The sequence below is a fragment of the Cricetulus griseus genome, chromosome 3, assembly GCF_003668045.3.
Source record: "Cricetulus griseus strain 17A/GY chromosome 3, alternate assembly CriGri-PICRH-1.0, whole genome shotgun sequence".
NCBI lineage: Eukaryota > Metazoa > Chordata > Mammalia > Rodentia > Cricetidae > Cricetulus > Cricetulus griseus.
This window is the reverse complement of record NC_048596.1, coordinates 132,361,961-132,650,318: the sequence shown is the minus strand read 5'-3', so window position 1 is coordinate 132,650,318 and position 288,358 is coordinate 132,361,961. Positions and strand designations below refer to the sequence as shown.

The 288,358-nt window shown below is 45.0% G+C and overlaps 3 protein-coding genes and 1 pseudogene across 4 annotated transcripts; 1 reads left to right on the top strand and 3 right to left on the bottom strand.

Annotated features, from left to right (window-relative positions):
* Positions 1 to 26,700: 26,700 nt before the first annotated feature.
* LOC100764667 lies at positions 26,701 to 28,815 on the bottom strand (annotated as a pseudogene).
* A 51,441-nt stretch (positions 28,816 to 80,256) lies between these two features.
* Positions 80,257 to 144,985, top strand: Apba2 (amyloid beta precursor protein binding family A member 2). 2 transcript variants are annotated; one of them, XM_035441385.1, is made up of 12 exons: positions 80,257 to 81,210; positions 101,501 to 101,581; positions 102,546 to 102,582; positions 124,351 to 124,496; positions 125,445 to 125,480; positions 128,230 to 128,316; positions 131,191 to 131,376; positions 134,858 to 135,037; positions 136,040 to 136,252; positions 137,341 to 137,460; positions 141,744 to 141,884; positions 144,283 to 144,985. In XM_035441385.1, the coding sequence occupies exons 1-12, from the start codon at positions 80,257 to 80,259 to the stop codon at positions 144,352 to 144,354; spliced, it is 2,253 nt and encodes a 750-aa protein (XP_035297276.1). In that variant the 3' UTR covers positions 144,355 to 144,985. The 2 variants fall into 2 exon arrangements, with proteins under 2 accessions (XP_035297276.1, XP_035297277.1); XM_035441386.1 differs by lacking the exon at positions 125,445 to 125,480 and having other exon boundaries at positions 144,283 to 144,354.
* A 2,229-nt stretch (positions 144,986 to 147,214) lies between these two features.
* Fam189a1 (family with sequence similarity 189 member A1) lies at positions 147,215 to 253,179 on the bottom strand. Its single transcript, XM_027408083.2, has 9 exons — positions 253,124 to 253,179; positions 252,004 to 252,178; positions 216,690 to 216,824; positions 176,002 to 176,109; positions 166,762 to 166,922; positions 165,872 to 166,007; positions 159,476 to 159,551; positions 153,334 to 153,561; positions 147,215 to 150,532 (listed from the first exon to the last, which is right to left on the bottom strand). The coding sequence occupies exons 1-9, from the start codon at positions 253,177 to 253,179 to the stop codon at positions 150,216 to 150,218; spliced, it is 1,392 nt and encodes a 463-aa protein (XP_027263884.2). The 3' UTR covers positions 147,215 to 150,215.
* Positions 253,180 to 264,242: 11,063 nt separating this feature from the next.
* On the bottom strand, positions 264,243 to 266,067 carry LOC100764696 (non-structural maintenance of chromosomes element 3 homolog). The gene has a single exon (XM_027408084.2). The coding sequence runs from the start codon at positions 265,959 to 265,961 to the stop codon at positions 265,125 to 265,127; it is 837 nt and encodes a 278-aa protein (XP_027263885.1). The 5' UTR covers positions 265,962 to 266,067; the 3' UTR covers positions 264,243 to 265,124.
* Between the last annotated feature and the right edge of the window lie 22,291 nt (positions 266,068 to 288,358).

The window sequence follows — 288,358 nt, the reverse complement described above, 5'->3', positions numbered from 1 at the left end:
TGTCCTTGCTGGTTAATGTGTGATAATTACTGAAAACATTTTGTTCTACAGAAGACAGAGGTGACAGATAACTGTGTGTGCCACATAACAGGGGACAGGACAAGATGGTGGAGATAGTTTTTGCAAAAGTTCTGCTATGTATTTATTTTAAAGACCAAAACAACAGAGAGAGATAAATGTGGGAATATATATATATATATATATATATATATATATATATATATATAACATATTTTATGACAAATGGAAATAAAAATGACAAGTGAAGTAGGAAGGAAAATAGAATTGTCTTACTAAGTTCTCTGAAGGTAGGATGGCTTCAATAGCTGACAAATCCAGGAGGAGACCTTAGTGGTGAAAATAGGAAATGGAAACAAAACCACACACCCTCTGAAATATTCACAGAACTGAACGATGCAATGAAGGTGTAGGGAGAAGGGTAGGGAGGGCAGAGAGTAAGGTGAGCAAAGTACAATAAGGTGCATGAAAACATTAAGATGAAACGCAGTATGTGTACACTAGCAGGGAATTAATAAAACAGCAAAAATAGCTATTAAAGGAATATATACATATAAACATGCTCGTGCCCACATGCTCTCTCTCTCTCTCTCTCTCTCTCTCTCTCTCTCTCTCTCTCCTCACACACACACACACACACCACTGTGACATATATTGTAGAAACAGCACAAATAAAGATTGTGGAGACAGCAAGCATGAAGATCCTGAACTGGAATTCCAGTATATAAAGGCCAGGTATAGCTGACTGTGCCTATAACCCTAGCACTGGAGTGTGTGCACATAGGAGGATCCTTGGAGCTCTCTCCAGGTTTAGGTCTCAAAAAATAGGATGTGGAGTGATAGAAGAAGACATCTGATATTGCTGATGTTGACATCTGGTGTCCTTTAGTGTACACATGCATGTCCCATGTGATGGTTTGAGTAAGACTGGCTCCCATTGACTCGTATACATGGATGCTTGGTTTCTAGTAGTTGGAACTGTTTAGAAAGGATTAGGAAGTATGGCCTTGTTGGAGGGGGTGTGCCACTGGGGGTGGGACTTTGAGGTTTCAAAATTTCCATGCCATGTTCAGTCTCTTTCTCTTGCCTCTTACTTGTGGATAAGATGTAAGGTCTCAGCTACTGCTCTGGTGCCAGCCTGCCTGCCTGTTGTCACACTTCCCACCATGATGGTCATGGACTCACCTTTTTGAAACTGTAAGCAAGCCCCAATTAAATGCTTTTTTTAATAAGTTGCTGTGGTCATGGTGTCTCTTCACAGCAGTCAAAAAATAACTAAGCTACACTTATCACACACACACACACACACACACACACACACACACACACACACACACGAGAAATAACACAATAAACAGAGATGAAACCAAACCAAGCCATCACATCAATAAATTTAAGACAGTCTCATGTAGCCTAGGCTAGCTAAAGCCTAGGATGGACTTGAATTCCTGATCCACCACTACAGTGCTGGATTACAGTCCTATGTGCCATTCTGCCTGGTTTATGCAATACTGGGGATTGAACCTGGGGTCTTGTGTGTACAAGGCCAGCACACTACTAAACAAGTTACATTGATGGCCTGGAATCAATAAATCTAAGTGAATCTAACTCATTGACGACAAGCAGAGACTTAAGTTTTTCATCCAGTTCATCAACCCTCCACTGTATAAAGGAACCCTATATAAATGGGAGTGATGTAGAAAGGCAAAGAATGACAACAGGGCCTACAATAGTGAAACCCAGGGCAGACCCAAGCCAGAGGTGCTCCATTAACTAGCAGACACTGGTGACAGTTTGCAGACAAGATGTGGTAACTGTGATTGAGTGTGCTATGCGTCACATGGACAGCACCTCCACAGGCAAGAGAGGGAGGCACAAGCATGTGCTAATTCCAGGATAATGTGACAGCCACTCTGAGACATGTAACGGGACAAAGAAATTTGTCTCAAGCATACCAGACTTTGTACCATGTTAATGGAGAATACAACCATGTTTCAAAGTTGCATGAGACATTCATGAAGTTTGACATATATTAGATTACAAAGGAAACCTCAATAAGGTCCTTATCATGGAAATGATATAGACAATATTCTCCAGTCACAATGCAATAAAAGGAAAAATTAATCATTTGGTTAAAAAAGCAAACATGGCCTACAGTGTGGAAAAATACAAGATTAAATTCTCCTCAGTATGTTCCTGGGTGAAAAAAATATACAACCAATTTCCATAATTTCCAGAATATGATGATAATGAAGATGTATCAATCTATGAAGACCTGAATAAAGTTGTAGTTATGATCACAATAATAATGTTAACAAATGGATGCATTAAACATCCAATTCACAATGTTGGAGAAAAGCAGCAGAGTCAACTGAAGCTGAAATATGGGAAAGGGTGGGAAGTAATGGAAGAGAGAAGAAGAAAATGGAATCGGGAAAGACAAAGTACTGATTATCATCCATTGGAGATGGAGGGAACAGCCCTCTGTTTGACATTGCGGGGGGATAAGAATGCAAACATACAAATGAGTAACCATTAATGCAGAAAGCACATTCACAAAGCCATTGGAAGTGACTTAGTGCTGTGCATGGGAGCAAATGTGAGGGGACTCGGAGAGAACAGACACTCGTGCTAGGAAAACACAATTGATCTAGACTGACCTGAGGAGACACAGTTTAAATCCATCTTCATGTGGAAAACAAAACAAAAAAATAAATAAAACACAAGTCTCTAAACTTACTTTCTTTTAAACAAGGGAATTTTATTCTATCTTCATAGCCCAGATAATGTCATTGCTACTTAGAACATTTCAGAGCATAGAAAAATAGAAAAGCTTCAACATTATGCACTGTAAGAAAGCTCCATCCTGGACCATGTGAAATCCCCACATAGACAACAGAGAGACTGTTCTATAAGTGAACCTGGAGAAAGATATTTAATCAATGTCTTTCATCTTACACCAGAATATGTTTCAGTGGCCCAGGCACGTGGTCACCACAAGAACCAGAAGAAAGCTCGGGGAAACCTTGCACTTCTATGTCAGGCAGAATCGTGATCCAAAATCCAAAAGCAAGGCAAGAAGAGGTGGATCCATGCAGCTGCTTTAGGAGAAATGGAGAACAAATGTGTTAAGCAGAAGGAAAACCCAGCTGATAAGACCACAGAAAATATTTGCTAGTTACATCCAAAGTCAGAGAATATGGACGAGTCAAGTAAAGAGCACAGCTAGTAAATCCGGGGTGAGGTGGGGCAAAAACCCAAAAGAAAACCAACAAGAGATCCCAGCAGGTAATGTACAGAGAAATAAACGCAATTGAGTTTTTGAGTCTAAGAAAATTTATCCCATCTCTCACAGAAGAGAAATGTGCATTAAAACACAGGTACCATTTTACTGACCAGATTGGCACAACTTCAGCTTTGACGGTGCCCCTCTTGCTGAGCCTGTGGCGAGCTGTTCAGCTACCCCACTGTCCCTGACAATGGGCAACAAGGGGCCCAGACTCTACCTCTGTCCTGACCCCTTTCTGAAAAAGTAGGGAAACAGCACACCAGATCTATGCATGTCTGTGACGCCCAAGGTCTTACTTTAATGGATCTTCTTTTATGTGCTTCATTAAGGTAGTAAATACTTTCCTATAAAGTTCTTGCATGCTTATATCAGAATAGTGCCTAGGTATCTATCTATTCTTTGCTCCTAAACAAGTGACATCTGGAAGTGACCTTTTCTGATTGTTGTTGAGCTTGGGTCTTCATCTTCTGTTCTGCAGTCTTACCAAGTAGCATGTCTCCTGCAGGCAGTGACAGCTGGATATGTCCACCCACAGCAGCCCTTGTCCTTTAATGACCTCTCCTTCCTTCTCTCTTTTGTTAGGGATGATGGGACAGACAACAACACAGTAATCCTGGGCTTGTGTAGTCCCCTGGAAGGGTTAAGCATGGTGTGTGACAAGGCTGTAGATCCTCACTCTTCCAAGGAAATCTCCTTCTGGGGCTGCAAGGAGGGCTCCATTGGTAAAGAGCTTGCCCTGTAAGCATGAGGACGGTAAAGATGCTGAATGAGGCAACACATGTGTGTGCTCCTAGCACTGGGGAGTGGGCAGAGGACCACCTCTGAGGCTCGCTGGCCAGCTGCTGTAGCCCAATTAGTGAGCACCAGCATGATGACGGACTTGTCTCAAAGAAGGATCGGCTCCTTCGTGAGGTGTTATCCTTAGGCCAGCACACACACACACACACACACACACACACACACACACACACACACACACACACCTCCCCACCTCCCAACAGACAAGCTCACACACTCAGAAGTTGCTGTTGTTTTAAGCAAGTCTTTGTCTGACTCTGTCCCATTCCTGTGATAAAATAACTGAGACAAAAAAAAAAAAGGGAAGAAATGTTTATTTGTGCTCACAGTCCCACAAAGGTCAGTCCAAGTTTGACTGCATCCACTGCTTTGGACTCGGGCAATGCCCAGATAAGGTAGGGAGTAGATGGTGGCCCAAAGCTAACTAACTCATGGTGGTGAGGAAGCAAAGGGAGAGGAAGCAAAGGCACACCCCCAGTCCCACTTTCTAGTACCCCATCCCTCTAGCTGCGAACTCATGATGGATTAAGCATGACTGGAATTTGTTTCTTCCCAACCAATCTCCTCTCAGCAGTGCCACTGGCTGGACACCATTCCTCCAACACATGACTTTTTATATGCAAATCACAACACGGTCCTAATTTGTGAGGGTTTTCTCTTCTCCCTTTAATTATGAATGCATCATATGTTTCAATTTTATGAAATGGTTTCTGCATCAGTTGAGTTCATCATTTCCCCTGACAAATTATTTGGTGGCATTAATAGCTTTTCTAATGTTCATGCGCTAAACCGTATCCATTGTGATGTGTTTTCTATGAGATATGGGGCTCATGTGCTTTTCCGCTTTAGGCTTTGGGTGCCTGTGTTAATACGCGAGTGTAGCCTGGATTCTCTCATCATCCCCTTTGGCACATATGAGGCCCATCATATTCTGTTCCTCACCTTCTTCTCCTCTGGGAAGCCATTAGTATGTGACTGAGAGGACTTGTTCCTTGATGGCTATATTGAGACTCCCTGGTAGGCCAGATACAGTGTCATGAGCAACTCCCAGCCACTCAAGAGGCTGGCACAAGAGTGTCCCTTGAGCCCAGGAGTTCAAGGCCAGCTCCTGCTGCATTGGAAGTGGGTACATTTTACTGATCAAAAGTCTGTTCAGAATGGGGTAATGAGTTTCATCCAACTGGTCATTTGTCTCCAATGTCCGAATCACAGTGGAATGAGGCACAGTCTCCAGTGTGTGTCTACTACAGTCCCATGAATGCCCAGAATATAACCTTCCCACAGTCTCCAGTGTGTGTCTACTACAGCCTCATGAATACCCAGAATACAACCTTCCCACAGTCTCCAGTGTGTCTACTACAGCCTCATGAATACCCAGAATAAACCTTCCCACAGTCTCCAGTGTGTCTACTACAGCCTCATGCATGCCCAGAATACAACCTTCCCACAGTCTCCAGTGTGTCTACTACAGCCTCATGCATGCCCAGAATACAACCTTCCCACAGTCTCCAGTGTGTCTACTACAGCCTCATGCATGCCCAGAATACAACCTTCCCACAGTCTCCAGTGTGTCTACTACAGCCTCATGCATGCCCAGAATACAACCTTCCCACAGTCTCCAGTGTGTCTACTACAGCCTCATGCATGCCCAGCATACAACCTTCCCACAGTCTCCAGTGTGTGTCTACTACAGCCTCATGAATGCCCAGAATATAACCTTTCACTTTTCCTAGCTTAGAAACACTGAACAGTGCACATAGCGAGGACCCCACCTACAGACTGTCAAAGAGTTGGTGATGGGCAGTTGGACTCACTCACCTCCCCATCTCCTGCCTAGAGGCAGTGAGACTAGCTGGGCCTATGGGTTCAGGTGGTCCTGGGTCAAATCCCAGCTCTGTCACATTAGGGGCTAAATGTGTGACTCTGAGGATGAGAACTAAGATATTATCTAAAGACAACACTCAAGGGGAAAAAAGTGACCTATCTCCCTGGGGTATGGCGATGGCTTATGGCTTACTCAAAGAGTGGTTGAGTGTCAGAGCAGGTGGGTTAACCTCCATCTATTCCTCTATTCCAGGTTAACCTCTGCCTCTATTCCCAGCTTCTATCTCGTTCAAGGGTGATGCCACTGTCACTTGTCAAAGGATGGCTTTGATGTCCACCTCCCCACCACTAGTTCATTTGTTCATATCATACAGCTGCTTGCTTTAGCTGTGTGGCAGCATGGGAGATTTAAGCAGTGCCCATTAGTTCACTGAAGTAGAATGCTGCCTGGGCCATCTTTGCTTAGGTGGCTGAGTATCTGTAATGCGGACTTTCTCTGCTTCAAGTGTTCTGGAGGTAGAGAAGGGGGTGTTGACTTGAGCTGTGAGCATGAAGGCTATAGGTAGCTGGGCTGCTGCTGGCTGCCCTCAGGAGGGTAGTGGCACACTGCTTTTTATGAAAAGGCAGAAGGAAGAACAAACAGTTCCCTGGGGTCCAGCTGTCAGGCCTGTAGCTTGTTTGGAGGGCACCCAAGGGAGCCATGAAGGAGGTTCATTTCCCCATCTTCCTTACAAAAGCTATTGATAGCTTGTGAGCTGAGGCAGACCCAACTGTGAGGATGCTTGTCTGTGCACTGGTGCAGGGTGCATGTCCTTCCATGGTGGGTCAGGGCTGGATCCTGCAGAATGGAACAGTCATGCCACGCTCCCCCAGGGCTGCAGGTGGATGGGCACTAGCTTCAGTTTGCACAGCATGCAGCACAGCAGACAAGTGAAGGAACTTTCCTAGCACTAGGAATTGGGCTGTATTTTTCCAAACCCATTAAGGATCTTGAGCAGCCAGAGTTGCTTAATGGTCCTGAAAGCATTTGATTAGTCCAACGGCCTCTGTACAGCTGGTCCAGGGACATTGGAGATTTTAAACTCTTTCGGGTCTGAGGCCCTGGGCTCTCTGCGGTGTCAGCATAGCCCATGTCTCACTGTCACTACCACCTGCCATCTTACAAGGGTACATAGGGCTAGCTAGGCTCTGGGAAGCACTTTCCAGGATACACTTTGGCCAGCCCTTCTATCCTTCCCTGCCACCCTACCCAGGACCCCCTGCAGGCTGGGCCTCTGGTACCCTTCCTGCTGCCTAAACCCCTTAGTTCTCCATACCTTTGCTCTAGAGTGATGCCATGGCCCTAGCTGCCCTGCCTCCTAGGTCTCCTCTGGCTATTCCTCTGTGTCCCTACTCTTCTTCATTGTCATTGATGGCTCTCCAGGGCTCTTGTCACATTGTCATTTAGTCTCCTTTGGGACACTGTGTATTCAGAGGTCAGAGGTATGGTCCTTTCATTGTCATTTGATTTGTCCATCAAAGACACTCACTGCCCACCTCAGTCAGGGACTGGTGGCCTCTCTCAGGTTTACAGCACTCCAGCCAGTTTCAAGATAGGGTGGATTCTCTAGGTGTGATGTGTCAGGGAACTAGGGGCCCCTTTTTGGGTAAGACCCAGCTTTTATTTAAAACCCTTCTTGTCTCTATCAGCCTGTTGCAGTATCTGGAGTAGTTTTCCATACTTGGCAGGAGTCTCATGTAACTCCCCTGTCCCTCTAGAGTCCCTCTCTGAATGCACCAGTGGCCACCCATCTTGTTGTTAGCAGATGGTTGTGGGGCACCTGTGGCCCATGGCAGGGAGACTGAGTGAGGAGATCTGTCTGGAGCCTTCTGACATTGTCAGTTTGACCTGGCCTGTGACTGTAAGGAACTTATGGGCTTCTAGGACCTCAGGTGCATGGGCCCTAAGTGGGCTGGGCAGAGGAGGTCAGAGATGAGGTTTTTTTTTATTATCATTTTTTCAGTCTTTGCATCATCATCTATTGAATGGGGCTAGGGTGAGGGTTCAAGCCCACACAGGCAGAGCCAGCTGATCAGAAGAACAATGTTTATTTGTGCTGCTGATTAAAAGAAAATTTATTTCTGAAGGCTGCTTTAAGATTTCCCACAAGCACAAGATGCTGAGTAAGGGTCAAGCTGTCTTTTAGAGATGGGAACCACTCCATGTAGACAAAAAAGTGCTTAGTAGATTTATGGTTGACCATTAGGCTCAGGCAGTATGAGAGCTCCAACTGAGTTTAATTTCTGATTCAATTCCAGTGTAAGACTGGAAAAGTGGACCCGCCATCAAGGTAATAAAGAGTTTTGTGTTTGTTTTAAACTGCATGGCCCAATATATTGATATGAGTGTGGGGACTTCATGGACTCTAACTCATCTTGCACTCCTGTGTTTTGGATGACCAGGTCATGCTGTGTCTCTGAGATGGCCCTCATCCATAATAAAACCATATCTCACAGTGACAAGGATCTTTTCTTCTCATGCAGTTGAGAAATCTAGTTGTTTCAGGCAAGTTTGATCTGTGGCTTGACCTTATGATCATGGTCCTGTTTCTCTGTGCTCTCTCTTCTACTGTGTTAACCTCATCCTAGAGTTGGTTCATATATCCCCCTATGTTCTGGTTCATATGTTCTCATTGTCTATATTTCTATTTTTGCAATGGAAGAAATATCTAAAGTCCTCAAAGTAGTCATGTCTTATTAAAACTTAATCATTGGACAAAGAATTGATGAAGACAGACACAAACCAACCAAAACGATTATCATGATGGGGAAAAACTAAGATAGAGGTATTGGAGACCATGACAAACTCAGAGATACCTGCTGATGTACTGAGAGCATACATTCCTCCTAAGCTTACAGGAGCCTGGTGTGGCTGTCCACAAAACTCGTGTCAGCCCTCTCTAGAAGGCAAATTGAGATTTGATAATGGGTCACACTTGGCAATGGCTCTAGGTTGTTGTTATCTCTTTGTAACAATAAAAAATGTAACACAAGACTCCATTCATACAGGTGGAATCTGTGTGTTGGCTTCTTCTCTGTGGTAGGGTTTTCTGGAAGAGCAGAACCAATAGAATGAGCATATATTTAAAGAGGATTTATTAGAGTGGTTTATACAATATGGCTGGGTAGTTCACCAATTGCTGTTTCCCTCTGAGACTGAGAACCCAGTAGCTGTTCATTCCTTGAAGCTAAATATGTCAGCATTCCTAGTCTGGGGCTGATAACCTGGAGGATTCCAGGAGAGCTGTTTTTCTTCAGCCCACATTAGAAGCAGTTGAGTAATTGGTTTTAGTGGTGATATGGATACACCACCTGAGTCCTGCCTAACATGAAGTCTGAAATTTGTGGCCATGCATAGCAGTTTCTGTGTCTTTAGTTCCTTTAATGCATTGTTTTCTAGAGTCTCAGCATTCTGAAAAAAAAATTCACCCAAACTCAGAAGTTAGTTTTTCCCTCCTTGATTCTGAAGGTACAGGATGTGAGAAAGGTCATCACTGTGTTACTCTCTGGGTGGGCTACCTGGCCTGTGATGATTAATCTTGATTGTCAACTCGATTGCATTGAGAAGTACCTGGATATTAGTCTCACACACCCCTGGGTATGTCTGTGAGGGTGTTCCTAGACAAACGCAATAATGGGGACGGTATTCCATTGAATCATGGCACTGGGATGAGGGAGGACCACAGTGGAGAGGAGACATTACAGCACAGGTATCCTCACTTCCGCCATGAGGTGACAGCCTCCTCCCTCACCTGTGTCTGCAGCCTTGCTATGCAGCTTGGGCTCAAGTCCAAAGTTACAGAGCCAGGCAGCCACTGACTCCCTTCCGTTGTTCATATAGGATTTTTGGTCAGCAATCTGGGAGTAACTAACACATCAATTCTGCTAGCAGCTGAGCTCCTTCAGCCTGTGTGTGAAAGACAAGTTCCAGGGCTCTGGGACAGATCACTGAGAGGCCCACAGCTGGGGAGTGTGTGGGTCTAGAGCACACTCGGGACAGGGGTGGGGGCAGGAGTCAATTCACAGGACCTACCGATCCAAAGCACTGAGGCCATCTTGTGGTCCCCACTCCTGGGCCAGATTTTGTCTTTTGGATTATCCATGCTAGAAACCCTGGGGCCACCTCAGGAACATGGTCTTCTCTGCTGGCTTCCTCTTTAAATGTATAGTAGACAGTGCTCAGATCCTCCCACTTGGTGTGAGGCATGGACAGCTGTTGTCTTTGGCAGTTGTGGGTGCAAAGGTGCAAGGTGGTAGGCTATGACTTTAGTACCCAGTCATGGTGCTTGATACTACAGATGCTGGGGATAGGGTGACTTGATGGGGCACATAGTGGGGATGGTGACAAGCATCATGGCAGGGGTATCTTTAGGTTATATGACTCTGATGTCCTTAGAGCAAGATATGTGTTTTCCATGGACTTCATTTGAGCCGCACAAAAAGCCTGTGGCACAGGTTCCTAGGAACCCCTACCCCACTTAATGGTTAAGACTGTTCCTGACCAGGATCCCTGCTATAATTTCCATGTGGAATGACTCCAAAAAAAGCATCAAAAGCTTGGTCCCCAGGCTGTGAAACTACTGGGAGGAGGTGGAACCTTCTGGAAGCAGGGAGGAAGTTAGGTTGGTGGCATATACCTTTGCTTTCTTCCCCCTTGAGTCTCATGGCTCCCTGTGTGGTACCCTTTCGGCATAACTGCTGCTCCACAGTCCAGATGCAATGGAAGTCCTCAAGCATCTGAAACTGAGGCAAGGCAAACTTTCATCCATGATGTGTCACAGTGATGCATGCTAACTGCAACAGTCACGGAGCTCCCAGTCTCCTACTGGAACCAACCTCAGGCTCCCAGGTGGCCTCTGGGAGTTGAGTTCTCTCAAGGCACATTATTGTTCCAAAAGCCAGAGAGGCACTGGGGGAGCTCTGGGGTCCCATTTCCAATGAAGATCTGAGCTCAAGAGTGGCCATAGCGTGGTAGCAGAGGTAGGTAACCCTGCCTCCAGCTGTCTGTGGGAGAAACAGATCTGCTTGGGATATAGGACAGCTTGACTTGGGTCCCAAACACTATAGAGTAAGGTCATCTGTCATCCCAGCCCTTTAAGATCTAGAAGATCTGAGTCTGGGGTGGCAGTGACTGGGAGGCTTGAGGCAGTAGGCACTTCAGGAGAGAGGAGGCAAAAGGAGGGACTGGGCTGGTCACAGCCTAGTGAAGCTCTGTGCCCCTGAGGTGCTTGCATAAGTGCATGCACTGAGGGTGGGCACGCTTTTCTTCGTGTTTGCATTTCTCACTTCTCCTCTCTTGGTCCAGCTGGAGGGTGATGAGTGATGAGAAACAGAAAACACAGTGTCATTTCCCAACTGGTCAAGGTCAAAGGAGAACAGGAAAAAACTGTATCGAACTCTGTCCCTTCAGCCTGAGTGTTCTGCCAAAAGGGACGCAAGCTTGGAATTTATTTAGTGTGTTGTTAGGTGGTAGTAAAGAAAGGTAGCCGTTTAATCAAGGTCAATTTTGGATGGCATACTGGATGATGAACTCTGTGTGTGTGTGTGTGTGTGTGTGTGTGTGTGTGTGTGTGTGACACATGTGCACACCACAGCACATATCCAAAGGCCAGAAGACAACTTTGAGGAGTTAGTTTTCTCCTAAAAGTGTGGGTCCCAGGAATTGAACTCACATTGTAGAGCTTGACAGGGGGTAACTTTACCTGATGAGCCTTCTTGCCAGCCCAAGATTCTGACTTGTGTTGTCAGTAAAGATCTGTAATGAAGCAGTATCTTGAGTAGCTTATGGTAGGATATTGGAATGGGCCTAGATGGCTGGGTCAGCAGGAAGCATCATGCTCTGTATTCCTGGTCTCATTATTCACACTGTCACACTTGCTTTCTTCTCTGTACTAGGAAGACAATATTGTGTCCAGACACCTAGGGGAAAGGAACGGAGCCCACTTTTGAAGGGTTTATCAAAAAATATGTAAAGCACCAGAGAAACCAGAGGGGGGCCCTCTCTCTGTTCCCATATTCCTGTCTCCTGCAGATTGGTCGACTGCTTTCATTTGCTGCTTTTTTTGTGACACACCGTGTTTGTAAATATGCCTTTACAGGCTGTCTGCAAGCACTTTGTAAATGATACCAGGTCACAGCATTTGTTTTTTAATCTGTCATTGCCTTCTTTGCTTAACCTTTTGCTGGGGAGCTTCCCCCACAGGAGTCATAGCTGGAGCTTGCTGTGCCAGTGTTGCCTTGTGCTGCTTGTCGGCTCCTGTTGATGGATGTTCAGCTGCTTTCCAGTTTCTGGCTGTTACAAACAAGGCTGTCATGGATATTTATGTGTGTATCTTTGTGAACGTGAGCCAGATTGGTGAGGCGTGTTTTAACAAGGAGTTGCTGTGGGATTGAGGATATGAATCTTAAATTTTACTAGAAGTAGCCAAATTGCTTTCCAGAGTGGGTGGATATAAAAGGAATATTGCCACCAGTGTGCGTGAGTCTCCTCTCTGCCCTTTCCTTGACAACACTCAGCATTTCAGATGTTTTTAGTATTTGTTAGTCTGAATGTATTTTCTACCCATGGTGGTTTGAATGAGAATGGCCTCCATAGGATTATATATTTGAATGCATGGTCCTCAGTTACTGGACCCATTTAGGAAGGATTAGGAGGTGTGGCCTTGTTGGAGAAGATGTGTCAGTAGGGGTGGGCTATGAGGTTTCAAAAGCCCACATGAAGACTACCCTCACATACACTTTGCCTCCTGCCGTGGCTCAAGAAGTAAGCTCTCACCTACTGCTCCAGCACCATGGCTGCCTGCCTACTGCCATGCTCCCTGCCATGATGGTCAAGGACTCACCCTCTGATACTGTAAGCCCAAATAAACTGTTTCTTCTATGAATTGCCTTGGATGTGGTGTCTACACAGCAATAGAAAAGTAACCAAGATAACCGCATGAGACCTTGATTTCTATTCTCTGCCTGCCACTGAGATGGCACCTTTCATATGTTTATGTTTCTGTATTTATAATTAATTGTAACTACTTTCTCTTTGTAGATGACTGGGCCTACTCTTTGCCCCATTTCATCTTTTCTTGTGGTCGGTCTGATCCATTGTTTGAGTTATCTATTGCAGCTGTATTTTCCCTTTATTCCTCTCAATGTGGCACAGGGCTAAGAGTGCAGACTTCAGGGCCACACTGCCAGGATTAAATCCTAGGTTTGGCATTTCCTCTGTGGTCTTGAATAAGCTAATTAATCTGCTAGTCTGTGAGTGGGCTGGGAAGGGTAAGAGGTTTGTGTCTATGTATAAGCATTTTTGTCCTTTTGCTGCTGCTATACAGAATACCACAGGTTGGATTTCCATGGCTTTCAGTTCTGCGGTTTGGGAAAGATGATATGAAGGTACTCACATCTAATTAGACTTGTATCACCCATGGCAGAAGTCAAAATGGAAAGGCAGAGAAGGAGACGGACAGGCAGGAGAAAGAGAAGAGGGCTAAGCTCATCGTCCATCAGAAACCCACTCCTGTGGCATGTAAACTACCTCATTGATATCTGCATCAATTTAGGCCTCCTAACCTAAATACCTTTGAAAAGTCCTGCAGCTCAACACTTGCCTTTGGGTTAGATCTCCAATGGGTAAACTGTGGGGAACATAGTGGAATCATAGCAGATGGTGGTGCACTTCATCTGGCCGTACCCTACTAAGGTCACATGGGAGCCTGTCCACAGGCATCGCCACCCTGTCCCCATCCCAAGTGAGTTCTGTCCCTCCATTGATGGACCAGAAGGCACTGCTGTACTTGGCCCTCAGCCTTCTTCCCAGCCCTCCCTTCAGTCCCCAAGCTGCCTGAATAAAAAAAACCGAAATCCCAGCCTCCCTCCAGGGGATGCCTGGGAATTGGAAGGCATCAGGCTCCTCACAGCAAAAATAGAAGCTTCATTTGCTTTGGAGAAAATGACAGTGAGAAGGGCAGCCAGCAGAGGTGGCTGGGGAGGCTGGGGAGCCCTCCCTGGTCCTGGGCACCTTGAGGTTGGATGCAGCTGAGCTGATCTGCCAGCAAGCTGTCCTTTCCCTTTCATCCTGGCCTCCCACTGGCATCACTGCTGGTCTGTGACATCCACAGTCTTGGCATCCAAGGTCCAGTTTTTAATCCCTCAGTATTGTACTGTCCTCTTGCGATACTCCAGAAAACAGGATGAGTTTAATGTGGAGAATCATTGGAAAAATATGTCAGAGATTATGGAATAGTCAGCCCTGCCAAGAAGGGTAAGGGAACTGTGCTTTGTCCCCGTGATGGCATGGGCAGCACATGGACAGACTTACTGAAGACCGTACAGCCCAGATAGGTGATCACTAGTTCCAGTAGACCTGTTAAGTCATAGCTGGGATTTGCAGTCGTGTCTTGCTCAGGTCATGTTCTGAGACATGCTGTCATTGTACTGATGCTATCTACCCTGAGGTACTATGACATCATTGGACATATGCTCTCTGGCCACTGTCATTTATGTCCCATACTACATCACATGGACTCTGTGATGCCATTTGGTGTATAATCTCTGTCTGTTGTCATTAATGTGGTGCCACACTGACCAGATGTCATTATACACTGTGTGACTGTATTTGAGAATGTCTTGGAATATTCTCTAGCAGAAGCAAACACTGGGCAAGCCATAGAGTAAGGTCCTGAGTTCCGCCTGTTGGCGCATTTCTGAGCCTAGAAGGCTGGTGGTTTGAGGACACATTTCTGAGTATCAAACTGATTGAAACAGTCCACAGCTCTACCCTCAACTCTTCCTGCAGGTTGGCTGCCAGGGATTCCTCTAGAGCCAGCAGTCACCCTTGAAAGAACTAGTGTGAACCAGTGAAGACCTCTCCCACCCAGACTATGCTCTTAGATCTAGAGCAGGATATGAGCAGCTGGTAGCTCAATGTCACCTGTTGACATGGCCCATCCACCTCCAGACTGAATGATATTCTTCCAAGTCTGGGGCTTTGTAGCCATTTTCACGATGACAGTTTGCACATTATTTTTAAGTCTTTCCAATAGCAACAGTCGGAAGCACCTGCTATAACAAGCAGTTGTTTTTTGAAACTTTGTGATTATCAAAGACTCAAGTTAAATCCAGCTTGTTCCCAAAACATTTGCACAAATAAGAGTCTTGAGATTTGAGCTTTTTATTCTGAAGATGCAGCTTGCACGGGAGGAAAATAACACACTCTCGTCTTTATAAATAGAGTTATTAGCATTGAAGAATTTACTTGGCAGCCAGCTTAGGGATGTGGCTATTCAGAATTTGAACATCTTACTTATTAACAGTACCTGGTCTTCCTCTGGTAATGTATCTCCTTCCCACTGGATCTGAGGACCTGGGACCCTCTCTGAGCTTAGCTTCTGTTTGCTCACAGAAACACTGCTATGATCAGCTCTTGGAGTTGTGCCTCTGAGCCTCTCTCTTTCTTTGCCTGGATGATACTTGCTCTGTCCACCTGAGCCCAGTCTTTGTGTATCACATCAGCAACAGGTCCACACCCTTAGTCCTACAACACGTGCCCATGGTCTGGGGAACACCGCTTTTCCCCTCCTGAGAAGGTCCATCCTGAGTGGTGTGCGGGTCCAGCCCCATCTATGAGGATATGAGCCATCTTGTTGCATTCTTCTCAGGGCAGCTTGGATGGGGTCTTGAGTACCAGGTCCTAGAAAGACTGTTCTGTAGCCTGTCTAGAGCCTGCTTCTCTCAGTGAGGCATCCCCAGGGTAAGCAAGTTACCCAACCAACAGTCCTGTGAGTATCAGGGTATGGGTGTGGGGGTGCAGGAGGAAGCCTCCATCTTTGATGCTTCTGGACCTAGACCATTTCTTATGCCAAGGACTCTTTGAGTCATCCCAGGGCCTCTACAGTGTGTGGCTAGGGTCCTGTTCCCAGATGTCTGCATAGTTTTTGTCCCTCTTCACATTGTATTCATTCTCCATCCCAAGCACAGAGTTCCAGACATCTCTGATCTGTGTGCCTGGCACCTAGCCCCTTACACTGTGGAGTTTTCTTGTTAGCACAAGGAAGTTAATACATAGCTCTGTGGTCAGCAGGATGTTAGAGGCAGCCCAAGCAGTCCTCTGCCTCTCTAATGGTGACTCCAGTGTTCCTGGGTAGGATCAGAGGACTCAGATCTACCCAGTGAGTTAGATGTGTTCACATCTCCATCTTCCTGTTTCCTTAATCCTTCTAGGTCGTGGACTTTATGAAGCTGTAAAGCTTCGCCTTGAATTTCAAGGATGCTTCTAATGCGAATGTGCCACTCCTGTGCATGGATGGATGGTTCAGTGAGCTGCCCCTCCAGGAGTGGGGTGGGGTTCTGTGTGTGTGTGTGTGTGTGTGTGTGTGTGTGTGTGTGTGTGTGTGTACACGATCTGGCACCTCCCAAAAGCCTTCAAAGGTAATCAGCAAATTCTGAATCTTCCCCTCTGCAAAAGTTTTGCTTCTGGAATGCCTGGAAACACAGCATTTCAAAGGCTGTGTTGACCACAGACTAATGTATTCCCAGAAACTTGCATGTTGAAAAACACAGGACTAGTGGTGGCTGTTGAAGTAGCGTCCTGTGAGAAAGTCAATGAGTCCTTGAAACTGATGCCAGAAATCACAAAAGTTATTTCCTGTAAGAAAACAGGCCTGGGGGTGGCATGTGGCATCAGGCAGCAGAAAGGTGTTCATTGGATATGTACTGTATGTCTAATTACTGCCATAGACAGGACAATATCCCAGAGTGCCATTGCTTCTATGGTGGTTCCTAAGGCAGGGTGCTCTGGGAGACCATGTATCCTGGAGGATCCTATTGCAGGCACGGGGAAGGAGGGATCCTTTGGCTTGAATTTGCATGTCTTTCTGGGGAAGCCAAACTGCAAGGTCAACCATCTCCCACCTCCATCCAAAACCAAAATCTAGGAGTGGGTAGATCTCCTGGAGTGCAAAGTGTCTTGGTCCTGTGGGGCAATCCGCAGATTTAATTCCCAGCCTGGAGGTTGCAGAAGACTAGAGCATTATTCTGAAGATGGCTGTGTGATAGAAGGGTGAGCAGCAGGCACTGTGTGATCACAAATGGCTAAGGAGGCCTACCATGCTGGACTCCTTCGGAGGGGGAGGAAAATGTGTTTGGGAATGGTCGGAACGGCTGGACACACCAGAGGTGAAGAGAAGCCCGGGTAACTGTAGCAGGCACACTGCTTTCTTGTGTCCTTTGAAGTCGCTGGCCAGAGCTGGAATTTCCTGGTGACCCAGTTAACTAGAGGGATAGCTACTGACCCTTCTGGCCTTAAGGGCCTTCCTCTGGTCTCATGAAGGTCCTGGAGAGGGCAGGCGAAACTGGTGGTGGTGCTGGGTATAAGTGGTAGGTGACCTTGCATTTGAGTTAAAAGGCTGCTGGGAAATCGGAGGAGATAAACATGAAAAGAATGCAAATGAATTGCATCAGAGTGGACAGGAGCCTTGACTCCACATCCACCAGGGACGGCTGCATGGAGCCTATAAATAGACGCTTAAAGCCCGGTTCTAAATTGAGTTCAGATGTGGGCCTGCTTTCTCGCACGGAAAAGTATTTGCGTAAGGTATAACACACACCACTGTTTCCAAGCTGGAGGATTTTGTGCTTTCTTGGGGACTCTATGTGGAGCAGATGGGGGATGTGCTGCTTCCAGATGAATGAGACTCTGTCCTTGTCCTGGACCTCACAGGAGAGGGAGCGCTGGAGAGAGGCTCTCTAGGGAAGGAGGCAGCAGCACTTCTCCCAGGGCAGGGGAGTGAGTCCCTGGACAGGTTCTGGGCTTCTCCCAGGTGCCTCTGCTCAGGGGCAGGAGACACTAGATCCAGTACACACAGTGAACTGGAATGATGCCAGGTGGCCCAGAGTGGAAGGTGAGCCACATGCTTATAGGAAGGAGTGAAGCCTGTATGGTGGGCCGAGTGTAGCTTCCTACATGTGTGAGGGTGTCAGGTCCCCTAGAACCAGAGTTACAGACAGTTGTGAGCCTCCATGGGGGTACTGGGAATTGAACCTAGGTTCTTTGGAAGAGGTATCAGTGCTCTTAACCACTGAGCCATCTCTCCAGCCTGGAGTCTAAATTTCCTAGTCAGACTTCCCAGAGAAGATGGAGGCGCTCTCTCTCTTTCTCTCTCTCTGTCTCGTCTGTCTCTGTCACTCAATTACCATTTTCTATTACGCTAATCGATGGGTACTTTGGGGGAAAAGAAGCTTTATTTTGGCTCTTGGTCCTGGAAGAACAGAGTCTAGAGCAGCATATTGGCATGGCCATCCTTCTGTCAGCAGCCCCACGTGTGCATGTGTAACCTCAAGTGATGAGCAAGAGAGCAAGGGTTCTTGTGTTTTCAGATTTTTCTACCTCCTCTGATAAGCTTGCCAGGGTGAGTTGTGGGTGCTCAAGATGGCGGGTCCTATCCTGATGATCATTCCACCCCCCAAACACCATGGTCAGAATGAATTTCCATCTCTAACTATCTCACAGCAGAGACCAGACTCCAAAACTAGTCTTGCAAAGGACAAGCCATATACATACCTCAGCACTGGTTGACTAGTTTGGAACCACAGAGCTACCTCCTAACCAAGTGATGAGCAAGGGCACCATTTCCTGGCATGCAAGCGAAGTGTTTTACCTAGGGAACTGTAGCATGTGTTCTTTGCACTAGCTCCATAATCAGTTGATTTTGAGGTGCACGGTGGTAAGCCTGTGCTGTGTAACAGGGACTCTGTGATGGAGTGTGGCTCCAGGGTTATTCTGGGGATCTGTTTGGTTTCACCTTCCCAAGTGCCTTTCAAGCAGCTTTTCTTTTTTCTTTCACCTTGTTTTCCTAATGTGTTTATTAATATGTATATATTCTATTCTCTCTCTGTCTTGCTACATCCCCATTGGTGTGTGTGTGTGTGTGTGTGTGTGTGTGTGTGTGTGTGTGTGTGTGTGTGTGTGTATCTGTGTGTGTGTAGGCCACAGGGGAGCCTTGACTGTTCCAGAGGTAACATCCACCATGCTTTTTGAGATAGGGTCTCTCATTGGCCTGGAGCTGACCATTGAATTCCAGGGATCTGCTTAGCTCCACCCCCCAGTGCTCAGATTACAAGCACAAACCACAGTTGTTTATTTTATTTTATTTTATTTTATTTTGATGTGGGCTCTGGGGATGGGACTTGGATCCTCATGCTTGTGCTGTTGTTAAGCACTTTGCCAAGTGATTGACCTCTGCAGGCTCGATGGTCGTCGTCTCCACATTAATGCCTATTCTATGCAGACTTTGTTGATGCCCACATAGGAAGGGTGCAGTCCATACTTACTGCGCTTTGGGAAGTGAGTATGTGGTTGAAATGCCTCATCTGTGGTGCTCACTTGGGTGTGATAAGGAGGCCTCTTCAGAGAGCCAGAATCTGTAAGGTATTCAAACACTGCATATGCACCAGATCTTTGGGAAGGACCTGCAGCCGTGTAAATACCAGGCCCCTGCCACCCTGGGGAGGGCACAGAAGTTAAGGGTCTGCAGATCCCTTAAGTGTCTTCTAGAGGATTCTAGTCATTTCTCTCTGGTCATAAGGCATTTGCACGGGCCTTGTTGGGGCAGATGAAATTCTCCAAACCTGGGAGGACCTGCTCCGAAGAATGTCTGTTGAGAGAACTGAGAGTCACCATCTGGACCTGTTGGAAATGTGATAATGCAAATCCAGATCAGGCCTTGGTCACAGAGTAGAAGCCATCGTCTCCTTGGGCCAGGAACAAGACCCATTTCTTTCTTCCTGGTGAATGAAGCCACCCCTGTGACTTCAGGCCCCACAGCAGGTGAAGGTACATTGCCCACACAGTGAAGGTATCTATGAACCTCTGCCCAGGGCTTTCTGCCTTGGAAGGCCTCAGGAGGTGGCTTTCTGAAAGGGAGCAGAGGAGCTGAGCAAGATGGCTCAGTGAGTAACCTGTAAACATGGGTTTGGACCCTTGGGCACCCATGTCAATATCTGGGTGCAACAGCCTCAGCTTTGGAATGGCAGAGATGGGACGAAATCTGAGGTCACTGGTTAGTTAGTCTAGCCAGTTAGTGAGCTCAGGGTTCAGAGAGACTGTCTTAAAAAATAAGGAGAGGAGTGACTGAGGAAGATGATAGGTGTTGGCCTTTGACCTTCACATACATGCACAATGCTCCCCCCACCATACCACACACACACACATACACACACATACACACATATGCATGCACACAGGCACACATGCAGGAGCACACACATGGCTACACACATGCATGGGTGCACACACACACACACATACACACACACACACACACACACACACACACACACACACACACACACACACACCACGTATACACAAAATGAAAAGAAACAAGAAGTCCTCTATCATTTCGTCTTGCTTTAGCTGTAGCATATGGAAAAGGGGATTAGATATGGTTGTGAGGGCAGATAAACCCTTCTTTCTTTCCTTCTCCAACCCAAGGTCTGGTCTTGAATCCCTCAAGTTCGTTGGCTTTCTTCCTCAGTTTTCATTTGTATAGGAGTCTCTGTTTAAGGGAGAAGGAGGGCCCGGTCCTCTTTGGGTTACCTAATCATGGCCAGGAGGGAGGGCTGAGACCCTTGACAGAGAAAGTGAGCGGCATCCTTTCTCTTCCTGTAATAACTTCAAACCTTGCCTGGACCCCGGCCTTCTCCAAAACTGTCATAGAACAAGGGTTCTACAACCATTGGGGTCAAGCTTTGTTGTGAGAAAGTGAATATTCATGAGGTTTTTGAAGAGCTTCATTAATATGCAGGTAGTCTCTCCTTCTAGAATGGTACATAAGCCATCATTATTTGCCCAACACATTTTTCTTAAAGCAATAATTATGCAATGAAATGGCTAAAGAAACATTTTAATTATTTGTAGGGTACTTTCTATTACCCCGTTCGTTCACTTTTGCAGGTGATTCAAAACCTCTCATCTAAATTTGTGTGCATGGAAGAGCCCTATATAAGCATCACTGCATTTCTGGAATGAAGTCATTTTTTTTTTCTGTTCCTTCTGCTTTATTCCAGGAAGACTGGATCACCAGGCGAGTTTTCAGGACATTATCAAGGCACTCGTTTTTGGTAAGCAATCAGGGGAGGTCTTGCATGGAGCCCAGTGGTCTTGCATGGAGTAAAAGTGGTCTTGCTTGGAATTACTTCTGGCTTCTGTCATGTGGAAACTGGGATTGCCTCAGCAGAAGGATATTGCACCATGGCAGATGGAAAAGTGCTGTGTTCATCTCCAGGAAAATTCATGGGTACAGTTCAGTGCTCCTAAGCACATATCTTTGAAGCTGGTGTTTGATTTGACTGCCATGATGTAGACAGACCCTGAGCTCACCACTTGTCATTTACTTTGCCTGGAACTGGTCCTGTCTACCACCCCATGACAATAGCAGTATGCACAAACCCTTTTGTCCTTTCTCTCTGAGACCGGTATTCCTCTGAACTCTTATCCTCCCAGGGAGTCCCATGTACTAAAGATTGAGATTAGCAGCAGACCTGTCAGTATCCAACACAGACAATTGCTATAGGTTCAGTGTCCTCAGTCTGAAAATTAGATGTCCCAAATGTTGAATCAAGTTATCTTTTCAAACAAGAATGTGCAAAGTTCCAGGGTCAATCTCTATAGCATTGCAAACAAACAGTAAAAACAAAACTCCCAAACAAAACAGCAATAACATGCAAAGCAAAAAGTCTATGGAACATTCCCATGTCTAAACACTCTGAAATCATAAGCACTTCTAGTCCTGAGAATTTTGCATAAGGGTTACTCAACCTGTAGTCTGCTTTGAGAAGTCAGCCATTGTGAAATTCCAGGAAGTCAAGCACAAGACATCTAATTTAGATCAGAAGAAGGCCTCTTCTGCAAGGTGGTTCTAGGTTGCCATCTGCTCACCCTGTGGGACCTGCAGGACTGCAAAGGGGAAGGTGGAAGGATGAATTCTGGATTGCAAGGCAACTGGCTTATCTTCCTGCGCCAGAGCTGCACCAGCGGGCCTGATTGTGGGGAACCGGATGAATGGGTTGAGGTGTGTTTGGATAGGAGGGAACAAAGATGAAAGTTGTTAAGGTCAGGAAGCTGAGCAATACATGGTCTCTGTGTCCTAACCCAGAGCCTTCAGAGCCTCTGCTTAGCTCCATGGCTTCCGCTGGATTCATGAGAGGGAACAAGGATAGAGTAAAGGTGCAATGTCGTTCATAGGGAGGTGATGGCTTGTGGTGTTTAGGAAAGGGAAACTTTGGTTGTCCTCCATGGGGAAGCTGTATAGCAGTTCTTAAAACGAAGGGAAGACTAACCAGGCCAACAGTGGGATTCTGGAAGTCAAGGCTATTCTTAGAAGCACGATTTTGGCTTGTTCTGGGTAGCAGAAGTCCATGGGTCATAAATAGTGTTTTGTTGTTGTTGTTGTTTGTTTGTTTGTAAAGTGAGGTGACTGTCTATTCACTTTCAGCATCTTCCTTGTGTTTGAGGGACTACTCGTATGGCTGGTGGTATACACAGGCAGGAATTCCTATGCAGCACTTTGGATGTGTTTTTGTCACAAAATGTCATGGATAGATTGTGTGGTGACTTTTGGCTGTGGCATATTCATAAACAGTTTGGAGTTGTAGAGCAGTCAGAGTTTTTCTAGGGGACAAGGCAGAACTTCAGTGTTTCTGTGTGGCTTCTAAAGGGTGTTGGCTGAGTGTTTCTGAACTTGTTCTCTGTCATCTATTTTTTGCATACAGTGTGAATTTACCCCTTGCTCTCCATGGATTTTTCACATCTCATTTGATCTTGTGCTAAGAGTCATGCACACATTTCACTTTTAACATCAAGAGATGCATCAGCCTTCTCAGCTCTGAAAACATTAGAGCATTTAGGGTCCAGGTTCTGTAAAGGGGCATGGTTTTGTTTGTAACTTGTAGAGGGGACAGCTTGTGAAGGGGGACCTTAATAATAAGGATGGAACCTCATGAATTATAGTGAAATTCTAATGCTGTGGAGCCTGGGTCATGCAACCAGTACATCCCTCCCACCCTCCAGGAATTTTCCACTGTGAAATTGGTGCCTTAAAGTCTTCCAGAATGAAGTCCAGTCAGCAGGAGCTGTGGTATGGTTCACTTTATACCTCTAAAACACAAGGTCTTCTTTTTTCTTCCAGGCTTACAAAAAAGCCTGGTGGGATTTTATGTGTCCTGAAATACCGACAGACGAGCTATACCAGTTGCGATAGCCAAGGCCCCTCCCAAGCACTTCTACTATCAGCAGTACGATAACCCATCATTTAAGTGAATGTGCTCATCATCCTTCCCTCCAGTGTCCCTGAAGAAAAGCATATTCCTCCTTAGAAAGAAAAGTGGTGATGAAATGGATATTTTTAAATGTCAATTATGCCAGAATGAATGTCTGCTTGGGAGAGCCGCAAAGAGAAGCAGAGGCCTGGCTTTATATCTTTTTCCGCTGCAAATGGAGCCATTTTATAATCTCAGAATACTAATGCCCATGATGTGCCTGGTGTCTTGTAGTAGAATAACTTTATAAATGTGCTCCCATGTTCAGTAAAAGTTTGAGGTCCTCTTCTGTTTTTTCCTTGAATAATCAATTTGTAATCCTCATTATTTTGTGAATGTATATTTGGCCTGTACTTATAGAATGCATATAGAGTAAGATCAGTGGTTATCCTGCGGGAACAGTGAGAAGTGAGTGAACTGTATTTAAATCATGGAGGGCTCGGAGCATATGGGATGAGGTGTTGCAATCATGAAGATGGATGGCTGGTACAACCACAGCTGCTCCTACCCCAGCACAGATATTTGTCAATGCTGTGTGAAACCCTGCCAACAATGTTTGGGGGAAAAAACAACCAAAAAACCAAGCAAACAAAATCCAAACACAGAGTCAGGACACCACGAGAAGATGGCATTAGGCGGGGGCTGTGCATTTCTGATGGGATACTGCCACGATTGAGATGGTGGTATTTGTATGGAGAGAGACAGAGGCACAGGAGATACACAAAGTGACTCTATGGTAAGAAGTCATATGTGTTGGAACCTGGGACAGTGTAGAGCTTTGTTATGATCCCAGTAGAAATGGTTTCACCAGGTATTTTTCCTGTTGTTATGGTAATATACCCATCTTAGCTACTTTTCTATCACTATGATAAAACACCAGGAACAAGGCAACTTGTAAAAGAGAGCTTAAATTTAATTTGGATTACAGTTTCAGAGGGTTAGAGTGACGGTGGAGAAGGAACAACCGAAAGCTCACCTCTTGATCACAGGCACGAGGCAGAGAGAGGTAACTAGGAATGATGCGGGCTTTTGAAACTTCAAGACCCACTCCCAGTGACACACCTCCTCCAACAAAGTCACACTTCCTAATCTTTCCCAAACAGTTCTACCAAATATGGATCCAGTATTCGAACATAAGAATGTATTCGGGCCATTCTCATCCAGTCCACCACAATACCTAAGATAAAAGCAACTTAAAGGAGGAAGAGTTCATCTAAGTTCAGGGTTTCAGAGGAAAGGTTTCTGTACATCGTGGTAGGTGATGTGGGGTGATGGGGAATGTTCTTCTGTATATATGTTTCTCCTATTGGTTGATGAATAAAACACTGATTGGCCAATAGCCAGGCAGGGAAGATGGGTGGGGCTACCAGACCAGGAGAAGGCTGGGGAAAGGAAGGAGGAAAGAGAGAGAGGGAAGCCATGAGAGATGCCATGTAGAGACCAGGAAGATGGGATACACCAGGCATTATCTGGTAATATAAGGCCATGTAAAAAATACATAGATCAATAGTTATGGGTTAATAATTAAGTAAGATGCTCTAGCCCTAGCCATTGGCCAACATTTTATAAATTAATATAAATCTTTGTGTCTTTATTTGGGGTTAATTGGTGATGGGACCAGGTAGGACAAGAACCTCTACCTACAGTGGGGTAGGGTATGGCAGATATGGGGAAGCATGGGAAGGCATGCAAGTTCAATTCAGAGAAAGTACCAGAAGCATTAGTTTAGCCTTCAGAGGTCTGTCCTTAGTGGCATACTTGTCTTCCAACTAGACCCCAAACTCCTAAAGTGTCTACCACTTTCCAAAACAGTGACTAGCTACAGGCCAAGCATTCAATACATGAACTAGTGTGAGATGTTTCATATTTAACATGCAGGACAACTGATTGGTTATGCAGCAAATGATAAGGTGAGATTGCACCTTATAGCTTACATAAGTGAATGTCTATGGAGTGAAGAGTAAATGGTTAAAGCACGTGGAAGACATTCTCTCTCTCTCTCTCTCTGTCTCTCTCTCTCTCTCTCAAAATAATAATTAATTACACTTAAATACGCATTTTAAAGAGAGCCAAGAAAAAAAGATAACAGAGTTGAAAAATGGGCAAATAGCACAAAAAATCCTAAACAGCTTATACAGTAATGAACACTTCCTGTCTTCAATTGGGGAGTTGCCAAGTTAGATAATGAGATAACATTTCACATCCGTATTTTGGCAGATTAGGCTGAACCAAGGATGTGATGAGCAAGGGGGGTTTTCATGCCTTACTTATTGAGAGCAGATTGCTTAAAAGCCTCTTCAGAGAGCAAGCACACAGTTTACAAACAGAACAAAATGTGGAACCCTGGGAGCCAACCGTTCAGCTCTTAGGTGTCTATGTTTTTTGTTGGCTGTGAATTAGTCAGTTTTCCAGGAAACCAGAAGTCATGGGATCAATCTCAGGGTCTGTCAATACACTAATCTATCATTATTTGTGTGTCTTATTTATGATCGGAGGGTTTATTGCATTACAGTTATTGGCTCATATGTAGCAAGGTCCTGTGATCTGCCTTCACAAACTGGAGAGCCAGCAGAGCCCATTGGCACACACTCCCAAGAGCTAGCCACTGAATGCAGCTTCCTGCCCAGGCCAACAGCCTCATAGCCAGAGGACAGAAGACAGGACACATATATTCTGGCTCAAGAAATCAGACAGAGAACACATTCTCCAACCTGAATTGTTGGAGGTCCCCAACCCTGGCAGGACCATCTGCTTTACCCAGCCCACCAGTTCAAATGCACATACACATCTTCCAGAAATACCCTAAGAGAGGTAGCCGGGATGTGCCAAGGTTAGCCAGTTATGGCCCAGTCAGTCTGACACAAAGAAATAACCATAGGTCCCAATGAACTTTTTTTTTTTTTTACAATAAATTAAAACAAAATAGAAGATACCAGGGCCCACCCTACATGGGAGAGAATGTCTTTATTAGTGTTATGGGTCTAATGGTTTAGGAGGTAGAGAAAAAGTGAGTAACAATGGTTAAGCCTGAATGGTGTGTGTTCATGGGTCTCTGACTCATTGTTCTCTACTTTGTTCCATCTATCTCAAAGCGCTGAGGGAAGAAGGTGTTGGGCTAGGGCTGGGGAGATAGCTCAGTTACTAGAATGCTTGTCGTGCAAACAGGAGGGCAGGAATTTGACTGCCAGGACTCCCACACAAAAAGTTGAGTTTGGTGGCACATTTATTTATTTATTTATTTATTTATTTATTTATTTTTACAATAAGAAAAGAAATTCATTGTTTATTAATGTGTCTGTAAAACTTAAAATGGTTCTTTGTCAAAAGACACGCCACCAAAAGGGGAGGAGCCCAGTCCATCCTCTGCTCAGTCATCTGCCCACAGCCATCCAAAACACTGTGGAGGCAGGGAAGGGAGGAGGCTGCTAATCAGAGTCTGGGAGCACAGTGATCTCTTCGGGATCACACTGCGTGGCCACACTCATCTTACAACTACAAGGCCAGGGAGACTGAGGCTGGGGGCTTGGGGACATCAGAGATGGAGAAGGGCTGCAGAGGGAGCTGGTCACCAGGCCATGGCTGGGAGAGTCCACCCTTGTGGAGGAATCGGCCACGGAGGAGATCCAGTAGGCGGGGTCCACACGTTCTTCCCGTTTCCCTGCCGAGCCTTTTGCCTCTCTACATAGCTGTTTTCTAATGGTCCAGAACCCAGCGGCTTCTTTTCCTGGCTTCTTTTCCTTCCGAGGTCTCTTGCACAGGGGACTGGAATCTTGCCAAGTGTGAGAAGAGACACGCCCATTGAAGGACATAGAGGTGACCACATCTTCCAAGACAGTGGGGAGGGAATCTTCTGTTTCCTAGAAGAGGAAATGTCCCTCTCCTCAGGGCATCGGGTGGTATCCTCGTGCAAGGCTTCAATCTCTAGCTGAAAACTCTGGGACAGAGGACTCCCTTCTTCCAGGAATGGCTCTTGGGGCTGTTCCCGGCTGCTCTCAGCATCTATGCTGTAAGGGTCTGGAGAAGCTCCTGGAGACGCTGCTGTCTCTGACAGTCCTTTGTTTTGCTGCTCCCCTTGTGAGTTCCCTCTAGTGGGGCCCTTATCTCCTTCATTGTCTCCCCCTCCCTCCTCATCTTCTTCTCCATCATCCCCCTCATTTCCTGCAACCGTTCTAGATCTTCATCTTCATCTTCAGTGGCCTCCTCCTCATCATCATCATCACCATCAATTTCCTCATCATCCTTATCGTCATCAGTTTCAGCCCTGGAGGTAGTAGGGCACTCCTGGGATGCCAGTCCACTAACCCTCACCAGAATCCAAGGAGACTTTAGGGGAGCCCAAAGAATGGGAAGCCCTGCCTAGGAGCCTCAATCATCTCTTCTGCCTCTGCCCTCCTCACTCTTGTCTTGCATCATTGCATATTTGGAGATGACCTCATCCAGCCCAGGCTCATGGGCAAGCTCCGGTTTTCCCGACAGCGACGAGCCAACGTGAGATCTGAGAGGGCAGGGTCAAAGCCTGGCTTATAGTCATCTGTGAAGTGGCAGCCAAAGTTGTAGATGAGGTCAAGGAGGCGGTGGTGGCGGCGATGCCCACATCCTGAGCCATGAGTTGGAGCTGCTGTCGGGGAAGGCCGAGATTGTGCCGGGTGGTGGCCCTCTCCACAGCACTCAGCACGTCTCCATAGTCAGGAAAGGCATCAGGCCCTGGCTTGTTGATGAGCCTCTCAATGCACCTGTTGACCTCTGGGTAGCGCGTGACACGGTAGAGGATTCGCTGCTCTATGACCCGGCCAGTCAGTGAAGAGCAGTCCTTCAACTCACACAGCTGCCCAAAGAGGCAGATCAGTTTCCACTTCAGACGGGCCTCCTGCAGATATGTGGAGTCGGGGTCGTCCAGCTCTGACAGATCCAACTCCTCCTGCAGCCGCAGTGTCTCCCTCTGCTACATACAGCGCCAGCAGTTGCTCCAAGCGCTGGATCTGCCTCCGCGAACCACACGTCCTTGAGGCCTCCGAGGCAGTGTTCTCAGCATTTGTAAGGTCAGAGGAGGACTCTGTGGGAGGGTTACCACCAGAGGGCTCACTGGGCGTGGAGGGTGCAGGAGCCAAGTTCTGCTTCTTCTTACTTGAATGGGCTTTAAGAACAGTGCAGAGCTCATTAATGTACACATACAGCTTAGCTGGCCGGTTCCGAGCCCGAGACAGAACCCGGGGCATGATGTTGCAAAACTCTGCAGAGGCCAGAAACAGAGACTGGGTACGCTGCTGCTGTTTGTGGAGGAATGGAACCACCTCAGGGTGGTCCGATGTCTGCACCTTACACAGTTCGAGGAACTCTTCAAACAGCCTCTCGTTCTCCAACTTGTAGCACTTCCTGCCACCTGAGTTATGGCTTCCTCCATTCCTGTGGGACTCAGAGGGACCAGAGGCTTCTGGCTCTAGTGAGACAGGATTGGAGGGGAGCTGTGAGGGCCCCATTTGAGCAGCTGCTTCATCTTCATCTTCATCATCCAGCACAATGATGCTGTCAGCGGCGACCATGGGGGATCACATCCCCCTCTGAAACGGTCTCTCGAGGCCGCCCTCACCGCGAATCAAAGAACCTCGCATGGTTCCCTCGCCTTCCTTTCCCCACAACCCCCACTGCAGGCCCCCAGGTGTGGTGGAGCTTCCGCCCACCACACCTGGGGGGCGGCCATGTTGCTGTACGGAACGCGGTCCGGCCCCCAGGAACCCAGCACATGTTTTTAATGAATGGCAGCACTGGGGAAGTGGAGACAGGTGGATCCCTGGGGTTTCCAGCTAGCGGGGTGAGAGCTAGCCGGTGAGAAACTTTGTATCAAATAACAAGATAGGGGCTGGCAAAATGGCTCAAGTCTTGCTCCTATGCCAGATGACTCGAGTTCAATCCTGGGACCTACATCTCAGGAGAAAAGCAAACCCCTTAAGTTGTCGTCTGACCTCAACACTCTCACTGTGGCACTTGTGTGTTTATCCACACATACAAATAAACATAAATACATGTACTAGAGAATTTAAAAATAAACATGGTAAGAGATGCAGGCAGATGGTACCTAAGGAATGATACCCCATGTTGATTGACTATGTGCTCCTGTACCTGCCCACACATAAACACATACATGAGACTGTGTGTGCATGTGTGTGGCCCCTGACGACACATACAAAATAGAGGCTTGATGATGCCCACATGTGGCACCCCTCCCCACTCTGTACTGTGTGTCTCTTTTTGTCACCTTGCTTGCATTTGCTAGTGGGCCCACTAACAGGCTGAATTCCTGGCCTCACCTTTTCTCAGATGGTTCTGCAATTGTCTCTTCCTTGCAGTGTTGGGATGTCTCATGAGCCGGGCCGTGCTAGCTGACCTGGCCCTGTGTTTTCAGTGGCTGCATTTCGGGCGGTTTTGGGTCATGCCAAGCCTATGCATCTCTCTGGCACTTCTGAACATCTTCCTGAACAATTCTTTTGGGTGTTGGCTGAAAGTCTGACCCCACAGCCTTACTTGCTGTTGTTCTATTCCTGATCTCTGATATTGGTGTGGACTCCCATGACCACTGATCCACATCCATAGCCCAGTGCTTCATGGGTAATGGATGCCTTGGGAATATAGGCTCATTAATTCTAGTTTCTCAGATGTCCAGAAATGCATTTTCCTACTCTACTAGATGGGAAGCCAGGAGTTGTGGGTCAGGTCGGGTGTGCAGCTGATGGGGGCTCTCTGATACTGAGTGTCCTCTGGAGGAGACCTGAAGGAGACACCTGATTATTTGTTCTCAGATTCAGAATGTGTTTTCAAATATTTGGAAACTTCTACCCTGACAGCATACTATTTTCTTAAGTTTCATTAAGAGAGAAAAAAAATCACCAACACCCCCCTTGAAAAGATGAAAAATGTGTTAAAATAACACAGGGAACTACAACTAGGTTGAGCCCAACATAATTAGTGTGATTAAATTGAAGGAAGTTGGCCTTTTCTGTATGTAAGTTTTTATTAATGATATTCAGATCAGGTTAATTATGTCCAATTCTAATTAATGACAGCAGTATGCACTCAGGCTTTCCCAAACTGTATTCTCTGGAGTCCCATTCGATGGTCCTGAATATAGTCCACATGTCCCCAGCTGGACAGTCCCCAAGAGCCCTGTTAAATAAAGGCTTTGGGAAGTTCTGTAGGGAAGAAACCCATTTAATTTGATCAAACTTACCTCTCCAAGCTTGTTCCCAGTTACCTATGGAATTGTTAAACTATACCACACCTTTGCTAGGACCAGTAGATAATGAGCAGTAGGCACCCATGTGAAGACACTCATCATTTGTGGGTGAGAGTGCCAGCAGTTGAGTTTTGGAATGAGCTGGCATCATAGTGGGCAGGCAGGATTCTTGGTCTGCCAGTCAAGGCTCAGCCACAGGTGCCACTGGTATGGATTTGAAGAGATTGGGAGGAAGCGGCTTCTGTGGTGGTGCAGTCTGTGTAGGCAGACCCGAAATCCATAGGGAAGGCTGCGAGGAAGGGTGGCAGGAGCTTCATGCATGGGCAAAGCTGCAGTCCACAGGCAGACTGTCCTTCCAACAGGATGCCTCTCCTCTGTGTTGTGGTGGTTCCATGAGCTGGGAGTGGTGCTACTCAGGAGGGATTAGGAGGTGTGGCCTTGAAGTAGGTGTGGCCTTTTGGAGGAATTATGTCACTGGGAGTGGGCTTTGAAGTTTCAAAAGCCCAAGGCAGGCCCCGGAGCTCTCTTCCTGCTGTCTGAGGGTCCTGATGTAGAACACTCTCAGCTCCTTCGCCAGCACCAGGCCTTCCTGTATGCTGCCAGGCTTCCTACCATGCTGATAGTGGACTAACCCTCTGAAATTGTAAGCAAGCCTCCAATTAAATGCTTTCTCTTATAACAGTTGCCTTGGTCATGGTGTCTCTTCACAGCAATAGAACAGTAACTAAGAAAGTAGTTGGTACAAGGAAGCAGGGTATTGCTATGACTAGCCTAGTGAGGCTGCTTGTTGGTAGAATGTGGATTTTGGGGCTTTGGATTAGGCAAGCAGTTGAGCACTTTAAGTGGAGCTTTACGGGCCACACTAATAGGAGCATGGAAGACAGCAGTGCTGAGAGCAATGTAGATTGTGATGCCCTGAAGAGGTCTCAGAGGAGAACAGTATTAGTAAATGGCCTAGAGACCCTTCTTGTGATATTTTGGCAAAGGATGTGGATGCTTTTTGCCCTGTCCTAAAAATCTCCCTGAAGCTAAATTGAAGAGGTTTTTTTTTTTTTGTTTGTTTGTTTGTTTGTTTTTTATTAATGGCTTTGATAGAGATTTCAAGACAGTCTAGTTAGTATTGACTATGTGCGATTGTCTTAGGGTTTCTATTGCTGCAACTAAACACGATGACCAAAGAGCAAGCTGGGGAGGAAAGGGTTTATTTGGCTTACACTTCACCATTGCTGTATTTCACTGAAGGAAGTCAGCACAGGAACTCAAACAGGGCATGATCCTGGAGGCAGGAGCTGATGCAGAGACATAGCGGGTGCTGCTTCCTGGCTTGCTTTCTATGGCTTGCTCAGCCCACCTTCTTATAGAACCCAGGCCAACAGCCCAGGAATGGCACCACCCACCATGGCCTGGGCCCTCCCCCACTAATCATTAAATATGAAAATGCCTTATACCTGGATCTCATCTAGACAGTTCCTCGGCTGAGGCTCCTTCCTCTGATGACTCTAGCTTGTGTCACGATGACACACAAAACTAGCCAGTACGGATATGGTTAGGTAGATCTATAATGAAAAGGAACAAGCTAAGCAAGGAAAAATACAAAAAATACAGTTTGAGGAGAAAAGGAGCACCAGGAAGTGCCAAGGAGTGTATGGTGTTCAAGGAGATAAAAAAGTTTAAAGAAAAGCTTAAGGCTAAGTGGAATAAAGGGAATGGTGACCTCAGGTAAAGACTCCACCAGGCTAAGCTGCCAACTTCTGAAAAGGAACTAAAGAAAATCTTCAGCAGTGAAGAAAACCACCACACTGCGTTATGTCCAACTTTAAACGTCTCATAGTCTTTAACAATCCCAACGCCATTCAAAAGCTAGAGTCTCTTTTGAGATTGCCCTAGTTTTGTTTCTGTAGCTGTGATAAAACACAGACAGAAAGTAACTCAGTGAGGAAAGTGTTCATTTCATCATATACTTTATAGCTCCATTATTAAGGGAATCTAAGGCAGAAACTCAAGGCAGGGCCTTGAAGCAGAAATCATGGAAGAAAACTGACTGCTTACTGGCTTGCTCCTAGGCATACATTCAGCTACCTTTCTTATATAGCCTGGGCCCACTTGTCCAGAGATGGTACTGCCCACATTGGATTGGACCTTCCTATATCAGTGAGTAATCAAGAAAATCCCCCACAGACATGCCCACAGATAACTCTGATGGAGGCAGTTCTTCAGTTGAGGTTCTCTTTTTCCCAGGTTTGTCAAAGTGACAACAAAGAATACCCTTGGTGTTGGACTTTCTTTTGGTACCACCAGCTCACAGATAACAACATGGAGACTTCTTATTAATTATGAAAGCTTGGCCTTAAGTTTAAGCATGTCCCCAACTAGCTCTTATAACTTAAATAAAGGTGCTTTTATTAATCTATGTTTTGCCACATGGCTTGGTTGCCTCTCCTCTGTACTGCATGCCTGACTTACTGCCTGTGTCGTTGGCATCCCAGCATGCACCTAGATTCCTCTTCCTCTCTCTCCATGGAAATCCTGCCTATCCTCTCCTGCCTTGCTATTGTACATTTTAGCTCTTTATTAAAGCAATCAGGAGGGGCCTTGACAAAGATCCATCTTCACAGTGTAGGAAAGAATTATCCCAGAACATACCCTTCACAGAGACTAAAGAAAATCTCTTTGCTCTGAGCCCCTTATTAAAAAGGAGAACAAAAAACAAGTTACATACTTTGAATTCATAATAGCATAAAGATTATCACTCAATAGAGGAATGAGAGCATAGCAAAGAAAACTCAGTCCATAGCAAGACCAAGACCTACCAGAGCAAACATAAAATCCTACAGCTTCAGATCCAGCATCTGGGGATTGGAAAGGACTCATCTGGGCTCCAACTGCATGAGGATACCTTCCTCTAGCCCTACTGTCTACAGTATAAGAAACCTCTCTCAGGACAGATTCACTATATGCTTGAAAGTTTCCTCTGAGGGCATCTATAGTCCTGGCATCTTCAACCTCTTGGAATCTCCACTGCAATTTGGGTATCCCCTTCCCAACTTCATGCAGTGGTCTCGGGACCTTCGTGCAGAGACCCTGACACTGCTGCATATTGCCTGGGTTCAGTGGCTTTCTGGAAAATTTGGCACAAGCCTCCATTTCTCTCTGGAGTCTCTCATGCCTTTAAATCCAGTACTACATAAACAACTGTGCCCAACCCCATGGACCACAGTTGCAGTAGCCTGTGTGTTTCTTTGAGGCTGACCCTGGGGGATACATTTGCCTACATGCTTGCATTTGAACAGGGAACTCTTATAGTGGTGGTCTTAGTTTAGACTTTTTTAAATTAGTTTTCATTTCACCAGTAGGACCCTTTAATGGGTGAAGTCTTGCCCTTAGGATACCTTTCCTTATGTCCCAGTGCACAGCATGAGATGCATATATTTTAATGATGTTAATTGATACCAGTTAATGCTGCTTACAGCCTGCCTCAACTGGAACCGTAAATTTTCCTTTGCAAAGTGTACACTTATATCTCCATTCCACTTGCTCTTCTTTATTGTAAACCCAGATAAATTCAACACGCAGCAACCATGCCAGAGGCTAAATGCAATTCTGTTTTAAACATTTCCCAACCAAACAAAGTAGTCTATTACTTTTTAATTTCGTCCCAAGGTCTCAGGACAGTGGCAGGATGAATTGAGATTCTTTTCCAGAGTATAGTATGAGTGACCTCTATTCCCCACTCCTGATAAAGTCCTCATTGCCCTACCAGGCCTTCTGGGCTAGACCTCTACTGTCTACATGCCTCTTGGCATTCTTGTCTTTGCACTCCCATTGGAATGACTCCATTTACAGTACCCTGGAGATTTTCTAGTCTCAAGTTTCAAGCTCATCCACATTCCTCCCACAAACCAGCTCTAAAGGCCTAAGAACTGCACAGTCAGGTTTACCATAGCAACTGTGCCACTCTTCCTACCAATTTTCTGTATTCATTACCTTTTTCATTGTTTTGGCAAAAGTAACTTGAGAAAGGAAACAAGGGTTTGTCTTGACTTTGAGTTTGAGGGCACAGCCTCTGTGGTAGGGAGAGCATGGTGGCAGGTGGCTCTGCAGTAACAGGAATGTGCATCTGGGCCCCCTCACATGTTGGCACATTAGGAAGCAGAGAGAGGACAGTCTATAACATTTCCCATCCAAGTACTAACCAGGCCTGACCCTGCTTAGCTTCTGAGATCAGATGAGATCAGGCACATTCAGGGTGGTATGGTGTAGACAGGCTATAATATCAATGACTACCCCAGTGTCCTACTTGCTGCAGTGAGATTCCCGTTCCTAAATGGTTCCATAGCTTTTCAGACATGCCACCAGCTAGGGACCAAGTTTTTCAACACTTGAGTCTATTGGGGAACATTCCCGTTCAAACCACAATAGCTGCCACACACAAAGGTTCCTAGAATCCTACAACCATGTGCTACTTTTGCTAATTTTTGAATTTTAAAATAATGGTATACTATTTTGGGACAACTTCTTTCACACCATGTTGTGCTTATGTGTCATCCACTAGTATTGTCACTGTTATTTACTGATGACTGCTGTTCTAAGTTTACATGGTGTAGATACACAAGAGTTTGTTTTCATTGATGGACACAGGACCTTTTCCATTTGTGGATATTATGTCTCGTAGTAATGTCCTTATGTGTTGAGTGCACGTGCTTGCATTTCTAGGGAGTATCTCTCTAGGGATCCACTGGAAAGGCTGTGGGATCTGGATATATTTGTGCTTTGGTGAACAGGGCTAATCCATTTTCTGAAGCAATTGTTCCAAATTCCACTTCAGCTAAGTGTTAAGAGTTGAGTTTGCTTCACATCTTGCTACTAATTGCTGTTGCCAGTTTTAATTTTATATCTGGCAGATGTGTAGTGAGATCCTGTAGCTTAAATTTGCATTTCTCAGAATACTAATGGGGTTAAATGGCCTTTTAGAATTTTCTTTATTGTTTTTTGGAAATTGTACTTGAAGTTGCTGTGCAGGGACCTTACTCCTTTTAGTGCTGGCTTTTCTCTTTTAGCATTTGGTTGGAGTTCATATATCCAACATGTTTAGCCTATGTTACACACACACACACACATACACACACACACACACACACACACACACACACACACACACATACACACACACATTGTTGGAGACTTTTTTTTTTACATACTTTCTGTCTTGATTTCAATGGTGGTTTTTGATGAAGACAAAGCCAAGTTATCAGCCTTATAATTTAAGTCAGTGTGGTAAATGTCTTGTTCAGGACATGTATACACACTCTGAAAGCTTCAAAGTACTCCACAGTTAACTTTTAAAGTTAACTAACTAATTGTAGCATGCTTTCTTGGAATGCTAGCCCCCATACCATAGCACAGAGACTTATTATTAATTATAAATGCTTGGCCTTAGCTTAGGCTTATTTCTAGCTAGATTTTTAAAGTTAAATCTATTTGCTTCTCTGAGCCTCATTTACCTCATCTACTGCTGGCTGCTGCTCCCTGTCATCTTTCTTTCTTTCTTTCTTTCTTTCTTTCTTTCTTTCTTTCTTTCTTTCTTTCTTTCTTTCTTTTTTTCTTCCCTTCTCTTTTCTCTCTGCCCACCAGCCCTGCCTACCCCTCCTCTGCCTAGCTATTTACCATTAAGCTTTTTATTATACCAGTCAGGTGCTTTAGGCGGGCACAGCAACACATTTTTACATAGTTAAACAAATATTCTACAACATAAACAAATGCAACACATCTTTACATAGTTAAACAGATATTCTATTCCACAACAACTAATTAATGTGTGGGTGTTTTTTCTGCATGTATATCGATATGGAGGACAGAATAGAGTGCAGACCCCTGGGACTGCAATTACAGTGGGTTGTGAACCACCATGTGGGTACTGGGAATTAAACCCAGATCCTAACCACTGAGTTATCTCTTCAGCCCCTGTAGTTAATTTTTTGAAGCTTTGCTGTTTTAGCTTTCACTTTGAGTTGCTTGTCTGAATGTCTGAATTGATGCTAAGCAAATGAAGGAGTAGATGCCAAGATTTGCTTTCTTTTTCATGGGTGTCTGGTGGATCCAGCATTATCAACTAATCACTTTGTGGCTCTCTACAGAGGGTCTGATTCCATTTCTGATGTCTGAGGTCTGGCAGTTTTCAGAATTCATTCTCACTTCTCTTTCTGCCACACAGCTAACCATCCTAAGAAGGGCCAGATACTATCATTCTTGGTCCCAACCATTACTTCAATCCATGTAAGCCCCGTTACTGCACATATCTCCACCAAGACCTAGTTCCCTAGCCATCAAGGCCCCTCCCACTTTCTCTGATGCTGATGCAGTGTGTGACCAGCCTTCATGGCTGCCTTGTTCTCCTTTTGGTCCTGTGTGTTTTCACTGGTCTCACATCTGAACTACTTTTTGGTGGGAGGCTGATGCCACCTACCTTAACTGGATTTCAACACTGTGCTGTCACATTTTCACAAATGAAATCACTGTGAGCATTCAGCTCCACTGGCCTATTTGTCAGTATATAAACACTGCAGCATCGTAATTAGCTCACTTTTACAAAACACACTTGCTGCCATGTTTAGTCCTCCAGTGTGTTTCTTAAGACTGTCTTACTGTGCTTATCTTTGCATTTCTGCATAAAGTTAGGTTCAGCATTTCCACATAAAGTTAGGTCCATTCTCTCAATTTCCACATAAATACTTGTTCCTAAATGTGAACCCAGAATGTGTTTTTATGACATCCTTTGAGGTACAGATTCATCTGGAAGAAGTTGGCAAGAATAAAGGGAAGTCTTCCAATCTATGAATTTTTAATCTCCCTTCATTGTGGTCTACATTATTTTTTTTCTGGTAATTTGTGTATAGAACACCTTTTTTGAGTTTTGATATTATTGTTGCAAATGTATTTAAAATTGTTACAACAGGTTTCATAACTATCCATAAATGTTTCTCATACATTTCTTTTATATACATAAACCTTTCTAAACTTGGCTAGTAACTCTGGCAGCTATTTGTAGGTTATTTTAGATTTTTATACCTGTGAAGCCATATTGTCCATGTCCAATAAGAATCCCCCACTTTGGCACTTACTGAAAATCATTTTGGTGATTTCTGCCTTAGGAGAAATTCTTCTGTCATTCCCTTTCAAAAGTTGTGATTATGTTTCCTATTGTCTTTTAAATATTTTGAAATACTCTATACGATTCAGAATATTACCTTCTGTTTCTAGTTTTAGTTTGCTACAGGTTTTTATCAAGAGGGAGTGTGAAGTTTTCTGAAATACTCTCTTTGTGTCTGATGCCATCATAAAACGTTTCCCTGCTTCTTCACTGATGAAATGAACTGTATGATTCAGTTTAAAATATTAATCTAACCTTGAATTCCTGGGTCAAATCTAACAGGTCTAAAATGATGTCAGTTTTATATGTAACTCCTTTACTTTTCTACGTATGTTTTGTTTTGTTAGTATTTTTATTTGTAATTTTGTTCAAAAGTGATTTGTTATGTTTTGGTTGTTGTTGTTGCTTTTTTTTCTCCACTATTAAGGCCTGTATTTGGGACCTAGGTAATGGATGCCTCATAAAATGCTTGGGGTACTTCCTCCTTTTCTTCTCCATAGAGTTTGGGTAATATTGGTGGCTTTTGTTTGATTTATTGGCCTGACTATCTTAGTTTGCTTTCTATTGCTGTGATAAACACCAAGACCAAAGACAACTTGGGGAAGGAAGAGTTTATTTCATCTTACACTTCCAGGGAACAGTTCTTCACTGATGGAAGTCAGGGCAGGAACTGAAGCAAAGGTGGTGAGGAAGGAGTGCTGCTTACCGCTCCATGCTTGCTCAGTGGCTTTCTTACACAACCCAGGACCACCTGCCCGGCAATGGCGACACCCACAGTGGGCTGGGCCCTCTCACATCCATCATTAATTAAGAAGATGCCCCATGGACATGCCCACAAGTCCATCTGATGGTGGCCATTCCTCGGTTGAGGTTTCCTCTTCCTAAGTGACTCTAATTTGTGTCAAGTTGACAAAAACTAACAAGCACACTGATTGTTGGGAAGAATTCACATGGGAAGCCAGTGAACTCGGAAGTTGTTTAAGAAGAGGATTTTAATGCCTGATTCAGTTCCTTTTGGAAATACTTGAAGCTTTGCTTCCCATACCAGTTTTGATGTTTGTTTGCTGTTATAGCCTCTTTCTGTTGCTGTGATGAAAAAAGCAATGGGCAGAGGGAGGGACTCAACTCCACTTAAAATTTAAGATTGCAGACCACAATTGTGGGAAAGTCAAGGCAGGAACTTTGAACAACTGGTCACACCACACCCACGGTCAGGAGAAAGGAATGTGTATCCACTTGCTTGCCTGTGCTCAGCTCTATTTCTCCACTCTTACACAGTTCAGGATCTTCTCTCTAGGAAATAGTGCCACTCACTATGGGCTGAGTCTTTGCATATCAGTTAACTTCATGAAGAACTCACCACCACCACCACCACCACCACCACCACCACCACCACCACCACCACCACCACCACATACATGCTGTGATGGTTTGAATGAAAATGGCCCCCATAGGCTCAAGAAGTGACACTATTAAGAGGTGTGGCCTTGTTAGAGGAAGTGAGTCACTGGGGGTGACTCACTGGGGGTGGCCTTTGAGATTTCAGAAACTTAAGCCGGGCCTAGTGGCTCATAGTCTCTTCCTGCTGCCTGTGGATAAGGTGTACAACTCTTAGCTCTTTCTCTAGTACCATGTCTGTCTGTGTGCCATCATGCTTCCTGCCATCACAGGAATGTACTAAACCTCTGAACTGTAAGCCAGCCTCAATGAAATAAGAATTACTGTGGTCGTGATGTCTTTTCACAGTGATTGAAACTCTAAGACATGTGCCCATAGGTCAGTACAATGTAGGCAGTCTCTCACTGAAACTGTTTTCCCCGGTAGGTCTATGTTGGATCAAGTTGACAACACTTATATCACCTGTGTTGTAGTAATTTCTTCATCTCATAAAAATGCCGTGCTTACCGGTATTGAATCACTCAAAATGTTTACTGTCTTATAAGGGTTGGCCACATTTTCACACATTTGTGCATGCTCACTTCTCTTCTTCCCACATTCCCATTTTCATCATCCTTTTGGGGGGGATTTATTAATTTAAATCCCCCTGAAGAAAATAAATGGTTCTGTAATCTCCTTCCCCCTTTTTTCTTTTGAGAAAGAACTTGCTGGCCACCAGGGTGGTCTTGAATTTTCTGTAATATTCCCCTTCCCCAACCTGAGTTTTTTCTATTTTAGATTTGTTATCCATTCCATTTTTTTCTATTTTTAAAAAATATTTCTTCCCTCTCTTCATTTTTATTTAGGTGGTACTTTAAAACCACTTAAGAGAAAAGAAAGAGTTATATACTTTTCTACTTGCAAGGATTCAGGCATTATGCTGGTCTGTCCCTGTCACCTGGCAGAATGCACTCGGGCAGTACCCTGGTCAGCCCAGGGTTCCATGACTGCTGTATCACTACCATCACTACTTGGTCTGCACACAGGTGCAAAGGACCTTTTTAGGAACTGCCCTCTCATCTCCCTATCCCCACACACACTTATATTGTCTTTCCCGCTGTTCTGCTGGGGCAGACAGAACTTTTCCTATCTCCCTCTTCTCCTCTGTCCACTCTCTGTCTCTGTGTCTTTGTATCTCTGTGTCTCTTTACCACTTTTCTATTTCCTTCCCCTTCCCTCCCTTTCTAATAAAACTTCTCATTAAGCTCTGTCTGTCTGACATGTTTGTCCCCCACTTTGGTCACCCTCGACGGCCATGGAATCTGCTAAGGTCCCCCACGCACTTTATCATAACACTACTCATTTTCTAATATATGAATTTAAAGGTGCCAATGTCTCACTAAATTGGCTTTAACATTGTTATTAAAATTGTAGTAAAACACAAGTGTGCAACTTATCATCGAAATATCTTGAAGTGTATTAGTGTTGTTGCATTTCAAAACCAATCTCTAAAATGTTTTCATCTTGCCTATCTCCCCTTTGGCAAGACCTCTATAAAATATGTGGCCTTTTAGTGTCCTTATAGTGGAATCATACAGTTCTGTCTACCTGTTTTCAGCTTTTAAAATAAATAATAGCTCTCAGGTCAGGATTTCCTCTCTTTTAAAGGCTATATAATATTCCATTGTGTGAATAAACCATATTTTATTTCATACAAAGATGGACACTAGCTGGCTTCCATCGGTGGCTATTATGAACAAGACGGCCAAGAGCAAGCATAATTTTGACACATTATATTTTCATTATTAACTCACTGAAATGAGTTTAATTGTTGCAGTTCATCATTTGATCTTAGGGTCATTTTAAAGGCGCTAGTTTGCAAATATTTTGCATTTTTTCCAAGTTGTATTTTGTTGTTTATTTCTAGCTCAATTATGCTGTAGTCAAAAATGCCCTTTCAGTGTCAGTGTTTTGAAACTTGTTTATTACATTTAGCGTTTCCCTATGTAATTAATTTTGAAGAAGTAGTCTGTGTGCACTGGAGTGTAGGTCCTCAGTTCCGGGTGCGTGTATGATACTGAGTGAAAGTTGCTAACTGTAGCGTTTATAGAGTTGCTTTCATCATTTGCCTGATGTGTAAATTACACATCATTGCTGTGAAAGCTCACCTCACCTCCTTCGGGTTTGACTCTGTGGCCTTACCAGTTCTTCCCCTATAAAGAGTAAGATTCAGTAACCAGACACACACCTGTTTAGAGCTTAGAACTGGTGGGCTGCCCTTTTCAATATGAATTCCTTCACTATTCCTTTGGGCAGCTTCCTTTTCTGAAGTCTACTTGGTCTAACGATCAACACAGTGATAATGAATGAAAAGCTTTGGGCATAGTTTCTGATGTGCAGTGGTACATAGAGAGAGAGAGCCAGACACTCCCTTAACCACCATATCCATTATTTTTTTCTTGCCTCTGGCAAGATGGTACAGACATTGCAGCTGGTAAACCCAGGTCCACACTGATTGTTAACTGAAGCTTGCACTTTGGTTATATTTTCTTAGATTTTTAACTGTGACTATAATTATGCCTCTGGAGACCCTTTCAGACAAGCTATGTAAACCTTACTTGTTTTTGGTGATGTTGATAGTTTTGAAGAGCACAGATCAAGAATGACATATCACAATTTGTGATGTTTTTTCCTGGCTAGACAGAGAGGCACTCTGGGAAGTGCCATTTTGGTCTTGTTAAGTCAGCAGTGTGGTGCAATTTATACTGCTGACAGTAATCTTGATCATGTGGGAGGGAGGCACTGTCTCCAGGAGAGGACAGTGTGCACATATTATTTGGAATTCTGTATGGGAATATTTGTCTGTTCTTCCTAATTATTTTTCTTACTCATTTGTTTACATTACTGTAAACTCAGAAATATTCATCTTATATTTTGGCCTATAAACTAAACCTGCATGGTTGAGCATTTCAGATCTAAAAATCTAAAATATGAAATGTTTGCAATCAGAGCTTATGGGGACAAGGATGGAAGGTCAAGTTGACAGAGGGTGGGGCTGTGGTGGTTAATGTTAACTGTCAGTTGACAGGTGTTAGAATAACCTGGGAGATGGATCTCTAGATATGTCTATGGGGGATGTCTTGATTGTATCAGCTGAGAGGGACAGATATACCTACTGCTGGTGGCACCATTCCCCCATCAGGGATCCTGGAGAAAGGGAGTACATGCATTCCCTGCCTTCTTCTTCTTCTGTCTGGCATAATGTGACCAGCTACTTCAGGCTCCTGCTGCCTGACTTCTCTGCCTTGATGTGTACCTGGATATGTGAGCTAAACTCAGCCCTTTCTCTCTTAAGATGCTCTTGTCAGAACATCTTATCACAGCAGCAGAAAGGAAACTGAGACCCTTACCACAAGTAAGGTAAATTACCTTCAGACTATGTGCATAGTCTGTGTAATAATTGGCTGTCTTATTTCAGACCTGATTTACATTCTCAAGATTCTTACCAGGCATATATGCAGAGATCCCCAAACCCTAAACAAGTTTGAAATTGAAACTACCCATCTCTTAAATATTTCAGGTAGGGAATACACAAGCAACACTGTTTGTTCTGTTCATATGGCTCCAGCATTTGTCCTTCCCTGAGACACCCAGGCTCAGGCTCACTCTGTGCTCCTGGGAGCTTTGCTCTTTCTTGGATCTCCCTGCTGTATTAGCCATAGGTTGTAACCTCTCTCCTGAGGCCCCCGAGACTGTTGGAAGCTCTGCTTAGTCCAGTTGTCAGGTTCACTGCTTTCCCCCTTCTTCAGCCCCATGCCTTGCAGATACCCGAGTTCCCAGAGAGCTTGAATAGTAGGAAGGTACCACTGAATGGCAAGTACTGATGCATGTTTCCTTGCAGGTCCCCACCTCAGCCCCTCGGGTCCTAGTTGCTGTGGCAGCTCTCTGGTGCTTTTCAGATGTCATGGAGATCTTTGCTGTGAGGACTGTCAGATGCAGGGTAGTGCATCATAGCTGGATGTAGCATCCTCTGGGAATGATGTTTCCTTCTTTTCCTACCAGGTTACGCACGGTTGGTGGTACCCAATGGTATTTCAGAGCCTGCACTTTACAGCCATACATCAAATATCCTAGAGTTCAGTGTGTGTCAAATAGAGAATCAGGCATTCCATGCATTGCTTGCCCTAGCCACAGGGATGGATATAACAGAGGCATCCTTTCTTTAATGTAAAGAAAAAAATGATGATATCGGGAAATCACGACTATCATGAAAGCTTTCTAAAAGATTGATGCATAATAATTGTGCATGCTTTCAGTGTGCTGTCTTTTTTGGTTGTTTTTGTTTCTTCTTCCTTTTTTTCTTTTTCTGAGATGGGGTTTCTCTGTGGCTTTGGAGGCTGTCCTGGAACTAGCTCTTACAGACCAGGCTGGTCTCGAACTCACAGAGATCCACCTGCCTCTGCCTCCTGAGTGCTGGGACTAAAGGCGTGTGCCACCACCACCTTGCTCAGTGTGCTATGGTATAAGGATCACATGAAGGTACTCGGCATATCCAGCACTTCAGACACTCGCCGCTTCTTTGTGGTGAGAACATTCAGAAGTTCTCTGTTTTAGCCACTTGAGAGTGTGCAATGTGTTATTGTTAACTATGGCCACCATACGATGTAATCAAATATGAGACTTGCTTCTCCTTTTGTCTACAGCTGGTACTCCCTGACCAGTCTTTCCCAACTGTCAGCCTCTTCACTACCCTCTAGTCCTCAACTAACCACTGCTCTTAGTCCGTTTCCATGAGAAAACCTTTTGTAGATTCACATATGAGTGGGATCATACAGCGTTCATCTTTTCTTATGTGGCTTATTTCACTTCCACATATTGTCCCCAGACTCATATATATTGTCACAAATAGCACAGCTTCATCTGAGTAATGTTCCATATGCTGATGGTAGTCCATTTTCTTTATGTCCATGCACTCACTGATTGGATATTAAGGATGACTTGTTAAGCTTTTCTGAACACTTTAACAATAAAAGATAACACATGTGATAGGGATGTGGATAAAAGAGATTCCTGACACACCGTTGGTGGGGGTGCTGCTTACTATAAACACTGTGGAAAACAATATGGAGGTTTCTCAACAGATTGAAAGCTAGAGCTGCCATATAATCCAGCTATCCCACTGAGCAGCCCATGGAAATGAGATCAGTGTGCAGACCTAGAAGGTTCTGATGAAAGGTTCGTGGGGAGAGTTTCTTCAAATGGCCCTTTAGCTGTGGGTATCTTAGGACAGGTGCAGGTTTCTGATTATTCCTTAAATGATCTCTGTACAGGCATGCAGTGGACTCAAAGCAGAGCTTGTATAGTCTTGTTCACGTATGTATTTTTGCAGAGGACCTCCAGCAGAGATTGTGTTGTCTTGTTCATGTATGTGGTTGTGCAGAGAGCCGCAGTACAGATTGTGTCATCTTGTTCATGTGTGTGGTGGAAAAGCTCCCTGCACAGGACCGGATGGCTCCCATCCCTCAGCCAGTGCTCCAATGTCATGTCACCTGCAGTTCTGAGGAGCTTCTCCAGTCTTTATCATCATCCAGGGATGAAAAGAACCAAGTACTAGGAACTCTCCATGGCCAACATTTCCCCTGGCAGGCAAGGCCTTTGTCATATTGTTATTCAGCCAGCAACTGGCCCGCCTCATCTTCTGATTTGCATATTTCCAGGCAGTCCGCAGCACTTGGGAGAAGAACCTCTTAAGTATCTAGTTAAAACCCCACTATCCTTCTCCCACCACCCCCCCTCCCCGCCACATTGTAGAACCCAGGAGAACCTATTTCCATGGAACTCATTTTAAATTCTAATTATTTTTCTTTTCTCAAAGCATCCCTTTAATACATGCATCTCAGAGCTAGACTTCATCCGACAACTGCTAGCTAGATGCAGCTCTCTCGGCAAATGAAGTGAAACATTAAAGCTTTTGTCCCTTAGAGGAATGGCCAGGCCTCCAGGCTCAGTGCCCACTATATGGGGCAGGGCAGGTAACAGTCTACCACTACAGAAATTCTTAAATCTTCTGCACAGGGCTGAAGCACACTAGCCGGTAGATTTTGGAAAACTATTTTCCAAGGCAACATCATTCCTTGCTCACCTCTGAGAGACTAAAACTCGGGTGTGGAGTGTGCATCCATATTCAGGTTCCGGAGGCGCCATTCAGGTGCCACACTGGCTGGGCCTGCAAATGGCACTGCTCATCCCACTGATGTTTACTTGAATGTCACTAGTGCCAAGGGAAGTAGGGAAGGGGAGTGAGAGCCACAGGGGCTGGTCCAGGATGTGATCTGGAGTCCCAAAGCCGAGACTTGTGCTCTTGCAAAGCAACCTTCATGTTTTCATGAGCAAAGACATGGTAAACTTTACTTTTTTTACAGTTGTTTGTTTAATATGTATATGTATGGGTATGTGTGTACTCATGCATTTGGGCAGGTGCATGCCATGGGACAACTGTAGAGGTCAGAGGTCAACTTGTGGCAGTTGATTATCTGCTTCCGCCATGTGAGTTCATGGGATTGAAGAACTTCAGGTTGGGCAGCAAATGTGTCTGCCCACTGAGCCTTCTCCCCTGCCTGCTGTGATCTTGTATAGCGTCATTAGTAGAAATAAAAAGCAAAGGTGTGGTGGTTAATAGGTCCGTTGCTTCTTCCCAAGGAAGCCAATCAAAGTGACTGTGTAGATGGTGGCGATGACAGTCCTGCTGAGATTCGGAAGGAGGGAGGAGGGCAGTTCTGGCTGCTTTGCATGATCTGGGGGGAGACTGCAGACTGATGCTTCTTCATCTGCTCAGGGCACCTATGCCCACCAGAGGAAGAAACTCCAAGCCATGGGGACACTCAGCTCAGAGCAAGCCTGGGACGCCTCCCTTAATGGAGCTTCAGCACTCTGGTTCCCCTCTCTTTCTTCCTGAAGCTCTCATTCCCATGTTCCTGTGTCAGTTTAACCCTCTGTCTTGCTTATGCTTTCTTCTTGGTTTTGGATCTGTTATCCTGGTCCCCCATTTTTTGAATACTTCATTGGCTTTATTTTAAGTTGCCCCCTTGAGGCTTTCCCCCTTTGTCTTATTTCTGGGGGGCTGTCACTCCAATGCTGTCCTTCTTTGTTCTTTCCTTGTTTGGGCCAGCCCCCTTCTGCTTTGGAGGCTTTTTCTCCCTGCAGTTAGCAGTATCAGTTAGTATTCTTTTTCTTTAGTGGTTGCCAGGTTGTCTCCCCTGGCTTCTGGCACTCACTACCTCACCTGCATTTCGCACACACATTCACACTTGCAGCCGACTGGAAGCCATTTGCACCACTGTCTGCTCTGGAGCTAATCCTGGGGTCTGGCTCAGCCAGCTGGGCCAGGTCTCTGAGGGGAGTGTGGATACTGATAAATTAGCATAGAGAGCTCTATTGGAGTTTAGCTCCCCAGTCATTCCCATTGCAACTCTGGGCTGAGAGTTGGATGTGACAAGCTCTTCCTCTGGAGGCGGGGTGTGATTGCCTGCACTGAAACCATTCTAGTGCTTTTTACTGAGCTGCTGCCTGGGAGAGTCTGATTGCATCCACCCCATTTTCTGTTTCTCTTCTCCTTTGGCCCATTATAGAGTGGGAGGGATGGCATAACCCTACAAGGCCCGTATGGAGAATTATGTTTCATGGACCTATGGATAAGAGGAATGAGCAGGTGTCCCAGGGGCCTGGGGTAAACTCTTGCCAGAGGCATCTTTGCAGCAGGGACTGGCAGGTGGGGAAGGGTAGCTGTGGAGGGTGGAGTCTGGGCATGGGGTTTTCTAGCAGAGCACCCCTGGCTGTGGATGGGAGAATGGAAGGGAAGCTTAAGGGCCAGAGCTTTGATGTTCAAAGGCCCCTGAAGCCCAGCATCACTTTCTTTATGATGCTCAGAGACTGGTAAAGCCCACCATCACTTTCTTATGATGCCCAGAGACCGGTGAAGCCCACCATCACTTTCTTGGCTTCTGGGCAAAAGGTAGAGGTGAAGAGGCAGCGGGAAATGGTAGAGCCGTAAGCAGGAGGAACCTGATGCTGGAGAAACATCAGAGAACATGAGCTCTACTCCATTAAGGGAGAGGTCACAGCCTAGGCCACAGCACTGCCCCCCATGTCACCTTGGGGCACCTGTACTGTCCCTGGGTCTCTCTTCTGAGCTGGAGAATAAGGCCCACTGTCTTCTGACTATAGGGAGGTTAATACCAAAGAGTGGCAGGAAGAGCACTGTGGAGACTAGCCTGGAGCTCTGGTGTTTTCTGACTCTTGGAGGCTGATGTAACCTTCCTGAGTGGTAGATTGGGGTTGCCCTTCCGTCCAGCTGTAGTGAGATGAGGGCCCTGCAGCTGTGTTGCTGGCAGAGAATTGGAAACTGGTTTCATAGGCCCTGTGTTTACTCTACCTTTTCCCTCCCTTCCTGGGGCTGCTCCAGCACTGCAGCCCTCCAAGAAGAGGAGTGGCCATTACACATTGCCCTTTAGTTTCAATTAAGGATGTTATAGATAGGCAGAAGTCTGTGCTTTCTTTCTCTGTCTCTGTCTCTCTTTTTATGTGTTTGGGCGTTTTCCCTGCATGTATGTCTGTGTAACACGTGCATGCCTGGTGCCTGAGGAGGCCAGAAAAGAATAGTGGATTGCTTAGAACTGGAGTTACAGACTGTTGTGAGCTACCATGTGGGTGCTGGGAATTGAACCCAGGTCCTCTGAAAGAACATCCAGTGCAAACGAACTAAAATCTCCCAAACCCAGGAAGCAATCATTAGGGTCCATCCTAATGTGACATTATCTACTCAACACCGTAAGGCTGAACAGCGTTAGAGGAAGTAGTTTCCTTTCTCCATAGCTCAGTGCCTGAAGTTAATTGTTTCTTCCCCATTGAAACTTCATTGTTGGGACTAAATTCCAACACCTGAGCCCTTGAGACACACACATCTTACCTTAGGCTTAGCAATATACACAGCTGTGGTGGGTTTTACAGACAGGGCAGCATCCCAGAGTCTGTGATGTTTGCCTCCTCTGGGAAAGCTACCCCATCAATCTGATCAGGAGCTCAGCCTCATTTGTGTTAACTGCGCGGTAGAGGCTTCCCTGAGCCGCTTTACTAGGTACCATGTAATGAACACCTTCCTGCTAATGAACACTTAGATTGTTTCCTGATGGTTGCTCTCACAAACAGGATGCTTGTGGGCTAATGGTTCTCTCGAGGAAACAGCAAGGAAGTGGAGTGGCTGCCATGTTGCTTCCAGAGTGGACTGTGGCATTTGGTGCTGATCCCGGAACTTGGCTCAAGTGAGATGGAGGGCCTCAATTCTCATGAGTTTCCCAGGCTCTTTATGAGGCCAATGATACCAGCCTATCTCTCTGGTCAATTATCTTTCTCTAGTTTCCCTTAATTCCCATTGGGCTAGTTGCTTTATTTGTTTGTTTGTTAATATTTATACACATAGGATATGTTGTCACTTCCATCTATGCCATTAACACCCACCTGCAAAAACTTCCCCAACACTCTTTGTTTTTGAGATAAAAACACTTAACAGAAGATCTCCCTTCCTGGCCAATGGGTGTTTAGTACAAAGTTCACTTTGCCTTTTTAGCAGATCTTCAGAACATGCTTATTTGCATACACAAAGCTTTGTTTCCACTGGTCAGGCCTCCCTACCCACTTCTGCCTCACACCCCTCAGCCAGTGCTCTGCTCTCTGCTGCTGGGAGTTTGTCTGTAGATTCTTCATGTCAGGACAGCATGAGATTCACAGTTGTGTGCTTGGCTTATTGCACTTAACTCTCTCCAGGTTCATCCTTTGCCATGAATTGGCAGGATCACCTTTCTGAAGGCTGAGTAACGCTGTCACTTGTGTATGCCATCTCCTCTTTACCCATTCACCTGCCCAAGGACATGGTGGCTGTCTGCATAGGTGAAAATGGTTCTGCAGTGAACAGGGTGCAGATGTTTCTTCCACACTCTTAATTCATTCTTAGGATATATACCCAGGAATAGTGTTTTTAGCGAAGATTATAGTCTCCCTTTTAATTTTTTGAGGACTCTCCATGATGTTCCATAGATACCTCACTAATTTACATGTTTGTATATATGTCTCTCTTATTGGTTGATGAATAAAACACTCGTTGGCCAATAGAGGCAGGAAGATATGTGGAACTAAGAGATAAGGAGAATTCTGGGAAAGGTAGGCAGAAAGAAACTGAGGAGGTGGAATGCCATGTAGTCGCTGAAGGAGTAACAAGTCCAGGCATTCTCTAGTAAGCCAAGACCACGTGGAAATACATAGATTAATAGAAGTGGGTTAATAATTATGACAGAGCTAGCCAACAAGAAGCCCTAGTCATCGGCCAGCAGTTTAATGATTAATATAGCGTCTCTGTGTGTTCATTTGGGGCTGAAGCAGTGGGATCTGGTGGGACAAGAAAACTCCAACACATGTTCACTAGCATCTCACAGGGTGCCTGCCTTTCCTCTACCCTCCACCCATGTTTTCTTTCCTTTCCTGTTTGGGTCAGTGGCCTTCCTCACAGATATAAGGGAGGTTTCACTGGCTCTTGCCTGATTGGGGTCACTCCTTTCCTTTATGACAGTGATGTCTTTTCTTCACAAAGGCCTTCCCTGTGCCGAACACCCAGTGTTCTAGAGACATCTGTTTTCCATGTTAGCCTCTCTACAGTTTATTTTTGTGAGAAGTTTGGGGGCAGATATAGCTTTTTAAGTAAAAGGGTTACAAAGGTTATACCACCCTCCTTCCCCAGTTATTTGAAAAACCTATCATCATCATATACTAAACCCTCCCATGTGCTGGGCTGTTGTGAACAGTCCATTCCTATGCTAATAAAAGCTTCCTATGTAATTTTATTTTTCTGTCATTCATTACTGCCCTCTAATGTTTCTCCAGTCACTTCCTCTGCTTGTCAGGGCTTTATTATTCTCACTGAGGATTCTGTTGATGCTGCATTGACCTTATAAATTGATTTCAACCAAATTAAAATATTTACAGTATTTTTTCATCCCATGAACATAGTGCATGTTTTCAGACAAAATTTTTCTATGTCTCTGTTGTTCCTTTCTAGATGCTTTATAACTTTGTTCCCTTGAGATGCTTTTCACTGTCACATCTCACTAATTGCCGGTACAGAGGACAACCATCGAGCCTTCATGTCGAGGCATCTTGGCATCTGCTCCTTCACTGTACTGTTGTTGCCTCTGTTCACTTTGTAAAGCAGCCTTTTAATCTGACAAATAACTCCCCTGCCTCCTCCTCTCAAGATCTCCACAGTATGAGGCTCTTCCTGTGGTAGCAGCTGTAGCTGCGGTGACCTGTACAGAGCTGTTGGAGGACCATGGTGGCTGGCACCCTGCTCCTCACCCCCACCCCCCCTCTTACAGAATGCCTTCTGTTTCTTCCCTGTCTATCACGACATTCTGCTGCATGTTGCTGTTAGATCTCCTTTACAGTTTCTGGAAGTTGCTTCTCAGTCTGCTTTTTAAGGATTATATGTCTGTCTGTCCATCTGTGTGTGAACCTGTGTGCAGGGGTCCTCAGAGGCTAGAAGAGGGGTCAGATGCCCTGGACTAGTTAGAGGTGATGGCGAATTGCCTGACATGGATGCTGGGACCTGAAGCCCAGTTTTGTCTAAGAGCAGAAAGTTCTCTTGTCTGCTGAGCCATCTCTCCAGCCCTGCCTTTACTCTCAAATGTTTGCTTCTTGATTGGTTGGTTGACTGACAGAGCCTCACTTTGTAGTGCCAGCTGGTCCATAATGTTTATTTTTAATCAGGTACAGGTTAGGTTTCATCCAGCTTGGTCCTACAGAGCTCTGTTGACCTGTTATTTTGGTCTCTACAGGGCTCTGTTGACCTGTTGTTTTGGTCTCGGGCACTGACAGGTGGCAGAGGAAGGCCAGTGGTGGTGATGCATCTTAGCTGATGATTATTTTCATTTTGGTGAATTTAAACATTTGCATTCACAGTAGGAAAGGAACCAGGACACTGCACACACACCGCCCTCACAGATCTGCTCAGTCTGCATTAACGTTTTGTTTAGTAACATTTGTTTCCTTTCCCCTCCCCCTGAAAATCTCAATGTTATCACAGTCACTTGTCATCATTTGTCCAGGAGATAGAATCCACACTGTAGGTTAAAACAGTGAGAGGTTTATGTAAAAATGACTGAGCATGATAAGAGTGGCTGGAAGACAGAGGCAGCACTGTGCTGGTGCCTGTCTGAGCAAGAGTTCTGTGATGGGATGGGACTCACCCCAAAGATTCACATGTTAGAAGCATCATCTCCATCTGATGGTCCTGACAGGTGGCCGGATCTTAAAGTAGTTCAGCTATGATCTTGTAATGCATTTCTCTGGGGCTGGGAGTTCCCACCTGCTGGTCATGCCTGATGATCTGAGCTCCATCCTTGGAACTCATGTGGTAGTGGAAGGAGAGAACCAATTCCACTGAGTTGTCATCTGACCTTCATATATGTGCACCGGCACTCACATACGTTGTGCATATAATAATAGTAACTTTTTAAAGAGACAAGGTTGAGATCAATTGAGAATGGTACCACTGTCTGCAGCTGGCCTCTACACGTACATATGCGCACACACATATATGCACTCGCACCACCAAGATGAAATCATGTCAACTGCTACTCCAGATTGTCTCCCAGAGGCTCCACCTCTGGATGAGACAGGTGGATCTAGGGGTGTGGCACGGTGGGAGAGTACTTGTGTAACACATAGGAGCCCTTGGGTTTAATCTCCACTTCGGAAACAAAGAACCCCCTCGATGAAGCTTCTGTCCTCCTGAACATCTCACAGTGGGGTTTAAGTTGCAGCACACTGGGATACTCACTTGAACCATAGCCAAGCAGTAGCAGCACAGTGGCAAGCTAGAAGCCGGTTTTTCAAAAGAACAGTTTCTAACAGGCAAGGGCCAGGGCTTGTTTTGTTATCCCAGAGGCCAGCCTGTGATAATCCTGTAGCTCTTGCTGTTTCCTGGGGACACAGTGTGTCCTCATGTCTGCTGTGTCAGGGCATCAAGGAGTGGCAGGACAAATTGTGCTGCAGACTGAGTATAGCAGTGGCTCTGTCTGCGCTGGTCCCCTTTCAAAAGCAGGTGACTCTGCAGGTGGGTGGAAGCAGCATATGCCCTTCAAACAAACAAGAGGGGTCCCCAAGTACTGTGCCTCTTCTCCTTTGGAGGGTGTTTTCCACCATAGAGGGGAATCTTGATGTACTCCAGGCCATGGGGTCCCCAGAAGCTTCAGAGTGGTGATGGCCTCAGAACTGTTATGGAGTCAGTTTCCTATCTTCCTTCTTTTTCTTTTTCTCTTCCTTTCTTTTTCCCTCCCTTCCTTCCTTCCCTCCTTCCTTCCTTCCTTCCTTCCTTCCTTCCTTCCTTCCTTTTTGTTGTTGTTGTTTTTTTGAGACAGGGTTTTTCTGTGTAACCCTGGCTGTCCTGAACCTCACTCTGTAGACCAGGCTGGCCTTGAACTCATGGAGATCTCTGCCTGTCTCTGCCTCCTGAGTTCCTGGGAAAGGCTAGGCTCACAACCAAAACTATAAGGTTCTTTTTATCTTCTTATGGCTGGATTCATTACTAAGCCCTCTCTTGCTGAGACTATAATCTTACCAACTACCATCAGTCAGCCTGAGGTTCTCATTGCAGTGCATCCTGTGATGGGTTTTGGAATGTTAAGATGATTGTGAGTTCCACAGAGAGAGTCACTTTAGAGATCAGAATCCCCAAAACATGGATGAAGCAGTACAAAGATGTGCCTGCGGCCCAGCCAGGAAAGGCACCCTGCTTCTGGTGATACTTACAGGTCAGTGTGGATGAAAAGACCTTCTATGGATAGGTGGCTTCACACCAAATACCAGAGGCTGAGCTGATTTTCTCCTACAACAATGCCATATCTGAGATAGCAACTGAAATCACTACCTGATTGAGGCTATGCTAGCCCACAGTCCTTGTCTAAGTCATTGACTTTTGCAGAGATCATATCGGTGAATTAAGTAAGACTTGATAAGAATCACCAACCCTGCTAAGATTTTCATTGATGGCAGTATTGAATTCTATACCACCCACCACCCACCCACAAAAGATGGGAATTTTTTACTATCTTGGGAATGCAGAGAAGTTCTAGAAACTTTCATGTAGCCCTCATGGGTGTTGTCCCATGAGTCAGTGAAGTGTTGAGTGGATTCTGTCAGTTGCAAAATTTGTTTTTTACAATTGAATATTCAGGAACTGTAGTGGGCCCATGGGCCAGCTGGGCCGACTGTGAGTCAGAATTGACATAAGTAGGCCATTATTTTAACTAGTGGCTGTCTTATTCATAGCCAGTATCTAGTAACCCCCTCCCACAAGGTCCAAATGGTGTTTTTACCTCAATTCACAGTCTTTCAGAAAGAGTTGCCAGTCCCTATGGGGAACAGTAGGCAGCTGTGCAATTCTTCCACAGGGGTTCCTACCTCCCCTTCGAAGTAGGGACTTCCTTGGGGGTGGATCATGATTCCTTCCTTCAGAGACTCAAGACCATTTTCTGGACTGCCCATCTGTCCCCAAGTTACCATGATTAATCTGCTATTGCCAAAGTCCTCTCTTTGTAGGACAAAGCCTTCTGGCTGAGGTGACAGCCCTGCTTTTCCTTATGGCCAACATGCCCCCCCTTGATATCTGGCCTCCATTATTCTAAATTGGGAAACCTATCTGAATTGTGGCATTCCTCACAGATTTACACAGAAAGCAGAACAACCATGGGCCTCTTAGGGGGTGCAGTTATTCACCCCACAAGTCTATTTCTCAGTGCCTTTGTGAAGCGAATGCCTTTAAGGCCTTCTCAGGAACTTAGCTGGGGTAGCTCTTCAGGTCACACATGTAGATCATCCCAACAGGATTGTCTCTGGATTTCTTCCTCCATGATGTGACAGAGAAACTATAATACCAGATGCTATCCAAGGCAGACCATCTTCATGTCCACATTTTAGTCAGCTAATGTAGTGGGGTATTGAAGCCCACTCTCATATATTACATTTGGAAGCAGAGTATGTACCTCCATCCAAGAACTTGGCCCAGCCTGCTGTTATATTTCTTTTCACAGTCTACCTAACACCCTCAGGCTACATTGCCACCCGTGTTCTCCAGACTTCTGTCTATTTTTGCAAGGTCTTTTCTTCCTGGCTTGCAGTGTGCACCTGGTCTCAGAGCCTATTGGACTTATCCCAAGTTATGGGTGTCATGGTAACAAGCAGTGATGGGGTTCTTTTGAATAGAATGAGTATCTCTTTGAAACACCATCCTACCATCCCCAAGTAAAGCTTCCACGAGGTTGTCAAGGTAATGGTCCCTCCTCGGATACCTTTCGGAGAGCGCTGTCTGAAGACAAGGGAGTGCCAGCATGGCTTGGATGTCACTGTTATCAGCTTTATTTGGATCTAATTAAAATCCTGTTCCAAGTTTCAGGGTCTCATTCTTACCTAACCTAAAATTGGTTAGGTAAATAGACATAAAATTGGTTAGTTTGTGAATTGGTCTTATCACCCAGCAGCTTGCATAACTCAATTTCATGTGTGACTTCTGGCAATAATAGCTATGTGACTTCTCTCAAGGCCATTATGGAAGCTATCTGAGTCGCAAACCAGGGCATGGTGAGTCAGGGGCCCAAATGAGTTCAAAAGAAGCCACCTACTTCAGTTCCTGTTCCCATTACTTCTGCCTTGGCAGTCATGTACAGGAAGCTCCTTATATCTCTAAAATGTGGACAGTTGCCTCTTGGACACAGCAGCTGCAGTTGGTAACTGTTCTCAGTGCAGTGCCATTGCATGCTGTGGGGACACAAGCATGCCATTTTACACTGGCAAGAGTTCAGCCTGGCACTCAAGTCCAGGAACACTGTGACCAAACTTAGTTGCAAACCCAAGCTCTGGGTGTGTGTGTGTGTGTGTGTGTGTGTGTGTGTGTGTGTGTGTGTGTGTGTGTGTGTGTGTTTTCCTTAGGACAACACTAAGCAGCAGTTCCCTAGCAGCCTGCATCCAGGCAGGAGATAGAAATAACACAGTTGACTAAAGAGAGAATACCCATGTAGAGAATGATTAACTATGATAAACTAGTAACTATAAGGTAGAGGAGCATAGCCTGCCCGTAATCCCAGCTCTTGAGGGCCTGAGGCATGAAGGTCATGAGTTCCCAGCTAGCCTAGGATTCATAGTAAGTGAGACCTTGTCTCAAAAACAAAACAAAACAAAACAAAAAAAGACACAGCCAAGAATAGACAAAGAAAAAGATAAAAGCCAAACAAATATCCAAATGTTAACGTGTATAACTGTCTGCAGACTCTTAAGGCTTAAGAATGCCCAAGTAGAGAAAAAACATGCAAGTCTCAGACTGTACTGGAAAGGCATTGCTCTGCTTGTACATGTCACAGAAGCTTGTGGGCTCAGGAAGTCTGAGATGGTCTGCAGTTCTCGTTGTACTAGGTGACCACCCTCCACAGTGCAGGAAGGGACTGCTCCTGCTGGCTGGAGGCAGAGGGGACCATTCAGGCTCCAACAGGGCAGAAGCCATGGGGAAATACAGAACACGTGGATTGAGCAGTTATGCCCTCCTGACCAGAATGAGGGAGTGCAGTATGCAAGACCAAAGCTTCCAGGTTGCAATTTCCCCACCTGTGGCCTCAGCAGGAAATAGCAGGAGACCTCTTCTTCCTGTATGCACTTCATCATTTCCTACCAAGAAAGTTAGAGCTGAAAGGAATCCTGTCGTTCATCACAGAGCATACATGGAAGAATGTCTTCTGAATTGCAAGGCAATAAACTGACAACTGGCACAATCACTTTGCCATGTCTCATTTTGCCACAGACTTACTCAGTGAATGTGATGGGCACAAATTGCCCCTTATAAAATGTGTGATTTCCTTTGAAGTTTGATGCTGCACATTCAGGGCTGCTTAAAGCTCAATGTATGTACATACATACATATATACACATACATACACATACATACATATATCTTTTTAACTGTATTGGGTTCAGAGTTACAAGTAAATCTTGTTAATTGCTATTTAAATTTTTATTCCCCTGCTTATTCTCATCTTTTTAATTTGAACCATGTGACTGTTCACCATGTGAATGACAGCTGTCAATCTCTCCTTCCCTCACCATCATGGACATTTTGAGGGTATGTTGCTAAGTGGATCTAGGAGCTATTTCCTTCTTTATATATTTCTCTGTTTACATCTGTTTATAGGATTAATATCACCATACCTGATTCATTCTTGTTAGCACTTTCTTGGTAGATTTTTGCTCCTTGCTTTTTTTTTTTTTTTTTTTTTTTGGTATTCCTCATCTGTTTTGTTTTGGGTACAGGGATCCAGGCAGCTCAAGTCTGCTTTTGTGAGTGCACTGGAACAAAGTGTAAAGAACAATGGACTCATGTCCTAGGGTTGCCAAAGCATGTGCTCACAGGCAGTGATGCTTAAATAATGGACATGCATTTCCTTGCATGTCCATGATTACTTCCATGTACCCTCACCATGCACAGGAGAGTACCTTTGGCTGGGGGTGGAGGTGCACACCGGTACCAGCACACAGAATGCTGAAGTAGTAGGATCATAAGTTCCAGGACAACCTGATTCTATACCAAGACCCTGTCTCAAACAAAACAACAATATGGAGGGGGGAATGTCTTTAGAACAGTATTGTCATTCTTGGTATCCATGTGGAATTGATTACAGAACCTCCATGAATGACCCAAATCAGTGAATGTTTGAGTCTTCTATGTCATGATGCAGTGTTTATATATAAACTATACACATTCACCCATGAGCTTTAGTTTCTGTGTAGTTTTCTACTACACAGCAACATGGATACTATCTATGTAGTTGTTAATGCTTTTTGGCTATGGCAGAAAGCTTGTATGTGTTTGAAAATAGCAAACTTTCTCTTTCAAGCATTTTCAGACCTCAGTCAGTGGAGTTCTTGGTTAAGGAGCCTAAGGAATCTGATCTGGCTGTAATGATCAGATTCTAAGATGCATAAGGACCATCCACAGGGCTTTATGTGAAGACAGGTCTCAGGTCTCAGGCCTGCCTCCAGCATTCCCAACAAAGTACTTTAGTACCTGCCATGGATTTTTATCTCAGAGTCATTTTAAGAACAATTATCTCTGGTTGCCTTGGAATGTGGGGTACCCCAGAGGCTTGGGAGAGTGAACAGACCATTTATAGGCTATAGGTTCGAAAATCAGGAATGGTATCCACTACAAGCTACTAATTATGGACCACTTGCCCTAAATACTGCAGGTGAAGGTGCTTTAGGGCCTTACCTTTAGGTTCTGGTGCGATGGTGTGTTTGTGTGTGGATGACAAGAATCTCTGTGTATATCTGAAGATTGTGTCAACAAACTGACCTCTGATAAAGACCCCTACTGCAGAGTAATAAGGTCTGGCCCTTGGAATATGTACCCCAAAGAGGAACCCCGTTCCTTATAAGGGTCTGAGTGAGTGAGCTGGGGATCATATAGTACCTGTTACCAAACAACCACTGTCTGGGATCTGCTGTTCGGGACAAGTTATCCTAGTTCTGAATCCCAGAATGACCACACCCACTAAAGGAGAGGTGGGAAGGAGTAGGGAGGGGAATCAGGTGTGGGAGTAATGCTGCCTTGGTGCCAGAAGAGGAAGGTGGTGTTAACAGCTTGGCCATGGCTATGCAGTGAAGAGACTTTCCTCAGAAGGGATGGGATACCTGGAGGGTAAGTTGGAAAGAATAGAAATAGATGATACCCACACTGGAAACATGATGTTGTATCCTTTGCCCTGGTTTGTGGTACCCATGGCCAATGAGTGTTGAGGTCAGAGTAATAATGTCCATGTGGTACCCATGGCCAATGAGTGTTGAGGTCAGAGTAATAATGTCCATGCATTTGTATTACAACTTTGCATGTCAGCTTTACTAGGCTATGTGACTCTGGTGGTTGGCCCAAACACCAGTGTGTGGCTGGGGGATACATCACTGGGCTCTGAGTAAAGTACATTATCCACCATGGGATGAATGGATTTCATCCACCCACCAAAAGCCTTCAGAGGCCTTCACAAGGTCCATGTAGAGGAAGGACCTGTACTCTGGGTTGCCTTCCGACTCCAGACTACATAATGAGGCTCTGCTAGAGTGTTTAGCTTCTCATCTTTCACTGCAAACCAGACTTGCCAGCCTTCACAGACATGTGAGCTATTTACATGGAACAACCCTGCACGCCCCATTGGCTCTTTTCTGGAAAAGTCCCACTAATTCCTCAGCTTTTCAGTTGGTAATCCATGTGACCATCTCACCAACTTCTACCTTGGGGTAATCTTAGATTCAGAAAAGAGTCACCTGCTAGTAGACCCGTCAGTCCCCAAATTCCACTGCCTTACTCAGTCCCCTGAGCTCCCCATATGCAGGCCTGCAGCTCAGCACATTCTCTCACCAGCTTCCATGCCTCTGAGGCCGAACCTCTGAGACCCAGTGCTGAGCCCTTGGAAGGCACAGACCCCAATCCAGCCCTTCGGTAGTAATCACCTCAGTTGTGGCTAATGCATAAAGATAAGACAGACAGACAGACAGACAGACAGACACACTGAATGAGCAACCCTGGTGTATGTAATGTGGGCTCTGCCCACTGCTGCAGTGAGATAGCCCTATTGCAAAGCCTGGAGTCCTGCATATAAGAAATGGCACCACCCTCCTTCCCTCTCCTCCCTGCCCTCCCTGTCTGAGCAGCCTAGCTCTGAGGCTGTATCTGGTGCCTATCCTACACTTTGGATCAGAATTGGAATATCATCAAGATGTTCAAGTTATATGTGTAGATGGGATAGGTTCAGAAGCTATGGAGTAAAACACTTTCAGATGCCAGGAATTGACAAGACACCTGCCACTCAGCCCTCCTGTCTGTGATGTCTGTCTTGTAGCAGATACTTTTTCTTTTTACTCTGAGATGTCTTTCTGCATGGGAGCTTTTCTCCCTTCTCAACCATTCTTGTTTTCCCTTCCCTTTTAGACCTGTAGGTTGTAACCTGTTAAACCAACTGTCAGGGTTAGTCAATCCAAAAGTTAGAAGATTGTCTTCAGCAAAACCACCCTGACTTCTGACAAGTGGACTACAGATTCTGGGCTTCCAACTAGCAATCCTAATTTGCTAATTTCCTAGAAAGACTCATGGACCTCAAGAAAGCACTAAACCTACAGGCCTTATTTTAACCCAAGAGAAGAGACATGCAGGGTGAAGACCATAAGACTGCCACACTAGAAGCTTCTCAGGGATCTATAATTCTTACCTGCACTGAAATATGGTTATCAACAATATAGCCATCAAGAAAGACTCTGTCAAGCTTCATTGTCTAGGACACTTACTGGGGCTTCACTAAATGGGTGTGACTGGTTACATCACTGGTTGAACTTCATCTCCAGCCTCCCTGTCCTACCTTCAGAGGTCAGCTTATATCAGATATCTCAGATTCAAACTCTACAATAGCTGTAATTTCAGGAATCCACCATGAATAGCAGAAACACTTCTTCCACTGGGAAGTCCTCAGGACTCAGGGTCTTACTCCCAGAAACCAGGGCCAGAGGCTACCCAGTTGTATTACCCAAAGGCTAACTGCTGTTGCTTGGTGTTAATATGAAGCAAACGAAGACTACATGACAGTAAGGGATGAAGAAGGTTACATGCATATATGTGTTTACTCCAGGAGTGATGCTGAGAACCAAGCTGCCTTCTGCCATCTTAGAGCACAAAGCTTCCTCCCAATAGAATAATGATGTGTCAAGATAGAATGATGGATCTCAGACATGAATGCACATTAGATCATGGTGTGTGTGTGGGGGGGGGGGAGTAGATTGCTGTACCCTGTCATGAAGTTTCAGCTTCCCTGGAGTGGTACCCAGGATTTTCCAGTCCCAACAAGTTCCCAGGTGATGCTGCTGTTTCTGGTCCAGGGGCCACACCGAAACACTCCCATAGGCATTTCTCATGTCAGAGTCTTGGCCATGCCTTTTTGGTTACAATGACAGAATGAGGAGTTGGCAGGAAGAGATTGCTTCCACACACAGACTGCTAACATTGTCCTTCCTGCCCTCCGTCTCTCCTGGGACCACTGTCCAGCTGTCAATGGGTATTTGAGCCCCAAATGTCATGGATCACTGGGTTGCGATAGAAGTTGGTGTACATGTGTTGACAGGTCCTGCATAGGCTGCTGACTCTGACTTGTTCAAGTGCCAGGGCGTGCGCTCTGGAGAGGGATATCGGCAGCCTAGATTTTGAAGCCTCCACCTCCAGGTGGGCACCCGACATCTGCCCTGCCCTTGAGTCATAAAATGTAGCCACATCCTGATTCCCCCTAGGTTTCTGAACCTCCTTCCTGGAGATACTGTCTTCCCTTTGGTCTGGTAGAAGCCACACCCCTCTCCAGGAACTCTGTGAGGAAGAACAAGGGGACAACAAACACATCATGGGCTGTACTTGAGAGGTCACTAGAATATTCAGTAAGTAGCATTCAGATTCCGGACATGAGACATTCTGGAAAGTTGTTGTATTTGGCAGATTTTGGCAGGAAACAGGAATGGAGTTTATTACCCATGGGGTCCTGTCACCCAGCTCTGTCATCCATCATAGAGGATATGCCTTTGATATCTCAGTCTCCATCTTGGTCAGTGGCATGGTGGGAATCAGGGATAGAGTACATTTTAGTCTCTCTCAGATCTTGAATCTGTCTACCCAGTTTTCTGAGAAGTCATTATAGACGTTAAAAAAAAAAACGAAACAAAACAACCCCCCCAGGTTTATTAATTTATTTTGTGTCTGTGGGGGCAGTGAGCCTATGTGTGAACCAACACCTTGTATGTATGGAGTACCCACAGAGGCCAGAAGAGGGTGTCAGATCCCCTGGAACTGGAGTTGCAGGTCATTGTTGGCTCCCCAGTGTGGGTGTTGGGCACAGAACTTGTGTTCTGTGGAAGGGCAGGAAGTGCTCCTAACTGCCCAGCCATCTCTCCAACTGCATGGACTTTTAATTATCAGTTCCACAAATGTGGCTGCTGAAGGATGGGCAGGAGTCCTGTCACTCATCATGTGACAGGCAATCTATTCGACACCTTGAATTTAAAACCACTGCCCTTGGTGGCATTTGGGGCACATGTTGATGGCATACTTTCTCAGTTCTACCCCCTGCAGCATCATACCTGGTGGGAGTTGTTTAAGCTCTCAGATGACTGTCACACAAAGGGGCTGTCAAATGTGAAGCAGACCAGAGGTAGTATGAGGCCACAGAGAGCCGAGATGGAATCTGACCAATCAAGGGTGACAATGGCACACTTTCTCAGTTGCAAGCCAAGGACCAGTGACCACACGCTTAGTGTCATCATACACCTGGTTCTGGCCTAATCTCCTTTGTGGTGGGGAAGGGACTCTAGGAACCTAGAAGAGTCCAGGGTAGTGCATCCTTGCAGGGAAGCCCAGATTCATGCTCGTAATCTGTCAGCTATAGCTTGCCGCTTTGCAGATGAGAGTGTTTTTATTTTTTTCTTGAAAAGTCACAACCATGGCTTTTTCTTAAAAGTGCCACTCTCTCTTCTCCCAGCATACTGTTCTTGGAAGAACATATTCTTCAGGAGACAAAGGTTTCTCTAGGGGATTCAGAGACACCTGCATGGGGGAAGGGCAGCATTGGCAGAAATGCTCTCCCAGGGAGGATGTCCCAGGAGGCCACAGGGCACAAAAGCCAGGAGGGAGGGCAGCTGACCTGAGCCCATGTTAGAGATCAGCTCTGGAGAATCTGGTGGGCTCCCTGTCACCTACCCCAGAAGCTTAGGCATAGGGTGATCACCTATACCTTAGCCAAGGATGTAAGGATCTCTCTCTCCACTGGGTCTTTAGCTAGAGGCAGTGGCAATGCCCACATCTTCTGCAATGGTCTTCTGCTCAATTTCCCACAGGGAACATTTGTGTAAAGTCTGTGGTACATAAATATAACTACATATATATGCAAGGAGAAACTGATCACTTAAAGTTACCCCTTGGGAGGTTTTTATTCAGATTTGACAAAGTGGAATCAAATACAAATAGATACAGTATGGCATACTGTATCCATTTGGAAGTTTCCTTTTAGCATTCTGAGTTTTCATTCCCTCCTGTTACCAGTCATCACTGAGCCAGGGAGGGAGCCCCTCGGGGGAGCTACAAGAGGATGCTAACAAGAGACCCAGCTCCTGCTTGAGCTGGCTTTGGACTGGGTGAAGGCATCATGGACAGGAGGCTCCAGGGACCAGGCACATGAGTTACTGGAAGGATGATATGAATATTTCTATGTGGTCACAGGTTCATAGTCACCATGGGTGGAGAGTGCAGGGCTGTGCAGGTCATTAATATCCCTTGTAAGTGAGGGCCTAGAGCAAGCAGTGAGAGGCAGCTGGAGTTAGATGGGACCAGGGTAAAATTAGAGGGCTACCCTTCCCAAGGATCATGATGACCTCCTGTGCCCCAAGTCTTGTCCGCACTCTCTGGTACTCCTGCACAGTCCTTGGGACTCTGCTCCAGCTGGGAAGCTGGTAATGTGATTTTTCTCTCTCTGTACCTTCAATTCAAGTTCCATTTCAGTACCTTCTTCTGTAGCACTTCTGAAAAACCTCCTTTCTGGGCCCCTTGCACCCTAGATACAGAACGGTAGCTGGCAGTTGACAAGGACCTCAGGTGGGGAGGACCACAGAGTGTGGAGAAACCAGAACCACAGGCCATCGCAGATGGTTCGTTTGGGAAAAAGAGTATATTTTTCCCTGCCATGAATTGGGTTGCTATCCTGTGAAAATGGACAGTTCCTGTGATTCAGGTCCCCAGGGTGATAGGACTGAAGTGTCATGTTAAACATGAGGAGAGACACCCAGCTCCTTTACCTGGAGTAGGGGGCCTGAAGGGGTGTGTGCATGCATTGTGCACATGCACGCATGTACACACACACACACACACACACACACACACACACACACACTCCTGCACACGTCTGTACTTCTCAGCCCTTTGCCCATCTGTGTGTTTACTAGAAGGAACTTGAGATAATGCTACTATTGCTGATAAAGTCAGTGATGGAGCTGTGCCTGTAGTGACTGTTGATCATGCAGCTTTATCCCAGTGGTGTACTAGGATGTGAAGAGAAAGTCATACTGTGTGTATGCACGAGGGATGAGGGCTGGGTGGGTTCGGAGAGTCTGCACTGGTTCTCTGAGGTCCATGTGGTAGATTAGTGTGAGGGGCTAGAGTCAGAGAGGTCTTTGAGGGCATGTGTGACAGTAAATGTGTTGTATCACACATACGAAAGGTCTCAGATGCTCATGGCAGTGGGAGGCTGAGAAGGGGCTGCTTGGCCAGCCTTCAGCACAACCCCCATCATTCCTTATCTCCTCCCTGTTCTTTCCACCTGGAGCTGTGCACTCCAAGGGGTTATAGGAGCCCAATGGGCCATGGATCCTTCCTGATTTTATCACATCTCACTCAGTATCTCATCTTTAACTGTGTGTTGGTCACCCACAGACTTCCAATGTAGATGCTGGAACCCTACTCAGAACTAGCACTAGGATGTGACCCACAAATTGATATTTTTAGAACTGGTGGCTTAATCGTACCAGGCAGCCTGGGTTGAAGGCCCCAGGGCTGGTAGCATGTGCCCATTTCCCTCTGGCAAGGCCTTTCCTGCTGTTGCTAATGCTGATGCTACCCAGCTGAGCCAGAGAGTGACAGAAGCTGTGTTGGTTTGAAGTGAATGAAATAAAAATAAGTAGATTTTTAACTTAAAGTACCTTTCAAAATATCCAGATCAATGGAGAACATGGTGCTGGTCAGATGGTGTCACCACTCCATGGCTCATCTCTTTCAGTAGACAGAGTTAGAGGCAATGCTCTGGGAAGGTTGGCCCATGCTTATATGCCCAGGACTTTGGCATTGAGTTTTGCTTTGGAATTTTTTGCTTCCCTTCAGTAGCAGAGCTGGCTCCTTTGGGAGAGAGCTTAATGAGCAGGGATGGCAGAACTCTGAGAATGGGCCTTTCTGGCCAGAGGACTGTGGTGTAGGCTAACAGGGGCAGGGAACTAATTATCACGTGACAATCATGGAGATTCCTACTTCTCCTTCCCTTGCTGCTCTGTCCTCAGCCTGGCCTTCAGCTGACAAAACTGAGGTTAGGAACTGGTGTTAGGCTAACACTCAGACTGCCCACTGTGTGGAGAGAGGAGCCAAAACAAGGAGTTTTTGGTAGTTGGGGAATATGAAAGAAATCTTGGAGAGGACAGCTACCTATGTACCTGCTAACTACCTGCCTTCTACCTACCTACCTACCTACGAGTCTTGATCAGGTGTATCAGATACACCCACAGAACCTTAGCAAGGGCTTTGGAAACTAAGCTTCATTGTGAGTCATGGGCCTGAGCCCACATTTAATCCCTAGACAGCTCATGTGAGGCAGAGACTCAGTGTTCGAAGCCAAGCTCTTGAAACTGAGTTGACATCAGAGTCACCTCCTGAAGGTAGTGGGACAGAGATGAGGTCTGAATCTGAGTGGGTAGATTACCCAAGGCACCAAACAGAAGACAATTCACATTCACTAGAGTCTCCAAAGGAAATCCTGACAATGTCTAGGGTGAACCCCAAATTTCTTTGATCTACAAAGCACCAAGAAAAACTACATAATTCTCCAGCCAATCATGATTTTATTTTTTAAAAAGGGACCAACTCCCTGGACACATGGGGAAGGGCCTAGGCCTGACCCAGGATGATGTGGTAGACTTTGGGGAGCTCCTTTTGAGGGCCTTACCCTGCCTGGGGAGTGGAGGGGGCATGGCTAGGGGCAGGTGGGGTGTTGGGGGAGGGGAAGGAGAGGGAGAAGGGATTGAAATGTGTAGCAAGCTTGTTCCTAATTTGAACTAATAAAAGAATAAAAAATATGTAAATGCCTAAAATAAAAAAGGGACCAATTCTGAAGTTGGGGAGATAATAAATGTCACCCTGAGGTAGCCTAGATGTTGTAATTGCCAAGGACTTTAAAGTGTTCCATAAATTCGACATTAGCAATTTTTTAAGTGATAAGGAAGAGATTCTTATTAGACAAATATAAATTTTAAAAAGAAGGAAATGGAAAATTTCAAACTTAAAAATATATATGAAATAAAGACATCCATTGGATAATCTGAGATGCAAAATAGACATGACATAGGGAAGAATTAGCTATCTGTAAGTAGATGGAAAGAATTACCCCCAAGTAACAGAAAGAAGACATTTTCAAGAAATAGCAAGTCCTTGGAGACTACTAGAATAATATGAGAAATGCAAGGATCCATATCATTGAAATTCCTTAGTGAAAAGAAAGCTGTGTGTGTGTTCCCTTTACACACACACACACACACACACACACACACACACACACACACGTGCGCGCGCGCATACATACAGGGTGGGGTGGGGTGGGCACCAGCACACATATCTGAAGCTGGGTGTGGTGTCATATTCTCACAATCTTAGTGTTCTGGAGGTAGAGTAAGGGGTATCATGAGTTCTAGGCCAGCAGAGCTGTAAAGTAAGAAGACCCTGTTTCAAATAACAATCCATACCAAACTACAACTGAAACATGTCATGTCAGTGAAAGATACAGGCTTACGGACTACAGAGGATCAAAACCCCCAACAGCATAAGCTAAAAAGCAAAATCTTATGTAGACACGCAGTCATCATTCCTCTAAACATGGGTCTGCACACAACATCTTCACAGCAGGCTTATCGTAGCTGGAAAACAGAGCTCAGTGACTGGATTTCTTATTAGAAACCACAGGAGGCAGAAGACAGTGGAATGATGTCTTTAATGCTAAAACAATAACATCAACAAAACATGAGCTTAGAAGCCTGTATCCAGTGACTAAATTCTTCAGGGATGAAAGTGAAAAAAGAATTTGTCAGATGAAGGGAACCTAAGAGGATTTGTTTGCAGGGTCCCTGCTTTAAAGACATGCTTTAACAAAGGCATAGGTAGGCATCATGTCAAGATGGAGGATGTTATTTGAAGTGTGACATTAAGGGTTTTGTTGTGAGACATTCATGCTTATACAAGCTCTGAAGGCCATGGCATCACTAGGCCACAATTTTGTGTGTTTGTGTGTGTGTTCATGCATGCATGTATATGTGGACATGTGTGTGTGTGTGTGTGTGTGTGTGTGTGTGTGTGTGTGTGTGTGTGTGTGTGTGTGTGTTCTGTTGTTAATCAGTATCATGTGTGATGACTGCTTTTCCAGCTAAACAGAGGCACTTGAAATCTTAGAATTGAAAGAAAGGCATTGGAGACAATGAAGACCTAAGTAGTTAAAATCGACTGACTTTATCTCTTAGGCAATTTATATGTATGTGAGTGTCTTGTGCAAGCATTACCTTCATTGTGTGTGCTAATGTACATAGCTATAACATATATGATGTGCAATATAAAAGATAAGGGTAAGGTGTATATATGATAGCAAGGCTTTCATATTTTCCTTAAAGTGGTAAAGCATTTACACAAAGTAGACCATAAAACATTAGGTGTGCATAATATAATCCATAGAATAAGCATTCAAAATTATACAGAGATCTGAGTGTGGTGATGCTTATCTATAATCCCAGCACTCAGGATGCTGAGGCAGAAGGAATGAGAGTTTGAAGCCTTCTTGGCATATATATATATATATATATATATATATATATATATATATATGAGAACTTCTTTCAAAACCCCCAAGCAAAATACAACAGAAAGAGAAATTAAGCCACAAAGGCAGCAAATAAAGGAAATACTAAAGAAATGTAGACAACAAAAACTAGTCAAGATAGGAGAAAGAGAAGGACAAAAAAATGGAGGAAATGAACCAAAAAGGTAGATCTAAATTCAGTTAGGTCCATCAACATATTAAATATAAATGGCCTAAAAGTCTTAATTAAAAATGCACATTCACAGGCTGGTTCTAAGAGTGACTCACCCATGCTTTCTCTAGTAAGGAACCAACTTTAAAGAGGTTTAAAGTAAGAAGGTGGAAGTTGGAGCTGTAGCTTGGTGGGAGAACACTTGCTGAGCAAGTCCCTGGGTTTTATTTCTAGTACCAGAGATAAAATGGACACGATCAAAATAGAAGGATAGTAAAAGATACATTTTTCCAAATTAAAGAAGGCTGGAATGGTTATTTTGGTGTTGGAAAAAGTCTACCCAAGGACAAGCAGTATTACTGAAGGGTGTAATTCACCAAGAAGATGAATGTGAATGCGACTAACAACAGAAACCCTAAATACATGAAGCAAAAACTGACTGAAGTACAAGAAGAAGCAGGTAACTAACAGCCTCAGCGGTAGAACAGATAAGGCAAGGACAGCAGACATACAGAGCAGATAGACAGTCTAACCAACTGAAATGTACTGTGGTAATCTATAGGAAACTCTACTCACTAGCAGTAAAATAGATGTTGTGAAGTGAGTATGGAGCCATCCCCAAGGTAGAGTATATTGTACATTATAAAACAAATAACAGTAAATTTAAAATAATTGAAGTTTGGCAAAGTATATTCTTTGATCATAGTGGAACTAAACTGGAAACTGTAGAATAAAGACATTCTCAAATATTTAGAAAAATATTACAAAAAAGACTTCTGGATCAAAGAAAAAAATCTCAAGAAATGAAACAGTTTGAAAGAAGTGAAAATTAAATTCTAGTATGTTGAATGTTGTGGTATGCAGCTAAAAAGGAGCTTTGAGGGAACTTTATATTACTCAATGCAAGATGCACTCTCTTCTTCGACATAGCTGTTACCCAGAGAAATGGACCAATTCATTAAAAAAGATGAACTACTAAAAAACTCATTAAAAATAGATAACATAAATTTCCCTCTATCTATTAAAAATGTCAAATTTATAGTATTAAAAAAAAAGCCTTCTAAAACATTCCAGTTAACTTAAATGGCTTCATTGCTGAATTCCTCCAAATATATCAAAAAGAAATAAGATAATAATGATGATACCCATCCTTTATAGCCTTTTTAAGAAAACAGAGAAAGCAATTCAGATGTGACTACAGCATTCCCTTCATATGAGAAACAAATAAAGGAAACCATAAGAAAATTTTAGATCAAATATCCTGAAAAAGTAGATGTGAAAAATCCTTCACACAATGCACTCAGCATATCTAAGGTGAAAACATTATGGCTAAGTAGTCTATACTATACACGGCTGGGATTCAGAATTCAACAGTTCACCTGTGAATTCCATGGTGGTTAACAGTGAAAAGAAGAAAAGCCAGGAGTGTCTCAATATGGGTAGAAACACTCAATAAAATTCAATATCCATTCATACAAAAAAATGAAACTCATAAAACAGGATTTTAAGGAAAGGAGGAAGGGAGGAGGGAAGGAATGAAGGTCAGACAGAGAGGAAGGGAGCAAGGAAGAAGAGAAGGACAGAAAGGGGTGGGAAGGAGAGGCAGGGGTAGATGTCTGCATGCACACAACGGAATGAATTAAGCCAGTTCCTCAGCAGGCTGCATTATTGTCTGCAAAATCCTTACCACCTACAAAATACTCCTGTTTCTAATGAATAAACTCAGTGAGGCTACCATTCAATAACCAGTGATATTTCTATACTAAACCCAATAGCCAGTTGTAGAAAGAAAATGATGTTTATAATAGCACAAGGAAGGAAAAAGGAACACAGGCTGTCAGACAGGGAGGGAGAGGATAATTACATTATGGAAACATGTAGAATGTAGAATGTGCATGCTGGGAAGTATACCATGACATTGAGAGAAAGGGAAGATGACCTAAATAAATGCAAAGATTTATCACATTTATGCATTTGAAGATTCAATATGGTTCAGATATAAATTCTCCTCAGGTTGTTATATAGAGTCAAGGCAACCCTAATCAATCAAATATCTGATAGGACTTTAAAAAAATAGATAGTGAGAAATTACTTCTAAAATTTATATAAAAGGGCAAGGGAAATTGAACAGCTGAAACAACAGTCAGATCCAAAGTTAAAAGCAAAAAAAGACAACAACCCTGATTGCCTGTGGAGATTTCACAGAACTTTGAGTGATGTGCGCATTTTCTTTTTGGATGTTGCTACTGTTGCAGGGCCACCATAACAAAGTCCCTACAATGGTGATAACAGCAGCTGAAAAGTATGGCCTCACAGTCCTAGAAGCTAAAGATCAAGGCACAGCTGGTAGGTCACTTCCTTCTGAGCTCCAGCTTCTCCTTCTGGAGCAGTCTCCAGATGTTCCCTTTCAGAAGGACACAGTCATCCTAGATCAGGGTCTGCCCAAATGAACTTACCAAGAGAGTCACATCTGCCATGTCCAGACTTCAAATTAAGGTTGTATTCTTCGGTCCTATGGATTTTGACATTTACATGTGTGGGTTATAGTGGGTGTGGGGATGGGACCCAACATGTGACTGGTTTAAGTTTTCACTGATGTGTGTACTTGAAAAATACATGAACAAAACAGGACAGCAGCACAAACAATCCTTTTAGACTGCACAATCTTGTAGCTGTTTTCTCAGAGAATGTTAGACGTGATATTGAGAACAGCTTTGGGAAGGGCTGCACTTAGCAACACTGTTATTATCAGCCTGTGTTTGTTAAGTGGAGAAGTTGTTTCTCAAGCATGATGAGAAAAACGTGAGTGCTGGGCTTGTGTCAATTGCCATCATATCACCGCTCTTGCTTCTTCCCTCCCTTACTCAGCTCCCCATTACTGTAACGAATATGATACCATCAACTTATAGAGAGAAAAGGTTGATAGCACAAGAGAAGTAGAGGAGGTTCCTAGAGCTCTAATAGCCTTCTTTAAGGGCACTCTTCTGGTGACCTAAATAGGGTACAGCTATGTGTCTATAAAGAATTCACCAGCTCCTTGTAGTGCTATTTTGTAGACCAAACTTTTAACACATGGGTCTCAGGAAGACTTTCAAGACCACAGGCATAGCTGCCCACCACAGTTTGCAGGAACGAATATGCCACACAGTGGCTAACTTCAACAAGCTCTTTCCCAGAAGCTCATGAGAAGTTCTTGTGCAAAAGAATCCACTGTTTTATTGTTGTTGTTTACTGGTTAGAGGTAACCATCGAGGATACTAAAGTTTCTGTGCAGAAGTCCACATGCCCATTGCTGGCCTGGGTGACATTAACTGTGGCTTTAGTATAGGCTCCATTATGGGATTCTGGAAAAGCCCATTCTTGTGGCTTTGCTGCTGATTGAGAAGGGCTGACAGTACTTTGTGGCTGTATTTTCAGGGCATTCCTCAGCACTCTTTCTGAGATAATGATGTGGTGGGAAAGACACCTGAGCATAAAGTACCCCAGAGGAACAAATTAGCCCACACAAGTTAGTCCACACCCCCACCCTGTGCCCCTTAAGAAGGGCTGAGACCTTCTGCTGTAGAAAAACCACCTGACCGTATGGCTTCCTAGGCTCCATAGACCTGCAGAGAGGCACTAGTTTTTTTGTTTTGTTTTGTTTTGTTTAATTTTTGGCTATAGCCATACTATGAAGCTATAATGCCATTGTCCTGTGTATCAAAGGCCATACTTGCTAATATTTCAATGCAGTTTCTCAATCTATCCTGTATGCACATGACTGTAACTGAACTACAGCACTGCATTCTCTATGCTAAACTCTGTAAATGTCTCCATTGTCACACAGTTGTCTTGTGGTTGTGTCAATGCTTGTTTAAACAGGATCCCATTAATGACAGTTTAATGGGTGCTCCACAGTTTTGTGCCTTCAAAGAAAGCATATCTCCCTGTGATCCTAAGTAGGTTCTAGGTCTTGCTGGACAGTGGTGGACATCAGCCTGGGTTCTAGGAGGGAAATTTATGAACTGGCCTCTCTGAGCTCGGAGTTGCCTGTGATCTTGAAGAAAAATACCTGGTGACTTCTGTCTAGAGTGTTTGGGCTGATTGTATAAGTGTGCTCTAAGAGCATATCAATGAAAATTGTGTGTAGTCAACACAGCTAAATTATATTAGAAAGGAACAAAAGAATGTTATCTTTACAGCACTCGAGGTTACACTGAAAGACAGAAGTGTTGGCACCAGGCTGGCTGTGTCCACATCTTATCTGTATGCTATAAATGTCCCCAGCCTGGACTGTGGTGGCTGAATAGCTGTTTTCATCTCCATCAGTTACATTACAAGCTCCTCTCAGAGCCAGCTAGTGCATTGTCCCGTGTAGAAGACAAGTGTGACGTGTAATGAGGACATCGCAGCTCTTTCTTGTCGACAATGAGCCTTTATCCCCATCTCATTAGGATGCTTCAGGAGCCAAGTGCTGAGCAGTGTCAGAGGCTGTGTTTCCTGTTGATTTATGTGCTGTCACAAAATTAATTGAGTCTGGACACGGGGTCTCATTTTCTTGGACATGTAGCAGGTAATCGTGCTTCTCCTGTACATTCAAATAATGTTCCAGATGGTCTGTTATGAAGGAGTTGTCTTTAATATGACTAATCAGAAGCAAAGGACCTCAGTATATCTGTGTACATGCTCTGCAATAGGAAGTCTCTGGACCCCTATGGGTGTGCTGTTAACCATTTCCTGGCCACACTCCTCCCTGTGCTCTTCTGAGGATGTGGGCCACTAAATGCATAAAGGTTTTGAAGGGTTCTGAACAGTGGAGGAATGGCTTCTGGCATATCCTTTGGAAGCCTCACAGCATCACTTATGCAAGAGCAGGGAATGGTTTCTGTATCAGTAAAAGCCACTCTAGCAAAAATACTGCAGATGGGCGTTGCTCAGGCTACAGCATCTGTATCTCAGTTCAGAGGCTGTCTGAAGTTAAAGTGCTGGTGTGTCGGTATCTAACTGGGCTTCTCTCATTCCTTCACACCGGGCCCTTACATGATGGAAAGAATAAGGCAGGTCTCTTGAGCCTCCTTCGTAAGGCTCAGAAGGCTCAGCTTTTCTGGCACGACCTCCTCACATTTCCACTTTCTAATACCATCCTTTTAGAGGTTAGAATTTCAACACAGGAACTTCTAGGGGGCTCAACCATACAGTCTGTAACAGATTGTCTATTATCTAGGAACTTTGATGCAGCTATTAAAATGAAATTTGTGGGGAGTTTTTATTGCTTATAATGTTACGTTAGAAGGAACAAGGAACGACTGAAGAGATGGCTCAGCATGCAAGAACACTTGCTCTTGAAGAGGACCTCAGTTTGATTCTTAGCACCCATCTTAGGCGGCTCACAACCAGCTGTAATTCCAGCTCCAGGGGATTGACATTCTTTTCTGGCCTCTGCAGGCACCTGCACCCCCCACCACACACCCACACACATACACACAAGTAAATATATAAAATATACTATAAAAAAGAAAAAAGGGGAGAACACAGAACTGCATTTCCAGTAAGCTCTTAGCTGTGTGAAGAGATGGACTGAATAAAGAACAGAAAGGAATATTACCACAGAGCCTGCAGTGGCTGTCTTTGGCTGCATCTCTTGACCCTCCTCCTTTCTTGTTAAATGCACAACACAATAGATCACCATTTCCATCGCCAGAAAATAATGCGCCCTCAGAAGCACTCACTCCCTGAGTATAAAACTCTGCCCACATTATTGCAGCAGACAGCATGCCGGATTGCTCACACCTCTGGCTTTCTCCCAGTGAAGGAAGAGGAGCTCTTCGAGGCCTCCCACAGGGCAGCTGTCCCCACACGGGAGTTGTACCCCTAGATGTGGCGTGCAGTTAAGCAATTGAAATCTGCACAGCAGTTGATGCCTGAGTTCACCGATGATGGCAGCCAAGTGAGTGGCATTTTGTGGTTCTGTGGGTGCTTCCTCTAGGCATTCAGGGTCTCCCTGAAAAGTCACTTTGAAGATGAGGTTTGAAAGCAGCACCCATTATCAGCAGGTTGTAAAGTATTCCCATGCATCTTGTGGTGTGTTGGTGCCTTGTTAGAATACACACTGCCTGAGCATCACTGGATGTTGTTTTCGTGTCTGTTCTGTGACCACAGAAAGAGTGACCTGGGGAGAACAGAACTTCCTTTGGCTGCTGTTCTGGAAGCTGGGAAGTCTAAGGCCAGGGAACTGGCACCTGCTGAGAGTGTAGCATGGTTGGAATGTTAAAAGGGGACAGAGGAGTATGTGAGCACGTGTGCCTTCTTAAAGGCTACTAATAATGTATACAAGTGACATTGTATAGATTGAGCATGTTACAATTTGTGTTTAGGAAATATATTTACTAAAATATATTTACACAACAACAATTACTGTAAAAAAAGAGGCCATGAATTTGAAAAAGAGTAAGGGGGTGGTGTATGGAATTTGTTAAAGAGAGGAGTAGGAAGGGAGAAATGATATAAATAGATTACAATCTTAAAAATATAAATAATTTTTAAAAGATACTAATATCATCATCATGTGGGGCTCTGCCCTCGTGACCTCATCTAATCCAACTATCTGCACAAATTCACTTCCAAATACCACTAGCACATGGGTACGAGAAATGTAGCCAAAGAACTATTTTCTAACAAAACATCTTGTTCCACCTACACCTCTGTGCGCTTTTGTTGTGTTACTGCCCCTCGGCCACACCTTGTCCTCTGGTATGGGAGTTGTCTGCTCTTCTCCAAATGGCTCCACTCTGCCAGACTGTCCACCCTTTGCCCTGCTGGTAGCAGTGGGAGCGACCTATAAGCTGGATCTGAGAGCAATCTATAGGAGTTTCCTTTTTCCCTGTGCTCATGAATCGGCTGGGGCATATAGAAAAAGGTACTTTATTGCTTGGTAAGAGGTCAGACACATCCCACGGAGAGTAGAGAGTCCCCAGAGACCCACAGACAGACATTTAGGATGTATTGTTCAAGTGAAGTCCTAGATTTGCTTGAATCAGAGGCACTTTCAGCTCCAGGCTAGGCTTTGGCACACCCCCCCAGAATATGTCATGAACAGGCAAATCCCCAAGTTGACCTGTGCCCTTCAAAGTGAACACAACACTTTGTTGGAACGCAGCCCTTTGCTTTCTGCCATTATCCCTCTTCTGTGTGAACTGCTACCTAGATGCCCTCATGTTCCACTGAACGCATGTGTATCTCAGGCTCAGTGTCACCTGCCATAGCCACTCTCTTCCAGCTGTGTTGGTAGAGCCCCTTAAGACACAATGCTTCATATCCCTTAATATCCATTTGCAGCTCTCCTTAACTCCCTGCTTGTTGAATTCAGTCCTGAATCAGCCACTCTGCTGTGGTGGGAATATGGCATGTTGCCTAAGAGGTCAATATGCTGGAAGTTAGATCCTGTGTGATAATAGAGGGAGCTGATGGAGTTGTTATGAGATGGAATAGAGGAAGACCCTTAAGTCACTTGGAGTGCTGGTCTCAGTGGTAGTTCTTGTGAGGTCCTAAGTTACCTTTTGAGAGAGCAAATTGTTATAGTAGCAAGCTTGGTCCTTGGAGTGCTCATTGGCTCTCTGGTTAGCCACCCCCTTTGACCATACTCCACCAAACCTGTGCCAACTACCATGAGGCTTTTACTAGAACTGGTGCTGGCATCTTGGTCTGGAAACCTCTGGAGTTAATATAAATAAACCACTTTGCATTATAAAGCTACCCAGCCTCGGGTATTTTGTTGGAATAACAGAAAGTAGACTAATTAAACTCTCCTATTTAACCTCTTCAAGGCCTGCAGGCAGATATGGCATTTCCAGTTCCTAAGTGTGGAAGCCATCTTGAATATTTTGCCCTAAGTCTCCCAGGAAACTGGCTGCTGAGTTTGAACAAGGGCCTTAGTGTCCATGTTTAGTGGGAGTGCACCTTCTTAACACTGAAGGTGCCCAGTCAGTGCAATGGGATTCTGCAGGTACTTTGAAGGGGCATCATTCCCCTCCCAGGTGGCTACCATGGGTCCTTCCTCTTTGCAGTCACTGAAAGGAGGCCCAGGTTAGAACTATGATGTCAAACCCAGATGCCACAGCTACATTTCATAGTGAAACACTTACAAAAATAAGCAAAAACCAGATCCTTACTTCTGCCCATTAGAATCATATTTTGACTCAAAGGAAGAAAAATCAGTATCATCAACCCCATCCTTCCTTAACATTCTGATATTTGTTGATTGGTTGATTGTTGTTTTAAACCATTGTATTTAAAATATTATTTGTTCTGTTTCCTGAAAATGTTTGTGTCTTACTTGTCTTAGCCTCCAATAAAACAAAAGCATGTTATTTAGGTTAGGAATAGAGGGTGTTGTGGGGCTAGAGAGATGGCCTAGCAGTCAGGACTGCTGTCACCCCCAGTTCTAAGGGAAGCAGACAAACGAAAAGCCAGGACTTGCTGGCTTCCAGCCCACCTGAGAAAATAGAGGCTCCAGGTTGAGGGAGAGATCCTGCCTCCAAAGAACAGGCAGGGAGTGACAGAGGGGGACACCTGACATCTTCCTTTGGCTTCTGTGTACATGCATGGACATATGTGCCTAGATATACACGTGTGAGCTTACAGTGACAAAAATAGTCACACGCAAAATGGATAAATCTTTGAAATTAGAAATAAACCCCAATAGTTGCTACTTTTCTGTTATTGTGATAAAATACCATGGCCAGAACTAACTCATGAATCACAAAGAGTTCATTTGGGTGCTTATGGTTTTAAAGTGTCTGTAATGGCAGGGAGGCATGACCAGAGGGATGTGGTGGCCAGAGCAGGAAGCTGAGCCATCACACCCTAAGTGTGATAACACCAAATCCCAGACAGACAGCAGAGTGGATGTGGCATGGAGTCTTTAAACTCAAAGCCCACCCCAGGGGTTTACTTTTCCTCAGCTAGGTTACACCATTACACCTCCCCAAATAGTGCCACCAACTAGGGACATGAGCCCATGAGGGACATTTCTCATTCAAATAACCACAGAGAAGGATGCATCTAGTACCATTTTTAGTTAATCCCACAGGCAAGAACATAGGAGATGGTCAGCAAGTTGGCCACATGATGGGAAGGAGAAGCAAGGTTGTGAGGATGTGCAAGTGGTGTCATTTACCTAGGGACACGACAGTGTCAATGAAAAGCAATCAGGAATAAGTAGGTTAATAAGATGGGATTTTTCTTGACCAGTGCATGTTTCTTTCCTACATACAAGTAGCAACCAGGTAAATATGGGGAGAGAAACTTCATTGCAACATGAAAATAATGTAAGAATAAACTTAACAAAGGATATTATAAGTTTAGAACTTAGGTAAATGTAACCCTATTTGTGGAGTAAAATTGATAAAAAGATCCATTATTGTAAGTTTGAAATTTCTCTACAATAATTGATATTTGAAGGCCATGCCAAGCACAATAATGGTGGAATACTGGAGGACATTTGGACTCAATAATTCTTAAGTTCTTCTGGGAGAATAGATGTGAAAATAAGATAAAATGTGAAAATGAGATAAATAATGAGAATAATGGAGAAAATTGCCTTATCTGGTGTTATAATCTTACAGCCACAGCAATTAAAGTGGGGCTGGTGCTGGGGAGGAAAACTGGCATTGGCTAGAGTAAGGAAAACTAGGCTTACACAAAGGTTAGTGCAGACAGCCTGTCTAAGAACTCACGACTCTCAAGTTTATAATGCCGTGCCAGTGTAGCCGCAACCAGCCTGCTTCTTGCTGCCAGCATAATGTTTAAAATCCACTGAGTTATGCTGTAGTTAGTGGGAGATTGACTTTGTGCTAGAGGATTTCCCCCAGCTGTAGGTGAATGCAAGCATTGGACCATGAGCGTGTTTGGGATCAGGGAGGCTACATGCAGATGCTCTCTAGGTTAGAGGGACTCAATTCATTGTCTTATAGGATTTTCTTTCTTTACTATTTGTTAGAAACTTTTATCTCTTATATATTATAAAAGCAAAACATTTACAATAGAAACTACATACTAGAAGGTTACCTCAGCATTTAGTCATTTTTTCAGTGTATCTTATAATCAAAATCAAGGTTTATGCTTCCTGCACAAAACATGTTCCATACCTCAAAGTGAATATGCCTGATGTCACACTCCTTTTATTCCAGCACTCAGGAGGCAGAGACAGGCTAGCTACATGAGTTCAAGGTCAGCCTGGTCTACAGAGCTAGTTCCAGAATAGCCAAGGATATACAAAGAAACCCTGTCTGGAAAACAAACAAGACTAATGAAAAGGTCATTATCAGGAAAAGTTCCTAACAACTCATTTGTTTGATAAATATTTTAGCAGAATTTAAAGAGATTTATCTTTTTTTTAAAGCAATAGTCCCTTTGTCAACCAGTTCTACAGATAAAGATAAGTGACAAACAATTCTAAAATGAACAGCACTGGAAATACCCAATGTGATTTTTTCCAATAAAAGTCTAGCCTTCCCCTGAGTTTCACGAAGCTGTAGCTATAAACTACACTTATAGAATCCAAACTAAACCAGTGGAGATAAATTCCTGACTTTAAAATCTGGCCTCTAGATGTGTGCAGTATTTTCAAAGTGCAAAAGGGCATCAGGATGCTTCCATTCAGTGTGGGGATTGTGATGTGTTTTGGGTACCACTGCAGGTAAGGGCTGTGCAGGCCACTCTGAGAGATAGAATGTGGACAGCTCTGGTTCATGAGCCCTGTGGGGAGGCATGGTTTTTAGAGTGAGGCTGTTGAGGACTTGTGCTCAGAACCTGGTCAGTAGCTTCCAGGACTATTCTGGTAGGTTGTCCTCAGCCTCCCCATGTCTGACATGTTGCCTTCACCACCTAAATACCCACTCAGCCCCTGAGCTCCCACCCTCAACTGGTCTAGTCTAATGTCTCACTTCTTTTCTGTGCTTTTTTTTTTAACTATGATAAAATAGATGTAAAATAAATTTACTGTCTTAACTGCTTTTGACTTTAATGGAAGTTCTCAATTCTTTTTTTTTAAAGATTTTATTTATTTTTGTTATGTATACAACATTCTGCTTCCATGTATATCTGCACACCAGAAGAGGGCACCAGATCTTATAACGGATGGTTGTGAGCCACCATGTGGTTTCTGGGAATTGAACTCAGGACTTCTGGAAGAGCAGTTGGTGCTCTTAACCACTGAGCCATCTCTCCAGCCCCGGAAGTTCCCAATTCTTAACTAGATGGCTGGAATATACTTTTAAAAAATAAGTAGCTATGGGCCGGTGAGATGGCTCAGTGAGGAAAGGTGCTTGCAACCAAGGCTAATGACATTGAGTTTTATCCTCTGGACCCACTTGATAGAACCAGTTTCTACATGTTGTCTTCTGATCTCTACAAGCAGGCTGGTATATGTGCACATACATGTATGTACACAAACACTCATATACACATAGCAAATAAAGTAATTGTGATTCAAACAGAAGATATTATGTTATAAATGTCATCATTACATAACCTGGACTCTTGGTCACCCACCTTTGTCATGAATCTAGTACCCACCCTTCTTCTTGAGGCCTGTGATAGCCCTTATCAGCTGCCTTCCCTCCAGCTTCCTGTCTCCCCAGTGCAGCTGGTCCATGCTAGGCCCATAGGTGGGATCCCAGAGAGGAACCCTGTATGTGCCCACTGGCAATACCAATGACCTTGATTGGTTAAGAAATAAAACACTGACTGTGGGGCAGTGCTGGCAATGCTGTCCCAGTGCAGGCACACAGGATCCTTGCAGGGTTCCTATGGTCTCATGCTGCACACCCTGCAGGCTGCAGCTACATCTTGTTCTCTTGTCCCCTTGGCTGGACATCTCTCTCCTTCCTGCTGAGCCCCCAGGCCTGCGAGGAGTCACACATGCACTGAGTTCTCTGTTGCTCACCCAAGACAGTTCCACTAATTGGCCACTCTGTGAAGACAGTTATGGAATGGGAGGAGGGAAAGTACAGGGCAGACTTACAGAGGAGGGGGACAGAGATAGACTTCAGGGAACTTCAAATTTAGTATGTAATGATGACATTTATAACACACATTATAAAAGTAATGCATTTTTACAGTTAAAGATGTTTAAGCCTAAAATATAGAATCTAAGATTTCCTTCTGTGTGGCGTCCTACTCAGCCTTCCCAAACATTCTGTCGCAATTTTGGTTTTTATCTGTGATAAAATGCCATGGCCATAAGCAGCTTGGGGAAGAAAGGGTTTATTTAAACTTATAACCCTCAGGTTGTCAAGGAAAGTCAAGAAAGGAATTCAAACAGGTCAGGAACCTGGAGACAGAAGTTAATGCAGAGGCCATGGAGGGTGCGGCTTCCATGGCTCACCCAGCTTGCTTTCTTATGCCATCCAGGCCCACCTGCCCAAGAGTGGCACCAATCACACTGACCTGGGCCCTCCCACATCAATCATCAGTCTAGAAAATGCTCTCTAGACACCTACAGGCCAGTAGGGCATTTTCTCAACCGAGAAGTTCCTTCTTCCAAAATGACTTAGGTGTGTCAAGTAGACATTAAACTAACTAGCACAATACTTTATTTGTATACTTGATTTTATTGACATATAGTGATGGTGTAAATGTGGGGTACAATGTGATGCTTCAATATGTGTGTATCTTGAGTGCTGAAACTCAGGTGTAGACCAGTCTATTTAATGTTGTTCCTCACTGGCCATGGGTCTTCATGGTGTCTTCAGTAGGTGCTGGTCTTTTTCTCTTTTGAGAGCAGTTGTCTATCTTATAGACAGTGGTCTATAGCAATTGCTATAGACAGTTGTCTTATAGCAGTTGTCTACCTTATAACCTTAGACTTTGCCACCTGGGTTGCCCTTGTGTAGAAGTCAAGAATGAGCCTACATGTCATAGCGTTCTCAGGGGTAGACTACCTACCTAGGTTCCACCCCTAGCACCAGACTGACACAAACCAGTGAGTCTATGAGTTCTAAGGTGGACTTGGGCATCCTGGTGACTGTCCTCTCCTCCGTGCCTTTTTTTGAGCTCTGCCTGCCCTTTACCCCTCCGGCCTAGTCATAGGTTTTCCTCTGCCCATGAGACATTCAGACAGAACTGTCCCATCCTTTGAACAGCTATGCATTCACAGTGCCCTGAGCAAATGTGCTGTCAAGATATAGTGACGTGGGTTTGGTCACATAACAATTGACATGTATAGTGGGTTGGCCATGGTCTATGTGACTCTGATAGCTCTCTCTGCCTTCCTGTCCATAGTGGCTGCTTCCAGGTATAATGGCTGTGTGAGTGTCCACCATGGCCCACCGCAAACGCCAGAGCACTTCGAGCAGCATGTTGGATCACAGGACCAGGCCAGGTCCTATCCCCCATGACCAGGAGCCTGATAGCGAGGACACAGAGCTGCCTTTAGAGAGCTATGTACCCACGGGCCTGGAGCTGGAAACTCTGCGGCCAGAGAGTCCCACGCCTGAGGAACAGGAGTGCCACAACCATAGCCCTGATGGGGACTCCAGCTCTGACTATGTGAACAACACATCTGAGGAGGAGGACTATGATGAGGGCCTCCCAGAGGAGGAGGAAGGTGTCACCTACTACATCCGGTATTGTCCTGAGGATGACAGCTACCTGGAGGGCATGGACTGCAATGGGGAGGAGTACATAGCCCATGGTGCACATCCCGTGGACACTGATGAGTGTCAGGAAGCCGTGGAGGAGTGGACGGACTCAGTGGGCCCTCATGCACATAGCCACGGGGCTGAAAACAGTCAGGAATACCCAGACAGCCACCTGCCTATTCCAGAGGATGACCCTTCTGCCCTGGAGGTCCACGATCAGGAAGAAGATGGCCACTACTGTCCCAACAAAGAGAACTACCAGGACTATTACCCCACAGAGGCCAATGGGAACACAGGTGGCGCCTCCCCTTATCGCATGAGGCGTGGGGATGGGGACCTGGAGGATCAAGAGGAAGACATCGACCAGATAGTGGCTGAGATCAAGATGAGCCTGAGCATGACCAGTATCACCAGTGCCAGTGAGGCTAGCCCTGAACATATGCCTGAGCTGGATCCTGGGGACTCCACAGAGGCCTGTCCACCCAGCGAGTCTGGTCATGGGCCCAATAGGCATGAGGCAAGGCCCAAGTCGCTGAACCTTCCCCCTGAGGCTAAACACGCTGGAGACCCCCAGAGAGGACTCAAGACCAAGACCAGGACCCCAGAGGAGAGGCCAAAGTGGCCCCAAGAGCAGGTAGGCCTTAACTATCCCCAGAAAAGGGGTAGAAGCCCTAGAGAGTGAAATATCACCCAGTAGATAGTGAAGTATAAGAGGGATGATGACAAGTGGGGGGAAGTTAGATGCTGTGCAGTTCCCAGTGTGAGCTAAGTTATTTTGTTCAGTAACTGTGATGGTTTGGGGATGCTCGGGTGGCTTCCAAGTCTATTGTTTAAAGTCCAGGAACTCAGAGCTGATTGGCAGCTCTGATCTCTTAGGAAACGCCCTGACCTCAGGGGATTCGATCTATATTCCGCTGCCTGAATCTACTCCTGGTGGGACAGTATCCATGCTACCTTCTGATTCACTGAGGTGGCTTCCTCAGGCCAGCAGGGCACTGGTCAGAATGGTGTCAAGGGGGGGAATGTAGGCTTTCATGCACTTCCCTACCTAGGGAGATAAGTGCATTTCACAGTGCCCACTGCAGTGTCTCCAAAGCTCTCTTAAGTACCTGACAGGTACTTAATTGTGAAAATCTACTATCTTGAAAATCATTATTTGAAATCTGATAAAGTCATGGAGAAGAAAATTTTTAACACAAGGGGTCTAAGCATAACCATGGTTTATTTAAGTTGCATCAAAGCAAGTATGTAATCCAACAAACATTTGAAAAACCACCATCCCAAGCCCCCAAATAGGAAAAAAAGAAATCACTGTGAATAGATGTAATTGCTGCATTTGTATAAAAGAATTTCTCTTTGGCCTTTTATATTCACTGCTTCCCTGGTTTGTAAAGCCTTATTTTCCCCCAGAAGATTCTGTGAGTTTGAATATTTAGTCAATATATATTGAATTGAACACACACACACACACACACACACACACACACACACACACACACACACAGTGAAAGCTTGTGTTTGGAATGTGAATCACATTGACTTGCTGTGAGATGTGAGGTTCCCCACACATCTTGGTGCCTTTTGTTCTTGCTAAATTAGCAAGTACCAGCTGACTTCACTTTGGGGGTGCTCCTGTCATCTACAGTAGTTCTGCCTTCATGGGGGTTGGTGCTGTGATATATAAAGTGATATTGTATTAGTGAATGTTGGGGGCAGGTGTTCTGGGCCCTGGTCTGGGCCCTAGGCCAAAATGCCTACATTTTTGTTCATTCATTTTCAGAGCCTGGGCTTGTTGTCCCCAGCAACAATGATGGCACTTCGGGGATGGACGTAGGTTGTACAGAGCATGGGACATGCTGTGTTTTGTTGTAATAAGTGGTCTCCCCATCAAAGGTCTGGCAAGAGAAAATTATCTTGGAACCTGGGGTGGAGTGGGAAGACATACTGTTGTTCTCTTTTTTTTGCTTCGTGATAACCAGATGCTAAATTGAATGATATTCCGTAGACCTTTGGGTTAGAGTGGTGGGAGGATGAATGGATGTAAACGGATAAATGAATGGGTTGTGGTGGCTGTTTAGAAGGGCAAGTGGAAGCAGGGAAAATCTCAAGCCATCATGGGAGACAAGAAAAAGAAGGAAGTCTGTTGAATGGAAAAAGCAGGTGTCTTTAGTCGCTAAGACCAAGGTATCCTTAAAGCAATGCTCTTAGCCAAGACATTGGAAAACTCGTGAAAGCTAGCTAATCATCATATTCGGTTAGGTTTTGGGTTTTGTTTTCTGTTTGTTTGGGTTTTTTGTAATTACTCATTCGTTAATTTGTCCATTCATTTACAAATTAATCCTATCAAGAGACAGCCAAGCAGGACCCAGCTGTAGGCTGACGAGGCCCTCACAAATGAATGACCTGAGTGCCTTTGAAAGACTCTGTTGGACTTTGTCGTATGGGTAAGGTGTATATCCTGTAATACTGGGTAGCTCATCTCACACGAGGAACTCTGAAAGTGGGCCATAAATGTCCACTGGTGATGGAATCGTCTTGGAAACCAGATTCTCTAGAAAATGCATAGCACCGGATACTTCGAAGGTGCTTCGTTTGAAGTCACAGATGAGTCCCTAAAAGGAATCTTTTACTCCCCTGGGGACAGCCAAGCAGTGCCAGGAACCATCAAAAACCTGGCCCAAGACAGTGAGTCAGAGTGCCACCAAGTCCCCAGCCCAGGTCCTGGAGCCATCCACATGATTAGGGTAGCACTGCCTAGAACTGAGGTTGCAGCAGCAAAAGAGAGAGGGCTGGACAGCCCAGGCCTCCATGTAGACTTTCTCTGTAAAGCATGCCCTTGTCCTAAGGCATGGGCCTCGCAGGGGGCACCCTGGAACTATTCAGTCCTATTTGCATTTCAACAACATAGCAACTTCAAGTCAGAGAAACAAATGTGTAGGTCTTTAGCTGGAGGGACATGGCAGCACCTGTATATCCCCTACCCATTTTAAAGTTTGAAAATGATAGTCCGGGTTAGTTTTTGAAGTGTGGTTTGAGTGTCCCTAATCTAAAAATACAGACTCCTAAATACTGCCAAGCTCTTTGAAGCCTCTTGATTGCTGACATGGGCTATAAGAGGAAAATTTCACACCTGCCTTCCTGATACAGGCCACAGGCAACACACATGTGCACTAAACACATGTTAGGTTACCCTCAGACTCTTCATATAGGAAATATACATGAGTTCTCATGTTCTGGGCATCATCCCCAGCATATCTCTTTATGCATATGCAGACATTGCAAAGTTTGAAAAATCTAAACCCACTGATGCTCTTGTTAGACCCCCGGAAAACTCAGGTATCCAGGGTCCCAGGCCACGATCATGGTCACCCCAATCACCAGGCAGATTCGAGAGCTTGCTGCAAACTGCATGAGGCTTTATTGTAATTTAACAAGCTAACCCCATGTTAGCTTGGGTCTTTTGTCCACCCACCATGGCGGTTGGCTACAAAAGACAGTTTTAACTGGCTGCTGGCTGCTGAGAGATCTTGTAGGGCAGCGTAAGGGGAGTGTCTAGGGGTACGCACAGACTCACGATTGGTGTGTCTCCAGGCTTGGAGGGCTTGCCCTGTGTTGATTGGTCAACTGGTTGTTATGGCCCATAGGCCCTCCCAGCGTGGTTGCTATGCTCTGTGTGTTATTGCTGTGCACTTGTCCATAAAGTACACCCAGGGTCATAAAGCATAGTGCCACCAGCTAACTTCTGATTCCTTGTCACGAGGCAGGCACCTAACCTCTAGTGACTAAGACAAAGTCATAGCGAGCACGTGTTACTGTCATGGCTGCCAAAATAAGGAGCTGGTCCCTTCACTCTCAAGACATTCTATTCAGGATGCTTTGGCTGCACTGAAGAACATCCTTCAGTCCCTGCATGGATAATAATAAGTGCACGGAATGAGTGTGAGAGATACATTTCCCACAGGCCAACCACCCATCCTAGAGAACTTTTTACAGGTTTCCTATGTTTACTTTCAGGCCATTGCACTGAATATAGAGCACACAGCTGTCATCATAACCTAGGTATCTCTATAATTCAGCATTCTGGCATATCATGAACATCTCACCATGGTCCATATGATTTTCATGGTTATTTCACTGACATCTTTCTTTCCTTCCTTCCTTCCTTCCTTCCTTCCTTCCTTCCTTCCTTCCTTCCTTCCTTCCTTCTTTCTTTCTTTCTTTGTTTTTCAAGACAGGGCTTCTCTGTGTAGCTTTGGCAGTCCTGGAACTCACTCTGTAGACCAGGCTGGCCTTGAACTCACAGAGATCTGCCTGCCTCTGCCTCCCTGAATGCTGGGATTAAAGGTATGTGCCACCACTACCCAGCTTCACTGACTTTTTAATGTTGTATTTGGGTGACACGCCACATGATTGCCATTTGTTTGTTTGTTTGTTTTTGGTCCATGCCTACCTTACTATTGAACATGCAGGTTGTAGGTGGCATCTTCTCCTGGCATAGACATCTTTGTTTGCAAATGGTGTTTTCTGTTTTTTGATATACTCCTTGAGGGCCAGGGCCATATAGATCAGTGTTGACCCTTTAATTTCCACACAACTAACTTGTCTGATGTGTTCTCTTCTTCCATGACATATGGTTCCCACCTCTTATCTCTGGGATTTTCTTCTCCATTTCACAGAGTGCTTCACGCATCTTGGCTGCATGTTGCCTTCAGCATGTTTTCCTTTGATTGGAACTGTGTTATTCTTAACATCTCTGTGGTTATTAAGATACAGATGACCCATCAGCTGTCCTCCCACCTTTTTGAGATATGGAGGAAGTCATATGACACTTGGGAGATGAATTTATAGTGGGCACTGCTTTAGTTTGATCTCTGGCAAGCAAGTTACTTGGTGTGACAGGAAGCCGGATGTATGGCCTGTAGCTTTCCTGTGTTGTAGGCTACTGTGTATGAGCAAAAGGCCCCAGTTCTTAGAAGTTACAGTCTATCATCAGGAAAAGCCAAAGCAGGAACTAAAAGCAGGAATTGATGGAGAGGCCATGGAGGTGTACTGCTTGCTCCTCAAGGCTTGCTCAGCCTGCTTATAAAGCTCAGGACCACGAGCCCAGGAGTGGTACCACCCTTCCTATAGCAATCATTAATCAAGAAGATGCCCTCCAGATTTACCTATAGGCAATCTGATGGAGGCATTTTCTCAACCAAGGCTCCTCTTCCCAGATGACTCTAGCTTGTGTGAAGGTGACAAAAAACCAACCAGGACGCAGCCTGTGTCTTACGGAACTTCCTTCCAAGGTAGAAGGCCACAATTACAGAGGAGACTGCTGCTCCATAGCAGTGGCTTCACAAAGGGAGCATTGACTGAGGGGACAGCTTCTGGGATCCCCAGGATGACCAAGTCCATGAGGCTCCAATCCCTGAGAAAAGTAATATATATATATATATATATATATATATATATATATATATATATTGCTTGCTTTAACTTCTGGCAGCCATCTTTATTTTAGACCATTTCTAGATGGTTTATAATGCCCAATACAGAGGCTCGCCCTACAAATTGTCATACTGTATTGATCAGTGGGGTGATGGCAAGAAAGCGAAGCTATGTTCACAGCAGATGCAGTTTTGTTTTTATGAATATTTCCATCCACAGTCAATTGAATCACCAGATGTGGAACCCACGGGTGCAGATGCTATGCTTGGTTGGCAGATGAGTCGGGGACATTTCTCTGTACCACTTCCCTCCTCTACAAGGCTCACTCATTGCTTTCATGTGACAACTGCACTGCTGTGCAAGTGTTCCAACACCCTGTAGTTTCAAGCCCCCTTTCTCTCCATTAAGAGAGAAATCTGTGGAAAATACAAACCGAAGTCTCTAAGGTCCAAGATCCCTTACTCAATTCCAGGATGATTTAAGGCCAATCCAAAGTTCTGGATGTGAAAGACCCCCAGTGGCTCAGGCCCCCAGGATCTCGGCCCAGGACTGTGGCAACCCCAATCACCAGGTGGAGGTGAAAGCTTGATGCAAACAGCAAGAGGCTTTATTGCAGTTGTTTAACGAGCTAACCCCATTAGCTCGGGCCTTTCATCCATATACCATGGCAGATGGCTGAGAAAAGACTCGAGAAACCACGGGACAAAGATCTTATAGGGCAGCGTAAGGGGAGTGTCTAGGGGGTACGCACAGGCTCACGATTGGTGTGCCTCCAGGCTTGGAGGACTTGCCCTGTGTTGACTGGTCAACTGGTTGTTATGGCCCATAGGCCCTCCCAGGGTGGTTGCTATGCTCTGCACGTCATTGCTGTGCACTTGTCCGTAAAGCACACCCAGAGCCATAAAGCATAGCACCATCAGCTAACTTCTGATTGGTTCCTTGCCACAAGGCAGGCATCTGACCTCCTAGTGACCAAGGCAAAGTCAGGCAAGCATGTGCTAGGCTGTTACGGCTGCCGAAATGGGGAGCTGGTCCCTTCAGATGATGAGCACATTTTATTCTTGTCATAGGAAGGCAGCTATGCTCAGCATTCTACCACTGATGCTGCACCTCTTGTTATCATTGGGACCTTTCACGTCTGAAGATTTAATGATTGATTGCCTTCAATTTATACACATCCTTGGGTAACTGCAAAGGTGGCAGGGGAATTGGTGGCGTGGTACAAAGGGCACAACATCTCTGATGTTGGGAATTAATTCCTGGAGCAATCCAAAGATTCAGTGCTGAGGTTGGACTGATGAGACAGAGGAGGTGTGTCCTAGTTACTATTCCGTTGTTGCAAACAGACACCATGCCCAAGGCAGCTTATAAAAGAAAGCATTTAACTGGGTTTGCTTACAGTTTCAGAGGGTTAGTCCATGACCTTTATTGTGAGAAGTATGGTGGCAGGCAGGCAGGCATGGTGCTGGAGCAGTGGCTGAGAGTTCCATCCTGACCTGCAGGCAGGAAGCAGACACTTCCTGTTCTGGGAATCGTGTGGGCTTTTGAAACCTCAAAGATCACCTTCAGTGAGGCACTTCCTACAACAAGGCCACACCTACTAATCCTTCTTCAACAGCCTACCCTCTGGGAACTAAACATTCAAATAGTTGAGCCTATAGGGGCCATTCTCATTCAAGCAGCCACAGGTGATTGAAGCCCTACAAGGGATAAGCAGCTCCCCCTTGTACAACTAAAAGGGCTGACCTTTGCTCCCTGGGGTTGCTCACCTGTGCCCTTGAGGAACACCAAAACAATCTGTCCAATGTCAAAGATACTGTTCTATGGGTGTGTGTGGTGGCAGGTTCTCCACGTGGGCTGCCTGCCGAGCAACTGGGTTGAGCAAGTGCTATGTAGCTTGCTTTGGAGTGTCCCTTGCTTCTGCCCTGTGGGGTCTGTTGTGAGATAAAGCACCCAAAAAAGTCCTTAGAGCAATGTAGTCCTCTGGGCCTTAGGGATTCAGGCTGTTCCCTGTGTGGAACCTTAACGTCATTCCGTTGATAGCATTTGGTTTACAGGCTAGTTCAGCAAGCTGTACACCATGGGTCCAGTGAACCAAGTACATGTTTGGATTATTTGCAGTTTTCATGATTTCTCTTTATCACGAACCCAGCAGTGTTTTCTAGCAAGAGCCCTCTGATAATAGGAAAACAAGAAAATCAATACCTCATAGCCAGCTTAATACAACAGCTAAAGTGAAGTGTGATCCAGGGCCTTCAGCCACACTGAGTGTCACGTCCATCACTGTTCAGTGCAGAGGTGTTCTGTCTGTGACATTTCACTGAGACTTGTTTTGTAAAGGACTTTTTTCAAATCGCCATGCGAATGTTGGTACCAAATAGGCAGAGAGTGCTACCTGCATGCCTGACTTTGACCTGCTCCTGGTGGAGCTGGCAGTACCATGCACATTCTGGAAGAGTATCTCACCATGTCTCATCTGGTGGTGTGAGAAGCAAGAATTAGCTCCCAGTATATAGAAGAGAACAGAGAGAGGAGCTCAGGGGATTGCTAGCATCTAGGCACCTCCCTGGTCTGCATGCAGTGGCCAGGAAGGGTACAGAAGGGGCTTGGAAGAAGGGCTTTAGTGTTTGTCCTGGGCACAGAGGGTGCAAACTATCCCAGTTCAGATGCTGTTTTGCAAAGTGCCAACGGGACAGGGATTTGGGGGGCTCCTGGGGATCTCTCCAGTCTTTGGAGGACAGGCTCCTCGGGCCCTTGGTCTCTGTGGAGGAGGACATCTTGCCTCTTCTCTTCTACAGACTTCCTGCAACCCATCCTCCCCATCCACACACGCCTGTGTTCACTCATGCCTTCTGCATCTGCCTGTGGGCTGATTTCTGTAGCCCATACTGGTTGCACTGGGCCCTTATTTCTTGTAGTCACCCTTCTCTCAGGGCAGTGTGACAGGGTGACCTCTGTACCTACTTTAATAAATTCCCAGGATTGTTTTGAAAGAGAAATCCTGTGAGTGCTGTTTGATGTTGTTGCCTGCCTCTTCTCAAAGAGCTTCTGAACTTGATGCCTGGGGCATGTTGGCCCAGCCAGCTTTAAAAAGGGCTTGGTGATGTGTCACCAGAGGTGACTGTTATTGTCAGGAAGCGGTTCACTTAGCAGAAAGTAGGAATGTGGACCGGGATTTGGAAAACTCTATTAAAGTCAGGGTCTAAACTATGTTGGTTTCCAGAAGTTAATGAACTGATTTTTTATATATTCTTTACTTTCAGTGCACGAGTTAAGGGAGTTCAGTGTTCTAATTTCATCATGTATACAGTGTAGAATGGCTTAATTAGACCATTCTTGATTCTTTATGATAATTGGCAGTGCAGGGACTGGGGAGATAGCTTGGTGGATAAAGCACTCAGAAGGCAAAGACACGATCCTCCAGGCAAGCTGGCTAAATCAGCTGAACTGGCAAGCCCTGGGTTCAGCAAGAGACCCTGCTCCAGCACATCAAGTGAGAGCCATGGCTCAGTATCAGAATCTGGCCCTCACACACATGGGCACACACAGGCATGTGCATTAGCACGAACGTGCCCCCACCCATGAACATGCTCACATGCATGTGTGCATACAGACACCTCACACATGCAGCCTCCAGAACTGTCAGTCTTTTCCTGATCCCTGTAGAGAGTTCAGTGTGTGATGTTTGAGACTCTACCTCCCACAGCCAGGAAACCCGGATCTCACCTTATGATCTAGAACATTTTGGGCAGGTTTCTTGCACTGGCCAAACCCAATTCCAGGGTCTAGGAAGGAATATGGACTTGAACCTGGGTGCTGATTGAGTGTAAGGGGTGTATGGTGCTGGCCCTGATGATGATGGCAAGTTTTATTTGAATTTATTGCTTTATTTTTAAACAAACTTTTTATTTTACATACCAATCCTAGTTTCCCCTCCCTCCCCTCCGCCCATTCTCCCCGCCTTCCCTCCCCGACCCCACTCCCATCCACTCCTCAGTGAGGGTAAGGCTTCCCATGGGGAGTCAACAAAGTCTGGCGCATCATGTTGAGGGAGGACCGGACACCCACCTCCCCGTATCTAGGTTGAGAGAGTATCCTTCCATAGGGAATAGGCTCCAAAAAGCCAGTTCATGCACTAGGCATAAATCCTGATCCCACTGCCAGTGACTCTATAAACTGCTCAGGCCACACATCTGTGTGTCACCCACATTCAGAGGGGCTAGTTTGGTCCTTTACCGGTTCCTCGGTTGTCAATCCAGAGTCAGTGAGCTCCCACTTGCTCAGGTCTGCTGTTTCTGTGGGTTTCCCAATCATGGTCTTGACCCCTTTGCTCATAATATCACTCCTCTCTCTCTACAACCAGACTCCTGGAGCTTGGCCCATTGCTTAGTTGTGGATCTCTGCATCTGCTCCCATCAGTTACTGAATGAAGATTCTATGATGACAGTTAAGGTAGTCATCAATCTGATTACAGGGGAAGGCCAGTTCATGTACCTTAGAACCTTAGCTGGGATCATTCTTGTGGATGCCTGGGAATTTCCCTAATGCCAGGTTTCTTGCTAACCCCATAATGGCTCCCTCTATCAAGACATCTCTTTCCTTGCTCTCCCTTTCTGTCCTTCCCCCAACTGGGCCATCTTGTTCCCTCATGTTCTCCTCCCTCTCCCCTCCTATCATTTTCCCTTTCCCTTCCTCCCCTCCTCTCCTTTTCCCACCCCTCCTCCTTCCCTCTCCCCTCCACATTCCTTATTTATTCAGGAGATATCTATTTCCCCTTCCCAGGGGGATCCATGTATGTCTCTCTTAGGGTTCTCCTTGTTATCTAGCTTCTCTGGGGTTGTAGACTGTAGGCTGGTTATCCTTTGCTTTATTTACATCTAATATCCACTTATGGGTGAGTATTGACCATGTTTATCTTTCTTGGTCTGGGTTACCTCACTCAGGATTGTAACTGCAGTGCTACAACACTTCTCACGGATTAAGGCAAAGGGTCTGAGGATTTAAATAAAGACAAGATGTCGGGTCATTCATGCAAGGAGAATGCTCTTTAATGCAAAGGAGGGAAGGCTTATATACCAGTTATCAGGCATGGTGGGAAACTACTCAGGTCAGAAGTTCATGTTCTCAGGTCCTCTGGTAATAAGGATGGGCAGATAACAGGAACTTGCATTCAGGCCTTATCAGGAGGAGGGAAACAAGAAGTAAGCTCCTAGTCACAAGATGGTCAGCAGATCCCTATGAGGGAAGGGCCCAACACAAGATAGTTTTTTTTTATAGTTCCATCCATTTGATGATGGCAAGTTTTAAGTCTAGGGGAGTCTTCAGTTTGGAAGACAGGCCATGCTGGCCAGGAGCTGGGGTTTCCAGTGGAGCAACATGGTGGCCTTGCTATCAGGGTGGCACAGGGAGAGGTATCTGATGAGGTAGGACAGGAGGAAGACTGAAGCTGTTCAGAGCCCCCAGAGGGATAGGGTTGGGTGAGTGCAGCAGCTGCTCCTCTCTGAAGGTCATCTGGAGTAGTTTCTCATACCACATCTCCTCAGCCTCTTTCCTCCCTGGAGCCCTGCATTTGGAGGACAGGAGACACCCATGGCTTCTATAGCTGCCCTGACTTTCTTATGCCTGCTTTCTAATGGAAGAAGTGATGGGAACCCATACTGGCATCACAGACGTAAAGCTGAGCTTTTTCACTGACTTCAAATGCTTCCTGAGGTTCTCTTCACTGTGGGCACCGTCTTACCAGTGTCCCCTCTTAAAGTCTGTTCTCCTTCAAAGCCAACTCCCCTCACAGGTCACACTGTGTCCTGGGATGGCTGGTTCCACATTCCCTCCCACCCATATAGATTGGTGCCTGTCAAGCACTGAGTTTGCCAAAGTGAGGATGGCCCTACTACTCTTTCGTTTCAGAACTCATTGAAGGGAGGGAGATATGCCCCCCAACTTCCTTGTCTAGGTAGAGCTGGGTACTCAAGAAAGATGCCCACCACAGTGAGGAGTTCCAGGCAGAAGACAGACTCCAGCATGGGTGAGAAGAGGGAGGCTTGGGAAAATAAGCTCATGAGTGAGGCTAACCATGGAGGTTCATCTTTCCTCAGCATGAACTGGACCTATAGCTCTGATGTTCTGTGAGCCCAAAGAGGAGACAGGGAAAGACAGAGGATCCGGATTGAGGATGGTGATGAGAAGGAGACAGAGAGTGGTCATTGTGGGTGAGGAGCAGATCTAGAAGAGAATTAGAGTATAAAAGCCAAGGGCTAGAGACACAAAGAAGGTCAAAGTCATCAGGATAAGCATGGGAGGGCTTTTCAGCAAGAAAGTGCTTCAGAGCTGTGGCCACAGGGTCCCCAGGGGCTAGGTGGAGCAAGGTGGTGAGTTGGGAGGAAAGAGAGTCACCTTTGGAAATGGAAAGAGGGTACAGGTAGTATCTACAAGGACTTAAAGGAGGGACCTGAAGAGACAGCAACAGGCTGGAGAGGGCGACCCATTGCATCTGTGATATTTACTAGAGTTCTACTGATTCACCAGTGCAAATGGCTGCAGGTACATGACCTGAGGCAGGGAGCTGGTCTCTCTGTGCGTGTTCCTCTCTCTGTACATGGTTGGCTCCTGTCCATGGCCCACAGCATCCCACAGGGCCTCATATTTACCAGAGTCTGGACCAACAGACTCCAGTTGACAAACATGGTTAGTCACATGACATTGCCTGGGAAGTACCCGTTTCCACACAGTAATTTTTAGACACATCATCTGTTTAGAAAGGAAGTCAGCACAGATAAAGACGAAATGTGGAAATGCATAATGTCACACATGGTGTGTTCACCTGAAATGTGACAGTGTGACATGGCAGTCATGGGATTTCACCCCATACCATTCATTTACTTTCAGTGTTAGATCAGACACTAATAAAGATGGGGCTGTTGTAGCAAGGCGTTCAACAATAACTTCTAACCACATGCCAGACAATGTCAGACAGCATTGGAAAACAAGCACAACCCAGGCATGTTGGGAAAGGGTGTAGGTAGGGTGGTGCCCCTGGAACAGATGGTGACATCCCAAACCTGCTGAATCAAGTTTACCCACCTGTCCCATGGCTTACTTTACTAGAATGTCTACCTGCACAGGAGGGAAGCTGGCGTCTCTCCACCTGAGACCAAGCCAAGGTCCAAACAGTTGGAGCTGAGAGATAGCCACACTTAAGTTTCAAAAGCTCAATGTCTGCTTCCTCTTGTTTTAACTGCTGACAAGTATGCCAGGAGTGCTCATGGTTCTAATTGGTCTGAAAGCCAGCTATTGAAACCAGGTAGGCACTGTCCTTGGTGCTGACACACTGCAGCGCTGCCTGGTGGTGGCCTGCTCTGCCTACAGCCTGGCTGTGTAGGATTGTGAGCCCACACTGGATGATAGGTAGGTGGTTGGGAAGCTGCTGATCCAAGAAAGCAGTTCATGGAGATGACTCTGGCTGTACAGACACTGCTGTTGGAGGAGACATTAGCCATTCAGCCTCGTAATTCCATTTGGCTTGTATGCTGCCTGTGAGACCCGTGTACCCTCTCTACTTTCAAATGCACCCTAGTAATGCTCAATGACACTCCCACACAGCACTGCTTCTCCTCAAAGCAATTCTAGAAAACAGCTGGGAGACATCTGTTACTGACCCTAGGGTGGGAGATATTGATTTTCGCCATAGTGCACTCCTGCATAGACTCACCAACTCAAGAGCCTCAAACTGAGACCATTCCATATCAAGGCCAGGACTCTTGAGTGTCCAAAGCCTTTTTGTTACTCCTCTCTTCCTAGTCTTTAAAAGCAGAAGCCCTTCCTTGCTGTGATCTACCCGCTTCTTCATTTACATACATACATACATACATACATACATACATACATACATAGTGTGTGTGTGTGTGTGTGTGTGTGTGTGTGTGTGTGTGTGTGTGGTGTTGGGGGTGGAAACTTATTACCTTGTACATGCTAAACCAGACTTGCACCTCTGTCCTCCCTGTTTTTCATTCATTTGTCCCTTCCTCCTTCCTTCCTTCTTTCCTTCCTTCCTATCTGGGTATGTAAAAGACAGTATGACAGCCATTTTCAGAAGTAGTAGTCAGTCTTCAACAAAGGAAAGATCACCCAGTTCTCAAAAGCCAAAGACACAAAAGCAGCTGTTTCTATTGTTTAGTAGCTCATTAACTTAGACTTTCACTCCTCTTTCCTTTGAACTTCAATAAGAATGTGAAAAACCACAACTTCTACAACATGGGCAATCTGGCTTGTGGGGAGAAATCATGGCCTGGGATTTTTGGATCATATGTGCCTCAGTTATTGTGATGAAGAGACAAAGAAAAGCATTTACCTACAACTGACTTTATTCATCATTTGCAACACACTGAGCCCTACAGACAGTAAGCCAGGCACAAAAGGACAAATCCCATGTGACTGCACTTCCGTTAAGATCCCTGGACAGGAAGTAGAGTTGTATTTTCCAGGGACTGGGAGAAGTTTGAGTGGAGAGCTGTGGTTTAAGAGGTATGGGACTTTCAATTGTGTAAGACACCAGGAGAACTGGGTGTGGGTGGTGGGGAATATGTTCAAAGCTACTCAACTTTACACATTAAAATAATGGCCTGGGTAAACTTATTTTCTATTATAGAAGATCTTTGTGTTCTTAATGGACTTGAGTCAGTTTGGTATATCAGTATCCAAGCTGAGCCAGTCTAGATGTAGCAGCCAGAATCTCTCTCTCTCTCTCTCTCTCTCTCTCTCTCTCTCTCTCTCTCTCTCACACACACACACACACACACACACACACACACACACACACAGACAAGGTCGTTTAGGTCAATCAGATTGGTTTAGTTAGAAAAACAGTAGATGAACTGCCCACCCCTATTTAGGTTGTAGACACAGGACATGTATGTGGCCGTGAGGTAGTGGGCTGCGTTTTAGACAGTCTGTGAGTGGCTCAGCACTTCCTGAGTTGGGAGGGAAGGATCCCTTTCTCTCCCGGGTCTTGGGTTGTGCCCAGTATTGGACATGATTTCACCTTGGCAGGAGTGTCACACGAAAGATTATTTAAAATGTTGTAAGCACAGACAACTGACAAAGGGGAGTGGCCACCATCACACCCTGCTGTGCACGCACCAGCACACAGACATGCCTTGAATTACAATGGGTTTATATTATATTAGGTCCAGAAGTCTTAGTGTGGAAAGTTGTAAGTAAAAAAAATGCACAACCATGTTCCCAACACCAGGGCCTAGCTGCACAGGATGCTGTGGATAAATGTTTTCTGCTCCCAACTGCGTACCTGACTGGAGCTGTGGCTTGCACTGTTGGCCAGAATCCTGACAGATGACTGAATTGCATGCTTCCTGTCCTTGGAAGGTCCAAATCCAATCTAAAGTATAGTTCCTCTTAAATTCATGTTGCATTTGCACCAATGTAAAATTAAAACAAAATGGAAAACTCTGGTCATAAACGGGGGCTCTCCTATCTTGTAAAATCTAACATTGAATGTTAATTCTACTCTTTCTCTTCCCACAAGCTTAAGAAAAGCAATCATTCCATTTTTACATTCCCCAAAGCTTGGCAGAGAGAAGCTAATTGGATCCTTGGTATCATTTTACTGTTCTATCTGGTGAAATGTCTTTTAAATTCTGAATCATGGGATTTAGCTTTAGCGTCAGGTGCAGTAGGCAGTCTCTGTGAGTCTGAAGTCAGTTGCTTATTATTGAGGACTAATCATATTGACTGAAGCTGGGGACTCTTTTTCTTCTTCGGATAGCACAGCTCTGCCAGTAGTAATTCCATGCTACTCATGCCAGCCCACAGGGACTGCTAGGAGTTAAATACAGAAGACATCCCCTGGAAATTGCAATCTAATATTGACATAGTATTGGTCATTGCCGTTCTTTTTGACATGGCACCTTTGTTTCGTTCCCCTTTCAGATGTCAAGGTAGTTTTCTCAGAATGTGTGCACAAGGCTTGAGGCTAAGTGCTAGGCAGCTAGGGGGATTCAGGGGATAATCCAGGACGGGCTCCTGGGAGGACTTCAGGTTTGAGCTGTGGATAACTGCAAGTGATTGCTTTGGAGCCCCAGTGGGTTGTTACTATTAAAATCTGTCCATACAACTTCTTGCCTTCAGATTATCAGGAGGGAAGACTGCAGCTGTTTATGGCTAACTGGCAGAACCAGTGGTGGAAGGAGCAGTGTTGATACAAAACAAGATTTAAGGAGTGAGGGAGGTGAGATATTCCTGTTCAAGACTTGATCAGAACCAAATAGGATTCTCCCTTGCTATGTAGTATGCATTGCCTTGAGCCATGGAACGCTTGTGCCCTCTTGAAGGTCCTTAGTGTGACCTCTTCGAATGTGAGGCAGGTGCACCAGTTATAAATATGTGGTGGGAGGTCTGTGTGGCCCACCCTTTCCTTTGGCCGCCCCTTCCACTTTGCCTATATGCTGAAACTGGAGGGTGACCGTCATGCAGCAGGGCACGGCTAAGCTGGACTAGGTCCTGAGTCGTGAAGAAGGCAGGATGTTTAGACATCTAGAGGGCTGTGCTCACTCTCTTGTTGTTTACTAGTTTCATTTCATTCATTGTTTTGGCAGTGCTATGTGTCTATCTCGAATCCTCACTCATGCTAGGTAAGAACTGAACCACTCACTGCTGTACACTGTCAGCTGCCATTAGTTTGAAATTATAGTAATACACACATGATAAAAAATTTGACATTGTGACTAATTTGAAGTGTGTTCATGTGGTGGAGCATGTGGTGCCTATCCCCCAACCGCTAATGGACGTTTGGGTTGCTTCTATGACTAGTGTCAAAGGTGATGTGAGTATGTGTGTGTAAGTTTTCAAGGACTCTTTGTGTGTGCGTGAGAGTTCTGTGGAGTGTATAGGGAGGAGCAGAATTTCTAGGCTGTATGATCACCAGTGTTTGTCTGTACAGTAGCAGAATTTTCCATCCCCACGAGCAGTCAGTGAGTGTTCTGCTTACTCTGAAGTTAGAAAAAATTTAATAGTCCTGATCCCGTGTCAGGTCAGACTTGGCCTCTCCAACTCCCCAAGTCTAATCTCCAAAGGACAGCTTTTGTTCACTGTAAATCTGCTTATACCCTGGGTTATCCCATGGAAGTGTTGGCCAAAACCATAAGTCCAGTTTCCATGTTGCCTGTGGAATGTCAAAGGTGGGGTCCCCATTGCGCATCTTCCTATACTTAATTGGAAGTGCCCTAAACAGTGCAGAACACATAAACACTTATTCAAGATTGGCCACTTGTGGACAGGACAGTCCCTTCACAAAGGAGGCATGCAAGGGTGAGTTTAGAACAGATGGGATGATGCTCTGAAATGTATGGCAGTCCACCGTCCTCCACTGCCTGCGTTCCACCAGGCTCTTATGGGAAGACCACAAGCCATAAGCAGATGCTGTGTCCAGTTGGTTATGCTGGTCTGTAGTGGAGAGGATCTCAGAAGGTCAGGCCCAGAGTCCAAAGCTAGAATGGAGAAAAGGCACAAGTCATCAGTCCCTTTAAGGGTGGCCAGATTGACAGATAGCACCATAAAAGGCCCCTTTGAATTGGAGAGCTGAAGATGTGTCTGGAGTTTGAGTTTTACAAGATGAAAAGATGGTGCCAATAATTACCCAACATTATAAATGCACTTAGTGACACTGAACTGTATGTGAACATAATTGAGAGGGCAAATTTTATGCAATGGAAAAACTGAAGTTCAGGCAGATGATGGATTTTTTTTAGCATAATGTGTTTAATGAAATGCTTGGCGTAGGAGGTGTGCGGCCCATCCTCCTCCCATTTACAGACCTACCTACAGATTTTAGAAGACAGAGTCTCTGACCAGCTTGTGGTCCCTAATGTGTCCGCTGTGACACTTTTACAAAGTGTCATACAAAGATGATCACCCTATGGGAGAGACTATCACAAGAATAAATACCTTATCCCAGTCTCATTTTCCTCAAGGTAAATATTACATGAGTGGCCTGAGTAAGAGGAATGGAGAAAATGAATAATAGCAGAATCTTCTTCCTGAGCCCCGTATGTGTCAGAGGGTGGATTCTCAGGGCTTTTGAAAGAACATGTTCACATTCCTGAGATAGACCCTGGCAGTCATGCTTTTGGCTTGTCAAAGCTGCCCTTGTGCAGAAGAACTGGCCTGACCCGCTCGAGTCGGATGGAGGAAGAAATCTTTGTAAGGATAGCAGATGATTAGGGCTGGTTGGCTCTCCTTTAAAAACAAAGTCTGAAAAGGTCCCCAGAGGACAGAGTCGTTTGAGTCATCCATGAGCCCTGGGGTTTGTCTGTTGCAGGGTCATGTTGGAGGGGGAGGTGACACAGTGATATGCTGTGACTTCTCCAGATCTAAGCTGATGTTGTCTGTTCCTAACATGTTTGTCATTCAGGAGAAGGCTGTTGTTCCAGATGGCGTGAGCTGAGTGGGTGTGAGCTAGTTTGCTATGAGTTCATCTTGAGCAGTGTGGGTTATATTACTGGGTTTTCAGTTGAGTTGAGCAGACAAATCAGAATTGACACTTTTCAAAATGCCAAACTTTATTTTGCACCAACTGGAGCCAACATATTTATTCAGATGATTTATTGGCATTAGTGTTTTTATTAAGCATGTTTATCTCTGCACTGAGCAGCTGTCCCTGGGTTCCAGCATGATCACCCAGTCTGTGCCACACCACACACTGACTTGCTACCCTCAGAACTCCACAGTGGGGCTGCTCCTCCAGAGAGCGCATTTCCCTTTACGAGCTTTGCACTAGCATTGTCTGTTCTCTGGTGGATAGTTGATGGTTTTGGCCACTGGCTATAGGGAGACACCGTAACCATGCCTCCTAAGGGCTGGCTACGGATGTGCCTGACCACACCTGTCTGGGTGTGGTCAAGGTGAGGTCAGGATGATGTTAGGTTCTTAAGGGGCTGCAGACACATAGGAGCTCCTTCTCTCTGGCCTGGCTGCCTTGCTGCCCCTGGCACACTCTGGCTTGTGTTTGGCTGGTGTTTATCTGAATAAAGATATCTTAACCATACAGACTATGGATCAGCTCTCAATATACCTGGCGCCCAATGTGGGCCCTGCTCTCTGGGAGGTCAGGGAGGGCCTGGTTAGGGCCAAGGGAGGCCCCAGTCTCAGACCTTCCCAGGGGCCAGGGAGTGCTGAGCACTCAGCACGTTGCCCCGCGGATAATCTTCCTCCACCCACCTTTATGATTGTTAATTTTGGCATGTGGCTGGCTGCTGTAACCAAGGGGGTGTCCAATAAGATTTAGGGATCACCTTTACCCAAGAAGCAGGGAGCCCCAAATTCAGGAGGCCCCCAAACCATGTGAATTTCACCTGGCCTGTTTTAAACCTGGGGAGGGAGTACAGCCCTCTGTGTTCCATTCTCCATATCTGATATAAAGATTCATCTATCCATTTATCTGAAGTTTAGACACCACCCCAGCTGTAGCATGTCCCCTGGGTGGACATCAACACCAGATGGATTTTCCTTAAGAGAAACATCACAAGCCCACCCTCCTTCCTCTTTGAAAACAACCCTGGCTGTTTATAGAAAGATGTTGTTGTCATGGTGATGAGCAGCCCACTTGGGAAAACATTGAGGAGATGTTGACATGGAGGAGGAGCAGTGCCCAGGGAAGACCTTGATTTTCCATGACTGCTCCATACTGTAGCCCAACATCAAGCAGGCTCAGGGGAGGGCATAGGGAAGGAGTTGGTGCTTCTCCTGTGCCCCCTGGCTAAGTCATGAACTCTAGCCTAAAGTTACTCAAAGGCCTAATGGCTGGCCTGTTTCAATCCTGGGAAGGGAGTGCAGCCCCCTGTGTTCCATTCTCTATATATGATATAAAGATTCATTCATCCATCTATCTGAAGTTCAGACACCACCCCATCTGACACCACCCATGTGTGGTAGGTTTTGTTTGTTGCTTGGTAGTTGCTTTCTGGAGGGCTTCTTGGGGATGAGTAGAGCTGGTCAGCGGCAGGAGGCAGAGTAGGCCTTCAAGGAAGGGAGTCCATGAGGGAACTCATGTACTGGATCTTCCAGGTAAGTCACACTCTGGATACAGCTAGACATAGGAAGATGCACTCAACAGTGTATTGATGTAACTTCCTGTTATTTGTTATTGTGTCATCATCCTACTTCTTGCTGTTACTTCCAGGAAGTCCCATGACTTAAGTTGCTGCTCACCAGAGCTGTTTGGTTTAGGTGGCGACTTTGGTACCTTGGATCTTGCATTTGTCTTCTGCATGGTGTAAAGAACTAAATGCAGAAAACGTACCTGAAGTGTTAAATTGTATTGTTTGAAGTAAGGAAGTTATGGGTTTAGATCATATTTTAAGAGGAAACTTAATGTTTTTTTTTGTAGTAGTAGTAGTAGTCATAGTAGGTTGGCTCATTTGTATTCATTCTCACTCAAGAACCTAAATTTATTCTAAGAATAGATTTTTAACTCTTGAACAATGTGAGAGGAAGGTACCACCATGGAAAATACTATAGAGAATCATCCAAAGAAACTAAATGGATTCAGCCTCTGATCCAGTGGTTGTAATCATGGGTGTGGGTCCAAAGGAAACAAAAATGAAGCCTCAAAGACATGCTTACACACCCCATGTCTTAGCAGCATTACTTGGAGTAGTCAAAAGGTGGGAGCAACTCAAGCTTCCTTCAATGGATGAATAAAAAGAGTGTACCATGTACACTGTGGAACACTATTCAGCCTTAAAAGGGGAAAATCTGATAGTATAACATGGATGAATCTTGAGGACATTGTGCTAAGTGAAATAGGCCTATTGCCAACAGATAAACACTATGTAATTCTATATATTCCAGGCACTTAAAATGGTCCAATTCATAGATTCAGAAAATAGAGTAGAAGCTTCCATGGCAAAGATGACTGGGGAAAGGGGAATTGTAGTTGGGTGGTTGCTTTAAACATTTACCTTTATTTTTACTTATTTGTTATGTGTCTGTATGTGTATATATGAGATCCCATAAGTTCAGAAGAAGGTGTCAGATCCCTTGGCACTGGAGTTAAGGGCAGCTGTGTGTGGATTCTAGGAACTGAACTAGAGACCTCTGGAAGAGCAGTACACCTACCTAACTGCCTAGAAGTTTCTCCAGCCCAGGTTTCAGTCTTGTATTATGAAGTGTAACTTGGAATGGATGGTAGGGATGGCTTACAACATGAATATACTTCATGCCCTTCAATGGTACACTGAATATAGTTCAGGTGATAAATTATGTGCTTTATTAAAATGAAAATAGTAGTAAATAGTAAAAGTTAATAATTAAAAACTTTAGTATATAAAAGTATGCATAGTCATTGTATAGCAGTTTAATTAAATGTGTATGAATACTAGGACACATGTATATCTTATAAGATTGAATCTCATTGAATATTTTTTTTTATCTGAGTTCACTTTTCTACTATATAAAAACATAATCAACTTTCTGGTTTCCAGGTTTGCAATGGCTTGGAGCAACCAAGGAAGCAGCAACGCTCTGATCTCAATGGACCCACTGACAATAACAATATCCCAGAGGTAATTTTCTTCTAAAGATGGGAGTTCTGGACCAGAGTTCTCATGATGGAGTTACTGGCTGTGTTATGGTCAGTTCACTCTTCTACTTCTTGTACCACCCGGGATATGGGAGTAGGAGTTCAGATCAAGCCAAGCTGGGACCACTGTCTGAGAAAGAGATGTGGGTTCCCTGTCCTGGGAGGAGGAGACTCACATATCCTGAGAACTCACAGTTTCAGTGTGCACTGTGGGTGCCTTGCTGATGGTGTGGTGCTCCCTGATGATGATGTAGGGATCCTTGGTGTTCCCTGATCTGGTAGAAATTCGAGGGTAGATTGGATTTCTCAAAAGCAGAGTCATTGAAATTTAGGGTGGACACTCATTTTTTGATGGCCTTCCCTGTGCCTTATAAGTGGTCTATGAGCATCCCCACCCATTATATAGATACCAGCAGTCACTATACCTCAGTTATGAGAACAAAGTGTTTCCAGACACTGATCAATGTGTCTTTGAGAACAAAAATCCGATTGAGAGGCAATGGTGACCAATAAACATGGTTATCTGATTCAAATTAGAGCCTAGGTAGTTGAGACCAGATTGTCTGCTAGCCCTTTTGAAATAGTTTTAGTCATCAATGGACTGGATTCCCATCACCTTTATTGTGGTCTTGAAGACATACATGCCCAAGAAATTCTTATGCTCAGTGGTTTCAGAACCATTGAGGTGACTGCTCTTGAAACTCCTCTACCAATGATATGCTAAGCTAGGGGTCCTTGAGGATTGGCTCGTGGACTTCTGTGATTCCTCTCAGCATCCTGTGTCCCATATATGATGACCAGCTTGCTGTGTGGATCTGATTTCTTGGGAACACCAGCCATTCATGGGGCTAGACGGTTCCAGCCCAAGGTGGTATACATCTTGAGATAGTTCTGGTAAGTCAACCTTTTGCAGTTATTGTGTTTCATTCTCTGTTATTTTTCAACAGACAAAGAAGGTGGCATCATTTCCAAGCTTTGTGGCTGGTAAGTGACTTCAAATTTGATCTCTCAGGAGGCAGTTACACTTTATGTAAAAGCAAATGGTTCTTTTGTGTATGGGTTTCCTCCAGAGACTCTTCCTTAGAAAGCACTGTTTGCAACAAGGTGCCCGCAGGCATTTGGCTCTTTGGGTTTTACATTAGTCTACTTGGGAAATGGGCTTCCAGCTCCTCTGCCTGACTCAATGCAATGAACGGCAGGCACCAGTCTTATGTTCTACCCTCACTAACTGCATTACAGATGACACCGAGGGCTGGATTTATGTACTGAGAGGTGTCTGTCTAAGCAGCTCAGTATGATGTCCTTTTCATCAGGGTGATTATAGTAACATCCAAATGCTGGCTGTTCCTTTTCACGCCCTCCTTGCACTTTCCCCTCCCATCCTTTTCAAGATTAGCAGTGCAGGTTCACATTCCAGAGAGAGCAAGGTAGGCAGACTTGACTGATTGGTTCAGTGTAGTGTTTGGGGTGGGGGCTACTCAGCTTTTGATGAAGCTGGGTTACAGTGGCCACATGCATCAGGTGTCCTTGGGTCCAACATCAGAGCAAAGAACCTTTTCAGTAGGACTTTTCTCCACCAGGAGAATGTTTCTTGCCTCTAATGTGTTATAATAAACAATGTGAGTTTTATTAATTCTTTCAATAAGCTGATAATTAATTCTTATGAATATTTATAGGAACAAAGTAAATGGATCTTCAGAAACAAATGGCTTTAAATCTTTGCCATTCTGCTTTGCATTTATGGCAAATAACAGAAGCCTCCAACTTCTCCCTTAAGTATGAGTTTGAACCAGGCTTAACCAGTTTACTATGTTGACTGCTATAAACAGCTTAATGCCGCTTAATTTGGAAGAAAATCAGTTTTATCTGTGGGAACTCATGTTTAAAACCCAAGTAGACAGGACTCCATGTTGCCCAATGCAAATAGGCTCAAATGGGTTTTGCCCAGCAATTTACTTGTGGCTTTAGGTGTATTTTTTTACTGGTTCTACCTGGTTCAAGCCAGTTTGTATTAGATCACAGCAGGTGATTATAGTCACTTGGCTGGCTGTAGTTTTTTGAAGATCTTATGACTGTCAGGAAAGACCACACCCCTCTTGTCACTGGGGTGTGATCTGGGTTCTGATCTGAAGGAGGCAACATCAATGAAAAACATTGCATCTCTCTGAGCAATTTTTCTTGTTGGGCTGAAGCTAAAATGCACATGACTCAATCATAACCCTTCAGGGCTATGGGGTCTTATGGACCTAAGAAATGGACTTGTCAATAAGTCAAGGCTTCATTTGGAAACAATTCAAACCATCTCTGGAGGGGGCATGGTTAGCACAGACAGTGCCTCAGTCTTAACTCTGCAAGGAGGGAGGGAAGTGCGTATTTCAGAAGCATCCACATGTTCCATCTGTGTCTTGCCACTTTCTAGAAGGCTTGTGTGTCTGGAGCACCTGAGACTGTTTCTAACCATATCAGAATAAGATAGAGCCCTCACACCAGCTCGGATTGTATAAACTGCTTGTGAACAGCTCGCACCAGTGTAGAAAGTTCCACTAGTGAGGACAACTAAAAAACTGACCCCAATTTAGGAGGGAAACTATTTGATCAGTATGAAAATATGGAAACCTTAATCAAAAGCCCATCCCTTCATAGGAGAGAATTCACATGGAACAAACCTTCATGGACCAACAGTCCTAAAAGGGACAGAAAGAGATAGTGATGAGTATCATGGAAAAACAGACTGTAAGGGGCTTAAGAGACCCATCTGGTGGTAGACACCTTTAGCAGCTGGGAAGGGCTTGGGTGCAAGGACCCGATTGACATTTGCTATGTAGCAGAGAAGCATGTGGGTGGTGTAGCAAAGTCTTGAGGGGAGCCACTGACCATTCAGTGACTGTAATGTTGGCTTAGCTTCCTGGCTTCCCTTGGTCTTGTCTTCAGGCTTGTAGCCTCATTGTCTGGATGACTCTATCCATGACTTCCTGTTGCAGCAAAGAAAGGGAAATGTCCAAATCAACTTTGTTGTTTTCCCCTTCACATTAAAGAATTTCTGTGAATGCCAGTAAGTACAGGGGCTAGGAAGGTGTCCCAGTTATTCAAGGGCCTGCCAATAAGCTTGAAGAGCTGAGTTTGGATCCCCAGCACCCATGCAAAAATGTCACATGCAGTGATGCATGTCTGTAACCCCAACACTTTTGGGGGCTTGAAGACAAGCAGATCCCTGGAACTCATTGGCCACTAGCTTAACCAAATTCATGAGCTCTGGGTTTCATGATGCAATACAATCATGGAACATGCTCAACATTGATTTCTGGCCTCTACACACACACACACACGCACGCACGCACGCACGCACGCACGCACGCACGCACGCACACACACGCACACGTGCGCACAATATGTTGTCTGCCTGAGAATTGTATTTTCCATTATCTTTCTAAGTCTGCTTACCAGGTAACTAAGAAATAGTTTGTCAGCTCTATCAATGAGCAGCATTGTTAAGACAAAGATGCTTTGACTAGTAACGCTGCTATGATAAAGGCAGTTCTGACTGCCTCTGTGCCTAGGTGGGAGAATAATCATTGGGTGTGTCACACGTGTGATTCAGTCTGTCTCTTGGAGGGTCCCTGGAAGCTACATGTAAGTGGTGTGAGAACGACATGACCGTGAGAACTCTTGGCAACAGTTTAAAACTGCATGAGGTCTATATGCTCTTCATAGTGGGTGCTTTGTTCCCTTTCAGCTGAGCCATCAAAATAGGCTAGCTATGGACAGTGCATGGACAGTGTATGGATTCTGTGGAAGAATTCAAGTGATCAATATCTCTCATCTTACTCCCTCAAAATAAGAGCCCTGTGTCTAGTTGAGGTTTATTTACCCCAAGAGTCTGAATGTTTAGGGGAGTTTATTAGAAGACTTTGGAGCAATCTGGGTGTGGTGGTACAGACCTGTAATTCCCACACTGAGGAGGCAGAGGAGCATGAATGTCATTCAAGGTCATCTTCCATAGCAAATTTAAGACCATTGTAGACTTTATGAGACCATGTCTCAAAACAAAACAACTCAAGGATCTCTTCAAGGTACTGTTACTTCTCATGGGCCAGAACTGTGTTGCATGAAGCCTCCAGTCCTGCCCTTTTTTAATGTTGTGTGGGGAACTGTGTACTGGGATTTCTGTAGAACCAGGTAGGTCTGGATAGGTGTTGATTGAACAAGCTCTAGTCTGCTAAACTAGTGCCTTCAGCTAGTGCTCATTTCAGCTTTGTAGATGGAAGAAAACTGTGGTAGAAGCCCTGATGAACTGAGAAATGCCTGTCAGGCTGTTGCTTAAGAGTGGACCCACACACCTTCCTCCAAAGTCTAAGTTACCTGGAAGCTTGCTTTTCTGGAAGTTAATGGGAGATGGCCTTTTGATCCTAGTTCAGGCCTTGTTTCACTTGGGATGCTTGTTAACTATTGTGAGAACAGCATCAGAAACCTGAGTGAGAGCATCTTCATCCTAACATTGACCAGGTGTCTTCGGGTTTCTATTGCTGTAATAAATACCATGGCCAAAAGCAACTTGGGGAGAAAGGGTTTATTTCAGCTTACAACTCTCAGGTCACACTCTATCACTGAGGGATGTCACGCAGGAAATCAAGGCAGGAATGTGGGAGCAGGAACTGAAGCAGAGACCTTGGAGGAATGCTGCTCATTAGTATCCCCAGCCTGCTTTCTTATACCATGCAGGACTACTTGCCCAGGGATGGCATTGCCCACAATGGTCTGTGGCCTTCCACGTCAGTCATTAATCAAGACAATGCCCCACAGGCTTGCCTATATGCCAATTTTATGTAAGCATTTTCTCAATTGTGGTTCCCTCCTCTCAGATGACTGTACCTTGTATCAAGTTGACAAAAAGCAGAACAAAATCCTAGCCAGCACACCTGGGCATGGTGTGGTCCAGCCCATGCTGTTTACTATGTCTGAACCTTATCACATGGGCTACCTGTCCCATGGCACAGTAAGGCTAATGTCACATAGCTGATGGCTCATGGCTAAAGAGGGATAGTGCCATAGCTGCACTTAGAGCCATTAGTTCTTAGCCTGTGATTTCTATCCAATGTGCCCTTACTAATGAGGATAGTCATGGGTGTGGCTTCGTGGTTAGGGCCATGCCTGGCATATGTGAGTCACTGAGTTCGATCCCAGCACTAAAAATTTATAGGTAGAGAGATAGGTGAATGGGTGGGTGGATAGAAAAATGAGGAATACCTGCATACAAAGTAGGCAAAGTCCATCAGGTGCTTAGCGTGAGCCAGGCGTGATTGACCTAAATGCTCCAGTATATCAGCTCTTCAGCCACTCTGCTATCAGTAACAGGGAGGTGTCATTACCGAGGAAGAAATAAGAGGTTCAGTGAGAGTTAGTCATTGGCTTGAAGTCACCAGATATTGAGTGACAGAATGGGATTGGAACCCAGGCTTTGGTCTTGGCTCATCACCCTCATCCTCCAGCAACTCCCTGGAGAGGAATAAAAGACACACCATGCAGGTTTCAGGGAGTTTGCTGGAGAAGAAACCTCCAGATGTCAGAGAGACTCCTGAGGATAGAAGGCACATTCACAATGTCCCCTATTGCAGGGTATATTGGCAGGAAGCTCATAAATCCAGGGTAGAGGCTGTGTCAAGAGCTGCAGACTGTGAACAAATTTGTGTAAAAGTCCACCTTGCATGCTCTTCTTAAAACCCAAAGGATGATATTGGTCACAAGCAGTGGTACCTAACAGTGGCTGCACTAGTCCAAAATAAGAGATCAGACCCCATTCCTCACACTTGCTATTCCTCCTGTAAGTGAGTCAAAGCTTTTGGGAGATACCTGCAATCCCAGCACACAACTTTCTGCTCTAGACTCGTCCTGCCATAATTCTTGGCCTCATGTGTCGGGGCCATGGAGTTCCTTCACTACCCATCTATAACTTGTCCATGTACCATGCTTGGCCTACATGCTGGCCCAGTGGAAGAATGGGGACCCCAGCTAATGCAGCTTCTGGTCCTGACTGATACTGCCCTTCTTCAAACCTTTCTTCTCTCAGGGGTCTTTACAGTGACAAAGCTACCCTATCCAGTGCTTGGATCCAAGATTTGACTTGCTTTTAAAATAAACACCTAGGGAAAGCCTGTCTAGAGGAGCCCCCTGAATAAAGGCATCCTCTTTGACTGTATAGGGACAAGTCTCCTGAGATGGCATGGGTCTGGGGCAGTGTTGACAGGCTAGGAATCAGGTGACTCTGTGGGACCACAAGGATCATAGGAGTTCAAAGAGAGGTTAGAGAAGCCAACAGTTTGTTTTCTTTTACCAACAAGATAATTTTTGTTAGCACTCAGTGACAGGCATTACACATGTCTTAAAACAGGAACTTTTATTGCTTAGCAGTGGGCTTGAAAGATTTCTTTAAGATAGAGTTTGGATTAGGCCAAGATCCGCAGAAGTGAAAATGAATTCCCTCTGGAGATCCTGGAGTAATGTCCTCCTTTTGTACCCTCACAGTACAGAAAGCTCAGTTCAGACCCTGTCTCCTCTTCTGTGACTCCCTCCTGAAGCTTCCTGGATTTACTACAGCATACATACAGACCTCCCCTTCAAACAGATATTGTGCTGCCCAAGTGGGGCTTTCACATGCACTTTCTTTTCTTGATAAATGCTAGCGAGTGCCCAGATCCTGCTGACTGTTTAAACAGTCATCCAGGGCATGACCCAAGGGTGGGCAGTGCCATATTAAAAGTCTGGTACAAACCAACTCTCAGGAGGATTTTGGCCAGTGTGGCAGTAAACAGCCTTGGGTTGGATGTGGGTTATTCCATAGAAGTGCTCCCTGCATAAAATGGGGTGAGCAGTTATGTCAGCATTAGAACATGCTAACTTTGATGGACATGGCTGAGGTGCCTTGCAAGAGGGGACAGAAGACACAGCCATTGGTCATTGTGCTAATCATTTTTATGCTGCTGTGACCCAATACACAAATAGACAACTTAAAGAATGAGAGATTTAATTTGTATCACTCTTCAGTGCCAGGATCCATTGCAGTGAGCCTTAGTGATCAGGCTTGTAGTGGGGACAAATCAGCTTACTGTATGGCAGACAGGAAGGAGAAAGACAGAGAGCCCCAAGATGTAGCCTCTAGGAATGTTCCTTCAACTGGCCCACTGTCTCTAACCAGGCTCCACCTCCAAGAGCTTTCCTCACTTCCCAGTGTTGCCAGCAAGTTATGAAGCCGTTGGTGAATTAGCCCATTGATAGAGTTTGGATTAGGCCAAGATCCACAGAAGTGAAAATGAATTCCCTCTGGAGATCCTGGAGTAATGTCCTCCTTTTGTACCCTCGCAGTACAGAAAGCTCAGTTCAGACCCTGTCTCCTCTTCTGTGACTCCCTCCTGAAGCTTCATGGATTTACTACAGCATAAATACAGACCTCCCCTTCAAACAGATATTGTGCTGCCCAAGTGGGGCCTTCACATGAACTTTCTTTTCTTGATAAATGCTGTGGTCCTGTCTCGAAAGGAAAGGCCCTGTGGTCCTCTCACCTCTCAGTGACTGGATCACTATCTGGGGACCAAGGCTTCTGGTGAGACATTTTGTATCCAAGCTATAACCACTCTAACAGCTGTTGCTGAATGTGCTGACTCCATGCTCATCACACTGCCCTCCAGCCAGATGTCCTTACCCCAGGCACTGGGTATACAGTGGTATCATGTTGATTCCACATGGGTATTTTTCCTCAGAAGTGAAGTCCAACACCGTGCCGGAAGTTCATAAGCTGAGCTGGGCCATTTGTGTCTCCCTCCTTCCCTCCCTTCTCATTTTGTTTTGCTTTGTTTCTTAGATAGAGTCTCTCTGTGTGTATCCCAGGTTGGCCTCGGAGTCCTGGTCCCCCTGCCTCTGCTTCTCACATGTTGGGATTGAGGTACAAGTTAGCATTCCTGGCTCACATCTCTTTTCTTAAGCCTTTCCTGCATCCTGCTGCAGATTAATTTACAAGAAGGAAGAATTTATTTGGGCTCATGATTTCAAAGGTCCTTAGTTTGTGGTTGGTTGGCTCTGTTGGGTTACTGTGGTGTTGTAGAACACCATGGCACAGGCTAGGGTCAGGGAACAAGATTCTACCTCATGGCAGTTAGGATGCAGAGAGAGAAAGAGAGAGAGAGGGAGAGGGAGAGAGAGAGAGAGAGAGAGAGAGGGAGAGAGAGAGAGAGAGAGAGGGAGAGAGAGGAGAGGTCCCAAATCCTTTTCAAGGTCAAACCCCAATAGCCTAATTTCCTCCAACTATGCTTCACTCTTATTTTTTTTCTTTTGTTGGTTTTTTGAGACAGGCTTTCTCTATGTAGCTTTGGAGCCTATCCTGGCACTCGCTCTGGAGACCAGGCTGGCCTCGAACTCACAGAGATCCACCTGCCTCTGCCTCCTGAGTGCTGGGTTTAAAGGCGTGTGCCACCAACGCCCTGCTCTATGCTTCACTCTTAAAGGTCCTATTACTTCATGATAGAGTCATCACCTGGCCTTTAATACATGGGCTTCTGGGGGATGCTTCAAATCCACATTGTTAACATAGCATTTGAGGAGATGGCTCAGTGGTTATGATTACTGCACAAGCTCAAGGACCTGAGTTCTGATTCTTAACAGCACCTAAAAACCAGACACAGTGGCACATGCCTGTAGCCCCAGCACTGGAGAGCAGGGATGCAAGGTGCTGGAGACAGGCAAATCCTGGGGTAGGAGACTTGCAGCCAGCTAGTCTATGAGGAACTTCGAGCTTCCAACTCAGTAAGAGACCCTGCCTCAAAACATAAAGTGAAGAGCAACACAGGAAGACATTTAGCATTGACTTTTGGCCTCCACATGTATATATGGATGCCTGTACTCACAAGTGCACACACATGTACACACACCTACACACCCCCAAAACTACAGACAACAACAACAAAAACAAAAACCTTATTCTTTGTCCATTCCTCTATTGGATTTAATGCCCCCCATGCCCTGAGATATATTGGAATATAATCAGAAAACACAAAATGTGTTTGTAAGTGTGTACAACATGTTTGATATAAAAATATACATGGTGATGTAATCTCTCCAGTGGGGCTAGTTAAACACAGCTCCTCTATCACAGCCTCCTCTGTGTAGGGTAGAGGGAGAACACTTAAGACCTATGGCCTTAGAAGATTCCTAGCACACAGTCATCCTTTGCTATCCAAGTGCTCCCCCCAGATACCAAAGACCCACAGAGTCTCAAGTCCTATATAGCAAATAGTATAGTGTATGCTTGTAACCTGTGCAAGTCCATACCTGTGGGGATACCTGGTTCCACTCTGTGTGACATACAATATCTAACACTGGTAAATGCCATACAAGTGGTTATTGTGCTGTGTTGTTTAGGGATAAGGACAAGAATACTTTTCTGTACAGGTTCAATACATACAGTTAAAGATCATTTCAGTCAACAGTTGGTTGAAGATTGGGACTGTGGACCTACAGGTGGTGATCTGTAGTCACCATGCTGTATGCTGGGTCTTTGGCGTCACTGCCTGTGACTGAACATTGTTACACTTTGACCAATGTCTCCCTTAAGCCCTGGCTTGGCCTTTATGTTTTTTACGGATTTGAGCTATCTTTTCACTTGAAAGGAGTGAGCTCTTTGGTTCATATTGGGAAGTTGTTCTGGGTTATCCTTATTGATACTTTTGTGGGTTTGTTTGTTTTGTTCTGTTTAGACAGAAGTTCACCCTGTAGCACAGACTACCCTTGAACTTGCAAGCCCCCATCTTGCTCTCCCCAGTGCTAGGTTCACAGGTGTGAACAACCATACCCAGGCTTTGTCCTTTACACACACACACACACACACACATACACATACACACACACACACACACACACACACACACACACACACACACACACACACACACACACACACACACACACACACACACACACACACACAACTTCACTGAAATTTTATGGATTTAAATGGCCAATCTTTTTCTTTAGTAATTTTTAAGGCCAACATAATGCTCACATTTTTAAGATTATTTTTGAAGTTTTCATCTAGCACTTTTATGATTAGAAACATGAATCTGATTCATCTGCAAATTTTTGGTGTGTGGTACAGATAGAGGTGGTTTTTAATGCCCTGTACCCAAGCAGCTGACTAGCTATGGCAGAACATCACTGGTGTAGAGGACCCTGCCTTTGCTGTGTTTTTCTGGCTCTGGGTCCATCTGGGGATGGTCCACCCAGGTCCAAACTGAGGCAGCTTTACTCATAGGACTTCCATGCATTTTATAACTTGCTGGGACTTGTTTGTGTTCCTGCCACCATCGTTCTTTTTCACATCTTCCCTGAAGACTTCTGTGTGGCTATTTTTCTATATACATTTTTGGATCAGCGTATCTAGTTACACACACAAACATTCCCCTTGGCATCTGTATTTGGCATCCATTCAGTTTATCTAAATGGAGGGAAAGTGTCAGCTCTACAGTGTAGACATCTCTGATGCCTAAAGAGGCTTCTCACTCCATCAGGTCAAATGTGTTTATCTTTAGAGCTTGTTCAGGAACCCTGACACATATCCCTTTCATTTATTCTTTGGTCTTTTATCCCACTTATCATTTCGGTAAATGTTTTTTTTTTCAGATTTTTTATTTGAATTAGAAACAGGATTGTTTTACATGACAATCCCAGTTCCCTTCTCCCTCCTGTCCTCCCCTACCACCCCTCCCCCAACTAAAACCCTACCTATCACATATCCTTTCTGCTCCCCCAGGATAGTGAGGCCTTCCATAGGGTGTCAGCAGAGTCTATTGTATCCTTTGGAATAGGGCCTAGGCCCACCTCCATGTGTCTTGGCTCAGGGAGTATTCCTCTATGTGGAATGGGCTCCCAAAGTCCTCACCTATGCTAGGGATAAGTACTGAACTACTACAGGAGGTCCTGTAGATTTCCGAGATTTCCTCACTGAAACCCATGTTCCTAGGGTCTGGATCAGTCCCATGCTGGTATCCCAGCTATCAGTCTGGGGAGCAAGAGTTCCCTGATGTTCAGGTCAGCTGTTTCTGTGGGTTTCACTAGCCTGGTCTGGACCCCTTTGCTCTTCACTAGTCCTTCTCTGCATCTGGGTTCCAGTTCAGTTCGGTGATTAGTTGCAGGTGTCTGCCTCTACTTTGTAGATCTCCAGACATTTCCCTAGTGCCTGATTTCTCTGTAAACCTATAATGTCTCCCTCTATTATGGCATCTCCATTCTTGTTATCTTTTATTCTTCCCCTGACTCAAATTTTCTGCTCCCTCATGTCCTCTGCATCCCTCCTCTTCTCCCCTTCTCATTCTCATAGCTCCCTCCCCCTTCTTCCTGTGCTCCCAATTTGCTCAGAGGATCTTGACCCTTTCACCTTCTCCAGGGGACCATGTATGTCTCTCTTAGGGTCCTCCTTGTTTCCTAGCTTCTCTGGAAGTGTGGATTGTAGGCTGGTAATCCTTTACTCTATGTCTAAAACCCACATATGAGTGAGTACATACCATGTTTGTCTTTTTGTGATTGGGTTACCTTGCTCAGAATGGTTTCTTCTAGTTCCATCCATTTGCCTGCAAATTTCAAGATTCCAATTTTTTTTTGTCGGCTGAGTAGTACTCCATTGTGTAAATGTAGCACATTTTCTCTATCCATTCTTTGGTTGAGGGGCATCTAGGCTGCCTCCAGTTTCTGGCTATTACAAAATAGTGCTGCTATGAACATCGTTGAACAGATGTCCTTGCTGTATGAATGTGCTTCTTTTGGGTATATGCCTAAGTGTGGAATTGTTGGATCTTGTTTTAGACTGATTCGCATTTTCTTGAGGAGTCACCATACTGATTTCCAAAGTGGCTGTACAAGTTGGCACTCCCACCAGCAGTGGAGGAATGTTCCTCTTTCTCCACATCCTCTCCAGCATAAACTGTCATTGGCGTTTTTGATTTTGGTCATTCTGACAGGAGTAAGATGGTTTCTCAGAGTTGTTTTGATTTGCATTTCCCTGATGGCTAAGGATGTTGAACACTTTCTTATGTGTCTTTCAGCCACTTTAGATTCCTCTATTTAGAATTGTCTAATTAGTTCTGTACCCCACTTTTTAATTGGATTGTTCAGTGTTTTGGAGACTAGTTTCTTGAGTTCTTTGTATATTTTGGAGATCAGCCCTCTGTCAGATGTGGGGTTGGTGAATATCTTTTCCCAGTCTGTGGGCTGCTGTTTTGTCTTGCTGACTGTGTCCTTTGCCTTACAGAAGTGTCTCAGTTTCAGGAGGTCCCATTTATCAATTGTTGATCTCAGTGTCTATGCTACTGGTGTAATGTTCAGGAAGCAGTCTCCTGTACCTATTAATTCAAGGTCATTTTCCACTTTGTCTTCTAATAGGTTCAGTGTGGCTGTCTTTTTGGTAAATGTTATCTTTTGCTTCGTTGTGTGTGTGTGTGTGTATGTGTGTGTGTGTGTGTTTACTTGCTTGTAGGTACAAAGAAACCTATTGATTTTTTTATACTTAATTCTAAGTCATTGGTTTAGTCAATTTTCTTATTTTCCCACAAACACATTTTATTTGTTTTCTTGGTTCTTCCCTGGCCTAGAATGATGCCCTCTGCAAATCAGAATGCCTTCCACTCTCCTTTCTTGTTTTCTATCAATTTTTCCTCTTATCCCACTGAATTGGGCAGAAAATAAGGACCAGCATTATATAATAATGGGATATGCCCACTAGTTTAAAAAAAGTAGCATCGGTTTGAAAGACCCATCCTTTTAGTTTGTTATAAAATGTTCAGACATACAAAAATTAGAAAGAAAATTGGACCCATCACCATGAACCCTCACTGACTTCAGACTCACACTGCCCACCTCTTCATGACCCATAGTGCTTAACCTCCATCCCCACACTCCCCCAAGTTCTCTAAAGCAAGCCCATTTTCCCTTTAAATATTTCAACTCTGTATCTCTAAAATTTGGGAACTCTATTAAAAATGGTTGCAATGTTATTGTCACAACTAAAATAAAGCTAGCAGCCTTTTCTATGTGTCATTTGTTGTCAGCTAGTGATTGTATTTGCCCATGCACAGTGTCCCTCTGAAGAGTGTCCCCAGAGAGCCTGGCTGATAGATTTTATAATTCTCTTCTGCCTCCTGTAGATTTTTCACTCATATGTTTTTTTTCCTCTTTCTTTCTGTTGCTGTCAGAAAACAGTGTGACTGAAATCATATTAGAAGCTGACAGGTTTTTTTGGTTTACATTTGCAGGTGATGTAGTCCATCATTGAGGGAAGTCAGGGCAGGAACTCAAGCAGGAGCTTGAAGCAGAAACCATGGAGGGAGGCTGCTTGTTGGCTTGCTCAAAGACCCCATGCTTACCCCGCTTTCTTATACATCCCAGGACCACCTGCTTGGGGAAAGTACTTCCCATAATGAGCTGGGTTCTCCTGCCATCAATCATTGATCCTACATACATGCCCACCAGACAATCTAATCTAGGCAGCTCCTCAAAGGGAGGCTGGCCTTTCAGATGACTGCATCAAGTTGACAAAGCTTATGATGACTGTTTTCTTTTTCTCAGGGTCTTGATGATGCGTTGTGGAAGTCTCTGTAACTTCCAGTTACAGTGACTTTTTTCTTTCTTTCTTGTACTCTGTGTTTGGTTGACTGTATCCTGATGGTGTTGTCTGCATGGCCCCCTGTCCATGGCTTACCAGAGAATGGTCAGGGTTTAGACAGAGGGGCAGTCATAATAAATTTGATTGTTTGGGTAGAGATTCCTAGATGGCATTACATCTGGCTGTCTCTCTTTTGGTGATTTTAACAGCAGTAGATTATCATTGCATAGATCCATTCATTGATTATTCTGATAGAATCTTTTCCCTGCTGTTGATTCTTTGAACTCTTATACAAACAAATTTGCCCTGATTATAGTGCACACACACAAAAAGGATGGCTGTCTTGAATTTTTCTCTTTAACAGTGTTTAAAATAATGGGTTTCCCTATCAATAGGTTAACAGTAGGCTTAGGGACTGTCACTGCATCCTTGGGTTGCAGCCTCATGGGATGGCCCCAAAGGAAAACCTTGATAATGGATATTTCTATGTCTCTAACCAACTGGCCTTGTGGTGTTAATCCCTCAGCCTTACGATGACCTGAGTATGTTCTAATATTCCGGTATAATTCAAAATTATTTTTATCCTGAGAATGGCATTATGTTACTGGTATTGCTTGTCCCACCAAACCCCACTGCCATTTCAGTCCCAAAAGAACACACAGAGATGCTATATTAGTTATAAAACTGTTGGATGATGGCTAGGGCTTCATATTGGCTAGCTATGTCTTAATTATTAATCTATTTCTATAAATCTATGTATTTCTATGTGGTCTTAGCTTACCAGAGAATGCCTCGACCTGTTACTCCTTTTGCAGCTGCACAGCGTCTCTTCAGGTCTCCCTCTGCCTACCTTCCCCAGAATTCTCCTTGTCTCCTAGTCCCATCTTTCTGCCTCTATTGGCTAAACAGTGTTTTATTCATCAACCAGTAAGAGAAACATATATACAGAAGGACATCCCCCATCAGCATCAGTTAATTCTTTCATCATGGACCTAGGTAAAATACTGTTTAGAGACTACATTCTGGGTGCAGTCACAGCTCCCTGTTTCAGAGTTTAGGAAATGAGCACACGTGGTATGCATGTATGACAAGGCTCCCAGTGATACCATCTCCTTATAGTTACAGCCATCCAAGCCCTCACTGTGACCATGAGCTTGGAAAAAGAATTAATAGGCTGTCACTTCCAAAATTAGGTTATAGGAAGGGGTGGTGTCTGCATCACTCCATTGCTTGCTCTCTAAGGGAGCCAAGCTGCTGTGCTGTGGTCCTGAGTTGCCCTGTGGAGAGGCCAGCAGGCAGGGGGCCTAAGTCTCTGCCAATAACCATGGGAGGGAACTTGGAATTGATCTTTCTTGTTCAGGCCTTAAGATTATAACAGGTTTCACAGCTACCTTGACTACAGCCTCCACAGAGCCAGAGGCCCCATTAGAGACATAGCAGATTCCCAAGATAATAAGTGTTTGATGTTTTAAGCCATTAAATTTTGGGATAATTTTTACCCAATTATACTCAATAAACAATAACTAGTATGTTATATTTTCAAAGTTGCACTGCTGTAATGGTTTGTACTAATATTTTGCCAGGGCTTCAGGGCTCTTGCATTCGTGTTCTCTGTTTCCCGAGTCCCAGGTTTTGATTCTCAGTGATTATGCATTTGTCTTATTCTGCTAATCACACTCCATTTCCAGAGATAACAGTATCAATGTTGCTAAGGATACAGGGCTGCAGGATTTCCTGGCCTTCATTCTTGTCTTTGCAGCAAAGCCCAGAGGGGATGGACCACCAAATGGTCTCAGGTGGGGAAGGAACCATCTCCAGAGTGCCAGGGGAGGCCCTGGGGCCTACAGTGCCTCTTCCCACAGCAGCCTATTCTAGATGCTTGGGAATCATGTTTAGTTTTTTGATTATGTTACAGATGAACATTTAGATTACTTTGTTTCATTTTTTCTTTTAATTCTTAGAAATATACTTTGCCAGTATGACCATGGAAAGTATATGAGCATGGGAACTACTTGCATGGGTCTAAAGTCAAACACACAACACAGGGTGTGCTGTGTGCAGATCTGTCCAGTTCTGCATCCTTACCTCCTATGTCTCTATGGATACTTCTCCATATAGACAACCATTTATAATATTTAACATCGCTTTTTTCAGATTTCTAAAATGCTCTCTGTTCTTTGTATAAACTTCTAAATGGATGCACAAAGAATAAACATATTTTTTATTTTAAGTTTTTGATAGGATTTTATGGGGTTTTATATGGAGTTTCTTTACACACTTGGTTTATGCAGTGGTTAATGTTTCATGTGTATTCATTGTGAGCTTATCTTTCTCTGTTTAGGTAAGTGGGGGCGAATTTAGATTTCCTTTCTCCATCATGCCTTCTTTCTAAACACCAGTCCTAGCATTGTGCTCAGGAGCTGCATGGTGCTAGTAGCCTTCCAAGCTACTCCATGGGACTCTACTGTAAGATGGCTCCTGTTCAGCTGTGCCTTGGGGCTTCCCAGGCCTCTGCATTCACAAATAATACCACAGTTAATGCCTCTTCCCATCTGGTCAACCTACTTGCCTCTCTCTGTCCTTCCCTCCCTCCCTCCCTCCCTCCCTCCCTCCCTCCCTCACTCACTCACTCCTTCCTTCCTTTGCCCTTTTTCTTGAAAGTCATCCACCTAGACACAAGCTAATGCCTATGGTGCTCTGAGGAGAGTTGGGGCCTGGGCTGGACTTGGATTTGGCCTTTTCTTCTCTGCCACAGCTTCTCCTCCTGTGGCCACTGACTCTTGTCATTCACTGTGTACTAAAGCAACACACCATGTCACTGCAATCATCCCTGTCCATGACAGCCCTGCCTGTGTCAGGCCTGAATTTACAGGTAGCACCATCTAGGGACAGCACAGGCCACTCTCCACAGGGGTGTCTCAGAGGCCCAAGCTGATGCAGAGTAGAGCCTTGCTCTGGGGGAGGCTGCTGTGAAGACAGAAGCACTGTAGACTCCAGACCCTTTCCAGGGGCCCTGGAGGCCATTCCTTCTCTCTTGGGGGCTCCTTCCTTTGGGTTGGCTCTTCGCTGACCTTGGTGGCTGTCCTGACATGTGGTCTGAAGATTCGCCCCAGAATGAAGTATGAGATTTGTGGCCTTTCTGAGGCTGTGGAGACAGGTGTCCCTCAGCACCACAGCCCTCACAAGATCTGATGCCTATGCTCCCTCCCTCCCTCCCACTGAATCCATCTGTCTGTCTTACATATTGCATACTAGCAACCCTCCTCTTCTCCTTGGAACTCGGGAATGGCTCACAGTCTGCCCCTGCCTTCACTGCTCACCCCATGGGCTGGCTCCCACCTGCTATCCCTTGAAACGGCTCCAAGGTCACCACTGGCTGCCTTGTCAGGATGCCCAGTACATGGGAGCCCCTTGTAGATGGCCTCCTGCCAGCATGGTACAGATGGGCTTCTCTCTCTCTCTCTCTCTCTCTCTCTCTCTCTCTCTCTCTTTCTCTCTCTCTCTCTCTCTCTCTCTCTCTCTCTCTCTACCCCTTCTTGTCATGATGCCTGGCAGAGCTGATTCCTGGGGCCTCCTTCTGCCACCCCGCTCCCTGTCCTCCCCCCAGTGACTCACCCATGCCTGCAGCTCACTTAGCACCTCTCATAGCTCATGCTTAATCTGTTGTCTAACCTGGACTGGCTTCTAAGATGTTCTTGGAAGGTACCCTAGCCCCTGCAGCTAAACTGGTCCACCTCAAGGCCAGTCCTTTCCCAAAGAACCTTTTAGAGGTCTAGCCATGGACCAGCTTTCCAATCCCTCTCTACCTCACCTCACATGCAGCCCGAATTTAGACTCAATTTCTCAATCCCATAATCCTCCTGTCTATGCCAGCATCCTTTCCTGCTTGCTTAGACCCCTGAGGTTGCCACTTAGCTGCTGTCCATTCTTCCTCTCTGTTTCGTCTCTCTGGAGAAAGTGGTGTGGCTGAGCTACTTCCCTGGCTGTTAGGGCAGAGTGACCATCTTTGAAATGGCTCCAAAGTCCTCACATCGGGCCGGTGCTTTTTCAGCACTCCAACTCATTCCAACTGCTGGCTTCTTCCTTGCACCAGGTCACCTGGAAGCCCTTTAGTCCTCCTGAATGGCTTCTCTCTCTCTGCCACCCCAGGATCTTTGCTCTTACCTGAGCCTGGAAAGCTCTCATCTCTGACTTACTTCCAGTGTTACAGACTTCCACTCACTGGCAGCCCCCCTCAGGTTCCTCAAGAGGTTAGCCTTGCTGCTCCTCCTTTGGGGGCCACACCTTCCCTCCTGTAGCTCACCACAGTCCTTCATGTTGGAGTTTATGTTGGCCTGTGGACTGGTGTCAGCCTCACCCACTAGCCTGTGGGCCATGTTTTGTGACATCACAAGTCCTCACAGGCAGGATACTGATTTGGGGAAAGCCATTTGACCTTGCTTAAATGGTCTTTCTCATAAAATGGGACAATGAGGTTGATTTCATGGGATTGTGAAGGACTGATGGCTGGGACTCTGCTATCACACACTGCTGGTGAGTGAGACATGGCAGCTGCACCTGGGGCCTCCCAGCTGCACAGAATTCTGGCCACTTAGTGCTATGTTCTAGCCCCACAACTGTGCCCTCTGGCACCCAGGTAGAGATAGACAGTTTTGGAGCTAGCAGCCTCTGCCCACTCCTTTCATACAGGAGTGTCCTCCCCAGGTAGCAGAGATGGGTGATCCCAGGTACAGCCCCATGAGATCCTAACACTTTCCTGTCCACAGAGCCGACAAGAAGCCTCAGGTCCAAGAGCAGACCCCAAGGCTACACACAGAGCACAGGGACTCTGGGGCAGGACAGCAGGTGCTCTAACCATGCTGCAAACAAAGGCTGCTCCAGGCAGGGAAGGAAGGATGGTGTTTTACACCCCTGTCACCTGCACACACAGGGACATAAGCTGTGTGAGTCACAGGTACATCAGGAAGGGGGCACATTGCCTTCTGGGGACTCAGGCCCACCTGTCTGTTAAACATTTGGAGTTACTCTGCTCTCTGTCTCCCTCTGCTGGTGTCAGCTAAGAGTTACTGGGAAGTTGGACAAAGGACGAACAAGTGCCCTTCACACACAGGGTCTGGCCCCCCACTGCTCTCAGGTTAGTGAGGAACAGCAGTGCTGTCAGCAGTCTTCTCAGGCAAAGGGATGAAAACAGGCATAAGCCTCATTCAGGTTCAGGAAGCTGTTCAGGTCGACTGGGGAACTGATGGAAGGAGCCATAAGGCAGCAGCCATAAGATGGGAGTCAGATTCATAGCCCTGGCCCTGTCCTTCCCTCCCAAAAAATGAGAGGACACTTACATAGCTTAGACCCTGGTATTGGCTGAGTCTCACCAAGGGTAGATAAAGTCCCTGCACCATCCAAAGGGGATACAGTAGTACCCCCTTCTCTTACACACACACACACACACATACACACACGCCTCACGCACACACACAACACACACACACACACACACACACACACACCACACACGCCACACCACACACACACACACACACACTTATTGCATTGGGCCCCACTTGGGGGATGCAAGCCTATAAGATGCCTCTTTGTCAGTGATACGGACATCTCTGACCTGTGTTCACTGGAGAGAATTAAGCCCAAGGTGGCCTATGGTGGAAAAACTGAAGTCCTAGAAGTCAGGGTGGCAGCACCTGGGTTGTGATGGTTCCTGTTCCTTGTGTTGGGTGGCTTCTGAACCTCCTAGCTTGTATACCTGTACAAGGACCATCACTGCCAGTAGCCAGCTCCAGACCTAGGGCTATGGTGCATTTGATAGAAAGAGGAGCTTGATTAGGCCCTGACCATGGAGAGCTGCCGGGAAAGTTGAGGATATCTTGTCCTTGGGGACAGGGTGTGGAAGCCCGTGCCTGAGAAAGCTAGTGTGGGTCTCTCACTTCCAGAGGGTGCTTGGTCTGGGAAACTCTTGACTGGGAAGGTGTCTCCTGAGTTCCCTCTGCTCCACTGTGACTGTTTTTTGAGCATGCCTGTCCCAATCCTGGCCTTACAGAGTCCCCTAAGCCTGCCCTAGTGCTGAACCGGGCCTCCTTCATCCCTGAAGTCTCAGCTGTACACTCAGAGCAAGTTCAGAGGCCCTGCAGACACAGACTTGAGAGCCAAAGCCTTGAGTCCTCTTTTTTATTCTCTGATCATTTGCTACATATATATATATATATATATATATATATATATATATATAGTCATTTTCACACCCCATTAGTAACCCCTTCTCACTCTCCCTCTCCTTCTGAAACTCAATAAGTTTTCTCCCCTGTCTCCTCCATTTTCTTTGTGGTGTTTGTCTTTAGTGTGTGTGTGTGTGTGTGTGTGTGTGTGTGTGTGTGAGAGAGAGAGAGAGAGAGAGAGAGAGAGAGAGAGAGAGAGAGAGAGAGAGAAACCACTGTGTTTGTTGACAGCTTATACGCCATAGGTGAGGGTTTATTTACTGGATCATGAGCATCTTGTCAGTGGTTACACCACTGAAGAGAGTGATATCCCTCCCTGAACAATCATTAATAGATCCTAAGGAGGGAACCTCATGAGCCCCTCCCTCTTCCATGATGAACTGTTGAGAGACCCAATCGTATAGAGGCAATGACAGCTGCTTTGAGTTCATGAGTTCTTCCTCCGAATGGCTCTCATCTCTGGAGTTTCTCTGAGTGTTGTAATCCCTCTGCTCCATCTATTCCCACTAAGGGTGAGGTAGCCAGGGCTCATGGAGCAGTGCTAGCTCACAAAGGCCATCTCCCTGGGACTAGGCACCTGGCCATCAGATACCAGACTTGCCTCCCTCAGGTGCTAGCAGTTCCTTCGGCCTTAATAGCTATCTCCTTCTTTCTTCTGAGTTTGGGTGAAGATAATCACAGGCACTTTGTTGCTTTAATAATTTAAGGTGTCTTCCACTGAGAGAGCCAAGAGCTCCCTATTGCTAGAAGTTCACACCCCTTCCATTCCCAGAAGGAGCACCGGGTTAGTGTGTGAGGTCCAGAGCTATAGCATGTACCACCCCACGCCCAGATTTCTCTCTCTCTCTCTCTCTCTCTCTCTCTCTCTCTCTCTCTCCCTCCCTCCCTCTCTCTCTCTCTCTCTCTCTCTCTCTCTCTCTCTCTCTCTGTGTGTGTGTGTGTGTGCGCGTGTGTGTAGCATGTGTCTATGTGTACATGGCACACTGGTGGCCAGCTCTGTGGGATAGGAGTCTGATAATATAGCAGTGGTGGGGACTTCTAGGTGAGGAGGTCTCCGTGGAGAGTCCATGATGAACTGACATCCACAAGAGAACTTCAGCTTGATTGGTCTTTCCAACCTGAGCCATCACCAAACTAAACTCTAGAATGGGTGGCTGGAAGAAGTATGGTAATAAAGGCACCATCCAAGCAGCAGGATGCAGCTGCACTGAGCATCAGAAAGGTGACAGTCACAGTGGGAGGAGCAACCTGTGATGGGCTCATTTGCCAAGCATCTGGGTGCTTGCTGGATTGCCAGTTTGAACCCAGAAAGTCTGAGCTAATCAGCGGCAGGCTGCAGAGCCTCCAGGACAGCCCTGTAGCGTGGCTGCTGCCCAAGGAATTCCAGATGGATCCGCTTCAGCCAGGTCACATTGGCTATCATGGTGAGGGGAGTCAAGTGGTCCCTAGGCACATCTCTACCTCTGGACACAGGCTTGGGAAAGGACCACCTCCCATCCCCTTTGACTCATCACACCTACCTTCCATCCGTCCTTGGGTTCTATAGTAGGACATGCTTCTTCCCTGAGGACGTGGAGTGGTAGCGGTGCTCAGTGGCTTTATACTGGTGTAAGGGCTATGCCAGCAGACAAGAAGTCACTGAAGCATCCATCTGTGCAGGGTGGTCAGGAAGAGCCTGACCAGCAGCAGGTGCAGCCGTGTAAGCCTGTACCAGGCCATCTTTCAGCTGACTGTAGTCCTGCCTGATACTGTAAATAAAGCTTTAATAGGATACATCTTGTCCACTCATTTCCATATTACCCACTGCAGCTTCTGTATCTCAAGGGCAGAAATTGGTCCTTGCAAGAGAGGACAAGCCCTATCTGCCCCATCTGCCCCTTACAGAGCATGTTAGTAGACTCCTCACTAGAGCTGTGATGTCCTTTTCAGGAGCCATGGGCTGCTAACCTGTGGCTTTCAGTGTTTCAATGTATTAAAATTACAGTCATTCCTCCCTTGATGTCTATGGAGAACTGGTTCCAGGACCCCTTTGGAAGCAAGTCTGCAGCTGTCCACATCCTTTGGATAAAAATTTAATTTGTACACCCTCCTTCACCCTCAAATTTATCTCTAGATGGCTTTAAAGTACATTCAATGGAAGGGTCATGTTAACAATGTTTACACTGTAGTTTTCCAGGGAATAACCATGAGGGAAAAAGTTCGCACTTGCTCAGCATGGACACAACCATCTCAGGTCTCACTACATAGTGCATGATCTGACGTTCACAGATGTGAGCCACAGATACAGAGCGCCAGCTGCCCGTGCGGGAACAGTCAGTCTTCAGTTGAAGTGATCAGAGCACTGGTGTCTGTGGTCTTTGCATTGGATGGTATAGGTGGTGCAATCTATCAGAACATCTGTTGTGTTGCCATAGTCTAGAGGCAGCAGATAGAATCAGGGCCACGTTGCCCTGCTGAGTCCTGGGTTGGGTGAGATGAGAAGCTGTAGGCTGGCAGGAGCCCCACTGGAGAGGGGAGGAGAGAAAGTCCCCTGAAGAATTCAGCATGAACCTGCACATAGCTCCATGAGAGTATGAAAAGTACTGCTGTGTTTGGGAGGCAGTCCTTTCTAGACCACAGCAGGTGCGAGGCACCCTGGAGGCTGGGCTACCTTGAGAGATAGTCGCCTGGGGTCCTGGAGTACCCCTCATCACATCATTCATGCAGAGCTGTTCAGCCATGGGTCAGTTGTGTGATTTGTACTGACTTCCCCTGAGTTGCAGGTCCACTGCACAGCTCAGTCACTGTGCTTCGTCATCCTGGTTGCTGTGTACTTTGTGCTGGGCTGGGCACGTAAGGCCCTGGTTCCTGGTGGCTCTCTTTTAGGAAGGCACTCACTCTATACCTCCTCAGTTCCAGGGCCCTGTGAGCCGGAAGACCTCATCGATGGGATCATCTTTGCAGCCAACTACCTGGGCTCCACCCAGCTGCTCTCTGAGCGCAACCCCTCCAAAAACATCCGAATGATGCAGGCTCAGGAGGCTGTCAGCAGGGTCAAGGTGGGGTACTTCTGGGTCCCAAGGGCTACTTGGGAGGGTCCCTGGGGGAGCCCTGAAGAAGGGAGTACAGTGGGGTGCAGGTGTTTTGTCCAGCTCAAAAGCAGTCATGGCCCAGCATCCCAAAAGAGACCTGCAGCCTGGCTGGCACAGTCATCACTGTCTCCTTAAACGTGGTCCAGTCAGCCACTGGGAAACAGTTTTTCAAAGATAGCTGATGGTTCTGAAGCATTCCAGTCTTTAAGCATATTTGTTTGGAGCCTTAAATCCTGTCCCAACAGTGTATTTTTAGCACCAAAGTGCTTCTAGAAGCAAGGGAGGGTACATCAAGTGTCACTCAAATGCATGGCCTCAGGGATAACTGACATACTCAAAACTCTGTAGGCTTTTTGGCCTGTGTGGTTTTTCCAGCAAGTGAGGATGGGCAGAGGGAGCAGGAGACCATGCCAGTAAAGCTACATAAGGTCAGGGAAGGGGACATGATGCCCCACCCTGGATAAGGTGGAGCCTGAATATACTGCCAGCCTGTGGGAATGAGGAACAATGTCACCCCTCCTGCCCCCACTACCCATTAACCTCCTTGAATGGAAGCAGAGGGTACCATGAAACCATCTATGCCTGGTGAAGATAAGGCAAAGCCGTGAGGGCCAAGGGCTGAGCCCAACCTGCACCTTTTCTTTGACCAAGGCTCTGGGCCCTTATGGCTCCTGGCCCACCTTGGCCTGTTTCCTGGTACCTGATCCCATCCTCAGGCATATGGAGTGGGTGACAGTCATTTCTGCCCCCTGGAGGTGGCAGGCATGAATGGTCTCTCTATTGTGTGTTCTCAGGACTGTCCATGGGCCCCTGCCAGGGACTTGCAGAGTCTGAGCTCTTCCTATTAAGCACAAGGCTGGAATAACCTTGTCACAGCTTCCTTCCTGATTTTCTTTTCTCTTCCATGCTTCTCAGAGGATGCAGAAGGCTGCTAAGATCAAGAAAAAAGCGGTGTGTAGGACCTGTGTGGGCCTGAGAGAGCCGTGCTTGTGTGCATGCGCGAGTGCATGTGTGCGTGCGTGCCTGTGTTACTCTATGCATGGGGACTTCTGGTGGGAATTCAAGCAGTACCACAGAGGTCATAGGCTTTTCTTCTTTGTTAGGAGAATACTGGATTTTGGAATGAAGCCATACGGCTTATTTTGTTGTCCCACGTTAACCAGCTTTTCTTATCTACTGTCTCCCATGTCCTGGAGCATGGTTCATGTCTGCAGAGCTGTTTTGTGTACACATTTCTAAACAGGACATTTGTTAGGACAGTGTAGTCTAGTGCTCAGTTTCCCATATAACTTTTACTATACAGTTCTGCTCTTTGGATCCATTAGTTTTGACCCTCTAAACCAAAACAAAGAGTGGTTTGTCTTGGAGCTGCCCTCACTACTAGATGTGGTTCAGTGGTAGAGCACTCGCCTTGTACACAAAGGTCTTGGCACACACACCTAAAAAGAAAAGGAGGAGGAGGAGGAGGAGGAGGAGGAGGAGGAGGAGGAGGAGGATGACGACGGTGATGACGACGACGAAGGAGCAAGGAAGGAAGGAAGGAAGGAAGGAAGGAAGGAAGGAAGGAAGGAAGGAAGGAAGAGAAAACAGATTTTAAAGCCTGGGTAGACTTTCAAAATTAGGTTGACAGTCACTGGTTTGTTGACCTAGTCATTATGTAAATGCTGGTTATTTTCTCTATACTTACACATGACACCAGCAAGCTTGGTGTCAGGGGGCCTTGGGTAAGTCCACGGAGATGCAGTGCAGTGGCTTGCTATCTATCCTGTTTTCTTTCCTTATGTTTCAACAAGAGATCTAGTTTCCCCTGTCCTCAAAGTGACAGCATTTTCTGGTGCTGTGGCCAAAGGACCCTACCTGCTGGGCTCCCTTTCCCTATCTAGGGGATGAACTCACTGCTCTCAGTCTGCCAGGGCAGACTGGATGTTAAGAACCTCTAGGCAGTAGGTTGTGGGCTTGTGGTTGGGACATGCTTCCCTGCAGAAGAGTGCCTTCTTGTTTTCCATCCCTGTCCTCCTTTGAGCTGCCCAGGATTGGGGCAAGTGGGAGCACTGGGGCTCTTAGGGATTGTAACCTATTTCTGGGTCTGCGGGCCCAGAAATCCTCTGGAGTCACAGACTCTGATGGGGTGAGACACAGTGTAGCCTTCTTCAGAATGGTGGGCAGCCAGGCCACCTTGGTTCAGAAGACCTTCCTTCTTCCTGGGCAGTGCCTGGGGTCACTCTGTAGGGCTCCTTTTACGATCTGGCCACAGATAGTGGGGAACACTGTGCTGGCCGAACCATGACTAACCCTGTTCTCTGGCGTTCTTTTGTAGGATTTTGTTTCTCTCCATCTTTTGCCAGGGCAGGTCATAGATGCCCTACCCCATCCCTTTGTCAATCTCACCTCCATTTCTTCACTCAGATTCCTTTACTGAAGTCCCTAACGCCAAGGCCAACCTATAATTTTTTTTTATTTATTGACTTCTGGCTTTTCCTACTTTTAAGCAGCAGTGTTTTGAGCTGTAATCTCAGAACATAACAGTTAAAGTGTAGTGACATACATGTATGAAGATGTCATGATGGAATAGCAACTTGGTATGCTAACCTAAACACTTAATTTAACATTGTGGTGGTGGGGATTCCACTGATGTGGAATGTAACCCAGGTATTTTTAAACAGAGGATAAGCTCCTTGTGGTCCTGAAGATTTTCCTTCAACTGGATTGTCTAGGAATCTGTTCTTTTTCTACTTATTTAAAAGCAGGAGCATCTTGTAGTAGACTGACAGCCCCAAAGACCTTCGCCCTTGGAAACAGAACTAAGATGTATGTTGTCACTGAAATACAGGGCCTCTCTGCAACTTAGAATTCCTGAGAACTTGTCTGCAGGGAGAATTTCGATTGGAAGTTTGTCTACTGAATAATTGAACCACAGTTTCTGCTATGTTGTGATGGGCGACAGCACCACAGACCTCTAGTGACCACACTGAATTATTCGCCCCAGTGGGCAAAGCAGGGGCAGGAGGAAGGGAGCATGAAGGGACAGTTCTTTCTCAGTGCCACTGTGAGGTAATTAGGATCCTTACAGGTGTGAAAAACAATTAGCAGTTGTCTTGCTTAGGGGCAGACCTTGAGTAGCTACTCAGGCTCCAGACCAGGAGGTTGAAACACAGCTGACAGACTGAGCCACTTCCAGTGGAGGCCACAAACAAGGTGTGATAGCTTCTCCCTGTACCAACATGTCACTGTCAGGAGAAGCCCAGCCCTGTCCTCCCTCTCTCTTTGTGGTCTTTGGAAGGGTGTTGGTGCGATTATGAACATTTAAGTAAAAAGGAAGAGTTTAGGTCCAAAGCAAACTTTTTTGAGAACCTTTCTCCCTACCCCCATTTCCTAGAGTCTCCAACCTTAAGATTGTACCTGGAGTGTGATGATAGTCACCAGCAAGAATTAGCCAAGAGACCCTGCTGGCTGCCAAGGGGAGCTGATAAGACCACAGGCACCTGCTATGGCAAGCTGCCTCTTCTCCCTGTGTGCTATACCTGGAGAGCTCACACTCCAGGGGGGATTCCCCAACCCCCAGACATGCAGGCTTCCAGTGGCTAGCCCATTTTGGATTGGTGTTTCCTTCTGTGTCACCTCAGAGTCACTATGGTAGTGTATGAGGCAGTGAACTGTGATGAACCTCTGGGTTGTGACAACATCTGTTGTTCTTTCTTAGAGTTCTGAGGGTGATGCTCAGACATTGACAGAAGTAGACCTCTTCATCTCCACCCAGAGGATCAAAGTTTTAAATGCTGACACACAGGTAAGCACTTGACAGACAGTTGTCCAGAATCACGCTAGCCAACTGCTGAGCCTTGGGCCTCAGGAGAGCGGGCATCTAGCTACAGAAGAGCTTTCCCCAGGAGGATTGTGCTTCTATGCCCAGGTTCAAGGTACCTTTGTGTCTTTGCCATTGTCAGGGAATCAGGAGGTGACACACTAGACCAGTGGTTCTCAACCTTCCTCATGCTGCGACCCTTTAATACAGTCCCTCCTGTTGTGGCGATCCCCCAACCATACAATTATTTTTATTGCTACCTCATAGCTGTAATTTTGCTACTGCTATGGATTGCAATGTAAATAGTTTGGGGGATAAAAGTTTGTCAAGGGGTAGTGACCCACAGATTGAGAACCCCTGCACTAGCCCCTCTGTGCCCCTGGCCTGAGTTCTTGGTAGCTATTGACAGTCTTGCCCATATTGTTTGCAACATGAAACTACACAACAGTGATTTATAACGACCCTGCGCTGTCTACCGCCGACTGATATTGCTCTATGACTCCCTGTCTTCCCTGCTCACTTTTCTGCTAGACACTGAGAAGCTTGTTGGTTGTGGTGTTATTTTGGTGTCTTCCTTCCTTCCAATGTTTGAGACCGTAAGATATTTGGCAATGACCTTGCACTTTGCCTTCCTCAGACCTGAGCCAGGCATCTTTTTTTGGGGCCCCACAGTTTGTTTTAGTAGACAATGACATACATAAATATGGACCTGACTGCTGGCTATGCTCGCTGTTGCTGGTGTGTCATTGCTCCTGAGCCCTGGCAGTTCGCGGAGCTAGACTGCACGTGCTGCAAAGAGCTATATGTTCATTATACTTGAGACCCCTACTGGGATTGCAGTGCTCTCCTCCCCATCCCATACACTCCCCTTTGTCTAGCAGTGTGGACCCTGGTTCCCAGCATCAGTGTATTTCTGCCATTTAGTTAACTTTCTGTTACTGGTGGGGGTGGGGAGTGAGGAATGCCTGAGTCAGTCAGCATCAAAGAAGAAGGGTTTGCTTGGCTCACTGTTGGGGCAATGGTGGTCTACAGAAGTTGATCTCAAGCTGTGGGTCACGACCCCTGGGTGTCACACATAGAATATCCTGCATATCAGAAGATACTTATATGATGATTCATAACAATAGTAAAATCACAGTTATAAAGTCTGCTACAAAAATAACTTGATGGTCAGCACATTGGAATGTGCTTGATGGTTGGGAATGGTATCAAAGGGCCACGGCAATAGGAAGGTTGACAACCGCTTGACCTACAGCCTGCTGTTCCCGCTGCTTATGCACTGGTGGTGGAGGCAGCCATCATAGTGGTATCACATGGGAAGGGTAACTGGGCGAAGTGCAGGAGAACCCTGCTGCATTTGCAGTCTGTCCCGGGGGACTCATCAGCTCCCCCAGCAGTGAATGCCATTGCTAGTGTATCTGCCAGGAGGTGCCTCAGCACCCAAGGCCCTGACTGGGGGATTGGACATAGGGACCCTCTTCCTACTACCTAACAAGACTACAGAACCCCAGAAAGAGTGGCAGTGTCCCACTTAGGCTCTGCCATCCACACAAACAGTTCAGGCAATGTGGATCAGGCTTGGCAGGTAGTGTGTGGCAGCTGCTCTGAAATACACTTCCCACGTGCCACCTGAGGAGGGCCTTGTAGACAAGCATCTCTTGGGACCACCATCTAGCCTGTGGAGAGGTTGTCATTTGTTTCCATCTCCTGTCCTTGGCTGGTGCTTGTGCCAGGATGCCATCCCCCAGAAAAACTGGGGGATGGGCCACCAACAGCTAGTGAGCTTGTTCCAAGTTGCTGTTTAGAATGAACTGGAGGGGCGGTGGCAGCAGGAGGCTGCTCTCTATGGAGGGTTTGTTTGGCTCACTGTTGGGGCAATGGTGCCAACTGGCAGATGGCTGGAGGGTGGTAACAGGTGAGAGAGTAGAGGCTAAGTGGCCAGGCATGCCCAGGAGAGTGAGGCCACCACAGTGGCAGCCTCTGTCTGAGGAGCCAGAGCTGGGGAATGATTTGGGAGCTTTTGCTAGTGATCAGTGTCTCAGATGCCAGGGTCTCAGTGCTGAAGGCTTGGCCCCTACCTTCCCTGTGCTGTTGTCCCACCCCTGTGCTGTGGACCATGATCCCCTTATAACCTTGGCAGAAAGGAGACCACCGCCTAGACAGGTGCATGCAATGCACACCACAAGAGAAAGAATCTGTGCAGAGGGAAAGGGCACCGGAGGTCAGAGCCTCTGAGACACCAGAGTTCCCTTTGTGAAAGGAGAACAAAGGTACAAAAGACCAACTGATGAGTTTTTCAGAGCCTTTGTGTGCAGCCGTGTTAGGAAGGGGTCATGGGCAGGATGCCCAAGGAGATTCCTATCAAGTGACAAAAGACATCAGGAGTAATGGGCCTGGCCGGGGACTACTACAGCGATGCACTGACCACAGGCAGACTCACTACTTTATCTTGTGACTGTGACAAACTTGTCATCAGCCTTAACCCAGGAAAGCTGGGAAGGCATGGAGTCAGCCTGTGTGAAACCACACATGTCACCGGGATGTGCTCCTTCTCCAAGTCTGAGTAGGAGAAGCATCATGCAGGTGACTCTGTCCAGGACCATCATGAAGCACTATGTTAACTACAGCTGTGGTTCTCAACAAGGGCCACTCAACACCCCCACCCTTCCTCTAGGACATCTGGGTAGAGGCCAGTGATGGTGCTACCATCCTCCAGTATATAGGATAGCCCTGCCTTCTGCTATCTGAGATCTGGCCCCAAATGGTAGTAGGGTCAAGGTTACAAAATTCCAGGTTAGACTGGTTGTTAGTGGCGAACAGTGTCGGTGCTCTCTGATGTGGCTCCTCCTCCTCCCACAGGAGACCATGATGGACCATGCCCTGCGCACCATCTCCTACATTGCAGACATCGGGAACATCGTGGTTCTGATGGCCAGGCGCCGCATGCCCCGGTCAGCCTCTCAGGACTGCATTGAGACCACGCCCGGGGCCCAAGAGGGGAAGAAGCAGTACAAGATGATCTGCCACGTGTTTGAGTCAGAGGATGTAAGTACGGGCTAGGGTGTGGGGTGTGGGGAGCTGACCACTCTCTCAACAGCCAAGGAGCCGCTCTGAGCTTCAGAGTCCACCTGTGAGAGGAATCAGCGCCTTTCCTCACACTGCATCTGTGAGTAAACAAGTTACTTCCCTTCATAGAACAGGAGCTTCCGGAGCTGTTAAATACATAACAACTGTCTGAGCAAAGGAATCATTCTATACAGCCTCTCACCCTGAGATAAAGTTCATCTTCGCCTAACTTTTCTGTTAGGAAAGTGTACATGCTTATTTGCCAAGATGCACACATGCACGTGCTTACATGACAAGCATGCATACATGCATGTGTTTACATGACAAGATGCGCACATGCACGTGCTTACATGACAAGCATGCATAGATGCATGTGTTTACATGACAAGCATGCACACATGCATGTGTTTACATGACAAGCATGCACACATGCATGTGTTTACATGACAAGCATGCACACATGCACACGCTTACATGACAAGCATGCACAGGAGGGTGTGTCTTCACCAAGGCTAGGTAGGCTCTGCCTTTGCTGTGTCATTTACCATGTAACAAGTCAAACCTTTTTTCAAGTTTTAAATACCACAGCTAAGCGATCCTAGGGTGGCAGAAGCCTGTAATCCCAGCCCCTCTGAAGCTGAGGCAGTGGAATCATGTGTGTCAGTCAGAACTGCCTAAAAAAAAAAAAAAAAAAAAAAAGAAAGAAAGAAACCCAGATACTAGAAACAAAACCAGAGGTGACCTTGGGCGAGGGGGGCTCCAGTGTCTTGACAGGTCCTTGGCATTCCAGGAAGGCTGCAGTTGAGCTGTTTTCTTTTCTCTGTTGACCTTCTGTGAAGAGACCATTGCAAGCTTGTCAGTGGTGGCAACGTTGTGGCAGCACCAATCACTCAGGGGGTTAAGGCATGCCTGTTCACAGGAGGGCTTCAAGCATCGCTGGATCCATGCAGGATCCGTATAGCTTGTGATATGAAACACAGTATAGAATCTTTTTCTGAAAACAAGGTTGAGACCAGTATGTGAGAACTGTTATGACTGTTATCTTTTTCCTAAGTCATCCACTGAAAGTGCTCAGAAGCAGTGTGAGCTTTATACTAGAGGCCAGTTTTTCTGTACAGACCTACTAGTGCACAGGTGTGTGCCTCCTGCCATTGCATGGGCTTGTGTGGACAGGTGGACAGGCATGTTGATGTGGTTGGGAGTTTGGAGATGTCTTTGAGAGCCAGTGTGGTAGATGCCGGGTGATATGTAGTGCAAGCAAGAGACATCAAGCAGTAGGGCTCATGTGCAGATCGTGGAGGAGCAAGGAATATGAGGGGCCCAGGCACAGCTGGGGCAGACATCTTTTGGTCGGGGTTTAGGGAGGAGATGCCTTTGTGGCCGTTAGCTGCCGACTTCTGGGCAGGAGACAGGGCTGGGAGCACAGTGGAGATAGGACCCAAATAATACTTGGAGGGTTGAGAGAGAAAAACTGTCCTGGCAGTATCAGGCACTCCAGAGCAGCTGTTCAAGGAGAGGACACAATAGTAAACCTGTCCAGGCAGGCTGCTGAACCCTGAGTGTCTGTCCCTCTGTAAGGTAGAACTCCGTGCTCTGGGGCTAAGTAAATGCTTAGTACAGTAAATGCTACTGTGCAAATGACAAAGCCAGGAAGAGCAATGCAAGGCACAGCCTCCTCCTGACTCCTGTAGGACCCTGAGCCCACCAGCAGGAGGCCACCAGTCAGTCACTGAGGCCCTTGCACCTACCCCTCAGGTCAGCTGGGGGCTCATAGCAGCCTAAACTGGAGCAAGCAAGGAACCCGTCGGAAGGGTTGGAGTGGGGCCTCAGCTAGTGAGCCCTCTGAGCTGGCTCCTGTCCAGGCAGGAGGGAAACCAAGGCACAAGGGGAAGGGGTAGGTTGGGAAGGCAGCAAGGAAGGTGGGATAGCAAGGGCAGGTGGGGACAAAAGGGGAAAGTGGAGGACAGAGGGCAGTGCAGACTCTATGGCTCTCCATGGATTGTGCCTGAAGGGGGTGATCACTCCAAGATGTGTGGCTGACTTAAGTCTCCCAGGCATTTCCATGGGGCAGGAAGAGGGGGCATGATACAGCAGGAAAGTAGGTTGGAGGATGGGGAGTGCATCTCAGAAGAACCTAAGAGAATGGGCAGTCTGGAGCTTCAGTGGTAAAGACATCTGATGCAGTCAGTCCGCCCTTCCCAGGTGGGAACATAAGGGCTTAGCGGCAGGAACACTGAGACCCTCCCCCTCCCACTGTATGTGGCTCTTCTTTCTACTTTACTCTCTAAGACCCCCATCTCGTCTTGTACTGACTCCTTTCCTATCCAGGCCAGCAGCGCCACCTAGTGGTTTCTGGGCTACCACATCCACCCCCTGCTAGATATGCTGATGTGGGAATACAAACATTGTGGTATCCTCCCTCTAAGCTGTTTCAGGGCCTGATTTGGGCAGGCAGTTCAGTCTAGAACCAGTGCATATTTAAAGTAAGGCTCCACATGCTGAGACTATGATCCAGCCTCCCTTGATTTTAGGTGTACTTACTCATTTGGAAACATTTAAATCATATATTGTGCAGAGGGAGTAAAGAATTGAAGCCAGACCCCTGTGTTCTTTGATCATACTGAACCAAGGTTTTCAGGGTTACCCTGCAGAGGCCTCTCCATGGCAGGTGTGGAGGAGGAGGAGCATAGGGAAGACTTGGGCTGGGTGGAGCTCACATAGCAAGGGGTTTTGCTATCCAGTGAGATGTTTCCAAAAGGTCCACATCTTCTTAGGGCTGCACAGCTTGAAACACATATGGTGTGGTCCAGGAGATGGCCTCTTTAGTGCCTGCTTCCTAGCATCTTGTTTGCATCTCAGACAGAAGGCTTACATCAGTGTCCAGGCTTCCATAGGTTTGTTGCTGAGGGCATAGAAAGAAGTGATCTTGATAACATGGAGTCTGTTCTGAGTCCCAGATCCATGACTTGTGGCCCTCATCTTAGCACACCCTTCTGTACCAGAGCAGTGTGTCACACATACCTGCCTCTACCTGTTTGGGCTTTGTAATTCTGGAGAGATAGAATAGACAGCTAACCACTTGGAGAGGTGGGCTGCAGGGTGGGGGGGGACCTTCACTCTACTTTTAAAATAAAATAGGTAAACTAAAAACATATTACAGTTCCTAATTAAAGCAATAAAGTGTGGTATTTAGCAAATACTTCTACTTTGTCATTTTTTTGTGATTTTTACAAAAGTCTTGCTTCATCCCAGTGTTTGGACATGAGCACAGAGAGCAGAGAGGTTCATCATGGTACCCTGAGGTGGGTTGTGAGTAGCAGACAGTTTTCACCAGCCTAGAGCCCAGGGTCACTCCCTTCATCTTTTAAGCCCAAACAAGGGCTCCTTTGAAGGCTTATGGGTACCTAGCAGAGCCTGTGTATCTATGCTTTGGTCTAATAGGCCTGGTCCCTTCCCACAGGCCCAGCTGATAGCCCAGTCTATTGGGCAGGCCTTCAGTGTGGCCTACCAGGAGTTCCTGAGGGCCAATGGCATCAACCCTGAAGACCTGAGCCAGAAGGAATACAGTGACATCATAAATACCCAGGAGATGTATAATGATGACCTCATCCACTTCTCAAACTCGGAGAACTGCAAGGAGGTGAGCCGTATCAGCTGGGACCCACAAAGCTCGTTCTGCTAGACCTTGCTCTATGAACTGAGGCCCTGCAGAGATGGGCCAGGCAGCCTGGGTGTGGCTTCTTAATGCCTCCTCATCTAGCTCACCAGGCAAGGATGGGTTCAAGGCTTTGGTCCTCACACTCACCAGTATGTCTAACATAGGGGCTTGCAGAACGTGTCTTGCTCCTGCCTTGGAGCTGTGCACATAGGTGTGAGATGAGATGCTTGCAGCCAAGAAAAAAATTCCAATCAGTCTTAATGGCCCTGGAAATGTGCCTCCTAATGTTGTTACCACTCGGCTTAGCACTAGGAGATATTTCTGCAGAGCTCACGGGAGGCATCTTTAAAATAGGGAGCTTGGGTGAGTTGGCAGGGAAGTTCTGAAATGGTTGGTAGCAGAAGCCCCAGCAGATCCCAGAGGCCCTCCTTGGGGGCTTTGGAATGAATTAGTCTGCTCTTTGGGAATTAGTGAGGGGATGATTTTGTGTGTTTGCTGGAGGAGTGAGTGAATGAATTATCCTGGATCCTGTTGAGTGCATGCTGGATCCTGGCTTTTTGAATGTGTGGCGAATAGTTTTCTGAGAGAGACATTGTTAAAGCAAAGGAGAAATGGGACTTTGGAGATGAGAATAAAGGCTAGGGCAGGGGATAGGCACTAGAGGGCATTCCTCTGGCCTCAGAGGGTTTAGCAGGTAGAACTTCAGGGCCCAGGAGCCATACTTGCATCCTTGGGATCCTTGCTGAGTATGGCAAGAGGGGGACTTTTCAATTCCCAGAATGCTCCTGGGTCCTGGACTGTGTTGGGAGCTGGCGCAGGGTGAGTCCAGAGGAAGGATAATTCTCTCAGCACCAAACCTTTCCTAGGTGACATAACCTGGCCTTTGCCTGAGGGCAGGACGGGATCCATGGGACTGAGGCCAGTCATATCTTTCCCTGGGCTTGGGCACAAGTGTGCACACTCACACTGCCCCTTCTCTTGCAGCTGCAGCTAGAAAAGCACAAGGGTGAGATTCTGGGAGTGGTGGTTGTGGAATCAGGCTGGGGCTCCATCCTGCCCACTGTGATCCTAGCAAATATGATGAATGGAGGCCCTGCAGCTCGTTCTGGGAAGCTGAGCATTGGGGACCAGATCATGTCCATCAATGGCACCAGCCTGGTGGGGCTGCCCCTTGCTACCTGCCAGGGCATCATCAAGGTGCGTATTCTGGGATCCTGTGCTCGTAGTCTCCTCAGCCCCGCCACACTTGACCCATGGCCCTCACTTGACACTGAAGCCCAGTGAGAACCAGTGATGGGTCCATAACAGTCAGCTGATCCCAAGACTAGCACATACCTGAAGTCAGAGAAAGACCCAAGGTTCCTCAGCATAGAAAAAGGAAGGTGTCATCTCAATCCAGGCAAAGAGCTGAGGTGATGTGAGCAGGGTGTTGACTTAGCCTACTGTGCCTGAGATGTTCCCAATTATCCCTGCAGGAGGTATTTCTGGAAGCTTTCTTAGTCAAGGCAGCCTGGAAGGTGGGCTGTCTTAAGTGGACAGGGTGCTGGGAGGCTGGCCACCTTTCTGACCACCTCCTCACCTTGTGAGCTTGGGACCTTGCAGGAGGGTGCCTAGGCAGAGGGAACACAAGTAGGTGGAGTCAGATCTTCATACGGACCAGTTGAAGACTCAAGGTGGTGGGTACTGGTATTGGTAATAGCACCCCAAGCCATGCTTGGCTCCCCCAGCACTTCATAACCATGCAACTAGAACAGCTCCTCCATCCTTTCAACACGAGGGGTTTTCCCAAGACCAGAATGTGACATGAAGGGGCTTTAAGAGTCCACCTAGAGAAGCCTCTGTCCAATGGGACAGATACTTACAGGCTCAGCCTGGTTTTTGGGGGGTCCTGGGAGCCCTGTATGTATGTAACTTTAAATTGTAGCCATGAGAGGCCAATCCACTCTGACCTGGGATGCTGGGACAGACCCATCCTCACCTGAGCCAAGAGCTCCTCGTGGCTCCTAGCTAGCCTGTCCTGATGCAGCTCCCGGGCCCCCAGCACCTACTCAGGTTCTTACTGAGCTGGTGTGTTCCTCTTGGGGGTCCATCTGCTGAGGGTGTTTGGGTACACAGTGATGTCTTCACAGCCCTTCAGAAGAGAAAGTTCTTTTATGTACAGTCTGGGGACAGCCACTCCCATGGCCCCTAAGTGTTACCCTAGTGTTCAGCCCTCTCAGTTCCTCTTTGTGAGTCCCTGAAACAGTCACTAGGACCAGCTAGTGACTTGTCCCCATGCTCTGCAGGGCCTGAAGAACCAAACACAGGTAAAGCTCAACATTGTCAGCTGTCCCCCGGTCACCACAGTCCTCATCAAGCGTCCAGACCTCAAGTACCAGCTGGGCTTCAGTGTGCAGAATGGAATTGTGAGTCTACCCCCACACTCCCTGCCTGGGTCACCCTCTCCATATATAGGGACTGGCACTGAAGGCTGAGATGCCACTCTGCAGCTCTAGGGAGAGCATCTGGGCCCAACAGATCTGGGTGGATGTTCACGCTGGCAAAGGCAGACAGGGTGGGTCAGTGTACAGCCCAGGATCCCTCAAATCCAGACCCATGTTCTCTTGAGGATTATTCTCATCAAGTACTTACTTGTAAGGGAGAATAGCAATCCTTACAGCTATTGTAGCCTGGACACACACAGCCAAATGCTAGCATCACACTCACTGTGCTCAACAAACCCATCTTTACTTTGTCTTTGCTTCACTTGTTCAGTTCATTTGCTTATCCACTCAGCAGACACGTGTGAAGCTCCTGCTCCCTGTCAGGCTCTGTGGCAGGCACTAAGAAGACAGGAGGCCTTCTTGGAGGAAGGGATGCTTGGCCAAGCATCTACCTGCTTCCGAGCATACATTCTTAGCCTGGACACTACCTTCTCTGACTTGTTTGGCCAGCATGAACTCAGGCTCTTTGGTTTACCCTCCTACAAAGGTCCTGAAGGGCAAAGCTATGGCCACTAAATGAGGACAGAAGGGGCCATATCCTGGATTGCTTAAACCAGCTCACAGTGCTTCGGGGCAATAAGGAAAGAGTTTATGAGGAAGGGGGGGGGGAATGTGGGTGCTCTCCAACAGCCCTGAAGAAAAGTGCTAGACCAGCATTCTAGAAAGACAACTACCAATGAGAGAAACACTCTTCCTATAGGACCAGAGAGCCTGGGGTCACAGGCCTGGGGTCCAAGTCCCTTTCTGTTTAAGTCACAGCCTACAAGACTGACTGTGTACCATGGGTCTGGAGAGGGGGCAGTGGTAAGAAGTAGGGGGAAGCTCTGACTTGAGCTTGTAGGGGCTGAATTGAAATGAGCGAGGAGAGAAGGGAACCCCTATGGTGAGCCAAGTGGGATATGAGCCCCTTCCTCAGAGACCAGAGCAGAGGCCAAGGTGTGTGTAGGGTGGGGGGACAGAGGTGCTGCAGGTACCAAAGGGTCCAACAGGCCTCACAGAGGAGGCCTGTAGGATGGAGGGCAGCCTGTTGAGAGGACCATGAAATGGGTGGTAGAAGTTTGGGGGTGCAGAGTTCAGAATCCTGGCTCTGAAGGGTTTGGAGTTGGTGGAACACATATAAATAATCCTGAGTATAGAATTGTTAATCTCCAAAGGTCATGAGGCATGCAGGAGGGGGTTTTGAGGTGGGGTTGAACCTTGCTCAGGGTCTGAGTTAGTGGCGATGATGAGGACCCAGTCAAGGGAGTTTGTGAAACTCTGGGCTTTCCATGAAGCATCCACCCCTACCTGCCGCTGAATCCCATTGTCCCTCTGACCTCAGTTTTCCTGGCTAAGTAATGAGCCACACTTCATAAAGGCCCTGCTTAGGCTGTGAGCAGGTATTGGGGTGTCAGTGGAGGGCATGTATAGATCTGGGGACACCTGGGACTGGTACAGGAGGACTGATGTGTTTGTATCTAGGACTTAGAATTTCAGTTGCCTGTAAGGTCCGGGGTACTTGCTTCAGCCCCCCACCAGTAGCTGGCCAGACAGGGAGCCAGGTTCCCCTTCTCTGCTATGCCCCTTGACTGAGATTCCCCCGAGTCTCCTGGAGCAGCTTGCCTACTTCAGAGCTGGTTTTGCATAAGTGCTTTTTCCCATTTTCAGCCTCATGGCTCCCCAAGCACACCACATTAGTTTGCAGATAGGCCCCAGATGACCCAATCAAGGCTATTTCCATATGGATCCTCCTTTCTCTTCCCACAGTATCTCCCAAGGAGTCAAGAAGTCTCCATTTTGGAGACTCTCTGGAAGGCACACTGGGCAGTTAGAGCATGCAGAGGCCCCTGCAGTGCAAGCCTCGTTCTTTTGGAAGGCCAACAGCACCAAGCACCTGACAGTTTCCTCTGGTGCCTCTGGCTCCCCTTCCCTGCCCCCATATTCCCAATGCCTTGTACTCCCCAGCTTGAGTTCACCTCCCTGAGGCACACTCATTCTCTTCCCTTCTTTCCCCTTCTTTATCGGCTCCCTCTAATTTCTAAAAGTCAGTGGCCACAAGGAATGTAATAGCAATTTCAGAAAGGGTGTCACCCTGAATCACCTTGCTCAAGATCTTCAAAGAGCCTGTTGCTTTCGTCACACAATATCCTAAGTCACTTTGGGGAAAGACTCAAACCAAAGCTTGCATATAGTTGGTAGACAGTTTGTCAAGAAGAGCCCTATGGGACAGAGCTGGCCCCAGCTTCCTAGGCAGTGGTTACCTGAGGCACAAGCTGCCCTTCCTGCTTTGACACCTCTGCTGGATCTTCATCAGTTAGAATACTGGGCTCTAACATGGTGATTGAGCTCAAAGTCCTGGTGGCCTGACACAGGCAGTGTCCCTGGGCTGGGACACCACTCTCTTTCATGTCCCAGCCAGGGTATATGCCTCCTTAGGAAGGGAAGGATCCTAAGTGCTGACAGGGTCAAGCTGTGGGTGTCACATGAGGCTCCCCTTTGTCTTGCTATGGGAAGACCTGTGGTGTTTACAAACAAGCAAAACTCACAAAAGAAATGGCCATCTGAAAAGGCATGGGGCTGCCAGAGTCAGCTTGTATAGGAGGAATTAAGCAATGAGGGAGATGAGGGAGGGCTGTGGAGGTGGCCAAGCAAGGGTTAGAAGAGGAGGCCCTGCACCTTGTGCTGTGATGCAGCATGAGCCATGACCAAACACTGCACATCTCTGAGTGGGGCTAGGGGCTCACCCCAGGGCCCCAAGGAGAGTCCTCAATAAGGCAAGACTTCCAGTAAATGAAGAGCACAGCCACAACTTTCCTGCCTGGCTCCCCCCACCACCCACACCCATGTCTCCTGCAGGCAACTGACCTTTGATCTTTTCTGGTTCTTGACTCTGTTATGTAGTCTGAGGACCTGTAACGTGTCATGAGACCTTAGCCGGACTGTGAATGTTCCCAGACCAAGGAAGGACTGTCATAAAAAGCTTTCATATGACACGTGGACCCTGGGGCACTGGGGTCCTGGGTCAGCCTGCCTGGGCTCTCCTGCTTGCCTGACTGGTATTGCTGCATCTGGACTAGTCTTCCTGTCTTCAGACCCAGCCAAAGAGGTGTGACCCTGGCTAGGGGTGCTAGAACAACGCTGGGGAGAGGGGTTCTCTAGAGAAACAGAACACACACACACACACACACACTCACTCTAATAAATACCCATATGTATGTTTGTGTTAGAGTGGCTTACAGGTTATGGCCTGACTATTCCAACAATGGCTGTCTCTCAATGGAAAGTCTAAGAATCCAGTAGTTTCTCATTCCATGAGCCTGGACATCTCAGGGGTCATCAGTCTATGTCAGAATCCCAAAACCATGAAGAAGTAGGCTCTAATGGTAGTGAAGGAATGCATTTGCCGGGGAGAGCAGGGGCAAGCAGGCAAAGAGCAAGCTTCTTCCTTTCATGCCCTTATACAGGCTGCCAGCAGAGGGTGTGGCCCAGATTTAAGGTGGATCTCCCCACCTCAAAAGATCTAGATTCAGGGTGGGTCTTCCCACTTCAAATGACTCAATCAAAAACAAACAAACAAAACCCAAAACAAACAAAACCCTCACAGGTGTACCCAGCCACTTCAGGTTTAGTTAATTCCAGATGCCATCAAGTTGACAACCAAGAATAGTCACAGCAGGAGGCGAGACCGCTGCCCCTTCCTGCATGTCTGGGTAGATAGTAGGCGCTCCTGGGAGCTCACGCAGGTCAGTGTCTGAGGTTGAGGGATAGAGTGATGAGAGACCCCTAGGTCTGAGGGCAGCTGCTCTCTGATGGCTCCTCATTCAGGCTGTCCCCTTTTACGCTCTGGATGCTGCTTTTCTAATGCCTTGGTTTTTAATGAGTTTTGTGAGTGAGTAGATACAGTGTCACTTTCCCCAACTCCATTGTTGCTTAAGAGTTTATCACCTCATTCTCTGTGAGGTGGGAAAGGGAGGGATGGGCTGTCTTCCTCAGAAAGAACACCAGGGTGTGGCTGATGGAGAGATGCTCGCTATAGGCAGCAGCAGGAAGCAGCTTTCTGAAACCCACCCGATGGTGCTGGCTCTTCCTTTTAAAACCACACTCTAACTCACAGATGTTGGGTTTCTCTCTGCAAGAGTAGTTTCTCTTCCGGCATCTTTGGGACACGGAGGAGCATCTCCAGGGTGTGGTGGGAATGGATATGCTGACTTCACCTGTCCCCATAGATCTGCAGCCTCATGAGAGGGGGTATTGCAGAGCGAGGTGGTGTCCGCGTCGGCCACCGTATCATCGAGATCAACGGACAGAGCGTGGTAGCCACGGCCCACGAGAAGATAGTCCAGGCTCTGTCTAACTCAGTGGGAGAGGTAAGACTGCTGACCACCGCTGAAGTCCATCGTGCTCACGATGGAGTCCAGGATGTCTGGGCTGCTGTTTTCTCTGCCCAACAGCTAGTGCTGTGGGCCATATGATGTACTTGGAAAAGGCTGGTGGTTCCTTTGAGGGAAAGTGGCCCTTTTCAGGACATCCTGAGCCTGTGGGACCCTGGACTCACCTCTGCATGCTGGCTCGTGTCTCACCTTAACACCTGAGACCCAGCTACCTGCCAGTGGCCACTGGATGTCAGCAGAGAAGCAGGCTGTGTCGCCACCTCACAGTGTCCATGAATAGGATGAACAAAATGGGAGGAAGTGTCTCAGTCTCTCTGGTATCTCAGGGCAGAGGTCACTGGGCAGAGGCCACCAGGCACAGCTCCCAGCACCACGTCTAGACAGAGTCCTGCAAATCCAGGCCCCTAGGCCAGGTGGCTCTGGTCACCTCATATCTGGTGTGGCATTGCTGCCCCTCTGTACTCCTCTGTGTCCAGGGTCAGGCTGCTTTTCCTTTCCTCTTTCACGAGCTTGTAACTATCCCCTAGGTCAGCTCTTCTTGGGTCATCTCCATGGTAGCAAGAGAATGGCCAAGAGGGCCCCAGTGGAGGGGTACAGCTGTCATCAAGGAAGGATTTCATAGGTGGACATCACAGTGCATGGTGTGGAGTAGGCTAGATTGGGTGATGCCATGGTGCAGAGAAAGGAGACTTACCCAGTAAGGGTGAGGTTTGGGATATGAAGGTGTGTGTGTGTGTGTGTGTGTGTGTGTGTGTGTGTGTGTGTGTGTGTGTGTGTGTATTTGTGGGGCAGACATATGCTTATGACATGTACCTCTGAATGTGAGAGTGGGTGCATGTGAGCCCCAATAGGCATGACTATGGGGGAGTGGGTATGAGTGTGGGAGGGGGAACAACGACAGGGTGGTCACAGTGAGGGGGACCAAGGTCTCTGGGAGAGTGTGGGTGCTAGCACAGAGGGTGAGGCTGGCCCTGAAAAGAACTGTGGGGGGAGCTGGGTGCCAGCTGATGCCTGGTTGGATTCTAAGGTCCCTGCAGGTTCAGGCCATCTGCCAAACTCCCTCTGGTGGCCACCTGGTGACCATGCAGGTAAGATGGTCAGGGCTCCCATTTTCTGTGGGTAGGGAACTGTTGAGTTGCCCTTTCCTCAGAGCATCCTGGCTAATGCCCCTCAAATCAGCTCTCCTGGAGCCACATTGACAAAGTCAGCATGTTAGGACATGCCAGGGCCAGGGGAGAGGCACATTCCCTGGGCTGGCAGTAGAGATGGCTGACTCTCAAGGAGAGGACAGGAAGGGGCACTGGCTGCTTCTTACTAATGGCTTCCAAGAAAAGAACATCCAGTTTTCCGAAGTAGACATTTGGAAATGACTGCCCACATGGGAGCGCTCAGCCTCACACCTAAAGAAATCAATCCTGTGCAGGAGTGAGCCTGGGACCCCAAGAAATGATTCTGTCTCCTCTGGCCTGAGAATACTTGATACCCAAGGAAGCAGTAAAGCAGGGGGAGGGTGGCCGACTCACTTAAGGCTGTGCCCTCCCTGCTGGGAGAGTAAAATGTCTGCTGGCATTTCCCACCAACTCCCAAGCACATCTGGAGAACGAGTCACTGGCAAACAAGGGGAGCCCTCCTCCTCTGAGGAGCCCATGTTGACTGCGTGTAGGGTAAGGGAAAGCCTGTCCTGGGATGTGGAGGAGCTAAAACATGAGCACAGCAAACATCTGTAGTTTTTTTTACCTTTATGAGCTGGACAGAGTAGAGCCAGGGCCTGCTTGCTTGGAGAAGAGAGGACCCGAGGGCAGCCTCTGCTTGAGCACAGCACAACCTGAGCCCAGGAGCATGGCCCTCTTGAGAGGAGTGGAAGTTGACAAAATGAAGCTCACCTTCTCTTTGCTTTCAGGGGCTCAGTGTCTTCCTACATCCCACTGTCCCTGGAAGCAATCCCATGGTTGGCTGGTTGTACACCCAGCCTATGGAGAGCCAGCAAGGGCAATTGGTTAAGAGCCATTTGTTATTTGATCCTCAGAGTGGAGTCTTGGGACAACTTGCCTTTTGGGCCTTTTCCTAGCCCCAGAACTCTTGTATCATCCAGTGTCAGAAGCACAGAGTACTCCTTGCAGCTCTGGGGTGGGGTGCCTGCAGTCAACAACCGGTAGCCACCATCAGAAGTCTAATGTTTCATTCTTCTGGTGTCACCTTGAGAGGAGAGGGGAAAAAGTACTGCACAGTGCATGTAAAGGAAGACGGCCCACCTACCTCAGCCCGGTCAGTCCCTGGGACGGGACTGAGAGCCTCCCAGGGCCTGGGCATCTGCTGTTCATTTTCACCTGATTGAGAAGTACCAGGCAGCTCAGCCTTCCCTTTCTGTTTACAGATTCACATGAAGACCATGCCTGCGGCCATGTTCAGACTCCTCACGGGCCAGGAGACCCCACTATACATCTAGGTACACCCAGCCTCGCCGTGGAACAGAGACACTAGGCAGACCCACCTGGGCCCAGAGGAGCCAGAAGCCAGGAAAGAGCCCTGACCCCTTGACCCCATAGCCCAACCAAGAACTCTGGCTCCCCTGAAGGGTGTGTCCTGGTCACCTAGTTTTCTTGTTTTGGTTTTGAGTTTTGCCACAAAAAAAAAAAAAAAGAAAAAGAAAAAGAAAAAAAAAAAGGTATGTCCTTACCAAGGGAGAGTCAAGGGACAATCCTTTGTAAAACTTACCAGTCCTCTGCCACGTTCTCATTGCGGCTGATGAAGGGTGCTCACGGGTAGTACTTTGTGTGGTGTGCTGTGTCTTTCCTCCTCCCTGAGGCTATGGAATGTGAATGTGGTGGCCACCCTTGAGGCTGTGAGGGGAGCCCTCTGTGATGCAGCTGCAGCCATCTCTACCCTTTGTCTGGGATACCTGGGGTCCAGCCCAGTCCTAAAGGGCCCACAGCTGGCGTTGCCTCCATCTGCATAGGAGCAGAGGCAACCTGGCTCCCAGGATGAGGCTTGGGCCGATTGTGGGGACCTGTGATTGATTGTAAGTATTTACACAGCAAGGGGATACTCCTGAGTTAAATAAAAAGTGATGGTCACCATGTCAAAACTCCCTATTTATTTAGCAAATATTACTGTTTGGACTCTGACCTTGGCAAGCCTTTCTTCAGACGGTTAGGTTTTCCAATGACCTGTGCCCACAGCTGCTTCCCCTCTCCTAGCCTGTTCTGATCCCCCTAGACCCTGTGAATTTCCCTGGACATCCTCACTTTAACTCCTTCTCCACCACAGGGCTCCCTGTTGGGGGAACAACATCCTTCCAGGAACAAAGGCAGAAGCATGGGAGACATCCCTATTTAAAAAAAAAAATCTACATATAGACACACACACACACACACACACACACACACACACACACACACACACACACACCACTGTCCCCCCAAAAGCAAGCCCACACCAGAAAACCCCACCTCTGTCCTCCTGAAGGGACCAGTGAGAGTACAAATTACTTGTCAAGTGATTTGGTGCTTGGCCATCAGGCGCAGAGCAGTGTTAGTGTGTGGAGCAAGGAGCGCAGTGGCTGGCTCAGCTCATTAGCCATCAATGTTAACTGACATCATTTTGTCTGGCAGTCTCTTTTTTTGGCTCAGGCCTTGAAGAATACACTGTGACTTAAGAAGCCTTATTACACAGTAACTAAAGCTTTAGGATTACTGTACTGGAGGAGTAACCTGTGTGTTGCATGCAGCTGACCCTAGGAAGACTTCCTGCATATCGCTAATAAACCTGAAGTCATGACAGAAACGCACTTTGTGTGCCTCATTTGTCAGCTGAGCAGGCCCCGCAGGCCTCTCCTTTCCACAGTTGGGACGGTGGCTCTGTGAGTCTGCTGCGTGGTCATGTCACCCCACGTCACCTCTTGCTGGTCTGGAAACCTAGCAGCTCTCACACAGGAAGTTGGAGGGCAGGTGCTGAACTCACCAGGTGTCACTGCTGGTGTCATGTCGCCAGACCAGCTCCCCAGTCCCTACTCACCTGCTGCATGGATGACACATGGCTGTAGACTGCTCGTGACTAAATAAAGAGTAATGGAAATAGGCTTCTCCAGATCTGTAACCTCAGGAGAAGTGCGTGTATATGTGAAAGAAGTTGGCCCACACCCCGGCACTTCTCCACACCTGTGTGATCCATACATGTAGAACATTAACATCTGTGCTGTTCTGCACCTTGCTCAGTGGCCACAGGCAGGCTGGTGCCTGACATGAGTGGGGAATGGGGCAAACTTGGGATTTTTCTCAGGAGGTTGGGGTGGGAGAGCCTGGCGAGCCCGATCCTCCTCTCTGACCTGCCATGGCAGAGCATGCCCCACTGTCCTGAGCTGTTGGCCAAGTGCTTTTTCGTTGTTCATGATTCTGCTGGAAGCCCCTGAGGGGCCTGAGCCATGCGTTCCCTTCACTTCTGGCCATCAGGGGCAGGTGAGAAACAACCTTGCACTGTGAACTCTGGCTCCAAACAGTGCAGCAGGAAGACATGTCATCAGAAATGCAACACAAAGGTCTCCTCACTCCCCGGAGACAGAAGAACTGAGAACAAAGAAATTGCTTCCCTGTGCCAAGATTCAAGAACTGCTATCTAGATGGCTCGGATTCTTGCAGAATGAAAAGAACAGTCCCTGGGGTGAAAGCTAGAGAGCAGAGGGGCTGGTGCGCGCTGCCTTCCCAGTGGGATGCCCGTGTGTCCTGGACAAGCTTGTGCCCAGTTCCAGAGAGAAGATGCACAGTGAGAGATGAGATGAGGTACACAGCGGGTGTGGTGTGTGCCTGTGTTTTCACCTGTGTGCAGGCACATGTAACATCTGTGTACACGTGGAGTGTCTTCCTCTGTTACACCTAATCTTATCTTTGGAGACAGTCTTTTACAGAACCTGGGGCTTGCTATTCCAGCTAGGCTGCCTAGCTGGCCAGCCCCTGGGATCTGCCTGTCTGCACATCCCAGCAGTGGGGCTACAGTGTGCATCTCCCTTCATTCTTAGAATCCATATTCGGATCCTCATGATAACCTGGCAAGCCCTTTACCCACCAAGCCATCTCCCAGCCCCTGATATACATAGTTCAGGACCTTAAAGGGAAGACTTTGGAATATAAGACTCCACTTCCAGGTAACTCTGAATGTGAGGTCCACAGAGGGGCAGCTGTGGTTTGGATCTGTAGGTATAGGGAACTGTTCTAACCTCAGCCCCTGGCACTGAATTTTAGATGGGCAGCTGTGGTGGCCTCTTGCTCCCCCAAATCCAGTCCCTCCAGGACCCTCTTAGTTCCAGTTAGACCTCAGCGACCAGAAATACTTTTTATTAAAACACTGATCATTATTAAAACACCTTGAGGTACATTAAATAAATACAACCTTTCAAGTTGTACAAACAGCTCTCTGGTGGCCTGAAAACAATTCCCTATAAATTCTGCTTCAGCAGCATCTGTAAGCTGCTATAGCACAAGGGGAAGGGAGGAGAGAAGATCCGACGTGAGCTTTCCGTTCCAGGGCTGGTTGCAAGCATTTCATTTTATCATGGCCTCCCTGAGAAGGAGACCGTTAGTCCCTGTGATGGAGCCTCCTGCCCTGCCTTCCTTGAAATAGAGTTGGTGCCTACCGTGTGTTCACATCAGCATCTTTCTGCCCCTAGGCAGACACTTAGACACTTGAAGGATGTCCTAAAAGAGATGGCCTTTTATTTTCTGGTTGGGGGCCCAGGACCTAACAAGCCTGGAGTGAGAGCATCCCCTTCCAAATGATCACTGTTGGGCCCAGTTTGGATACCAATTGGGGGGGACAACAGGGAAAAAGGTTCCAAGATGGAAGGATGTGCAAGCAATTTTGAGGACAGCAATTTTTTGCTTCAGGGAACCCACATATTGCCTGGGGTTCCTAGAGGCAGAGCCAAGGGACCCAGAAGAGACAAGTCCAATTCCAAGAACATCATCTGGTGGCTGTAACCAATACCTCTGACTTCTGGAAGCCTGTAGCCTGTAGCCTTCCTAGTGCTCATGTGGGCCACCTGGGGCCCTGTGAAGGTGAATGGAGACTGACTTGTCTCCATTCTGACAGCCTTTTTCTGGGAACCAGGGGTTCTCACCAACCCAGGAGCATGAAGTCCTGTAAGATAAACCAGTTAGGGGAGCCATCTCATAACCTGGCCAGACTAGTTTGTGCATACCACTTTCTGGAGACTGCCTGGGGACTCAGGGATTTCCAGGTAGTGGTGGTGGTGGCCTGCAACTGAGGAGAGGTGCAGGTTGAGGCAAGAGTGCTATGTGACAGATAGATGAGGGCCTGCTGCAAAGTGACAGCATGAATGCCACAGAGTCCCAGGCTGTGTCCAGAAACTATTCACCCTGGCTATACTATGAAAATATCCTAGAGCTTGGGTCAGTTGGGATGGGGTGGGTCCTGGCCTCTCCTGTGTCTCAGCTGGTTCCAAGACCCATAAATGTTTAGTCACACTGCTGCATGGACCCTCCAATCAGGAGACACCCTACAGCTGCCTCACCTCAGGTCCAGGCTATGGAAGTTTTTCAAGCTGATAGGCTCAGGGGAGGCCATTCTACCTACAAGGAATCTGACAAAACCCTCATTTGAGAAAAATTAGAGGATTTTATAGTCTGAATAAAGTGCTCAAAAAACTCATCTCTATTGCATCTCCTTCGGAAAAGGCAAGGTTGCCGTCAAATGCCTGATTTATGCTTTCCAGTTCCCTAACCTCAGGAAGGCAACAACTTAGGGCAATGGTAAAGTCATCAGACCATGGAGCGCTGACTACCGCTGGGTGTTTCCCAAGCCATATGTGGGCTGAAGCCCCACAGCTTCCAAACACATGAAGGTCCTCAGCATATTGGCTACAGGGTATTTGGGGGCTGGAACAGGGGCATGGAGGCTGAAGGACAGGCAAGGACAGGTAAAACTGAAGAGCTGCTTAGGCCTACCAGCTGGACACTGAACAACGGTGGTCATGCTCTGGTCCACCCTGGCACTTCCCACAGACTTAGGACTTCTGTGCCAACAGGCTAATTGGGGTGCGGTGATCTCACATGCTTGGAGCTGCTGGTTTGGATGAACCAGATCTGGGTGTTTCCATTTTTTGCAGGAAGTTCTTGCAGGCAGTGTTGCTCCAGACCCACTGCTAAAAAGTGGTCACTGTTGAACTTGTCAGAAAATGAGGTCTCAACAGCCAAGAAATTCCGGACTGTCCATTTGGCCCAAAGCCACCTGGTTGTGCCTAAGTTGGTTTTTGCCTTGCTTCTGTCCATTCACTACTGGCATTCTCCCAGAAATAAGTGACTGGACATTTGCATCCTTCAACACAGGTGTGCCTATTGCCACCTGAGTCGAACAGGGACAGCTCTGAATCATTAAAAGCATGCCTTAGCCAAAGGTGCACATATCACAGTGAAAAAAAAAATGCTTCTTAGCCCAGACTGTGTCCTACCCAGCTCAGTTGGGTGAGGTCAGGTCCCAGGGGACACCCTCCAAGGGATGGGGGGAGGAGCATATTGTTAAGACACAAGTAACGATTATTTGCTGTGGTTAAAGGGTGGGAGACTGTGGGGGAGGGGCCCAGGAAAGGAAGTGGGGATAGCAGCCCACAGACAGAGGCATAGTGGGGAAGCCCAGGATGTAAGGAGGCGGGCATTTCAAGCCTCTGTGTCAACTGCTTGCTTCCCAAGAGTGCCTAGGAAGAGTTTTCATTATGGATTTATTTGCATGATAGCTCAGTGAGCAAAAGGGTGGGTCCAGGCTGTGCTAACATTGCCTGTTTCCTTTGAAAGGAAGCAATGGGTCTGAATTTTATAAAGGTTTCATTGCAGAGTGATACCAGCCACATGGGAAATGGCTCCATTGCTGCTGCCACCAACTACTCGATTAACACCGAACTCAACTGGGCCCAGAAGAGAACCTTGTGTTAAAGGCCTTGACTTGGAACAGATGCAGTGTCCTCATGTTCCACAAGTGTCAGCTGTCCCTGGATAGGTATTCCTGCCACATTCTTCAGTTCAAGGTGCTACACCCCTGAAGCAGCCAGAGCTTGCTAAGGGCAAAAGAGAAACATGTCTGAGTTAGTGGGGACAGGGAGCAAACAGTCCCGGGAAGACAACTGATGGGGGAAAGAGTAACAGTTCCCTGCCTGGGCCACCAGAGAGCTTTCGCCTGGGTATTCTGGGTGTTCTCTGCACAGCAGGCCAAAGGCCTCTCTCTATCAAGCATGGTGGTGTCATGCAGAACTGGACTTTGCAGGCACTGGGCTCATCGGTGTCCACATTCAGGTCTGTAGCTGCTTCATAGCTGGTCCAGGACACCAGCACCAAAGATGGCCTCTTCCACCCTGGGCTCCTCCGAGGTGACCGTTGAGCGGATGGTGCCCACCACATGTCGCACCTCCGAAGGGACAGTGCAGTGTGAGTGTTCCAAGAACTTAGCCACCAAAACCCTGGTGTCCATGTAGGCCTTGCTCTCCACTAGGGAGTGTGGCCTCTCTTTGGAGACGGTCTGTAAGGTCTCTGGCTTGGCCCCTTGGTCCATTTTCCAGGTATCTGGGTTGCCAGCAGATGAGAGCTGGTGCTGACAGGCAGCCATGGCTGGGCGTAATGCGGAGACTAAAAATCAAAGTGAAAGATGAGATTTGAAAACAACTGTGAACCAAATGAAACCAAAGCTCTAGGGGAAAAAAAAGGAACAAAAGTATGCTGCAAGTTTTGTTTCAGAGAAGGCGCCTGAGCATGACCCAGCTTCCTGTCAGCCTGAGGTGAAGTTGGGGTTAACCTCTAAGGATTGAGGTGAGGAGTGGGCCCAAGAGAAGGGCTGGTGAGGGGTTCCTGAGCTCTCCTTAGACTTCTGCAGCTCCACGACCTCTGTTCTTTGTGGTCTGGTGGCTTGTTGGGGTAGCCTAGGAACATCCAGACAGTCTGATTTAAGACTAGAGCTGAGGTGGCAAAAAAGGCAGGGAGATTCCTCTGCCATGTCAGGTATAGACAGCAGCCTCTATCTAGGGTCTTCCCCCCGGTGTCCTCTAGGCTGAGCCTGGAGGAATGACTGTCTCCCCTCAGATGTCAAACCATCACTCTACCTCAAAATTAGGACAAACAATGCTTAGATGGCACCTCCACGAGCTAGGTTCCTTTGGGTAATGAATATGGTCCACTGACCAAGGGTCATATTGGGAACCAGCTTGCCTAACATATCACCCAAAATAGACACATTCTGGGTGGTCTGTTGTGGGTCCTGGGAGTAGTAGCAGGCAAGCGTAGTAATGAAGTACAAGACTATGTATAAACTTCTTAGGCAGGGCCAATGACCCCCTTAAAAAATTGTAAAGCAAAGTAAGGCAAAGCTGGGTGGCAATGGCCCTAGCCTTAGCACTCTGGGGCTGAGACAGGAGCTTGAGGTCAGTCTGGGCTATCTAATGAGATGCTATCTCAAAACAAAACAAAACTAAATGTAAATAAATAAGCATATGTACACTGTTAGTTACTGGCTTTGACATAATTACCTTGAGCCAGGAACTCACATTCTAGGGCGACAGCTGGAGCAGCTGAATGAAGAGATAGCAAAGATCTACTAGACCTCACGACCCCTGCTTCAGAATAGAAGGATGTCAAAATGTTTGAGGGGTACTATACTTCTCTCCAGAGCAGCCCAGGTCAGTCCTGTCTCGGGGTTCAGGCTGCATCTCAACCAGAAGTACATTGAGTAAAATTCACCAGCTGCCTAGGGCTGAGCAGTATGTTAGATGGCAGACAAGCAGACTGTAGATAAAAGGAAGCCACCTTGTACTTCTCCAGGCCCAGGTCCCACAGGAACCCTGCAGGTGCCTGGGAATACCCTCCAATCCCAAGGCTCTCAGGAGACGCAGAAGGCACATGCCTCCAACATGTGGAACAATCACAGTCTTATCTGACCAAAAGGAAGAAGGCTGAAGCAGCTGGATGGACCTGAGGAAGGGAAGATGGCCACCTCTCTCTTGTCCCATCCTTGCAGCTGTTTGTCACAGACCATGGATTCCATCAAGAAGGACAGGCCAAAGAAAGCTATCAGAAAGAGAAGGGACCCAATCCCCTCCAACCATATGTGAGTCTCTCTCAAAACTCTGTGAAGGAGGAATGGACACGGAAAACCACGTGCTGCCCACAGGGGTGGAAGGAAGGGATATACTATGGTTCCAAGTAAAAAAGCAAAGAGAGCATTCCAGGTGTGGGTTGACCTTTCTCCACAGGACTTGCAAGGGGTCGGGAAAATGTAGCACCCAAAATCTACAGGTACAAAATCTGACATCTCTACCAGGAAGATGCTCCTAGAGCTGGATTCCTTCCAAAGACTACTCTTTTTTGGCATGGCCAGACTCTAGGCTGCCTGGTGTCCAGCTGCACAAGGCCGCTGAAGTGAGGCTGCTACGGGTATCCCCATGCCCTCTGTAGAGTCCTTTCAAATCCACATCAGAAAAAAGTTCCAGCTGTGATGCAGAATCAAAGGCCACTAGCCAGTCCTTAACTGGCAGAAGTTATTCCCCTGTAACATCAAGGTTCAGGTGTCCATTCTCCAGCCTCAGGTACATAAGCAAGACTCCCGAGGAAGCTGTTATGGCAGATGCATGCTGGGCAGCTGGCCACAGGAATCCAAATAGTGCCCATTTGGAATAAAAACAGCTAATGGTGGCTAAGGGCACTGTTATGTGCTGCCTGTGATTGTTTGAATAGGAACGACCCCCAGAGACTCCTGTGTTTGAACACTTGACCCATAGGGAGTGGCACTTTAGGAGGTGTGGCCTTGTTGGAGGAAGTGTGTCACTGTGTGGGGCAAGCTTTGAGGTCCTATATACTCAGGCGGCACCTAGTGTGGTACACAGGCTCCTTCTGCTGACTGTGGATCAAGATGGAGAAATCTCGGCTCCTTCTCCAGCACTATGTCTGCCTACCCACTGCCATCCTTTCCACCATGATGATAATGGACTAAATCTCTGAAACTGTAAGCTCCAATGATTTTTTTTTCCTTTTTAAGAGTTGCTGTGGTCATGGTGTCTCTTCACAGCAATAGATACCTAACTAAGACACTCCTGAACACACTCAGGGCAGGAGGACACACCACCTACACACAGTCTTTACCCGCGGCCACCTCTCTGACCTGGACCTCAGAGCACGCATGTAGTTCAGTGATCATGCTCATGTCAGAGCTGCAGGCCACCTAAAGGGATCTTATTACCCTAAACTCTTGAATCCTGCATCATTGCCTGAATGATGCCTCCCTGGAAACACAGCAAGGGCCTAAGGCTACCGACCCCTTCACCCCAACTTGCCCTCAAATGTGCGAATGACACCTCCTAGGATCCAGGACTGGGCCTCAACTATCAGAGGACACTTGCCGTACAAATTGGGTACACCCAGAGAACACAAGTGATCCATACCTGCTTCACTGGATGTGCAGGAGGTGGGGTCACTGGCTGAGCGGGCCACACGCCCTGGGCTTGGTTGTGCCTGTGTGCTTAAGCTTGTTGCTTCTGGAGACATGGGGTGAGGGACTGGAGTAGATAGGAGAGGTGGTGGGGTGTCTAAAGTGCCATCGGGGGATGGGTGGCTTGGGCCCAGGGAGGCAGCGCCCTCTGATGTTGGGAGACTGGTGCTACTGGCAGGCACTGCAAGAAAACGGACACAATTAGAGTGAGTGGCTACAAAGCCACCTGAATGCACAATCAGCCTGCCACCTTCCCTCCAAACCCAACCTATATAAACTCCACAGTTATAAGCAGACCAACCCCAAGGCAGGTCACCAAGCACTGCTGCACAGATACAACCCCCCAGAGGTGGGGGGGTGGTAAGCAGACAACCTCCCTGGAATTACTCCAGGAAGAGGATGGGGGAGCTCAGGCCCCACCCCCTCCCAGAGAGACCAAAGTCAGCACTCTGTGGCTTTGATCACCAAGCTGCTTGCTGACTGGGACTCACACAAGAAAGAACACAAGGAGGACACCAGGACAGGCAGGAAGTGCAACCCATACCTAGCGTGCAGTCCCTAGGTCAGATATGTGGGTCAAACATAGCCCATGTGATGCTTGCCTTAGTTCCCAGAGTTGGCCCTAGGTAGCAGCATCAACCTTACCTGGGAACAAGTAGAAATGAACCAGAGTTGGGGGGGAGGGCATGTAGCTCAGCGAAGGGCTCTGATTCGGCACACTGAGAAGTGGGAGCACCATCTGGTGGAGCCTGACCACTCAGGCCTCAGCTGGACTTGGGTGTGCACTAAATTGTGAGCAACCACCCCTGTGGACCAGCGAAGCAGGCCGTGTCTGTGCTTCTTTCCCACTCACAGCCCAGAAGCCTGTGGTTTGCACCAGAGGCTGTTCAACCCATGAACATTAAACCCCAATGGGAAGACACATCCTTCACTCTCCTGGAATTACCAACAGCCTATTGGCTCCACTCAGGGGCAGACACTGGAGGGTGACAACCTGCCTGAGGTGCACTTGCTGCATCCCAGCACCCAGAATTCCATCAGTGCTAGGAAGCTTTGAGCTTTGCTCCTTCTTTCTCTTTCCTCAGGGCCTGGTCAGTGCTCCATTCTGTCCCTGTGCCCATGAGCTGGCCCAGGCCAGGACTTCAGAGCCACACGGTACTCATTGCCTATTCTTGAAGCAGCCCATGAAAGATTCTAAAGTATTCTTGCCTAACCACTGCTACCCCCTCCATAAACAGTTGGTGACAATTAGTGGCCTGTTTGGAAAACATGAATGGTACCACATACATCATATGCAAGCAAACACCCCAATCTTCAGGAAGATTAATCCTTCTATTTTGAGGGTGTAAAATTGGCAGAAGAAAAAATCCATAACAGTAGACCTGCAGCTTGGAGCTGCAGTAAAAGGATAGTAAAGGGAAGAAAGAAAACTGACAATAAAAAGTTATGTGCTTTGGCCTGCAGAATCAACTAAGCTGGGCTCATGGGGGCTCACAGAGACTGAAATAGAAATTGCGGAGCCCGAATGGGTCTGCACTAGGTCCTCTACTTATATGTTATGGTTGTTGGCTTGGTGTTTTGAGGGGACTCCTGGCAGTGGGAGTAGAGGGTGTCTCTGACTCTTGCCTGCTTTTGGGACACTTTTCCTCCTACTGGGCTGCCCTACCCAGCCTTGATGTGAGGGTGTGTGTGTGATCTTATTGTATCTTTTGTGCCTTATTAGGTTGATGGCCCTGGGAGGCCTGCTCTTTTTTGGAAGGAGACAGGGGAGGGAGGTAGAACTGGAAGAAGAAGAGGGCTGGGAAGCATGGGAAAGCTGCAGTTGAGATGTATTGTATGAGAGAAGAATAAATATTTTTTTTTAAAATTGTGTGCTTGCATAATGAACACAGTGCCACCAAAGCAGAAGTGAAACAGAGACGAGTCCCTGCCGTGAGTAGGAAGGTCTTGCTAGGCCTCACACATTTCCTCGTGACTTGGTTTACTAAGCACTTTTTCTTATGAATCTACTCCCAAAATATCTTCTAAAAACACTTCAAATGAAAGAAGTGAATCAAATCCAGATACACACATGGACAACAGACCTGTAAAAAAAAAAAACATGTTGCTCAAACCCAAGGCTGGGAACGGTTATTTCCTTGGAGGGTGGGAGAAGCCATCAGGAGTGATGGTACCCTGCTTCTCACTTGCTGGTGTAACTTTTCTGTAATGCAGTTTGGCTGCTCTAGTAACACTTAAAATACAAGCTCCTTTGGACTCAGCAATTGCTCTCAGGAGTTTATTACTGGACATAATTTGACAACCACTCAGAGATGAAGAGATTATATAAAAAAGAAGAAATACTTGATCATATCAGAAAACTTCAAAGACAGAAATGGCATTTAGTAACCTCAGCCAACCTCTGTTAGTTACTCCCTAGGGAACTACGCAGTGGTGTGCCAAGATCATCTCAAATAACCGAGCTGTGTGGGGCAGGCATACACAGTAGTGTACCAAGATCATCTCAGGTAAGCTGAGGTGTGTGGCACAGGCATACATAGTAGTGTACCAAGATCATCTCAGGTAAGCTGAGGTGTGTGGTGTAGGCTTATCATCCCTGCTACACAACATGCTTGACACAGGAAGACTGTGTTCAAGGCCTATCTGGACTATGGACAGTAAGAAGTAAAGAGAGCACTGAGGATGTGGAGCACCATAGAATGTTTGCCTGGAATGTGCAAGGCCCTGCATCAAATATAAGTATTGCTCACAAATAAATACACACACACACACACACACACACACTCTTATACATGCACACACTAGCATCAAATACTAGTACTACTCATCTATGTGTGTGTGCGTGCTTGAGTGTGTGTGTGTGTGTGTGTGTGTGTGTGTGTGTGTGTGTATGTGTATGTGTGTGTATTTAACCTTTTGGAAAATATTTAAGTATATATTTATTTTGACTGTTTTGGAGATGATTTAAGTCTGGGGTGTGGGGGTGGGACTATGCATTTGACCACAAGTACCTGCAGAGGCCAGAGGCATCAGATCCCCCTAGAGCTGGAGTGGTGGTTGTGATCTGCCTGATGTGGACGCTGGGAACTGAACATGGATCCTCTGCAAGAGCAGTATGTGCCCATAACTGTTGAGCCATCTCTCTAGCCCAACATCGAAAACCGTATTTTAATTAGCTTTGATTCATACCTCCTAACTCTTCTTGATCCGATTTTCTTACTGTCAGTGCTAACACTATCAAGTCATGGATAGGCAAGTGTGACTTCACTCTGAATATACATAATTACTAGAAACAAGAAATTACAACAGATACTGAAAAAGCTCCAAGCCCAAGACCGGTGACTGTTTTTTTCTTGCTGTCACCAATATAATGCTGTGTACCTGTTTTTATGACAGTTATGGTCCTAATGGACTTCCAATTTTTCATCCAAAAAACCCACCTGTAGTTTTCTTAATTAATGTAGAATAATGTTATCTAGCATGTGCCACATGTTTTTTGTGACTCTCATTAATGAACTTAACTGTTCTCCCAGGTTTTCACTATTATGAAGAATGAAAACATCTTCACCTTTAGAGTTACTTTCCTTATGTTAGACCCCCCAGGGCACTCGGAGAAGTGGAGATTACTCCAACTAACAATAGAAACATGGCTTCTAGATAAAGAGCCCTAAAATGACTGACTGGTTTATAAGATGCCAGCCAAAAATCTGGGCTGTAGCTCCCCTGTGGTCTTGCCAATGTCCAAACCTCATCACTACATTGTTATTCATAATAGTTTTAAGCCAACTAGAATCTATGAAGGATTGTAAAACTAAAAGGCAAGTCCAGCATGGTAACAAGGGGAAAGATCAATGTGAGAGTGAGCCACGTCTGTATCACACTCATAACAATGGTCAGGAGGACCTGGAAATCCCAAATGCTGTACTGTTCCTGAGTGAAGAGAATGAAATCCTCTGTGTGCAGCCCGCCCTCTGTGTGCTTGAGTTCTGCACTTGTCCATTCAACCAAGTGTGCTTTTGAAAACTTTGGTGTCTATGCTAACTGGGGTAGTTTGAATGTAATTGGCCCCCATAATCTCATAGGGAATGGCACTATTAGGAGGTGTGGCTTGTTTGGGTGGGTATGGCCCTGATGAAGGAAGTGTGTCACCGTGGGGGTGGCCTTTGAGGTTTCGTATGCTGAAGATACTGCCCAGTGTCTCAGTCTACTTCCGGTTGCCTGCAAGATGCAGAACTCTCAGCTACTTCTCCATCACCCTGTCTGTTTGTACACCACCATGATGATAATGGACTGAATCTCTTAACTGTAAGCTACCACCTCAATTAAATGTTTTCCTTTATAAGAGTTGCTGTGGTCATGGTGTCTCTTCATCCAACAGAAACCCTAACTAAGAAGCTGATATCAGGGACTAGGGTATTGCTGTGATAGGCCTGACCTTGTTTTGGTTTGGAGTAATATGGACTTTGGGAGTCTGGGTTAGGAAAGCAGTAGAATGTTTTAGGCACACTTCTTTAATGGGCCATACTACTGGGAACATGGAAGGCAATGGTACTGAATGTGATTTGATGAACTATGGTGATCAAGAGGTTTCGGAGGAGAATGTTAGTATGTGGCCTAAGACTGGTATTGTGATATTTTGGTGAAGAAAGTGGCTGCTTTCTGCCCTTGTCCAAAGAGACTTCCTGAGGCTAAAGTGAAGAGTTTGGATTAATTCTGCTGGCAGAGGAAATCTCACAATAGCCTAGAACAAACTCTGCTTTGTGGCCCACTAGTGGTAACTCTAATGAAGTTAGAAAGGGAGCAAGCTGAGAAAGGAAAAATATTTCTGGAGAAAAAGAGCACCAGGAAGTGGAATGGAGCTAAGTTCTGTGTTCTTGGAGTAAAGGGAGTATTGACCTCAGGGAAGGATCCCACCCAGCTAAGTTTCCAACTTGTGAAAAGGAATTAAGGACCTCGGAAATCTATGGGGCCTCTTGTGGTAGATCAATACTTATCCCTAGCGTAGGAATGGACTTTGGGAGCCCATTTCACATAGAGGTATACTCCCTCAGCCTAGACACATGGGGGAGGGCCTAAGCCCTATCCTAAAGGATATGACAGACTCTTAAGATCCCCCATGGAAGACCTCACTTTCCCTGGGGAGCAGAAATGGTATGGTGTTAGTGGGTAGGGTATTAGTGGGGGGTAGGGGAGGAGGGGAGGAAGAGGGAACTGGGATTGACATATAAAACAATCTTCTTTCTAATTTAAATAAAAATGGAGGAAATAAAAAAAGAAAAGGAATTAAGGAAAATTTTAGAATTGAATGCACACCTTTAATCCCAGTACTGAGGAGGCAGAAACTTTCAGGTCTCTGAGTTTGAGGCCAGCCTGGTCTACAGAACCAGTTTTAGAACAGTCAAGCTTAGGCAGTGAAGGTCAAAAGCAGAAGGGTGGTGAAGATATAATTGAATAAGGGGGCCATGTTCCAGCCCCAGCAAGCAGCAGAACTTGGCAACTTTGGCCAATGGTTCTGGCTTTAGAGTTACGGATAGAAGAAATGGGTTATGAATTTGCCTTCATGCCTAAGGAAAGCCACTGAGGCCCGGCATGTGTCAGAGGTGTTCCTGAATGGACACCTAGAGAGGCCATTGCATGAAGCTGTACAGTTGAAGCCTAGATTGCCTTGGATAACCCAATATGTTAGGGATGCCAGAGTCGTGGGATACCTGCCTAGGAGAGCTGCTAATGGGGGCTGGAACCAGCCCAAGAGAAAGAAGTGTGTTACAGTCAACGAAGCTGCATGGACTAAATGTTCCTCTTTGTTCCTAAAAGAGTGAGCCTCAAGTTGAGTAGTAATTTTCTTCACATTCACATCCTTGAGTGAAGGAGGACACCAAGGAAAGAGTGGACAAAATACCCCAGAGGAAATGTGAGCTCTCCCAGGGACACAACTTACTGGATCTACGTTGGGGAGGAATGCTGTGGCTAAGGTGCCATGCTACAGATAGACAAGAGGGAGTAGGAAGAGGGAGAGAGAAGGAAACAGGAGGAAAGAGACATCATTGGAAAACACACAAGCAGTGCTTCGAACCGAGACAGGTACGATTGATTACCTGGTGTGCTGAAGCCAGCAGCAGTGTTTGGGTCCCCGGAACTGGAGTCAGCCACCTGGTGATCAACACTTGGAACCTATAACAAGAAACACACAGCATCACTCTTGCTCAGGAGAACACCCACCCAGGCAGGCCTCCAGGAACACCGCCAGTGCTCTGAGCTTTCAGATTCCTTTTTCAATCAACACAGATTCTAAGCTATCAGGCCGAAACTTCCCAGGCAGTTCCAAAGGGTGATATAGGAATCTTCATGCAGCATGGACTATGTTGAGGTCATGTGGATGCATCCTGTTAGGCTTAAAGTCCAGGAGGACGTGCGTAAGTTCTGTGCAAACAGCACTCTATTTTATGTGAGAGACTTGAGCATGTATGGATTTTGGTGTGTGTGAGGGGGCATCCTGGAACAAATATCCTGAGGAACAACTGTGCAGGTTGGCTTTAAGGCTCATCTGGTGAGAGAGAATGGAGACATGTACATACATCATTTTCTTCTCCCCCAAATTTATGAGGTGGGGTATGTGTGAGAATGGAGAGTTCAAGAGTCATTGCAAAGATTGAAGCCCATTTCACTGGCTTTCTGCACTCAGGTATCTTCCAGGGAACTGGCATACACTGAGTCTGTTCATCTTCCACTAGGGCAATATATGGAACCAACACAGGTGTGCTGCATAATTTCCTGTCAACTTGACACAGGCTAGAGTCATCTGAGAGGAGGGTTCCTCGACTGAGAAAATACCTCCATAAGATTGGGCTGTAGGCAAGCCTGTAGAACATTTTCTTAATTAGTGATTGATGGGGGAGGGCCCAGCCCATTGTGGGTGGGGCCAACCCTGGGCTGGTAGTCAGAAGGAGTAAGGCAATAAGCAGCACTCCTCCATGGCCTCTGTATTAGCCCCTGCCTCCAGTTCCTGCCCTGTTTGAGTTCCTGTCCTGATTTCCTTTCATGATGAACAGCAAATATGGAAGTGTAAGACAAATAAACCTTTTCTTCCCCAATTTGGTTTTGGTCATGGTGTTTTATCACAGCAACAGAGACCCTACTAAGACGAAAGGCCACAAAGGATCTTTGTGGGATCAAAGTGGGACATAGGACGGTCCCCACCCCATCCCAGATGCCTTATCTGACTCTTTTCTCTTATTCTGGGAAGAATAAACCATGGGACAAATGGTCCTGAGACCCAACATGCTTAACCCCGGCATGGCTAGGGCATGGAATGAGCACTGAACAAAAAGGCTGCATCTCAAGTGAACTCCCAGCCTGTCCTTGACTTGCTTACACTTTTCCTTCCTTTTGTTCCTTTGCAGACAGAATGAAGAGGAACCCTCTAGGCTACTCTCTTGCCTGAGCTTTGGGTCAAGGTCCAGGTGCACACAGGGTGGGGTGCCAGTCTAACTGCCAATCCTCAGTGTGGCAGCAATGAGATACTATTAAGAGCCACCCTTGGAGAGTTCTCTTCCAAGTTCAGGTTAGGGAGTTTCTGCTACTCCCCTCTAGGACTGTCTTAGTCAGGGTTTCTATTGCTATGGCAAAACACCATAACCAAAAAGCAAATTGGGGAGGGAAGGGTTTATTTGGTTTATGGTTTCACATCACTGTTCATCACTGAAGGAAGTCAGGGCAGCAACTCAGACAGGGCAGGTACCTGGAGGCAGGAGCTGATGCAGAGGCCAAGGAGAGGTGCTGCTTACTGGCTTGCTCAGCCTGTTTTCTTATAGAACCCAGGACCACCAGCCCAGGGATGGCACCTCCCACAACGGGCTGGGCCCTCTCCCATTGATCACTAATTGAGAAAACGCCTCACAGCGGGATCTCATGGAGGCATTTCTTCAACTGAGGCTCCTTCCTCTCTGATGACTCCAGCTTGTGTCAAGTCAACATATAAAACTGTCCAATACATGACGTGACTCCGATCTGGAGTCCTCAGGAAACAGGACACAGAAGGTTGAGCCCACTGGCCTCCTGCCCCATCTTACCCTTCCTGGGCTGTGTGCGACGCAGTTTCTTCCCCAACAGGCACAATTCTTCCATCCGTGCTTCAGGCATCTAACACAGGCCCTGGGCTTGAGACATGGCACACCCTGTCTATGGGCCACCCACCCCTTCCCCAGCTCAGGAAACAATATCTCGTGTTATTTCAGAATTGCTCTGGGGACATACTGGCAAGTAATGAGCTCAAGAGGAGACTGGGGAAGGTGAGGCAAGCCCCTGCGGCTTGGTCCAATTCCAGCTCAGGTAATTACATTCCTGCCTCCTGTGTTGCCTGCCACTTCAATCAGATAGTTGCTATTCCTCATCTCTGCTGCTGCAAACTGTGATGGAGTTAGGGCAGGTGGCTCCAGCTGGGGCACCAACACAAAGGGTGTGAACTGCTCCCTGTTGTGGCGGTGGGGAAGTGGGGTGCCTAGGAGAGCTGGAAATCAAGCTAATGCCAGGGAGGAGAGCAGCCTCCACGCTGCCTTTCATCCACTGGTAGGCTTTGGAGCAACAGTGCACATGCTATTTTCCTCCCTAAGCCCTCCAGGACTGGTGGGGAGGGAACGGAGGGAAGAGAGAATTCATGCCACCATCACATCTACACACACCTTTCCCCTCTACTGTATTCACTATACGCCCAGAACCAATTTGAAAATGTCTGCCAAGAATCTCCCACTAAATAACAAAAAGAAACTGCCTAAAGGGCTATTTCATTCCAGAAATCTCTCCCCAATATCTAACCCCTCCCCATATATATATATATATATATATATATATATATATATATATATATATGGGAGAGGCAAAGAGGAAACTTAGGAACCTGCTGCCTGAGAACGACAGCATTGGCAATGAAGAAATATAAATAAAGCAAGAGAAATAGAATCCACAAAGGGACAAGGTCAAGAGGAAATTGGATTTGCTTCATATTCTTCAGGGTATCACTCACTTCCCTCTGGCTCCCGTATTCAAGCACCAGGAAATGTGGTTTGGAAAAGAGATGGCTCCTGGGAGTGCATCTGTCACTTCTGAGTAGAGTGTTAGGGCTTTAATTTGAATCTGATGGCAGAGGCCACCTCACGACACAAAGCTGTGGGGGAAATGGCCATTTGGTTCAGTAGCACTACCGAGGCAGGAAAGTAGACAGGACTACCATGGCATGGAATTTGATTTAAGATCGGAGTTCAGCCACTAAGGGTCAGAAACAGGCATCCTGGCAGGATGAAGAGTGTGAGGACTGTGAGAGACAAGCTTCATATATAACTTGCCCCAGGACACCCCAAGTCATGTGAGACTGTGGCGGTTTTAATGAGGAATGTCTGCCATAGTCTTGGGCATAGGAACACTTGGTCCCAGTTGGTGGCACTGTTTGGGGATGTTTAAGAGGTGTGTCTTTGCTGGAGGAAGTATGTCACTGGGGGTGAACTTTGGAAAGTAAACATCATGCTACTTCTAGTTCTTTCTGTTGGTCTATCTCTGTCTCTGTCTGTCTGTCTGTCTGTCTCTGATTTGTGCTTTCAGTTCAAGATGTGAGCTCTCAGCATGCTACTTCAGCTGCTATGCCTGACGTTTCCCTACCATGATGGAGTCTTCTCTGTCTGGAACTGCATGCCAAATAAATCCGTCCCTTCTATAAGCTGGCCTAGTCAGGATGTCTTATCAAAGCAACAGAGAAGCAAACTAGGGAAGGGCCTGAACCTGGGACTTCCTAGTTCTGAGATCTACGTGGACCAATCCCTGTAACTGAAGGATCAACTGGGATTTAGGCAGACTGGCTCTGTGGGAAACCCTGCACAGAAATTCTGCCCCATTTCTGTGATGTGTTTCTCACTCCCAGACGGGGTCAACCATCTAGTATCAGATGCATGAAGAACCACTGTTTTGGAGCAATTATCAGCTGTCATGGAGAATGAGGGTTTTAGATACTCAAGGTCCTCTTTGAAAACACTTCACTCACCAGTTTTAAAATGTAGGGTCAGTTCCTTTAAACATATAATTTATAGGATCCGCAAATGGTGATACCATGCCTGCTCTTCTCCTTTCTCATAACTTCTAGTATACTAGACTTCTTTTCCTAGCTGTACTGCTACCCAATCAATTACTTCCAGTCGGGTCAACCTAGACACTGAATTTATCAAAGGCACTTCCAGAGTTTGACCTGCAAGGTCAGAAAACCTCTACCTGGAGCACTACAGCAACCCCCCCCCATGCTGCACTCTCCACCTGGACCACCTTCCTGGTTTCCCACATGCTATGACCCTACCCAGATGGCCAGGTACAATTCTCTCCCTAAAGTTCCAGGGAAGGTGAACTGTCCCTGTCCTGTCATCACATGGATTGTTAACTCCACGAGGCAGTGGAAAGCTGTGGGAAAGAATGACGACCATACCTAAAGCCAGAAGGGAGTATGTGCTGATCAAGAAAGGGGATAGGTCTGAATGGGCACCCTCCATTAAAGGGCTAAAAACATCCTCTCAGGTGCACACTTGGCATTGCAGTTATTCTGGAGGCTGGAGAGGAAAGCTGTTGAGGCTTGGAGTTCAGGGCCAGCCTAGACAACATAGACTGACCCTGTGTCAGAAAATAAAACAAAACAAAACAAAAATACCAAAACTTGCTAATGGCGGCCATCTCTTAGTCCTCTACTGCCTGTGTGCTGCCATTTCACTCATGTCCCTCTGTCTCGTTTGCTCTACTCTAACCAGTGATGATAGGCAATTTATACACCCTTTGTTGTGCAGGGGCAAGTAATTAACCGCCCTCCCTCACCCAGGGAAAATGCTCATGCTGTGAAGGAGGCAGCTCCTTGATGTCTGGTCAAGGGAGATGGACCACCCTGGAGGAGGGGGCAGGTGGCTGGCGCAGCCTTCCCTCTGTGGATGGTAATGGGTTTCACTCACTTCTGGACTCCCAGAGATGTCTGTGGAATTGAAAAGTGCCCTGACACCTGAGCATCAAAGGAAAATTGTTCTGGGAGCTGCAGGTCCTTAATCACCAGATGTGTCCCTGGAGAGGGGCCACAAGACATGTTATATACATGTACCTGGCCAGCTCCATAGCAGATTGAGGACTGAGTTTGTGCCAGCACCTGCAGGTGGCGGGTTTCTGAGCTAACATAAAGTAACATGACATAGCTTTGACCTTCAGCCCCCGTTACCCAAGTTCTCTAAGAGAAATCACAGAAGATAGAATTTTCCAATGCCTTGGGAAGAACAGTGTCAGATTGATCTGAAAACCATATATTAGCCTGAAATATGTTCTTCAGGGAAAGAGAAAATTGGTGATGAGACATAAATCAATACCCTTCTAGTGTACGGTGTGGGGTGGGGGCACTGAACGTCACACTCAAAGTCTGCAGTGACTGCCCACACCTGAACTGAGGGGACTTGCAAGGCCAGCGTGAGGGTCCTGGAAAGAGGGTCTTCTTGGAAAGCAAAGCCTCTGACAGGGTAGTGCCCAGGCCTTGACACTGTACACAGGGACATGATCCATTCACCCAGCCCTCTCTTATGAAAACATGATTACCACCTCATAAAGGGAAGCCAAGAAGTGGCTCCCTAACAGGAAAGTGCAATTCTATAATAACAGCAAGCAGGCTTGCTGAGGAGTGGGAAATGGCAGAGCCTCTCGCCCAAGGCAGAAATGAAATTACATACTACTGCAGACATGGCTTCTAGGTCCCTGCTTCCCAGGATGGAGCCGCCCATTTGCATCTCATCATCACCTCTTGACTTCCTGGTGTCTGCCATCCATGGAGGGCCTTGCTCTGGTCCTAATGTACTCTCCTCTGGGTCCTGCCATGTGGGTTGGTTGATGCCTGACGCTTCTAGACCAGGTACCACATTTGCCTCCAGGACCCATCATGTTACCATCTTCACCACAAACCTTGTCACGGTTGTCTACTCCCATTCTCAAAGTGAGTCCCAGAAACAACAGGATCCCCTGGCACACACAGCTCAGAGAAGGTCCCAAACACCTGGCAGTAGAAGCACATCCCTGGCCTGGGGCTGCCTGGCCTTTTACAGTTCCATCTGATGTTTGCAGCAATGGCTAAGATAGGTCTTGGTCCCCTGAGTCCTTAGTCCACAAACCCTTCTCTGGTTATGTGTTAGAAGTTACCCCATTTCCTTCTACATTCTCTCCAGACACCTGGGGAGGATGGAACATAGACACACCTGAGGCTGGGCTGTGTGTCTGGCTACAGGAATCAAGTTGAGTAACCAAAGGGCAAGTTCATATATTGATGTGCCCAGGCTGACATCAGCATCCTACATTACAGGACACTCAGAGGCTTTAATCACAAGGCAGTTGCTGATGTCAGTGACAGACACAGTCAACATTGTCAGGGAGCTTTCTGAGGACAAGCCAGGAAGTGGGGTATGCACAGGAGCTGGTCTTGTCAGGGCCTGAGCCACACTCACCTGGCTGGCAGGAGTCTGACCCACCACAGCCTCATATGGTGGGGGCAGCTCAGCAGGGTACAGCATGCCAGGGCTGTTGATGGCAACATCATATAGAGTGCTGAATGGAGAGGAAGCGAAGTCCAGGTGGAGGCCCCTAGAAAACAGAACAGCCATCACATGGTCATCCTCTGAGGGCAGAGCCCAGTATCTGGCATTTCTCTCCAAGTGTTGACTGTCTAACACTTGTCATGTGGAAAAAATTTTAAAGCCTAAATCACTGGGCAGGTCTTTCTTCTGAAAGATGCCCATATTTCACAGAACACTTAAGCTCTTGTCTATTATAATTAAAACAATGATAAAGCTGATGAAATTTCTAATTAATGTTCCACGCTCTGTGATAATTGTCACTCAGGAGCAACTTTGCATGTGTAAGACTACAATGGAGTTGTTATTGGCCTATGGTGTCATATAGGTGACACTGTAAAGACACCAACAGAAATCTTCTATTCAAGATAGGCCTTGTGCTTGACTGTAACTCTAGCATGTGGGACACTGAGATAGGAACATTATGAGTATGAGGCCATTTGGGCTACATAGAGAGTTCAAAGCCATCCTGGGCTATACAATGAGGCCCTGTCACCACAAAATAAAAATAGAACACAATAAACCCATCACTTCCACCAAAACCCCAAAGAACAAAAGTAAGAAAAGAACTACTGTATCTCCAGGTCACATCTCATTTCTTCATTTCCTATCCTTGTGAGGCACATGCCTCTGTACCCGCTTTTACTCTGTTCCACTCCACACCTCTTTCTCCCCAGCCATCACTACTTCTTCCTCTCAAAGATGCTTCCTGTCTGTGGTTTCTCTCGAAGCAGGGGACACAGGACACCGAGAGGAAGACTGACCTGTGGGCCTCCGCTGTGGGTGTGCAGGTATATTCCGGAGGGTAGTAGGGTGGAGGTGGGAGGGGGGCAATGAACTCATCAAAGTCCAGGGTCTGGTGGAGAATGGTGCCGTGTGGGGTCACGCAGGCAGCACCAGCAGAGTGAGACCTCTGTGGGAAGAACTGGAAAGCACAGAGAACCAGTGTTATCCCAGATCTTGTATGGCTGGCGGCTAACAGAGCTAATTGCAAACACATTATTTATCATGGTAAAACACCTAGTTTAACCTGCCAAGCTATGACTGCTAAACACACACGTTACAAGGATAGCTCTGAGAGGCCCTCCCTCCTCTGCTCTGCTTCCTCTACTGCTATGTAGTCTTTGAGTGTGTGTGTGTGTGTGTGTGTGTGTGTGTGTGTGTGTGTGTGTGTGTGTGTGTGTGTGTGCTTGTGTGTGAAAACTGTTTGCCTTGGAAATCTGTAATACAGTTCTTACTGTGAACCTTCAGTCCTGTGACTCTAAAGCCTAAACACTGAAGTCAAAAGGACACTTGCCATTCATGCTTCCAAACAGCACTTTGTGAGAAAAGGCTAGACTTTTAGCATGCTCACTCCACAAGTTCCTATTATGAAGTATAGTTGACCCATGCCCTATACATAAATCCCTTCTCACAGTCCTGTATTGTGAGCCCAGCATGGCATACACACACACACACACACACACACACACACACACACACACACACACACACACACACACACACCCACCCTTATAGTTCACTACAGGCCCTTTGGACAGAAATATCTAGAGATCCACACACTTTGTAGGACATTGTTCTGAAGGTGAAGAAAGCCCACCATGAGCTCCAAAATATTCTGTGGGGGCAACTGTGAACACTGGATGCCATTTTAAAATATCAAGGGGAACACTCTTTAACAAAAGCTCTCTGCCTGGATTTCTGTTTCTAACACATTAACCAATACTCCTTTCTCTTTCCACCCTGGGGCACTCCTGTCAGAGGTCACATGTTCCAGGGAAATGCCTGAGACACTGAGACACGGCTTCATCTATAGGTGTAAAATGAACCACACTGCATGGGCTCCAAGGTTTCCCATAGCATGTCAGCAAAGAGAAAAGGGACAAACACTAAGCGTCACATGGACACAGTTAAGAACAACAGCTTCATTAACAAATACAGTCCTCTAATCAGTGTGGGAATGGGATCCACAAAGTGTTCATGAAACAGATAAGATCTAAATGGGCCTTAGAAGACTGGTGGGGGTGGCAAAGGCTGGGGCTTCAGGAGCACCTCCAGGCTCTAAAACAGGTTACCAGTAAATGGTGTGTTTCAGAAGAGGAAAACAATAAGGATCTGGGCAATCCTTAATTCTGGGGATGTGTGGGGGCCAGTGAAGACATTAGAGCTGGGAGGCAGAGAGTACCCAGTGGTGGCAAGAATAGGGTGGGCTCATCCAGATGGGGCCAGGCAGTGGGAGGAATTCTGCACTATCAGGGGAGAGTCCAGGGTTCAGAATATGGTCAAATGCAGTGAAGTCAGTGTGCTCTGGACTGATGAGTACGTCTGAATGAGGGACACATGGGATTAAAATTGGCCACCACCAGCCTTCTCAATGCATAACACATTCCCTGCCCTTCCAGCTAGTCTGACTCACTGCCTTTTCTTTAATTGTGGGAAATTAGAGGGGAATGGATGGCTGTGAGTAGGTTGGATGTGTGCTGTCATCCTCTGCCTCTGAAGCTGTTAACCCTTATGCTTGCTGCTCGACAGCTCGGTGGCAATGGGAGGGCAGATGGTCCTGGGACTATTTGGAATTATTCTCTCTGAAATGAGAAGAATCAACAGTATACTAAAGCAAACCTCATGAAATGCAAAAGCACCCAACCTCTGGGCATGACTTTGTCTTCCCTGGGGACCGTTGCTTTCTTTTATAAGTGGCCTTGGTCATGGTGTTCTAATCCCAGCAACAGAAAGGTAACAAGTACACGGTCAGGCTGCCTGTGTTTTATCCCCCATCCTCTCCTAAACGGGGCCTGGCACATGCTCAGCCAACATCAGCCAAGTGGAGGGGTGGCTACCTGTCTGCTGTAGTGCCCTTGCTCTCCTGTCCCCGCAGAATCAGCCAACAGAGCAGCAAAGGAGCAAGCTGCCTGGCCTCTGCTCCTGGAATACAGTCTCCATCTTGTGCAGGAGCTATTTTTAAACCAGCCCAGATGAGCTCATGCTGTAGGCAAATCTTCTACCATCAAGACCTCTGTACACTGAATCCCATCCAGTTTCCGGCTTCCTTCCAACCAGTGCCCACCACCCCCTGCTCCGAACAAGGTCTGCTCAGCCACCCTCCACACCATACGTGCTTTGTTTCCTCTTCCTGGCAAATTAGCTCCTTCTACCTGGCAACCTGCCTGGCTTCCTTCAGGACTAGGCAGAATGTGTGTGACTGGAAGGCCTGTGTGCCAGCCCACGTCCTCCCAACTCAGGCCCCATGCTTTGGGGTCTCATGTCTACACCTCCATGGTCAGGTATAAAGCATAATTCTATATCTCCCAGAGAAGGTAGAAAAACAGACTCTAAGAAATCTCTGAGTGGTTCTGTCTTCCTGGGCTGTCTAAAGCACATGGAGATACCAGCACACCTGTGTGGGGAAACTGGCTGAGCCGCTCACACATTCCCCCAGGGGTTATCATTATTTGGATGAATGATAACCTGGAGACCTTATGTCCTGTCTCTTATGGAAGAGGGGGCTTCTTCCAGGAACACCTGAAAGCCAGGGGCCCTGAGAGCTGCAGTTACTTGACACTGGATAGCTGCCCAAGGCCTGCAACATAGAGCCCCTAAAATCTGGCTAAGCTCACACAGTCTAGCTTCTGCAGCCTGGAGGAGACCATGAAGAGGTTAATGGACCTCAGACTACCAGTCAGAAGTCTAGTCTCCAGACACTGAATGACTGCTGAGACCCACGTGACCGCACCTTTCCCCTGGTGCCACCAGAATTGTAATACGGAATACTATCCTGTGTCACAGAGCCATGAAGCAGGCTCAGATGAAGGTCTCTCTGTCATAGTCACTAGTTCTCTTGTCTCTGTGCCCGATCTTCTGCAAGGGAGCAGGATGCAGGGCAGGCTTGGGCAGCAAGAATTTGGTTACCTGAGGGTAGGATTTGCCTGATATCTGGCTCACTGCCTTCTCTGCCCCCCAAGAACAAGGCTATCCCCAGATTTTCCTTGGCATTCTGGCTCCTTGGGTGACTGCTAAACTTCTGGGGTGGGTCACGACCTTGAGTATCCTGCACATCTTCCAGCCGTGTGCTCACAGTTATCAGGCCTGTGCAAAGTGCACACCCATCTGCACTTTGCATGGGGGCTCCACTTAATGAAACATGTGAGCAGAGGTGAGAACATCGGGGCACTACTGTGAGATGACTGTGACAAGCAAAGCTGTGTAACAGCTGAGGATGCTTCTGAGGCTAAGGTGGCAGTGAGGGAAATAGCGAGGAGAATGATGCAGCAGAAAGTAGGGAAATGAGATTACATTTAAAAACAAAACGAGAGACGACACTAGAGACACTTGGGAGGTAAAAAGCACCTTCTCCACTGTGCTATGTCAATAAACAGGATTGTATCATCATGCAGTTACTATTTCTGCATGTGTTAGAAGTGACGGGCTTTAGCAGCTCTGACAATAGGAGTAACACTTGCCATCTTGTGCATTCACGATGTTAGTTCCAACTGCAGCTAATTATCACCAATATGCATTCAAATTATAGGGAAGATGTGGGTACTTAGAATTCTACAGCCCTAAGAGTGCTGCTGAGTTCCCAGGTGCCGTCATGACCTTGAGTTGCCTGTATCCACAAGCCAACTACAGAGCTGCCTAGTGGCTCCTACAATCAACCAAGGAGGCCAGAGAGCAAAGGGTGACTGTGTCAGTCCATGACACCTCTAAAAAGTTAAAAAGTTGGGACTCCTCTAAAAAGTTAACATGACAATTACATATGAGCTGCAGTAGGAATCATGGCTGGGGTTTCATCTGCTACCACTCCAGAATCAAGCAAGGACGGCTGTATGGCAGAATGAATGCCCATGGATAGTTCACGGCTGCCTTCCTTGCATGGCCGCCCCTGGGGCTGTTCTCCTTTGATGTCAGCTAAGAGATCCAAGATGGGGTTGTGCTGGATAGCTTTACATCACCTTGATGCAAGCTAAAGTCATCTGAAAGGAGGGAGCCACAATTGAGAAAAATACCATCAGAAGAACGGGCTACAGGCAAGCCTGTAGGGTATTTTCTTAACTAGTGATTGATGGGGGAGGGCCCAGTCCATGGTGGGTGGTGCCATCCCTGGGCTTGTAGTTCTGAGTTCTATAAGAAAGCAGGCTGAGCAAGCCATGGGGAGCAAGCCAGTGAGCAGCTCCCCTCCATGGCCTCTGCATCAGCCCCTGCCTCGAGGTTCCTGCCCTGTCTGAGTTCCTGTTCTGGCTTCCTTCAGCCACAGACTACACTGCAGAAGTGTAGGCCAAGCAAACCCGTTCCTCCCCAGCTTGCTTTTTGGTCATGGTGTTTTATCACAGCAATAGAAGCCGTAACTAAGACAAAGTCTCAGAGTGTGGTGCTAGGACCAGATTTACCCCCTCAGCCCAGGATCCCTGTGTGGAGAGTTACTCAGGAATGTGTGTAAGTACAGCATTACTTACAGCAGGAATGTACAGTAAGTACAGCAGGAATGGGGCACATACAACAGGAGTATACCCACAGTTCTCTCTGAAAAGAGCCTTGAGTGTTGGTTATGAAGAATGGGCCAATGGGAGGCTGCACACATGCTCATGAGGGCTGCTCCCCAGCAGTGACCTTATCATGAATTAGTACATTTTAGAGGCGCTGTGGCTCTGTATGACACTTGTCAACATGTAAGATCAGGGTTCAATCTCCAGTACCATAAAGACACACAGACACATAGATGCATACTTAGATACACACACACACACACACACACACACACACACACACACAGTGAAAGAGACAGATTACATACAGACACACATACAGAGTGAAACAGATTACACAGAGATACATACACACAGACATAGACACACACTTAAATAATAATTCTCACTTTGAGAATCTCAAGTAAAAATAACAGAAGAATGATTGGCAATTAACATGAGCCACAACTGAGCTCAACAAATGGGAATCCAGCCAGAACTGAGATGTCAAAGACGGAAAGATAACACTGAGGCATGATAAGCCCATGGCACAACTGCCGTACCGATTTAATATAATCCCAATGTGATTATCTTTTAGAAATTGACAGATTGATTTGGAAATTCACAGGGAACTCCAAGGATGTGGACTTTCACAACCAGCTTGAGAATCAATGAAACTGGAGAATTCTCACACCCATTTTAAAAGTGACTAGAACATGGTGATCAAGGCTCTGTGGAATTGCCATAAAGATAGACTGATGAAACAGAACTGAGAGCCCCCAGATAAACCCACACATCTGTGGTCAACTGGCTGCCACCAGTGACACTGAGCCAACTCAGTGGCACAAATGGCATCGGGAACCACACAAAACTGGATGTCCCTCACACTGTGCATGACAACCAATTCAAGATGCTCCCAAACGTCAACTAAGACTGCAAAACTCTCAGAAGAAATGATTTCATTTCCTTGGAAGACAGGATACCAAAAGCAAAAGTAGAAGTGGGGAAAAGGGACACCTTGGGCCCCATTGAAACTAAAGTGTTGAGGTTTGAGAGATACTGCCACGTGTGAAGATAATCAGCATAACGGGAGAAAACGTTTACACAATGTGCATCTGAAGAGAGACCTGTGTCCAGAGTACACAGAGAACTCTGTGACTCAGCAGTAAGAGACAATCCCAATCTTAAAAATGGGCCAGGTCAAGTCCCTCTCTCCACAGAAGGTCTATACGTAGCCATTAAACACAGAAAGAGAACCAACATCATTAATCATTGGGAAAAGGCAAATCTACACTACAAAGGAATACCACCTCACAAGCACTAGGCAGAGGTGAGGGTGGAATTCGAGGGAGGAAAGTTATTTATAAGCATTTGTATATGTGCTTAGATATAATGGGTGAATGGAAGGACTTGCTGCCAAGCGTTAGTGGTTGTCTCTCCCAGGGGCAGGTGAGGAAGGTCATTAACTTTTCTTTATGTACTGCTATGTAATTTAGCTTCATCCAATGATCATATATTATTCCTTTAATTTCGTAACTGGATGAAATGAGGTAAGGCTAAAAAGAGATCTCAAGGCATCTCCCTAAACATTCTGGTTACGTCTGACTGGGTGTGTCCACAACCCCACTGGGCTATCTCACTTCTTCCAGGGTGCAGCCACCACAGCCACAGCCTGGGCCAGCCACAATTCATAAGGCTACCCTGATTAAAAAAAAATTCTATACATTGTATGATCCATCCTCTCTGGCAGGATAGAAAGGCTCAAACACTTAATGGCCTTCAGTGCAAAAGAAGCAAGACCAGTGGGTGGTGATGTGCCCACAGGTTCGTTAGGCTGGTCTCACAGACACCATGGCTATAAACAGCTCTTCCTCCTGCCCCGCTCCCCTGCTCCATGATGCTGGAGCATGCCCAGCTCAGTTTGACTGGGAGACCAGAACCTTGCCTGTGCCACAGCACAGGAGGAGGTCTCACCTGCAGGCTGCTCAATTACTCCTACTTATAAGCCAGGAGGATTTGATGGTAGCTTGTGGCATGGATGTGTTTAGTCCCCCCCACTGACCTCAGCAGGGTGCTTCTGTGTGTGTGTGTGTGTGTGTGTGTGTGTGTGTGTGTGTGATCTTTCACAGGTGAGGCCTCCTGGGAAGGGTGAGGGTGGTGTGGGTGGAGTTAGGTGGCTGGAGGCAAGGCCTTTAGAGGAAAGTAATGTCATGCTTTTAGCTCAGAGAGCTTGTCATGGAAGAGTTAGCCTAACATCTATGTATATCTTTGCCCATTTTGATGCCATCTACCATGCCGTTTTGCCTCTTTGGACTTCTAAACCATGATCTAAATAACCTCTTTATAGGAGTCTACCCTAGGGTATTTCATCATGACAGGAAACTAAGCTTTTGTAATTCCTGTAACCATTTGCTTGCTCGCAGCACAGCACAGTTAGTACAGTAAAGCAGTACTGTACTTGCAGTCAGTGCCATGACGATGTCATTCCTGTGATGTCACTGCTGTGGTGTCCAGGAATTGGCTGATACTCCTACCATATTGAAAAATGAAGGTAAAGCTGGGGACATAGCAAAGTGGTAGAGCTGTTTCCCAGCCCGTACGAGGCTCCATCCCCAGCACTGCCAATAAGTAAAAATCAACAAACATCAGCAGGTGGTCCTGCAAGGCCCCTTTCATAGGTGAGGAAACTTCTGGACAAGCAGGTTCAGTGACGTGCTCAGAGGTACCATAGAGGCAGAAGCAGTGGGGCTCAGATGCGGACATGCTTGACGCATGAACCCAGGCCTACTTCTGTTCTACATGGCCACCAAAAAGGACAATGTGTACTTTGGTTTAATTCTAAATGCTCACACAGCTAGAATATACCTTATTCTTATTTAGTTGGCAATTTTCATTTGAGCGTTTAAAAGCACAGGGATACAAACTGCTATCATCTACAGCCTTCACTTCTGTTAGTCTGGTCGAATTGGTGTGATATTTACAGATCAATGGCAAAATCCACCGAGATGGGTAGAAGCTTCTGGTATTTATATTTAACCTTTCCTTTATACAGCATGCTGGAGAAAATTGCCGACACGAGGCCTCGATGAATGAGGCCAAAAGTTCACCCTGCTGAATAACTGCTTAATTAGACACCTTTCAGAACACTGCGACCTCTCAGAAAGGTCAGCTCGCTATGACAGCTGTGTGGATGTATGCTTCGAGAGTGCACCAGGCTGCACGCCACATACGATTAGGACCAACGGAGTTTTAACATATTGGTAATGATGCTCTCTGGCCTTACATCTTGATTAACGGATGCTCTGTTAAGGGTGGGTGAGGAGGAAGACATAAAAGAAAAGCCCACTATAGGAATAACTTGTCCTTTCTTCCATGAAATGCATAAAACATTATTGGGTGGAGGGCACAGTGGCCTTGTGGGTCAGGCTGAAAGACACAGAGAGCTTGAATGTGACTTATCCCAGCCCAAAATGGTGGTGTTGGGAGATGGGTCTAGTGGGAAGTGCTTCGGTAAGAGTAGTCAACCCCTCCTGAATGGATGAAAGCTATCTTGAGGGAGTGAACACTCATTGTAATAAGCAGGGTTAGCTACCGTGGGGGGTGGGGAGCAGGACTGTTAGCCCTCGTCTTCTGTCTCCCACTTCCCTTCTGCCATTTGCCATGAGGTTTACACCAGAAGCCAACTGTGTGCAGTCGTGCAGCCTTGGGCTCCCCACCTTCCAACACTGGATGCTAACTAAACCTACTTTCTTTATAAGTTACTTCATCTTTGGCTATTCTGTTACAGTAAGAGAAAAAGAAAAGCAGACAGAGAGTTAGCAAATGGGAAGGAGGGAGAATGGGCTCCTACCCTTAGGGCCAAAACCAATACCAATTTCTTTTTATTATGAGTTTCACAATAATGTATTGAACCCTAGGCTGTGGTCCATTCATGCTGAGATAGCAAAGAGCCATCATGACTCATGAAGTGTGTGTTTAGAGATGTTTATTAATAAGAACATGACCCCTGCCCTGACCTTACCACTCCCATGGGAGCAGAAGGTCTTTTTTCCCTAAAGACCCTGGCCATGACACCAGATGAGGGCCACTAGTCCATGACCTCAGGGTTAATTAGCAAATTTCCAAAGCAAAGAACAGAGGTTTTTCAGTTTGAGAAATCATCTTCTAACAACTCCAAACTTCTATTACAGAGAATTCTCAAGAATAAGGACAATTCTTGCTCTTAAGATCCCGGAGGGTGTCCACCACAGCAGGATTTTGACTTACTAGGGGACACATTCCAGGTGCTCTGGGGTGGGGAGGGGAGATGGCTCTATCATAAACATGGAACTCAACTGATGTCTGAAGTAAGGCAACAGCAGTCAAGTTCCCCTTTCCAGAGCAACACAAGGTGACTCCAAGGATCTCTGGGCAGTTTGAACCAACAGAACCCAAGGTTCTTTAACCAGAAGTAGAGAACACATATAAGCTGGACTCCCATTGGTTGCAGGGGGGCTGGGCTGGGCACTCTGGGAGGGCCTGGGCAGGAGCAGGGTCACTCACCATCTGCAGGACATCGGCAGAGACCATCTGCATGCAGCACATGGCTGTGGCCAATGCACACACGATGGTAGAGAGGACATTGAGGGCGCACACGCTGAAGAGGAGATCCTGAAAGAACAAAAGGCAGGCAAAGGGTCAGTTCTTCCTGGTCACCCAGATGTAGAATCCAGGGTACACAGTAGCCCAGGACCAGCACAGCATGGGCAGCTGCCCCCTGCTTCACAGAAAGCTTGTTTTTCGTGTGGCTGCATTTTATTCACTCTCAAGATTAGCCTTTAAAAAAAAACATGCTTGTTTAATTTTTTTACTATGCTGCTCAAACTGTTCTTAATATGAAAACATGTCTTTCATAATTTTGGTAATTGTTAGGTAGTCGGTAAGATAGCTGAGGAAAATATTGGGATGTTTATGTAAGAAGGTGGGTAATTTTTATCAATCACAAAGTGTAGCTCGACAATGATGAGTGTTTATTAAAACTTCAAGTTTTTAAATGACTTTGTTTTTTAGATTTGGGGAATTGTGGATTCACATGTAATTGTTAGAAATAATGCCGAGTTATCATGTGTACCCACTGGTAGCATCTTGCAAAACCAGAGCTTAGCTCACTATCCCAGTAGGATAGTGGCAGCACGGTCAAGACATAGAACACCCCATCACTGTGGGTCTCCCATGCTGCCTCTTATAAGCCAACCTTCCTCCCTCCCCCTGCTTCTCTCTCCAAATACCTTCTGTCAACTACTAGCTTGCACCTCAATACCTGTTTCAAGGATGTTACATAAGTAGAATCACAAAGCATGTGACCATTGCAATTGTTTCTTTTCTTTCTTCTTCATTCAGCACAATCGTCTTCTGACCCACCAAGGCTGTTTAACAAGTTCATTCCTTTTTACTGGTGGATTAGTATTCCACTACATAGATGTACCACAATTGGTTTAACCTTGGTAATTTGCAATTTGGGGTTAATACAAATAAAACATGCACAGTTTGTGCAGGTGTTTATGTGAATATTTAAGTTTTTATTTCTCTGTAGTAATTGTCCAAGACAACAATTGCTAAGGTATAGTTATTGCAGTTAGTTTTGCAAACATTGAAACTGCTTTCTATGATAGCTGAACCATTTTACATTCACACCCATGATGCAAGAGTGATCCAGGTTCCCTGCATCATTGCAAACTTTTTGTGTGACTTCTAGTTTAGCTGTTCTGATAGGTATGCATGGATTTACATTCCCAGCTCTATTTTGAATTTCCCTAATGTGTAAAGATGTTGAATGATTTCATTTTGCTTGCTATTAACCATCTGGTTCCTCTTTAGTAAAATGTCTTTCAGGTTTTGCTCATTTTTCCCATTGGCTTGTTTGCCCTTTCACTCCTGGATTTTAAAAAGTTCTTTATATCAGTTCTTTCACAGGCTTAAGACTTGCAAATTATTTTCTCGAACTACAGCATATCTTTCCAAGAACATCCCATGGTGCCTGAGTTTGGGGTGCATTAACAAAAATGTCACCAGATGTGTGACTACAGCAACAAGGCATTTGTTTCCTACCTTAGGAGGCTGAGGGTATAGATCTTCTTGCTGTGGCTTTGCCTCATGGGAACAGGGCAGCTAGTTCTCTGGGTTCCCTAAGAAGGACTTGAACACCTGGAGAACTCCACCTTTGTGACCTCATTATGTCTGGAGTCTTGGTGCTCTAATGACATCGGATCAGGATTTTAGCATTTTAGCATGTGTACTTGGGGGAGGAAAACATTTAGTTTATTGCATGTGAACTTTTTACAGAGCACAAAAATTTCCTCTCCCTCCCTCTCTTTCTCCTTCTCCCCCTCTCTGTCCCTCTCCATCACTCTCCCTCCACCACCACTCACCATGCTTTGGGTGCCAAGTCTGTCTAGCCCTAAAACTTAAACATTTTCCCATGTATTTTTTCCTAAACATTTTTAGAGTTTTGTTTATGTTCATGCCCATGACTCATTTTGAGGTAATTGTTGGATAAGGTTTAAGTTGCAGTTCATTTTGTCCTTTAATTTTAATTTCCACATGCTCATTGTGAGTATATAGAAATGTGATTTTGTATGTGTGTGCGTGCGTGCGTGCGTGCGTGCGTGCGTGCGTGTGTGTGTGTGTGTGTGTGTGTGTGTGTGTGTGTTTATGTTGTATCTTGTGATCTTGAATTCATTAGTTCTAGCCATTTTTCAAAGATGTTTTGGCATTTTTTATGCAGATGTTGTTTCTCTGTCATTTATATGCTGCTGCTCATTTTTTTTTTGTTGTTTTTTTTTTGTTTTTTTTTTTGTTTTTTTTTTTTTTTTTGCCTTATAGCACTAGCTGGGACTCTGACCACTGGGAGTAACAAGACTAATGAGATGACAAAAGCAGACACCTTCACCTTGTTCTCCATCTTAGAGGTCGACTTCATGACACTGTTCATCATCTTAGATATCTACTTCATGGTACTGTTCTCCATCTTAGAGGTCTACCTAATGACATTGTTCTCCATCTTAGGTGTCTTCTTCATGACACTGTTCTCCATCTTAGAGGTCTACCTAATGACAATGTTCTCCATCTTAGAGGTCTACCTAATGACATTGTTCTCCATCTTAGGTGTCTACTTCATGACAATGTTCTCCATCTTAGGTCTGCTTCATGGCACTGTTTTTTGTCTTAGAGGGTCTACTTCATGGTATTTAACTGTCCAAAGGTAATTCTTTAGGAACTTCATTCTCAAATTCCATAAATAGAATTCACAAAAATGATCCCCAAGATTAACAAAATTGACCAATGATACCAGTAAAGACTATCTTTTCATGGAAAGACAAGGGTATCTATCAAGGTTAGGCACAATAATCTATCAAAGGGTGAGTATCCCTGAGAGGAAATACAAGATGACTTTTCAGTGACTGACATTGTGCATGCATGGGGGTCTATGTGTCCATCTGATTGTCTAGTCCAGCAGCATTTCCAGGGCTTGTTCTTGTAGTCTTGAGTCAGTGTCTTCAATTCTATAACACCCTCTAGGAAGTTTTCCCACTCTCTTATAAACTGTCTGTCACTGTAGAAATCACTGTGTGCCCCCTTTCCTTAGAACTTCAATGCTAACTTGTGCGATAGAAAAAGGGTGTGGTTATGACAATACTGTGGGAGGTAAATTTAGCTAATGGCATTTCATGCTTCACAAGGTTGTACAGCTCTGTGTAAATGTGGAATCAGAGAATGAAAGTCTGGCTTTTAAAAGCTAAGCAGTGCTCACTCTGGGGCTCATTCCTGCCATCTCAACACCTTTAAACAATGTAAGACTGGACTCTGGCCAGCCCTGTGAGCCCAGACGTTGTGTCTAATCCTTTCAAGTGGCTCTGTCCCTGGCCTCTAGTAGTTTCTTCCCCAGAATATGCTAATAGTGTTCAACAGAATACCCAAGGGATACTATAACGAGAGCCAATCCATAGTCCGTATGGTTAAGATATCTTTATTCAGATAAACACCAGCCAAATGCAAGCCAGAGCATGCCAGGGGCAGCAAGGCAGCCAGGCCAGAGAGAAGGGGCCCCCATGTGCCTGCAGCCCCTTAAGAACCTAACACTCATCATCGTAACCTCACCTTGACCATGCCCTGACAGGCATGGTCAAGCATACCTGTAGCTAGCCCTTAGGAGGCGTGGTTATGTTGTCTCCTTACAGGACACCCTCCACAGACCCCACAGTTCTGTCTGTGTGCAGGTCTTCCCCTCACTCTATCTTGAGAGCTCTATTCCATGTCTTGGCCATCTTATACTTTTGGTTGTGTCACCCAAATTCAGGAAGTCTCAGGAGGCCTCCTAAGTTCTTTCCTCAGCACTGGGGGAAGTTTCTTCAGGAAGTCAGCAAGAGAGGGGACTGTGGGACTCCCCTTGTTTGCTGACCTTCTCCCAGGGACCACAGTCCTTTATTGCATCCTCACACATTTTGTCAATTTGTTGGCTGCTTCAGGCAGGAGGTAAATCCAGTCCCTGGCTTCACTATCTTGGGAAGATGATCTGGGTGGCATTTTTTTTTTTGTTTGGTTGGTTTTTTTGATTGTGGCAGAGCTAAGCAGGCTCCTGCAGCCGCTAAGGAAGGCTGTGAGCTTAGTCATGGAACAGAACACATACACAGTTCTAGAGAGAGGATAAGGAGCTCAGACTGTGTTTTTCAGGTAATGGAAATCACCAATGAAAACATGTGAGGTTGGAAAAGTGGGAACAAGATCTTCATTTACAAATGGGAAAGGCATAATTTGAAGGACACAGCATAGAATCTGAGCTTCAACAATCAGCAAATATCTGTTGACCCAAAGTTTGGAAACACTGAAGAGATTGGTGATATACTATTGTGAGCCAGGGCCCACAGGAATATGGAGACCGTGTCTGAGCCAGACTTCAGAGCCTAAGGCAAAGCAATGCAATCATGTATTGTTGATGAGCAGGGGGAAGGTGAAGTAAGGACAAAGAGATGATAGAAGTGATCCTAGTGAGTGTAACATGAGACACCAGCCCCAGGACCAGAGGGTGATGGGAGATGACCATTTTAAACAAATATAGTCTGGAACATGGAGAGGCTTAATCGCCAGGCTGCCATTCCACAGACAAGCTAGAGAGTGGCTTGATGGTGACTAGAGCTGGCAGAGCAGAGTAGCAGCTGTCCCATGACCTTGACCTTGAGGATGCTCTTGCTGTGTCCAGTGACCTATATTTACTCCCATTTCTAGATCCACCACACTTCAGGGGTCAGAGTTCCCCAACCAATGCCCCGACGAAGACACATCTCTGCAATGAGATCACCACTTTTATCTTACGGGCACACGGAAGATTATATATTATATATTTTACATGTCTGTGAGGGTAATTCCAAGTTATAACTAAAACAGTGAGTGATCCCTATCATTACAGTATAGCTAGAAATAGATGCAAAACTCTGGGAATTTCAACGTTAATGACCACTTGTTCTATTGTCATCGAGACGAATGCCCTGGAAATAACACTAATTTTGCATACACTTCCACCAGTCAGCCTTAAAACCTCTTGTTTGAATATGTACCCCGAGGCAAACACTGCTTTATGTCTTGTGAAGTGTGTTTATTTGAAACACATTCCAAAATGACTTCTCTCCCACCGTGCCCCCCCCCCCCAAGTGCTTCCATGTTTGGCTTTTTCTAACAACAGCACACCACTGGAATTAGGTTCAAAAGTTTCTTTACAATTCCTTTCTGGTTTAAATAACGCCTTTACCGCTGTGACAGCTTTCTCAGGGCATGTCCACAAATGCTAAAATTCATGGTCTGTAAAATCCCTTAACACGGTCAGTGGAAATGGCAAGTATGGAAACAGCACAGCTGTCATTGCTGATAGTGAGTCTGGCCTCTGGACATTTGTCACACTTACCTCCCAAGTCATTAACACTAACACTTAAGAAACTCTCTCACAGAACACATCGTGCATAGAACAAAAACAAAGGAGGAAAAGGGTTTTAGATACTTAGGCAAATCTACACATGATGAATTCTCAGAATATTCTCTCCACTCCCAGTAAACCTGGAGTCGCACAGTGTAATTACCAGAGCCAGGTGTCAGCAATGAGAACACACAGGTGCCTCCACATTAGGAAACTCCAGGTTCAGGGCTTTCATTCCTTTGCCTCCTGGAAATGTCCTTGTGCAGAAGATGAGCTCCTATAATTCTTCCTACGAGTTCATTCACTAGGTTTTTCTCTCTGACATGTTTTCTTTTTTGACTAATGAAAGAAGTTTCACAGGCTATATGAGCCAAAGTATCCTGCTGTTCTGCCTAACACAGGAAAAAAGAGGCAGAGACAATAAATATCTGATGTAACTGAATGTGGGGTGGGGCTGGGCTTCACCAGGATTGCCATTTTAGATACGTACTCCCTGTATTGTTTATTTCCTTGGCATGTCTGACACTGGCTATGTACTCCTATCTGACATTTACTGATCTGTGTGGAGGAGGCAGACTGCCACAGGTGTGGGCCTGCCTCCAAGATCCTGCTGACTTCGATCTTGACTGCTCTGCACACCTCTGTACCCTGTGCTGAGTTTGCAAAAAAGCAATTCTGAAGAAAGAGGAAAGAGGTGCCATGTGTAGATTTACTATGTAGGTACAGATTCTCCAAGTTCCACATTCCATGTCCATCACCTAGCTTCGTGTGAGTGCAGGCCCCTACGAGCTTTGACTGAGAGCAGACACAGATCAGCCACTCTGCACAGTGCTTCCGATATGCATTTAAACTCCCTGTCTCTGAACCAGGAGTCTCCTGCCTTCTGTCAGAGAAGTAACAGCAACCCAAAACAGGCTGGTTTGTTAGTTTGAGAGGAGGTAAAAAGTCTCAGGCCCTATGGGAGAAATACAAAGCATTCCTTCTTCCATCTTGAAGAATAGCAAGACCAGAAACCATGTCTTCCACCATTGTAGATGGTGGAATGGCTTGTTCATAAACATTCATCTGAAAATTTATAAGCTATCTTATTGTACTCTTTTGAATTTTAAATTCAGACTAGAAGGAAACTGTATTTAATTCTCACATTCCCAACCACACATAGAGAAAAAAATCAATTTAACCTTTAAATAAAGTAATGCAGAAAATGACTCAGTAAAACAAGACACCCTTTAATTTTTGATAGTATAATCAATGTGCGTGTGTGTGTGCATGTATACTGTGACTGCTATTTTCCACATTTTTTCAAAGATTTTGACAATCACAGATTTCCAAACCACTTAATTTGCTCCTCTAGAAGGCAGTGGTTGGATACAGAAGACCTTCTGGATAGGATGAGTTCATATCCTAGGAAAGGAGCTAAAACTAGACCTCCCTATAAAGAAGGTGAGTGATGCTGACTGGGGAGGATCCAGGTGAGCTGTACTTTCAAGATGCAAGCGTCTTACTTAGGACCACTGAATGTAAGTGAACTAGCCTCACTATGAGTATCAAGAGCATGGGGACACTCCTCCCAAGGATGCTGTACATGGCTCCTCCCAGGGATGCTGTACATGGCTCCTCCCAGGGATGCTGTACATGGCTCCTCTCAGGGATGCCATACATGAAGCCTCCCAGGGATGCTGTATATACAATGGCACTTCAACTGTTCAAGAAACACACACCTCTGCATCCCACAGACATGCACCTTATCTTGGAACCAGAACCCCTTCTTTGTTCTCTGAAGGACAGCTTTGAACTTTCATAAAATGTCTACAAATTCCTAAGTTACACTTGTAAGTAAATATGTTCTTCATAGGTTAATTATTTTCTTATAGTTCTACAAAGTTTCAGCAGGGAGAAAACTCCTTAATGCTGCTCTGCTATTCAAGGACAGAAAAGCAGGCAAACACATCTATCTATGGATCTGTATGCATATCATGTATGCATACATAGCATGTATGTCTGCATAAATAGAATTGTTTTTAAATAGATTCCAAATAGCTAAAACCATTGTGATTATAATTAGCTTTTAAAAACTAGACTACCTAAACTTATAAAATCATGAAAATTTAAGTGGGAATTATTAAAAGTGTTTAGAAAAGAAAGGCCTTGAGTTCATAAAAATGGACCATAAATATATAAATGGAAGAGTAAAATGCATTGATAAAGGAAAGTCCTTATCATTCATGGCAAGAAGGTGGCATATTGTCTAGTTCTCTTACTGTCAGTCACATTCAGCAGGTTAACCAAAGGCACTGGCAATCACCTATAATGTTTATGAATCTATGGGCCCTCACCCACCAACAACTTCAACAGAGGTAACCAATTCCTGCCACTGGGACTTTTATTTGTCAGCCTGTGGTGCCCAGGAAAGGCTTTGTTGCCTTCTCATAAGGCAACTAACTCTACTTGATATGTATGTATATGTATATATACATATATATGAACTAAATTTATATATTTAGTTTTTATTTGTGTGTGTGTGTGTATGTATGTATGTATGTATGTGCATGTATATGGAAGCTTATACAGTAGTAGGTTTCCATATGGCTTTTTCATAGTTTTTATTGTTAGTTATCCCTCTCCAAATTTCCTCATCTAACTTACCCTCTTATTCCCCTCCTCATTTGAGCTTTCCTAGAATATGAAGTGAGTAAAATGGGTATTCGACTAGAGAAGAGTACCCACTGGCTAGCTTTCATAGTGCTGGAAGGTGCTATGCCCACTACCAGAATAGAAAAGCATCTATTGTACCCGGCTGTGAGCCCTTCCAGTTACAAGAACAAGGAACCTGGAAAGACATGCTGTCTGGTACAATAGTGGCATGAATTTCTTGATAGCAATCAACTCCTCTTTGATTTGGGATTTAAGGCCCACTCCACGAACTGAAACCCACAACTTATGACCTGTCTTTGCACAGGTTGGAGCCAAAAACCTGTGAACAGAGAGGTCATATGCCCTGAGGGAGCACATGTTACAGGGTTTCTTACTGCTATTACTCTGGTAAAGGGACACAGCATTAAGCTGGCTTCTAATGACTTATTATACTTGTATGTCTCATATATTAGTTTGTCTCTCAACCTGCATTGGAGAAGCTTCTCTCTGCAGCAGGTGGCAGCTGTCACACAGACACACAACTGGTCACAGGTGCAGAGAATCAGAGACTTCGGGACGCTCAGCTTTAAATGGGACAATGATATCACACACACCCCTCCCATGGATCAGGGATCATTGGGGAAAAGAGGACAGAAGTTCTGTAAGATTCAGATGCAATGAGACTACAAGGAAACCATTTTCTGGACACAGCAGGATGGTGGCACATGTAAACTTTTGGTGATTGTAACAGAATGCACAAGACCTAGCAAAGTCAAACTGAACAAAATCCTACCATGGAGGGGGAAGTGGGCACCAAGTCCCACTCTAGCTAAGATCTATTGGCAACTGAGAGCTTCTGGGAGAGGGAGAGTGAATTTTCTTTAAAGTGTGGCCCCTGGTGGGTCAACTACACTCCAGTGGAAAGCTACACATCCAAGAGTATATGAGTAGCACCAACTGTACTTGATGGGTTTTAAATTTTAAAAAAGACACAATACTGAGTTGGTAGGTTCTTAGTCACGGCTTCTATTGCTAAGACAAAACACCATGACCAAACAGCAAGTTGGGGAGGAAAGGGTTTATTTGGCTTACACTTTAGCATTGCTGTTTATCACTGAAGAAAGTCAGCACAAGAACTCAAACAGAGCAGGATCCTGGAGGCAGGAGCCGATGCAGAGACATGGCGGGTGCTGCTTATTGGCTTGCTCAGCCCACCTTCTTAAAGAACCAGGACCACATCCCAGAGATGGCACTGCCCACCATGGCCTGAGCCCTCCCCCACTGATCACTAAATAAGAAAATGCCTTACAGCTGCATCTCATGGAGGCATTTCCTCAGCTGAGGCCCCTTCCTCTGATGGCTCTAGCTTGTGTCAAGTTGACACACAAAACCAGCCAGTACAGTAGGTGGACCTTGGAAGAGTGAAGGGATGGTGTGATTCTGATCAAAACACACTGTATGAAATTCTCAAAGAACTAGTTTAAAAGCCAGAGGAAAATGGCATGTTATGTAGCCTGTGTTAGGATGACTGGATTTTTTTTAAGTGTAAACAAAAAAGATCTAGATCGTAAAGAAAAACAGAAAAATTCTCCTGTATGAACTGAGATGCAAATATCCTAAATAAGATGTTGACTAATTTAAATCTACTACATATTAAAACTCCACATTGTCACCAAGTTTAGCTAATTCCTATTTTAATATAAGTTAATCTCATAATACTATTCACTGTATTTAATGAAAAACTATATAATCATCTCAATATATATAGTATAGGAGTTGATTTTTTAACGCTTGTATTAAAATGATTTTTTTAACATACTGGAAATTAATAAGGATTCCTGTAATTCAAGAAACTCTACAGCAAATATGCGAAGGACATGGGACAATATTCTTATTGCTTACTATTCAACAGTGGGCATGAGGCTACCGATACAATAATAAGAAAAAGAAGTATTCAAATTAGAATGTAATTATTTGCACAGAAACCCAGTGATGTATCCAAGTAGCTGAATTAAGTATGATGCTCAAGCAGTGTTGTCCCAGACAAGGCCAATAGCAGAACTGCACTCTCTGTACTGCCAAGAACCAGGAAATACTGTCCAAAAGATGCCATTCACATTAGTGACCAAAGCAGGAAAAGTACTCATGAGTAAAGACAGAAAACAAATGGGAAGATGGACAGGTACATCAAAAGAATGCAGTGATGGCAACAGTGACAGTGTGGCACCATCCCATGCTCTGCCAAGTTCCTGTCTATAGATTCAATAAACTGTGGATAGAAAAAACTTAGAGAGAAGTGAACACCTGTGGTGAACACTTACAGACGTAAAGCATGTGTTTATTTCTAATGATTGTGGGGGTGTGGGATGCGGGTGAACAAACCGGTGCCATGATGCATGTGTGGAGGTGAGAGGGTAGCGTTGGCGAGTCAATTCTCTCCTCCTACTGTGAACTCCCGACATGAACTCCAGCTGTCAGACATGCATGACAAGCATTTTCTCCCACTGAGGCATCTCTCCTACCCCATGCAGGACTTCTCTTCTTGTCATTAGTCTTTAAACAACACAGTAGAATAATCACTTGCATCTAGTATTGCCATCGCTAGGTATCATGTTATTTTAAGTCTACGTGACAATAGTATAGGATACATGCCAGCATTACACATTTTCTCGATGGCACTTGGGCATCTTCAGATACATCTTGCAGTTACCAAGGGATACAGGTGTAGCAGAGAGAGAAGAAATACAGACATATTTAGCAGAAAAGAATGCAAAGAAATATTAGAAACTGATGTGAGACTAGCAGGGCAAAAAATAGATTTTTATGGAAAGAATGAACTAGTCAACAATACCAAAACAAAAAACTGTTTACGCAACATGCATGAAAAGTAACACCAAATAGATTAAGAAGCTGAATGTGAAAGGAAAGTACATACGTGAGTGTATCATTATGCTGAGAAGATAGCAATGGACTTCCTAAACAAAAACAAGCCTCACACAAATGACAGAAGCAAATGACTGATGAAAACCCATCAGCAGACATGAACAGCCATTCTCAGGAGAAGAAATGGAATGGTGGACATTTATCTATAAAGCTCATCAGGGTTGGCAAGATGGTTCAGTGGGCAAATGTGCCTGCTGCCTGACCTGCTATGGTTCCCTCACACCTATGTGGTGGGAGAGAATTGATTCCTGCAAGTTGTCCTTTGCTCTCCATGACTAGCCATGGTATACTGATCTCTCTCTCTCTCTCTCTCTCTCTCTCTCTCTCTCTCTCTGTCTCTCTCTCTCTCTCTCTCTCTCTCTCTCTCTCTCTCTCTCTCTCTCTCTCTCTCTCTCTCTCTCTCTCTCTCTCTCTCACACACACACACACACACACACACACACACACACACACACACACACAAATCAATAATGGAAAATAGAGAGATTTCAGTAATAGCTAAGAAATATACATCAAACTATGAGATAACCTGCTGGACAAATTCTACAAATACCCATGCAGTATTGGAAGCGAGTCAGCAAGGATGCTGGGACATTTCTGGTGGAAGAGAAAACTGTATATCCATTATGGAATACAGTTTGGTATTATCTTTTAAAGTTGAATATTTCCACCAGTCTTCTTGGGCTGCTCATCTTACGGGCTGTAAGATGGACACACAGGTGTTTGCTCTGACCAGCTCTGCTGCCAAAAGCAAGTCTTCCACGGGGCAGGGTTGACCATTTATACACAGATGGAAAATTCCAGAGCAGAGAAAACAAGCTGCCAACACACACAGCACAACTGAGGAAATTATGAGTAAGGAAAGTGGGATGGAATTGATAAAAAAAAAAGGAGGAAAATAGACAAAGAGCAGAGGAGTTCACAAAAAGAGCCGGGAGACACGACACATGACAAATCAATAGGAAAGGTTGGGGTCACAGTAAATGACACTAGGCCTGTCCCTGATGTATGGAGAGCCATCAGCAATGTCACACCATTCACAAGGGAGAAATTAAAAGCCATAAATCTGCGATATGCAACTGCAACTTTTGGATGAAAATATAAAACCAACCTTAGCTCTTAGGGAGAGGAGGAATGGTGCTCCCTATTGTTTGTGAGTTTTGTACATGCAAATTTGGCTAATTGCCAAGATTTATTTTTAACTCCAAAATCTCTCTCTCCCTCTCCCTTTCTGTCTCTGTCTCCATCTCTGTCTCTGAATGCATGTGTGTTGTATATTGTGTGGGTCTGTGGGGTGTGTGTGTGGGGGGTGTGCATGCACCCATGAGTATGCTCATACATGTGGAGGCTATAGCAGGATGTCAAGTGTCTTCCTCTACCCCTCAACTTGAGACAGGGTCCCTCTCTGAGCCAGAGCTTGTCCTCTGGCTGAGTGGCAGGTCAGTAAGCACTTAGGATCTGTTTATCTACCTTCTCCCCCATGCTGAGGCTATGGGCATGTGTAGTCACACATGGTTGTCACTTGAGTGCTGGCACATCAAATGCAAACTGGGGTCTTATACTTGCAGAGCACCTGTCCATACCCACTGAGCCATGTCCTCAGCTCCTGCTACCCTCAGCCCTCAAAGAAACACATGTGAAACACAGTTCTTTATAGAACAGTTGGCAAAAGGGCATGTGACCAAGGGCTTGAAGGAGCCAAGTTCTATTTTTTTTTTTTTTTTTTTTTTTTTTATCTAGGAGTAATTTGTTTCCCGTGGGATTTGGTGTCTACGGCAATTTTAGAAAATATAATTGATGTGAACGAAGAGAATTAACAGCATTTCTTAAACAAGGCAAAAGGCATAAATTATAAGAAAAATGATGAACATTTGTATTAAAATGTTAAGACATTTAGTGAGGAAAAAAGGCATTAAAAGAAAATTAGGGTGCAGATGGAGGCTCCGACCACAGTATACACAAAGAAGAAACAATTACTATTCAGGCAAAAGGAACATTAACAAATTAAAGGCAAATTGACAATGCAGTGCAAAAATATTGAAAGAGATGAACAAAGCCGCTCAATAGTCTTAGCACAGGAAGACTCTGGCATCCCCTGCGGTCAGGTGGATGCACAGACCAGCCTTGGTCTGATGTTATGCCCTCCTCTCAGGGGGCCAGCTGAAGGCACGGAAACAGACACAGGCATGGGGGTCTGGACAAGGTGGTGGTGGGAGTAATGCTTCCAGGCTCTTTGGAGAACAATTTAGCAGTGTCCAGTGAAGTGGAAGACGTACAAATTGCGGTACACAGTGATTTCCTAGGTGCCTACGAGATGCAAGTGTGATGCTTGGTGTACTAGTGTTTGTAATAAGAACAAATTGAGACTCCACATTTCCATTAGAGAAATGCTTCTAAGTTCACACAGTGTAAAACCAAGTGTAGAAGTGAAGAACGAGCTAGATTCCTTCCCAGCAACACAGATGACCCACAAACAAGGGCAGACTCAGGACAAATACAAAGATCACAAGTGCCACTTATGTGCAATCTGAGAGTATGCCAAAACTCACATATCTTTAGAGGCAGCACAAGAAAAAACAACTCAGGCTTTGGAACCCCAAATGTGAAGTTCATCCTCACCAGCAAAGAAGCAGGCAGGTCTCCAGCATCAGACACCAGCAAAGGTTTGTCTGATTCAGTACAGTTCCAGGCAGCCCAGAGATAGCTTAGATCCCATAGGCTAAGCAGTCCCCACAATGGCCTCTGCCCACCACCTCAGATGTCAATCTTTAGTCCCAGATTGTTTGACCTTCTGGCCACAAACTGAGCTTTCAACAACCCACTTTCTGGGTGTAATTTGCTAGAGGAACTCAGAACCTCAGAGAAACACCTATGCATAACACTTGGCTACTGAGTGTATAACAAAGGCTACATATGAGATCTTAGCAGTGAGTATGGGAAGGGTCACAGACTGTTGCCATGTGTACTCTATATTTGAGTCATCTGGAGACCTCCTACAAGTCCAGGGATTTGGAAACTTGCACTTGACAGAGAAAGTAGCTCACTGGGTTGTGTTCTTGGGGACTTTGCTTCTTGCCTGCCATGAAAGTCCTCCACCCACCCTGCCTATGATGTTCTGCCTCACAACAGGTCCAGAGTCACAGAGCCAAGTAACCATGGACAGAACCTTCTAAGACCACAGGCCCAAATAAAAGCTTCCTCTCACACTGTTCCTGATGGTTTTGTCACAATGATGTGGAAGCTCACTAAGACACATGCTCAAATGTTGACTGGAAGACAGCAAGCAGGTCAAAGAAATCAGCAAAGCCTAGAAAACCCCAGAGTTAGCCTGAGAAGGATACAATTATCATTGCAGTCTTGACCAAAAAAGGAGGAAGCCATATTATCAAGGTCTAGCCAAAGTATAGCCAAGAGAGTGGTACCCTCCACAGAGCAGGGTCTGTAGCCCAAAACTGCCTGGGAAAATGGGCAGCTGGAGAAAAACATGCAGCCCACCCTTTACTCTTTCTCCCACTAGTGTCTCACATGGGGAAAACTCAGCCATATGGCAGAGAAAAGAAAGCCCAGGACATGCCATATACAGGGTCAGCCCTGGAGCTCATAGACACAGAGCACAGGTACTGGGACTGGGAAGCAATGAATAACTAGTCCATCTATCTGTGTCTGACTCTCTCTACCATACATTAATTAAAACAACAAAGTTGTTAACAAAGTTAACACAGTTTGCTTCTTTATATTTACTTTTGTTTTCCTTGAATTGCCCATGGTCCATAAGCATTAAATAGAAACTTCCAGAAAAAAAAAACTACCACATATTTAAAATAATGTATTATACCATATTTACACAAATGCTCTATTTTGCTTTTAGTTCCTGTCAATCTCTCACCGTGCTTACTTTATAAATCAAAATGATGTAAACACACACACACACACACACAGAGAGAGAGAGAGAGAGAGAGAGAGAGAGAGAGAGAGAGAGAGAGAGAGAGAGAGAGAGAGAGAGAGAGAGAGAGAAGCATAGTGCAGGCATATGTACCTCGGAACCATCTGTGATTTCAGGTATCTCCTGGAAGCCTTGGTGCATGACTTCCACATATGGAGGGCACTGATGTGTGGTATTAAAATGGCTCTGGCTTTGGATGTTGAATAGAAAAATATCCAAAAAATAATTAATATATTACAGGACTTCTTACCTACCTAATCTAATCTATAATGCATGCATCTACCTATAGTCTAACTAGTTTTTAGTGTTTTAACAGTGGTCAGGTATTGCTTCGACAATAAAAGTTCATCCTTGTAGTGGTTTGGATGACATGTTCACCATAGGCACACACATTTGAACACTTGGTCCCCAGTTGGTGGCACTGTTTGGGGATGCTTTAGGAGATATGGCCTTGCTGGAGGAGGTACAGCACTAGAGGCAGGCTTTAAGAGCTTAAGGTCTTAAGGTCTTGCCCAGATTCTGATTTGCTTTCTGCTTTGTGCTTTCAGTTCAAAATGTATGTTCTCAGCTTGCTGCTGCAGTCCCCTGTCTGCCATGATGTCTGCCACTTTCTCATGCTAGTGATGGACTCCTATCCCTCTGGAACCATTCAACCAAATAAACCCTTCCTTCTAAAGCAGCTGGGTCATGGTTCTTCATTACAGACATAGAAAGTAAGAAATGCCATCTACACTGAGTTACACCATGCTCAAGGCTCATGCTGTAATCATCAAGTGTGGCAGAAATGCCTTTCACTGTGCAAACTTTTTCTCAGAGCGATTGTGTGATTCTGTCGTAACTCTCCAGATCTATATTGGATCAGTCTTAAAATAATAGGTTTTCTTGAATAAATGCCAAGGTAGCATTAAAAAAAGATGAAAGAGAAATACTAACTGGACTCCAGATGACAAATGCTTAGAGCCAGTCTGCCCTGGGACTTCATGGCCATGACTGGCTTCAGGTTCCTAATTTACCAACACAATGTTAAATAAAATGAAAAGTCTGGAGGTGGCCTCTTGGCCACTGGAGACTTAAGCCTGTACTGTGGCTGAGAGAGGGAGCCTGCCATGTGAAGTGCCACTTTCCATGGAGTGCTTCACACCAAGACAATGTGCCTGCCAACTTGTCACCTGGCCAAAGTTTGGTCTCTTCCTGACTTTATCCCCAGAAGATGCCATCCGTGTGGTGTTTGTTATTCATGGTGGTGCCATTCTGAGCAGTTCTGCAGAAAGTGCTGGGGACAGCAAGGTTTGTGTTCAGAAACCGGGAATGAGGTTGAGGGTTAGATGGCTGCTCCTGGGTGCCAGTGGGAGGTTTGCCAGGCTTCGGGCCAGAAAGGACCTGGCTAGACTGTGGGAATGGGATCATGTTGATCCCATGTTTCCCTTGTACATGAGTGTGTGCATCTGTGAGTATGTGCATGAGTAAATGTGCATGCATGTGCATTGTTTGTGCATATGTGTGCATGCATGTGTGCGTACCTGTACGCAGTGTGTGTGTGTGTGTGTGTGTGTGTGTGTGTGTGTGTGTGTGTGTGTATACTTGTGGTGCTTGAATGTGTCTGCATGTATGTTGTTTAACATGCTATGGCAGCAGATGGCTGTCTGGCTCTACAGAGATTTCAGAAGTTGAAAGTGAGACATTCATGATATAAAGGCACCTGAGTGGGAGGTCGTAGAAAGTGAGATTTGTTGTCCATGTCTATGAGAGAGAAGGAACTTCAGCCCTCACCATAGATCCCAGGGAAGGGTTAGGGGTGTGACTACTGTTAGAGTGAGAGGCAGTCTTCATGGCCCTTGCAGTAAAGCCAGGCACCAGGCAAAATTGACATGAAGAAGCAGGGAACCCCAAGGATCAAGTCCTGTCTCTCCACAACTGGAGGCAGTACTGTCCTCCCAAGGCCACTCATGGGTGATTTTTGAACTGTGGTCAATGGCCTGGGACCTGAGTGGTGACTATGGTCTGACAACAGTGACTGGAAGTGATGACTGAGATATGAGTAAACTGTGACCTATGGCCTGTGACCTGTGGACAGAGCTCTGTGAAAAAGACCTAAGGTGGAAGGGCAAGGGGTAGTTCACAAAAGGGTGAGAATAGGGGTCTGTGTGACAACATCTGCAGAAAACACTGCCTGTGTCATTAATTTCTAAACTATTAGTTCATTTAAATGTATTTATTCAGTTTCAGGAGGAAAATATGTCAGCAGAAACTATGATACAATTTGCTGTATTTACATTTGAAAATATTTAGCTCAAAGCAAAACAGTACATGTAAAACATCATTAATAAATTATGACTTAGTTGTCAATAATATAGATGTTTCAGAAAAGAATACAAATGAAAGAAATTATTTCAGCTCATTTAACTGCAGTGTAGTGTTAGTGAGCACTGTGGCCTGGATATTTCTACCACCAGAAATCCTTATTTTGAGACTGTGCTCGTCAAGGTAATGACATCAGGAGATGGGCTCTTTGAGACAGCAGGTCAGGGGAATGCAGCTCCTGTGGGATTAGTACCCTCTCGAGAAGATGTATTCAGATAAATCCCTAGCATATAAGCTACAAGTGTCTATGCTCAGATCCCTACATAGGGCACAGCAGTGGGTGTCAGCAACCCCAGTGCTGTAGGGTGCACAGAGACAAATGAATCCCCAGAGCTCCCTAGACAACCAGTCTAACTGAATCAGTGAGCTCCAGGTTCAGTGGAAGACCCTGTCTCAAAACATATGGTGGACAGCGACAAAGGAAAACACCTGATGCTAACTTCCGGCCTCAACAGGCACATGCATGGGGAAAGGCACCTGCACACATGCATACACACACACACACACACACACACACACACACACAGAGAGAGAGAGAGAGAGAGAGAGAGAGAGAGAGAGAGAGAGAGAGAGAGAGAGAGAGAGAAAGAGAGGGAGAGAGAGAGAGAGAAACAATGCTCTGTTGTTTGCACAGTGTAAGCATTCTCCTGCTGTAGCCGACATTGACCAAGACAGTGTGTGTGTGTGTGTGTGTGTGTGTGTGTGTATGTATGTGTGTATGTATGTGTGTGTGTGGTTCTTATCATTAAGGTCATCCCTAAGGCCACTTGTCTTCTGACTTCAGGGCCTGCATTATAACATTCTGCATTTCTTGGGGGTACATATGCTCCCACAAATAACAAGACACAGCCACCTGTACACTCTGAGCAGTACAGTGAAGGCTCGCACCTGGTATTCCTGAATGCAGCATGGAGACATTCAAAACATCCACCCTGCAGGTGCCTCCCCGTCTTCTCCTGCTGCTGAGAAAGCCAGGAAGGTGTTGGAAACGGGATTATTTTATCAGCTGTTTTCATTTTGACATAGGAAATCTTTTATTTTCATAACAATTCCCTTTCCCATTAAGGCAAAGGTGCTCATGGAATGGCTCAGCTGTCCCAAGCTAATTAGTCACTGGCTAAAATAACAACGTTCCACAAGGTGTTTTCTCAGTTTTCATGTGGAATGGTTTGCAAGGAGAATTTTAGAGAAAACAAAGGCCTTGAAGCTGAGAACACCAAGGAGCAGGTACGAAAAGGCCAGTCTCGCCTGTGTGTTACGGCACTCTCATGCACACTGCAACTGCGAGCGAGTGAGCCGGGCAGTGTGTGAGCCCGGGAACCAGTGCTGAGAGCTGTGCACTCGGCCCCACTTGGTAGCACTACAGGAACGTTGGTTTTAACTTGCACTGTCTTCCATTACAGTTTCCCGCTGCCAAATATTTCCCCAGGGACACACGTAGTGCAGCATGTTTGTGCTCAAGACAACCCTGAGTATATCTGTTTTGCTTAGAAATTGAAGGCCAATTAGGTTTGTGCATGAAGAAAAGAAAATGTCAATATTAAAGAACTCAATTAATTAGCCCTCTAAGCCTATGATCTTCAGGCAGGGATCTCTCTAGATTTCAGAATCAGACAAAGCAGTCAATTACTGTCCCTTCATTAGTTATTGATTTCATTTTCATTGTGTAATTGGGCAATGCTCTATCAACTCGGTGCTTGTGTGTCCCACCGCCTCTGATTCCAGGATCAGCTGGGCTGAGGACGGTGTCCTCCAATGTCTGATGCACTCCTGCAGGAGATGGCTTTCCAGCCAGCGGTGATGCTCCACTATTCTCTAGTGGAACAGGGGAGCAAGGCTTCAGCAGAGCTGTGGGGAGGACAGAGAGCCAAGAGGGATGGCCCTAGAGGTGGCAGCTTTTGGGCTGGGCCTTAAGAACAGAGAATGGCTATACAGTCACCTAGTTGATTCCATTTGAGTGGAAAGAGGTCAGGCAGGTAGAGAAACTATGAAAAAGGGAGGAGTCAGATTACAGCAATGCTATTGGCCAGTGACGCTACAGGTCCACACCCATGGGTGGGAGACAATGACTACTCACCTGGAGAGAAGGTCAACAGAGATGGACGCGGAGAAAATAATGTAAGTCCCATTGCCAGGGTACTTAGAGGGACAGTGAGGGGAGGGAGGTCAAAGAGGGTAGTAAGGTCATTGCCCCTTATTTTTCTATACTGTCCTTTAGTCTTGCTTTAGGCTGTGTTGCTAATGCAGTCGGTAGATCCAGAATCTTTGTATCATGTACTCATGGCACACATATCCAGTGAGTGTACACCCAGTATCAACTGATAAAGACGGACACATAGGTCCAAGAAAGCAGCATTTATTTGGGGGAACAGATTGTAATCTGGGTAAACTATGACAGAGGAGACTTGATTAGTGTCCCATGAGGCAAATGCTAGAGAAGTTTCTTACAGGGGGTTTGCACAGTAGTTACACTCAGAAGCCTTTCACTGGCTGGAGAGAAATCCTAAATTCACCCCCTTCCTGTTGGTTAGTGAATTGCTATTCCCAGCTGAACAGATTGTACATGCAGACTTCAGCTGTTTACCTAAGTCTACTGGAACCTTCTGTGGTTTAACCCTTAGCAGGTATGAGAGGTATGAGTATAAAAGCATCTTGTAACATCCCAACTCCACTTTAGGAGGCCCTAGTCTTCATTACATCATTTTGCTTTCACTCAGGCTTCCAAGCTCATGGTCAGTATGTTCAGGGCTCTCACTCACCCCCATCAGCTGACCCTCTAAGTTCAGCTCTAAGCTGAACTTGACACCCGGGTCCAGTCCTGCCTTTTGTGGTACAGCTTCCATGAACATTGATGGACCTGCTCCAGCAAAAGCTAGCTTGGGTCTCTCATAGGTTGTAGCCTATGGAGAGTAGCCAGTTACTGTGGGTCCTCTCTGTGCTCTCTGAGGAAGCCCCTTTGCCTTCCCCCCTGTGTCTCTGTAGAGCAGCTTCTTGGAAGACCTCCTGCTCTGGCTTAGTTTTCTGGTATCTGGTCCCTAGTTTAGGGAGGGTATCTACTTACTGATCTTATTTGGTTAGGGACCCACTCCTCGCCAGTCAGCTGTGGCCAAGCAACCTGATGGGTAGGAGTGCTGTACCCAGATTGCTCACCAAGCCTGGGTGACTCTAGAGCTCAGAATTAAACAACAGTACTCTCTAGCCCCATTTCTGTGCGATGGGACAGAAGACAGCACTGTGGCCACTGCCCCTCCCCAGGAACTCATTTCTGGTTACACTGGACAGGAAGCCTCCCTCATCTGGCTCTCTTACTCCAGGGCATGTGGCTCTGGGTGCTTCCTCTCTGCTCTGGGCTGGAATTCCTCATCTGCGAGGCTGGGACCTCCATCATGTGTGTGTCACATGTGTGCAGCCATCTGCCTGTGGTGTCTGGATTACAGGGGGCCAAGGCCACCAGGGGAATGTGAGGCCATTCATTTTCCTGTGATTGGTTGTCACAGCCGATTTTGGTCAACTCAGAAATTCATCCATGAACCCATCCCATAAAGCACACAGTAACTCAAATATTCAGCTGTAGATGTTATGAAGTGCTTCAAGGAAGTTATAGTGGAGATGATTATTCCTGTATTTAAGTTCCTGTTGAGTGGGAACAAAGTTTTAATTGCTTTAAAGTATGCCTTGGAGTCTCTCATTAGCAATTACAGCAGTGACTGATAACTATTCATAAGAGAGAAACTCTATAGTTCAAATTAATCTCTTGATAGCCAAAAATAGAAAGAAAATCCCACTCTTTTTATTTAGATGATTGAGGAATATTCAAGGATTCAGGAAAATAACAGGGTTTATTTCAAACCTTATTTTGGGAGGAAAATGCAATCTTAGCCCTTGAAGAGAAATTTGCAAGTGAAGACTTGTTACTCTAGTAAATTCCAAAATCTAGACACCAGCAGATCTAACCTGCTGCTAGATTGGGAGATGAGCTTTCCCTGGGAGAAAGAGCCCTCGAGTCCTGTATGGTAATGTCTATTTCATGGAGGAAGCAGTGCCATTTTCCACCATGTCAAAATGATAATTTATCCTTCACATGACAACAGAATGACACCTAGGGTAAAGGGACACATTGCCTTTTCCCAGGAGTCTATCAAAACTCAAAACACCTTATTCTGGGAACCACAATGCTTTGCCATTACATTGTCAAGTATGAACTTCACTCAGGGGCTATTTACTTCATAGGCAGAATCCATAGCATACCAGAAGCTGGGCATGGGGACCACATCCATCAGGCAGCATTCTGTTAGGAAGAGAACAAGCTCAATATGGAACAGAAAGCAAGCTCGATATGGAACACATAAAACATGGCTTGTTAGTTTCAAGTATTTTTCTTTTTAAATTAATTTATTTTTATTTTATGTGCATTGGTGTTTTGCCATGGGTGTTGGGTCCCCTGGAACTGGAATTACAAACAGTTGTGAGCTGCCTTGTGTGTGTGCTGGGAATTGAACCTATGTCCTCTGGAAGAGCAGTCAGTGCTCTTAACCAGTGAGCCATCTCTCCAGCCCCTCAAGTATTTTTCTTAAAGACACTGAACAGAACATCCATGAGAGTGAGCAAGTTTATTTTACAAGCTCAGAAAGGAATCTGTTACTTGCTGGGCTTTGCCTTGTTCCGACCACTACATGCAGCTTGCAGTATCTGAGCAATTATCTCCTGCCTGGCTGGGAACCCCTGCTCCACCTTTGAACGAGAGGTGATTCTGGGATTTAGTGCCACGTGCCTCAGGGTCTTCATCTGTTAAATGAGAGCAATAATGCTCTTTCTTATAGGGTAGTTTCAAGGGCAATATTAGTTCATAAGTGTGCTTCCAGCAATACCTGGCACACAGCAAGGTACAATAAACATAACCTATAATTACAGTAAACTGTTAATCACCTCAGTGCCTGAGGCTAAAAACAGAGGCCCATGAGGATGAGCTCAACAGAGTTCTTTAGTTCTTATTGCCGATGCTCAAGTCAATCAGTACTATTGATTATTAGACAGCTGCAAGCTTAAACATGCTGAGATGTGATACCTCTCGGGAGGTATACAGATGTGGGACCTTTAAGAGACAATTAGTGGTTATGACTAGGTTAATCAGGTAGATTGATTAATGGGTTAATGGGCTGTCTCCAGAGCAGATTGTCACAGAATCCAAATTGGTCTTTCTTCATTGGTACTACCTACCTTGTCAAGATGCAATACCAGGTCTCACCACCCCACCCCACCCCCAGTGAGGGAGATGCCAGCACCATGCTCTCAGACTTCCCAGACTCCAGAATTGTGAGACAATTAACTCCTAGTCTTTATCAATTACCAGTCTTGGGCATTTTATTATAGCAATAGAAAATAGACTAACGTCACATTTATCCAAAGAATGCTCTTGTGTGGCCTGAATATTGTACCACTTTCTTTTTTCCCTTTTGATCAAATAAAATTCAGATGTCTTCCCACCTTTCATTATGCTATTTTCCTGGCTCTTGAATGCTCTGTCTCATGGTGACTTGTTTTACCCCGATAAGGTTAAGTATAAGCAAAAGCAGTTTGATTAAAGTCTAGGAAGATTAAGAATGGAGTTAAAAAGAATGAAGAGGCACTTGTGGGAAATAGCGATAGCACAAAAAGTCATTTAAGTGATCTTATTAGCCTTTGCCTCCTGAGTGCTTGGGAAATGTCTATCACCAGAAGAAACATTCCCAGTCTATTTAACTAGTAGTCTCACCCTCCCTTAAAACTATCAGCATGCCTTGCTCCTCACTCTCCCTGACTGGATAGTTGCCTTGAATGCCCTCCAGGGCCAAAGCAGATAGCAGCTTATTTGGGGGATACAGGGAGAAGGTTATTAAGGATCGCGGTGGTGGTGGGTGGTGTGTGTATACATGTGTGTGTGTGTGCAGAGGCTAGAGGTTCCATTGCTCCACCTTATCTTTTGAGACAGGGTCTTGGACTGAACCTGGAGCTAAACTGGCTGGCCAGAGTCATCCTCCTACCTCATTTTCCCGGAGCTGGGATTACAGCCATGTACTGTCACATCCGGCCAACATAGGTGTTTTAGGGGACTGAACTCAGGTCTTGATGAATGGCAAGCACCTTACCGATTAAGTCATCTCCCAAGCCCAAACATGGAGGGAAATTTCAGGGCAGGGTGGACAGTGTTTTGAGAGTGGGAACAGGCCAAGGAGGGACGTGGAAGGGAGAGCAGATGGAGGCTACTTTAGGTCCCCATCTCACCACAGCATATAACAGACAACAAAACTCACCAAGGACCTACGAGGGGCTGGCATGGGAGCTCTGTGAGAGCTGTCATATGTTGGGCAGGAACTTAGCGTCTCCACATTTTTATTGCATGCTTCAAAATTCCCCTTGGTCAAGGCAATGCTGGATGGAGAACCCTGGAACATTCATCCAGAATGCTTCTCTTCCTTGTCTCCAGTTTTGACAGTTATACCCCTGAAACCATATCTGTAGAGGATGTTTTCTAATCCCCACAGTGGGTGTCTGAAGCCCATTTATATAATGGCCTTGTGTTTCTCAGTTGCTCTTGGGGCTGCTGTCAAGGAAAATGATGGTTGTCTGAACTGTGATCCTATAACCCAGATGGTATACACATGACTGATGAGCAGGCAGTGCATACAGCATGGGTAAGCTAGACAAGAGCATGACTCATGTTCCCAGTGGAACAGAGTGGGGTGGTATGACATTTTATCATGCTATGCATAATGGCATACTGTTCAAAACTTTCCAGTTGTTTACTTCTGGGATTTCCGACTTAATATTTTTGGTCTAAGTTGAGTGTGGGTCACTAAAATGTCAGAAAACAAAAGAAGGATGGGGGAAGCAACATTGATTAAATCAACCCCTACACTCCTCTTCCTCCACTGTGGCCTCTGAAGGTTCAGCCCTCATCAGCCCTTGGCTTCCAACTGGAGCCTCTTAGTCCTGTCCCCACAGCTGTTGGGAGATCTGTTTCCACGATAAATCTAGCCACCCTTCTCCTTCCCTCTGGCACCACCTCCTGTCCTCCACGTTTGCCTTGGACTCCTGGGTTCAAGTGATCCTCCTGCCTCAGTCTCCTGAGTAGCTAAAATGAAAGGAGTGGACCGGCACGCAGGAGGTAGTACAGAGTGGACCTGAGGACAAGATACATAGAAAAGAGGAGAGGGGAGAGGGGCGGAGAATAGAGAAGAAGAGGGGAAGGAGGGGGTGACAGCTCCCAGCGCTCTACCCTGAGCAACCAGGAGTGATGATGATATATATCATCCACTGGTTGTTTTGGGTAGAGCAGGGCAGGAGCTAAGGTCCCATTAGGGAGCTGTTTAGGGAGAAGGCTGGGGACCAATCGCAGGGAGTCCTGCTGGGCCTCTGTGACTCCACACAAAAGCTCACCTGTCTGGGGATCCTCATCTGTGAGAAGAGTCCAGGTCGTCCCTGAGTGTGGAATGACTGACAGAACTACAGTAGCTTGGAGCCACAGCAGACAGTGAAGATGAGCTAATGTTGAATGTTAGATGTTAAGCCCTTGCAGGTGACGGGCATCTAGTACCCGAGTGGGTGCATCTGGGTTAGAGTCAGCTTCCACATGGAAGGGACCAACACAGAGACAAGGACTCATGGGACTGTGGAAGTGGGTGAACTTGCCAAGGTGGGGTGTACTTAGAAAAGAGCTTCCAACCAATGAACAAATGAAAACTAGACATCATTAAACAAGGAGACTAAGACTGTTTCTGTAACAGCTGATGGTTATCTACAGACAGAAAACAAACTAAATCGTGTGTGTGTGTGTGTGTGTGTGTGTGTGTGTGAGAGAGAGAGAGAGAGAGAGACTTGAGATCTATCTATCTATCTTCTATCTATCTATCTATCTATCTATCTATCTATCTATCTATCTATCTATCTATCTATCTGAGATAGGGTCTCATTATGTAGCTCAGGCTAGCTTTGAAATCACAATCCTCCTGCCTCAGCCTCCTGAGTGTTGGGATAATAGATGCATGGCACCGTCTCTGGCTTAGATTCGTACTTGTAACATATACAAAGTTAAACTCAGGATGTGAAAGGCCAAGTGTTAAAACAGGAAATCTAGACATGTGTAGCACATACCGATATGTTTATGAGTTTGGGACAGAAAAACGTTTCTTAAAACACAACACAAAAATGACAATCATAAAGGAATTGAATTTGCCTGCTTTATAACTCAAAGCATCTTTATGACAAGCAGCACCCAGACAATGTGATGTGGAAGGACAGGGCACAGGCGGGGGCATGCTAGAATGGTAGAGTTTAGAATAAAGAACAAATAGCCTACCGTGGAAAATGACAAGACTGGCCACCCTCTCATTAGAGACACAAATAACAACAAGTCATGTGTAAAGTGATGGCATCCAGAAGCAAGGGCACCTCTTCCAAGGTCCATAAGTATCTGAGTCAGTGCAGTTGCCATGGAGAGCAAGAGGGAAAGTCTGGCAGGTGCTTTCTCCCCCCCATCACAGGTATGCATGCTAGAGAAAATCTAGCCTGCACTGTGAAGTGCACATGGCTCTTGAGTGCCCACTGCTATACCAGAGAAACTGCAAACAAGCCAGATCCACTAACAGGAGACATGACAAGGGTTGTAGTGGCCCATATCTACATGGTACAGACATGAGATGATGGATGGAAAGGGGCACAACAATGGGAGAACTGTTATGTAAGTTTTGGTGAAGTGTGCAGCTGTGCAGAGGAATGGCAAAAAAGTCACCCCATGACAAAGGTTGCCTCTAGGCAGTCATCGGACGTGTGGAGGGAAGAAGGGAACACTGAGGTGAGGGGTTGCATCTGGTTATGTCTTAAGGCATTATAATAAACTATGGTCTGAATGCTTTGCCCCCATAGTTTCTGTGTTTAAAACTTAACCTTGATGGGGCTGGAGAGGTGGCTTAGTGCTGGCAGCTCTTGCATAGGACCGGGGTTCCATCCCAGCTCATAACTATCTATCTGTAAGTTCAGTTCCAGGGGATCTGGTGCCTCCCATCTGCAAGTTCAGTTCCATAAAACCTTATGCCTTTGTCTGACTCCTGCATACACATGGTTCCCCTAAACTCATGCAAGCTCACAGATATACCGATAAAATAAAATAAATAAACTCAACCTTAAATATATATGTTGAAGGCAGTTGGAGGTGGGTTCCTTGGGCGGGTGCTAAGGACTAGATGAATTCAAGTGAGTGGAACACCCTCCCCATGACAATTAGTGTTTTTTTGTGAAAAAAACAAAAGAGGGAGACATGAACTCAGAGACACCGCTCTGTCTCATGTGACATCCTTTGACTTACCAAGACCAAATGCCACACTTCTTGGCATCCAAGTGTTTAGAAACATGGGCCAAATAAGCTTTTTCTATACTTTATAAATTACTGGGTCTCAAGAATTTTGTTGTAGCCACAGGAAGCACACTAACACAAGTGTCTGGCTAGACAAGCTTGGCGCCACTTACTACACCATTCTCATCTCTTGGTGTGTGTTTGTTGAACTTGTTAATCAATGCTCAGGGGCAGGGTGTATGTTAATCAATTCTAAGAGGTGCCAGCAGGTGCACGGGGCAAGGGGCTGCTAACAGCATCCTAGTCATTTGAACAGCAAGGCTTCCTTGACTATCCATGAGTCAGCCACAGTGCTTCAGGTACCATCTTGCCTCTGTCCTCTAGCAAGTGGATTACATTGGGAGCAGAGGATGGACCAAATCAGGTATGGGAGCCAGGAATCTAGTTGTGAGACTGAAGCTCAATCCTTGCACGTTATGAGGTTCCCTGTCCTTCCCTCTAGAAAGAAAATAAAGAAGTCCACCCTACTAACCCCACAGAGGCTGAAAAACAATACAGTGTAGTAACAGAGCTGTGTGGACAAGCTCACAACGGATGTCACTCAGAGAAGCTCACCAGATTCCTATGCAAATAAAACAAACAAACATCATACTATCAGGTCTTATCCTGCCCCTAAGTTGCTTTGGCCATGATAAGTTATGTACCATGCCACAAGCTCTCTCTTGAGGCCCCTCTCAATTTGACTTCCTCCCCCGTGGCCTTGATAAAAACAAGCCACACACAATAATTTTATTCAGCTTTTCCGTGATTACATTATTCCTCAGAAGTTCCTGTAACCGATTGCCTATTGATTGCTAAATCACATCAATGCCCCAAAAGAAACCTATGAATTCATATCTCAGTCTCTCTCTCTCTCTCTCTCTCTCTCTCTCTCTCTCTCTCTCTCTCTCTCTCTCTCTCTCTCTCTCTCTCTCTCTCCTTTCCATCTTTACTCACCCACCTGTCATTGAGGCTTTGAGGGCTGTCTTATGGAATCACCCATACACAGGAACTGAAGGTATTTTACTCACGCAGTTTGCTCTTCTGCCATTGTTGCCCTGACTTTCTGACGGCCTCATTCTTGTACATTTTCTCCTGTGGCATATTTACCTCTCTGTGTCACATTCTCCTCTCATTGCAATCCTAATTCCAAACTCTGAAAACAATGAAATGCCTTCAAAACAACCTCTCGTTTCCAGGTGTGGGCTCAGCATTCCTTCCCCAGGCTGCTCGCTCAATGGCAGACACGTTCTCCAGCCTCATACTTGCCTCCTACACAAAGCAGTAGAACCTCCCTTGGAGCCCCTCATTTGGACACTTGAGTGACTAGAATGCTTTTTAGTGTACATATGAGGTCTACGTCCTGACAGTCCCCTGTCTCCAGACCTTGGAATGGAAAGCACACTGCAGATAACCTGTAGCATGAAGGAAGAAGCTGTAGGTTCCTGTGAGGGGAGATGGATTGCACCTGTTTCTCCCACAATGCACCCGAGCCCTCGATACACTGCTTCCTAAGGAACTGGCTTGGATTCTTTTCTGTCACAGCATCTGTGTTAGGGGTGGCTACAAAATTCTTGTTAGGAGAGGAACAAGGACAACAAACTGGGTGGATGGTGTGTGGGCAGGACGCTGAGAGGGCTGTCTCATCTTGAAGGTACATTTACAGGGCACATTACATTAGATCTTAAAATATTTGTGGTCATTTTAAATAATGAGATCTCAGCTCATGGAGATGAAGAGTGTCTTTAGCATTGACATTTCCAAAAATGACCTCATTTGTATCATCACTTATTTCTTATCCAGCCTACCAGACACCTAACAGTCCTTACCCTTCAAACTTAGGGTACACATCTTCACACACAGTTCACATAAAGGTTAAAAAAAGTTGGCCTATCTATATTGCTTGGAGTTTTTATTGCAGAAATTTCTAGAACATTCCAGAATGGACCAGTCCCTCTGTCTTTCTTAATGTCCATGGTGATGCAGGATCCTGGTTTCATAGGACTTTTGTATTCCAGGTGTGATAATAGGTGGGGGAGTTTGTGTGTGGTGATCAACTGTGTCTACACAGTTCTGGTTGGAGATTATTTAGCAGCAGAGACTCAGATGTGCCTCAGGACTTCCACTTTCTCAGTTGCTGCCAACTCTTAGAGCTGCCGCTCCATCACCCACCCATTCAGGCCTCATCTTGTGGAGGAGGCACACAGGCCCCACTGCACATGCATTGGAGGTCAGGAGACAACTTGTAGGAGACTCTTCTCTTCTTCTGCTGATCCCAGGGACTGAACACAGGACATCAGACTTGACAGCAAGTGTCTTTGCCTGCTGAGACATCTCGGCACCCGCACACCTAAAATTTTGCCAACCTAGCAAAATAATGGATATCCCTCTGGAGACAGAGGGAAAGATTGAAAATACCCATAACCCGATGCATTTTGAGGGGGGGGGGCTCGTCAGATTCAAGGGCCTGAAACAAGCAGCCACGGCCCAGGGCTTGGCAGCATGGTCCTTTTGTCTCAGTAAGTTTTTCTAAAAAAATCTAAAAAATGATTCTAATCATTTTTAATTTCTTATTTCATTAATGCTTTCATTAATTCATATAATATAATATATATATATATATATATATATATATATCCATCCTGAATTTTTGGATAGTTTTACCAATGATCAAAAAACTAAAAAGAGATTCCCTAGAATTTTGATGACAAGATAAGTGTAAGCCTCACAGTGCATTTCTTTACAGACTGATGATGTTAAAAAGTTTTAAGCAAATAAAGTTTGAGTTAATGTGAAGCTCAGAAAAAAAAGAAAAGAAACTACCCATAACCCAATGCTGTTACTTTGTTAGAGCAAATGCATCACGCACAGCAAGGATCCATCGCACTCATCTTTTCCCACAACATCCAGGGGACACTGTCTCTACCTCCGTGGCTGGACATCCAGTGCCTGGCTCAGGCACAGAGGGGTGCTCCAAAAACTTTCCTGAATGAAGAAATTAGTACTTCTTACTGAAAGGTATTTTATTTTACTAACTTCAGAAACAGTCCCAGAGTGCCTTCCACCACATGCTCCACGCTGTGAGCCACAACTGTCAGCCCAAGAGATCCTTCCACTGTCACTGAGCTGGAGGCCACACAAATGACGGGCAGGGTGGCAACTCAGCAAGTGACTAGCATCTTCCTTGGGCCGTCTTGGTGACAGAGCCCAGGTGGACAGCGTCAGAATCAAAATGAGTTGCTGGACAGTATATGTGGTGTGTGGGGAAACATCTGTCGTATACCTAGTGTCAGAGAAGTCACGTGTTGAGAGATGTGTGATGGCAAGGAACATGGGTTTATTTTTCCCACCCTCAACAGAGCAGAAGCTTAAAAAGTAAGGGGGGTGGGGGCCCAAAGGTTCGGCTGTCCTGGTGTGATTGGGAGGTACTATGGTGCAGGGGAAGAGCAGGTCACCTGGTAACCTTGAGACAGGGGTATGCTCTGTGTTTGGGTAGTAGAAGCTGGTATTGGAGAAGGGGATGTTAAGAGCAGGGGCTGCGAGGGCTCTATGTGGCCTTGGAAGAATTGCATCTTCTCTAGAAAGAGGAAGAGGAGACTTAAGAGTAGCTTGCTATAGGGTGAAGGAAGTAAAGAAAACATCACATAAACACTCTGGTCCTAAGCAGTGAGTGGCCCTTCTGCCCCTGCCTCCTCTATGTCTGGCTTCTCAGGTCCCAACTTGTGAGAGCAGTGTACATGTGTTCTCCTGATAGCCATCCACAAGTTCCAGCTACATGGGTCTAGAACCACAGAATGTCTGACTAAGCTACTCCCAAGGGGCTCTGCCAATCAATTTTGCTAAGAGGATGAGATTAATATACCTATTCCATAAACATACATTATACATATTCCATGAAAATATCTTTTGCCTCAGTATCTGAAATGTTTGGACTGGGTGTGGACTCAATAGGTACAGGACTCTTCAGTGGACTATCCAGTCAATGCAACTATTTCAAAGGGCAGTTAACACCATCAATGCCACAAGTGTTTGTCAGTGTGTATGCTGGAGGAAACACGGTACCTTCACCATGCAAGGGAAAGTAGATACCATTAGCATCACAGGGAAGGAAGCGGACAGTGAAACACATGCCATTTGGGGCACAGGAGAGGCAGGCTTCTGGGGCTAAGTGACCAGAACTTAGGCCAGTGCTTCTAGATGGTCCTTTACTTGGGGCTTATGGTTGCTAGTATACACAGGGCAGCAAGAACAGGCACCTTCATAATCTCTGATTACATCCTGTCTGCCAGAGGGGCCCATCAGCCTCCCCTTTAGAAATTTGGGGGTGAGACTGCTTTTGTTTTTTTCAAGACAGGGTTTCTTTATGTAGTTTTGGCTGTCCTGGAACTAGCTCTGTAGACTAGGCTGGCCTCGAACTCACAGAGATCCGCCTGCCTCTGCCTCTCTGAGTGCTGGGATCACAGGTGTGTGCCACCACACCCAGCGGGGGTGAGATATCTTAAACACGTAGAGATGTGTTGCATCTCTACAGCCGTTCTGCGTAGACTCCCATTTCTGAAAGTGGAATGGGCAACCCTAGCAGAGGTGTGAGCGGCACGTGTGTATAGAGGCATGATGTGAAATTGTATGTGTGCAGGCGTGAGTGTGTGTGCGGTGTGTGCAAGTGTGTGTGTCTGAGGGGTGTGGGGGGTGTGCATGCATCTTTGACAAACTGGGGTTTATGGGTTTGGTGCTTCCTACTGCAGTCAATGCTCAAGTTTTACCACAAAATGTTGATCAATTGTTTATTCACAAATTGTTTTCATTTCCTTATCATGAGTAAGAACATGACCAAAATTGAGGGATGAGTTGATTTTTCATGTCTCTAGGTTTTTAAGGAAATCATCTGTCCCCCTCCTCTCTCCCTCTCCTCCCCCCTCTCTCCCTGCCTCTCTCTCTTCCTCTCTTTCCCTCCTTCCCTTCTCTCAAGCTTTCTTGGAGACAAAGCACCTTGAAGATAAGAGCACTCTCAGGAACTCGCTGGTTTCTTATGAAATGTTGAGCTACTCTCATGGGAGTTAGCTTTCCTTGGATTATTTGGCTTAGTGTAGCTTGATAAGTTAAATCAGGTACATGAAACAAGATCTTCCAGTCTGTTTTGAATTAGAATCGGGTCCCTAAAATAAAACCACAATGACTTTCTTGAAAATAGCAAAGTATTTAGGGTGAAGAAATACAGTATAACACATTATGGATAGTCCATCAATCAAATCTGGTTTTTATGACCTTAAAAATTCTGTTAATACTGAATAGAAAATGCCTCATATTTGTGTTGGGTTTGACCCGGCAAATACAATCTTTAAATACTAACTTTTAAAAAGCTTATCATTTCTCCATCATCTTATCTTACAAGAAGAATAGACAGTACTTCATCCAGAAGGATGCACAGATTTGATTTTTCAGTTGCACTGGCCCTATACACTGTCAAAGTATTAGGAAATCAGATACCATGTCCTCATTTTTTAAAAAAATATTTTGGTTCCCTGAGGACTTAGAGCAAAGACTACATGAGGGATGAGATACTGAATGTCTGCATCTTATTCTGGATTCCAAGTCCCTTCCTCATTAGCCACAGACGTAGCTCTGGACTCTTTCCCTGGCTGGAAGATTGTGCCTCTGTAACCTCCATGCACCACACAGGAGACAGGGAGGGCAGTATAGCAGGCAATAAGCATGTAGCCAAACCTCACTAGGTCAGCACCAGTCATTCAAACACTATCAAAACCAAAGCTCTGTGGCTGCTGAGCTGATTATATGGGATTTTGCCAGCATCAACTGAGTTCCTTGTGTACCAAGGATGGATAATCGATAATTTAATATGGACACTTAGGCATGGAGTGTTACTAATCAGATAAGACCTCAAATGGGACTATACAAAAGATCAATGAACCTACTGTAATTGCTGACCTAAACAGAGACATGAAGGAAACCATCCAAGGAAGCATTTCTCCAGCTCCCTCCTCCACCAGGTATCAGGAGCATTCTTTAAAGGTTAAGCACAGCTCCCCTGATCATTCGTGCAGATCAGTCCTGCCCAGGGTAACCCCATTCCCCACCACAGATTTGTCCTCGGACCTAAGAGCTTTAATACTAGCAACACAGGGCCCATGAGGAGCCCCCCACCTCCTAGGAGGAAGCCATCCATCACAGCATGTCTTAAGTTTTCAACAGCAACATTATGTTAAAAATGACTGCACCAGTAATTACGAGAAAATTCAACAATTTGATTAGATTTATGCATCTCTGGGAGTATCTGTAAATGTGGAAAGAAATGTAAAATGTCTTAAGTAAAGCCTGTTGGAAGAGCACAAGCTTCTGTTAGCATCGAGGGGTCCGGAATCTGCTCTAGTGCTTTGATGTGTCCACGTTAGTCGGAAGAAAGATCTAAGAAAGACCTATGCAGAGCCGGACAAAGGGAGAAGATGGCAGCTGCAGTCCAAACATTAAAGGCCTGGTCCCAGGGATCCAGGACTAAATGATGGAGACTGACAAGGGGGCAGCCAGATCTCAGCATCACTCTGAGAGTGCAGGGAAAGGCAGTGCTGCAGGGACAGCAGGGAGAGACTTCAGAAAGGCAGAGTAAACTGGGGTGGAAGACACAGTTTTAAATGAGAGGAAAATGGTAGTTATGAAATATAGATAAAAATGGTCCAAAAAAAGTGCCACATTGATCTGGGGCGGGGCAGGGAATTAAATACATAACTTCAAGGAGACGTGGGGGGTGGGTGGGAGAGATGATTCAGTGCCTGAGCCACACTACTCTTGCAGAGGATCCAAGTGAGGTTCCCAACACCCACATGGGGTGGCTGACACCTGCCTGCAACTCTAGCTGCAGAGAATATGATGCCTTCTGTTGGATTCCACAGGCATCTGCACACATATGCACACGTCCACACACTGAAAAATATTTTAAAGTAATAATAAAAATAAACCCTCAAACAAAGATGTGACCCCATGCCCCAAGGTTCCCAGGGGAAGAGGGAAACCTGCTGCCACAGCCGGCCCTGTTGGGCGGCTGAGAGGCATCCAAGCAGCTTCCATAGGTTCGCGCTGTCCCGGGGCTCTTGGGGGTTGGACTCGGCACTCTTGAGATGATAAACACAGATTCAGATAAAGAAAAACCTCTAAAGGTTTACACTACATTTAAAATATATGTAGGCTTTTGAGAGAAAAAGTAACAACAGGAGGAAATAGAATAGCTGGGTGTGGTGTTGGCACACACCTTTAATCCCAGCACTCCAAAAGGAGAGGCAGGCGGATTCCACAGAGAATTTCCTGTCTCAGGAAAAAAGAAACAAAAGAAAACAAAAACAGAATAATAGAAAAGCTAAAGATGAAAAATACACAGAGAGTCTGGATACTATATGCTATATTGTTTGATTGCCAAGGAAAGAGTTAGTGCTGCTGAAATATATTTGATTATAAATGCTGCTAAATTAATGCAACTTATACATTTTTAAAATGCTTTGACTTCAAAATTTAAGTCTAAGGACAGGCTACTTGGGAAAAAAGTTTTTGCTTGTGTTTCTACAGAAAATAAAAAGCTGTGGATTCCTTCCAGACTAATATGGTTTGACCAGGCAAGACCCCCCTGAAGCAGTGACCCAACTGATCCTACATCCAAAACAGCTGAGATGGTGCAGCCTTGCAGACTACAAAAACAAGGACCTGGTCAGATTTCTATGTTTTATCATGATCCCCATGGTATGGACATCACCCCCAATCAGCAGGAAGAAGTTTGGAATGAATGACACCCAAATTCCCAAATATTGTTTATAAATGTTTGTTTTCATTTAAATGGGGTTGGTTATAAATGGTAATGAACATAGTCAATCTCTTTTCAAAGAAAAAAAGGGAAATAGGATATAGGAATGAATACTTTGCATTGGTATGGATTTTCATTTTTTTTTGTTTCCGAGACGGGGTTTCTCTGTGGCTTTGGAGGCTGTCCTGGAACTAGCTCTTGTAGACCAGGCTGGTCTCGAACTCACAGAGATCCACCTGCCTCTGCCTCCCGAGAGCTGGGATTAAAGGCATGAGCCACCGACACCCGGCTGGATTTTCATTTATTGATACAACTTTAAGGTCAATTTTGTGATATGTGTATGTCTCCCCTTGTTTAAGTATTGTGTTTATACAGATCTTTTAAAGTGATATGCATAATTAAATGCAGGTTATATAGTCACCTATGATAGTCAGAACTTATAATTAGGTAGGTCTTCTAGATATACAGAGATATATTTGAGATGGATAGGTATTCTTCAAACCTTTCAAAGACCTACAGAAATATGGCATTTAAATGGCTTAGGGTTTTTCTTTGCAGTGAGACACAACTGCTCCTGGCACACCAATTATGTCAGAAAGGAGGATGGGCATCGAAGAAACTTGTTATTGAGTTTGCTTTCAACATGGCAAGATTAGCCATTTGAGAAAGAAACTGCTCTTGCCTGGACTGTTTGTTGCTGTATAAACTGGGCATGCAGGACCCACAAGAAAGTGACTGCTGAACTTACAAAACAAGATAGTACTGAAAGGTTCCTGTTGAAATGGAGAAGTGTGCCAGACACACTGTGGCCTATGAGCTGGAGACAGATGCCCAAACGTTACAGAGGAACTTTGGGTGACTGTCCAGGTAGGATGTCTCTGTCAATTCTAGAGTTTATATATTATCCTTCTGTGGTCTTTGATGGAGTTGAAGACAGATAGTTATGCTTATAGTTTTCTTCAGTTATTATAAAAGGTAAGTTACCCTTCTTTTTATTTAGACAGAAAAGAGGAGATGATGGGGAATGGACTTCTGTGTATGTTCATCTTATTGTTGTTGAATAAAGTATTGTTTGGCCAATGAAGCAGCAAGTTAGGCGGGACTAGGAGTCAAGGAGGATTCTGGGAAATGTAGTAAAGAAGTGATGATCCAGGCAGGAAATGACATAGCAGGGAGACTCATACATAAACAAGGGAAGAAGGTAGTGGGCCCCTTCTCTCTTCCTCCAGAGTCACTATGTGATCTAGGATGAGGAAGCCAATGGAAGGTGTCCGATAAGTCTTATACAATATATAGATTTATGATAATTTATAATTTATGATAATGAAGACTGAGCTAACAGATGAGAATCCTAGTTATTGGCCAAGCAGCATTTGTACCTAATAGAAGTCTCTGTGTATTATTTGGGGCCCCAACTCGATGTGGCAGTAGGGCTTGGGTGGCTTTTGGTGGAAAGATTTATCATAACAAAGAAGGGCAATGAGTAGGACCATATAAGTAAGCTACCAGATAGATGGAAGTGAGAAGTACTAGTCTAGTGGAAATACTAGGGACAGGGAACAGTTGCCTGCCAGGAGTAGTGGCTCATACATGTAACTTCTAGCAGTCAAAAGGCTGAGACAGGAGGCTCACTGAAAGCTAAAGGCCAGCCTAGGCTACACGGTGAAACTGTCTTGAAAACACAAAAAAAGAAGTCACAGAAATGAAAAATGCTTTAATACCTAGGACAAACAATATCCCCAAGGGGCTGTGACTGAGGAGAGTTTGGGGGTGTCAGGTCAGCTCACCACCGAGACGTTGATTTCCAGCACCACACTATCAGACTGCAGATAGTGAGAGCATAAGATCAAAGAGGAAAAGAACACATACTAAATGTTTAGTATTCTGTTCTGCTGCTGCCCTGCTCTAGGAAGGCTTTCTCCTTTCTTCCTGAGAGCCACAGGATTAAGTAGAGCTATAGGATTAAGATGTGTTAAAATTTTCCTGAGCTCTGCTTGTCCTCCTGCCTGTTTCAGTTGAATCCCTTCCCTCTTATCTCAAGAAAGCAATGGTTTGCAAAGCATGTTTGCAAAGATGTCCTAAGACATGACTGACACAGCTGTCTTGTTAAACTGCAAGAGCCCATTTACTGAAGAATGACCTAAGGGCTGTCTGCAATAGCTGCGTCTCTAAGTATGCTTAAACTGCAATAGAAGCTTCCCTTCAGTAGACAAGGACCCCGAGACCACCCAAGGATGCTCACACAGACAGAATTCAACACCATTGCTCAAACTTTAGAAGCTGAAAAACAAACAAACTGTAGGATGCGGCTGGACTCCAGGCCTTTAGCTCTGTCCACTGCCTGCTGCGATACATCAATATTTGGTATCTGTGTTTTTGGTTTTTTGGTTTTTTTGAGAGCCTGACTTCCATATGTAGATGACCTATGCAGAAGTTGTAAGAGAAGGACAAAATACAACACCCTCTCATGGATGGCAGTGGATTTTACTATCCAGCAATGGGAATCACCATGCGATTTGGAGCAAATAGTATTCTTCAGCTTTAAAGTCAGGGGCAGGGCAAGAATGTGTGCCCTTCACGCCTTCATCTGCCAGTGTCCTGGAGTTCCCAGTTACAGAAGAAAAAAGGGGGGGGGGAAGGAGATGAGCCATCAGACTGGAGTGTGGAGAGGTCATTTCAGGCATTGATGGACTGGATGAAGGATGCCTAGAGGACCAGGTGCATCTGTTAAGGGGAGCAGCCCACAAGTCAGTGGAGTAAGCGGGAAGGTCTATTCTCAGTGTGGTTAGGCACCATCCAATCTGCTGGATTCCCAGACACAAAATGTGAAGGTGAAGTCCCCCTTTCTCAGTCCTCTCCTGCCTGGGACATCAGAGAACTCCAAGCCTCTGGCCTTAGGCTAAGGGTTATAGTCTGTTTCCTTGATTCAGAAGCTTTGACATTGGACTGAGTGTCATTGCCAGAGTCCTAGGGTCTCCTACTTGTGGACAACCTGTTGTGAGGCTTCTCAACATCCACAGTCAAATCGTCTGACTGTATTTATGTGACTAAGTGCCCTACTGGGTCTGTTCTCTAGAGAACCCTGGCTAATACAGAATAGGAAATGTAAAACAGCCTCTGCATCGCCATAGGGTCAGCTATCAAAGAGTTCTCATTGCTAGTAACTGACTTTAGCAAGATCACAGCACACACAATCAGTAACAAGCATCAATTTCAGATATAACACTATGAGATGATTCTAAAGTATTAAGAAAATAGCACTGATAAATTGGGAAAAGGAACAAATAACTTAAAATATGTGAAATCTATAAACTGAAAATTACATGCTGATGAAGATAGTAAACACTGTTGAAATAAAAAAAGACCTAAATAGACATTTTCAAAGCAATAATGTGGGTTCCATACAATCTTAATCAAAATCTCAGCAGGACTGCCATAGAAACTGACAAGCTCATTCTAAAATGTATATGGAAATGCTAAGAACCTAGAATAATGGAAGCAAGTTTGGAAAAATAACAAAACTGGAAGACAGCAATAAGCCACAGACAGACACTCACATCCAGTAGTCTCCATCTTGCTGCTCTCAGGCAAAAGCGAGTTGTCATACCAGCACCACTATTCCCTGTAGAGATCTCCATTTGGGGACAGAGGCAAAGTTCCCCTTCTCCTACCTAATTCCAGGCACTGCTATGGCTGGATCATCCCCTGTCTACCTTGGCTACCAACTCTGTCTCCTTTGAGCCTCCTCCCATCAGCTCTGATAGCTTCTGCTTTGAAAGTATATTGCAAAAATGATGGATAAGAAGTTTGGGAGATAACTTTCTGTTGCTTCATCTCTTGCCAGTGTCCAGGGTATCCACATCTACATGAGGAAGAGCCATTGACAAGGCTCGAACAATCAGCTAGGCTAGCCAGTCCTGGCTTGAATTCCTGAACTTCATTCCATTTAGCTAAATCCATAAACAAATTCCCCATTGCCTTTTCTCATCAAGGTGCTAGTACAGTACACAGGGATGGGACTGCACAGGCCAGAACACCCCAGGTGTGAGCTCCCACCTTCAGGAAAGGCATCCCTCCCAAACTTCAATTCACATCTCCTTAGAGGGCTCATGTAAGAGGGCCCTGAGTCCCACTGAATAAAGATTCCAAAGAGAGGCCCAGGGCTTTGGGGCAACAGACCAAAAACTCTATATATCCAAGCCATTAGCTTAAAGAAATAGCAGGATGGTTTGGCTAAATGTTCTGCCAAAGGTCCACTGTTAAAAGCTGGACTCTTGGGACTAGAGAGACGGCTTAGCAGTTAAGAGCACTTGCTGCTCTTATAGAGAGGAGTTCAATCCCTAGGACCCACACAGCAGTTCATAACCATCTATAATTCCACCCTGTTCTGGCTTCTGTGGTCACCAGGCACATGCAGGCAATTTTATATTTGTACATATAAATAAAATTAAATAAATATTTAAAAAGTTGGGGATTTAGGAGGCAAGACTTTAGGAGTCTTCAGGTCACTGGTGGGTTACCCTCTTTGCTTCTACCCCCTTGCCTGTGGTGAGCTAAGGGTCCTGTCCCACCACACACTCCTGCCATGATGTGCGGCTCACCATGGCCCAGAGAAGACAGCATTATTTGGTCACACACTTGAAACTCTAAAACTAAACAACAAACTAAACGTTTTCTCTTCCGAGTAGATTACTTGGATAATTTTTATAGTGCCATAAAGTTGACAGACACACACAAGTGGTCCTCAGAGCCTGAGATTCCCAGGGGACTTGCTGGCTTTTCCAGGAGGTGTTGCTCCAGGTGGCCTGATTATGTTCTTTAAATGTGGAAAGAAAGCACACCTGGGCTCACGGGTAACCTAGAAGATGTCAGAATGAGATCTTAGAGTAAGCAGAGTCCCTCCCACTCCCCGTTGCAGTGGGCTATGAATGGCTGTGCAGGCATTGGGCACTGCTCCTGAGCAGACCCCTGTGAGATGGCATGGACTGCAAAGGTACGTAATATAGGACCACAAGAGATGGTTGGCACCAGGAAAGCATCCCTGTGGACCTGCAGTTCTGGCTTCCTCCCTTCTCACTGTGGCTGTGACATTGGTGGGAACCAGGACCCTGAACTTAGCCCATTTCTCCATTTGGATAGAGCAGGAGTTGGGGAAACTACCCCATGTGGCCACCTTCCTTTCTCTCCCCAGGTTGGAAGCAGCTGTCTTTGAAGCTGGTGGTCCTTATAAACCCTGTTTCCTGCCACAGGCCAGAGCTCTCCAATGTAAACAGTGTCACCACCAACCAAGAGGTCCTCTGATGACAGCACAGCTTTCTAAACATTTCAGCCACTTTTTGTTCAGGGACAAGAAAAGAACTGGATTGTGTGTCTCTAAGCAGCCAGTTTGGGTTCTCAGTAAAATAACCCTTGTAAGAAGGAAGACAGGGAAGAGAAACATAGATAGCATTTCCATGTGCCCTCCTCACTGTGTGGATCTGGCTGGCCTGGAACTCTTTATGTAGACCAGGCTGGCCTTGACCTCACAGAGATCCACCTGCCTCTGCCTCCAGAGTGTTGGGATTAAAAGAGCATCGCTGTGCCTGGCCCCTACACCCCCTTTATAAAAGATCAGATCATCACATGAAAACAGATTATCATGGGAGAGTGTAAGATTTCTTTCTTTAAATGTCTTTTAATTGCATTTATCTATTGTTTTTTTTTTGTTATTGTTTATATGTGGATGTGCATGAGCACGCCACTGAGGAGAAAAGACAATTTTCCGGAGTCAGTTCTCTCCTTCCTCCATGTGGGCCCTGGGGTCTAACTCAGATCATTAGCTTGGTGGCAAGGATCTTAACTCACTGAGCCATCTCACCTGCCCAAAATATCTTTTTAAAAGAAAAATGAATAACCATGGTGGCCCTTGATGGAGTGGCAGCAGAGCCTGTGGGGACAATGGGAGAAATCACAGTGATGACCTCATCTTCAAAGAACTCTTGCAGCCATTCTTATCCTACTTTGCGTCTGTCAGAGGCAGGAAAATGACACAGCAAGGATGGAAACAGGACGGAGAAAGCCGAGCCTCCAAAGGACAATCTACAACCCTTTAAAATTCTCTTTCCAGAAGGATGGTCCCTCCACAGCCACCCACCTGGATGAACCATGAGCTGAAAGGAATCTATATGCTAATAAATCTCCCTTAGTGTCTCCGGGCGAGGGAAGAGATGCATGCACAGGCAGTGCCCAGCCTCACCTTCAAGGTCAGCCTCACAGCATTGCAGTTTTCCTGCAGTGGGTTCAGCTTCAGCGTCTCCCCCAGGTTGCTGCATCCGGATGAGTGGTGCTGCAGCTCACAGCAGACACACACCTCCACGCTGTCGAACTTGATCTAAACAGGAACACAGACAAGCCTCACATTAGCACGGCATTTGGCCTCTGAAGTATGCTCTGAGGTATAACATAGCAAGGACATGTGAAATGGCTCTGATGGAATCATACCATCACAGCTAAAACAATTTCCATTGACCAAAGCCGTGAATGCCACCTTGGATTACTTCAACCGTCTCTTTTAAAAGCAATGATTAAAAAAAGAAAGTGGAGCTGGAGAGCTGGCTCGGTGGGTAAAGGGTTTGCCACATGCACACCAGTGTCTGAGCTTGAATTCCCAGAGCCCATGGTTAGCTAGGCAAGGTAGCCTAGCGCTCCTATAACAAAATGGGAGGCAGAGACAGGAGAGTCCCTGAAGCTCACATGCAAGCCAGTTTGGAGTGCACAGTGACAAAGAATACAGATTCTTGAAATCAGCAGATTCTTCTCTCGAACAATACACCCCAACCACAGTTCCCCCTCCCTCCACTAGAGACACTGTCTTAAGCAAAGTGGAAGGTAAGGGCAGATACCCAGGGCTGTCCTCTTTATTTCCACAGAAATAAATGTAATCTGAAAACCACTCATCCATTTATTGGTCTGTGGAGATGTGCTTTGCCCCATTCTTGTCTCATGGTCAGAAATTTCCTGTCGTACTCCATCACTCCGTGACCCCTGAAACTCTGAAGCCCATCTTAGTCTTCAAGGCTTGGTTGAAGACTACCTCTACCCAACTTTCGTTTTGTTTCACTGGAGTTACAGCTTATTGCCATACTGTGTGTGGTTCAGATGCACCATCACTGTCAGCAGATTCTGAATAAGTTAAAATAGCTCAGAAAATTAAGGGCTATGGAAGGAAGCAAAATGCACCCTTAGAACTTAACAGTGGCAAAGCAGGAAAAACATATGATGTTCTCAGCCACGGGAAAAAGAACAGACTTACCAGTGCCTGATCGGAAATGGATTTTAAAAAGAAGAAGGAGGAGGAGGAGGAGGAGGAGGAGGAGGAGGAGGAGGAGGGGGAGGAGGAGGAGGAGGAAACTGTTTAGAAGATGCCTAAACAGAAAACATTCACTTAAATCAGTGGGATTCTATTCAAAGCTGATGTAACACGAAACAAATTCTTTTCCTTAGACTAGCAGGTGCCTACTTCCAATAAATCCCGACAAATGTTTCACACCAGGTGACTCAAAGTGCCCGTGTTATTTTCAGACAAATATTGGCCTATTGTAACTGTAACAAATGACTTTTCACTGCATGGTGTGCTGCAAAAGGGTGGCGCCACAGACTGTATGCATCATGCCTGTCATTCCTAATGCCTGGGTGTGGGAGTCAGGACACATCCACCACATCCACAGAGCTAAGGAATGTGCAGGGATTCATCAGACGCTGGTTCTTACTATGAGGCATGTCCTCTGCAGGTATGGAACTCAGGTCCCCAGATGTCAGATTGCACCCACTTGAGCTGTGTCCCAGGACAACATCCCCACCAAAGTTCTTTCTCTGAGTTCCTATGACCCCTTCATACACTGCTTTCCTAGGCTTCTAAGTGTTAATCCAAAGTGCTTCTTCCTTTTAGCTTCTGCTTTCCCAGTGTGGAGCTAGTGTCCCCAGGCTCTCCACATCAATCCACAGAAGACAGCTCCAGATGTATCCCAGTGAACCCTCAGGACAGGGTTGGGGGGGGTTGATATTTGTGACTGGCTCTCACCAGCCAATGTGGACAGAAGGGACAGGGTGGGAGCTCTGAGCCTCAACCGCCCTACGTTTTGTGATTCTGTACCCTCCTTCCAGAACTAATGACCTTCATAAAGAGACCAGACTAAGTTCCTGGGAACTGAAGGGTCCCAGCCTAGGACTCAGCAGGAGATTCATGGAGCAGAGCTATATATCTGGTCTTCCTGTTGGTATGTGCATACATGCCATTATTATGAAAAGCTAATAGTTTTTTAATTACCCAAGTGAAACCTCTACCTGCAAGCTCACCGGCATCTTCAACAGTTCTCCCTAGGTGATGCTGGATGTACACACTACTGTCTGTGTGGTTTGTCATAACAAAGCATCACATTTTAGGAGATGGGGCTGTCTTCAACCCTGAGAATGTACTTCATCATTCATCTTATGAAAGTGCGCGCACACACACACATACACACACACACACACACACACACACACACACACACACACACACACACACACACACACCAGTGTTCAAGACAAACACACACAGGACTCCTCTCCACTGCCCAGGAAGCTCACCACCTCCCTCCCTTTTTTTTGGTGATCACACACATGCTTCCATCTGTACATTTTTACCATTGGCACTTTGATTAATTTGATGTGTTTTGCTAACGTTATGCACTCCTTGAGTGTTACTATATTTAGACATGGGAGAATGATGCCTATTGGCATCATATTACATGGCACAAATACACTCTATTTTTTAGGCCTAATCTACTGATGGACACTTCAGTTGTTGCCAGTGCTTGCTAGTTGTGGTGGTTTCAAAGAAATGGCCCCCAAAGGGAGTGGCACTATTAGGAGGTGTGGCCTTGTTGGAGGAAGTGTGTCACCGTGGGGGCGGACTTTGATGTCTCATTTGCTCAAAATTCCCTCAGTGCAACAGTCACTCAACTTCCCTTGCATGCAAGATGTAGAGCTCTCAGCTACTCCAGCATCGCATCTGCCTCTATCCTGCCATGCTCCCCACAATCATGATAATAGACAGAACTTCTGAAACTGTAACTGAGCCCCCTCAATTAAATGTTCTCTTTATAAGAGTTGCTGTGGTCATGGTGTCTTTTCACAGCAAAAGAAACCTAGCTAAGACAGTAGTTAAGTATAAAACTGCTATGCCAGTCTGCATTTGTTTCACAGGACACACAGGCAGTGGAGCTACTGAATGAAGCTACTGGGCCTCTAGGGATCTTTGTAGCAGATGATGCAGGGAAATTCCCACTGTTTGTTTTTTTATTTATTTACTTACTTACCTACTTTTTTTTTTTTTACCAATTTATATGCCACCAGAGTGGCATATCCTTAACTTTTATATCCTGGCTTTGTAATTTGGGTAAGAAAAGTAATGAAGGGATTAAGTTCACCAAAATGAGAGACTAAGCCAAGAAAAAAAAAAAAAGAAGAAGGATACACAGACACAAGAGATAAAGGAATTTCTAAGGCAATGAAGAGAAAGGAACAAACAGACCATCTCTATGACCAAACAAGCCACGCTGAAGCAGGAGACAGAGGCTCCGGGAAAGGGAAAACAAAGCTCGCCAAGGCCACTGGGGCAGGCTCACACTGACAGTCCTTTCAGAGTGACTGAGGAGAATTAGAAACAGGAACATAGGACACTAAGTGCAGCAGAATAAAACTATCATAACTTCAGAATCCAAGAGCCAGTAGACACATTACATGGTTCTGTTAAATACGTGGTTTTCAAATCCTACAGTTTCTCCTATAGTTTCCCTTTTCATCATCTTAAGAAAATTACTTGTAGGGCAAAAGCTTTCAATTTTGATTATGTCCAAATTTTTATTCTTACAGCCTAGTCATTAATATAAGAGCTTTTCTTTTTTGAGCCCTAGATCCTAATGATGTGTTCTACTGATTTTCTCTAATGGCCTTATATTTTTATCATTCTTTTTGATTCAAAGACCATTTTAGTTAATTTTTGTGTAAGATACAAGACTTTGGTTGAAGCTGATTATTTTTGCCTAGAGATATGTAACTGATCTAACATCTGTGGCAAGGCCTTCTCCTCTGTGTGAATCTGTTTGTGGCTTCACTGGTCTGTCTCCACCACATAGTCTTGATTACTGCATCGCTAATCCAGAAAAGGAATAGAAAGAGGATTCTTTGCATTTTATTCTTTTCAAAAGTTCTTTTCTTCTTCCTCCTCCCTTTTTTCTTCTTTCCATATATGCCTTAGAAAATGATTTTCAGTGTCTATAGAAATTCTTGCTGGGATTTTGATAGGAGTCAAATGAACCTACACTTCAATTTCAGAAGAAAGGACACTGATTTTTATGTTGTGTTTAAGTTCAAGAATAGAGCACATCTCCCCACTTTCCTTGATTTATTTCAGTACTGTTACAGACTTTTTGGTGAATGAGTCTGATATGTGCTTTGTTAGATTTATACGTATTTTGAGTGACCATAATAATACTTCATTTTACATTGCATTGTCTTCTTTCTCATTTCCAAGGCAGAGAAATACATCAAATTGTGTATTTCAATGTGTCCTGTAACCTTTCCAAACCCATCTATCAGTTCTTTGTTGGTGTTATCTATTTGCATTGTTTGCTGTCCTTTAAATTTTTCCATTGGGATTTTATACGTAGACACCAATGCCATCTAAATGAAGTTGATTTTGTTTTCCTTTGCAATCTGTACACCTTGTATTTTATTTTCTTGTCTGACTACATAGACTTTGAGCTTCCATCACTGTGTCCATGTTGAATAAGACCTGTGAGAATAAGCATGCTTGCTTTGTTCTCGATTTCAGGAGAAAAGTAGTCAATCTTTCACCATCAATTGTGTTAATTATAGGATTTTGAAGTCACTTTTCCAGCTTGAAGGTATTACCTATTACCTATTTTTCTAAGTCAGTTTTTTTTTATATTTTTCTTAAGAATAGGATCTCATTTTCTTTAATTACTTTAAACACTATTCAGTGGGAAAATGCTAATATAGTTAGAACATAGTACCCTAAACTGCAGTCAGATTAGGAACAGTTGTCATTTCACAAAAATAAAATTATTCAAAATACTCATGACTGTTTTCCAATTCTAAAGATTAGATCAGGGAGTTCTGACTCCCTCTTTTTAAATGGAAAATAGATTTTTTCATACAATATTTTTTAAATCTGGTAAGTTATTTTTCAAATCACAAGAGGGTGTTCAATTTTGCCAACTGTCCTCTGTGCATCAGCTGATCTACCCATGTGGCTTTCCTTCTTGGTCCTTGGATCGGATTGATTGGCTTTGTAATGATGTGCATTATTTATAAACATGAATATGTATTTCCTTTTGCTATTTTCAAGGACTTTTGTACATATATTACTGAGTGATTTCCAGGTCTCTTTTTCTACATTGTCTGTGTCTGCTTTTGGTGGAATGAGACTAGTTTCTTTAAATCAATAAAGAAGTGTAACTTTATCTTCAATTTCATCAAATAGCATGAAGACATGATATTAATTTTTAAAATATTTGGTGTATTAGCCAATGAAACTTTCTGGCTTAGATACTTTGTTCTGGAGAGTTGTGAAATTATGGTGGATTAAATTTACATTGTGAGTTATGTTACACAAATTTACAAATCTATCATTCCACAAACTATCTCTTTTGTGGTAAAACATTTAAAATCTACTTTTAGCAATTTTCAAATATACACAATACCATTATGTATTATACATGCCTCTGTGCAATAGCTTACTAAGGCTTCTTCCTTCTATCTAACTTGGTGGTTCTCAACCTTCCTAATGCTGTGATCCTTTAATACAGTTCCTCATGTATTCCTCATAACCCCCAACCATAAAATTATTTTCACTACTACTCCATAACTATAATTTTGCTACTTTTGTGAATCATAATGTAAATATCTGATATTTCTGATGGCCTTAGATGACCCCTGTGAAAGACGGGGTCTTGACCCACATGTTGAGAAGCACGGATTTAACTGAAACTGTGTGCCCTCTGATCAACACCTCCCTCGCATGTCTCCTGCTCCAGCAATTATCATTCTGCTTTACTCCTTCAAGTTCATTATTTGGACTCCAGTGGGTTATGTGGTGCTTGTCTTTCTGGGCCTGACTTGCTTCACTTGCTTCACTTGGCACAGTACCTGATTCTTACAAATGGCAGAATTTTCATCTTTAAAGGGCTTACAAACACAATTGGATATCACCATCTAACAATGGGCTTTCATGTTGTTTCCACATTTTAGCTATGGCGAGAAACAATGAACCTGCATATGTCGACATCTTTGCCGCATACATAGTTCATATCCTTTGGACACAGACCAAGGAGTGGGGTAGCTGGATTCACACAACAGTTCTGTTTCATTTTTGGAGGAACTTTTATACTGTTCTACAGGGTGGCTACATTCACTTGTATTCCCACCTGCAGTAAATATGTTGACAAAATGGTGTACAATTTCAGTAGAGTGAAGAAGCAGACATCACAATTAAGAGCAAGAAAAAAAAAAAAAACCATGTTTCTTAAAAATCCTCACAGCCAAATAACAAACATTGTTAGCTTGGAGAATCAAGGCAGGTATACAACTGACTTCTGGATGGAGAAAGCCTGCAATTTCTCCAGATGTGAGCTTTCCCAGGGAAGACACCGCTGTGTGCTGGTGTTCAGTCAGAGTCTCAATGCTGCACGTGAATGGAAAGATGGTACTTTAGAGATTTTATAGAAGAATAATGTGTGTAAGAATTATCCAGAGCATTCTTTACAAAGGATAACCATGGAAGGGCTGGATAGCAATCTCACGTTTGGGTGCTAAAATCAAAACACTAAGATAATGGTTTTAAAGTAGAGACCAGTAAGAAAGTATCAGAAAGAGGAGTGGGACACCGGAAAAATGACAGGCTGGTGTAGGGAAAAAATAGTCTGCTTACAAGGATCGAGCTTGGTGTTGGTATGAATTAGTGCAGCCACTATGGGAGTCACTCTGGGAAGTCTCAGAAACACTAAATATAGACCCAGTCCTTCCACTCCTTTCTGTCTACCTGAAAGACTGAGTCAACACACATGCTTGAGCTTCCGTAGACATAGGGGCACTACTCTTGGTAGCTATATTATGGAACTAACGGAGGACTGGGTAAAGATAAGGCGATATGCATATTTAGGAGAATTTCATTTATAGATAAGGAAGAATAAAATTAGGCAATTTTTCAGGAAATTAGGTGCAACTGGAGATATCATCACCTTAAACAAAGGAAGCCAGTCCCTAAATCTCACATAGATACATATAGACAACATGAAAGCAGAAATGAAACTGTAGGGAACAAAGAGAACTAATAGGAAGGGGGAAAGGCTCGGTCAGGGGGACACGGGCATTGCTGAACGTTTAACATACATGTAAATATACAATCACTATATACAATGAAAGATGCTTAAAGTTTTGGCAAGAACTATACAAATTAGAATTCACTTCTGTATCCCCTTGTATATTGCTGGTAAGAAGGCAAAATGGTGTGACCCTTATGGAAATCAATGCAGCATTTCTTCTTACATTTGAATTACCATGTACCCAGCAAGTCTGCTGAGTATATACATTCAGTGAAAGGAGCCACAGTTGCAGAAGGGTGACCACTGTGGGATCCTGCTCAGGTGGGGCACCTGGAACAGCCACATTCATGGGACAAGGAAAGAGGAGGGTGCAGTTTTAGTTTTCCAAGATGGGAAATTTGTAGATAGGCAGTGGTGAAGGTGGTGTGCCAGAAAATGGGCTTCACATGGTTAAGGTGGGAAATTTAATGTTGTGTGTTTTCTGACACAATTGAAAATTAACACCTGGTTTTCACAGACCTATAATTAAAATAACAAAGACAGTGGCACTAACAAATGACATTGGCTCTTTCTGACCTTTAACAGGGTCCCAGAAATCGGAGACTCAGGAGCTAAGTGGTAAATCATGCTCTTAGCACTGTGTGGCCCTCAACAGGTGACAGTTATATCCCAACAAACTATCATAGTTAAGAACACACTTAAGACACAAATGGATTTCTGCACTGAACCTACTGACTAGCACAGCTCAGCCTCACCTACCTCAAGCATGTCCAGAATGCTCACATTAGCTACAATTGGGAAGAACTGAACACTAGGTCACCTTATACAATCTATTGAATACTGACTGGAAAACACAGGGTGGGTACGCTTTCAACTGACACAAAGTTAAAAATCTTTCAAGTTGTGACTTTGGCATGCCCTCTGTGAATCAACAGTTCACTCTCATTGGCCTCTGTCTCCCCTCTCTTGCCTTGCCTCCCCTGGGCTAATAACTTGGCTCCTAGGTTCAGCCTTCCCCCAACACTGTCCTTTTGGCAACATTCGGAGGTCACATATCTAGCTCATTTGTGCTTCTATCAGAGAATGGCAGGGGTGCAGCCTCCTCTTTTTGTTGTGTAAGCCCTTTCTACTCCCAGACAGGCTGATGGACCATAAATAAGGGGGCAGGTTAGCTTTTAAATGCTCCAAAGAGATTCACAAAGAATTACTGTGGTTTCATTTGCAAAGCTCTGCTGTGTCTTTCCCAGTGACCCCAACGCCAAGGGGCACTCTTGAAATAAATCTGTCAGCTGCTTGCACACCCAGATGTCGGGGTCAGGGAAATAATCATGAGGTTTCCCGAATTCTTCTTAGAATTAATCACAAACTCCGTGAAATAACTGATGGGAAAGATTTATTTGGATGTCTCTTCCCTGGGGCCACTAGAAGGTTCTTTGCAGTGAAAAAAATGCTTTTTTCAGCTAAACCAACCTGCCTTCCTTTCCCTGGGATTATCCTGCATCACAGACACAATTTTGTCCTTTGCATGAGCTGTGTTGGTGTCAATGACAAGCACAGAGATGGAGCTGAGATTGATAATTTCTTCCCACGTTCATGAAATGGCTGAGAATAAACTACAATCATCCCTGACTATCCACTGGACAGTGGACACCCCCACCCATCCTGTGAGGACCCTCTATGCTATTGTAGCTGTACACAACTGTGGACCTCCTCCTTTGTGCTGTAGGTCATCTGTAGGTCACTTAGAATGCCCACTGCAATGTAAATGCAGAGTTGATTGAGTCAGCATGGTAGAACCCACAGATAAGAGGAACTGTTTTTAAAAAGAAGAGCTTTGGGAGCTTGAGGGACAGTTCAGAGGTTCCAAGTACTGAATAGTCTGTTAGAGTACTGGGGATTTGATTTCCAACACCCATACTACAGCTAACAATAGCCTATAACTTCACAAGTCCTGCTTGTGTGGTTCTGACCCAACCACACCCACCTCCTTGCCCAAAGTTTTGGTGTAATGCAAACCGGACAGTGGGACTTGACTGGAACTGATCCAGTCACAAGGAAAGGAGAGAAAAGCAACCATGTGGCATGTTCCTTGTCTTTTCTTACTGTGGGTTGATTAGGGCTAAACCAGAGGGGACTCTTTAGGGCCATGTGACCACCCATGGCATGCACGCCTGCCACACAGTGCTTCCTCAGTCCACGGGAATCCTATGAGCCACTCTGTGCCATCTGGACTGTTCTAGGACTTGGAAGCTTTACTAGATTAGAGAGGAGGGTTCAGGGCGTGCACCCCATGGGTTGAGGGTTGCAAAGGGATTCCAGCTATGCATTGAAAGGAGAGGACAAGCTTGTCAGGCACCCACATGTCCTCAGCTAGTCTTCCAAGACACACTGCTACTGTGGTGTGGTTAATGTGTCTTTACCATGAGTACCATTTCCTCTGTGAAACTGGGTGTGTTCATGTCTGTTGTAGGCATACAAAGCTATAATGTCTTCTTGATGGGTTGTTCTTCCAGTCAATGTGAGAAGACTTTTCTCCCTTCTGACTAGTTTTGAAGTTCCTTTTGTCAGATGTGGGAACAGTGTCACACTTGTCATTCCCTAGAAACATTTGCTAAGAATACCTTTTCCCACCCTTCCAACCTGAGTTTGCATCTATCTTTGATGCTGAGGTATGTCTGTCATATGCAACAGTAAATGGGTCCCTGTTTTATAACTGAATCCAAAAGCCTTGTCTTTTGAGTGGGAAATTGTAACCATTAATAATCAGAGTTAATACTGGAAGATATGTACTCATTCTGGTCATTTTGTTGATTTTGTAGTCTTTAGTGGTTTCCTCTTCCTCATCTGCTTAACTATTCTACTAGACTGATTAACTCATATTTCACTATCTGGGATAATCTAAACGAAATGAATGGATGTCTAGATGCAAATAACCTACCAAAATTAAACCAAGATGAAATAAATTATTTGAAAAGACCTAGAACAAACAATCACACTGAAGCAGCAATTAAAACATTCTCCCAACTGAAAACAAAATCTAGGCCCAGATAGATTCTATCAGGCCTTTGAAGCAAAACTAATATCAGTATTTCTCAAACTAGTCAACAAAATAGAAAAGGAAAGAACACTACCCACCTCTTTATAAAGCTAGAATTAGCCAGATAGTCAGATAAAATTTTTTTAAAAGGAACGAGACGAAAAGTAAAGGCCAGTCTCAGTGTTGAACATAGATCCAAAAATCCTCAATATAATACTTGTAAACAAAATTCAAGAGCACAGCAAAAAAAAATCATGTACCATGATCAAATTAGCCTTATCCTGGAGGTTCCGGGATATACACAAATCACCACATGGAATAGATCACACAAATGGATTCAAGCTTAGAAATTACATTAGAATCTCAATAGACACAGAAAAGTCTCCTGATGAAACCCAGCACAGATTCATGATGAGACCTCTGAAGTGGCTAAGACTGGACGGAACACATCTCAATACCATAAGGGCCATGTATGACACACCTACAGACAGACTGTACCATGTGATGAAAACTTGAGACATTTCCACTACAGTCAGGATCGAGACATGGACTCTACTGTTTCTACACTTACTCAATATAGTACTTTAAGTGTTACCCAGGTCGGTAAGACAAAAGAAGGAAATAAAGGAGTAAATAGGAAGGGATAAACCAAAGTACCTTTATTTTCAGATGCTATGATTCTGTGTATAAAACCCCTGAAAACTACTTTTCCCTTTCTGTAGGATGTCTCCCTACCCTAATGCATTCTAGATCTTAATGTTTAAATCACTGCCTCGTTATAGTCCCAAAGAGACAAGCAATCATGTTCAGGCATCTCTAAACTGTGAGCCCAAATAAGCCTTCTCTTTATATAAGCTGATTTTCACAAACATTTGTTCAACAATGGAGAGCTGGCTGATACACTTGTGCTTGAGTGTGTCAGTGTACATCCTAGGGTTCATGTATGGCGTGTGGACAGTGTAAACATCACAGAGATCTCTACTACTCAAAACCAGATGGCGTTAGCAAGGAGGAACTTCTTTAAAACCTGAAACTACTGAGGCTGCAAAGATGGGCTGCTACACAAGCAAGAGGACCTGAGTTTGCACTCAAAGTAATTATGTAAAAAGGCAGGCATAGCAGCACAAACTTGTAACCCAGAGACAGGAAAATCCCTAGATCCTGTTAGCTAGTTAGCCTAGCCAAGTGGTGATAGTTGGGTTCTATGACACCATCTAAACAAAAATAAGGTGATGAGCAATAGGGGACGACAGCCCAATGTCAACCGCTGGCCTCCACATGTACACACTTTGTACCCACATATACACACTATATTCTGAGAAAATGGGAAAATAAAGCTTTAGTTAAGTAGTGTGAGAAAGACAACAGAGAAACAGTATAGCGGGCTTCTATACTTGGTACCAGTGGTATGCCAGTCAGACACACACACACACACACACACACACACACACACACACACACAGGTTATTTGAAGAGGTAGAGTCTCACTACTTAGCCCTAGTTAGTCCTAAGCTGGCCTCTGCCTCCTGAGTGCTGAGATTAAAGGCATGTGCCAATATGCCCAACGCTTATATATTTTAAATTAACAAATAACATTATATGTCTTTATCCTATACAATATAATGTTTTGAAACACACACACACACACACACACACAGACACACACACACACACACACACACACACACACACACACACACTGGAAAGCTTAAATGCAGCTTGTTAACAACACATGACCTCATACACAGTATTTGTGGAGAAAGCTTGTAATAGCTTGTAATATTCATTCTTTACTTTCTTCAGGACACACATTTTACCCTACTGCATGATCTCACCTATGTGTAGAATCTAAAACCACTGATCTCATAGACACTGGGGGTAGACTGAGGATCACCAGAGGTAGTGGTTGAATGGGGCCTGGGGAGTTGCTGGTCAAAGGCTCAGTCACTCCAGCCAGACAGGAGGGAAACAGCTCAGGCTCTGCTACACAGTAAGATGACCTTGGTTACAACACACTGACTCGTCTCAGTGTCTGGGGCAGGGCCACCCCACCTGCTCAGCCCAGGGTCAGAGTGTGCTTGGCTCAGCATCTCTCTCCCTACTCTGGGGGCAGGATTACTTCATTACTTCAACATTGGAGTTTGAGTGTTCTCGTCCAGCTCATGTGAATTCAGAAGAGCTAGAATAATAATGAAGGGCACCGCTAGCCTCAGCCAAGCTCCTTCTAACATCATGGGAGTCGAAATTTACCCCTTTAAAATTAAGTGGACATTTATCAGTGTGTTACTTTCACTACAGCATATCAGGCCATCAAGGAAGCTTGCTAATAAGAACCAATTACTATTTCTGACTTCTGATGTTCACACCCCAGAACACAGGAAGACAGTCTAGGAGAAGCATTCATTTGTTGTCAAAGGCTGGAAGCTGCTGCATTCTTTGTTTTCTTATTAGCATGTTGGTGCATACACAAGTGAGGATGGTGAGAAACGCATTAAAAAAAAATCCATCCCTTTAAAATAGACAATGAAGAGACTCTAGGCTTGTTAGTTTTCCGTTGCTGGAATAAAGTACCTTAGATAATGAACTCAAAAGGGGGATAGATTCCTTTTGGCCATGTGGTTTTGAATTGTGATAAAACAATATTTCATGAAGAGATATAGCAAAGGGGACTGTATGCATCACAGCCAGGAAGCAAAAGGGAAGAAAGAAGGGTATGTGGTCAGGGTTCCAATATCCCTTTCCTAGGGCACAGTCCCAATAACTCCCTCCCTCTGAGCCTAACTACTTCCCATAGCACCACAGGCTGGACACTTGAGGCCTTTCACACATGAGGCCTTTGAGGGACATTCGGAATCCAAACCACAGCACTAGGGTATCATATTTATTTGCACGTGCATAAAATATTTAAGGAAATATTCCAAAAGATAGGACTTTTGTTCTTTAAGTAGGTTAACTAAGCCTGTAGTTTTCCTGAAACTTGTAGGGACTAGGGGTGGGGATTTACCTACTGTTTTTGTTTCTTTCCCCTTCTTTTGGGTCTTGGCTAAGCCCCAGGACTATCTGTGAAACAATGAGTCTATTTCAAGTTGGAGACTTTAGTATTTTAGCACATATGTGCCATCCTGATAAGAGATGGAGAGAGAAAGGGAGAATCTGGATGAGAGACTGGGTGATGCCAGCTGGAACTCCTGACAGCAGCGCCACTGTCAAGTGGAATACCCAGCCAGCCTCACCAACTCTTCAGAAATTCAAGCTTATCCTCAAAGGATGTGGCATCGGTCCTGGCCACCCTCACAGGCTTTTGTATGTGGTGGCACCACCAAGACCAGCATCCATCACTAAGTCAGGCATTCTCACACACTCCCAAACTAAGCAGAAAGGCCAGGCTGCTGTTCTCAACGTATCACCAGAGAGGAGCTGAGGAGCTCCACTAGGAGACTCTGTCTGTAAGAGCTGTGGTGGAGGTTGCAACCTCTACCTCCTGCTGGGACTGCTTTTGTTAATTATGTGGACTTAGCTGCAATTCCAGCCAAAACCTTATCAATTAGCCCTGTCACCAGAGAACGGCTGCACTTTGCTAGCAGAAATAGAGAAAGGTCTGGAGAGAATCCTGCTAGTTAAAGGGAAAATAAGAATCACCGGGTATGTTTCTTGATGGCGACTCAAGCAAAAACAAGAACAAAAGGAAAACAGGGAGATGCCTGAGAGGCAGGTTCATGGTCAAATTAACTAGGACATTCGGTGTTCCCCAAAGGTTAATGATGGGGGAGGGAGGTGGAGGCAGGAGGATTAGAAGTCCAATGCCTTCCTCAACTATAGCCCACACAGGAGACTTTGCCTCAACAAACAAACAAACACCAAAACTTCAAAATGGCTGTTCAGCTCAAATTTTCTGACTGGTGACATTCTAGAGTATGTTGACAACTCCAGGAAAAGAATCAAGTTTATAAGTCCCTCTCCGGTCTTCTTCTCTGTGCCTTCACTGTTAAAGAGCACTAGCCCACACCCACTGTCACCAAGGCCAGGAGCTGTGCTGTGAGGCCAGGGGAAGCTTGGCCAAGTGCCTGCCAGGCAAAGGACACATTTGTAAGGGACACATGCAGAACTCAGGTTCCCTCATGGTCAGGCCCCTCTTGGTCATCTTATTCACAGATACAAATGCCTACCAAGTGACCTTCCTTCCTTCCTAGATTGTAAATATAACACAACAAAGCACATATTTATGGGTTTAATTTTTTTCTAGTCTTGAACTTAATCACATAGTACAGTCTCATAACTTTCAGAGTTCTCCATGGGAAAGCATGGTTCACAGAAGTGAATGTATTTCTGGCAAAACTGGAAACACTCATACAGTACCTACAAATTACAGTTGCTCCCCATGCCCGTGGAATTCTGGGACTCTAGGACATGCCCCAATCCCAGAATGCTCAAGTCCTTTCCCAAATGTGGCAGGGTATTTGCATATGAACTATACCTGTCTATTTTAAATAGTCTCCAGGTTATTTATGATATGGAATGAACACAATGCCTACATCCTTCAGCTACATGGACTCTGCAAAGTAATTGGTCTGACACAGATTCAAGTTTAATCTGGAATTTGTCTTTGCTTTTGGAGCCTGGATTTCATGGCCTTGACTTGAAATCCTCCTGTCTCAGCCTCCTAAGTATTGTTGGGTATTGTATCTAAGTATCCTGGGTATTGTTGAAGTGTTCATGAACTTGAAGTGCTTGGACCTGAAGATACAGAACCAGGGGTAGTTGGGTTCTAGGTCATTGATTGAGTTAAATGGTGCAAACAAGTTAAACAAAGAAGTTGGGCAGAGTGGATGACTGGTTGCCCTTGGGCCAGCAGGACAGTTATTTAAACTTAAGGTTTCTTTTGCTCCTCAGTGCTGGGAGGACCACACTGTGCTTGAGGGTGAGATTTTGGAACACCATATAATTTTCCATTTTTAGCTTCTTTGGAGAAATGCTGAGTTCTGGGCCTTGTAGGCCTCTGCGGGAGCTAGTCCCTCAAGGTGAGGCTTCCTAGCTCCAGCGACCCTGATTCTGTGTCTGGCCTGACCCTCACAGACTGTGAGCTTCTATTGTCTCTACTCCAAGAGGTGAGGTACCCTCTTCCATTTCTGTGCTGTGTCCCCACAGTAGACTTCTCTCCTTTTAGGACATATTGAGGGACCAGGGAGACAGACACAATATGGGGGTTGTATCAGTTACAGAGCATGGATGTCAGCCTCATGCCATCTAAAAGTGAGCCAAGAATCCACACAATAGAGGTCTCTCTCTTCCTCCCTCTCTCTCCCACCCCCTCTCTCCAGCAAACATTAAAGCCCTGTTAAAGGGGACAGAGAGATGGCTCAGTGTTTAAAAGTACTTGGTGCTCTTCCAGAAGGTCCTGGTTGATTCCCAGCACCCACATAGTGACTGACAACCATCTGTAACTCCAGATGCATGGCGATCTGATGCCTTTTTCCATCCTCCTCTGGCACCAGGTTGGGATGTGGTGCGTAAATATACCTACAGACAAAACATCCACACACAAAATAAATAAAATACAATAGTAAAATTTGAAAGGCCTGCTAAACACAATACCTACCCAGAAGGCCTGGCTATGGCAGTGTCCCTGCTTTGGGAGAGGGGCAGAGAGAAGAGGGACATCACCTTGTGTCTGCAGGACTCTCCCAATCCCCTGAATGGGGGACTTCTCATTCCACAGAACCTGACAAAAGAAAGGCAGGAGCACTCTGGAGAGCTCTCAGCTGACAGAGAGCTGATGAGGGTGAAGTCCCAACTGGGATTCAGCAAAGTCCAGGGCTTGTCCACACAGGTGCTAGCAATAAACTTAGAAAACTGGAGCAATCCAGCCCGACAGGTGTGGGCTGGACCACACATGGTGATGTGGGGGTTCCTTGGAATGCTAAGGATTTACCCCAGTTTCTGTTGTCCAGGTAGATGGTAGTTACCCTTCAAGTTCCTTCCATGCCTCAGTGAGCAGTTGTGAGAGGGAGGCTGACAGCTGTTCCCTCCTAACAGTGCCTTTGGTTCACTATACTAGTGGCTGGAGAGACACCGAAAAGATCTAAGTGCCCAGCGCTGGGATCACAAAGAAGAAGATCCACCAGAGGGCAGCACACTGAGCACGCTGCCAGACAAGTACAGCAAAGTGCAAGGGGAACTAGGACCTAGTGAGGAAGCCTAGCTCAGACTCAGGGAGGTCACCAGACACACTCACAGCACCTCATTGGGCTTCTTTCTACCTGTGGCCACAAGACATTCCCACATCACACAAGGGCCATTCCCAGGGCTTCTGTGGAGTCCCAGTCACATCTTTCCCAGGCTTCCAAGGAGTCCCAGTTCCAGTCACATGCCACCTGCAGAGAATGCCTTGCCTGCACACATTTCCCCACTCCTTGTCTAACACTGCCCAATTGGAATTTGGGTTTTTTTTTTTTCTAAGGAAGGTGTGTCACAGTGTTCTATCTTGTTACCCAGGGCCAGGAACGCACCAGATATGGCGTCTTCCCTGGGTTAGAATGTGCCATCCAACGAGCAAGAGAATAGCGTAGCCGCAGAGACAGCACAGTAGAAACATTTACTGGAATTGTTGCTAGGTTACTTTATTGACTTTTATTTTGTTAGGAGTATTTACTCTGCAAGGAAACTTTTGAATTTGGAATCAACCATCAAATCGTCATTTTCCCCATGAAATTTATTTGTTCACAGCAAGGCAAATTCACCCAATGATAAGGTATGATAGAATGCTATTCCCAGAAAAGAAAAAAAAATGTGTCATTATAAGGAAGCACCAGTTGAAGTGAAGTGTTAAATTCTTATGAGGCCAAGAGAAGCCAAGACCATTCCTGACCTGCGCTTAGTATATTAAGACATTAAAAAACAAACAAACAAACAACCTTATTTCCAAAACCCATGTTGAAAGCAATGGCTAGCAAGACCTCTGGAGGACTGCGTACTGTCAATCAAGTTTTCCTTTACCTTCAGAGCCAGGCATGTCTCACTGCCCCAGCCTGAGGCTGTGTCCTCTTCTAATTTACTATTCATGGTCATGAAGCTAAATCAGGGTTTCCCTGGTTACTGAGGGGCTCTTCTGAGAGATGTGGCTATGTAATTGATGTTGGCTTGGTTACTGGATGCTTTCAGTGCTGAGATGAGAGCCCTGATAGTAAATGTGGCCATGAGCCTCAGGAAGAAACAAACTGGCTCTGGATAAAAAAAAAAAAAAAAAAAGACAGTCCAAAGATTGAGGGCCTCCTCAGGATGTGCCACCAGTGTCCCCACCTATGCTTCTGACACTGAGAACCCCAGCAGCAGCCCACAGAGTGAATGGATCATGAAAATAGTAAGTGCTGAAAAAACCACATTGGCCCCAGGAAACTCTAATTAGGTCACTTCAGCTACCTGCTGTACTGTCACACAGAGTTTGCCATGAGTATTCCATCCAGAACACCACTCAACAAATGTTTCCTGAGCTGCTGTCATAGGCCCTAGTGGGATACAGACATGAGGAGGGTTGAGGGCAGCTTGGATAACAGGCAAGTCATGAGGATGTGAGCCCAAAGCTGATGTTTTAGAAAGAAGACAATGGGGACTTCACGGCTCTACCAGGCTGAGGTCTTTAGAGAGAGTCTGAGGTCTGTCTGTAAGCACCTGGAGAGCCATGCTCATGGCAGGAGCTTGCTCATCTGCCTGAGATGCTAAACTCATGCCAAATCTACTGCCCACAGGGCTATCTGGCTCCATGTGGGTGGCACACAGCACTTCCACGATGCTCAGTCTCCTCCCCACACTAGAGAGAAAGAGGAGCTGAAAGAAAGAGGATAAGGGCTGAGGACCTCCTGGAGAGAGTCCATATTGCAGACACTGTTCCAGACCGACAGACTGAACCACTGTGCAGTGGTAAGAATCACATTTAGCTTGTCTTCCCATGTGGAGGTGAGTCATACACATCAAAATACATGAATCTGCATGTCTGAGACTCGTATTGTGAATTTTAATTATTCTTATATAAGAGATGTCAATAGGATCACATCCAAATACCTCCCATAAATAACTTTACCAATAAAAAAAGAGAAAAATGAGACCTTAAAACATACTGAAAAAAAAAAGTCAGCTACAATAGGATATGAACTGTGTAATTCTACTTAGATGAGTTACCTAGTATGACACTCACAAGACAGAAAGAGAATGCTGGTTGCCAGGGGCTGGAAGGAAGGATCATGAGGACATACTGTTACATGGCCACCCAGTTTCTCTTTGGGATGATGCAAAAGTTCTGGAAATGAGGAGATGTTATAGCTGAACATGGCATGAATGTTTGCAATGCACTACTTTTCACGAGTAAAATTGTTAAAATGAAACTTTTATATCATGTCTAGTTTACCATAATAAACCCACTCTCATCTTCATAAGCAGAATGGCAGACCACTTAGTTGTTAGTTTACAAGTAAAGCCAATGAAAAGTAGAACAAACAAAATATACAAGTCATCAATGGGATAGGAGACAAGCATGTAAAGGAGAACAAAATATTTTAAATGTATAAAAATACTGTAACGTGTTTATTAAAGAATAGCATGATCTGGGTACAGTGGCATACATGTGTAGTCCATGCTTCTTGGGAAGGTGAGGCAAAAGGATTGTCTGAGTCAGGCATTTGAGGCCAGTCTGGCCAATACTGAGAGGGCTGTCTATCAGACTAAATCAGTGGTTCTCAACCTTCCTAACGCTTGACCTTTAGTACAGTTCCTCATGTTGTTGTGACCCCCAAACCATATTTCGCCGCTATCTCAAAACTCTAATTTTGATACTGTGTAAAATATCTGTGTTTTCCAGTGGTCTTAGGTGAGCCCTGTAAAAGGGTCATTCAACCCACAAGTTCAGAGCCACTTCACCAGATGGTCATCGAAGAAACAAGGAAGGATCTCATGGCAGCATCCCAACTCCTCACTTGAGAAGCTAGATAAATAAGAGCAATCTCCTTGACCGATTGCTCCAGAGTTCACCTTTCTGCTTCCTGGCTGTGGATGCATCACCCCTGTGATGGATGGCACCCTGACACTGAGCCCAAATAAGCCCCTCCTTCCTTATGTTGTCTTATTAGATACTTTATCAGAGCAAGGTCTAAGTGCAGACAGGTAAAACTGTGTCCTCTAGTTCCTTCTAGAGAGAATCCTCTGTTTACTATCTTATGACTATACACATGTGTGCACATGATTAAAATCAGAAGCATTATGGGGGACATGCCCAGTAGGTTAAAAGAACAAATGACCCAATCTGCCAATCAAAATCGAGACACACCCAAACCACACCCCTTAGTTGTCAGCTCATTTTCCTCTTAGACTCCATGTGGGCCCCTGAGTACTCTTACTCCTATAGCCCACTGTCAATCTTGACATAGTTCCCTCCACACCTTGCACTATAGCTCTGCTCTAAATAATGTTTTCTCTCTGCTTCCATGAATCTGTGTGAGCCTCATTTTCGAGTTTTGGATGGAGAACAAGACCCTAGAAATAGTCTACCCAAACTGTGACGGCTGTTATCCTCTGCCAATGAGTGAATGTAATACATCACCATTGGTAAACTAGACAAGAATAAGAAAAGGGTTTTTGAAAATCCCAACATGTAGTTATCAAAAATTATTAAATTTCAATTTTAAAAATTAAGTTAGCAAACTATAAACACATGCCTTAGCAAGCCAGTAATGGAGAGGATTGACCACATTTTGAAATATTTATTTAGATAAAATGCAGCCACATATCTGTAAGGTTTACACACATGCATACATATTTGTGTGTATGACATACAGCCTAATGTATTTAAAATCATGCCTTCATCATTATGCCTGAAAACTGACTGTCTTCCTTTTAATTCTGAGAAACTAGCGGTGTAGGTCTGTAGCCCCAGTTACTTGGAAGGCTGAGGCAAGAGGATTACAAAATGAAGGCAGTTTAGTGAGATCTTGTTTTACGATAATAATAATTTTAAAAAAGTTAAAGGGGACTTTCCAGATAAAATGGTGGGTTAGAAGTCACAATGGAACAAGTGGCTGATCAAAGTTAGGGAAACAAAGGCAGGGAACTATTTTATCACCGTATTCTTTTCTCCCCACAATCACAAGTTTATTGCCCACAAGGAAATCCTTGACTGTCAGACTCACTGCTGCCACTACAGCCAGTGTAGCCAGAGGCACCAATGTGGATGCCTGCTGGCACATGAGCAGACATCCCCAGAATCTACAGATGCATCTTCAGTTGGACTGTTTTCAGTGTTCCAGTGCAGCATCTCAGAACAGTGGGAAGGGCGCGCAAGCTCCAATCACACAGTGCTGCATCCCCACCCCACCTCCAGCGGTCACCAACCCCACCCAGCTGCACTTGCCTTGGCTAGGTGGAGAGTCTCTTGAACATCCCCAAATGCTAGGGTAAAGCTAATTACTTTCTCGAGAGAGAACTTCACACAGGGGACCTCTAAGGGAAGAGCTTGACAAGTGAAAATCAACACGGAGTGTAGTTTAGACCAGGACTTGAGGGGAGACAAGGCAGAGGCTTTCCCGGTGGTGAGACAAGTCAATTCTAAAGCCAACCGTGTTTATTTTCTTGTATTTCCATCCAGCTCAGTTCCCCCTTCAGCTAGTCCTTATTTATGTAATACACAACATCACTAGCAGCGTATTATGTTTTTCTCTTTTTTTGTTTTCCTCTTTCTCTATATGCCTTCCTTTTTCTTTGTCCTCTCCAAATAACACAGACTGGCCTGGTTTCCATGGCCTCTGTGGCTTGACCTCCTGAGAGATGAGACCACTCGATGACATCTAATTGAAAAGCTCTACCTGTCTCTTTTGGGTATGTCCTTGACCCAAACTCCTACATCTCCCTGCTCCCTTTAGAGTTTTTGTGCCTCTATCATTGCTCCTTATCTGTATGTACCCCATACTCCCTATATGTGTATGTACCCATATTCCCTATGTATTTATGTACCCCATACTCCCTATATGTGTAAGTACCCCACACTTCCTATATGTGTAAGTACCCCATACTTCTAGCCACCTAATGCTGTCACTAGCCCCACTGCGATTCCTTTCCTCCCCACTCACACCCACAATAACTCATCTATTAGTGCCATCAGTGTCCCTTGACTCCTAAATCAATTGCTACTAATGGAGTAGCTGTTTTGTAATCATGGGGGTGGTTACTGCTCAACAGTGACTGTTGTTACAGAGAGTATTCAATTCTCAGGGGAGGTCAGGGGATAGAGCCTGATGCCCAGTACATTAATCTAACAGAGAAAAAAAATTTCCCCAGCTATACTGCAACCTAGTCTCTCTTGAATGCTACAGACTCCTACAGTGGAAGAAGACAGGTGACCTGAATTAAAACAACAAAAACCAAATCAGCAATCTAACCACAGATGGTAAAGTCCCAACACAAAAACATAAACAATATGAAAAACGAAGACAACGTGCCTACTCCAAAAATTACCAGTTCATTGTAACTCACAACAAGAGCGATTTAGATTAAACTCTGAACAAAGAAATCAAAGGATGTTCATAGTTACACTCAGAGAACTCAAAGAAAATGCAAATGACCTCCTGAATTCCAAGAGAACACAAACAGCTGAGTAGAATAAGGATGTTGATTTGGGATATCAAAATAGAATTCAATAAAGACAAACCCTGAAGGAAGATGAAACTGAAATAACAGGCAGGGAAAACACAACAGGTAAAGAGGAAGTTCAGAGGAAAGCCTTGTGAACAGAATGGCTAGCGTGGAGGACAGAAGGCCAGCTTGAAGACAGTAGAGGAGTGTGACCATTGAGCCAAGGTCAATGATAACTTTTTAAAAAGTGTGGGCAAAGCATGCAAGATCTTGGGATGCCACAAAAAAAGCAAACTCTACCATTACCAGCATAAAAGGAGAATTTCATTCCAAAGGCTTAGAAAACATTTTCAATATATTCCAGAAGAAATTTTCCAACATGTGTAGAAAGAGAGGCTGATCCGGGTACAACAAGCACACAGAATAGCAAATACACAGGACAAGAGAAAGAAACTCTTCACATCATGTTATAATTAAAACACTGAGTATATGAAAGCAAAAAGACATAATTAAAGATGTAAGCGAATAGGGCCAAATCACACATAGAGGCAGTACACCAGAAGAACAGCTGAATCTTTCAAGGAAAGCTTAATATCCAGAAGAGCTTAGACAGATGTATTTTATATTCCAAAGAATCAGCCTAATAAACCCGGCAAAACTATCCATCACAGCATATGGAGACAGAAAAACTTTTTATAATAAATACAAGCTGAAGGAATTTATGACCACCAAGCCAGCTCCACAGAGGATACTGGAAGAAATGCTTTGGGGTGAATAGAAAAATACACACAGAAGACACTACAAGTGAAATTTCCAGGTACTTGAACCAGAAGATATTCTGAATGAAGTAACCCAGGCCCAGAAGACAAATGTCACATCCTCTTTCTCAGATGCAAACCGTAGCTTCAAGTTTTTAGACTAGTGTGTTTAACTTGGGATGCATGTAGAGGACAAGAAGCTCTTATAGAAGGATGGGAGTGTGGCTTTGAGGGAAGGGACATGGTAGAACATATGTGATATGAAAATTGGGATACCAGGGGTGGAGATGGGGTGAGGGGATAGAGAAGAGACCAGTTGGGGAAAAAAATCAACCAACAGTAAGGATATATGAAAAAGACATATATAAACCTTGAAGGCATATTTTAAAATATAAATTTTAAAAAGCATTTGAACAGAGGTAACTTGCATGAGTGAATAATGCTCCTTTTAGAGGCCATAGGTTATTAAAGAAAAACTCCAGCATCAGGTAGGGGCTACATGTTGTTGGTCATGGAGGCTTCAGTGCCCCCCCAAACAATATAGGATATGCCATTGCTCTTGGTTGCCAAACAGAACTGGTTAAGACCCTATTGCTGAAAACACTAAATATTTTTTGTTGCAGGTCATTGAGAAATTAGTTGGAACTTAAGTGGAAGCTTCTTTCCAGCTAGCCAACTTCCCCAGTCCTGGGAGGTGCTATGCAAGCTTCTTGGGGGGGTGAGTATCAGAAGTCTTACCCAGCTGTGAACTACAATACTGACCAGCCAGGCAAGGTATGTCCACTAGTACAATAGTACAGTAGTGAGGCAGTGGGGACACACGCCTTTAATCCCTGCACTTGGGAGGCAGAGGCAGGCAGATCCCCATGAGTGTGAAGCCAGTCTGATCTACAAAGTGAGTTCCAAGACAGCCAGGGCCGTTACACCAAGAAACCCTGTCTTGAAAAACAAAACAAAACAAAACAAAACAAAACAAAACAGTGTAGAGTACACTGTCATGGCTGTTATGGAAGTAACAAACTCTCTGCCTGCATGTGAGGCCAGCAGCACAGAAGGGAATTCATGCGTGGTATTGTAAACCTGCTCAAGAGCCCATGGTTGAAGACATGATAGACCCTGGTGGGGAACCTATTAGGACTGTTTGCTAAACCGGCATGTTTATAACCTGCTTTTAATGTGTTGTTTGCAGCCTAATGGTCAAAGAAGCTTCTTTTTACAGTGGGCAATTGTTAATGCAGGGTCTCATAACTGGTCAATAGATCATCTATACCATCCCTTCTAAGGCCCAGGGAACACTGTGAGAGAGACTATGGGAAAATATAAGAACTGGAAGATGTGGAGGTGTGTTGGGAAATGATGTCTTTTGGACGTTACATGGCTAATGCTCTCATGAACTCAAAGTGGCTACAGTTACTTTCAAAAGACAGAATCTGTTAACATTGCCTCGTGGATGGGGGAGAAGCTTATGAGGTCTCACCCCTTTCTGTAGAACTACAGACAGTTAATGGTTGCTATTGATGGTAGTGTCATTTTCTTTAGAGGTGTAGCCACTGATGAGTTGCCCTTGATCCAATAAATCAGTGACAAATTCTCAGTAGGTCACAAAAAAATAAACGCTTAAAGGGGTAAGGGACTAGGGTTTTATCTCAGGGGTACAGTGTTTTCATAGCATGTGTGAGTCTATAGATCAAATTAGTATCTCACACACACACACACACACACACACACACACACACACACACACACACACACATAATTAGTAACCAAGCAAACCAACTCACTGCCTCCACTCAGCCAGCATACTAGATGTGCTAGCCAGTGTCAGAGGCAGGAAAAAGAAATAAAAAGCAAACAAGTGAGTCAAACAAATCTATCTCTTCATTTTGAAGGTGCCATGACTTAATACGGCCAAAATCCCAAAGGACCTATCAGAAACTCAGAGAACTAACACCTGAGTTCATCTAGGTCATAAAATACAAAACAACCAATAAAAGTAATATTTCCACATAGCAAATATAAATATTCATCAATTCAAACAGAAAGTATCATTTGAAAACATTCCAAAGAGGATAAAATCCTTATGTAAGTATCTAACAAATAAATGCATGACAAATAAATACAATAAGCAAATGGCCAGACATACTATATTTATTGCTGTGAACCCTCCATATAGACCCATGGTTCTCCACCTGTGGGTTGCAACCCTTTTGAAGATCAAATGGCCCTTTCACAGGGGCCATACATCAGATACCCTGCATATCAGATATTTACATTACAATTCATAACAGTAGCAAAATTATAGTTATGAAGTAGCAGGAGGTTGAGAACTACTGATATAGATGGATGTCAGTCTGTCCCAAACATTAATATCATCCCCATCAAGGTCCCTGTAAGAAGTTGGCATAGCAACATCATATTCTACAATTTATTCTGAAAAGCCGGGTTCATGGAACAACTAAGAAATCCTGAAGACACAGACTACAGAGACAGATCACTGTATCCAGGATTGCATTTTAGCATATAGCAATAACCAAGCTGGTGTGACAGGTTGGAAGGAAAGACACGCGGGCCAATGGGACAGAAAAGACAACTTAGAAATTAGATTGTCGAGTACTTTAAATTGAAAACTCATCAAGATTTAAAAACCAATTAAATAGGTGGAAACCAAACTGGGGCGTTTTCTGGTGACAGACCACTTTGATAGCACGTACGAAGTGCTGGGTTCAATCCCCAGCATCAGAGAAATGGAGCATGGTGGTGTGTGCCTGCAGTCCCAACACACAGGGAGCCGGAAGCAGATGCTCATGGGAATCTTTGGCTACAATGTGAATTCAGAGTCATCCTAGGCTATAATGAGGGCCTGCCTCAAAAAAGTGGGGGTGGTATACAGATTATAATACCATGCACACCAAGGCTTCTCATGGTGCCACAAGATGCTCCATTTTCTTCTGCCATCAGCTCCCCTGGGTTGTAAAAAGAGTCCTTTACCAATCACTCCTAGGAAATGGGCTGCATTCTGAACTGAGAAATCAGGCACCATGCGTGGGAGGCACAGACAGAGAGTCCGAGGTTAAGCTCATCAGGCAGAAGGAAGGAGGCAGCTGCTATTTCTGCATCCAAATGGCCACACACATGTCAGGTCTCCTGGGCCACCTCTTTTGTTCTAGGGGACACAGGTGCATACCAGAAAGCCTGGATAGAGACTGGAGAGGCATCCAATTAGTGTGCATATCATGGCCAGAGGAAGGATAGGGACACCCTGGCTTCACAGCTAACAAGGACAGATCACACTATCCCTGCAGTGTGATCAGTCTAATTTAAAAGAGCCAAAATCACTGGGGTAGCTGTGGGGAAACAATGGAAGTCAGGCTATTATTTATTGTGTGTGTGTGTGTGTGGGGGTGTCCTTTCCCCTCTTATAGGCTTGATGTGATGCTATTATTTACTGTGTTTGTGGGGGGTTGTCCTTTCCCCCTCTTATAGCCTTGATGTGACTACAAAGGAAGTACCCAGGCTTCTTACAAAGCTGCCTGCCGTTGGCTCCATGCCTCTATGTTGTTATACACATTTTAGCTTAGGTTCCTGGAAATTTTGCTCTATATGGAGATGGTGTCTATGCACTTGGAGATTTACCTTGCTGTGTAACATTTGTGATGTGCTGGGTTCTGTCTCCCACCATTACAAAGATAAAGGAATGAATTAGTTAATTAATTTCAAAATGTACTCTGCTCAAATATAAACAAGATATATTTCTTTGCCTTCTACTGTCCAGCACTTCATATCCTTTCCCTATCTTTTAATTGCCAGCATAATTCTGAAGGTCAAATACAATGATTTGCTAATGGCTAAGCACCCAGACTGGAATCTGAGGCCCATATATACAGCTGCATGATTTTGGAACAACACACTTAACTCTCAAAGACTCTGTTTTCCTGCCTATAAGATGGGGAAACAGAAGTAGCTCTCTTGCTTTCTGTGACCAGAAGTAAATAAGTGAGTACTTGTAAGGAACTGCAGCTGTGGTTCTCAACCTGGGGGTTTTTGGGTCAAATGACCCTTTCACAGGGGTCACATATCAGATATCCTGCATATCAGATAGTTACATTATAATTCATAACAGTAGCAAAATTACAGTTATGAAATAGCAACAAAATTATAGTTGGGGGTCACCACCACTGGAGGAATTGTATTACAGGTCACAGCATTAAGGTTGAGAACCATTGGGTTGAGAGCTATGCCTTGCACGGAGCAAGCACTGGATACAGACAGCAGCCCTGACAGTCATCACAGCCACCATGTGTCAAACAGTGCTAAAATATTGGCATAAAAACATTAAGCATCACCCTTCAAGACTGGAAATCATGAAATGAGTCAAACCTGTGCCTCACACTTTGCCTGCATTCTAGTTTCTGTGACAGTGCCAAGGACAAACAGATTCATCCACTCCATTCTACAGTGATTTTTTCTTTATTAAAACAATTATTATCTGATTGCATCCAAATTTCTCAGACACACAGATAAGAATGCTTGTTCATAAGGCTGAATAACAGAGGTGAAGAGAAGGACAGAGTACCCTGTGTCCACAAGAGACACACAGTAAGGTTGAAACAGAGCCCTGAGCAGGAAAAGCATCCCTCACTAATATCCATACCATGGGCTTCCTCATTTGAACACAAAGTATTATATTTGGGCACATGTGTGTACATACATATGCACATAAATATCTACACATATGAAAGATGTGGCTATATCATTAATCAAGTGCCTGTATGGTTGGAGTGGTAGGCAGAAAGATAGGGGGCTTGCGGTTTTCTTCCGGTTTATGTGCTGCTTGTATCTTTTATATGAGACTTGATTTGGATTTTATTTCACATTGTAGAAGGAGAAAAATGAGAAACTGGTGTCTTTTCATTTAAGACAAAACAATCATCATCCTATGTATCAAATTTCATTTAAAAAGCATTCTCAGTTAGACTTCTCATTTAAAAACGCAGAAAAGGTATGACAGAAACCCCACACAGACTGGAAGGATTTGGCCATTATAAATAAAGCTTCATTTAAACAAAGCTCATGCCATCACACTTTGGTACACATGAAGTCTGGAGTTAAGGAACATGGGGAAGCATTTGGGTACAAACTGACAATCAATACTTTTTTTTTCTTACCATGAATTTAATTGAAACAGCATGTTTGTTTTAAACCCCTAAATGATTTTCAACTCCTATGCGGGCTCTTAGGAAAGAAACCTCTGGGGAAAGCATTCATGGGCTCTCTGCTGGCAACTGTGCCCTATCTCTCCACAGAGTGCCACCCACCATGACTTCTCCAGGTGCTGCCCACCTCTGTGTTCTTTAAGGTCACTACTAAAGTTGTGTTAAACATTCTTAAAACTAAATCCAGGGTGGTTAAGAGCACTTGCTGCTCTTGCTGGGGGCCGGGGATCAGGTACCAGCACCCACATAGTAACTCACAACTGTCTATAACGCCAGCTCCAGGGGATCAGATGCCCTCTTCTGGCCTCTGAGATCTCCTGTATTTATAAATTCATAGATATATCCTCAGGCACATACACATACACATAAAGTTCATAAATATTTAAAATACAAATCCAAGACTCATAAAATTTACCAGTATTTAAGGAAAATCTCTAAAATTAGAGGAGTAAGAAAACTGTTCATAAACTTAAGGTTGGAAAGTTCTAGGCAAATCAAATGATCTGGGAGTCAGCAGGGGATGCAGATAGACAAGAATGAGATACAACGTAAAATCTCCCTCTAAAAACAGCACTATGGCAATCGTCAACATGGAAATAACAAACAGAGGGGAGAACAATTACAACACATACAATAAAGTCTAGGCTTCTTAACATAGTAACATAACAGAAAATAAGTAACATATACACACTGACAATTACATAAAATTTAAATAACAAAAACTTAAACCTTACTTTTCATTAAGGAAATGAAAATTATGTAATGAGATCTCACTTTTCTTGCCAGAGTGACAAAGAGCATTTCTGATAATATACACAAGTATTTGCATAGGGCTGGGCAACCAGGCACAGTCACATACTGTTGGCAAAAGTGTTACATGGTGCCTTGTTTGTGAAGACCAATTAGAAGTAAGTTCATATATTTTACTATATTTATTTGTGGTGTGTGTGTGTGTGTGTGTGTGTGTGTGTGTGTGTGTGTGTGTGTCTGTCTGTCTGTCTGTCTGTCTGTCTGTCTGTCTGTGTGTTGTGAGATTCAACCCAAGGCTTTGAGCTTATTACCAAGAGCACTCCTCTTAGTTTTCTGAAATGAAATACCAGTAGGCAGCCAAAAGTAACTTGTGATTCTTCCATCTAAGCCTCAAAGCGATGGGATTATAGGTATCCCCCAAATCAAACTCACTTTATCAAGCTGAAGTGCACATTTATGTGCATTAACTGACACTACTCTGAGTTGATCTTCTCCATGCCTGTTTGTAGGTTCCTGTCTCATGCATGGCCATGCCTTCAGCACCTAGGCCAGCTCCGTTGCACCAGGCATCCTGACTTGGCATTCCTTGAGTAGACAGTCACATTCTCTGTCATCTTCATTTGGTCAAAAGATTAGTCTCCTTCAAGAAGTGACTATGACTAAAGTACCACACGCCCACCAGGTGGAATTCTCCACTGGTTTCTGCTTAACAGAAAAAAAAAATCTTTCCAAGAATTCATGTGGAAATGTCAGCAAGTACATGGTTGTCTGGCAAAAGCAATGTGCCTATAATACACACAAAAAAACATGCATGAAACAATGGCTAGAAAGGTAAGAAGAAGATAAGTGAATGTCCGAGATATTTAGAGTAAAAAACTTACTTTCACTTACAGGTCTTTTTATGCAGAGAGAACTAGATGATTTTAAAATATGCATAGAAAAGATACTCAAATACTGTATGTCCATATGTTTATGTACCAGCTATTTTGAGGAGAACTAAAATCCACAATTAATTCGTTGAGAAAAATTAGATAAAACAAAGCATACCCTGTGTCCTTGAGTGGGAAGATAAGGAACTATCTAACATCAGTTCTCAAGGCTATGTATAAATGCTATCTATTCCAATTAAAAGTTCAAGTCCTTTCTTTTGATTCTGGACTTCCCCAAATTTCAAAGTTCAAATTAGTTTTGGAGACTAAACATTTAAGAATAGGCAAGAATGTTTTCTAGAAGTAGGCTAGATGTTTGTGATAACTATTGGAATAAGGATTTCCAGCTAGTTATAAAAATCAAGTAGATAATTTTCTGGGCATATGATATATACCTTAAATCTCAGTACTCCAGAAGTGGAGGTAGGTTTGTGGGTTTAAGGTCAGCCTGGTGTATATAGTGAGTACCAGACCAGCCAGGGCTACAAAATGAGATCCTGTCTCAAATAAAACAAAAAAACAAAAAACAAAAACAAAACAACAAAAACAAACAAAAAACCAAGAAAATAGAAAAAGTAACAAATGGCCAGACACAAAATCGGGACAGATTAAAAAGCCCCAAAGTAGATAAATGTGTCTAACTGTTCACGTGTACATGCGTTCATACATGTAAGAGCTCTGGGAGGGCCGAGTACATGCATTGGTTGCGTGTTGACCATTCACCATACATTTCTTGCCTCCACCACATTTCCTCATTGTTCCACCAAAGTCAAGGAGCGAAAACTTATTTTGGCTCATGGTTTGAGGCTTCAATCCATTTTAGTGGGAAAAGCAGAAGCCAGAGAGTGCTTGTTACTTAGCAAACAGAGAGCAGAGAGAGGAAAATTCTGATGCTCAGCTCACTTCCTCTTTTTAATGCAATGTGTGACTCCAGTCCATGGAATGGCTCACACACACTTAGGATTGGACTTCCCTTCTCAACGAACCCAACCAAGAGAATCTGTTCATGGGTAAATCCTGAATTTGTCTCAAAGGAGATTCTAAACCTTGGGACGTTGGCATATTGATCATCACAGCTCCTGACTTTGTGCTGGTGAATTTCCTCTTGAATCTCACTGAATTTAATTAGTTGTAGAAAAGTATTCTGAAACATGAAATACTGCTCACGACCAATTGCAAAGCAAGTCACAAAGCAGCCTGGGTGTTAGAGCACACATAATGACACTACATAGAGATATAGCTGTACATATATAGTATGCATAGGAAGGCCTGGGAAGATACTATAAAGTGATTGATAAAATTGAAAATGAACTTGATTTTTATCTATTTCAACAGTTAAAAAAAAAAAAACCAACGGGTCATTTTTCACATTTTTATAGATGTCTATCTCATTTAATACCCTATGAAGAACAGGAGGCAAGAAATCATCACTTATAATAGGAAAGTAAAGTGGGGGAGAAGAGGGCACAGGGTAAAGTCAGATCATATTGGCAGAATACTGTGACTCCAGAAACAGAGCTCTCACTATTTCGTACATGGCCCCTAAGCCTCAGAGGAATGGCTTGTGTGTGCCTGAGCAGAGGGACACTTCAGACACCCTCTAAGTGAGACACATGGTGATGCTTCCACTCCATCATCTAGCCAGAGATACCTGTGAGAGAGGGCATCGGTGTGGTCCTCTGTGTGCACACCATGCTCTGCTCATTCATCAGAAGCAATGAGGAAACCGGATCTAACTTTCTTGTTCTTCCTTCCAGTGCCTGATGTTCCAAAACAGGGTCAGAGATTAATGTGAAGGCTTGTGAGGGACAGCACTTGGAGCCCAGAGACTGTGTGTGAGCTTTCACTTTTATCTGGGCTGCCAGGCACTGCCCCTTTACCTTGCCCCAGTCACTTTGTCTCCAACAGTGCTTTGTCTAGGAAAATGAGAAACCCAAATAAAATTGCCCTAGCCCCTGTAAATGGCTAGTTTATACTATGTCCACGGCATGAAGTACTTAGGAACAAAGAGGATGCTAAGCTATGGAGACAGGATGGCAAGGCCTCATTGTTGATAAAGGAGGAGCCCAGGCTCTATGGCTTCTTAGTAACCATGGGGACAAGGCACCTGTAGAGGATGGTGCTGTCAACACCACAGCAGAGGAACTCTAGTCCACGATCTCTAGAACACAGTTCAGACTACCCACCCTCTAACAATTAGTTTCTGTAACTGGGTAAGTTCTTCAGCATTGAAACGGTGCCAGTTTTCCTCCTTGACCCTAAACAACATGACCGCAAGAAAAGGCAGCATAGCCCTATCACAGAAATCCTCAGGGCACTTCCTATTGACATCTCCGAAATGATCACCAACAGGCCAAGCAGACAGGCAGCAGGGGAGTAGCATGTCTCAAAGGGGGAGTTCAGTGCTGTCATAAAGATAAAGAAGCAATACCAATGCTGTGGGCCCCCACAGGAGTCTAGGCTGACCCATATTCCATGTCATCAGATGTACTTTAATGTCTGTTCTAGAGAGCTGAGGATATTGTAGGACACAAGCTGAGTTACGTCGAGGTGAGAATTCTATCCAGTGAATCGCTGATGCTCTGTAAGGTACAGCAAGCACAATGCCCTTGTGGTGGTTTGAAAGGAAGTGGTGCCAGTAGAGAGTGGCATTATTAGGAGATGGGGCTTTGTTGGAGTAGGTATGGCCTTATTGGAGGAAGGGTGTCAATGTGGAGGTGGGCTTTGAGTTCTATGCTCAAGCTATGCCCAGTGTGACACACAGTTGCTTCTACTGCCTGAGGATCAAGATGTAGAACTCTCAGCTGCCTCTCCAGCATGATGTCTGCCTGTGTACTGCCATGCCTCACAGTGATGATAATGGACTGAGTCTCTGAAAATAAACAAGTACCAGCTAAATGTTTTCCTTTATAATAGTTACTGTGGTCATCCTTTACTCTATGTCTAAAATCCACATATGAGTGAGTACATATTATGTTTGTCTTTTTTGATTGGGTTACCTCACTCAGGATGGATTTCTTCTAGTTCCATCCATTTTTCCGAAAATTTCAAGATTCCATTGTTTTTTTTTTCTTTTTTTTTCTGCTGAGTAGTACTCCATTGTGTAAATGTACCACATTTTCTCTATCCATTCTTCACTTGAGGGGCATCTAGGCTGCTTCTAGTTTCTGGCTATTACAAATAGTGCTGCTATGAACACTATTGTTGAACAGATGTCCTACAATCCACAGTGCCAGAGAAGCTAGTAAACAAGGAGGACCCTAAGAGAGACATACACGGCCCCCTGGAGAAGGGGAAAGGGTCAAGATCTCCTGAGCAAATTGGGAGCACGGGAAGAGGGGGGAGGGAGCTAGGAGAATGAGAAGGGGAGAAGAATAGGGGTGCGGAGGACATGAGGGAGTAGAAAGGTTGAGTCAGGGGAAGAATAGAAGATAACAAGAATAGAGATACCATAATAGAGGGAGACATTTTAGGTTTACAGAGAAATCAGGCACTAGGGAAATGTCTGGAGATCTACAAAGATGACACCAGCTAATAATCTAAGCAACAGTGGAGAGGCTACCTTAAATGCCCTCCCCTGATAATGAAATTGATGACTGACTTATATGCCACCCAATAGCCCTCATCCAGCAGCTGGTGGAAGTAGAAGCAGACACCCACAACTAATCACTGAATTGAACTGGAACCCAGATGCAGAGAAGGATGAGTGAAGAGCAAAGGGGTCCGGACCAGGCTGGTGAAACCCACAGAAACAGCTGACCTGAACATCGGGGAGCTCTTGGTCCCCAGACTGATAGCTGGAATACCAGCATGGGACTGATCCAGACCCCAGGAACATGGGTTTCAGTGAGGAAACCTTGGAAATCTACGGGATCTCCTGTAGTAGTTCAGTACTTATCCCTAGCATAGGTGTGGACTTTGAGAACCCATTCCACATAGAGGGATACTCCCTGAGCCAAGACACGTGGGGGTGGGCCTAGGCCCTATTCCAAAGGATACGTTAGACTCTGATGACACTCTATGGAAGACCTCACCATTCAGAGGGAGCAGAAAGGATATGTGATAGGTAGGGTTTTAGTTGGGGGGGGTGGTAGGGGAGGACAGGTGGGAGAAGGGAACTGGGATTGTCATGTAAAACAATCTTGTTTCTAATTCAAATGAAAAAAAATGCAGAAAAAATTACTGTGGTCACAGCAATAGAAACACTAAGAGAGCCTGCAATTGTCCTAGGTGCATAGCTCTTTTGAATCAGCAAGTGTGTGCATACAGACAGGCATACACACACACACACACACACACACACACACACACACACACACACACACACACTGCTGGCTATTTTTATGTCAGCTTGCTTGACACAGTTGAGAGAAGGAAACCTCATTTAAGAAATTGCCTCCATAAGAATGGGCTGTAGGCAAGCCTGTAGGGCATTTTCTTAATTAGTGATTGATGTGGGATGAACTAGCCCATTGTGGGTGGTGTCACTCCTGGGCAGGTGGTCTTGGGTCTATAAGAAAGCAGGCTAAGAGAGTAGCCCTCCATGTGAAATGGGCTCCCAAAGTCCATTCACATACTAGGGATAAATACTGATCTACTACCAGAGGCCTCATAGATTGCCAAGGCCTCCTCACTGACACCCAGATAGATCCCCCATGTAAGGCCTCACCTTCCCTGGGAAGCAGAAAGGGGATGGGATAGGGGGTTAGTGGGGGACAGGGGAGGAGGGGAGGGACAGGGAACTGGGATTGACATGTAAAACAAGGTTGTTTCTAATTTAAATAAAAAATAGAAAAAAGAATTCTACAATATAAAAAAAGAAATCAATGTCATTTACGATAGTGTCAAAAAATCAATGAAATAAGAAAGAAAGAAAGAAAGAAAGAAAGAAAGAAAGAAAGAAAGAAAGAAAGAAAAAAGAAAGAAAGCAGGTTAAGCAAGCCAGTAAGTCTCCATGGCGTCTACATCAGCTCCTGTTTCCAGGTTCTTGACTAGTTTGAGTTCCTGCTTTTGGCATCCCTTAATGGGCTGAGATGCAGGGTATATAAGCCAAATAGACTCTCTCCTCCCCAAGTTTCTTTTAGTCATGGTGTTTCATCACAGCAATAGTAATTCTAACTAAGATGTACATTCACACACTTGTAATTCCAGCCCTTTGGAAGACAGAGGCAGGAGGACAAGAACTTCAATGTCATCCTCAGATGCATAGTGAGTTCCAGACAAGCCTGTGCTATATGAATTCCTGCCACAAAAAAAGAGAGGAACACACACACACACACACACACACACACAGACACACACACACACACACACACACACACACACACACACCAACACACACACACAGACACACAGACACACAGACACACACACACACACACACACACACACACACACACCACACATCACACACAGAGTCATACACACACAGAGGCACATAATATATATTTATACATATACACACACAAGCACGAGAGAGAGAGAGAGAGAGAGAGAGAGAGAGAGAGAGAGAGAGAGAGAGCGCAAAGCTAACTGCAATAAGGGCATGACTGTAATCCCACCACTTGGGAGGCAGATGTGGAAACAGTTTCAAAAGTTTGAAGCCATCCTGGTCTACATAATGAGTTCTAGGTCAGTCATAGCTACATAGGTGGGATCCTTCATCAAAAAAGGGCATAAAGGAATAATTTACAAGAGTATGTTTTAATTAGAAAATTCATAGAAATGAACTGATGTGACCGAAATCCCTTAAGTAACCAAAAAAGCTAATGAATTAATACATCTTTCTTGGAGACTTGAAGAACACAGTACAATTATCCTTTAAATGTCTTCCTGCAACATCCAATCCTGTGACCTTTACAGAGAGTTTGCCTTGCACTACTCACCAACTGGCAGCCTTCTAGGGAGCTGACGAGCTGGGCATTCTGGCAGGAGAGGATGGAGCCAGCTAGGTTGAGCATCACACACACTGCAGAGAGCAGCATGAAGAAGGTGATCTGGAAGCAAACCAAACACAAATTGATTACCCACTTGGCGAGGCTTGGAGGGAAAATGGCTTGGCTTTACAAACACTTTGGCTTGACGAAGTAATTACACGAACAATATTTATACATTTTAAAGGAAAATGTGATTGTTTCTCAAGATGGCAGCTTCAAATTACCCTAAATAGCTGTAGCAAGTTACCATGAATTTCTTTGGAACTTGTGATTTAAATTTTAGAAGCTAAACCTGAAAATACTATGCATTCCAGATGCTCAATAGGAATATGCCAGAACTTATTAAACAAAATCCAGGAAAGGAGTGTATTGATTAGAAGGATGTTAAATTGATTTTGTTTAGTTTTTAGTGTAGAAAATTTTGTACATGTGCAAAAAGAGAAAAGTATAAAGAGGCCCTGGGTACTCATCACCCATCTTCCAAAATCAACCAACTCAGGGCCAGCTGTTCTTCACTGCCTCTCCCAGGGGAATATCCTGCCATAAATGGAATTCATATGACTCCATTCTTAATGTTTCAGTGTGCGTTTCTAAAGAATTGTGAGGCATTTTTGTAAATATTACTGAACTGCTGTTGCCATGCATATTAAAATTAAACACTCATTAGTATCAAGTTCAAGAATGCTCATCTTGCTTTTTGTCTATTCTCCATGCTTTAAGTCAGGTCACACAGGATATGGTGGAGGTCCATGTGGTATAACAGTTATGAACCCCTCCCTCCTCTCCCCTCCCTCCTCTCTTTTCTTCTTCCTTCCAGATAGGGTCTCACTGCATATCCCATTCCAGCCTTACACTCACAATCCCCCTCCTGCCTCCCAAATGCTGGGCAAATCCTAAATCTATGGGTTTCCATCTCCATAGTTTTTCCTCATCAGCCCCATAGAGAGGATGACCAAGCTGAATCCTCTAAAACACCTCTCTGTGGTCAAGAATAATCTAAGATAATATGAACAAAAGCAGGGAGAATATCAGGAAAACTTGTAAAGGCTTTGAAACAAGTGAAAAATACTAATTGCCAATGGCTCCCAGAGCACCCTTCTGGAATACTTTGCCCTTCATCGTCATTATGCCATTTTAAACCATTCCTAGCTACAGAAAAGGACATTAGTAGAAATGACTCTTGGCAATGTAAATGTAAAGAAATTTTGTCTGGTGTAATGGAACTAATTGTCACCCACGGCTACCAGCAACTTTCACATCTACTTCTAAGTGAATTTCAGGATTACTGTCTGCAGTGTTTGAATTTCTATAAGAAATGCCTGGAAAATGTCCTGATTCCCTCTTGAAATAATGAGTTTTATCATCTTTAACCTATGTTTATTATGATGTTTAAAGCTGGTTCCTGAGCCTTCTGCAAGGATAGCTAATGGGTGTTTTGGTTTGATGTGTGTCCATGAGTGTGTGTGTGTGTGTGTGTGTGTGTGTGTGTGTGTGATGTAAATCATTAAGAACTATGGATCTAAGATCTCTCTCTCTCTCTCTCTCTCTCCCTGTGTGTGTGTGTGTGTGTGTGTGTGTGTGTGTGTGTGTGTGTGTGTGTGTGTGTGTGTGTGTAGGGTAGTGTAATGTATCATTACGAAACATAGATCTAAGCTCAATGAACATGTTTCAATCACCTTCATCACTGCACACTCAAGTTGACCCCTGGGCCCTTAGGGACTACTTGGTATCTATGAACTTCAACTTCTCAATTGCATTCTGGTTCTTTGAGGACTCTGGAACCACCTTACACACTTCCTGCCTCAGATCTGGGACATTGTGGGTACCTTTCAATGAAAACAAGATTCAGATGATACAATTTTTGTGCTCAAGTTGTTCTTTGCTCTTTAGGTGGTCATCATTTTCAACTTTCCAGTTGCCAGACATGCCACAAGTTTATATTGGCATTTCTGAACCAAAGTGGAAGCTATGTGGTTTTAAATTAACCCATCAATTCCAGGTCTGCATCTTTTCCCAACCATGCCAGAATCCTTTGTCTTCGATATAATTGTGGTTAACTTCATAGCAACATAGATGGCCTCATAATAGCAATGTCCTTCCAACCACAAAAAAATACCATGGAGACAATTTAAGATGGAGATCTCTTGACAGATTTAGAGTACATTCTACCAGGAACAATCAAAACATGGCCTTGTATATCCAAGTGCTCTCTTCTGTGTAGTTTGGCTCCCTTCTCTGTCCAGTTATTGTTTCGTGAATTTCTGATTTCCATAGTAATTGACATAGATGAGGGGACAGACTCTTCCCTGGGACACTGAGCAGGTGGTAAACACTGTTAAGATACCTTTCAGTGTCAACCATAAGTTAGGTGTATATTGTAAGTGTTCATTCTGGTGTTTATTTCCTATAAATGAGAAAAGAATTGTAGTCCAGTCAATTTGACACTACTTAGCAACTGCTGGACTCTGCCTTGCTTCTCTGGCTTTCCCAAGCAAAAGGGCTGTCAGTCAAACAGCAGTCATCCCATCCTTATGCTCACACTGGCCATTTTGAACACTTCAGAGAGACACTTTCAAGAAACTACACGGAGATCACAGCTGCTTGCTCTATCTCCTGAAGATGCAGTCACAAGCAGGACTGTTTCAAACAATTGACATTCAACTTTTTGCTATCATAAGCCTTCATGAACTCTAGATAGCCTCCCCCCCCATTTCCCAGACCAGAGGAGAAACACTTCTCCTGGTGGCCTAATAGGATTATTGTGACTGGTACAAATAAGACAATGTTGGGATTGGTGCAAACACCAATCTTTATTTAGCTGAAAAGTTTGCTGTGATTAGTGCACAAATCTTTCTTCTGACTATTTCCCCGGGGCTATTCAGCTGATTGGTGAGTTGCTCAGGACATCTTCCTGTTGCCTCCACTGCTGTTGCAACATCATGCCCAGTAAAGGCTTCTCTTGTTGCCAATTCTAAGTGGAGTGTGCTGTGTGAGTAACAGAGAGGAAGAAGCAATGAAGAAAGCAGCATCAGAAAGAGTGGACTAAGGGCAAGGGTGGAGGCAATGGGACAGTATCTGCAGTCATAGTGGGTACCAGCACACAGAGCCATAGGATTAGCAAGTGGCCAGCTGTTGGCTTCCAGAGAAGGGGCGGAGCTGGGCAGGCTGCACACCAAGCTACAGAAGGTGCAGCAGGGTAGCTACCTACTTCACAGTTGAAGAAGAGGCAGGGTGGAGCCATTAGCAGGCCACACTATAGAAGCACTGGTGTTCCTGGCTGCATTGGTAGCTGCAGGAGATGCAGAGCTAAGAGCAGCCCCAGACCTCTCCTGAATGGCAGCAACAATGATGGCAGCCACAGTAACAAGAGGTAGTGAACAGTCCCAGAGAGCAGCCACAGCAGAGACAAGATAGCTGACAGGGTGGAAAGAGGGGAGGATGCTGAGGCTGAAGGACAGAGCCTGGAGAGAAGATAAGATGCTGGCTCTGGTGTCAGAGGAGTCGGAGACAGCTGTGAAGACTTCCTGCAAGGATGCCAGACCCCTCAGGTTCAGGAGCTGTTAACACTGGTCTCTATCAAGAACTGAGGAATTCTAGTACCTATGGCCTTCCCAGAAGCTGGGCCAATGGTTGCTAGCAAGGGTGGAGAAATCCCGTCTACGTGGAGCTACCCAAGAGTGCTAACACTTGTAGGGGTAAGAGCCCCATTATCTCAGGCCTACACAAGGTGTTAACACTAGAGGGCGCCACGTGCTGTTGCAGCTGTGGCTGACCTCAAAAACCTAAGGATTCAAATACAAGTGCTGAAGCCCTGCACTTGAAGGACTCCTCACCCACCACTCCTGCCCCAGACTTTCTATCTGGGCAGAGCTAGCAAGTGAACTGGCACTGGATATTATTGATTCAAGGGTCCCAACTTTCAATAAAAATTTACAAAGCACAGGAAGAACCAGCCAAGTATGGATAGTCACATCAAAAGAAGCCACAGAAAACATCTTGAGATAGCTCAGACAGGGCGATGTAGTTGGAAACCTCCCAATGAACAATCTTCACTAGTTCCAAAGTGCTGCAGGAAGCCCTGAAAACATAAGTAAAGGAAATGAGGAACATGATAGATAAGGAGGACTGAAGGACATCATCGGATGGAGACAGGAGGAGTCCAGCTGCAGACTTAAGCTGTTGTAAGAAGCAGGGAATGCAATGCTGGTTAGCAAAGGCTCACCTGCGGAAGAGGAAGGGAAAAGAGAGAAGTAAAGAGAAGCTAAGAAACCTACAGAAACTACTAACCCAGGGTGCACATGACTGATGGCAGTTCTAGGGGAAGCAGAGAAAGCCAAAACAAACCTGAAGGTCTCATGGCTAAAATCTCCTAGTATTTGATGAAGACACATGTTAACATGTCGTGGATACCTCAAGGACCCCAGGGAGGAAAGCCTCAGAGACCCACAACTGAACACACTGCAACCAAGTTAGCAAAGTCCAAAGATTCAAAGAATAGCTTGCCAACAGCAAGATGCAACTTTTTTCTCAATAAGTAGGATTAACAGCAGAGTGTTCTTTAGACACCATCTGGGTTACAGGGAGCGGGATGATACTTTTAAAGTTCTAAATGGAGGAAAACATGTCTATCCTGCAAAACTAGCCTTTTAAATGGAAGGCAAAGGTAAGACATTTCCAAAGGAGGAAGGCATGGTTGACAAAAAAAAAAAAAAAAAATCTCATAGGGACCTTTTACACTGTAATGAGAACATACTACAGACTAACTAAAGCCATAAAGATCCCTGCTTTTTAAAAATTAAACATATTATTTTAAAAGGAGAATTATGATTTTAGTCTATCTTTTCTTTTTTGGTTTCTTGGATGGTATAAAAGGCAAATGTATTAAACAAACCAATGGTTATACAATATTAAAGGATGTAATAACAAGTGGTAGAATCAGGAAGAATAAAGTTAATAGATGCTGCTGATATCAAGCTGGAACCAATCCCAACCAATGACCAGAAACTTAGGGTGTGGCTAAGGTTTGGAGGTGAGTTGTGCCCCAAAGGTTGAAGAGTCGAAGCTTGGTTCTCAGAGTCAGTCGTAGAAAGTGGTAGATGTTTGCATATGAGGCCAGGTAGGAGATCCTTGGTCTTTGTGAACGCTGACCATGAAAGGGAAGCAAAACCCAGTTAGTTCCATTAAGAGAGGACTGTTAGAAGAGAGGACTGGTCCCCATCTTCCCTCTGCTTCCTACCTCTCTAGGTGGGGCTTCCTTTTTGTAAGGATCCGGCATTATGCTGGCCTGCCCCTGTCACCTGGCAGAATGCACTCAGGTCAGCCCAGGTACAAACGACCCCTTTAAAAGAAAGACCCCATCCACTTCCATTCTCTTTCCTGCTGTTCCCCTGTCTCCCTCTTCTCTTCTGCTCTCTCTCTGCCTCTGTGTCTCTTTACCTTTTTTTCTCTCCCCCCCCTTCCCTTTCTAATAAAACTTCTCACTTAAGCTCTGTCTGCCTGGCATGTTTGTCTCTCGCCTTAGTCAACTAGCCCGCCATGGAATCCGCCAAGGTCCCCCACGCGTATTATCACAGTGCTTTTTGCATGTGCCCCTATGATAGCGTTCATCATCAGGCTTTTAGCAGAAGCTGAACCCAAAGAACCTACCTAATCTTGGATTTTTCTGCCTTCAAAATTACAAACCAAATGAAGTGTCCTGTGTCAGATATTCTCTGATAGCAACAGGAAAATGACCAACACAAATGCCAAATATAATTTTCATGGTTAATACTGAAAAAAGTTAAAAGATATGCGGCAGGATCTGGTGATGGCTCAAAGGTTAAGAGCACTGGCTGCTCTTCCAGGCAACCTGGGTTTGATCCCCAGCACCAATGGTGTCACACAGCCATCTCTAACTCCAATTTCAAGGGATCTAACACCTTTTTTTCTGGCCCCTGTGAGCAATGCAAACATGGCCCTGTGCAGACATGCAGAGAGCCAAAGCACCCATAGGCAGATTCGAATAAACATAAATAAATAAGTCAGGGTATTTAAGATAAACAGTGAAATGATATAATAGGATGTAAAATAACACACTAGGAAAGTCTATCCAACCAAAATGAACTAACTACTCGAAGAACTGAGGGATCAGGTTGGGGGAGAGAGGACAGTACTGAGATGACAGAAAGGGGGGCATTTCAGAGTGAGGTAGAAACTTAGTTCAAGGGAAACTCCCAGGAATCTACAAGAATGACACCAGCTAAAACTCCTAGCTATAGCAGATACATAGCCTGAACTGGCCATCTCCTGTGACCAGGCAAGACTTCCAGTGGAGGGGTTGGGACACCAACCCAGCCACATAAACTTCAATCCACAGTTCGCCCTACCTATGGGATGTGCTGGGGTAAGGGTAGCACAGAGACTGTGGGAGTGTCCAACCAATAGCTGGTCCACCCTCAGACCCATGCCATTAGAGCGAATGCACCAATGGCACTACCTGGAGGGCCAGGACCCAGAGGCTGGGTAGTTCGGAGACCTAGGATAGAACCAAATACAACTGGCAAAATAAATAAATAAAATGTCAATGTAATGATGCCTACTGATATTCTGCTATACTCATAGATTTGTGCCTAGTCCAATTGTCATCAGAGAGGCTTCTTCCAGTAACTGATAAAAATAGATGCAGAAACCCACAGCCAAATATTAGACCAAACTCAGCGAATCCTTCGAAAGAGGGGAAGGAAGGTTTGTAGGAGCCAGAGAGGTCAAGGACACTACAAGAAAATCCAGAGTCAACTGACCAGGGCTCACAGGGGACCACAGAGACTGAACTGACAGCTAGGAAGCCTGCATAGAACTGACCTAGGCACTCTGCATATATGTTACAGTTGTGTAGCTTGGTCTTCTTGCAGGACTCCTATCAGGGGGAGCAGGGGCTGTCTCTTTTGCCAGCTTTTGGGACCCTATTCTTCATACTAGGTTGTCTTGTCCTACCTTAATACAAGGGGAGGTCCTTAGTCCCACTGCAACTTGATATGCCACGGGACTAGGAAGAGAGGAGAGAGGGAAAGGGAGGGAGGAAGAAAACAGTAAACCAATAAAACTGGTTTTTTTATTTATGATAGTTTAAATAGTCAATTATCAGTATTTATGATAGTTTAAATACTCAATTATCAGTTAGAGATGGTATAGCATGTGTCTTTAAAAGAGGTCTAAACTATGTTACAAAGGAAGACTAGCTGTATATAAAAAGACAAAAAAAAATGTTCAAAGAGACGGCACAAAAAAACACACCAGGTGATTAGAAGGAAAGCTAGTGAGGCTACACTAATGTCTTCAAAATAGAGACAATGTCAAAATTTGTTACCAAGACTATAAAAAGTGCATAATGTACCCAAAGTAGGCAACTACAAGCATATGCATCACACACCACACATACACAACTCAGAAACATATAGCGCGCGCGCGCGCACACACACACACACACACACACACACACCACATAAACACATACCACATACACCACACTTACACATCACAGAAACATATAGCATACACACACACCCACACACCACATAAACACATACCACATACACACATCACACATACACATGTGAACCTTTACTTGTACATACACCACACACACATACCACATATACCACATAAACACATACATATGTGAACATTTACTCATACATATACCACACAGATACATACACATACCACACACACCACATAAACACATACCACATACACACACCACACATACACATGTGAACCTTTACTTGTACATACACACACATACACACACACACACTACATCAAAGAAAACCTTTGGACGGAAGGAGATGTATAAACTGTTGATACATTCACAAGAGATTAATCAGAAATCAAAATCCTAGCCAAAGGTAAAAAGTACAGCACCAACTAGGTTCCCGGTGAATTCTCCTAAGCACTTAAAGAGTTAATAACAACCCTACTCTTTCCAAACTTGGAGGAGAGGCAGCACTTCTTGCTTCTCATACAAGGTTGTCATCATGAAACCAAAGGTAGGCAAAGAAAACTGTAGAAACAAAAGTACTAAGGGAGACACACAGAAAATCCTCAGCAAAATGGAAAGATTGCAATTATATGAAATACATACTCTGGTCAAAGTGGAGCAAAGCTAGAAATCAACAGAAGACAAATGGCAGTGGGCCTCCACCAAGGCCAAGGGGGATCTGCTTCAGAATAGCAAGAAAGTCAGATAAGCAACAGATATACGCTGGGAAGGCATCCTGGAATCCAGTAAACACTGGGATCGTTTGTCCCAGGGGGAGAATTCTTATCTTCAGAGACACACCTAAGTTATCTATGTACAGAAGATATATGGAGACCAGAAACAAAATTACACAGGCAGCTAGATGATTACATTGCTTTTCTAATTTCACATGTGTGGAATTTTCCAAATAAAAGTTTTAAAGACATACTTGGATTTTGTTTTTCATAGGCACTGTGAGTTCAAGGCCAGCTTGAACAGGCTGCTGCCACTGTATTTATGCATTGTGTGGGCCTGTGTACACCCATGTGCATGTGTGTTGAATAAAGTTATTCAAACTTTTGGAGTGATAAGAATTCCTCTGAGGGCCAAAGGATAACAAAACTCTCAGGGTCAGATCTCCCCTTGAGTTGTTTGCTGGTCAAGGGAGTCAAAGAGACTCCCCAAATAATATGCTATTGTTATTGCCCTTGGTTGCTTGAACTAGATTTGACTTAGAAGTCTTCTCCATGAGGACCAGCTTTCATAGTACCCAAAGATACTATGAAAACTGTCAAGGGAGAAAAGCAATAAATAGCCTATCCAACTATAAAGCCTATGAACCATATTAATTAATGCCCAGATGACAAGATATCCCCAGAGGTACAATAGTGGCAGTTAATATCTTGGGGATAACTAACAGTTGCCTAATTGAACTTAAGGCCCAATAAGATAAGAGGGAATTCATGTTTGGTACTGTAAAGTCAGCCAACCTCTGGCTGGTGAGGTCATGAACCCTAGACAATAGATTCCTCCTGCCCCTTTCTTAAAGCACTGTAATTCCTAAACACTTATCCTTAAACTCACAAATAAGCACAGTCCTCACCCCTCATCCAAGCCTGCTTCTTGCTGCACCAAATGGAGACTACAGAAATCTACAGCTGGTCAGAATGCAGAGAACAGCTGGACATTGGGTGCTCAGCCCCTGCTTACACATCCACAACACAACACTATACTTACGGCTCACAGAACAGTGTGGAAGAGGAGGCAGAGAGTTTGTAAGAGCCAGAGGACCAGGATGTCTGCTGGGAGATGGTGTCCTCTATGTATGACAGGGAGGCTGTACCCATGAAATCTTAACAATATGATTGCCTAAACAAGACCCCCAAGATGACAATACTAGTTGACGCACCAGTGCAGATGCGGGAAGTCTCACAAAGCCTCACTCCTAGATGGAGAACTGAAAGACATTAAATGATGGCTAAGAGAGGGAGAATTAGTTTTCTTCAGGGATGAATCCCCTAATTGATTGTCTAATCCGATCGGTCAGGCTAATGTTCTCAGCAGGCTGCATTTATATACACAGAGGGGGAAAACAGAAGGAATTGGAATGGGATGTCAAAAACAATGTCAATATACTACTCATGTATGAAATTCTCAAAAATAATAATGCCTTCATAATTAAGATTAGAGAAACTTTTCAAAGCATAGTACAAAATACAGGGATCACAATGCTAACAATTAAGACATTAAAACCATGTATGACAAAAAAAAAAAAAAAAAACAAAAAACCGAAAACACAGATGGTGTTTGCAACTGGATTCAACAGTGAACTCATGTGCAGAAGATATAAACAATTCCTGCAAATCAATACACAGAAAAAAAAAGTCTGATGTTTAAAATCTGATGCTCAGAATGGAGAGTAAAAGATAGGCAGGTACTTAATGTCACTTACAAGCAACAGATAAGTGAATGACACGTTTAGTATTAATGACATACCCACTACAGGGCTCTAAAGGCTGGGTGCTCACAAGGGTTTCAGAATGTGGGATGACTGGCAAAAGCAAAATAAAAACTGTCTAGATGCTTGTGAAAGTGTAATTTGATGTGAGCTCAAGAGCCATTTGACAAATATCACTGATAACTGTTAGCTTCTGGCTTGGACTCCTGAGGTAGCACACACATGCCTGCCAAAGTTGGGAGGGGCCTGTCTAGCCATTAGTGCGTGTTATTCTCCCTTCATGAAAGGAAATCAAAAGGGATGGTGGATCAGTTTATGCATCTACACCGATGAACTCCAAAGAAGGTTGAAAACAGCTGTGATAAAGGAAACCATGTGTTCTTCATGCACATACAATTAAAGTTATAAAAACATATAATGGCATGATGTGCAGCCCTGGAATCTGGTGACAAAGAAATGATGTAAGAGCTTGATCTAGCCTCTAATGTAGCGCAGCATCTCTAGCAAACTAATTTGACAGTAAACTGTGAAGATCTCAAAACTGGGTCTCCATTATTGTGTGACAGTTTTATCCTAGATATGGATGACAGCGTAAGCACCACAGCACAACTGAGAACTGACTGGGTCAGGAGCCAGTGGGCAGAGGTAATTCATATGATGACACAGAATGCATACCAAGAAAAGAGGGCCTTAAGGATAAACTAATCAATCCTTGTTTAACAATCTCTAAATCTACTGGAGCTATTTTTGTCAATTTGATATAAGCCAGGGCCATCTGGGAAGAGGGACCCTCAATTGAGAAAACACAGCTATCAGATTGGTCTGTGGGGCATTTCCTTGATTGCTGATTGATGTGGGAGAGCCCAGCTCACTGTTGGCAATGCTATCCCCAGGCAGGGGCTTCAGAGCTGTACAAGCAGACTGAGCAACCCAGTAAGCAGTGTTCCTCGGAGGCCTCTGCTTTCTTTCCAGTCTCCAGGTTCCTGCCCAGACTTCCCTCAGCGGTGGACTACAACTATGAAATAAACTTAACCCCTGTTCCCTGTGCGCACGCTAAAGCTGCTTGTGGTCAGGGTATTCATCACAGTGGTAGAAAGCAAACTAGGACACTATTAACACAAACCAACTATTAGCAGGCCCTCTCTATTCCCCACAACCCTAACTACCACAATTTGACCTCTAGTTCAAAAAACTAGGACACTATTATTAACACAAATCAACCATCAGTAGGCCCTCTTGCTCCTCCACAATCCTAACTACCACAAATTGACCTCTAGTTCAAAAAACTAGGACACTATTATTAACACAAATCAACTACCAGTAGGCCCTCTTACTCCTCCACAACCCTATCTATCACAAATTGACCTCTAGTTCAAGGCTGATGAAAGTCACCTACCCTCCCCTGTGCCCTTTTTGATGAAGAACTTAGAACAGCTCTTCTCAGAACAACTGTATTCACTGTGTCCAGTGTTTGGCTGGATATTATTAAGAACTCCAAGGAGACTCATCTCTTCCAGCTCATCTACAGCAACATAAAGTTGTTTTCTTCAGTTGAGATTGAGAGCTCCAAACTTACGCCCAGAGAACCAGCCTGATCTTTAATTGAAACTAGGTCCAATGACCTCAAAACCCATCATGTCACTGTACTGTGCCACATCTCCTAAAGCCCAGGGGATCTTGTGGTTGTCCTGTTCACACTGGGCTGCCCTCACCAGAGGTACACCAAGTTCTTCAAAGAACTATTCAAATATACTAAAGAAGAAAATGGGGAGAACTTCTGAGCCCAGAACTTGTGACCACTCTTCTAGGAGTGACCTAGCATGGCATAAAGAACAAAAAGTAGCTCAAAATCAAGAGTAAAAATAAGGTGTAAGTGACTAAATTTACACCAGAACTTTTGCTGAATTTTACATAAAGTCCCATACCTATTCAGAATGGCATGCTTGATATAGGATTTGGCCCATTCCATAGGTACACAAGCTAAATTCTTACGGTGGAACTAGAATCTGCACTTTGGCAGTGTGACTCCCAAACAGGCTGGGCTAATCACTATGACAATGTTTTATAAACCTGAGACTTACAATGAATGGTTTTACAACTTGCTGCAATATACACTCCTGGCCTTCTGCAACCATTGATCTTAGTTAGTATCATGGTAAAAAACCATCTGGAATCAGACGTTTCCCTAAGAGTCACAATTTCTAACAGGGAAACAACAAAAATAATGATGAACTGACTCAAAAGCACAGTATTTATTATAAACAGAAAAAAAAAAACCCACTTTAAATGGCATTCATAGGGTAACAGAGTAATAATGAGTAGAGAATGTTAGAGAACACATCATATAGACTGTTTGGAGCCAAACAGTGCTCATATCCATACAGAATATGCATTTTTAAAGTTGTGGTGACATGAGGCTAAAACAATTGCATTTCAAATATCTTGCTTAGCAACTGAACAATATCACTGAATCTCTCAAACACAACATAATTATCATTCTTGATGTTTGCCTAAAACAATGTTGCAATGCCAGAATACTGAAGTGACTGCATAGGTGAAAGAACATCTTCAATTACTCACACACAACTTTGTAAGCACCACATTCAAATGAAATCTGAGTCAGTGACAGGGTAGGTCTCACGTGAGGATGTGCAGGGATTGTACAACCAGATATTCTCTTATTAGTAATATGACAACTTCCCAAAGTATTTCCATTAAAACAATTGTATTTCTAGTTTCAATAGACTTTTCTTGTCCCCCCATGAACTAGAGTAATTAAGAGATAATAGCTATCTTGCTTCTTCATCTTCTAGGAGAACAAAGCAATTTAACTAAGTATTTTTTCCTAAATGTTTAACACCATACTACAATTTTCCAGTTATGCTTAGAAAGATGGAAAACCTCTTTAAACAAAAGTAAAATATGTAAAATATTTTTTCTTCCATCACTTTAGCAATGAGAAATTAAAGTCCCATTACAAAGTATCAAAACCTTGCACAACATCCTGATGCTACAAGATATTTACACCTAGCAGAATCAAGCTTCCTCCAACCAACCCCCTTTCCCTGTTCGTTTATCCTGGATTTCGGGAGTTCCTCAGACTGCACCTCAAGTTCAGGAGGATGTGGTTGGGGCACTTGCTGCAGGTCTGGCCCTATTCTCCTCATCCGCCAAGGCCTCACAGTACTGTGTGGGCCAGTCTTTGGGGTCCTGGTTATGGACTTTGGCCACGAACTTGAGAACTTTCATCTTGCTGGTTTCTAGGTTGGTTCGCGGGCCCCACTGTAACTCGTAGTCCACGGGATCGGTGTGGGGTATCCTCCGGTACTCCAGGTAGCGCTGCCGCACAAAGTCCTCAGTAATGAGTTTCTTTGGGTCACCAAAAATTAAATGCTTCTTGGTGGGGTACACCCCGAGCCGCCGCAGGAAGTCCCAGACCTCGGTCTCGGTAATGGTGTTGCCTTTCATGAAGATGAGCCCCAGGACTATCATGAGCAGGCCCGTGGTAGGTGTACCCTGGTCGCCCCTCACTTCGGCGTCCTCCTCCACCGGCTCCAGCATGTTGATAAGAATGTAGGTGTGGCTCTTGGGCTCCAGCTCCACCAGCTTGTACCCGAACACGTACTGTAGGCGCTCGGCGGCCAGCCGCAGCAGGTTGGGGTACACGTCCCGGTAGTCACCCACCACGTGCTTCAGGATGTCGGTGCGCTTGATGGGGATCTTCTTCTGGTCCTTGATCAGCAGGAACTGCACCAGCTCGGCCACCTTCACCTCCAGCTGCTTCTGGGTGCGCGGCCCCACGGCGGGGGACGACAGGGAGGCGCGGGAGCCCTGGGACGTGCCGCCCGTGCCGCGGGACGTGCTGGGAGCCTCCTCGCCTGCGTCTCCCCACTCCCGCTCCCTATCGGCCTGCGTGCTGGGCCGGCCGCGGCCCCTCGGCTTCTGCAGCATGTCACCAGGCGGCGGAGAGCCGGCCGCGTCCACCTCACAGTAACCGCCAGAAGCCTGCACACAGCGCGCCCGCGAGAGTCTGGGAGGAAGAGCGGCGCGCGGGTGACGTCATATCGCCTGCGCGCTGCGTCCGGAGGCGGAGCGGCACGACTGGGAGTCAGCCTGAGAGGGCGGGGCATCCTCACTGCTACTGCGCATGCGGAAGGCCTCGGCTGCCTCTTCTGGGCTCCAGCCTCGGCTTTAACGAGTAGCAAAGGGAGTTTATGGAGTCATATAAATAGAAAACAAGAACCAAACTCCTCGGCAAACGTACGAATGAATTCTAGGGCACACCTGTTTACGCACGTTTTATAGTTTTTTGCTGAGTTTTTAAATTAGAAAATTTGTATATAGAACATAAAGGATAAATGTGTGTGTGGTGTGTGTGGGAGAGAGATAAAGTGTAGAGGAAGAGAAGACCTGGGAAGTAAAGTAAAAGCGTTTATTTGCGTACCAAATGACATGAAAGACACAAAGGTCCCTTTCTGGGCAGAGTCATACCCTCCTGGCCAGTTAATTTCTTGGCAATCCCTTAGAATCTGTAAGGGAAATTATTCTCCAAAGCAAGATTTCTCCCGCTATTTTCAGGATCAATTCTCTTCCTTGAACTTCATCTAGATGAGTATGAGAAAGCACATAAGCATTGCCAATAACGCGTTTTAGCTTGGTGATGTGAGCTGACCTTTTGGAAGATGTGTTTCAGAAAACTGCCTTGGACCCACACCCACAATTTTAGCAGAAACGAAATGTTAGAGGAATGCTACCCCCAAAGACACTTGCTCTCTCCAGAGAATACCATTTAATTTAGATTACCAATGGTTGGGAGTAGCAATAATGTGGATCTCTTAATTTTCTTTCTTAATATATAAGCTTAAAAGTCTCAGTAAGAGAGGAGAGCTAGCATCCCTTACAATTTGCGATGTGTGCGGTTTGTAGATAGTTTAAATTGTGCGACTCTAATAGACAAAATGGGCCATTTCATTAACTCAAACCATCAGCAGTCTGTTTCCATTGCTGCTACAGATCTCAGTAAATGTGTTTCTTCTCCATTTACTGACAAAGAAACTGAGTTTTCCTCTGTCTTTAAAGCTACAAAGGAAATAGGTAAACTGTTCAAGGAATGAACTCAAATTGATTTCCTCTTTAATGCTAATATATTCAGAGGAAAGCAATTCAGATCACATTATTTGAATAATAACATCAAAACATGGCCTTATTAAAATTTCATTAAATGTAAGCAGCATAAAATTTTTGTTTATAATTCAATATGAAAATTCAGTCTGGTAATGGGACCTGCAAAGTGAATATAAAATCCCACTCCCTGTTGTGATGCAAGTATTCTGAAATCCAGTGAGCTATGTATGAGCAGTGACTCTGCTCCACACAGGGTCCCACAAGAAATCATCAAGCATTGGTGTCAATTGCAGAGGCTGCTACAGTTTGAATGTGTCATTCACTCACAAAGTAACAATGCTGCTGGAAATGCAATCCCCAATGTAGCAAGCAGCATTGTTACTTTGTGAGTGAATGAATGCCATATTCTCTGTAATGGGTTAAGAGTGAGTCTATTTTGCCATTGTAGTCCCTCACCATCTCATGATATAGTGCCCCTAAACAGATGTGGCACCTGCCCTTAGACCTCCCAACCCCCAGGGCCATGAGTGAAATGCAACTCTGCTATTTTCAAATTATTCACTCTATGGTATTATTTTACAGCTACACAAACAGATTAAGATCAACTAAATAATGCACAGCATCATGGCATTCTCTTTTATTTACAGTGAGCCATTCATCTGCTTCAGTCCCCCCCCCCCGAAAATTGAAGTCTGTATTTAAGTTCATAGAGGCCTTCTGTAATCTAAAATTCTGCAAAAGGTCCTTCCAGAAGGATCAGTTGTGCCTTGAGCCAAATAATCTCAGCAGCCAGGAGATAAGAGAGAAATGGAAAAAAAGCTGAGAGCTGTTGTCCAAAGTCAAGCTGGTTTTCGGTATTTTCCAAGCTAATTTCTCCATAAAGCTCCAAGGAGCTCCAGCAGCCTAAACCCACAGCATCTTTTAGTAGCACCCCCACAGACAGCAATGATCATGACTCAAAACACTCAAAGAAAGATACCAGTTTTAAGTCTTAAAACACTTTTCTCCATGCTGTCCAGAATGAGAGTGAGAAAACACAGGCATGAAACAATGCTACTATAATGGAGTCCAGAATGTGCATTGAGGAAGTCAACCAAACCCTACATTCCACTTCAAATAGACATTGGAGGCAGCGGAGGCTTGGGTAGAAACTGTGACAGTAGTAATATTGATAATGGCAAATGGCAGCAGCTAATGCCTTTACAAAGGTAACTGTGAATACTGATTCTTTAGCCCAACAACCCTGTGGGGCATGTTAATTACTCTCACTCACAGAGAAAACAGATATGCAGAACACAGACATGGTGACCTTGAAGAAGTAAAGCTTTGGCAACATGGAATCTAAACTATAAATATAAAAAGGCTACCTACCAACAGTCCAAATTTCAGCTTCCAGACTGACAACATGATGCCATTAATCCTGGCTTCAAGGAATTAAGTGAAATTTGTCTGCTAAGTGCCTAGCACAGGGTCTGGCAGGGTATTCGATTACCATTTGTTTCTTTTCAGAGGGGTTATGCTAATGACAATTTTGAGGATGATACAAAGGTGTGTGCTGTGTGTGTGTGTGTGTGTGTGTGTGTGTGTGTGTGTGTGTGTGTGTGTGTATGTGTGTGTGTATGTGTGTAAAAGAGGTACAGCCTTACTTTTTTAGGGTCCTGGCCAGCCCTCTGAATTTAATTCATGAGACAGGTTTTTAATTTAATTTGATTTTTGTAATCCTTGGGGTCAAATCTGGTTCTTCACATACATTAGGCAAATGTCCTACCACTGAGCTATACCCACAGACCATGAGACCAGTTAATTGGGCAAAAATATACACCTTTAGTCTCTTTTATAATGAAACCAAGTTTCAAAGAAGTAGCAAGATCTGGACACTTTTGTATTTGAACAAAGAGAAATAATTGTGGAAATGTAACTAAATTATGTAGGAAGGCTAAAGGGGGGTTTCCCAGAGACCTCTTGGCCATGACCCAGTAATGTTTCTTTACTCTCCATGGGCAGGCACCCTGCGCTTGGAAGTTTTTATCTCCTGTTTTCAGGAAGAGAGGAGCTGAGGCTGCCCTTCTCATATCTGCTGTTTTTCAAGTGTTTTAGCTCAAAGTAACCCTAGTGCCAAAGTGGCACATTCTGGGTGGCATATTCTACTAACCTGCACTAGAAAGATGTTCATCTATAAAAATCAGGAAAAGGTCAGAGAGAAATATATAGACACCACTGTGCCATTAAGGCTGCACACTCTGAGAAATTAAAAGGTAGATTTTTGTTTGTTCATTTAGAAGATAAATGAAAATTATCTCCTCATTAAAGTTTCTGCAGTGACACAATGCTCTGCCCATTTCGTGGTTCAGATTTTTAGTAAATTCAATGTGATTAATATGTGGCAAGTGCAACTTTATGTGGAAGCCTTGAAGTCACAGAGATAAGTGATTAAAACAGAAAAGAAATCTTCAAATGTCTCTCGTTAATGACCCTTTTGCATTTACCATCAGAACCCAAACAAAGGGGGGGGGATAAAAACTCTTTGAGGCAAACCCCACACTAGCTAAGATTTCAAAGGCACCAAGCAAGGCAACACAGAGTGTTTTAACCATCTCTAAGTAATTAAATGCTCTCTTCCATCTCCTTGGCAGCAAATGCCTGCCAACAGGCTCTAATCATCTTCATTATCTACTAGAGGCTCCTCTCCATTCATTGGTATTTCTCGTACAACCAGAAAAAAGATTTTAAAACCTCTGAGAGCAACATGGTGCTAAAAGCAGGTGAGGACCTTTGGGGAAGAAAGAGAATGATCAAAGCATGCAGCTAACACGCCTGAGCAGCTCCCTGCTTTTTCTGGGGGAAGCAAATGGGACAGTGTGCAGCAGGCGTGACAAGGAGTTGAGGCACAAACACTGCTTTTGGTGCTAGGTAACAACAATGGCAATTGAGACATTTTAAAGGATTCAGTAAAGTTCTTCACGTCCACTCACTGTTTACTCTTAAATCTGTGTCTACCCATCCCTAACAAAAATCCTCCAGATTAGATGACATGGACAACCGCATAGAACATTGTGTTCCTTGTAAAAGTTGATCAAGCCTCTAAGAGCTTTCCTTGGCTGGGGAAAGGTGAGGGCTGACGAGACAGTGCCTTCCTAGTAATGCAGCCACTTGGCACAGAGCCTCTGATTGAACTCTCTTTTCAAGAAATAGAAACTACTCACTTACCAAGGGCCTTGATGAAAAGCATTAGAGGTATTGAGTTACAATCATACAAGGTCTTAAATAGGAATAAGACTTGATTTGTTAACTTGGCCTCTTCCTCCCACTGCAATTTTCTTTCCCTTTTAGAAATTGCCTCTTCCACCTCTAGGAGACTTTGATACTACTCTTTCTTCCATTGTTGCCCCATGTGATTTGGGCCAAGCACAGTGATTATGGCATCCAACCAGCATCTTTCAAGGGGCACTCACACACAGGTCCTCTTTCCTTCACTAACAAGCAGAAGTGTAACATACACTTAGCAGCCATCGCTGTGGTTTGTCGAAAAACCTCCCTCATGGTGATGCAAACTCAACCAAAGAGATGGAGGAATAGTTCGAATCCTGCAATCTGAATCTCCATGTCCTGGGTTTAAGGTTAGACTCCTGCAGATTGCTGGACACTGGAGTATCTTTCACCTAATCTGATATGAGCTGCTTTCTGGCACTTGAAACAATGAGCTTTAGCTAAGTCTGCAGGTAAACCAAATATTCAAGGGAAAGAGACTGCAAGGGGAAGAGACCCTGGTGCATAGGATCAGAGAAGGTGGAGATGGTGAACATCCCTCCTGAAATCCTTTTAATACCACCAAAGATAAATACAATCTGATGCAACGCTCTGTGGCTGGGGAATTTGCTTATTATTTTACCTGTTAGGAATACAGACAGGAGAGGAAAGCGAGGGCCACAATGTTGCATGCAAATGTATGTATGTGCTTTTTAGCCACTTACTCCTGGAGTTTCAAACAGCTTGGAGGATACCATCATATGTCAGCAATGACAGAATATTGCTAGGTGATTTTGTCATTGGGTAAACATAGGCAATGTAATCTTATAGGATCACCATGCATCTGAGGTCCATAGATGACAGAAATGTTACATTGTTTGACAGGTGGCTCTGCTTTAACTCACCAGCTACTCCAGATCATTCGTGTTTTAACCCAAAAGGATTTCTCCACAGGCCCTGGCATTCGAGAAACAGGGCTTCATTCTTTTAAACTGCACTTTGGCCTGCAGGAGATCTGTACTCACAAGGCTGGGGCACCAAAGAGATCTGGCAAGGCTAATATTGCAGATACTTTTTGTAAAAACCATACACTTTGAGATAGAAAATAAAAGTTGACAGAAAGAAATAGAGAGATTGTTAGAAAAAATTAAAGACTCCGCCAGCATTGTTCCTCATCAGTATGAACAAACATCAATGAAAAAAAGAAGTGATAAACAATGTTTAAGGATACAGGAAGATCCTGTGCATGCATGACTGTTGGTCCCAAGGGAGACAACCACAAACAGAAGCAGATGGAACTGTTTGGGTGTGGTCAGTGGTACAGGTATCCAGGGTCTCTCCCTACAGAGCCATGAACCTGGAACATGGTAAATTTACACAGCCCATGTCTCAGGTCCCACAGCCTTTCTGGCCCCTTCCCTTTGAATAGAAAGCAGAATGGCAGGGTTTCAGGACTAGAATCAGAGGCCATGGGTTCTCCAAGGTCTGTAGAGGCAGGAACAAGCAAAGGCCTCTTCCTTCCTGAGAGCTTGGGTGCTGGTTGTGAAACTAGCTAGCCACTTTCCCAGGTCAGGGGAGACCCTTGAGTAGTGGGTGTGCTGTAGGGCCTGCAGTAGTAGAAGTTTATGTCTCCTTTCTGAGAATGACTATAACCATTTCTTCTTTGTGGATGGTATCTCCCCCTGCCCCAATGCTGGACTGTTGACTAACAGCCCTCAGAGGAAACCTTATGGGCAAATGAAATATAACAGGGCCTTGAGGTTGGGAGAGAAAGCAGTTTCTCTCAGAAATCTTGGGCTCCAAGAAGATTCATCATGAGCCTGGCATCTTCTATGCCAGAAACCCTAGGGTTCTCATTACCTGTCAGTCTAACCATTTGCTAGTGATTTCCAACCATACACTTAAAAAACAACATCTCTGTATAGGTGGATGAAGGGAATCACACTTCTTTACTGGTCGTCCAAGAACATGAAGGATTAACAGTGAAACTGGCAAACCTTTAGCCACCCTGACCAAGCTCTGATCCCAGCAGAGGGAAAACACCCGAATAATACATCCAGAATGAAAGTAGGACATCATTACTGATCCAACAAACTATTTATAAGAAAATACAAAGAGCCATGCAATGAACCAATAACACTACTTTAATCAAGGCTACTAATGTAGCATTATATAAGCATAGCTGTGTCATGGGCTTGTTCGTGTTTTTGACAAAATTTGTAGGTTTAAGTTCCATTCTTGGGCCGAGCATTGGTGGCACATGCCTTTAATCCCAGCACTCGAGAGGCAGGAGGGTCTCTGTGAGTTTGAGGCCAGCCTGGTCTCCAGAGCGAGTGCCAGGATAGGCTCCAAAGCTACACAGAGAAACCCTGTCTCGAAAAACCAAAAAAAGAAAAAAGAAAAAAAGAAAAAAAAAAGAAAAGAAAAAGAAAAAAAAGTTCCATTCTTTTTGCCCTAGACTATAACTGTATTTAAAGGTCTATTTAACTTCTATATACTAAGTTAAAATGGGGCATTTAGGGTGAGGTCCTCAACCAGTTGCCCTTTTCAAAAGAGAGAGATCAGCAATGTACATGCACAGAAGAAAAAGCCATAAGGCATCATAGTGAGGAGAGGCCATGAAATGAAAAGATCATGAAAGAGCAAACCTTCACCTTGGACTTTTGGCCTCCAGATCTAGGTGAAAGATTTCTAGTGTAAGCCACCAGACTGCAGTGTTATGTTACAGTAGCTATAGCCAACCAATGCACAGATAGAGCCAGAGAACAGAATCGAGAGTCCAGGAATAAAGTCACAACTCTAGGATCAATTTTCAGAAGAGACTACAAATGATATTAGCCAGACAGGACAGCACATAGTAAAGAGTGAATTTTGACCTTTAACTCACACCATACACAAAACAAGTTGGTCACGTGCCAATGACAGCCAGCACTACAGAACTACAGACTGAAATACAGAAGTAAATCCATGTGACCTTGGCATGAGCAGCCACCTTTCAGATGCAAGACCAAAAGCATACCTGCTAAATGAGAAGGCTGAGAAGGCTGGGCCTGGTGGTGCAGGTTGGAACCCCAGCTACAAGGAGTGTCATTCATCAAGGTTATAAGATGTGGAGTGATGGGAATATCAGAAATTTAGAAAATGGCATGATAACTGCAAATACGCTAAAGAACTCAAAATTCTACTTTCAGCAGGTATATTTCATGGTGTATTAATGGTAGCTCAATAAACCCTATTAAAAATAAGTTGAAAGCTAAACCAAAAAATCTCTAACAAATCTAGTGAAATGAAATAGGATAATAAGCCAGCATTGAGAACCATCAAGTGGATCGAGTCATACGCTCAGACTTTCTGCATTAACAACAATAAAAAGACTTAAATTATAAAATCAATCAAATTCCAACAAAGGAGAGTCTCCCGTGGAAATAATGATTTCAGTCATAATCAGGAAGCATGCATATTTACATTTTAGATTAAATCTAAAATAGGCATCTTTAAAATATGCTGCACTGTTGAAAGTGATTTTTGTAAGAGTCCTTGCCACCAGCTTCCTATGGGTCCAGGAAGAAAGTCTCAAACTGGTCAGATCTCAGCCTTTCCCTGCAGAGGAGGGGGGTCTGGGCAGGTAATATATTTTCACTTGAAAGTACATTATTCTATGAAAGATTTATAAATGAAAAACCATACACGTGTATGGAAAAGAAAATTAAAAGTCATTCTAATAGTTAACACTTAACTATTAGCTCTTTCTCTCTCTATCTCTCTCTCTCTCTCTCTCTCTCTCTCTCTCTCTGTCTCTCTCTTGTGTGTGTGTGTGTGTGTGTGTGTGTGTGTGTGTGTGTGTGTGTGTGTGTGTGTGTTGTAGAGGGTTGGGTCCCCTGGAATTGGAGTTACAGGCAATTGTAAGTTGATTTAATTAATTGTAAGTTGTAAGGAACTGAACCTGGATCCTGGGAAAGACAGCAAGAGCTCTTAACCACAGAGGCTTCTCTCCAGCCCCAGCAGGTAACAGCTCTTAAATGAACATTCAATTCCTTGTTCCTTGAGTGAGTCATGGGAAGTGCCTTGTGAGACACAAAGCTTTTCCTATCTTGTCTCTATCATTATTTAAGTGGTAATACTGTGACTTCTAGAACAGAGATATGCTTCCTCAGCAGTTCTAACTACTGAGGAACAGACTTCAATAAAGTGGTGACATTCCTTGAGGAAATGGAAATAGAAGCTCTGGCTGCCACCTGGCTTCTGACAGCAAAGCCATGAACACCAGCAGGCTTTAGGGACCCCAGCCTGAGTACATATTCTTGAGAAAGGGACAAAAATCAAGGGTGGGTCACTGAGTCAATTATGGACACAATGTGGGTCAGTGCTTCCCAGGTAGCATTTAGCCACTGTTAAGAAACCACTTGTTACCAGGACAAAAACCCATCGCACTAGAATAAGCCTAGTGGGCTGAAGAGAAGGGTCAGCAGATAAGAGCACCGGCTGCTCTTCCAGAGGACCTTAGTCCAATTCTCAGCACCCACATGGTGGCTCACAACCATATATAATGGCATATGATGCCCTCTTCTGGCAGATGGTACTTCTGACCTCTCAGCAGGTGTCTCGAGTGCTTTTCTCTTATTCACATCCTTACCTTCCCCTACCCTGTTTGTCTTTAACTTATCATATATGGGACCCTCTGGGGCCTCTTTCCTGACATAGGTGTAGGCAGAAGCTGCCTTTCCTTACAGTTTAGACCATTACAATTAACTGCATTAAAAGGAAGTATCTTGTGTATAGGTTCCTCCAAAGGGGCAAGCTACTGAGAGCCTGCCATTGCTGGCCCCAGTTTCCTCTGACCCAGCCTTCTTATTTCATCTGCCTCTGCACTTCAGTCTTTGCCCTTTTAACCCTTCACCTCCCTTTTAACTCCAGCCTCTGTCCTCACTGAAATTTACGTGAGTAGCCTTCACTATGAGCCAATTTCACTGACTACCCACAGTGAGCAAGCTCCTGCCTCAATAACCGAGTAATTACAACCCAATCAAGAATAACCTGAAATTTTTAAAGTAAATTAACGTCTGTGAACACTTGTGGGAGATATACTCATGACACACGATTTAAAACTAAATTCTTTCCCCATGTTTCATAAGCACCTTTTTTAATTCTACACACAGCATTGAAGAAACCTTGAGTTAAAATAAAAAGCAAAGCAAAACAAAGCAGCTGTTTAAGTAGAGTGGATTAAGCAAGTCACATGCAGAATTATATACACATCTGCTCTCATCTGGCCCAGAGCTTCATATGTCTCATGTACCCCTATGCCATCTGTGATCCTTTCACTCTCAAAAGTCCCCCAAAGGCCTGAGTGCTAAAGACTTGTTTTCCAGACCATTGTTCGTTGAAAGGTGGTAGAGCCTTTGTGAAGGGGGCACAGTTGAAAGAAGTCAGACTTGCAGAGGTAGGGTGCTGCCCTTGAAGGGGATTTGGGGAATATGGCCACCCCTGTATCTCTGCTTCCTGATTACTATGAGAAAAGCAGTTTCATCTGCTGTGGACTCCCCCAGGATGTACTGTCTCTCTACAGGCCCAAAGGCAACAGAGCCAAGTAACCTTGGACTAAAGGTTCGTGTTAGTGTTAGGGTTAGGGTTAGGGTTAGGGTTAGGGTTAGGGTTAGGGTTAGGGTTAGGGTTAGGATGAGAGTTAGGGTGAGGGTAAGGATTAGGGTTAGGGTCTCTTCACTAAATTGAGTTCCCCTGCTTTAATGGATCTCAGTGCCAATCCTTTGCTAAGTATGCCTTCTGAGAACAAAGCTCTGTGTGTAAGGAACACACAGCAACCCTCAAATGAGAAAGACTGGGGGAAAAAGAGAGAGGGTGGAGGAGCCTGTCCACTTAGCTGACTGACCAGGTTTCCATCTTGAAGCTGCCCATTGAAGGCTCACATGCACTGCCTACAAGTAATAATAGTGACAACAATGATTACTCTCTTGCTTAGTGTACACAAAAAAATATAACACTGTCTCCCCTGTATCCGCAAGCCACACACACACACACACACACACACACACACACACACACACACACACACACACACACCCCACACACACACCAATCAATGCATTTTCACAGAGGCAACAAGCTTCAGGAACACTTTGCCTTGAACTTGAGCAACCCAGACACTCCTCTGTTATATCTCATGTTCCAAGGGACAAAATGTAAAGTTCCTACAGGAATTCAATCCCTGCTTTTCTTAATGTGAAAATGATTCACACCAGAAAATTGGTAACCAAACACCTCTTTTTTCATTTTGATGCACTTACAGTGCAAATCCTGGTACACATGTGTATATGACCCTGAAATACCCCTGGGGGATGGGGTCACTTTTACTACAGAATTAAAAGGCCTACCCCTAACTCCATGCAAATGTGTAAATCATATGCCTGCTAGCAACCTTACTCAGTAAAAGTAGCAAAGCTGGCCAGCTCATCAGTTATAAACTTCAAGTGGGCAACTGCTAGAAATCCACCATTAAATGAAACTTTAAATTCTCCCCAGTTGCTACTCTGCATGGCATGGTTTCTATTTTTAATTAGTGCACATTAACTATACAAGACAATAAGTTTTTTTGTGTGGGGGGGTTTCGAGACAGGGTTTCTCTGTGGGTCTTTTTTTGGTTTGTTTTTTGCTTTTTGTTTTTTGTTTGTTTGTTTGTTTTTTGGCTTTTTTGAAACAGGGTTTCTCTGTGGCTTTGGAGGCTATCCTGTAACTTACTCTGTAGACCAGGCTGGCCTGGAACTCACAGAGATCCACCTGCCTCTGCCTCCCGAGTGCTGGGATTAAAGGCGTGCACCACCACCACCCAGCTAAGTATTGTTTTTAACATTTTCCTACACTTATAAATTGTTCTCTGATCATGTTAGCTCCTTCAGCATCCTTTCTTCCTTGCTGTTCCCATTCCTGCAGTAGATGTTTTGATTGCTATATGGGGCCCTCAAAGCTTTGTGAAGGGAGGGGGAGAGGGAAAGAGTGAGGGAATAAACAAACTTAATCTCAGTAAGACAAAACAAGACACAGAGAAAGTTTGGGTAAGAAAGAGGCAGAAAATGGAAAAGACATGAGGGATCCTGTGACATCAGGAAAAATACAAAGATGGCCAAGGACAAACACATGTGAGCTGCTCTGCTGAGGACATGGGAGGAGAGACAGCTCTGTAGAAGAATCTCACCTTCTAGGAAAGAAGCCTGCCTCCTCGCTTTGCCTCAGCTGGCCTGGCTGCAGCCCTGTTCATCAGTCAGGGAACCGCCCAGGGAAGGATGACCCTAAATGCACAAAAAGATCTGTATCTAGACTTCCTGGGGCTTTCCTGTCCCCTGAAGCTGGCAACACCATCCTCCAATTTGGATGGATACACCAAGACTCTTACTTTTATTTTCTTTCCTTTTTTAAAAAGATCTTATTAATCCCACAAGCTTGAATGAGTTGGTAGGGGAAAAGCAAATATCAACTAATTAGCTGTTTCCTTGGATCTAACCAATCACTAACTGCATGCTGGTGAAATTTCTCAAATGGCCGGATTGTTTATAATTATCTAAGTGGTCCACACTGTTCAGGCATCTTTCCCCCCCTAGCACATTTACTTCTAAGCAAATTACCTAATTCAATGTGGTTATTATTCTGGACATTTAAGATCTGTGTATTGGGAAATTTCACATAGTAATTAATTAATGTGGATACATCTGTTATGCTAATCCTTCGTGTCTAAGTGTGATTATTAGATGCAGCTTACAGAATTCAGCACAACCCACTGCCACTTAATATTAACAGCCATCCACATTCTTACTTGATGAGCCTTACTCTAGTATAATATTTCTAAATTTATAAACAAATTATGCAGCACATTACATGATGTTAAATACCAAGCAAGTATTTGAGGAATGGACATGTGATTCTATTCAAGCCAATGGACTGTGAGGGATATTTTGGGTAACATCTGAGAGATATTTATTTGTTCTTAAAAGGAGGCTTATAGGCAAAGAAGAAAGAAAACTGTCCTTTTATACTGGCCATTTTCCATCTGCATGTATTTCCCTAAGTAGTGGCAATCACCTTATGGCTAAGAAGAGCTAAGCCAACACATCAAAAACACATTAAAAGTGGCAGAGTGGAGAACTGGAAAGAATGCAAGCCGTGACTTTGGGAGGCTGTGACACCACATTTGTAGCATCCTCTCTATGCACTTGTTCCGGCATAGCCTACTTTGTCAAGATTTTGGGAGTTATGTTGCATTACACTTGCTGCCAAGAGCAACCCAAAGCTTCTCAACCAGCATTGATAAACTGGGTAGATTAGCAGGAGGACTGGGCACCTGGCTGTGTACAGACTCCACCTAGTAATACGGGGGCCCCAGCTGATGCCAGTGTGCCAGCTCTGCTACCTGTCTCAGCTCTGTGCCCAGTTGAAGGTTGACCCTAAAATGTTGCTGAAGTTGAAATCTTGGTGTACAATCAATGATAGTCGGCTTTCCTCTCTATAGCAAAAAGACATCTGGCTGTTACGAGGGACTTGAGCAAAGGGGAAAGTTCTACAGCTTGATGAGGCAGCCAAAGTCTGTAGGTTAGAAACACGGAACTTGTTTCAAAATCACACCATATCTTCATGTTTTGTGGACATATCTTAGTATGAGTGATGCCTAGGGCTCAGGGGTGGTTCCTTGAGAGCAACCACTGAGGAAAGTCCCCATGTGACACTGGAGCTTCGGGGCTACCCTTAGATCTAGGTCCTCCTTGTCTGGAGTCACCAGTTCTGCACTTAGTGGGCTGACATATAGATAATACCATGACCTCAGAAGAGCCTGGCTTTCTGAGACTTCACTCATAATACAATGTTAGTCTTGGTTTGCTTAGGAGGGGACAGCAAGTAGAAACCCAAGTGTCTCAAAGTCTTTAGGAGTCTGAATGTCTTCAATGCCTGGACTCAGACAGAACCTCCAAGTTTGGCCTTGTTTTCTGACCCCTATATTGTAATGTGCAGGCCACAGGAAAATACAGAAAGTTCCTAGCCAGCCAAGCATACATTTTCTGGTCTCCAGTGGTCACAAATGGTACCAGAGGTACATCTTTTTCCAGAGGGTGGCCAACCATTTGTCCTCACAGTCTGTGACAGAAGTGCATATTCGGCATTGACAGTTATCCCCAGGAATCCAAATTCAGGGACAACCTGCAGGTCACAGGTTGCATGATCTGGAGAGATACCATGTGTGTGCTAGAGCCCAGGGTGGGGATCAGCTACCCCAGGACAGAGTGTAGTTTATCAGCCAATCCAAGGGTGATGTGGGATGTCATTCTGTATGCTGTGAATATGAGTTGCTTTTATTGGTTGTTGAATGAAGCTTTTTTGGCCTGTGACAGGGCAGAATATAGCTAGGCAGGAAATTCAAAGAGACATACAGAGAGACAGAGTGTGGGAGACACCATGTAGCCACCAAAGGGGCAAGATATCCAAACATTACCAGTAAGCCACAGCCACGTGATGATACATAGATTAGAAAAAATGGGTTAAATTAATTGTGAGAGCTATTCAGTAATATGCCTGGGCCATTGGTCAAGTAATTGTAATTAATATTAAGCAGAATGAGAAACCTCCACTTTCATAAGGGTTTCCTAAGCAGCAGACAGGGACAAGGAGTTCTGGAGAGGCTGCGCTGTTCTCTTTGAAAGGCAAGTTGTAAGTGAGGCCTGTGAATAATTCAGAAGAGAAACTATCTCACCCCATCCCACCCCAGCTATATTTAAAAAGACAATTTGGTAGAGTGACTTTCCAGCATGTCCGTGGTTAAGTTTAAATCCTAGTACATGGACATATACGCCCACAGAGGATGGGGGCAGAGGGATAAAGGACAAGAAGGAAAGGTATAGAGAGGTTTGCCAGTTTATTTGCTATGGAACTATAGAGAGAAAAACTATCCCTGCATGCCTCCATCCTTTCCCAGTAATGGATAAGCCTTACGTGAATAGTGACTATCAGAGTCTGAGCTGAGCCCAAACCAGACTGGGGAAGATCTATACCCAAGACGATAATCAGAGAGAGCAAACTACATGCAACCTCAGAAATACAGCGGTTTGGAGGAAGGAGGCAGTCAAGTTCTAGAACAGATGGCTACGGTGGAGCAGAACTAATGGCAGAAACAGAAATAGACTTTATAATATAAAGACATAATGAGAACACATAAGGAGTTATTATTAGAGTGTGATAAAATGCTACTAGGCCAGAACAGTGCTTGGTATTTTAATTTAAAATTTTAGGAGAGGAACTGTAAAAAAAAAAAAAAAAAAAAAAAAAAAAAAAAAAAAAAAAAAAAAAAAGGAATGGTGCCCACTGAAAGAAAACACATTACTGTTTTAGGAGACCAAATGAAAGATGTGTCACATAATACAAGACAAAGTGTTAAATGAACTAAAATTCACAAATGAAAAAATGGAGACACAGAGGATAGGAGGAGGAGGCACTATGGGTAAATAATAGGAGCTGAGGAGGACACAAAGCTATGCCAGGTAGTAAACAGAGGGGAAAAAAAACCAAATTGGGAGCTCATATCAAAAGTGTCCTGAAAAGTCCAAATTTAAATACTCCCTGGCAAAATCTCTGAATTTTAGCAAGAAATCAAAGAAGCAGCTTCCTGACAGAAAGAACAATGAGTTTCTGAGAATAATGCCACAGCATAGTCCTCACCTGTGATCACAGAGTGGAACAGACCAGGAAATACAGACTGGGTTAGATGTAAGCGAGAACACTGGGACAAGGGTTTTCTCCCCAGGAGTGCTATCATTGTGCCAGCACAGAAGAACAAATTAGTGGAACATGGCATCAGGAAACACAGACTTTCTGTATACATTAAAAATAATTCTGCACATCCCCACCAGAAACAAAGCAGACAAGGAGCCTAGGAAGGAGAAAGAGGATAATAATGTTAACAACGGATTTCATAATGCAGTCACATGACACTCAACAATGAGCACACTGCGGGAAATGGGTTGCCAGGTGACTTTGACTTATATTATCAAAGTATACTTGACAAACCTAGATGGCCTAGCCTATATACACATGTGCTGTATGGGCTAGTTGGCTGTTCAATGGCTACACACTTGTGCAACCTTCTAAATGTCATCAATGATGATAGTGCAGTGGTTCCTTTGTATCTAAAGGCAGAGAAGGTTGAACAATATCATTTCATAGGAGTATCAACTCCATTACTCCTGTGGAACCACCACAGGATCCTGACCATCATATATGGGATCCGGACATTGATCAAAAGGACAGATGGGTATGATCGTGTTTATAAAGATCTTAATATTGGTCATAAGGATCCTTGAAATGAGATGAAAAATATTATTAAATTCTGAACCCAGATAACCCTGATATACCTCAGGAATAAGAGCAAGAGAACACGTGTGTGTGGATGGAAACTCTGTCTTGAAACTCCGCCTCAGTCCCACTCCTCCCTCTCCAAATCCCGCCCCCTCAGAAAGACCGTCAAAAGTCCAGACTCCTCCCTGAAGCTCCAGTCCCTAGACCCACCATATGATTTTTTTCCTCCCCTGCTCCCAACTTACTTCTGGGGTGCTTGAGAGTCATCTGAGAGTGCTTGGCTCATTAAACCTGGACTTTAAATTCGTCTTGATCTGGCTTATTGTGTAGGCAGAGAAAGCCACTTCTGGGGATCCAAAAATGCCCATCAACATGAAGTACAGGGAAGCATTCTTCTAACAGCCTCAGATAGGCATCACCGAGAGGGGTGGAGCCGGAACTGAATCTCCCATCATGCCTTTCTTTTTGTTGGACACTGCCATGGGTAGGGTTTGAATCAATTTCATATAGTGATAAGAGCAGGGGATAGAATCTGGCAGTTTAGGGACAGGGACCTCAATTCTTGCCCTTGCTCAGAAGCCAGAAATATCGTTGGCTCTGCCCTGGTTAGAGGTCAGAGATGCAGGGGATGTTTGGGGTTATGGTTCCTGCTCCAGTTTCTTGTTGTCTCTCTCCTGTTAGGAAGCAGCCTAGTACCTGTAGGTGAGGGTGTGACCAGAACTCCAGACAACACACAGACACCTCACAGCTTCACCAACTGGACTAACTAGCTAACCTGCCATGCATCGCCAGCTTCTGCCATAAGTCCTATTAAAAGTGCCTAACCAAGGAAGTTGACGGCACCCATCTCTGGGACCTCTGCAGTACTGGAGCTCTAATTGTTAAGACTATGAACCCATAGTAAACTCTTTTCTAAGCACCTGTCTTCTTATGGCCTGTGAACTTCATCCTTTGGGTTTGAAGGACTAGGACCTAGAAGTGCTACGTGGCAGTTTTGAGTAGTGCTGGCATCATAACTCAGGCTAAGCCCTCTCAGCTAGAAAGCACCCCTCATAGTGAAGGACTAGATTTTTCCCTGTTCCAGCGCGCTTCTAGGTCGAAGGCCTTTTGTTAAGTGTGGCAGATGTGAGTATTAGAACCTTTTAAATGAAGGGCCCCCTGGGAGATACTTAGGTCACCGTAGGACCATGTGTCCTCGTTTTACACACTCTCTAGGCATTATGACACTGCCTACTATGAAGTTCTTGGCCGAATGAAGTTAATTCTGGCACCACAAACCATGAGCTAAATAAAACTCTTTTTTTAAATATAAATTATCCATATCTGGGTATTTAATTACAGTAACAGAAACTAGATCAATATAGATGGCATTCTACTGAATCCTTTGATAGGAGGCAATGGCAGAAACTGGAGAATGAGGCAGAGAGAGGGTCTTGCCAAATCCTTTTCTTGCTACTCTTGTCACATCATCAGCAATGTCCCTGCTCCAGTTTCCAGCTCCTTTAGGCACAGAACCATCTCTGTGCTTGCTAAAAGAAACGGCCAACAGCAACAACAGAATAATGTGTGTAACATTTTCCAATAAACATGAGAAGCACGGATGAAAACTGGAAAATCATAGGACACAACCAAACAAAATTAATAAAAGCCTGAAATTTGAATAGTCCCTGGAGCTTATGAATGCAGAATTTCAAAACTAACTTTAAAAACAATTCCAGATGCAGATCACCGCAACAGTAAATTCTACTGACCATTTATAGAAGAAATAGCTTCAATCCCAAGCGAATGTTTCCAAGAAGAAAAAGGAGGACTATTTCCCCAGTGTCTCTTACAAAGACGGTGTTACAATATAAAAATTTGGCAAGGACATATTAAAAGTTGAAGACCAAAGGCCACCTTCCCTCGTGAATATATAATCAAAATCTTGAATAAACGCTAACAATAAAAATCAAGAGAGTCAGCAGGAACAGGCGGAGTTCAAATAAGGAAATCACGTTCATTTAACATTCAAAAATCAAGCACGGTAGCTTATCATGTTACCAGAATAAAGGATTCACTTCATATGGTCTTCTCAAAAGAAACGCAGGTCAGTCATAGCTCAACAAAAACTCAGCAAGCTTGAGACAAAAGAAAACTCAGTTACCCAAACAACTGCACAGAGCCCATGATACTACGATATATGCTGGGAGTGCCCCTCTACCATGAGAAACAAGACAAAGATCCTTATGCCCACACGTCATGGAAGACCAGACAGTGGAATCAGAAAAAGGAAAGAAAAGCCAGACATATTCAGAAGGAAAGAAAATTACTTTGTTTTTCAAACAACACAGTATAGGCAGAGAATTCAGAAGCAATATGGCTAATAACTGAATATATTAAAGTACTTGGATATAAAGGTTAATAGGCACAAACCAGTTTTATATCTATTTTCCAATAACAAACAGAAAACAAAATTAAAACATATGTGGTACATGTTCTCAAAAATGAACAAAATATTATTTCTCATGTCGCATAGCTTAATGTGGCTGTCTGCTTTTCCACTGAAGAAGCAAGGACTACTTCTCCATTTTCAAACGTGAACTGATGTTGTGACATGCTGTGAGTAACAGAATGTGGCAGAGGTTCTATCTGTGTGTGGCTGGGGCCCAAGCCTCCAGAGGCTGGCACTGTCTGCTTGTGTCCTCTGGAACACTGCCTTCGGCAGTTCCTGTATCATAGACAGAAGCCCAGTCTAGACTGTGACTGAATGATGACAGGGTCCACCCTTTCCCAAGGCCATTCAGACCATTAAGCTCTCCCAGCCCCCATCAATGAGAGGAGACCAGCAGAATCAAAACAGAAGCATAAGAATGTTAGGCTGGGTTTGTCTGAAGCCAGCAACTCCTGCAGTGGTTTGAGGAATAGCAGTAGACAACCATACACTAGCACAATCCACAAACACACACACCACAAAAACCATATACACTACACACACATACACCACACACACACACCACACACAGACACTACATACACCATACATACACATATGTCATATATACACACATACCATATACATTACACACACACCACATACCATACACATACACCACATACCATGCATGACATACACACACCACATACCACGCACACTACACAACACTACACACACATACACACCACACCATATAATACATAAGTACATACATACATACCACATACCATACACACTAAACACATAACACAAACACATACACCACACACCACATATACACATATATCATACACACACCACATACCATATACACTACATTCACATACCATACATATGCATATATCATATATGCACATACACCATGCACTACACACCACACACACACACATACCACACCACACATACCCATACACTACACACATACCATACATATACATATTATCATACACACACACACATACACACCATGTACCACAATACTTATTTTAATTAGGCATATAACTAAAGAAAAATGCAAAGCCTCTATTAAAAGCACTATAGACCATTAGTGAAATTAAAGAAGACCTGACTAGAAGGCTTGCTCCACTCATGATGACAGCTGTCTTCAGAGACTATGGATCCAGCACAATCCCATCATCATTTCCAGCAGGGTTTCTTTATAGAATTTCACAAGATGACTATAAATTGGTATGACAATGTAAAGGGCAGACATAGTTGAACACTGATGATAAGCACAGTGCTTACAGAGCTAGACAGAGACTTCTGAATCTATCTACAGCTATTGAAACAACCAGGTTTTATGCAAGAATAAACAAAAAGACCAATAAATTAGAACAGTGAACCTAGACAGTGACCTATAGACACAAGGTGCATCATTTGTTACAAAAGAGCATTGCATAGCTATGGGGAAAGGACTTTCTCTTCAGTAAATAGCCCGGGACCTACTGGATATTTATATGGAAAGATGAAACTATGCTTTTGAAACTGTAAGAATTAAGCCTTGGTTCTACATGTGAAAAGGAAGCTAATGATGCTGACAGCGAACAAATTCTTATCACCTTGAGATAAGAAAAACTTCTTTTTAATCATAACATCAAGAAGACTACACTGAAGTGAAAACACAAGCCCTGAAATACAAGTAATATATGCATGCATTTCTGTATTTGTGTGATGTGAACGTATGTACATGTATATCCAATGAGCCACATAAACTGGCAAAGGTTCATTTCCAAAAAAAAAAACCCAACAATAATTAAGAAAAATATAAACAATGCATTGGAAAGTGGGCAAAGTCTTCAACTGGCAAAGTTCCTAAATCTTTAATGAATATGAAGAGACATTTGGTTTCATTAATAGGCAAGGGACATGATTTACCTTTTTGTATCATCCACTCCCCAACATTTGAGTAAAACTTCAAAAGAATATGAACCTTGTCTGTTTTATTCCTTGTTATTTTGCACAACATGCAAATGTAGAGCATTTTCTAGCATACAGGTGCTTGTGGTGCTTTGAAACAAAATGGCCACCAAAGGGAGTGGCACTATTAGGAGGTGTGACTTTGTTGGAGTAGGTATGGTCTTGTTGGAGGGAGTGTCACTGTAGAGGTGGGCTTTGAGGTCTCATATGCTCAAGCCATGTCTGGTTGTCTCAGACCACTTCCTGTTGCCTGTGACCCAAGATGTAAGCACTCTCAGTTCCCTCTCTAGCATCACATCTGCCTGCATGTTGCCTTGCTTCCCACCATGATGATTATGGACTAAAAAATCAAACTGTAAGGGAGCTACCACAATTAATGTTTTCCTTTGTAAGAGTTGCCATGGTCATGGTGTCTCTTCACAGCAACAGAAACCCTAACTTAGACAGTGCTCAATGAAAGACTATTAGAGTGACTATATAAGAAACCCTATTCAAATCCTGGGGTTATTCTTCTTTCTCTTGAGCTTTGAACTTGCACACCAGAGCCTACATGAGCCCCTTGCCACTGTGGTGACTAGCTACCTTCATGGGAGTTGCAGGCATCTGTGGGCAAGAGGGACAGAAATCTAACTCTTCTCTTCATAGACTCTCACTTCATCTTAAGAAGCAGGGAAGACCCATGTGCACCTAACATCCACAAACGCTGGCACACTTCCAGCCTTCTTTGCAGTAGACAACTGGACATGTGTGACAGGCGAGTATCACCTCTGCTCTGGGGCACTCACCATCAGGGTGACATTCCTCATCCCATCCCTTTCTTACCTCTAGCAGCAGCTTTGAGAGCCAAAGGAAAAAGGCAGAGCTTTGAAGCAGAAAGAGTCTCCTGGGCTCCCTGGCCATGCAGGAAAAGCTGCCTTTCAGGTCCTGTTGCCCATGTTTCGTGTTTTTGTTTGTTTGTTTGTTTGTTTGTTTTCCATGCAAGGAACAGCCTTTGCTATGCTGAGCCACTGTACTTCCAAGGGGTTTCTGATGGATGTTATGAGCCATCAGGTTTCCCATTCCTGCCTCAATTGTACTTGGCTTCCCTCAGCTCTGATGTGTCAATCTAGTTCCCTATTGGGCTCACAGGGGACAAGTTCATGGCTGTACCTCCCCCACTTAGGACTCCAGGCAGTTGTATTTGTTATCCCAGACTGCAAACCAATCCTTCAGTGTTTGTCCTTGTCTCCTGGCCCTCCCCTTCAGACATCTGCTGACTAATTCCAGAACCTTTGTAGGACCTAGGCTCAACCAGTCAGTTTCATCCTGGCACCAAACTTCGTCCTCAGCCCTCAGCAGGGGAGAAACCAGAAAGCAGCCCACCCAGCCACCATACAATGGCTCATTTTTCATCTTTCCAAAATGCTGCCGACAGTTCCCATCTGTCCATTTCCTTTGAGAGGCTCAATCTTTCTTCTTTTGTTCTTTTAATGTCATTTTAATGTCCTTTGTTCCTCTACTGTTAACTCACATCATCTAATTTTAATTGTGTTGCTGGAAGAATGGCTATAAAAAGAAATGCTTGTTGAGTGTGTATTTACTCTGAATATGCATGGTAACTACTGCTAATAACAGCGCATCTTTAAGGCTTACATGGGGTCACCTTTCTTCCGAGAAGTTCAAAGTACATTTTAAATGTCAGGTAGAAGAACAAAAGGAAAATGTCATTATTACCATTTTAAAGTTAGATAAAGTGAAGCCTTGTGAGACCCAAGAGGCTGTGGTGCAACCTATTATTCTCAGGTCAGGGTCTCCTAGTTTTCCACTGAGGTCCCACTGTGAGTGAGCCATTCATATTCCTTTAGAAACTATTTTAAAGTGCATTTTTTATTTATTATCGATTGGGGGGTATGCATGTGCCACAGCTTGCATATGGAAGCTGAACGAAAACCAGAGTTGGTTTGTTCCTTCTTCCATGTGGGTCCCATGGAGCAAACAAAGGCTTGGCAGCAAGTGTCTTACCCATTGAGCCATATTGCCAACCCTCATACCCAAGACTCTTTTGTTGTTTTACTTTTAGAGAAACTTTCATGTCTATAGCCCAGAGAAGACCTCATTGAATCCTCAGCATAATGTAGTGCCTGCCATGGCCCACTCCCAACTATGGGGTCATTATGGTGAGCTGCCATGGTGACAGAAACCCAGGTTTAGGGCTGTGGGTGGGAACCCCAGCCCCCATAGAAGGAAAGTGGACAGATGTATG

Coding starts and splice junctions, on each gene's coding strand:
- Apba2 (XM_035441385.1), top strand. CDS start 80,257: ATGGCCCACCGCAAACGCCAGAGCACTTCGAGCAGCATGTTGGATCAC. Junction 124,497..125,444: donor AGGCTGTCAGCAGGGTCAAG/GTGGGGTACTTC, acceptor CATGCTTCTCAG/AGGATGCAGAAGGCTGCTAA. Junction 128,317..131,190: donor TTTTAAATGCTGACACACAG/GTAAGCACTTGA, acceptor CTCCTCCCACAG/GAGACCATGATGGACCATGC.
- Fam189a1 (XM_027408083.2), bottom strand. CDS start 253,179: ATGACGATGAAGGGCAAAGTATTCCAGAAGGGTGCTCTGGGAGCCATT. Junction 216,825..252,003: donor CCCTAGAAGGCTGCCAGTTG/GTGAGTAGTGCA, acceptor GTTCCTGTTTAG/ATCAAGTTCGACAGCGTGGA. Junction 153,562..159,475: donor TGCTGGCTTCAGCACACCAG/GTAATCAATCGT, acceptor GTTTTCTTGCAG/TGCCTGCCAGTAGCACCAGT.
- LOC100764696 (XM_027408084.2), bottom strand. CDS start 265,961: ATGCTGCAGAAGCCGAGGGGCCGCGGCCGGCCCAGCACGCAGGCCGAT.